The sequence below is a fragment of the Neolamprologus multifasciatus genome, chromosome 12 (genome assembly GCF_963576455.1).
Source record: "Neolamprologus multifasciatus chromosome 12, fNeoMul1.2, whole genome shotgun sequence".
Classification (NCBI taxonomy): Eukaryota; Metazoa; Chordata; class Actinopteri; order Cichliformes; family Cichlidae; genus Neolamprologus; species Neolamprologus multifasciatus.
In genome coordinates, this window is record NC_140450.1 from 8,139,675 (window position 1) to 8,357,420 (window position 217,746).

A 217,746-nucleotide genomic window follows, 5' to 3' on the forward strand; every position below is an offset into this window, starting at 1 on the left:
CAAACTGAGATTCAGAATGAGAAATCTAGTAAGATAACTTTCAGCTGTTCAAAAGAGAAACTAAAGGAGGAAATGGTGGAACAAAAAAAGTTTAAACACACCTTTAGGATCTTTAACAAAGACAAAAGGAGTTTGCCGATTTTAGTTTTTTGACAATCCCTGCCATTTCTTTCCATTCCATGTATCTGCAATGTATGGAAGCTCAAGAGAGGGATGAGGAGGCAGATGAGAAGCAAGAGACTGAGTGATGCATTGGTATATAGGGTCCTTTCATTTCTCAGGGAGATGACGCTGGAGACACACAGCAGTCAGGCCTGGGATGCTGAGCTTGGGAAAGGCTTGACAGCAGAGCCCTAGGCAACTAAGAGGAGTGTATCCTCTTCTATAGTGCCATGAGAGCAACAGAAGAGTGTAAGTACAGATAGAGGAGTGAAATGAGATGAAAAACAGAGAGAGGGAGAGATGGGAAAGAGTTAGTAGGGTGGCTTCAAAAGAACTGTGGTGTGAGGAAACGAAAGAAGGAGGGAGGAATGAAGGGAGAGAGGGGACTGTGTTCTGCAGCCATCTGGCCCGTTCAGTGATCCAGAACGTTGACACTGGCAGCTGAAGAAGGAGAGAGGAAGGGGAGAAGGGGAGCAGAGGAGTCCTCGGTCCTGTGTCTGAAGAGAGAAGTCTGTTTGTATTACTTTAATCTTATTCGCAGTGGTATATACGCACGCTCACATATACACAAAGGCATTAATAGTGCTCTTCAAAAAATAATAGGTGGCTTTTCTTAATCTCATCCAAAACTGTAGAAGTGCATCCAGGGATAGACTTTGCCAGACAGATAAGTGACACATTCCTCATCATATATACCACAAGCTGATCTGATCTCTCAGCTTGCAGGAACTTAACCATACAGGTGCAGACAATGCCTCAGGCTGAAACATGAAAGTATATTTTATAAAGAGCTTAAAAGAATTCAATGAATGGGCAGCAGTGTGATAAAGCTAAATTGCAATGGGCATATAGAAAAAAGATTTTGTACTGTATATTGCATAAGAGAGTAGATAACAGCAACAGCAACAGTGGGATTAAGAAAGCTTTCGTGCAACAGAAAAAGTTGCCAAACGATTTCGCAACTAATTTGTTTTGTCATTCAAAATGTATTATTCCACAGTGGTAAATAAGGATTTATCCTGGTTAAATTTTTGAAATGAGATAAGACTAGTAATTAGGATTTTGTTTGGTAAGATAGCCCCAGTTGTCCATGCGGCTTAGTGCTTAGCTGAGGCCAGATTCAGCACTGACACACAGGACCAGGAAAAAGGTGGCATATCTGGCCCAAACAGATGGCATGTGTATGCCTGCATGAATGAACACACATAAGCAGACACGTTCCAACTATTCACACACATACGCACGAGAGCAGACTATATGAGGAGATAATGTTGTTCAAAGACTATTTGCGGCCAAGTGTGAACGGAAAGATGGAAGAAAAAGAAAATCGGTGTTAAGCAAAACACCTGGAATAAGTGTAACCTCCTACAATGCTTACACTGAATTATGCGTGATAACACCTCATATAAGCCCAACGGGATGTATTATGATTACACTGTGATGAACGCACAGAAAGCAGCCATTAAAAAATACCGACAATCATGATAAGAATACTGTAAAGAAAATACGGTTGATCTCTAAATGGAAATTCTTGTCAGGGCTAATTGTTGAATTATTTGTTGATGTTGCAGAATAATGTCCAGTCATGTGGGTGGTTGCTAAATTGAATGGTGCCTGAATTTTAAATCCTATTTCACGGATGAGTACAAATTCAAAACGTGCCATCTCATGGTTTTTCGTCTATTTAAATGTATCCTGTACATTGAGGAGAGAGTTCCACCTAAATTACAATGATCTCACATTTAATAAATTACCTCAAAAAATGTCACAGGAGTAATTAACAGGCGCAAGAAAATGACTGCATTGTGACTGAAGGTACATGGAAAATTAAATAAGTTTTGCCAATCAAACTATTACCAAAGGTCCTGGTATAAAATCTCAAGGACTGAAAATCAATTAGCAGCTATTTCCATTCACCAAGTAGTTGCACTGCTGTTCAAATTCTAAAAGAAAAGCGAATGAATGAGCTGCTCATAACCTTTGACTTTGTGTTAATAACTCATGTTCTCTGAGTTGCATTTGGGATGCTCCAAAGGTCCCTGCATGACAGAGTCATCCTCAGTGTCTACTGTAACAGAGAGAGCCAGTGCAGTATTTTAGTAATGTCAGTATTTTTATTAAAAGCCTGTGGCTTAGAAACAATTTACGGAACCCTGAGGGAAATGTCTTTTCTTCTGAAAACTCTTGGGGTTCAGCCGAAAGAGAATCTACCAGAAATGTTAGAACTGCAGCTAATAAGCGCTACTAAGTTAATGTCAAAGCAACAACTGTGACTGAAGATTTCTAAAAATCTTGTCCCTGTGCTCAAACTGTGAAGTATTTTAGTTTGGGTGGGATGTTTTTCAGAGCTCTCCTAACAATGTTTACCCCTTTGTAGATAATGTAAGTAGTTCAGATGCGTAAAAAGCTAGGTTTACCATTAATGAGTGGAGTGCAATGACTTTTACAGAAGAGCAAGTGAACTACCCAACCTCCCCACTCACCAAGCATGTTGATGATCAATTCAGCTGTTTGCTACATTATGATAAATGGACCAGACTCAAGGAGACAAATTTATGATTTTTATTTTAAGTATGTGTTAAGTAAATTCACACAATATAATGCAAACAAATATATTTTTCAATGATTTTCAGAATATTTACCATAAAGTGACAATAGGTAGAATTACCTCACCATTAACAATGTGCATTAAGGTCTGAGGCACATGTTTGCAATGTTCACTATCACTGCAGCGCATCCAGGGGCCTGCATGGACTGTGGTTGGTCATGTGCCAGACATTTTACCCTGGATGCCATCCAAAATATCATGAAGATCAGGAAATGCTCCTGATTTAAATTCCATAGGTCCAGTAGCAACAAAAAGAAGCACACATCTTGCATTCACATTAAAAATGTGAAGGCAAGACACTGACAAGTCACAAATTACATAGATCAAGTTTAAGAAATACAAATGAAGTACACACAGGAAACTTTGCCCCTCATGTGTTGCACAGAGAGGCACAAATAAGCTTTTTCGTTAAATAGCATTACATGTTGTATAGTGTGGAATGGATACTGTATTATGATTACTGCTGCATTAGTGTGTTGCATTGTGTGTAGATTTTAAAGTTTATGTTCATTTTAACTATATAGGTGTATACTGGTGAGAAATAAAATCTATATATATAAATATTGGGACCCACACCCAGTTTCACACCTTGGCTCAGGCGATTAGAGGATCATCAGGGGGTCCTTTTGTCCCTCTGTGGGGGGAAACTCCCACTAGGTTTAAATCTGAGACTCCCCACCATTTGACCTTAAAACTGAAGAAGCTTCTCGGATGAGAGGTGAAACGTCTTCAAGCAACTTAAAGAAGTCCAGACGCTTTTCTTTGCAAGCTCCTTTGACTACGATGACCTGGATGACTGAGAACCTTCACAGACATATATATATATATAAATATATTCTTCCAATATTAGCTTGATGTGCGAACCACTTACTTCTTAGTGGTTTTGAAGAATTTTCTACCAAAATCTTTCAAGTTATCACAAATACGCAACATAATCAGTCTCAGCAATAAATGGTTTCACTGAATGGGTATGAAAGCATCGTTAGACAAATGTATAGTAAAGAGGAAGGATTGAACTGAACAAAACTTTTCTCCTGACTCAAGAACAAATACATCAAATTTGTATAGTACTTAAAAACAGAACTCAAATAAATGCACGTTACACCTCCAGTGGAAATTCCTCAGAGATTTAGCGCTGAGAAAAACTCTGCTAATATAATAATTGAATGTGACCTCATTGACTCCAAGTGGTGATAAATTGAAAGAATATGAAACATCATAGTGGTGGAATTAGCAAAGCAATTGGTTCCACTCAGCATACTATCAACAAAGCGGATTTCTCATATGTGCTAATATCCAAATGTCTGGTGGTGCTTGCATATGTTGAAATTGGCTGTTTAATGGTTCCGTCTCAGTGAGCTGAATCTTCTCTGTTGCTAAAACATGCTCACACTAACCCCTAGTTTGCATCTTTGCAATTAGCAGAAAATAACTTATTTATTGAGACAAATTGAACTGCAATTTGCTTTTTTGATTTGCTAGTTCCAGCACTAGGGAGATTTGAACAAAATCATTTTCCAAAATGCAAATACAATTCCCACATTTATCTATGCATGTTTAGAATTATGCATACAATATCAAAAATCAAATCAAAATCAGCTCAACAAGCACTTATTTGTTCCTAGTCCCTGCATCAAGGATCCCAAGATGAAGATCCCAAGATCCACCATGTCTGTGAAGGTTCTCAGTCTTCCAGGTCATTGTAGTCTAAGGAGCTTGGAAAGAAAGGCATCTGGACTTCTTTAAGTTGCTTGAAGACATTTCACCTCTCATCCGAGAAGCTTCGGTCAAATGGTGGAAAGTCCCAGATTTAAGGCCTATGGGAGTGTCCCCTCGAGAGGGACAATGGAACCCCTAATGATCCTCTACCTAATCACACGAGCCAAGGTGTGAAAGTGGGTGTAGGTCACAATCAGCCATGGTTTCGGGTGAGCTCATTGTAAAATCTAGCCCCACCCTATCATGTGATGTCCTGAGGTCAAAAGGCCCAGGAGTCTGGGAATTATTCTGGGGATTATCCACAATGTGCACCCATAAACATATTATGCATAAAGGCTCTTAATCAAGCTAACTTCCAGATAAAACAGCCACTGCAGTTACAAAAGGACAGCAAAATTAGAAACTCATCCAAACAGATAATATAAGATCCTTAACAGGACAGGATCCTGTACTGAACTGTGAGGACATATGTTACTTTCACTTTCTTGTTTTTTGGAGGGTTTTTTTCACAGCTTGTTTTGATGGCCATGAACAAATCAAAACTATTTAAGGCTTTAAGGCAGATTATTATTATCATTATTATTATTATTATTATTATTTATCCGTTTTTGGTGTACTATGTGGAGAAAGAATGATAACTGGCCTTTACCTCTGATAATTCGTTTTGAATTGCCTTATTTGAAGCTAGTTATTTTCTGTAAGGACAACACAAATAGATCCACAATGCTTGTATGACCTTTCATATCCGACATGGTGCTGTACTACGCTGTCACTAGCACTGCTAGGCTTTTCCTTTTATTTTGCCTCTTCTGCTCATGTGGGATCAGTCTGTCTTTGTGCATGCAGGCTGGCAGCTCTCAGCCATGTTCACCACCCCTGAAGGAGAAGAAAGCCTGTCCCAAAGTCGCTGAAGCGGATTAGTCGGTCCTCTCTCTCTCGCTGTCTCTCTCCCTCTACCCCCACCACCTCCATATTTAAACATTTTGGTTGGACTAGGACTGTGAAACAACAACAAGCTTATAGGGTTGTTAAAACTTTACGTATTCTTTGAGGTGACAGAGGCCCAGTTCTGAATTTTAAATATTCCTAAATTTTTCAGATATAATAATAATAATAATAATAATAATAATAATAATAATAATAATAATAATAATGATGATGATCATGATGATAATAATAATAATAATAATAATAATAATAATAGCAATAAATACTATCTGAATCTGAAAGCTGTACACCATGAAGTGGATCAGAGAGATACAAGTCTAACTTAATTAAAAACACAACTAAGCTTAAACTAAAAACACTGGCTAGTCAAATCTGCACTGTAATTAACAAATTTTTTTTACCAAAAATCTTAACCTAATTTTCCATAATTTATTGGGTTAAGCCTCTGGGGTCCAGGGTATAATTAGCTGTTGTTGACTACTTTTGTTTTTATCTTTATCTTTAACATTTAAGAACTATTTACATTGTTTAGGATCCTTTTTTTCAGGACAACCTCATGTCTGAATTTTCAGTTTTTGTGTTTTTCATTTTGATACACTGTTATAACACAATTGATCTAAAACAACACAAGAAACATAAACTCTGAGTAGGATAAAGTTATATTTTTTTTATCGTAAACCAAAAATATGTTTAGTGAATCATTTTCACACCTTGAAATGCAAATGTAAATTGTTAATTTAAACTACCACAGCTACCACAACTAAGGTAGTTGGAGTAGGCAACGTTAATTTTTTTAAAAGAACTTACTTCCAGATGTTTGTTTAGGTTGGAGGTGGAGTCTTTTGATGCTGAGAGCAGCTTTGTTGCTGTTTGCATTGCACAGTCAGATTTTGTGCATCCTTTTCTTGTGTAAATGTGAAGTGGTGTTGGAATTTCCAAGTAAGAAATGCATTCCTACCTGTGCACTGCTGGCTCTGTTGTGCTGGCTCCAGGTCCATTGTGTAACTGACATCAACATTAACAGGACACTTACATTAGAGCCTCTTATTTTGTTTGGGTTTCCAGCAGTTCGTGGAATTACCATCATTAGAGAGGGGGATAGAGAGGGGATAGCCTAACATATGAAATAGGAAATGACCGCTGTGTAATTATTTGTCTATTTATTTCAACAAATAACTGTATTCTAATTATTACTTATTTAAACGGTAACTGTGGCGAAATACAGTTACTCATATGTTGTATTTTAAATATGTAATGCCAGTACATGTATTCTGTTGCTCATCAACACTGTACAAGACAGAGGAGCACATCACACGTCTAATAACAGGAGGTGTTTCACTCCTTGTTTCCACCTGGAGACAGCATTTACATTGCAAACTGCCTTTGGTGGGGTTTTGGCTAGCAAATGTGACATTTACTACTGCCCTCATTGTTTTGACACACAAACCAAAACAAACACACAAACTACGCAAGACAACACAACACACTAACTGTTCACTCCAAACATGCTGAATGTCACAAATCTCTCACATCTCAATACTCACTATGGATATTGCTCTTGCTAGCTCACTCTCTCGCTCCCGCCATTCCCAAAAAACTTCTATGCAATACATTCAGTTTTAGAATTTGTATACAATGTTAATTGTAGCTAGGCTCAAAGTTTTCATGCTAGCTTATTTGAATAAAATCTCTGTCTTAATACATAGAGTTAATATGTTTGAACTCAAAGACAACAACATAAGGAAAAGTTAGAAACCAACCCAAATAGGCTCCAAATTGATCAGTGCTGTGATTCTGCTGTAGGAATACGTACAGGTAGAAATGGAAGCTATAAGCCTGACTGCTCATCACTGCCTTTGTTATCTGTTAATTATTAGGCCCATTGCGGCTAGGCTGGGGTTTGGAGCCACACTTTAACATCCCTCTGTAATTTTGTATTGGCATGCTGTCCCTTCAGATGCTTGCAAAGAGCCAGTGTTTTAGTAGTAGTTGCTTCTGTTCTGGATGCGGCTTGCTCTTGTCATCTCATCAATAAAATAAATGCATAGCTATCTCTTCTCTTGATATGTTTTCATGTAGTGCAAATGGAAAAACCTGAATATAGCATCTTGTACCTAGTATGGAACCTTAGACATGCATTGTTTCTACTGTAATGACTAGCACAGGGTGATTCCTCTTATTGGAAAAAAGGTTTGATTGTAGAGCATCTATAAGAAAATAGCCCCCAGTTCACTTGATTTATGACTTAAATAAACTCTTGAAAGTTTCACAAGCCATAGAAGATCATGGTTTCAGTTTCAATAATTATTTAGTAAATGCTTTTTAATATGTTTCATGTTATAGAGAAAACACTCCACATAATTTGGGTCCTATATGAAGAAAAAAATGGTTAAGGTATACTTTATTGGTTGAGCTATTATTAGCCAATGTATAGGAATTTCTTTTACTTATGTATTAATCACATTATTTTGTAATGCCTTGGTGCCACTGGATTTTAACATGTCTGACACTCATACTTAAGACAAATGGTAGGGGGTGTAGTAAGGATGTTGGGGGAAACGGGAACTCCACAGGACCAGTCTTTTTTCTCTTCGAGGACTCTGGGAGGTAGCAAGGGAGTGTGAACCTTAAGGTGTGAAATAACTGTGTACTGCCTTTTGTTCCTGAAGAAGGTATTTAACTGAGAGCCATGCTAGGCTCAGTGAGACTCTGCTGACCCTGCCCCGTGGTCATGTAGACTCTCCACAAGCTTGGTTGTATGTTCTTTGTGTGTTTGGATTAAAGAATGTTAGCTACCGCTCACCGCTCGTCTGCAGGCTTTATTTAAGTGGAAAACTTCCACAACACCAATCACTGGCATTTGAGCATGATGTCCGTTTTGAAAATAAAAAGAAAAGAAGAAGATGATGAATATGTAAGTTGAGGTTTCAAAACAGGAACTTCACAAATGAATGCTTGGCATTACATTCAGAGTGACGCCCCATTTTTTTCATACAAAATCTATTGTGAAGATTGTAGAATATTTTATTTTTTTAGTTCAACTCCAAGCTGTCATTACTTGATAATTTTATGGCAACACTAATGCTTTCAAAGCAAATAGGCTATATAAAAAAGGTCATTCAGAGTTTTTCGGCTGTGCAGTAACATCTACACTGTGTTGCATCTCTGTTGTTTGAATATATTGGTATTTTGGTATTTTGTATTTTGTTGTATTTCACTGTACCCACTAAGCCTTGAATAAACGGAAAAAAGGAACTGTAAAAATTACTGACTGCTTCTGAGTTTTCACCTCTCCATAGGTCTAAGATTTTAGAGTTACAACTTGCAAGGGTTCATCCTTTCACTTACCGGCCAGCAATATCTCACTACTGACGGGCACAGTTTGTACAGGCTTTATTCTGGAATCAGATGTTGGTGTTGAACAGCTGGCTAATCAAAAAGTAATCTTACGATCCGATTATTATCTGATCCGATTATTTACCCAGAGAAAGACCAAAAGAGAAATCTCCTGCTCCCTGCTGAAGTTGAGAAAATGTCAAGTGATAGAAGTTATACGTTGCTGTTTTTAATCAATCTGTCACTTGACCCTTCCCTTTGTGGTGCAAAGTACAAATAATGAGATTCAGCAGAGTCCAAATTATCAGTATTATCACGCCCTCTTAGAGCTGAGGATCAATAAAAAGCACACATTTTTTGAGCTGGGATGCTACAAAGAGGAAGCAAATTACTAAAGGTTTCCAACTTTAACACACTAGTCTTGAAAGTAAGAGGAGTTGTACACCCCTTTACTTCACCATTTTCATGCTAGTGCAGCTTGGACATCAAGCAGAATAGAAACCGTTTTCAAAAATACAGCTCTTTTTGAGTCCGCCGCAGTCATAGGACACACGGTCAGAGGGTAGGAGGACAATGACACTGGGCACTGGCATTTTTCGTAACAGACTCCCAATGTTGACATTCTCCCACATGAGAAGGACAAAATCCCAGCCTTTAGAGGAACTTAGTCACTGGTCCCAAAGAAGCGGTGGAACCATCACTCCCCTGCCATCTGTTAAGACATGAGCAGACAGCCAGCAGCAAACTGAACAGTTATTACTACCCTTGGGTCGTGGCTCACTGACAAAAACGGTGGAAGTGAGGAAGCTGAGTAGATGAAAAAGCCTTCTAATGACCGCCAACAGTCTTTCATGTCAACAAACTTATATGGCACCAAACAGTAGATTCAGTATGGACATAGTTAGGTCAAAGGTATTGCTGAATTCATATAAAAGAGGTTAGATTAATTGGAGCATTATGTATATACTATAAATGAACTGAAGACAAGTGCTCAAGGGCATGTGAAATAGAACTTTGTTCAAAGGACGGAGAAGATAAAAGCACTAAAACCATTTAATTGTCTTTGCAATAAAATTAATAATCTTAGCAGAGGCCTGTCTTGGTGTCAATTCTTAAAACCAGTTAAAAACAACTCTGTTTCCTTCAATGAACAAAATGCTTCACTGCCATTTGCATGCATATAAGGTCAGGCTAATTGGGCTTTTTCCATTAACTGGCACAGCGAGAAAAAGCCAGACTGAGTCATTCTTAACTTTGTATTTAAGATCACAGCTGCAACTTACCTCCACTGCTTCTTGGTCAATCCAAATTAAAAAGCATCCAATATGCAAGTAGGACTTGAAATGGATTATGTTTTTAATCTCAGTAATGCCTATCAATTACCTGTTGACTATCATTTGATCCATGGATTTATTCCTTTGCTTTTTTTTTTTTTGGGGGGGGGGGGGGGGGCTAACAGGTATGAATCTCAAGCATAACAGTTGTTTTGTTTGTCAGGCTTATAAAACCTTCAGTCAAAGGCCATATGAAAGGCAGCACTGGATTGCAAAGGTTTGCATGTCTTCTGAAATTGCAGGAAGATTAGGTTGGACTGAGGTCTTCTGCATGCTCTCATTCATACATTTTCACCTCATAAGATTCTTTTCAGTTAGATTTTGATGTCATTTTTATTACTACCAATTAACTCTTGCTTTTTGCCAATCCAAGAAATATGAGTTAAAAAGATGTCCATTAATTCTTATTAAAACAAAGACATGGAAAAAAGAAGTCTACAAGCACCGGTTGTGGAAGAAATATTTCACAGCTCTGTACATTTATTATCCTGACCTTATGCTTGCAAGCCTGGCCTAAAGTCAGTGACCAGAATACAAATGTGGGCAGGTAGAGTTTTATATTTTGACCTCACTTGTCATTATCTCAGCTCTGGCCGGTCGGACATAGTGTGGTCTCACCAGCAAGTGTATTCATAATTAATAACAGGGCCACTATGCAAGAGCACACAGAGCCAATCAGCTATGTTTTTCAGACAGCCCATCTAATGAAGACACTAAGTCGAGTTGTCTGTGTACATGGCTTCCCAAAGTGGTAGTCAGTTATTCCTATGCATGTCCTCAATTTGATTTAATTCACAAGTCTTGTTTGAAGAGATGAGTGGTGCCTTGAAACCCATCGCTCCTCTAACATGTCATTTGGCTTGCCACCAATCACAGAAATCGGTCAGCAGAAAGTTTCCTTTTGTCCTTGTGAAGTTAATCAACTCATTGGAGCACCCATAACCCAGGAAGCAGCCCATTTATTGTCTCTGAAAGGGAGATTTTTCTTTCCTTGGCCTCCATGGCAAATGGGCAGAATTGCACATTAGTTTTCTCCCTCAGTGGATGGCCTGTTTTGTTGTGGGCTGGAGCCTGGAGTGATTGAATAGCTCCCCGAGGAAGAGGCAATTTCACAATGCGAGCTTTTCACCACTGAGAAAACCACAGTGCAAGGTTGTGAGTGGAGGTGTCAATAGGCGACAAGCACTGTGTTTAGCACTGTTAGACAGTTTAACTGATAATGCAAATAATAATTCTAAATGTGTTAATATGTAAAAAGGTAATTATGTTACTTTACTAATCATTCATAGATAATCAATTATAGTACTTTGTTTTAACTACTCACTTCAGTTAGGTCCGGTAGTTTTAAGTAAAGAAAAATAGAAGAGCAGAAGACAGTATAATCCATTTTAACAAACGGGCAGCTCTACAAGGAAGAGAAGGATTTAATGACCATCCAGCAGCAGCTTTAATGACACAGGTTTCCACATATCCCAAGCTTAGACATTTCACACCCTTCAGCTCTAACTAAAACTGTAGCTGTATCTCGAATACATGCAAGTTGTGTAATGTTATAAAGCATACAAGGTCTTTTTTCCCTCATTTGTGAAAGCTAACATCCTCCCCTTCAACTTCCAGCATTTATCAAACAAATGAATAAAAGAGTAAAGCTGATATCAACCCAAAAAAGTACAAAGAAGTTGACAAAAACAAAGAAACGATATGTTCCTAGAGTTAGTAATGGTCATCTGATCAATTTGAAATTCTAAACCTTTACACAACTTGCTGAGAAAAGTAATCACACGGCCAGCCACCCTTGTACCCAGCCTGTCCACCTTTAGCTTTTGCCAGATGGTTTTCTTAATAAGTGTAGCAAACATATAACAACATATGTTAATATGAAACACCTTCATCTTCCAAGTTTTCCCTCTGCTCATAAAGCCATATACACCCTTAGTTTGAATTGCATGAATTGCAACAGAATTTGGGAAACTTCAGATAATCAGCAATGAGAGCAGAAAAATTAGACTGTGCTTTAATTTTAAATTCTTCTACTTCATGACTTGATCAACTTTTTCATTCATCTGTGGGACTGCAAACCTCCATCACAGGAGCTATCTGTCATCATACATATCCAAAGATTGATTCTGTTCATCTGGACGCAGCGTTTGCAGTGGGAGAAACATTTCGTCACTCATCCAAGTGACTTCTTCAGTCTCAGCTGACTGCAGGTTTCCCCAATCTTATAAACAGTACATTTCCATAGTGACTGAAACCAGCCCACTGAAGAAACAATGGGCTGGGAGGGCAGTTCCTTCATGATGATTATGAAACGTTTCTCCCACTGAATACACTACATCCAAATGAACAGAATGAACCTTTGGAAATTTACTTGCCTGGATGATTGAGAATGCATCAAGACGTCATCATAAATACAACAAGATTACGCTGCACTTATTTCAATACACAATATGCTACACATTTGTTAATTTAGTATGTGAATCTCAAAGTTTCTGAAATATTATTCATTATATATAATTTGACACATGGTAAAATTACTTTGTACCTTTGGACAATGGTTTTTATATAGCTGTGATTCTTTTGAAAAACATTAAACTGACTAAGAATATCCCTCAAGTTAAAGAGCTAATTCAATGCTGACACTCTGGTTAATCAAACGTGATATTGAATGAACCATTTAGTTTTCTTGTGAAATGTAAATATTTGAATGTTTTAATCACAAGAACGCGTAGTCAATTTCATGTTGTAGTTAATTTTTCCTTTCTATTTCTTCCGTAATGATGAAAAGAACAGAATTATACTCAATGTAGAAAAGAGCTCATTTCTTAAATAAAGAACATAAGATGTGGAGTCCAAAATTACATGAAAACCTTAAACCACACCTCGAGCAGTGAGCTGTGGTTTAGGCAGACCAATGTGATGAAAAGCACTGACCCCAACTATCCTGTCTTTGCTTTCTTAGTTCTTGTCCAGTCCCTTCCCTCTTATACAGTAAGTAAGTACGCAACAAATTTCCCTTTTGATAGTAAAATAAATAATGTATGCTTTATGGTATGAGCTGTTATTAGCTAATCACAGCCATTTGAGCAGGACTCTTGCTATGATATTTGGTTTAAAAAGAAGAAAAAAGGAGATAATGTGTAATTCAAAGTCTTGAAATGAGGACTTCACAAACCAGTGGCTGGCATGACAATCACAGTGGCTATTCATTTTTATAAATAAAGCCTATTGTGATGTAGCAACCCGTGTTTCAGATTCAATCAGCTAAAATTCGTAACATGGGCCCTTTCTCAATTCTCAAGTACGCGAGTACGTACTCGCGTTCTCGACGAGTACGTACTCGCCGAGAACGCACGGGAGCACGGACTCGCGATTTGTACAATTGGACACCAGCGCACTTGATGATGTCACAGGTTCGGAGTTTTTACTGCCGTCCCCTCTTAATTTAACTGTGAGTAATATGTGTGGAATGCTCTACACACAGGCACACACGGGCACAGGTCTTTGTTTTCAGACACCAACTTTATTTCTCGTTGTTCGTGATGACCGACCACAGTCTGACAGCTATCGGTCACAGCTGATCTCCAGCCCACCTCCGCTCCTCTCCCGTCTCACTATAAAGGGTAAGGAAAGCATCATCAGTCCAAAACGCCATCAGCTGTTTTCACCTGCGTTTCCAGCACCGCCCTGTTGAGCTCACCGCACCACCCCTCCCCTGCAGCCACGCCCGGGACCACACCTCCGCCACAATATGTTATGAAGCTTAACTTTAATCACAACCAAACCGGTTTACTCAGGAACAAATAAAACACTGAAATAAACCAAACATTAACATTTAGAAGTGATCTAAGCGACTTATATATCATGTTTAACCTCAGTAGTGAAATTTCTATTAATAAAATATGTACGTGTACATACCTTAATAAAACAAGTAGGTGAGATGTTAGAACGCTTTTATTTTTATTTTAGTGGACACTCAATACAATAGACAGCTACTGGGGTTTGGGGTTTGTTTAACCTGAGTAGCGAAAAGACCGCGGGGGGGTTGAAAACTATGTGCCGGGAGTCTGCTGTTCTCGCCGGCTGTAATAATCCTCGACCTCGCTGTCTGCTATGGAGCTGGCGGGTCACAGACGTCTCCGAAAACGTCGGAGCTCGTTTGGAAATATATGATATCTTGATAAATCGAGCAGATATTTGAAGTTTACACAACTACATTCTCGCTTGAAAAGAACTTAAAAGTTTATTTTGTGACCCAGAAAGAGTAATATTTAAACGATTTTAGCCCCGCTCGTCCGCCATTGCCGCGTTTGAGTTTTGGACGAAATGCATTCTGGGATATTTAGCTGTACCAAGTCCACACAAGTCACCACCGATGCATGCTCGATAAAACGGGCGGAGCGAGAACACATCCGGGACTTTTTCGCGTTCTCGGCTTGATGCGTACTTCGAATTGGAACAGTACTTGGTCTCCGACTGATGACGTATCACGAGTACACGAGAACGCAAGTACGCACAAGTACGCATATTGAGAAAGGCCCTGGGTTAATTTGAGTTTTTGTTGATTGTTGTTGTTGTTTTAGTTTTTCTTTAAATTAAATTAGAATACTTTCCTTTTAGTCCAAGTTGTTTTTGGTATCTGAAAACATTTTGCTTATTTTTATTTAGTTTATTATTTGTGAACATGTTAAATTTTCACATCTGATTTTAAAACCTAGCATAGTTAAACAAAGTAAGAATTGAGACTCTAAATAAACATCAGCATTTCAAGGACCAAGACCTGCTTCCTGCCAATCTCTGCTTGCCTGACAGTACATATCACCTGGATGTGCCCTGCCTGAACCTGCCATCCACTCTAGCAAAATTGCCACACAGACTTCTACAAATCAAGGCCTGCAGACTGCTGCATTACAGGAAAAGTGCCTGTCATTGCTGCTCATCTTTGGCCCTCAAAGAGGTGGTTCTTACTAAAGTAGCCTGTGACTCCAGTGGTAGACAAACTAAAAGTCTACTTGTTGATTTTGTTGGTACTGAGATGACATCCAAACCCATGCATTCCCTTTAATCACTGCCTTAAATTTCCTTGTTTAATGTCAGCGTAGTTTTAAAATTCCAGCCTGCATTGTAGATGGGTGATTATGCATGGAGACCTAAATAGAAAAATGACTATCGTCAGGCATAAAAGTGGGATTTAGTTGGTGGGGGAAGCCTAATATCAGGTGGAGCAGTGCAGTGTGGAGAGAATTAAAGATATGTCACATTAATTTCTCTTAATCCAGCAGCTTTTCTCTGTGTACAGGCTGTGGTCAGCTGAACTGTGCAGCTATTATTCTGAGATTCACTCCTGTTTGTGAATTAGCCCAGCTAAATTAAACAAGATTTCTAACATCTATACCGTATGAAGTTATTGAGTGAATCATCAGTAGGAATGGGAATTAAAAAGAATTTAATTTTAAATCTATTATTGATATTACCTATTGATTCAATTCCTCATCGAGTCGCTTATTTATTCTCACAGGCTTAGCTTGAACAGTCACCACCATCGCTAGGCATCTTATCAAAGAAATAACAGCTAGTAAGGCTAGTCCTAACATTACTTTCTCGTTTCTCTGTAAAAATGACTTGAAACACATTGTTTCATAATTACCAGTTAATTATATAAACCTGAGGTTACAGTCCCACATACCAACACAATGATGACACACGTATGATCTTTCTCTTGAACACAAAACAAAGGAAAAATGAAAAGCAGCACAAAGAGACTTTGAAGCGATTGTCACTGTGGTTCTACTTTAGAAACATGAACAGGTAGAAAAGGAAGATGCAGCCTGACTGCTCATTCAATTGTTACTTGTTGAATTTCAGGGTCTGTCTGCTGGGCTGTGGTCAGCATTCGCTCAACTTTAAATTCCCTCTGAGTTCTTGACTAGCTTACCATTAGCATGCTGCCTGTGCAGATGCTTGAAAAGAGCAGTTTTGTTGGTATCATAATGCAGTTGTGTTTATTGCTTTGTTGTTGTCTTGGATGCAGCTTGCATTTTACCATTGCACTCTCATCCTTTTGTGCAATAAAAATAAAAGTAATGTCATTATCCACACTGTAGACTGCACCACTATTTTTTATCCTCCAGCACCTGAACTGAAATCAGCTGATTGTAGTGGATGTGCAATTGGATCCTGTAAGTAGAATGGATAGGCAAGGAGACTAATAATTTCAACAAACTGAAGTATTAGAAACCGGATCTCGATTCCCATTCCTAATCATCGGTTTAAATTTAAATTTATGTCTATTACTGTCTAACACCAACCATCAGTCCAGGATTGAGCATTACTGGAAACCTTACCACAGCACTGCAACTAAAGTGCACTAAAATGTCTTGTATTTTATTATATCCCCTGTAACACAAATCTAGTATACAATTCTTTTGTAGCAGCATGTATAGATCTGATCAAGGGCGTAGATTTGGTTTTGGAATTGGTGGGGACGGATGATTCAACCACCGAACCCTGCCCTGTTTGCTTCTTGATTAAAAGAAAGGAGAAATAGACTTGCTTACATATGCTATTCTACATGCTTTTTTAAAATTACAATTCATAGTTTTATATGTGAATTATATGATGCTAAATTACTATTAAACAAATGACTGACTAAGTATTTTAGACTTTAGTTTACTTCAGCCATATTCCATATAAAAAGTGAGACATGTCAATTCAGATTCTTTGTCAAATATACACTAATGAATCAATTTACATCAGCAGCCTAACAATTGTCATGATAATAGATACTAGTTAATCTATAGCACCAAATCATCAGTCAGTCACCTGTGACCTCGCCTCTTCACCTCTGCCCGAGCTACAACTTGGCAGAGCTGCCTTTGTCACCTGATAAATAACAGTGAGACATTCCAAATACATGCAGTCACACATGTGCTTCAAATACAGTAATGAACCACCAGGTCATCATCCAATTTCACCTGTGATCTTGTGTCACCATTACTCTCTGAGCTTTGTGTTGGTTCTTCTGTCACCTGACAAATAGGACATACATGACAATAAGAATAAAATGTGGAGCTGCTTCAGTGTTTCTGTCAATTTGTGCAGATCTTGACTCATCAGTAATGTTTGCAGGGCGAGTGCATTTTTAAAACAATTTGTGCAAACTGCACTACAAGGTGGAATATTTGCAAAATCATGACTATTCATGACTATGACCTATGAATATGTCAGTGCCATTGGGATGAAATTTCTGTGTCACCAACATTTAACATTAGACATAATTCTAAAAGCCTCTGTAAACTAATATCCTGGCTTGCTCAAGGCTGCCGTTTTCTCTGACAGTTTCAATCAAAATTAGAAATGCTACTCTGAGAATGAGAGAACTAATACTGCTGCCTGTTGTGCAGTTAGTTTCCAAAACACGTTATTCATGGTTACATACAATTTTAGACTGATGTGGGCCAAAGCCTAGCATAGCCTGTAACGTTATTATGACGGACACATTTTATGAGTGAACTTGACTTTAAGTGACTTACAGGTTTCTTTGAAAAATACTTTCTTATATCCAGGTTCTTCCTTTTTGCTGCCATCCTCCTCTCCTCCTTGCAGGTCTTCGCAGCGCAGGCTTGCCGCTGCTAAAACCAAACAGAGCTCCCTGAAAGGCACAGCCAATCACATTAGCCATTTGTCACATGACGTTGGACTCCAGTAGAGAAGGTAATTTAACTCTTTCTGCACCACTGGGTGAATGAGACATTGACAGATCGTTTTTTTTTCTTACTATCGGGTTTGTTTTTCTTTACTCGAAGAGATTATAAGATTATATAGAGATTAAATTATTGGTGGGGACAATTCAATAATTGCTGGATATTGGTGGGGACATGTCCCCTCCGTCCATGCCAAATCTACACCCTTGGATCTGATATATATTAAAAACTGTAAATTGACTCAGGACATCACATGTAAGCCTTGTAAATGTCAATAAGTTCTTACCTTTCTATATAATCTTCTTGCTTACATTTTTCTCAGAGTTAAATTACCTGACATTATATCCTTCCACAGGGGAATAAACCAGTTTTATACTTAGCTAACAAAAAGTATATAATAATAACAGTCCAAACTCCACAGTTGCAGATGCCACTGGAATAATTTGTGTGTTTGCTGGTATTTGTCGAGCTATTATTAACGTTGCATTTAAAATTACCTATAACTTTAAAAAGCGTAAGCGTTAGTCCTTTAATGCTCTCGCCTCTTGTATAGCACTAGCTAGATACTGATGTACCATAACTTCAACTTATTGAGATCCAGACCAAAACCGGCATTCCACATCATTCTGGGCTAGTTTAACTTCTGAGTATAGTAGATTAAATAATGCATAAATTAGCACTGATGGATAGATGAATGAGATTATCTTTTAAGACTTATTGTTCACACGTTTTGTTTAAATCATTTTGATGTCTGGAAGGCGCAGAATGGCTTGAAATAATATGTTTCAAATTCAATACTAACAAGGCTGTTTTGGAAAAAAGAGAAATACTTGTGTAAAAAAAAAATTTAAAAAAAGAAAACACTAGCAGAAAAAAAAAAATCAAGTGAAGTTCAGATCCTAAACTAACTAAACTCCCCATAGCATACAATGCCAACACCATTTGGCTCTATTGTGAAAAAAATTCATTTTGACCTTTCTGTTTGGTAACCTCTGACGTTTGTTCTCTTTTCCACCTCTCCCTGTAGCTCAGTGACAGTTGTACAGATGCGGGCAGACAGCTCTTTTTGCATTGCAGTTTTCATTCCCTGAAGGTGCAGAAGAAAACTCATCTCCCAACAATGCTCATGAGTATGATTTGGTGTTACTTTAAATGGTCTTGGTGACACAGTAAAGTGCACTGTGCCGAGGTGTAGAGGAAGTCACATTGCTAAATGGAAACCATTGTAAGCTCTGGGACTGTATGTTATTCATAGACAAGGAAACCAAAATTACTTTCACAGCATAAAAACTTTGTGAGAAGAACACACATTTCTGGGCAGTTTTGCCTCTGTCAGGATTTTTACAGATAAGTTAAAAAAGGCATGATGTCGTTTACTAGCTTAATGAGCCTCTTTTGGTGAAACACAACGCAGCTTAAATAACTGATCACCCCCTGAGTTATAGTTTCCTATAATGACACAAACATTAAAGTCACATTTTCTCAACTGCTATGGCTAGGCAACTGCAACAAATACTGTAAGGTAATTAGAATGAATCCCAACAAAAATGCCTAATGAAGGGATAATATAATGTTCCTTAAAAATATCCCATAAAACAGTATTTTTTTTCTGGGTTTCAGATTTAAACCTCATGTGACACACTCTCATTAAGCTCTTAGAAAATGGTGCCAGTCCCTTTTGAAGAGACTGGAGTTAATGAAAGTATTTGGGATAGGAAACTGGCGACATTTACTCATGGTCACTAATCATTAAGCTTATCAAAACCCCTGCAGATATAATATTGCCATTGTGTCATTGTCATTGCCACAGGCAGCAACATCACAACAAAAAGTATATATATTTGAATGTCAAAAAAGGATTTTTAATTCCATTATAGTCTAGAAGAGATAAGCAAGAGGTCAACACAGGGCACTTTTTTGCCCTGCATGTATCTCAGTGGTGTGCAAATGTCACACTACACGCTTAGGGGATTGTTTACAAGGCTCATAGTTCAAATATGAAACTGAAAGCTGTTACTGTTCCCCTCACCTCTTTTTACCTCTGTCCCCCTGCTGAGAGCAGCAGTAGTTTCAGAGAATGGTTCAATGGCAAGTAAAAGCTCACAACTTCATGCTGCTGCCATGTTTTAACACTAAGCCAGCCTCTGTGGAACCTGACAGGCTGAGACAGAAAATTCAAAGCTTCACCTGAGCAGTTCTGAAAACAGACAATTATGCAGTTAATCCCAACTTTTTTTTTAGATCTGTGTAGAGATGTGCATTGGAAGAGAATCAAACTGGAAAAATATAATTTTGGCTGGGATGAATATTTATCAAGCCTGCACAATAACGGTTTGTTTTCCTCACAAAGAATACAAGATAGACAAAGACAAAAGAAATGTTTGAACTGTCAGTAATGACAAAGAAAGAGTTGATACGTGAGTAATGTGAAAATGAATTTTTCTCCTAGCAATGGAAGACGATATTTGCCATAGGTTTTCATTTTAATTTTACCTTATTAAACTAGAATTACAGAGATCAGAGTATTTTCCTGTTTAAATGAAAAGTCTGCTAAGCTCCTTCGATGATGCTGACAATTTTGGAGTAATGAAGAGATTGCTTTTCACAGCAAAGCACAGCGAATCAAGTAATCAGGGGTCAGTTTCTATACTCAATCAGCAGTCACTTCTGAGTGCCTGAAATGGACAGCAGCTTCCACCAGCTGAATTCAAATGATTTGCAGCCAAATTGGTCATTATTTCTTAGGACAATAAAAAGCTAAAGAAATGGTCACAAGCATATAAGTGAAAATTCAAACTATTCAACATAAAGTGGTTCATGAAATCATATTTAAGCAAACTGCAACCCTGACCCTGAAACTGCAAAAATGTTCATTTTCTGAGCATTTGACAGTCAGTAGAACAATTACATAAATACACATTTATGTAAACCCTAACTTGAAATCTACTTTAAATCTGTCATTTGGTCCTCAATAAACTGCCTGCAGTGGTTTGGCAGAGCATTTTCCTTTATAATAGCGTCTCTCTACTAATAAATTGGGAAAATGGAGATTGTCCAATCATACACCATTTGTTTGACTGCTTGTCTATTGGTTCGTCCCTGTGAGCACTCACTATTTATGACTTCAGCTTTACTTTACCTGGGTTAAAAGCAGACTGCATATAAAAGATAGAAATAACTACTGTGACGTCACCCACCAGCATTGAACTCAACTTTTTGCTGTTGCTATCTTAATGTTGCTATCTTCTTTGTCATGTCTGAGAAAATTAGGGACACTGCACATAGCAGCAATTTGTTATATCCGGCATTAAACCATACACTTCCTTAGCCTCCCTTTTCACTCTGTGATTATAATTAAATTTTATGTTTATCCTTTAATTAACCTTTAACAACCAGTCTATCATTGCAGGTGCAAAATGAAGGTAATAGGAGACTAGAGGGTGGTGTCAAGAATGTAGCTAGCCAGCATCAGATGGTAGCCCGCAGGATGACTTTTGAAATAAAGACAAGTAAACAACTATCTTCCACAGTATGTTTTTTGCCCCGTCTTCCTCCCCTCAGGAAGTACAGAGGATTGATCATGTGGAAGTTCAGTTCAGCTCAGTTGTATTTACTGTATATAAAATCAATTCACAACAATTGCCTCAAGGCTCTTAATATTGTAAGATGAAGACCCTTCAGTAATAAAAAGAAAACAGAGAAACCTGGGGAACTACGAAGAGCTGGAGGGTGGAAATATAGTTGGTCCTGATGGCATTCCTGTGGAGATATGGAGAAGTCTATTAGATAGGGCGGTGGATTTAAAGATGCCTGAGGAATGGAAAAGAAATGCACTGGCACCAGTTGTCAAGAACAGTTGTGCAAAACTGTAAGAACTACAAGGTGATAAAATGGAAGAGCCATGATATGAAAAAGAGTTACTGACGCTAGGTTAAGAAGAGAGGTTATAATAAGCAAGCAGGAATATAGCTTTGTGCCAAGAAAAAAACAATATGGAGTATATTGAGAGTGTGAATGAAGAAATATAAAGGTCAGAAAGAGTTGCTCTGTTTGTGTGGATCAAGAGAAAGCATATGACAGGGTGCTAAGAGAGGAATGGTGGTGCTGCATGTGGAAGTCAGGAGTGGCAGTGGTATTTGAGGGTGATGCAGGACATGTATTAGGGCAGCAAGACTAATGGATGGTTTTAAGGTGGGGGTTGGATTACGACAGGGATGGACAGGTTGACACATGACTTTAAGCAGGTGTTTCTGTGAACTTTGATGTTTGTAGATGGCACTGTGATGTGTAATGAGAGCAGGGAGCAGTTCAAAGAAAGCCTGGAAAAGTGGAGGTATGCTCTGGAGAGAAGAAAAATAAAAAGTCAGTAGAAGGTAGACACAATACATGCGTGTGAAATGTGAGATGCAGACGTAACAGCGAGGAGAGGAGGTGAAGGTGTACAAGTTGGGCTCAACCATCCAAAGAAGTGGACGGTGAACAAGAGAAGTGAGCAAGAGAATACAGACAGGGTGGAATGGGCGGAAATGAGGACCAGAGTTAGTGGTGACAGAAGAGAAGCAGCAAGAATGAAAAGGAATGTTCATACGATGGCAGTTTTACAGCCCAGGCCATATTTTGGATCACAGTGTCTGGATTTTGTTCTGTGTGTCCTGAGTGCTGGCAGCTGCTGTTGGTTCCATCACCAAGTGCCTGTTTTAAAATCTTTTTTAAAATCTACTATTTTTTGCCCTGCTGCGATGAATGGTTTAGAGTCGTTGGCACTGACAAAAAGACAGGAGTACGGCGTACATTTTACGACATCCTCAAGTCTCAAAAAAAAAAAAAAAACCCCACACAGTCAGATATGAGATCAAACAACCTCAGACGTCAGACCACAGACAAAAAAGCATCACATTTCATTGAAAAATCCATCAGACTTCTCATTAAATGGCCTCAGACTAAAAGGTCTCAGAAAAAAAACAGCATCAGACAATGTGGTCTCAGAAGAAACGGCATTGGGTCAAATGCAGCCTTAGTAGCATGCAGGTCCTGCATTTGTACATAGCCATGTTCTGCCACTGTTGCACATTAATGACGTATTTGGAAAACAATTCAGCTAGCAGGAAGCTTCTCTTAGAGTGTCATGGTTGGCTGTGTGGCAGGCAGGCAAGCAGGAGTGGTGGACCCAAAATGCAGAACTCAGACACGGAAGTGAAACGCAGCGCAGCTTTATTGCTGGGAAAAACCTTGTACCAACTAAACTCACCAAAAGACAAACAACAGTCTGAAAAGAGGAACCGAAGACTGGTCAAAGGAGCTTGCAAAGAAAAGCGTCTGGACTTCTTTAAGTTACTTGGAGACGTTTCACCTCTCATCCGAGAGGCTTCTTCAGTTCTAAGGTCAAATGGTGGAGAGTCCCAGATATAAACCTGGTGGGAGTGTCCCCCCACAGAGGGACAAAAGGACCCCCTGATGATCCTCTAATTGCCTGAGCCAAGGTGTGGAACTGGGTGTGGGTCCCAATCAGCCAGAGTTTCGGGTGAGTTCATTGTGAAACCTGGCCCCACCTTATCATGCGAATTCCTGAGGTCAGATGGCCCAGGGTGTGAGTGGGCGTTAAGGCGTCTGGGAAGGGATCTCAAAACTGGATTATAGATGGTAGAGAGTTGGTGTCGTAAACCACCGCCTCTGTTCAAAGATGGTCGCTCACAGTGGACATAGATGGCTTCTTTCACTCCTCTTTTAGCCACTTCACAAGCGCATGGCACAACACAGAAGAGCCACCTCCACAGGACAAGATTCAGCTGTCCATCTGCATCTTAAGGATAAAGGACACTCTTTCGAGGATGCCAATGTTCACATTTTGGACAGAGAGGACAGATGGTTTGAAAGAGGAGTGAAAGAAGCCATCTATGGCCACTGTGAGCGACCATCTTTGAACAGAGGCGGTGGTTTACGACACCAACTCTCTGCCATCTATAATCCAGTTTTGAGATCCCTTCCCAGACGCCTTAACGCCCACTCACACCCTGGGCCATCTGACCTCAGGAATTCGCATGATAAGGTGGGGCCAGGTTTCACAATGAAATCACCCGAAACTCTGGCTGATTGGGACCCACACCCAGTTCCACACCTTGGCTCAGGCGATTAGAGGATCATCAGGGGGTCCTTTTGTCCCTCTGTGGGGGGACACTCCCACCAGGTTTATATCTGGGACTCTCCACCATTTGACCTTAGAACTGAAGAAGCCTCTCGGATGAGAGGTGAAACGTCTTCAAGTAACTTAAAGAAGTCCAGACGCTTTTCTTTGCAAGCTCCTTTGACTACAATGACCTGGATGACTGAGAACCTTCACAGACGAACCGAAGACTGAAACACAGGAAAAGAAATACTAAACTGGAACAGGAGACTAAACACTAGAAACACAGAAGCAGAACACACAGCTAGTTGAGGGTACGACACGACAGGGAACACAGGAAAACACAGGGCTTATATACACAAGGGAGTAATCAGGGAATGGAAAACAGGAGGAAGACACAGCTGGGAGGGTTTGGGCTAACGAGACACGGGGAGCAAAGCTAGACACACAGAGATGAGGCACAACCTTTCACAATAAAACAGGAAACAAGAAACAGACTTGACACTGAACTGAACTTATACTAAACGGGAGACACAACCTAAGAACTAATCCCTCACAAAGAATAACTGAAACATAGAATAATACTAATAAACAAAGCATGACAAAAGGATCAGAATACAAATCATAATACAAAGGAATATAAGAACTGAAAATGCTGGGTCAAAATGACCCAGGACCGTGACACAGACTGTGTTGTCTGATGCCAATTTTCCTGAGACCGTGATGCATTTTTGTTTGTGGTTTGACATCTGAACAAATTTGACCTGATGTCTGACGGTTCCCTGAAACCCGAGGATGTCCTAAAATGTACTCCATACAGGAGGCTGTACTGGAAGTGGCAGAGTTGAAGATGTTAAGATTTTCACTGGGTCTGTTTGAAGACAGATATAGAGCGGCAAGGCTGAGATTGCACATTTGCAGAGCAGGGAAGTGAATATATCAAACGAAAGATGACTGGAGCGACATGTAAAGGGCTGGTGACAGAGGAGTATACAAGTGATAGGGTGAGATGTAAGATGAATGAGGAGAAGAAGAAAAAGAACAGAAACTTCACAAATCTGTCAAAGCACCATTTGGGTTAAGCAAACTATAAATTGGGCATTTAGTCCAGACTGACTAATAGCTCGTGACATTTTTCAACAAATCAGATGTAGTGAAATAAAGTCTATTCTAAATTTCTGAGCTGAGAACTTAACTCATATCAAGTGTGGATATGATGACAGCAGTCTCTGAGAGCCTCTTTTTGGCACAGAGCATTCAGTTTTATAGATGTATAATAGCGGATTATTCTCAGTGAGAGAGTAAGCAACAGCAAAAAACAAACAATAAAAGGGGCAACAAACAAAGGCGCAGGAGAATGCTTGCCATTTACTCGAGGTTAGCTAAGTGAACAACATTCTGGTTAGTCAGCAGACTAGAAAAAGCCAAGCACCCCCCATACAGCTGAGCCTCTTTATCACAAAACACCAGCAGCTTGTGAAAGAAATGTAGGACAGCATTAACATACTACAGGAAATAAGTTACTACAGAGTATAAGGAATAAAAGAGGGGAATTAAGAGGTGCAAACTCTGTCGTTTACATTATGACATGCAAAAAAAAAAATAATCGAAATAAATAAATAAAAGATGTCTCCTTTAAATCAGTGGAGTGTCACTTTAACTGAAATAACTTTTTTCTAGATTTTGTTATGCCAATAATATCAATGTTAAATAATAATAATTAAAGTTTTACTTTGTACAGGGCACAATACAGTGCAGTTAAACACACCATTTATTCAAACTTGATTCGTAGTTTCAATTAGCTCCTTTTCCCCAAGATTGTTTTTTGTTTGTTATTTTTGCTGATTTTGTCAAAACTAAGACAGACTATTCAAAATTAAATGTATTGTGGTCTATTATATAACTTCATTTACATGTAAATTAAAATGTATTGGTCCCAGATGAGGGTGGAGCACAGTGAATTTAAAAGTGAAAATGTTTACTGAAGACGAAGACAATCAGATTACCACATAACCATCACAGGTTTTCCCCAGTGGAAAGACAAAAAAAAGAATTACCTGTCAACACATAATTGCAATCCAGTTATATTTCTAAGAAACAAATGAAAATTTGTGACAAAGTTTTAGCCTGTGTTTTGTTGATGTCTTTTAGTTTTGCCAGCTGCAACCTTACTGTTTTGGTTTACTCTCATTGCTCACAGCAGTGTCACTTTAGGCCTCAGCAGGCAGCTGTTTTCAGCAAAAAGCCTATGATACGCCCACTGTTCACTACCTGCCCAACAACAAATGGCATGACAGACAAAGTCAACAATTAGCTGGTGAGCATACTGCGGCATTTAACAGCTTTAGAAAAACATATTATTCTCTTGAATAAGTAAGAACTAAAAGAGAGCTGAGGGAACGAGAGACAGTTTGACTTACACTCAGCAAGTGGACAAAAACACAGCTTCAAATCACTGATTATGTGTTTCCTGGACGTGTAAATAAGCAGCTTTTTGTTAACATGTTTACCCTATCAATTCAAGGTGACAAGATGCCATGAGGTGCTCACAGCTTGTTTGTGTCAAACTCCTAATAATTTCATTCCTCTCTTGAAAACATTTGCAAATATTTGTCACCTTGAAGGCTGACACGGAGGTGAGAGGATGCTACCTCGTCTTCTGTAGGAAATCAAATTAGTTGAGTTCTAAGGCGCTTTGTACTGTAAAGGCTTCAATGTCCTGAACTTCTCACTGAATGCTGAATATGTGGTGATACATGGTGGGAAAAGGAAAACTGAAACATTTTCATGAATAAATCCAATAAGTCCTTTTGCCAAAATGTTTTTTTTTTGTACTTCAGTGAGTTGTTATATATTGCCTGAGAGTCACTGAGAGAAACCCCTTTTAAATTCATTGCATTCTGTGAATTACTTGGCTCTGATTCAGCTTTGTAAATGGTGCTTGCTCATAGGGAATCGTTGGGTTCAAATTGATAGATCTTACAATAAAAGTGGCCAGAGATGACTGTTGCTTTGAGCTGGTTCTTTATAAATAATCTTGAATAGAAGTGAATTTGGGTCAAGCTTAACTGAACATTTTTTCTGAAGTATTTCCTCTTTCCCACTTCTTTTGAAATTGATTAAACTCACCTGCCAGGAAATAATTTTTCAATCGCTCCCTTTTTACTATGAATGTTTGTTATTAATGTCAGCAACTCAAATGCTTCTTTCTTTTGGTACTAAATCCTGCACATGCTCAAAGGACAACTGGGCGTCTGTGGATGCAGAGTTTACATGAAGGGATCAGTTTAAGAGAGAAAAATCTCAGATCCCCAATTTCGTCTTTATTTCCTATGCACAAAAGATTTCTTCACTGGTTAATAAATTATAAGGTTCAGCTTTTAAGTAGACAAACACTGCGTGTGGCTTGCTGCTCTGCATGGCCTCTTATTTAAACCAGTCGTCTTATATGTGTATATTAAAAAAGTCTACATGTTTCCCGGGTTTTAAACATTTACTTGCATTTATTACTCTCCAAAAAACTTAGTCGGTGATAAAAAATAAAATTCAGTCAGCAGTCAACTGTCATTAATAATGCAGTATCAAATGGTAACACAACTAATACTGTATTTTGTCCTGTGTCTCTCTCTTCTCTTTCCCTTCACACCCATTCAGTCGCAGCAGACGGTGGAGTTGGTTCTGCCAGAGGTTTCGTTCTGTTGAAAGGGAATTTTTCCTTGCCACTGTCGCCAAGTTGCTCACAGGGGGTAGTGTGATCGCTGGGGTTTCTTCTAATATCATTCTAATATTCTAGGGTCTTTATCTTAGAATATAAAGCACATTAAGGCAATTGTTGTTGTGAATTGATACAATATTATTAAAACATAACAGTGCTTGCCGGTCCTCGCCAGTCAGCCTGCCTTTTCATTTCTCTTTTCATCTCATGGTTCACTCCCTGTCCCTTTTTTCCCTCTATGTGCATTTGTGTGTTTGTGTGTGTGTGTGTCTCAGTGTTCCGGTTTATGTGCAACTTGGAGCATTTTCCCGCCCTGAAAGCAGCCACACCTGACAACAATCAAACTCACCTGCTGTTGATGAACCTCATTAGGAACTCACTATTTAACAGAGAGGCTGAGCTTCAGTCAACGTCAGATTGTTGAGTGACACAGTCAGTAAAACTCTGGCTCACTAAGGTAAACCTGTCTTTGGTTTTCCTCTGTGAGAAGTTAACTAATCATCACGTCTTTTTCTGCCAGGAAACCTGTGAGGAGAGTGTAGAGAAATACAGCATCAGGAATTGTTTATCACACCACGGATCAAGACAAGAATTCACTGCGCGGAGTGTCACGAAGGCAAATGCTTTATTGGGAACTGTTTTTGCACGTCATTGTTCACTGTCAATAAATTCAGTGTGGACTGTGATGGGGTCGGGTGGGCTGTCCCGGGCTCTGTGGGGCTGGGCGGCGCTGCTAAACTGGGCCCCGGTCCGAATGGGCCTGGGCCCCTTTGCCCTGGTGGGTTGCAGAGTATGAGGGTGATTATTGGGATCAGCGGGGGAGCTGGCCCCAGGGAGGGGCCACTTGCCCGTCCCTTCCTTTCCTCCCTGTCTCCAGCTGCCTCCCTCTCCCTGCTCCACCACAATCACCCACACATGCAGGGCCTTGGGGTAAAGGTGTGTCACCAGGGTGCAGGGGGGGCATCCCCCCCTCTGTCCCCATCTGGCTGCCTGTGCCTCAATTTTATCCCACAACTTAGACATTCACATTACTCACACTCTCATAACACATACATATAGGAACTTGGGGGTGGGCACGCTACACGGCACCCAGAAGACCATCAAGGTGTACATCAAGGCCGCTGCCCACCTCTCAATTTTAAATACACGTATACATTGAGGGCTATCAGGAGGGGCTATGCGCTTACCTGCTGCTCTCTGGCAGGTAGCTCCATGCCCTCCTGGGTTTTAAATGGACCTTAGAACACACATGCATCAACACTACATATGCGCAGGCGGAGGGAGGTTTGGAGTCTTCACACACCCCCGTTCTCTGTTGACTTTTGGGGCGGAGGGGGGGCTGGGAGAAGGAGTTGGCCGTCCGATTGGAGTCTGGAATGTGGGGCCTCCCTGCTGCTGCGGAGTTGGGGTGGTCTGCTTCTCTCCACCCCAGGGAAAAGGGTAACACTACCTGGGTCTGGGTGCAGTTTCCCCCTCCAGAGGCAAGGGTACCTAGACCTGGGGTATAGAGTACGCTTGGGGAGTGTGATTGTGTACAGTGTCTATTTATGTCTGTCTCCACGTTGGGTGAGTGCTGAGTAATTGCATATGAGAGCATGAGGGTGGGAATGGATGTTTGTATCTGTCTGTGCCTATATGTCAGACGCCACCTCTCTGGGGACATCTCAGGCCCTCCAAGGTATGGAGGCCTATCTCCCCCCCACCACTCCCCCTGCCAGTGGCAGACGCCATCAGAGAGGTGCATTGGTGGTTCTTTGTGTCCGGGGATGGGCGTCCAGGTACGCACCGGCTCACTCCCGGTGGCTGCTTGTCGGGGCCTCTCGGCCTGGGGCTCGGTCACCCTGGCACAGCTAGCTGCCAGCGGAGCTCACGGGCACGTCACTGCAAACCCCCCCGGGCTTCTGCTCCGTGGCTGCTGAGTGACCCCTCATCTGGGGCTCTCCTCAGCTCTTTCCGGGAGAGTGGCACGGTTGCCCCTCTGTTGGTCTTCCTTGGTCTCTTGTGCTCTGAGGGCCTCTGTATGTCTGGAGCCTGGATCTCCTCCATACCTGCTTCATGCCCTGGAGGACGGGAATCTGGCTCCCCACACCCTGTAGCGGATCATTACATGAAGGAACCATTTAAATACAAGCGCGCTCACGCTCACAGGTGTACACACGGGTGCTCATACACACAAACTACACCCTTTTTGGCTCCTACCTCAAAGCACACTGTGCGATGTCGATCCGAAGTGCTGCTTGTTTTCTCTTTTTTTCATTCTCAACAGGTGATCCAGGTAATTGATATGTATTTTTTGTCTGTTTGTTTTGTTGTTTTTTCCCCTTTATCACCGTTCCTCTTCCCCGCTGTTTTTCTTTCCCTCTTTCTTTCTCCCCTTTCTTTCCCCCAGTCATGTGTGTCCCGTGTGTAGCAAGTGAAAATAAAATAAAATAAACAATAAAAGCAAACGTGAATTAAATAGACCAATATGGCAAGGCCGGGATGGTCCATTTGGTAAAGTAAATCCACTGGGCATCTTTCTGTGCCTTTAGACAACAATTCTGATGGAAAAAGAACCAAACGGGACAGACTGAAATGGACTGAACCACCACTCACAACCACTAGCACTTTATATAGCTTCTGTAGAAATTATCCACATATCTCACTTATCTTAACTGCACTACTGTTCTGTGTAAATAATCATTCTGTACATACGATAATTTTTCTCCTGTTCATAGCCTGTACATAGCTTGTACTCACTACAGCCTTTACATACTTATAGTTATAGCATATTCATAACATACTTAATACCGTGTACATTATAACATACCATAATAGACCCATTTCTGTAATATACTTACATATCTATATTATTGCTAATATATATTGTAATATATCTATATCATGGCTAAAGCACTTCTGGATGGATGCAAACTGCATTTCGTTGCCCTGTACCTGTGCATGTGCAATGACAATAAAGTTGAATTCTATTCTAATTCTATTCTATTCTATTTGGGTCCTGGTTTGGTTGATTCCTGTCACGGTTAAAGTATTTCTGGACCCAAATTGCAGATTTAGACAGTGTGTACTACAGTTCAGTGCTTTATGTGCTACGACACAAGAAAGGCAAAATAGGGAGGCAGAGTCAGAGACAAGATCTGCTCACCAATCTGTCTGGAGAGAAAAAATAGAGAAAACAGCCCATCCTGTCCAGACTCTGATAATTTCCTTGATTTCATACTTAACATGAATGTTACATTAGTTTTAGAATATAATTTGTAGTAATTCCATTCTAAAAATCATAAAAGGAACAAACAACCTTATCCTTTTAAGCCCCAATGCCCCCAGGCAAAAGGCAGGAGATCGTTTAGGCATTGGGGCTTAAGAGGATATAGAAAAGACTGGGTGGTTAAAGTGAGCAAATAAGCACAGGGCTCTACAAAGGAGAGGTTTAAGGATTGCACATCAACATGATGTAACCTGTATCAAAAACCTGCAGCTGTAATTTTGTTTATCGATCCACACGTTTGTGTTGTCATTTTGTGGACCCTCATGAGTCAGTCCATTTGTCCTAGGCTTTCTCTGTTTTACAGGATAATTTTCAAAACAAGGCAGTAATATCACTGTTTTTAGGCCTCAGTAACAGAGGCCCAGAGACTGGTTGGTGTCCCCCTGCAGCCACAGCTCACTATATAAAAAAGTGCATTCCCTATGCACATTTTCCTATTAGTAGTGAAACCGTAAAAAGCACGACACAAACTAGAACCATGGACAATTGCATTCAAAGAAAAATTTGAGCCTTTTGAAACATGATGGTTGTTTTGGGTTATTTTAAACTTTTAAAAAAAAGCTCTCTGATCAAAAACAAAAACAGTAACAAGTGGCTTTTTATAAAGTATTGGCAGTAATTGTCTACAAAGTGATGTATAGAAAACGAAATTTGTTTCGTCTTGATTCATGGTAATTTTGATTGGTCCCAAAATGCTCCTGCATCATTATTTGTGTGTGGCCCATGGTCTTATATTTACTTGTCTCTACGAGAACGAACCCTCCAAAGAAACCATTTTTCTCATTTACTTTCAATGCCAATGAATTTGCTGCTGTTCTAAACTCAGCCATCTGTAAATGGAAACATTAAGTGACCCCCCACGACAACAGTTTCTTATAATGGAGAAAAGTGATCTGAAGACAGGAGATGAACTAGAAAGCAAAGAACACAGTTAATGAGCGGACAGAGAAAGGGAGTTAACAATGCCTGAAGACTTAGAAGACAATTACACTTGATCAATAGCATGGTATGAACCCAAATAGTCCTGCCACTTTAGATTGGACATAGCCATCAAATCTGCGCTTGCAATGAAAGGAGCTGCAGACTTGTTTGCACCTGATGATTGAATGACCCCTGTCTGTGTCTCCCTGTGTATCTGAAGGAAACCACTGAATACCAGTTAGTGAGCCAGTGGATTTTGATTTGATGTGACTCATCTTGCAGATGGAGCTCCAGACAGCAGGGTGGGAATGAAAAGTCAATGTGACACACTATTAAGCCCAGAAAAAGGATTCAGAGGGAGATTAGCTATGATTGTGTTGAAATAATATGAAATTATTATGAAATAATAATTTGTGTAACTGTACTCCAGAGTATAGACCCTTATTTAATATCAGATATAGCAATTGTACTTTCAGTCATTTTTTTTCTGAGACTTACATGGATGAGTAACTTATTTCTAAATCTATGTAAGTATGTAAGTCCATCAGTGAATATTAGAAAGAGAATAAAACAAGCAGAAGAACATAAAATCATGAAGAGACTGATGTGAGGGCTCAAATAAAAAAATGTTTGAACATTGGCTTGCTTATTTCTATTCTTCTAGAAATAAAACTTAACAAAGAAGCCATTGATGCATACTAATCTGCCAAAAATATGCCCAAAACCACCCAAAATGCTTGCATTGAATTACAGTTAATAACAAATAATAGTGGGTGTAATTATAGCCATAATTAGCTTGGCAACACATTTTGCAGCACATATTAATATTTACTTTATCGCTTTAGTATTTCATGTCCTGTCAGTAATTAGATTTTCTGTCTTACATGATAGTCAGTTACTTGCATGCATAACTCAGTGACATTTGATCTCATTAAAATATTTATACTATGCAATCTAAAGAGAAATGTTTACAACTTGAAAGTATTTGTGCATATTTTTTACTGTTGTTTGTTATGTATTTCATCTAAGTTTGAATAAAAATAAAATGTTCATCCTTCATTGTGCAGACTGATGTGTTTGTGTGTTCATCACAAAAATAATTTATCTGATAAAAGTCAAATGATGTTCTGTGTATACCAAAAATCTGAGTTTAATGTCTAAACTTTTGAATCTGAATTTTCACATCACACCTTTTTGTCAGCTCTTTTCCAATAAACAAGTGTAATGTCTAAACCTATCAGCATTGCACAAACACTGAAAATGAGATGGTTACACATTTTATACCCAGTAGTTAAAAATTTCAGTGGAAAAAGCATTCATTTCATTGCGAGAATTTTCAACCAGGTAATTATTGTTTTTAAAGAAAAAAAAAGTCTGATGCAAATGATACAGTTTAAGGCACATTATTGTTTAATAAATCTGCCTGAAAGGGTTCTTGAGCCATTTATGATATTCCCTTCCTTGCTCCTGTAAAATACATTTTACTTACTTACTTACATCATGACAAAAAAGATGTAATATCTGAAGTTGATTCACAGTATTTCATTTTTACTTTTATAGTGTGGGCCCAAAGAGATATCAGTGCAACTCGGAGGCCATCATCTTTTTTTGCGATAAACTAATGTAAGTCTGTTAGCCGCAACCAACCAGCCAACCAACCACATGATGTCACGTTTCGTACTGAGAGAAGATGGCGCTAAACAGGTTTTTAAAACTTTAACTAGAAGCACTTATTTCTTAAATCCAGCTTCATAGACAGTGTTGCATCTATGCCAGTTTTTGAGAGCAGGACTCAGTGGTTAGCCTTTATATGTGTAGAATTTCATGCCCCCTTTAAAAAAGAATGAATGCCATGGCCAGCTCTGTTACACCAAAAGATGTGTTTTGGCATTATAGAGTATGCGTTAACAACACACACTGTGAAAATACAAACAGACAGGTTCCAGCTGGCTGGTGGATCTGGCCCCCTAGACCACTATACCACCCACTTGTATTGTCATGAATGGAAAAATATAGTTTACAACATAATGCAAGCCATTGGTTGTTGGGAGTTTGTCAGAAAACACCTGCACAGTTACAAAAAAAACCCAAAATTGGACAGATAAAACCAAAATTACCTTGTACCAGAGTGATGGAAAGAAGAAATGCCATACCACTCTGAACACACTTTGTCTTGTTAGATCTCTGAAGCTAAGCACAGTTGGGCCTGGTTAGTACTTTGATGGGAAACCACCTGGGAATACCAGGTGCTGTATGCTTTGTGGTGGCTGTAGCTCAGGATGTAGAGCAGGTCATCTACTAATGGGAAGGCTAGTGGTTGGAGTCAGTCCAGTCTGCATGCCTAAGTATCTTTAGGCAAGATACTGAACCCCAAGTTGCTCTCAGATGCATGTGTCTGAATATTAATGTGTGTGAACGTTAGATAGAAAGCACTTCAGTGTAGGACAAAGTGCTTGTAGAAATGGGTTAGTGAGGCATGTATGAAAATGCTTTGAGTGCTCATATAGAGTAGAAAAGCACTAGAACCCGACCATTTACCAAATGTATGGAGAAGACGAGAAACAGGTCATGATTCACATGATCAAGGATGTGGTATTTGCAATCATGGCTGCCAGTGCAACCCGTCTGCTAATGGTAATTGATGATTGATAGCCAAATGCTGCAAAAGCGATCGCATGGTGCTTCACAGTGTAAATACATAGAGACCCAAAACATTCTGCAAAAGCAACCCAAGAGTTTCACAAGGGAAATAAATGGGTTTTTAAACAATAGCCATGTCACCACCTGATCTCAACCCAATAGATCATGCTTTTCAGTTATTAACTTTAAAACTAATCCAGAGGGCAACTGAACAACTGAAAGTGGCTGCAGTAAAGGCCTGGCAAGGGGGAAGCATTTGACAGAGAGCATTTGGTAAGGTCAATGAGTTCTAAACTTCAGGCAGTCATTGGCTGCAAATGATTTTCATTCAGAAATGTGACAGTCCTTGTTAAATAATTAATTAACTGGAGTCTTTGAAAATTGGGAACTATCTATATATGTCAGTGCTTGTAATTCCTAAACAATTCATACAAAGTCTTTGTAAAATTCCTTGAAATGAAATTGAAAGTCTCCAATTCAATAATATATTTGATTATTGTTTGCCTTCTATAAGTTAAGCTCTATAATACAGTTTTGTCAACTGCCCTAGAGCTTCCTCTAGTGGCTGCTCTGTATTATTGTTTTGATTACTTTGGAAAAAGAGAAAAAATAGAGGAAGCGGAAAATCCAAGATGGCTGAATGTAATTCCGAAGTATTATTGTTTCGTGCTGATATGGACCTTAAAATGTTGCTTTGGACGAGATTTGTCCGTAAGTATGAGTGATGACAAAATAATAATTGTCTCTTTGTTTTGCTTAAATATTGGTATGATAATTTGCATGTTTAAGTGAGTATGAACGTTTTATCTTGTTAGCTTGCAGTAACCGTGCAACAAGCTAATTTGCAACGTTAGTTAACTAATACAATATTTTGTATGTTTGAAGTTTTACAATGGTCAAAGACAAGGCAATGGTCAGAGGCCATTCTTCAATAAATCAGCAGAAAAAGGAAAATAAGTCTGGTTATTGAAGCATCCTTATCTCACTATATCTGGTGAAAACTCGGAAACTCAGGGTGAGGACAGCATAATTATTTAATTTGGTGTACTAAAACTAGAATAATGTGTGTTTATGTCCAAAAAATGATTGACCTAACTGTACGTCATGTTATTCTCTGACATTGTCGTTTTTCCCTCCAGTTTTCTCCACGCCTGTTCCCACTCAGTTAATAAGTCTTCCGCTATATTTATTCATGTTTCTCTATAATTTCCTAGATTTGTATTTCCACATGCAAGTTTTCCAGTTAGCCTTTTTCGGATCTTTTATAGACCTTGCTTTTCCCTGCCATTTGCTTGCCTTTACAGTATTGTTGAATATACTGGCAAGTCAGTATCCAACAACTAATAACAATATTTTTTCAGTATCCTTCATGACTACTTCTTGAATGCACTAATATTAATGCAGTTTCTCACCAATAATTTCACTCAAGTTTGAATTACTCCAGTTAAAGCTTCAATTATTGCCAGTGAATAGCTTTCTGAGGAGATTTCTAAGTACAGAGTATTCAGAATAAATTGAAATTAAGTATCTTTTGTGCCAATCTGTCTTCTCTAAACTCTGAATAAAACAGAACTTTGAATGATGATTACTTAAACTAAAGCAGGGTTTTCATTGGCAACAGATCTGTGCTTTATTGAAACTGTTCAGTGAAGATAAGGTGAAGCTGTCAACTGGTGGGAGGCACACAGTGTAAGAGACTGTGTTATATAAGATTTTGGCTTTATGCTAAATGATTGCATCTTCTGTTAGTAAAAATCCTAGACAAAATGGCACACAAACAATTTTGTATTCAGTGCATTCAAAAAGCCAATCTTAATCTTTTGAACTGGCACCCAACTTTGCTTCGCTCAGCGGGTTTGCCTCATTTGATTAAGGCAAGCTGGCGTTTTTGTGTCAGTTAGGGTCCATTACTGAGACAGTGCTCCCTGTGACGACCTGAAACTCTTTCAAGCAACAGATTTTCAACAGCTATTTGCAAAAACAATTTGTGTAGGATACACAGCATGTCCAACTAAGGTTCTCCGTCACAAAAGCTCTGTGGCAAATAATGCATTTGATGTTAATTAATAAGCTACAGCAAGGGAAAGATGACAGACTGTTACTTCTTACTAGTAGAGTGTTGGACATTTTGCCTTAAGAACGGCATAAATTGTTTGTGGCATTGATTCAAGATGCTGTTGGAAAAATTCCTCATATCCTTATTGATATGATAGCATCATTCAGTTGCTACAGATTTGTAGTCACGATGGATTGAGATCTAGTGACTACAAAGGCCATTTTAATTCAGTTCATTTGTATTTATACAGTGGCAAATCACAACAACAGTTGCCTCAAGGTGCTTTATATTGTAAGGTAGACCCTACAATGATACATACAGAGAAAAACCCAACAATCATATGACCCCCTATGAGCAAGCGCTTTGACATCAGTGGCAAGGATAAACTCCCTTTTAACAGGAAGAAACCTCCAGCAGAACCAGGCTTTGTGATGTGGTGTGTTGCCCTGCTGGAAGAGGCCATCAGAAGAAGGGTACACTTTAGTAATAAAAAGGGATCGACGTGGTCAGCCACATTGGTCAAGGTCAAGGTAGGCTGACCTTGACCTATGTGGCCTAAAATGATGACGCTCAGTTGGTACTAAGGGGATCAAAGTATGCCAAGAAAATATCTTAGTAGCCTAGCGTAGTAACAATTCATAATATGAAAATGGCATCCTGTCTTCAATATATTATGTTTCACTAGCTGGGCCCACGTCCTCATTTTAGGTTTGACAGCATTTTAGTAGGTAAAGGTGAATGCTTGGACATGAACTGAGCTGCGGTTTGGGGAAGGCCTTGAAGGGGACTGGCGACGGCTCCCGGGCCTGGCAGATCCGCATGTACTAAATAGGAGTGAAGAAGTTAAAGAATTGAGAACAAGGAGGGAGGGAGGGTGGGGCACGTAATGGAGAATGAACAGCTTGCAGAACTGGGGGAACCTATATAGATGACAACCAGAAGGAACGTGTTTGGAGGCGTGGCCCTTCTCCTGAAATTCCGATATATAATCTCCAATATAATGTGAGGCAATTGTAATGTAAAGACAATTATCACTCTACTATCATACAGTTTCTAGAGAGAAATATTGCAGGGAGGCCTAGAGAACCATTAAGAAGACTTTAAGATAGCATAGATCAATTGATTAATTTGAAAATTTTCCTCCAGAGGAATGCTATTTGTCTGCATACATATGCTCAAGTGTCATTACTGCTGTTATTAACATACTCCAGTAGAGTGACTGCCACACTTGCAATGTCCATAGAAAAGTAAGTCTCTCAGCAGATGTGTGACATTTGACTCTTGACCAACAGAGATGTGAACTCCCCCTAAAAAAATGAAGATGATTTTTCTAAAGATTTTTTTTTTTATTTCTGTTCAGTGTTCATTAGCAGTTTGAGTACAGCCATGTATGACTGACTGTTCAGCATTTCTCTGAAGAAATATAATGGCCAAATTGTGATAATTAGCTTATGTGAAGCAAGCTTATTCATTAGTTTTGTTAGATGCAGTTGTGCTTACAGTGGTGACACCCTTGTGCAAAGGCTGTGTGTATTCCTTGAGGATTTAATATTGGTATTTTTAAAGCTTCATTTTAAATATTTTAATGACTCTTTGCACTATGGTCTACCTAACTCTAGGGAGTACTGTTGTTAATGGGACATCATTACCACAGTGCTTTAAAATAAATGTGATGCAGGTCATCGACTCATCAGTGTTCCACTGCTCGATGAAACAAGAGCCTAATTAGTGCCTGCAATCCAATTCACCATAGATTGATTCATGACCTGCTGAACTAGGGACCAATTTAAGACAGGCTTGTGTGTTTTTGTTTACCATCCATAGCAGAAGATCTTGAAAGTAGATGTGTTCAATCGTAGAGAGACTGAGTTACATTTCATTTTTGGCACTTTCACATGAGCACGACCTTCTCTAAATAAAAGACTTGATAGTGTAGTTAGCCTCAATAACTGGCTCTGTATAAAGCTTTGATAAGGTTTCTCTATGGCTTTAAACCAAGGTAAACATAATAATTTGGGTTAACCAACCCTTAAATAGGTTTGTAGATGTACAAGAGGAGTAGTTTTGCAAGATGAGTGCACAGGTATTAAACTCAAGGCAATTTAAGATAAGGCCACTGACTTCTTTGTTCAGGTCGATAAGCAGAAGCTTGACAGGAAGAAGTAGTCTGCAAAGCCCAGGAGGGTTTTACGGTGTCAGGGTTGTGTGTTTGGGTTGCTGTACCTCGGGGCATGGAGGAGCTAACAACTGTGCTGTATAGTACATCTGTGGTGGCTGCCAGCTTCTCCGAGGTGATACGGAAAACAACGATCAATAGTCCAGCTTTCGTGTGTCACTGGCACAATTCATGCATATAGCTGTGTGAATGCACACATTTAACCACCATATATCATGCATGACCTGGTATCACATCCATTTCTCTCTCACTTTTCGTGTTCACATCTCCCTTTCCGCTTGCTACAAGTTCCCTTCCCTCACATGACCATCCTGCTCTGAGCCCATATTACTAGATTATTGATTGCCCCCCATTGCTTTTCTTCACTGTCCACTGCTACTAGCTGTGTTGCAGCAGTGTCTATATATAATAGCCCCACCCATTGGCTTTCATTTGGAAATGATATGTAGGTAGGTTCTGCTATCTTCCTAACAATCGGTAAGGCATAAAATTGACATAGAAAAAGAAAATTAAAGTAAGTAAAGTAAGTATAGGTAGAGAGAGGCAGGGAGAAATAATCGAGATAACAGTTGGCATCTCAGCAGATAAGCAGGTAAAATACAAATAAAAACAGTATTCATCCTTTTGAAAAAATAAGAAGAAATGTTATCAAATCTCACTGCACCTCGCTCTGTGCATTCGCTTGTTTGCTCACAACCAAACCTCAAATCTTTGTCACTCCAATGTCGTTTTCCCACATCACTAAAACTCAGGTGTGAATCCAGCTGACTTAACCTTGCCACAAGAATACACATTGTGGTACGGAAAAACACAACATCTATCAAAACCCCTCTTTTTCCCTCCTAGTTGATTCCAACCACCCCCAGCTAAAGTGGAAGGTGGTGTCATCACAAAATATGACAGGGATAGTGATCCACAAAGGACCTAAGCCTCTCATTGCATCCATGATAGAAAGCACTGGGATGGTGGGCGTCAGAGAAGGGGCTTTGTGAATACCTGATGAGTTCAACCACGGAGGTTCAATCAGGCCTGCAAGACAAGAAGGAGAGGAAGGAGTGGTGGGAGGAAAGACTGCCTCATCCTAAAAGGTTTTCTCCCTCCTACCTCTCCCATTTCTCTCTCTGAATATCTCTTTTTCTCATCTTCCCATCCCTATCACTCATTTATCTATCATTCTTCTTCTTTACAACCTCACAATTCTCTCGGTCGGCTACCCTCTCTGAATTTCTCTGTCGCTCCATCACTCTGTGTCGCTTCATCCCCTGCTTGCCGCAGTCCCGAGAGGGCCACTTTAGCTAAACAAGGGATTTGAAGATCAGAGGGCAATCTTCTGTGAGAGGTAAACACAAGAGACTTCTGCTGTCCTTAGAATAGCCAAGATGACTAAGAATGAAGGTATCGACTGGGCACATTCAGTCAACTGCATGTTAAAGGGATTACTGCTGATATGAGTCATTGACAGTTCTTAATTGAAAACCAGCATGAGGGAAAATGACAGGGCAAAGGCAGCATGTGAATTCACAGTTCTGTGATCCCAGTGATGCTGTTTTTCATTTCTTCCATTCAAATCATGGCTTTCAAATAATAAAAGTGAAATGAAAGGAGAGAATAAAACCACAAGATGCCAGACCTCTAGAATGAAACTATGCCTTTTTCTACAATAGAAAAATAGAAAATACAAAACACAGATTACGACTTCTTAAATATTGTATTTTTGTGTTATAATTTAGTACCTATGAATGCCAAACCAGTGAGTGGAGAAACCAAAACTTTGCTTTGTGGAAGAAAAAAAAATATGAATTGTGAGAATTGGGGTTTAAATTTGGTTTTGAAAATGATGAATAGGTGATCTCATTTATATTTATTCATGTTTTTCACAACCTGAAATTTGAATTAGCTAATTATTGATGAACAGATTACTTTAGTGATCAAAAAAATATGGGCACATTAAACATTAATGTAGCAGTAATTTCAGTCTAATGGGTCCATGGTGCCACTTTGACTTGGGGTCACATTAAATATTGAAAATTATAATAATCACGATATCATAACTTTGTCCTTCCCTGCAATTTTGAGATAAGAGTTGTACACCAAACAGATGTGCACACTTTCAGAGTCTATTGTTAAAACCGAAGACCAACAAAACTGCGCTTTTCACTGCTTCATTAAGAAGATGTGTCTTGACATTGTCAGTGATCCAAGATAACAACAAAAGCGGAACATAGCCCTTTGTTACAGTTACATAAGACTGCTGTGCTAAAAGGTTTGCTGTTATTAAAGGCACCGCGTCCACCAATGCGCCAATGCCACTGTGTCATAGCGGGGCACGAGGGGCAACGGGATGCAAATGATCCCCGATGTAGCTACAAAGCCTGCATCATTTACTTACTTGTCTGTTCACCGGAGACTCATTCAAAGAAAAAATTGCCTTCTTTTAGTTTGATGTGTGAATTTTTTTTTTAATCTAACAAGAACTGCAAAGGCAAACAGTCTACTGAGAATGTGATGCCGTTTTTATGAAGTGCACTAATGAGGTGAATGTTATTGATTTTTCTTATTAAAGGAGAAGGTTGATGTAAAGAGAAGCAGACAACAGTGAGAAACAAGTTTGATCTTTACGAATAAGTAGCTTGATTCAAAATGGACCACATCGAATACATGCAGGTACATTTCAGTGTAGTCGGAACAGGATATTACAAATAAAAAAACATTATATCACAAAGATTAAAGGTCTCTATTCACTTTCTGTATTTATTCTAAAGCCCACGTAGACCCATGATGCAACACAGCACTCTTTCCTCCCATGTCTAACCCAAATCTGCAGAGATCCAAGAACTCTTCAGCGGTGAGTCTGCAGAACTAGAAGAGGTGTTGGCAAGTTGCAGACGAGGCTTCGAGATGGAATATGCAAACCGAAATAAAGGCGGTGAACCACTGGAGCAGGTGTTAATTGGATACATCTGTGTACTGTTTCTTCTGCCTCTTGAGTGTTGGAGCAAGGAAACCACTGCCGCAGGAGGAGCAGTTGCAATGTGATGGCTGTGAACCACAGCAGGGCGTTGATTATGCATCATCTTATCCTGGGGGAGACAGCCGCAGCAATAGGAAAAGGCTGTATTTAACCAAATGCTCTAAATGCAGTCCCAACGAGTTTTATATGAGTGCATGTGAGTGTGTGTGGCATTGGGTTTTTTTGCATGGCAACATGTGTGCGTTCACATTTTTCTTCTAAGCCTGACAAGGATCAGCCTTTGGACGGGGAAGCAGTTTTGAGAAAATCACATTATAAATGTGAAGTGCACTCTCTGCATTTCCACTGATGTTTGCTGCCAGTCCTCTAGCTAATCATTTTTATCAGTTACCTGCCCAACTCGCAGTCCTCTCTGTTGAGCAGCAATCTGAAATGACAAACAGTCGCAGTCATAACGACTCTCCTGTAGCAACCATTATTTCAGTTTAATAGCAGCACTCTCTCGTTATTGTATCATCCGATGTGCTGTAAGCAAGAATAATCAAAGTCACAGTGACTGTAAGGATGAAATCGATAGTCACGGCTCACGAGCACGAAGGGGATTGGGATTCGCACATTCATTTTGTTCTGTTAATCACTGGGAATTTGTACAACAAAAAGGGCAACAACTAAATCCCATCAGAGGCCCCAGTTGCCACATGTCATCCTTCAGGCTGTAGGAAATGGATGTGCTTCATTTCGCCACTCATAATATCTGCAGGGGCAACCACTTGACTCCCCAAAGGGCATGTGCCGGTGTATTAAAACTGTCCATCGTCACCGTGTTCATATCTCCTGCTTTTCCCGGCAACCTACAAGGGGTCCAAGAGCCAAGGGACAAAAAAATGGTCATGCTGAGGAGCCCAATCTCACTTCACACAACTATTGCTCATATGAACAGTAAAAGTAGTTGTTTGAGTCAGTTGCCTGCGGAACAAAGTCAGAAACTTAGTGAAATTGCAATGACAAAGCAAGGGATTGAAGTCAAAGTGTGTCAGAAGAAGATGAAAGAATTAGTTGCCTTTCTTAACAGAAACGGTACTTTTTTTCCCCCTCTCCCACAAGGTTTTTGACTTCATTAAAGTTCATGTTTAAGCATGAATATTACACTGATACTCCTATGCCGAATCTCTGTATTGGTGGCTGATTTGCTGCAAACAGCTGAGAGTATGAAACTATTTGAGCCGCCTCAGTCTGAGGGATGGAAAATATTAATCTGTGTAACTCACACATATGCCATTTTTGTGATAAGTTTGCCTGAATTTCCAGTGATTAGCAGGTCAACACTTAGCACTTGTGCATGTAAAAATGTGGAAATAGGACTCCCAGTCCAGAAAAATATATAAATGATAGCACAGATGAGAGTACAGAATCAGTTCATGTTGCACAGAGGTGAAAGCAGCAAAGGAGGTAGTTTGGTGATTTTGAGGGTAAAAGAGCATGCATCACATAAACAAGACAGCCTTTCTGGCAGTGCATTCATTTTCAACTTTTAACAGCACGGTGCAACGAAAATGTTTGCTCATTCACCTCTATTGTTTATTCATGCAAGAAAGCATGCCTCGGGAGTATTGAGGGGGTCATAAAAGCAACGAGACAAGAAAAAGAAACATCTTACACTGCATTAGCATTAAGTGATAAATATGTACTTTTAAATACCGCCCGATTCTTATTAACAAATGTATTTTCAGTCATAAATGCGCATCATAAACATCATTGCAGGGCGGTCTGCATACCACATCCTGATACACAGTAAACAGCCTCGTAAAAGCAAGTTATTTGCAAGTATTTATATCCAGTATTTTATTATTCAAAAATCTTTGCTTTGTTTTTCTCCTTCTTATTTATACATAGCCCTTTGTTGTTGTTGTATGTTTTGGTTTTTTAATAATGTTTCCCAGGAAGTAATGGATAACATCTGATACTCATCTGCAACTCTTGCAGCTGCCCTAAAAATGTCATTGCGGCACTACCATATCTCCCTAAGGGCCGGTATCCTTCCCTGATTCTGCACCAGTGAAAGCCTTGTCTTCGCTATGCCTGCTCTCTCGTCTTTTCCATGCCTTCCTCACCCTTTTAACTTGTGCTGGGAGCTAAGGCCCTCCCACGCTTTAACCCCCCCGCCCCCAGTAAAAAAAAACAAAAAAAAACGCAGCACATATGATCAGACTGGTTTTTAAACAAAGGCTTCAAAATGATGCAACTTCTTTGACTCGATGTCGCCTTTGTTGTTGATGCGGACGCCTCAGCTCTGCTTCTTGCTAGTCATGTATCATACCCCGCGAAAAAGGAGGGCAGAAGTTGCAATTAAGAATTCAGCAGCAGTAAAGCAACGTTGGGACATGCCCACAACGATTCTACACTAAGATTATACAAACACTGTCACTTTGAGCTTAGCGGCGGCGGCGTCGTATTTAAGAAACTTCTGTCTGAGGTGCGCCATGCCTGTTTTTAAAAATGACCTGATCAACATTACTCAAGGTCAATAAGCTTTTTCTAACAGCGTCTTCCATCTTATTGTTTCCCTCCATTCCCTTTTTTTCCCTGCATCACCAGCTTCTGTTCTGATTACTGACAACTGCAGCATATCATCCTCTGCAGTCTGAGAGGACGCCTTAGAGTGAACCATTTAATTCCTCTTGTGGTGGCATCAGGATAGATTAACTAGTAGGAGTTCACCTTTAATCAAATTCACTTCTCAAGCACATTTTTACTGTTTTGTTGTTTTTTTTTTTAATTCTGTGAGGCACCCCATCCCCTATTCCCCGAGGTAATAATGTGTATTTTTAGTAGAAAGTGAGTCTAACTATTGCTCTCAGAATAGGCTCATGATGGACATAACTTAATGAGATACCAGCCTAGTTGTGAGGTTGAGTATTTTTTCCCAGACAGTGTGTGCGCTGGTCTCCAGCTTAGACCCAGTAGGATTCCAATTTATCCAGCACAGCTTGATGTCATTGTTCGATCAACTTCGTGACAAATGCGTCAAGGCTGAGTGACTCTGCCCTTCATCAAGATATACAGGAATAAAGTTGCCGCACACCCAGGGTTCTAGGTATGCCATGAATAGTGATTCTGTAGATAAACAAGCAGGTTCTGGTAATTCCAGTCACAACCAGCCTAGCTGGAATATAGCATTCTAAAGGAGAGATGGCAGAACAAGGTAAGGCAGAGAAAGAAGAAGTGCAGCTGCAAAATCACCTCTGTGGCCCTGATTTGTCTTCCAACCCATCTCTGTGGCTCCCTCAGGAGAATCTTGTGCCGCAGTCTCTACCCTGGTGTTTGTTCTTTCTTTGCTCTCCTTTTCTCCGTCTCTTCCTTTACCTCCCTTTATCCTCCCTTTCCTTTTATCCTTTCTCCCACTCTGCTTGTATTCACGTTGTCCCGATGCATGCAGTGTTGAAAATGTGTGATTTTAGTGCATATGTGTTCCAAAGTTGGAGGTGATGGAATATTTAAAAACTGCCCACTAAGACTGAGGGTTTTTTTTTTTCCTTTTTTGGGGGGAGAGTTGGGAGAGGGGGAGATATTTGTTCAGTTCTTAATATGAAAGGTTTGCTAATTAGATTTTGAGAAAAAGGTGCAAGAAAGTACTGATTTTCAATTACTTCCAATATGAATCATTAGTCATCCAATTTGCTAATATTGGATTAGGTAGCAGCGTAATGCTGGTGTGAAAAATGAATACCTCCAGAGGCTTCCCCTGAAAGGGCACTCACATCAGCCAGTGCAGTTGTGAGCTTTTTCCTCCATGTGGTGCATTACAGGAGTGAATGGAATCTTAAAACGGTAAGAAAACAAAAGCAAAGACTAGGTGTTCATGATTTGTCGTGTGCTCGCTTTACCACCAGTCGGCATAAGCTGTCGGATTCATTGTATATTTTCATTTGCTGTGTTCACAGCACATAACTAATTTCCAGTTTCTCCATTCTGAAATGAAGAGCAGATTGAGCTTATCAGTGTGACCCAGATAAATGGCACACAAGTGTTGCAGAGGTTGGTCTTGTTTAATTCCAGTGAGTCATGGCGACTAAGAAAAATGCAGACATTATAAAGAAATAGATCAGGCTCAAAAGATGTCTGGCTCCCCTGAGAGTTCACAGATAGCTGAGGAGAATCCTGTTAAGATCCTGGCAAATGACACTTTGAGCTAGCCTCGAGGAATGTGCTGCTCCAAAATAAGCAACGTCTTTCTTAGCACTGATCGAGGATACTTGAATTAGTGGCGATACAGCATAATGACCCTCACTCCAGGGGACTGAAAAGTACTTTGACTGTGATGCTAACCTGTCCTAATAGATCTCATTGCAAGGAATCCTTTCAAGCATGCAACTCAGATGAATGGAGTTCAGTGCAAACTTTGCTTAAGGGAAGCAACACTCCAGCAGTCGGGTATGTTGTTCTGTCATCTTAGTTTGCTGTTATGTGAAGTGAAGAGAGTGTTCTTAAGGAGTTTGCCTTTGTTTGACTCGGGGGCAAATAACCTCTAACACTAATGATGATATTACTGTAAGACTACAAAAGAAATGGTGCAAACAAGAATGCAATCTCCTCATCTGTGTACCCAAACTCCTACTGTTTGATCATAGTTCTGACTCGGCGACCGAATCTCTGACTGAATTCAAAACCTGTTTGTTACACCTGCCTGTCTCAGAAAAAAACTCAAAATGTAGACTTTTCAAATTATGTGGCGTCTGTATTTGTTATATATTCATTTACTGCATAAAAAACAAGCACACGTTTCTTCAGTGACTGAAGTCTTCTCAAAGCTTTCTTAATTTATTAAGAATATAATAAATGAATAAATCTAAAACGAGTTCATTTTTGAAACCCAAGAATGCTATTGTGCAATAAAGACAAAATTTTGTGTAACTGCTCAGTGTGTTTTTCTGCTTGTTTTCCACATTTTTGACATTAACTGTGCCATTTTCATTCCAACTTAATTTCACTTTCCACTGAGGATCTACGTTACAGAATCACTTCTGCTTTCTAGGATCCTCCTGCTGCGTGTGCTTTAGGCATGTGTCACAACAGTGGTTACTTTGTTAATTATTTAGTCCATTATTTCTTACACAGAGAGAGGAGATGGTTCAGGGACAAACCATTAATCACAATTTACCTCTTCCACTGAGATGGGTGAGTTAAATTATCTACATACAATAGAGATCCTCAGGTTTAGTAGCCCTGACCTCTGCAGAACTGTCAGACTTCTCTTATTTACTTTGCTTTTAGTAAGTCTAAATCATTTCCTGAACAAATGTTTAAGTTGACTATTTTTTCTGTTTAAATTCAGTAGTAGGAAACATTAGTCTTCTAGTATGAACCTTCCAGATCCCTCAGGTCAGCTGGATCCGTTTTTTTATCACTTCTCAGAGTCAGAACCAGACACGGAGAAGCTGCATTCAGCTTTTATGCTCCATATATCTGGAACAAACTCCCAGAAAGCCTCAGATCAGCTGTAACACTCAGTTTATTTAAATCCAGGTTGAAGACTCACCTATTCTCAGCTGCATTTGAATAAAACACCAAATCCACACTTTTAAGCTTAAATTTCAAAACTTATATTTTAACTACTGATTTTATCTACTGTTCTGATTTTATCTACTGTTTTTTTTAATCAATTTTAAATCATGCTTTTTATTGTTTTTGTTTTTTAATGTCTCTGTAAAGCACTTTGAATCAACTTGTTGTTGAATTGTGCTATATAAAAAAACTTGCCTTGCCTATTTGTGAGCATTTGCAATAGTGATTAATACAACAGTATGGATAGATGTTTAGATATTCTGACCTCTCAAATATTTAATTCTATTTTATCTTAACACTTTTTTCTGTAGCTGTTTAACATAATTCCAAATGTTGAGACCTATAATACACTCTCGCTCCTAAACCCTGTATTAGAAATCCAAACTATTCTCCACTAAGAACGACCCCCATTGGAGAGTTGACGAACGACACGGCACACTGCATTATACTCTGTGATTAGGTTAGACTGCAGACTACGGGAGGCTGTTAATTTTCAGCAGAGCTCCAGCATCACCTACCTCAGCTGCATATTTATTTGAATAAGCCAGGACCACTGAGCAGCACGCAATACACTAGCGACAGAGGTGTGATAATGAAAGTAAAACAGTGGTTGATAATTCTTGCGAATTGCTCCTGATCCCACCGGTGCCTACTCCACTAAAGCTCCCCACTAACTCGCTCATCAAGGCTAATGTAATGTACCAAGCAAAGAAGAACACAATCTGTCTCGGGACTGTTGGCACAGTTTTCTGCAGTATGAGTAAATATCACTTGAAACTGGCGAGGTTTGAGGCGCAGCTGCTCTGTTGACAGCACGGTTACAACAAGAGAGGTGCAATGTTCCACCTCTGTGTTACCAGATGTTGGAAAGCAAAGAAGTACAGTAGTTATTTAAAGCCCCATTAAGTCTCCACTCAGACTATGTGCGTGTTTTTAGATCATCTTTTTTTTTCTTTTAGAATTCACCGTGGGTGTCTAATGATTTCAGCGCAAAAACATCCTTTTTCAAATGTGTGAGGAAAGTGAGAAAAAAGGTAAAACGTCTTGCAAGGGCGTTAGAAAGGTATTGATTTGAGGCAATTAACACAATTTCTAGCAAAGCGTGGTTAAACATCAGCACAGCATTATATTTAGCAATCAAAATATCACATTTGAATATGCGCAGATGGGTCAGCTCGAGAGGGGAGAAAGTACTTTACATTTTTCATATGTTACATGTCAACAGCAGTGCCCGACGATAGTGGGGAAAGCTTAGATTGCATATCTTAAGCATGTTATCATTAATCTAAGTGAAAATAACATTTCTGTCTGCATAAACACCCCCATCAGTACATTATATGGTCATTTAATCTGATGGGTTTGTGCTAGTAGCACACTTTACTGCATTTCCCTTGTGATCTAAGACTTGTAACTGTGAATTGCAAACAAAACTCCAGTTATTCAGGTGTTTCTTTTAGCTTTTAATGTGTCTGTGTTTGTACAGTTTATATTAAAATGTGTTGTTGAGTTAAAACATCTAAACATACTGATTTCTTTGAAAAACAAATGGAATTTATGTGATTTTTTTTTGTGTGATATGCTGTAGACTGATTTTTGGTGAGTATAGTCAGATTTTCTGTATTGTTTGCACTTTTTTCTGTTCATGCATGGCATCATTGGTTTTGCCAGTAGACAGCACTGCAAACAAAGTCTGTTTGCTGATACCTCTTTTTTTTTTTTCTTCTGCACCCCAGCTATTTTAAACTAAGAGGCTGTCTTGGACTATTATGTGTAATACCGAGTACAAAGAACGTTTGTTGCAAATTGTTGAAACTAAGTGCCCAAATGTAAAAAAATACCCCACAAAGCTAAAGCAAAATGCTGAATTTAGGTTACCTGTCTCAGTTTCTAGGAGCAACACTATTAGTTTCCTGCTACCTTAGAAAAGTGATGTTGCCAGTCTGACAGCAATTATCAGACACGCTGGTGTTGCATCTGAAAGTTGCACCGGCTCAGCACCCAGGGGTGTCTAAGTTGGAGAGTCACATATTTTCAGGTTTCAGATTTTACACAAGTTGTGTCAAATAAAAGTAAGCACAGTAATCGAGAAGACTGAGAGTGATTACCATACGCCGGTAAGACACTTGTTCATTCTTAATGTTTTTATCAATAACCGGTCATCGTAATAGCCTTGGTAAAATGGTTTCACTTTACATCTGTGGATCACTGTGTGTGTGGTTGTGTGTGTGTGTGTGCCGTGAGTGAGAGGTGTGGACACTGGGAATGAAAAGGATCCGGTTTGATAATGGGTTGAGAATGACACCTGGACTCCCCAGAGACTCTGTCAAAATAGCCGTTTTATACTCGGACCTGCACACGCATTCATGCATGCACACACACTGAGAGACACGGCGTCCCTTGCTCAGTGCCAATATATTGAGCACTGGAAGGAAGTCATTAAAACGGCAATCAGTGTTTCTTAATTACTAGGCACTGCACAGCGATATTTGGTCTGAGGGGGCCAAGGGACAATTCTTAAACGTTCAGCTCAATTTCAGTCAATTATGAGGGCCGAGTGTTAAAGACCGGCTCCTCCATTTCCATTCTGTTCAAAAACAGACTTAATGAAATTGCCTGGCTATCTGAAAGCCTTGGCCTTGTTAAGTTAAAATACAATCAACATTGGAACCTAACTTTAATTTGTGCGACGGCTTGCTTTAATTTTCTCCCACAAAATTGGCATCAACTATAGTTTGCGTTCTAAACAGGTCTGAGGTACTCCGGGTCAGCTTTGAAATGAGCTAAGTGTGAATGTTTAAGTTTCATATGGTAAATATAGTCTTCTTTAATACATGAAACAAGAACTGCATTCTTGCAGAGGAAGAGGAATAAGTCTAGCGTTCACTTGCAATTCAATGAGCCTGTTTGATTGATTATAGCCTGAGGGATAGCTGGATAATTAGCAGACATGTTTTGAATATGGAGATTGTTCAGTGTTGCCCCTGTCTATGTTGCCTTATTTACATCTGTTAAAAACCTGAGGGTTTGGGGGTTTAGGGTTTTTTTTGTTTTGTTTTTTTTTTTTTTGCTTTTTTATAGTGGCCACAAAGAAAAATGTGATTTCACAGAGACAGCACGTGCTGACAGTCAAGGACATGTAGGCAGACTTTGTCCACGTCTCTATATCACATCCGGCCACTTGGTCTGCATCAACAGGCGCAGTAGGAAGTGTGCCCATCCACACAGTACTTACATTCTGATTAGTGGTGGCAGTTTCCGGGAGTGCCAGAGAAAACAGCTTGGAGGGTTTGTTTGGAATAAATGCTCCTCTCCAGGACCAGAGGTTAGAAACCAATCCAGAGAGCCACAAATATTCTCAGAGTGAGTTTGATCTTCATTGACAGAAGAGATTTAGATCATTGCCTCAAGTCTCAAGTGCATGGGAGACAAGGATGACCTCACTGGTATAAGAATCCGCATTTTAATTGTCAGTGAGGCAGGCAAATCATAGCAGTTATTTGTCTTTACCTTTATTTCAATCCAGACACATTACAGCTGTCACTTGGTTTCCATTATAATCAATATTTTTAATAAATAGTTGTCATCAAATACTACATTAAGTAGGGTTTTTTTTGTTTTGTTTTTTTTTGTTAATTTAAGACGTCTTTGTTCATTTGACACCTAGTGTTTTCACACACTCTTTAAACTCATTATTTTCTTTTCTTTTTTTTTTCTCAATCTTAACAGCTTGGTCCACAAGATATCATCATAATAAGGCAGATTCAAAGCAGTCCAAAACTCCAATGATGCTGAAATTTACGTGGATCAGTAAAAGCAACAGTCAAAAATTGGGAAGGTCATACACAGGAGATACAAGAAAACAGCTAGAATGCTAAACTAAAAGTACAAAGGCACAAATGGAAGCAGTGGAGTAAATGTACCCGTTGAGTAATTGGATAATTGAACACAGGCTTTGCTGAAAACTGACAAGAAACAAAGGATGAAGTAGAACTAATGGCAGTAAAAGACGGTGAGCAATTTCAAAACTCACATCCCCGCTCCCCACCGCCACATGAACATCCCTCGGGTTGGAGAGCATTGGGTTACAGCACCATAGCTAAAGTGTAAACATTTGATTTATTGAGGCAAAACATCACAGTTTTAGAGAAAAGCTTGACCTAAGGAGACCTCAACAAAGCTTTGAAGCTCTCAGTTCAGCTCTTAGTTTCAGCTTTGCCGCCTGTTGTATTTTGAGTGGTGTTGCTAGAAGTACCCCATGTCTCAGCTTGTTTACTCTTTTTAGTTGCCTTGGATTAGACTGAGCACCAGCCAGTCACTGTCTGTTCCCAGCATGAGGCCGTTTTCACAAAAAAGAAGAAGAAAAAAACAGTATCTCAGCATCTGGACTCCTCTGGAGATGAATACATGAATGTCCAAATACCCCGGTCAAAAACTGCTGAAAGTCAGCTCTGTTTTCTTGCATATTAGGCAAGGTCAAGGTGCATCCCCACGAGTCAGAATGAATCCTGAAATTCAACAATAGCACTAATAAGGCTGGAGATAACCCAAGGAGAATGGGGGCTGTTGAAAAAAACTGATAAATGCCTATCAAGAAGTTGCTGAATTATTTATCATCCCTGCTCTGCCGTCAATTTGTTTCTGCCATTTGGTTTTGCTGTAAATAAAATCTGTTTGAGTCAGAAATGGAATTCGGATGAATAGCCCACTATATAAGAAGAGAGGGATTAGGGCTTTCTTTTGTTTGACTAAGAGTTTTGTGCAACATTACCAAAGCCCCTTGGCAAACAGAATCATCTCCCAATGAGCAATTGGCAAACAGCATAGGCTTTGCGAGATTTAATTACGTCTAATTGTGTCTGTTTCAGTGAGGTCCCATCAATCAGTCTGAGCTATTTTCTGTTCTTTTGCATTTTTAAATAGACAGAATTCTGATTCTTTGATAATGATGAGAGGATGGGGGGGGGGGGGGGGGGGGGGGGGGGAAGAATTGTTGCTTATATAAGATGTTACAGCTTATACTTCGCACATCAAGGCAGTCCTAGCTTTGGGTGAGTGTGCCATTGATGTTGTTGTGTTTGATCACTAACTTCCATCTCTAGGATTTGGTATGATGCAACAACCAAGAAAGCACAACGCTGCAGCATATGGCTTTAAAGAGTGACATGATAGCAAAAGCAAACATAGCGGCATCTGCCCGCCACACTGTTATCTGCAAACCTGTCTCACGGCCTCTGCTGTCCTCACATCTCTGTGTCATCTGTGTCCACCCATGAATGATGTTCCCTTGCACTCAGCTCCCCCAGCCCACCCTCACCGTAAGATTAGTTCCACCTCCTCTCACCCCCTGAAGTGTTCTTCTTAAGGGCTTAGGCTGCTTTATCTCCTCTCTGTTTATATTTACCTGGATATATTTGTGAGAACGTGGGGTGTGCTGACCTGTCAGCATTTGTTATTAAATCCTGCAGCTGCTCATTTCAAGAATCTCCAGCATATTGTCATTCTTGATGACGGATCAACAACAAATGGTCGCTAAAGTGGCACTAATAAATTGAAAATCCGTTGCGAGTAGGACTTTTATTCTACATGATTTTCCAGTGTTGCAGAGGCTGAATGTAGTCATTTTAACAGAGACCTGAAGCTTGGTGAGAAAAAAAATATTGTGTATCGTGACGTGGCACAAAAGTAACACACCAGGTTCGAGTCATCTTACATGTTAATACTTTGCATTTTCTGTTTTGCTTTTCACATAATACTTTAAGGCATGTCTCTGCTTACTGTTTGTTAATATTTGTGCAAAGGTGAACACTCTAACCTTGGCATTAACTTAAACCTTTAACCTCAACCATAACTATTTTCCAGGATGACTCATCTAGATATTTTCAAGTAAACACAACATGTTATGCAGGGGTATCTGAGCAAGATAACAATCCATGACGACAAACACAGCAGCCAAATGTTCATACCACTAGCAATACAGCTTAACTTATGAATGAGAGAGGGCCGATGAGACAACAGATGATATATAAAAGATAGAATTAGCCACTATGTCTGAAAAGTGAAGTAAATGATAAGCAGGCTATGATTCCTTTGGTTTGCAAAGTAAGTCAGCCAACTTCTCACTCAAATTTATTACCTCAGTAAACACTTTCTTCATGGGTTCATGGTCTCCGATGCTAGTTTCAGTATTTAATGTAAACCAGTACCAGAGCCTATAGGTGGATGCTGCAGCAAATGTTATAATAATGTATGGAACTTTTGTACAACTAGAAAAAGTGAAGGTATTAGCCAAGCCAGTGAGATTCAATCTCTGAATTTATGGGATCGATTTGGCATCAATTATGAAATGTTTTGTAAAGAATCAGACTCATGTTAGTCTGTCAGTGGAAGTCTCAGCTAGCTGTAAGAGATTTTCTTGTTTTGTTTTACACCCTGCGAGCATTTCTCACTTTATTACGTCCTCGCTATGAACCAACAAGCAATTACAGACATGCAGGCAGCTCAGCCCCGTGCCAACCCCCGTGTAACTATACTCAAGAGTGCGTATGAAAATTCACTTGTCATTTCTTCTCTTTTTCACAGCCTCTAAATAAAATGTGCTTTTCCACAGACTAGTTTCAACTTTAATCTTCTGCATAACAAATGTTCTTCCATCACATGTCTGCATGTGTTGTCTGGAAGCGGCATCTCGGACGTACTACTGTTATCGCTGTAGCTACACTACTTGTCATTGGACCCCTGAGCAGCTCCCGCGGTCTAATGATACTAGCATACTTATCCTGTCATAATTCCAGTTCCTGACTTTAGAAAACAAAGCAGGCGAGAATAGTTCCTAAGACAACTCGTGCAGCCATTACTTTCATGTTTCGTGTGTAGTGGGGGAAATGATCTGCTACGGAAACTGATGGCCAGCGTGATATTTCAAAAGGTTACGCTGCATCTTGCTCAGCGATTGTTTTCCACAGATTTATATTTGTTTAAAGGGGGGTTGTGGTTGTCAGCGATAACAAATGCACTGACAAATAACTGGGCAGCGTGCCATTTGGAATTCATTTACCCAGACAAGGTAGAGATAAAGGCACCACCCTGACTGTCTGCAAGCGACACTTCGTAAATCAGAGAACAGCGTAGATGAATTACACTAGTGAGAAAGTCTCTCTACTGAAGGACAACAGCAGTGTGTCTATTTACAAGCAGCTGGCCTACAGCATAGGTCAGCTCTCACTCCTTCTCTCTTTGCCCTTTTGAAAATGGTACACCAGGCCACAATGCAAAGAGTAATGAAAGACAGAACACAAGTTCAGAGTGTCATTTGAGCTGTTTCAAAGCCGTGAACCTGAGACAGTATTTCAGTGGCTGCATCCAAGCGCTCCCTACCTTGTGATCAATCAGTCAGGACTATTAAATAAAAAGGTAATAAAGTATCAAAGAGTCGTTTTACCTTATATGTCTTAGTGATTAATAAATTATTAAGATTAAACTAATTATTGTGATTTGTTTTACATCAGTGACATGAATATCTATGTATGACTAAGCAGTAGTTGGCTTTTTTTGCCTTACATTTTGCCACTTTGCGTGTAGTTTAAACAAATCTGATTTTAATGAGCATATATTAAGTGGAATAAGTGTCTTTTTTGTACAGAGTAGATGATGTGTACACCTTAAATAGATTGTTTTAGCATTTCCACATATGTTTGTGTATTTTTAGTCTTTGATTTAGTCTGATCAGTGTAGATTTCATACATTTTCCATAATAGAAGTTACTATTAAACACTAATCACTGTCTTGACATTGATTAGTTCAAGCTTTTAATAAATATAAGCTAAAATATACCCTAAAATGACACTATAACTGATAATATACATGAATTGTCATTGTCTTTCTTCAGCTCCAGTGGTACATCATATATCAGTTAAAAAAAAATAAAGAATGAAAAATAAAACACTGAAGGAGGGACAGAAAGACACGATGGATTCATATCTTTCCCCACTTCGTGTCTGTATTATGCATTCAGTCCAATATTTAACCATGCCACAAAAAGCTCAAATGTGCTGAGATATGCAAAAACTCCTACACGGCTTTTAATATTTCTGACATGATTTATTTCAAAAGAAATGTTCAGAGGAGACATAAGAAATAAAATGCTATTTTTATGCAAAATGGTTACATTGCTGCTGTTGTGGAGATCTTCTTATCTTTTTTTCATTTTGGCCCCACTTTGTAGTCACTGCACATTATTAGTAAACAGAACATGTAGTAATGTATTATTCAAAGTAACCATACCATCGCCGTTTACAGAAGCTGATTCGGTTTGACACAGAAGAGCAAATGGTTACGCAGCTTGTCAATACATGATTTTAAAGTCAGTGGCAAATTACTTAGTCTTGCAATGTTTCCTGGCCCTTTTTCTGTATTTCATAATTGCTGACAAGTTCCACATCATGTTTTGTGTTAAAACTAGCAAAGGAGTGAAATCAGATTTTCTCCAATAAATGGATCGATTGAGGGTCAGCAGGAACTTGGCAGAGACTGTCGACTGGAAAGCCATGCATACTTCACTGGACAGCGGGGTTAGTGCTGTTTTCACCCTGTGAAATATATGTTTGTTTATGTGTCATCATGTGTTCCTGGAGACATCAGGAACTACCAAGGGAAGTGATCTTGACAGGCATTTATTACCTTTGCCACGGAGGTCTTGCTTTCAGTAGCGTTTCCGTGTGTGCGTGTCATTGGGTCTGTAAACACAATAGCTCAAAAAGTTTTGAAAGAATTCTGATAAAACTTTGTAAGATTATAGAGTCTACAGCTACTCTTAGTTCCATTGATGTTAAGTTAGACTCTTTTTTTCCAATCGATCTTTCTGAGTTAACTTCAATAATTACTTCCTCCAAACCATCAACGTGTCTTTTAGACCCCATTCCTACAAAACTGCTCAAAGAAGTCCTGCCATTGATTAATTCTTCGATCTTATATATGATCAACCTATCTCTAATAATCGGCTATGTACCACAGGCCTTCAAGGTGGCTGCAGTTAAACCTTTACTCAAAAAGCCATCTCTAGACCCAGCAGTCTTAGCTAATTATAGGCCAATCTCCAACCTTCCTTTCATATCAAAAATCCTTGAAAGAGTAGTTGTCAAACAGCTAACAGATCATCTGCAGAGGAATGGTTTATTTGAAGAGTTTCAGTCAGGTTACAGAGTTCATCACAGCACAGAAACAGCTTTAGTGAAGGTTACAAATGATCTTCTTATGGCCTCTGACAGTGGACTCATCTCTGTGCTTGTCCTTCTTGACCTTAGTGCAGCATTCGATACTGTTGACCATAATATTCTATTAGAGCGATTAGAACATGCTGTAGGTATTACAGGTATTGCACTGCAGTGGTTTGTATCATATCTATCTAATAGACTCCAATCTGTGCATGTAAATGGAGAGTCCTCTTCACACACTGAGGTTAATTATGGAGTTCCACAGGGTTCAGTGCTAGGACCAATTCTGTTTACATTATACATGCTTCCCCTAGGCAGCATCATTAGAAGACATAGCATACATTTTCACTGCTATGCAGATGACACCCAGCTCTATCTGTCCATGAAGCCAGATAACACACACCAATTAGTTAAACTGCAGGAATGTCTTAAAGACATAAAGACTTGGATGGCCACTAACTTTCTGCTTCTTAACTCAGATAAAACTGAGGTCATTGTACTCGGCGCTGAAAAGCTTAGAAATATGGTATCTAACCAGATTCTTACTCTGGATGGCATTACCTTGGCCTCCAGTAACACTGTGAGGAACCTTGGAGTCATTTTTGACCAGGATATGTCCTTCAACGCACATATTAAACAAATATGTAAGACTGCGTTCTTCCATTTGCGCAACATCTCTAAAATTAGAAATATCCTGTCTCAGAGTGACGCTGAAAAACTAGTTCATGCATTTATTACTTCCAGGCTGGACTACTGCAATTCATTATTATCAGGATGTCCAAAAAACTCACTGAAAAGCCTTCAGTTAATCCAAAATGCTGCAGCAAGAGTACTGACAGGGACTAGAAAGAGAGAGCATATTTCTCCTGTTTTGGCTTCCCTTCATTGGCTTCCTGTTAAATCCAGAATTGAATTCAAAATCCTGCTCCTCACATACAAGGTCTTAAATAATCAGGCCCCATCTTATCTTAATGACCTTGTAGTACCATATCACCCTATTAGAGCACTTCGCTCTCGCTCTGCAGGCCTACTTGTTGTTCCTAGAGTATTTAAAAGTAGAATGGGAGGGAGAGCCTTCAGTTTTCAGGCCCCTCTTCTGTGGAACCAGCTTCCAGTTTGGATTCAGGAGACAGACACTATCTCTACTTTTAAGATTAGGCTTAAAACCTTCCTTTTTGCTAAAGCATATAGTTAGGGCTGGACCAGGTGACCCTGAATCCTCCCTTAGTTATGCTGCAATAGATGTAGGCTGCCGGGGGATTCCCATGATGCATTGAGTTTTTCCTTTCCAGTCACCTTTCTCACTCACTATGTATTAACAGACCTCTCTGTATTGAATCGTATCTGTTATTAATCTCTGTCTCTCTTCCACAGCATGTCTTTATCCTGTCTTCCTTCTCTCACCCCAACCGGTCGCAGCAGATGGCCGCCCCTCCCTGAGCCTGGTTCTGCCGGAGGTTTCTTCCTGTTAAAAGGGAGTTTTTCCTTCCCACTGTCGCCAAAGTGCTTGCTCATAGGGGGTCATATGATTGTTGGGCTTTTCTCTGTATCTATGAAGCGCCTTGAGGCGACATTTGTTGTGATTTGGCGCTATATAAATAAAATTGAATTGAATTGAATTGAATTGAATTGAATTGAATTGAATAGAGTGCGGTGATATAAACAATCCATTTAATTTTGGCATATGTCCAACGAGGTTCTCAAGGTCAACTTAATAATTAATTGGTTTTAAAATTGACAAAAAATGTAAATTTAAAAACTATGATTCTTACAAGTGTGGTGTATATGTTGAAAATATACAGAGTACAGTATAAAGATTAAACATTTCATTTGACCTCTGACCTCTCCTTTAAGGTCAATAGATTAATCTGAAGATCAAAGTGATAATAATGCCAGACAGAGCTATTTAAAACAATGTTTCTTATTGCTATTGCTTCACTTTATTATGACTTTGTTACGTACATTGCAGTAGAAGGTTATGAAGATATAAATAAATAATAATCTGAATGCAAAATAAACTTCTGAACATTTTTCACTTTACTATTAAGCATTTAAACAAATTTACTAAATAGTGAAATTATTGCTAAATGTCTACTATAGTCACATAAATACATAATTGTTATACTCAAAATGATTTTTTTTCATTTATTTTAATTATGCAATGAATTAAGAAAGAAAACAAAATGAATATATACAAAATACAATACTATTCCCTCAAAAGTAAATGCTCCCCAGACTGTGAGCTTCCTTGGTGGAGTTTGCTTGTTATATTTACGTCTGTGGGCAGCAAGATACAGTTGTTAAACTACTGAGGCTTTGCAGACACATGTCTAATAATCATGTGACATAAACTTGTCCACCATTTTTCGACATATGAAAATCACAGTGACAGTTAGAAATCTGGTAAATAAGGTCCCAGTCACATAGACCAATAGATTAATCTGCAGCCATCCAGGAACCACCTGGGGAAAAATGTGTATTCCCCAACCTGTTGTCAAAAAGCAGTTCTCATAGTTAGAAAGGAAGTGACAGACTTGTCTACAATTACTGGCCAGCTACTCTGTACTGAATAAACTGAATATCCAAACAGTGACTTCAGAGTAAAAAGTGCACATATTTTGAAGCATTTTAACTGCAATACTGACGCACATTATTTCTTTGAAGGTAGCCCTTTTCCATTTCCAATTTTCTTTGCACTTTGTAAACTTTTACTACCGCTCAGCCATGTAGTTAGCAAGTGTGCAATTTGCTAGAAGCCAGAGTAATCATCAGGCTTTTGGTGCATCACTGTCTTTACATCAGAGTTTACAGCATGAGAAACAACAACCTCCAGGAACTAACTAGTCAGGGAATACACATCTTAAAACAGCAATCAGTGGTTGTATCAGGTCTGGTGGACAGCTCTTGAGCAATGTGCTCAAAATGTGCTGTGAAAAACCTCAGTACCAATATGAGCATGGGATCAAAATTAATGCTGACTTAAAATGAAAGTGGTTTTCTTTTTCTTGGCCTACATTTGCACACCCTGCCCTCAGCCCCAGATGGTTTGGGCTTAGTCCTAGACTTCGTCAAGCCTTAGAAACCCACTTGAGGTGTGTACTACAAAGCAAGCTCAGCATATCCAAGCTTTCTTTGAATTAGCTTTGTCTTTGTTAACCCAGGCTTTCACTCTTTCTCTCTCTCTCTGACACACACACACACACACACACACACATATATATATACAGTTGTGGTCAAAAGTGTACATACACTTGTAAAGAATATAATATAATGGCTCTACCGAGCGTCCCGTTATTTCTAAAACTCTGATTTTTCCCTGATAGAGTGATTGGAACAAATACTACTTTGTCACAAAAAACATTCATGAAGTTTGGTTCTGTAATGACTTTATTATGGGTCAACAGAAAAAAGTGATCACATCTGCTGGGTCAGAAATATACATATAGCAACATGAATTAGCAATTTTGGTGACTTAGAAAGTTGTCAGTGAACTGAGCTTCATAGCATGGCCTCTTAACTGCTTGTGAGTGATTATGAGTGACGACAGCTGGTGACTTCTCTCAGGCCAGTTAAATAGGGCTCATTGGATACAAACGCCCACAAACGCCACAATGGGAAAGTCAAAGGAGCTCAGCATGGATCTGAAAAAGCGAATTATTGACTTGAACAAGTCAGGAAAGTCACTTGGGGCCATTTCAAAGCAGCTGCATGTCCCAAGAGCAACAGTGCAAACAATTGTTTGTAAGTATAAAGTGCATGGCACTGTTTCGTCACTGCCAAGATCAGGAAGAAAACGCAAGCTATCACCTGCTGCTGAGAGAAAATTGGTCAGGAGGGTGAAGAGTCAACCAAGAATCACCAAAAAGCAGATCTGCCAAGAATTTGAAGCTGCTGGAACACAGGTGTCATTGTCCACAGTCAAACGTGTTTTGCATCTCCATGGACTGAGAGGCTGCCGTGCAAGAAGGAAGCCCTTGCTCCAAAAGCGGCACCTTAAGGCTCGACTGAAGTTTGCTGCTGATCACATGGACAAAGATAAGACCTTCTGGAGGAAAGTTCTGTGGTCAGACGAAACAAAAATCGAGCTTTTTGGCCACAATGCCCAGCAATATGTTTGGAGGAGAAAAGGTGAGGCCTTTGACCCCAAGAACACCATGCCTACAATCAAGCATGGTGGTGGGAGTATTATGCTGTGGGGCTGTTTTGCTGCCAATGGAACTGGTGCTTTACAGAGAGTAAATGGGATAATGAAGAAGGAGGATTACCTTCACATTCTTCAACATAACCTAAAATCATCAGCACACAGGTTGGGTCTTGGGCGCAGTTGGGTGTTCCAACAGGACAATGACCCCAAACACACATCAAAAGTGGTAAAGAAATGGCTAAATCAGGCTAGAATAAAGGTTTTAGAATGGCCTTCCCAAAGTCCTGACTTAAACCCCATTGAAAACATGTGGACAATGCTGAAGAAACAAGTCCATGTCAGAAAGCCATCAAATTTAACTGAACTGCACCAATTCTGTCAAGAGGAGTGGTCAAAGATCCAACCAGAAGCTTGCCAGAAGCTTGTGGATGGCTACCAAAAGCGCCTAATTGCAGTGGAAATGGCTAAGGGACATGTAACCAAATATTAGCACTGCTGTATGTATATTTCTGACCCAGCAGATGTGATCACTTTTTTCTGTTGACCCATAATAAAGTCATTAAAGAACCAAACTTCATGAATGTTTTTTGTGACAAAGTAGTATTTGTTCCAATCACTCTATCAGGGAAAAATCAGAGTTTTAGAAATAACGGGACGCTCGGTAGAGCCATTATATTATATTCTTTACAAGTGTATGTACACTTTTGACCACAACTGTATATATAGTGCACAAAACTGCCCCAGCAATTACACTTAAAAAAATCATAAAACCTTGTGAATAACCTTATATTTAATTGTATATGTGAGATGCAGGAAATTAGGCCAACTGTAAGAAAAATGCCAGCTTTCCTTTCATGAGAAAAATGAACTCCACATGAAAATAACAACACCTTTAAGAATCAGGTCAGTCATGAAGTCAGTTTACAACAACAGTCTTTGAAGGTTACCCTGAGTATTTCATGTAGGCCAGGGAAAGTGGCCGGCTTTATTTCTTAAGCTGAGTGGCAGATACAGTACAACGCTTCATTGCACCCTTAGCACTTGACTGTGGGTCCAAGCATGTGGCCTTGATTTAGGTGAATGAGCACATCCAATTTATATTCAGGCAATCACCAATCGCTCAGAGAGACACATGCACGCACACAATTGCATTGACTGTCTCTCTCGCCAGCAGTGCTCATTACCCAGCTCAGACAAAAGAAAGAAAGAAAAGCAGAGACAGAGAAAACCCCCAGACACAGAGGAAATCTACTCCCACAACAGGCTGTTCACTCTACGCCAACAGTCATAGAGTCAGTGATCCTGGAAGCAGCTGCATGGCACTCATTCACTTTGCTCCCTCTCCACACTGCCAGAAAGGTCTGTGACAGGCCTCCAGACTGCAGGCCTCCTTGCCCCCTAGCCCCCTGCTCATGCAGCTCAAACCAGGTGCTGAGTGTTCATGCAAGAGACTTCAAAGAATCAGAATGAAGGTAATAAGAAGACAGCTGGGGTGCACAAAGAGGTAATGTAAGGACAAGCCAAAAAGCTAAAAGACATGCACTAACAGAGTAGAGTTACAGAATTGGAGGATAATCGTCATTTGAATCAGGACTGTGTAGCTCCTTTTACAGTTCACATACAGCTTACAAATGAATAATAAGATGAGGATTGGAGCATACGCTTGATAAACGTGTTCTTTAATTTCTTGTTGTGTTAATGCAAAATTACAAATGCATGTTTTAATGTGAAGAAATCGACTTCAGCCCAACTTTGAGTTGAATCAAGCTAATAGCTCTCTAACAGTCTCAGCAAAAACACTGGGAGAGCTGAATTTCATGATGTTGTACAGGTGTTCATTCCCATGTTGCTAGGCAAGTCCAGATGGTTAGCAGAGTCACATGGGATATATTGCAGATGTTGCAAAAAAAAAATGTGGCTGTGGTTCAATTTGGACAAGTGTAAATGCAGTGCAGGTGGCAGTTTAACAGAAGTAGGGAAGGTGTCAGAACAGCTCTGATAGAAAGTCACAGAAAATAGAAGCCTTTGTTCTCCTGCAAGTCATCCCCGTAATTATTTTGGGGGTAAAATTTGATAGCAGCAGGATCAGAACCCATTTGTGTCCTTTCTATTTCACAAAACTCGAATTCCTGCCGCTCTCTCACAAGCTACACACTTCACTCACATGCACAGGATTATTACAGGGAGCTGTCAGTGTGGAGGATTATGTTAACAGCTTAATTATACTATTGCTTTTCCAGGGTTATAATAGTCATTATTGTGTGTATGTAATTGTAGTCAGTGATCAATTAAATCATCTATTATAATGTTATACTGAATAACATTCAGTATTTGCTGGATATTAGGGCTGGGTGTGTTACAGTGATATCACATTACTTATAATAATGCAACACAATGCAGTATTTTACCGTTTTTTTCCAGCAATTATGCAAATTAAGAAGAAATGAGGATGACGCGGGATGGATAGACAGGTGGGGAAGGAAAGATGGGCAGACATGACACGATGTTCAATGGAAGCTTCAGTTTGCCTGGGGGTCTTACCTAAGCATCAATCTGTGCTTGTCCACACTGACATACAAAAAAAACCCACACGACAGCACAATGCCTGACAAGTGTGTAGTAAATGATAAATCACAGGCAAAGTTAACAACGTTTCAATCCGTGATATTATTTGCTCTGTGAGCAACAAATATGGAGTTATGGAGTCGAAAATGACACTTTTTCCCCCCTAAAAAGGCAAAAACAAGATTATGCTCCATTCACCCCATCTGAAAGGAAAGAGGACGATAACATCGTGTTACTACAGCCACAGAAAGGTTTAGCCACTTAATTTAAGCACTCAAGATGGAGACGGTCAGGGCATTTGTTGTTGACAGTCGAGATTAGAATCAGCCGCAACAGACAGTAGTCAATTTCAATAAGTGGACCTGATTGCCTTAGCTGATTACTTTGATTTTTATTAGCTTTGACTGCTCTTATCAATAAGATAGTTTCTCCAAAATGAGATTATATGAGGATACAAATAAAGGATAAAGGCAAATAACTGTAGACTGATTAAACTGAATAGGATAGAGATGATTTTTAAAAGGCAGTCCAGACAGAGTGTTTTGTTCACCTGTGAAAACACTCTGTGGCGGGGCGTGGTCTGCGGTGCCGTGCAGGGAGGGCGGACGCACCTGCATGGCATCTGCAATCACGCCCACCTAGTTAAAAACACGGGGACTCAGGGTTTGTGTGTGTGTGTGTGTGTGTTGTGGTGAGATGTTAGTAAAGATGGCTCTGAATGACACTCCGTGGTCCCGCCGTGCCTTATTCTCGCCACACACTCCTATTAAAGTCATCATTTTGACATTAATCATTATTGTGGTTCTGGGTTTTCAGCCCAACATTTTGAGTTTGGCCTTTATCTTTTCTGTTTTTTAATTGTTTTTGGATTTTTGAGTTTGCATTCTTTTACACCTAGCGGACACTTCCTGTTTGTGACGATGTTACTCTCAGGTTTTCTTCATCTTGGTTTTGCCACCGTTTACAATCTAGTTTCTGTTTGTGGATACAGTTTTATTTATATTTGATTCCTCGAGTTTCAGTTTATTGTGTCTCCTCTGTGTTTCCTATGTCTTACTGTCTCCGTGTCTGTGTTACATGTTCTCTTGTTCTGGGTTTCCTGTTTTATTTTCGTAGTTATCTTGTCGCTTATGTTTCGTGTTCACCTTTACTTCCTTCCATGTCTCATTATCTGGACTATGTTCACTTGTGTTACCAATGTGTTTCCATCCATGCCTGATTGCCCTCTGTGTCTGAGTGTAGTTAAAGCCATAGTTTGCTTCTGTTCCTTGTTCCGGTATCTGTTGTCCTTTTCCACTGTTTTCCTCGTAATGTGTTGAAGACTGCTTTGGATTCTGTTTTAATTTTCCTATAGACTTCTGCATTCTGTGGATTTTGTACAAGCTATAATAAAGGGTTGGCTTTTATTTAATCTCAGAGTCTACATTCAGGCTCCAATCCTGCAACCCCAGACAATCACGATGTGAGTAAAAAAAAAAAAAATAGCAAACATGTGCAGAAAACGTATATCTTCTATGCCAATTGGCCGCTGTAATTTTCCTCTTGTGACAGACATACTATAGATGCCCTGACCCAAAGAGAGGCTCGGCAGGAGCAAATGACATTTCCTGTCAGCACTGCAACTCATGTGACAGTGTCAGTATAGGATGTCAACAGCATTACTATAGTCTCAGGGTACACTGATGACTGTCAGAGGAACTGCAAAATACTGTCAAGGGATTTCTCAATCTTCTTCAGCAGCGTTGTTACTTCGCACACCCAGATAACATTATAAAGAGATTTTTTCACCCCATGCTGGAGCCTTCTGAAATGGAAGAGAGACTCATTTTGAAAATTCATGTGTGTTACTCTATTGGCCATGGAAAGTTCATGCAGAGTTTTAGAAAAACTTTCCTCTAAAGCTTCAGAACCACAGTGCTGAAACTCTAATCTGCATTGTCACATCGATGTACAGCCTGGAGCTGCTCCATTAACTATGATAACAGGGAGGAACAAACTCTTTTCTCTTGTTTCAGTCTCTGGCAGACAGCACTCAGTTACCAATACAGGCTGAACTCTCTTAGGACAACAAGATGACATATTTCAAATCTCAATACAATGGTTCTCTTTTTTGTATTCCAACCACCTCTAAGGCTTTAATCCTTTTTCTCTAGAATTTTGTTATTTCGAGAACAAAACTGAGATTTCCAGGGGGGAAAAATCTGGTTAGTGCTTGAATTTTTTTCTCTTTGCATGATTTTCTAATGAGCATCATTCAAAGTAAACCTTCCTTCCCAGAGAGCCTCACTGGGAGCTTCCACAGTAAGACATTGCATCTAATCGACACTGCAATTATCTGTCCCACTGGCTTCATAGAGTTTGCCAGGAGTGGAACCTTTTCCTCAGCTCTCTCTTAATTTTCTTTATTGTCATTCCATAAACAAGATGCATTAGTAAAGAAAATGCACATTAATTTCCATTGGTCTATTTAAAATGAATGCTAAAGGAGGATGGTTTGATTGATAAACTGGTATGCATCCAGAATTTTCCAAATTCTACTAAAACTGGAATTATTTTGATAAATATTTATCATTACCTGATAGAGTAAGGTGCAAATGTATGAACTTAAGTGAAAATAGCAGAAGATCTTAAAGTGCAGGGGGATCACATCTCTCGTCAAAATCCTTCTGTTTTTGAACAAAGCAGTCAGCTTAAACATTCTGCGTTTGGATTTTTTTCTTTCCTCTCACTCGGCCTCTTTCTACATCCCAACAGTCCCTTCCCTCCGTTTTATCTGCTCTTCCCTCTAAATCTATCTCTCCCGTCTTGTTTTGTTGCATAAGCATGGGCTCTCTTCCCCTTCTTCTGTTTCTTCTTCTCTTATCTTCCTCTGTCTCCTCCCCTTTTCCTTTACAATCCCTCCCTCTTTTAGTCTTAAGCAAAAATCCTGGCTCCCATCTTATCTCAAGCCTCCACGTAGCAATGCCAACCATGACCAAAAAAACAGGAACTTACATTTCCTTGGCTGGTTGCCATCTTCTCTGCCTCTCTCCTTCCCCACGGCTTTGGCCGGGTCATGTATCTGCCTGCCAGCAAGCAGAGAGTTGCATGAGCGATAGAAGAAAAAAAAACAGCAAAGGGTTTGCTTTACTTTGCCTTGAGTTGGCAGATTAGAACCTTTGACACCTTATCTCTTCAGACGATTCAGCAGTCGACTTAGTTATCATGCTTGTGTATGTGTCTATACACAGCCTGTTAAAGAACTTTATAAAAAGGGATAACTCAAGTTTTTCAGGCACCTGAGGACAGATTCCAAAAGAAGTATTTTATGTTGCCCTTAAGAGTTTCCAAAATAGCACAAAAGCTTTACAAGAAATATAAACTTTTAAATGTGAACAAATCAAAATCCAGAGCTTGGACTAAGGAAAGTGTTTCCCTTTTTGCTATAAATGACATCCATATATCCAGAATAAGTTCATAATAAGTATATGTACAAGCTGATTAATAAAGGGAGTAGCCAGTATTGGGGTGCTTTGAATCATCCTAACCCTATCTACCACAGTATGGTTTGCATAAAATGAGCTTTTTTGTACAGCATGTCAACCAATAAATAGCTCTTGGAAGAAATCATTGCAAATCCCCCCAAATCCATTTATTTTGAAGGCATGTGGGTTTTAGATGGAACGTATCCCAGCTGACATTGGCGAAGAGATGCGGCGCACCTTGGACAGGTCGGCTTTCATTCACAAAGCTAAGGCAGGAAGGCAGACAATCATTCACTCACACATTCACACCACCCAGTTCCAACAATTCACCAAGCAATCAAGTGAAGTGGCCCCATTTTTCAACTGCTGCAACAGTAACACTGTGCTTGACCCTGAAAGTTTGCTAGCAGATTTATTTTATGAGCATTTGAAGATATTTCCCCACTTAAAAACCAAAAAGCATAACATCAACGGTAGTTGAGAGAAAAAATGTGGAGATCACTGTTAGTATCGGGTGTGATGTGTAGGGATTAAATATCTAAATATCATTGCTTAGATTAGAACCATGGACCAAAATAAAACTGAATCAACTGATTTTCATAGAATTTCCCAAGTAGAAGTCATGTCCATGACTGTAACTGTAACTTCAATTTTGACCAAGCAGAAAACTCGATGTTGCACACTTGAATTAATATCAGAGTAAAACCATAGAGTGTAGCACAGTGGTGCAGTGGTTAGCGCTGTTGCCTCAGAGCTACCCACCGGTTGACTGGGGCCTTTCTGTGGGATCTCTCCGGATACTCCTCCCACAGTTAGGTTAACTTGCAATAGCAAGCTGGTCATAGGTGTGAATATTAGTGTGAATTTCTGTTTGTCTATGTTAGACTGGGAACCTATCCTCCAACCTCCAAAATTCTTAAGCAACAACATTCAAGGTGAATCCAGGGTTACTTTGTGACTATAATTGGCTTAATTATTAATGCTGTTTCAGCCTTGGTTTCATAAGCTAACAGATTAGTATTAATGGACACCCTGCTGTTGGTTCGTGGGTGTCAATTGTGAAGCATGTTTTCATCATTGCTGGACTGCTTTTATTTAATAACCCTGTTTATATAACCTTTTTTTCACCATAGGAAACAGCCATGTTCACAACATTCCAAATATTTAATCATTCTAAATATTTAATGAAGATGGATTTTCATTTGTGAGAGAATCACAAAATAATTTAATATGGACTAAATTATGTTACAGTGGATTCATGTGGAAATTCCAGCATTGCTGAACGGTGCTTGCTGAGACCTCTTGATCATCTAGCAACAGAGACTGAAAATGAGCAAACTACCTCCACTTGAATAAAGTGTTTTGCATCTTTCTTCTCTGTGAACGTTTTTTTTAATTACTCCAACCCTACATCCTGCAACAATTTTGAAGAAATTTGGAAAGCTCACTGCAAATATTCGTATAATGTTTATGAATATCAGCTCAAAAACCTGAGTCATAATCATAACAGTGGCACAACCACAACATTTTTCATGTTGTGGCTGGAAGGCACCATAAATCGCTCAGTGTGCCCTCAAGATCCAATGCAAGGCATGACGATCAATAAATGTATTTACCATGGGTGCTGAGTGACTCATGAATTTTACATAGATAGGAAGCCTCTTTCCAAAGTCAATATGTCATTATGAATAATTCTTTACATGCGAAATCCCCTTCACGGAAAGAAAAAAACATGAATGGAGAGAGCAAAATGAGTCGTTACCATGGTTTAGTGTGGGAACATGCTGCGTGATATATTGGCAGATTTCAACACAGACACAGATGCGGTATTTGAGAATCATGTCTGCCGATTATTGGTGGAGTAATGCAGTCTGCAGATGCTGGCTATCTGTGCGACGCAAGGCAAACAAATGTGTCTGACTAGCCAGCACCGGGTACTCTGCAATACTCGGCCTGTACCTTTTCCTATATTTGCATCTGAACATAATTATAACACCCACACAGTGACATTATTGCTATCCGGCTTTCTATTCTACCCAAACATTGTGAGTCTCGGCATAATAAATAATAAACAAAACTGGAAGAAGAAAAAAAGAAGAGACGTGGAAAAGCCAAACCATATTTGCACTGGAAATGATGAATAATTGAATCTGGGAGGCATACTCACAGATGCAGACACAGACGTGCTTTCATGCACACACATTTACACGCACACATGCTATACACACACACACACACACACACACGTAAACACAGGGGGAAACGCACCACTGGGTCTCCAGTGCCATCTAGAGTTTGACTGCCCGAATATGAGTGAAAAATGCTAATATTACATTTATGGTTTTTAGGAGTTTCGTTGTCATGGTGGCTCAAAAAACGAGGGTATGGGAGATTGTACGCTCATGTTCACACTATTTCCTCCCACTGTTCAAAGACATACGATTGCCATTAAGCAACGATCACTCACACGAATAAATGAATATGAATGACTGTCAGTTGTTTTTGTGTCTGCCACTCAGTAAAGCAGCAGCCCTTCGTGAGTACAAAAAAGGAGGCTAGTAGAAAAATTTAATGATTAATTTATTTTTTTTTAATTATTATTTTTTGGCTGCATGTCATTAAAGCTTTTTATGGAGAAATTAAGACTTCTGTGTTTCACCCTGCAGTGTCACAGTGAGTGCTCAAGCTTCTTGCTCAGTCTCAGCTGTACCAGCAAACAGCGGAGCGTTTGCCGAGGGCGACCACGCACCAGACCTCGCGTCTAGCAGCTGTGTGCTTTCACATATGTTCTTCACATTAATGAGAAGATGTGTCACTCTTCCGGCTGGCCGCTCCTGACAAAGCAACAAGCCATGCATGAAGTGTTATCAGCTTGTCGAAACACCAGCAGAGTGATTATCCCTCAGGGTATTGGTGTTGTTACAAGGATTAACTTTTTTTTCCTCATTTTTCGAGTATGTTAACTTCCACCAGCATCAACTGGCCTCGGTTATTAGGGTTCCTGTTACTTTCTAGCTCTCTAAACTTGTCTGCCGAAAAACGTGTCTAAATTTTCTATCATCTATCTTCTTGTTCTTAAAATGTTATCTAATTAAGTTTTCAGATTAAATATTATTGTATTGTATTGAAATATCTAGTATTAGAATAGTGTGTATTCCTATCACTAAACCATATAGTTTATTCTATACTTTGACAAGGTACAGTACAAAAAGTTTAATTGTATTTTAAATGTTAGTAACAGTCCACTAATATAACACATGGAGTAATATGACCATGTAATAGTTTTAAAGAGTATTCTGTTTGTCAGTAATACTCCAATACATTTAATTTCAAGATTTAAAAAAAAATGCATAAATGCATGTCTTTTGCTTGTCCTTATTCCAAAATTGTAAATAAATTCTCTACCACTGCCTTATGGATTGTTATTTTCTGTGACTGTTAATACTGTGTTTCCTACATGCACCTCTTGCATGTAAAGAAGCAGACACAAACACAAAAATTCCAGAAGTTTTCACAAGCACCTTCATATCTGACATCCTTTTTTTTCCCCCTATGGGCGCTGGCAAAGGAATACACAACATAAGCAGCTGTTGTTCTTTCCACCGCTATAGACGTTAATGTTGTGTTTCCCATTGGCAGCACTTCAGATGCCATTGGCAGAACCTGTGCTCTGAACATGGCACCACTCCAGAGGCTTTCCATCCCTTGCCATTTAGTGCCTCTGCAAGTACACATAGGTCAGGGTGATTTTGTTTTTCCCCCCCTCACGGGAGGCTGAATAGACTGGGGTAAGAATTGAAAAAGGTACAGAAAAGCAATTTTGGTTACTTAAAAAAAATCACTGATGCTGTGCTTTGGATGTCCTCTTCTATCTTTTGATCCCTTTTCTTGCACCATAGAGTTGAAACTGAAAAAGAATAGCCAATACTGAGAGGGAAAGAGGTGGAAGGGAAACTTTTAATTGGCTACACAGAGCACAGCTGTGTTTTGTTGTTGCCCCCAAAATTCCATTTGTCAAAAGTGCAGAGCACTGCAATAGGGAGGCAGGCACCTGAAACTAATACATACTGTAAATACTGGTACCGGGGTTTATAGAAGTCTGGTCACCTTCAGCAGTCATGCTTCCAATTTCCCAGATAAGATAACTAGCTAATTCAGTCAGGAAGTAGATAATTCAAATTGTAAACTATCATATTTGTCTAATTGACAAGGGGTATGCAGCTACTGAATGATTAAAGGCGGCTGCGTCTGACCCAAAATATCTGCACAAGCAGTGCCTCAGTGCAACATTTACTTTGATATGTTTTATTCAGTTTTCCTGACTCCAGAGAAGGGAGGAGGGGAGGCAATGTTGGGAATCAGACCGTGTTTCCAATCACCGACAGCATTGCCTCATTTCACTAATCATCATTCAAATTGATTTGCTTCCCCCACCTAGTCCCTCGTGTGAGTGTAAACGCTTTACAGTGACTGCACCCCCACCCCCTACTGAATTGCAGCTGAATGGTCCCCAAGTTCCCAACAATAGGCTCATGAATACTGAAGTAGTATTTTAGTATTATATTTTTCTCTGGCTGCACAATTCTATTTGCTGTCATAAAAGAAATGAAATCCACTTGAAAACGAGGCCTTTTGGATCATTTGCATGCAAGCTTGCCTAGTAATGAAATGAAATATGACACACCAATTTAATTACTGCTTCAGAATTGTCTCGCCTCACAGTATAAATATTGATTTAGGCTCCTCTCTCTTCAAATCCCATTCCACTATCCCTTTCACTCTTTCTTTTGATTCTTCCATCTCTCATATAATATTCCAATCTTCTCTGTTTCTAAACACTCTCTTTTTCTCTGCGACACAGATGCTCAGAACTGCCGTCTCCTACTCAAATTTCCCTCTCAGTCAATCCACCTCTCATCTCCCTTCCCCAGCTGCCCACTCCCCAGCTTATCCATTCCTTATTCTGCTCGCATCAAGCGATGCATGTCATGTTGGCGGGGCAAAGACTAGCAAAGGAGCAACAAATATGAGATTCTGCCCTGGGTGATCTTCGGCTCCAGTGTGATGATAGTAGTGCTCTATATGCACGCCCGCACTCACACTGTTAACAGCCCCTGAAATTACACACAATTTCCATAGCAATAGGCTTTATAGAAGGCAAATGGGTCCCTGTGGGGGCCCCAGCCACGCCTGTACAGTGTAGGAGAGTGCAGGGAAAGAGAAGATAGGCAGCATGTACAAAAGCACAGAGGAGGAGTAGGACTGGTAATTTCTCCTCAGGCATCTCCCATGTGGACTTCTATAAACTCTTTGGCACTGCCGCTTCTTCTTGAGTGTGTGATGGGTCAGGCTCATGGCAAACCTCAGGCTCTCAGTGGGAGGGATACCAGCCTAGTGATGTGGTCCTGACTGTGAATTCGTTGGCTGTGTTGTGGCTGCCTGCCCAGCCAACTAGAGTCATAGGAGGAGAAAAGAGTTGAATATGTTCATAAAGTCAAACATAAAAAAGAGGCGTAATAAACACATTGAGCAAAGGTGCCCTTTTAAGGATTTAAATGGAGAAGATCAGAGTGTTGCTCTTGGCTCCTTGGACCTTTTTCCCCCAAAGCTTTTCTAAGTCAAAGGAAGAAAAACACGCAGCATCCTTAAAAGCACAGGCATTTTGTAAACAGCAGATCCTTGCTCACAAGGACTAAGTGTTTTTCATGTTTTCACAGTGCTCTTAACAGCCTGAATGCCTAACAGGGCTGTCCAAACAAGAGATGGAGAACTGGATCATTGTTGGAGGTTTGAAAACATGAAAACAGCCTAACAGCTCTTGTTGTTTTATTTATATTAAATAGATTCTATTTTTACAAGTCATACTATAGACATGGCTAGCTGCAAAGCGGAGCAGAAACATGACCTGCTGGCAGATTAATCCACCAAACAATGGAAGTTAAGGTCAGCACTGCATCCAGGGACACCGGCACGATACCATGGTAATCGCCTGATCCGTGAAGCGGGCTAAAATAATTGTGAATATATGAAATAAAACAGTGTTAGAGCAAGAGGTGTTAGAGCCGAGAGAAGAATGTGAAGGGAAAGCAGATGTTTTGTTTGTATGATTAAACATTTCAGCCTGCAGGGATCTCACAAGCAATAATTATGCAACAACTGCAGTCTCAGATTTTTTTTGCCTTTATCTCATCATACAAGGTCTCATGTTGAAATGCAGCATTTGATTTTTAATTAGCTTTTGCAGTTCTGTTTGTTTAATTTGTGCATCAAAGGAATTGATGGGTAATTTTAGGCGGATAACAAAAATTAACAGCACTATTCTGATCAATCGCAAAAGTCCTTGGATTCCAGCTCAATAGCACTTAAGTTTCTGAATATTAAAGTGCTTCAAGTACTTGTTAGAAAGGCAAGTGAAACTAGAAATGAAAAACTGTGAAAATAGCCCTAATACGTTAATTTTATTTATTAACAGTGATACTGAGCTGAGTTTTAGAGCAAGAGAAAAGACTTCCAGTCCACAGCAAAACAAACAAACTTATTAGAGACCCGAACTATCCCTTGAAGGTAGCAATAAGTATGTCTTTACTGCTACTATAGCAGAAAACAACCATAATATATCTGCAGAGGACTATGCTTTAAAAACTCTCTTTTACTGCCTGAAACTTTGTTTTAAAATAAAAATAGAAATTCCTATAGTAGCATCGGTATTTGAAGGCATCCCATTCATGGGGTTTACTATACAGAAGGCTAAACTCAGAATATTTTCATTAGTTACTGAAGCATTTTTAATTAAATTTATGTGATCATCTTTGTATGATCATATGGTTTTTTTATGAGATTTTTGTTTTAATTACTTGATTATATATATTGCTAATGCGAAAAACCGTTTTTTCTATTATTTGACTTTTTGAGTCGGCAATCCCTGTAGAGTTTGAGACGGGTTTAGGGTGCGGTGTAGTGAAGAGATTTGTCAGTGATGTTGTAATTCCTTCTTCAGAGGTGGATTTAAGTTATCTACTGCTAGATGCAACATTAAGCAGCTTTGGAGGTCTGATGAATTTGAATCATGTATGGAACAGGGAAATAAGCCAATCAATGCTTAATCAAGATGCAATCAGTATCAGTAACAGTAGGACAGCGAGCACAGATGGAAATAGTTTGTTATACACGCAGTCCTTTTTGCAGAGAGCTCATTAACTGTTCTGTGACAAAATGTTGAATTCATCACCACCTGCAGATCTTTATACCAACTGTTTTTGTAATTTCACTTTTAAAAACAACCACTTGAACAAGTGACGTACAGATCTGCTGGTCAGTCATTAGTCAGGCTATTGCAGCTGTTGCAGTCTATAATGTTAATTGTTATAGAACACAACATCAAACATTCAGATTTCTTCTCCTTGAAACAAATACAATGCAAAATGTTATTCGCTGGATTCACATCCGCAAAGAAGACTATTACGAAGCAATGGTTCAGTCCTGACATTTGTATGGAATCATTCTGGAGACGATGTCTTATCCGTGTTATTGGTTTTGAACATCTCTCTGTATCTATGAAGCGCCTTGAGGCGACATTTGTTGTGATTTGGCGCTATATAAATAAAATTGAAAAAAGGATGAAAAAAAGAACATACCACAGCAAAATTAAATAAAGCTCGACCCACGACTGTTGAAGCGTGGAAAATCTTCTCGTCCAGTGTTATCTCCTGGAAGAGGTAATAATTGGTTTTAACTTTATGTTTTTGTGTTTTTTCTTTGCTGTCCCTATGCCTTGTGACTAATGTTTGCTTTGCTACTGCAGTTTACAGTTGTGCTGTATATGTCTGTACCCCCAACCCCCCCCCCCCCAACCCCTTTTGAATCAATAAAATGTTGATCACAAAAAAAACATCCAGATTTCTGAGAACTCTGAAAGAAATGGAAAATCTGATAAACACTCTAAATAGCTCAAACGTATAGTTTAAAAAGACCTTTAAAGTGTCAATAATAAAGCATTTTTAATTAAAATATTGCAAATATGTGTTTAAAATTATATAAGACCATTTAAGATTTATGTCGTGGTCCTGGGTCGGTGACCCAGCGCTTTTAGTTTATTATCATTTTCTAGTTTATTATGATGATGATTATTATTGTTTGAGTTCTATGTGTTATATTCGGTCTGCCTTTGAGTCTGCGTCTGTGTCTCTGTCTGTCTATCGTGTCACCCTGCCTGTTTGGAAAGCTGTCTGTTTAGTTCTGTGTCTTGTTTGGTTCCTCGTGTCTGAGTTTCCTGTTTTATTGTGAAGGTCTCTGTCTGATGTGAGTATGTTCAGTTTACATTTCCCCTGTCCCGTCAGCCCTGATTCCTCCCAGCTGTGTTGCCCTCCTGTGTGCCATTTCCTGATTACCTGGTGTGTGTATTTATAGTTGGTGTCTGCCTGTGCTTCTCGTCGCGTCGTCTGTGTTCATTCCCTAGGTTTCTCTACGTCTCTCTGTTCTGCCGTCCTCATCTGCTATCTCCGAGTTTCTCCCGCTGACCTTATGTTCCAGGTTTGTTTGTTAGTTTCACCCAGTTTAGGTTTATGTTCTGTCCTGCCCTCACTTCTGTTATTTGCACTGTAAATAAAACCCACTTGCACCTCCACCATTGTCTGCCATTGGATCCTCCTTTCTCACCCTCCACACGACTGCCGCCCCAGCCGTGACAATTTATGTTTTCATCATGTCTTTCTAGCCCGTGTTTCAGTAACACCTATGTTAAAGTTTTGGAAATCCTCAATGACGAGGACGAGCTTCACTGACTCACTGAATGGATCATAATACCAGTGAGTATGTTGACCTAGCATTCTGAGGTCATTCAGTGATCTGAAAGCCTACAGGCGACTCACGTAAAAACATAAAATATTGCAATATATTTAATTATTACATATGTGTTTTTTATTTGTGATGTGTTGATATTATTCAAATATGTTACATAGTATTTTTTATTATTATTTTTGCCTGTCAGCTGTGGTCATTGTGGTGAAACAGAAGATGCCAGTTTTGTGTGATGAAGTGATTTCCGTTATATGCCAAAAAATAATTGTAGGTATTTGAACTGTTTAATATGACTTGTTGAATATCTCAAACATATCTGTCATGAATGTTATCAAGTCTCTCTAAGCCAGTGAGATCATTTTTATCCCAAGGCAGAAGCTGCAATCAGTTTTTGGCAAAGTGACTTTAATTTATATGTTATTTATCAAGGTAAAGAGATCTGACCAACATGAAAGCAGGAATTCCAACAAATGTAACATTACAGTTCTATAACAAAGTTGTAAGTGGCAAAAATAAACTGGATTGAAAATAATGTAGATACAGTAACGAAGAGTCAATAAACTGTTGATTATAGTGTATTTAGCATCATAAGTAAAGATAATACAAATAGAAGACACGTGGAAACATCACTGTTTTGGGATACAGGGGGTTAAGTGAATATGTGTAATCATGTGATAAAAATGATGCTCCCAGCCAGCCTTGAAACATTCCTAATTCGTATGCTTTCCATACATATGAAAGTCCACAGGGATGAAATTATTAAAGATGTGCTTGATCACTGAAATTTTTATGGAGAGCAGGTGAGAGCTTGCATCATTTTGTTCACTATCCCAGAAGAGATGAAAGAGCAGAGAGCAAACACTTTGAGTTCATAAACTAGAACAAATTTAATTCTCTTGCATTCTCACATTCAGACATTGGGCCCCTTAACCTTGATTAATATTTAATGTTCCTGTTCACATATACTGGTGCAGTACAAGTTGTTCTCAAACAGCCACAAATTAAGGAAAATAAACAAATCTGTCATGGGTAAAAAAACAAAACAAAAAACAGACTGCTAAGAGAGATGACTTCATTTATCATTTCCTATTATGACTTTGTTGCAAAACTTTGAAACTTTTGGGCACAATAAATTACTTACTATGGCATTTGTAGTAACTTTGTAGGATGTGGTACATGTATCGAACAATTGTCCATCAAAGAACAAGACAGATCAAAGGACAGGACAGAATTTGGATACCGCATATAGCTTTTTCATTAAGTCTAGTTATTAAAAATGAAACAAATTTAGATATGCACTCAGTGTATAAGTAAACAGAAAATAAAGCAAGCAACCAATCACACTGAGAGAGGGAGAAAGAGAGACTATATGTAGGTGAGCTGTCACACCAATCCAGGGTTCAGCATCATTCCCAAAGCCAAGCAACCTAACAGGAAATGGGTCTTGAGGCCTAGGGGCACATCACATATCTTACAGAGACCGAATAGTCATTCCATTTGCGCAGCATCCTGATAGGCAGCACGTGTGAGTAGAACGTAAAACCTGGTTCTGAAACCTGCCAACAGTTGATTAAATTCTTCAGTTTAAATTTGTTGCTTATTTCTGGGATGAGTAACATGAAAGAGAAGTTTTTTTTTTCCAGAGCTTCACCTAATTTGCATCCCACTTACATGCTGCTAAGCTGGCAGCTAGTTTCCCTGAGGTCATCTCAGGTGGTCAAATTTTGCAGGTCTAGCGGGTTTTCGCACCTGCACACACCAGTCCTCTATCTCCATGCCTTAAAATCCACGTGGGCAGCGGGCAGAAAATACACTTTGGCTTGCAAGTCAGAAAGCTTGTCTGGGACATAATGAAGCGAGCGACATCCTTAAGCCTCCCGGTTACTAGTGCAGAGCATTTCTCTCTATCTGAGCAGTATGTTGTCCCATGCAGGCTAACGTCAACTCAGCTGTTACATCTGCCCAGGCTCTCCAAATCTCCTTAATTCCTTCAGCAGGCAGCTGGAATCAGCCAAGGGGGCATGCCAAAGATGGAGTAGTAGTTAGCAGCTGTGCAGCCATTCAGAGCTCTTTATGTATTTTGAAAAAGTCACCAGTCGTGAAATAGAACCTCTTTTTTTGTCATTTCTTTTTTATAAAGTGTTCTCTTTCCAGAACAGTATATAAGGTCACTATCTGTGATTTTAATGGTTACTGCACATCTACACTTGAATGTGAGGATGATATGCTTGCTAGACCTCTTGCAATCGCTCTGCCAGGGGACTAACCAGTGTAAGAACGCACATCAGTAAGAAGAACATTTAAGAGATTTCAGGGAGAGCTGTGAAGATAAGCATAATGGCTGTAAATTATACTAATCCAATTACAGCTATTCCATTACATTAAATTACAGAATTAACTTTAATAAGATATTACCAAGGGAGGGGTCACAGTGCGGTTGTCGTTCCATGGCTACAGCCGGAAACCTACACTTGAATGAAATATAGAGTGAAATATATCACCCACACACACTACATAGTTTCAAGACTTCAAAATATTTCCCCCCATCAACTGGCAAGTATTTGTCAGGCCTAGAAAACACACGGAGTCACACTAGTCAACCCCGCAGCAGGAGTTCGTGTAAATGATGGATAGGTAGAAGATTATATTTGTCTAAACAGTCAAGCAGAAAATGAACAGGTGAGAGAAAAGAAATAAGCACACATTTTATTGAGATGTTACGGAGAAAAGATGACTGCAAGAAGCGAGAGATGAAGAAAGATCCACGGAGAGGGGAGAAATTGATAAGCCAGATGAGACCACCAGCTGGCAAAGAAACAATTTCCCACGACCTACACTGTCAAAAATGCAGCTACGAACTCACTTTGGAAACAGTAGCTGTCTTTATCTGACAAACAAGTCAGATATAGCCGGCTACTGTACTTGTTAAATCGAGACTGGCTTTATTTCCTGCAGTCTTTGCCACATGACTTCCATTCATCTATATGTATCTGTCCAGTTACCAAACAACTTTGGCTCATTGTTCTTTGAGAGCTGTTAGATTGTTCTAAAACACTGGCTTTATCGCATTAGTCATTTTGACAAGTGGTCCATGGAGGGTTTACTTTTTATGTATTTTATGTTTTATTTTCTTATGAATAATTCCAATTTGACACTAAAAACATCTTTTTAAATTCAGAATACCAATTAAATTCAGTAAAGATGGCAATTTTTCATCTTGACATGTAGATGAATTAAAATAATAACACACGTGATGCTCAGTGTTTCCCACTAATAGATTCAACAGTGTGGAAGATAACAGTCATTAATTTCCATTTAGCCTGTTAAAGAAAGGTTGTGTGGAAATCTGAAAATAAATAAATAAATAATGCCTGGGAAACCTGGGATTGCATTCTGAGCTGTCAAATGAAAAAGAATAAGATATCCTTAGAGCGTTGTTTACCTCTCAGGCAAACCCCTTGAGAGCCATTGAAGTGAACATCAAGTTTGTCCAAATGACAAATCAAGAGATGGTGGCAATATGTGCAACGACACCTGCTGAATGAGCGCTTTCTCTTTCAGGTTCGACAAAGTATTGTGTCTTCCCTTCCTAGAGGAATCTTTTCGGTGCATGCTCAAATGAACTTTGTTAGCTTGAGATGTGTCAACACTTTTGCTTAAGCAGCATGACTAAAGCTGATCTGGGGACACAGTCAGCCAGTGCTGGAAAGCAATCCGCAGCACTGCTCTATAACTAGCCTGAAATCAGCTGAAACTGTCTAACAACACAGCGGTTGCAACAAACATCCACACTGACAACCCACCTTAGATGTGTCTGCACTCAGGCAGTGTTTCATATACAGTAAATCATGATAAGTGTAGTTTAGTATATGACATTTATCTGTATTGTCTCTTTTTTTTTTACACAAGCCTAATCACTGTAAAGTTTGAGGGCCACAGAATTATAGGATACAAGCATCATCAATCTGTCACTGTCTGTGGACTCCTGCTCTCCTGGCAGAGATTCAGGCAGTGAATTAATCAAAGGAACCGTTATTGCCAAATTACTGACATGGGTTCAAAGATAAATGTCTCCTGGCTGACGCCAACTGACAGCCCTGAGAGTGATTAATTTCACTCCACTCGGGTGATTGGCAAGAGACTCAAACTGAGGAGCGTGCATCATCGTTGTGCCACACATCATCACGTGTTGCACTTTTTTCTCCCCAGAGTCTGGATTACAACAGCAGTCCGTATTACTTTACAGCTTACGGCACCAGTAAAGTGGACAACATATTCTTCAGTTTTTAACTGAAGGGGCACTGAAGCCCAAGGGTCAATGACACAATACTTTCTCAAAGGTCTTTGAACTGGCAACAGGATTGATTTATGTGGACACTGTCCTGTCAAATGCAATGAAGAAAGCAAGTCAGTGAAAAGCCCAAGGTTTTCTTCCAGTGACCAGAGCTTCATATAGCACACAATTCAATAACTGCTGCTGGCACTAATGCAGTTATGTTTTCCTACTGTGGACAGGCAGGTCTGCATCTCTGCCCGAGAAATAAATCTACTTGGATATTAGCATATTATTGTAAACATTCTGCTAAACGTCGTGATGTATTCACACTCAAAACAAAATGACAGTTTAAAGAAATCCTGCGATAACCCTAACAGGCTGTTCATAAATAATCAACTGCGGCAAATTGGTAAGTAGAGCAAAACATCACCTTTTGATCTTGCCTGTTAGCAGAAATACCCCTATCAGTCTTGATATCACTCCCATGGAGAGTAACGAGATCGATCAAATCCATTATCTGGCTTTTGTGTTTATCACGCTTTAAAGTTGCAGCAGGGGCTTGCGTTGTCATAGAAACAGCTGCAGTAGAAAAAGGTTAGCTCGTTGTTGAACTTGGTAGGATGCATGGAGCGAAAAGAGTCATCATTATGGGAGATATCAGCAGCAAAAGCGAAGAGGCGACTGTTGCTTCTTTTGTTTGCTTAGAAAGCAAAGCCTTACAAATTATTATTTGCCGGTGACTGCAAATGTTCTTCCGCTATATGAAAAAGCAGGAGAATGTGTTGAGACGGAGGGGCAATATTGAGTCAAGGCAATAATACTGCCACAGGTGCAGGGATCTGGCTGAATTCCTGCATAGTAATAAAAGTCAGTGACAGAATTTTGTTTTCAAAGCACAGAATTGGGTTGTACCTGCACTACAATGCAATCATCTTGTCTTCCTTCCCCTCGAAAATGAATCTTGGCTGGCCCACACGCAGTAAAGCTGAGCCTCAGTGTGATGTCTTTTAACTTGAAGATTGCACATTAGCATTCACACTGTCTGGGGAAGCTTACCGAGCCTCACCAATGCAGCTTACAATCTATAAAAGGTTGGGCTATTTACAATAAATGCTTTCACTTCAGTTCAATTTTACAAAGAAGTGACAACGAGGACTCTATGATGTGTAGAGCCATTTTCTTAAACAGAAACCATAACACTGCTCAGTTTTCTTATCCATGTAAAAACAGCGTATATTGTTATAGTATATAGTTGTAACAGTGGCCTAATGTGGTGTGAAGAATGTGATGAAAGTCGGCGGCATGATCATTTTAAAATGGAGCTTTCTAACTCCAACTGTTTGATGTTGTGAATAGAGTGTGTTTGAAAAGAAATCATTTTAAAGTGGAAACTTCAACATGTTGCTTTAGAAGGAAGTAACAAACAACCATTATGATCATTTAACTGTGGTCTTAGTTCACCATTTCAACTTAACATGGTTATATAGTTAAGTAATAAATACTAAATACTATAGGCGGCAGGTAGTCCTCATGCAGCAGTCGCCCCCAGCTGATGTCAGAGTAGTGAAGCCGCTGGCTGGCTGCTATGTCCATTTTGATTGATAATGGTTAAAAATGTTCTTCTTTTACTGTTACTTTTTGTGGATGACAAGGTTTAAAACGACTTAAAAAGACACACACACAAAAAAAGTTACTCCGCCAGAGTGCCTATTTTGGGTCACTTTTGCCGGTCCCAAGTCCGGATAAAGGAGGAGGGTTGGAATTACTGAAAACAATAATAAGAAAAGAGAAAGAAATTTTTAATTTGTAGTTCTAAATATATTCTATATATTCTAAATGCTTTTAGGGTGTGTTTTTTAATCACTTTGTCTCTTCCACGATGTTATGTCTCTCTCCTACAGCTACCAATTATGCAAATTAGGTGATGACATCATTTAGCGACTTCTAGCGACTTCTAGGACAGCCAATAGTGATTTTCCTTACTGAGGAGTTGGCAACACTGAAAAAAGTTAGCATTCATTCTCCAGCTTCACTGTTTATGTTACGCTAACATAGCTATGTCGCTAGCGATCACATAGCACATCATTATATACCAAGGTAGCCCAACTTCAGTAACCCTACAGACGTCACTGCTGTTTAGTTTCCTGTCTTCATTTATGTTGGAAGTGATAGCAGAGCTGTACATTTAAATTTTTTCACAAATCTCTCTTTCAGAACATGGTATATCATGTTTAGGTAGAAACTAGCGAGCTAACTTTCTGCTAACTTCTAACTCCGTTAAATTTAATACATTCTGTTTTCATGGATGCCTGGATGTTAAACTTCATTGTTACACCTGTTAAAGCAGCAACATTGATCATTTTATTAAAGATAAAAGAATTAGACAGTTTTTAACTCTCAGTGATGCTGCAGTGTTCGTTTGACTTTGGGACCTGAAGCGGGTGGAATTTTGGACCCGGATTCCTCTGCGAGGCTCCTGACTATGGTAGCCATAATGCTCCAACAATCCATCAAGCGGTGCGGCTTCGTAGCTTACCAAAGTTGCACTAAAACATTTTTTGACAGATTTTTGAGTGCCGTGTACCACATAAAATCAGTTCAAAGAATGCATTTCTTAGTTTTCACAGCTTGGTAAAGATTTTAAGCCACTTGAGTTGTCAGGAGGGAATCCAGAGCTCGGTTGGGCAACAAAACACAATGCTGCCTATGGTATTCAGATGAGATGAGAAACTAACAGGCTAGATCTGAACCGAGGACAATGTGATTGCTGTAAGATAGGCAGCAGGAAGTGTTTGCAGTGTACGACAGGAGATAAGGTGAGGAGCGCGATCTCACCAGAGGCAAGTGTTTTGCTCTGCACTCAGCTGAAAGTGAATGGCTGATCTGTGCATCCACATGCATACACCTTGTTTAAAACCCCTGTTTCTTTTCCTTCAAAGGCTTTCCCAACTCAAGAGACACAAAGGAGCCTTCTGAAGGAATATCTCCTGGTGTTTCAATGGGACAGCCGTGCGCCTAAAAATTTCTCTTAACTTGCAGATCCACATGCAGCCTCCTGCTTCACAGATGTTTAATTAAAAGCGGATCCCACTTTTTCCACTGAGATTTCTCATCTGAATGGGAGAAATGTTGTAAACATAGCAGATATTTGATATTTGTTTTTATTGGCTTATTTGACTTTGTAGATGCATTGTGTCTTCTTCTTCTGTTTTTGCATACCCACACGTTTAGGGGTAAGAAAATGCAGCTGTAACATATGGGATATGACGAATGTGCAGTTTGAAACAAGCTTCCTGTATAAGCACTTTACTGGAAAGATCACACCTTTCCATTTCAGCTAGGTTATGGTGACCCAATTACTAGCAAAGTTTTCTACAGACCATGTTGACTGGTTCACAAATTGTGTAGCTAATTAACAAGACAAACCTCATATGCACCAGCGGGAGACTAGGCTAATCTAAGTTGTGTGAATCGTTTAAAAAAGAAATTGCAATGAGACGAAGCACGTGTATTTGACAGGTGCAATGCACCCCATCAAACCAAAAATCATTTGAAGGAATACGTGTGACAAGAGGTCCTTCACAGGGCAGTTGATAAGGGGATTACTTGACTGCTGCTTTTTGGCAAGCTGATACCCCATTCTTAGAAGTCAGAGGGATTTGAAGATACACATACAACCATGTGTGCACAAACACACAAAAACACTGTGTCTAAATGCTCGAGCTTTTCCCTCATATTGCTGAGGAGAGCACAGATCCCACCAGAAATCTCCCGGCAGGGCCTATATCAAAAGCTTAGTCTGCTGCAGCAAGGATCACACCTCTGGGAATTCTCCCCACAAACACGTAGCTGAGAACAAAGGCAGTTATTGTCAAAGTGTGTTCTGATTTAACTTATAATTACATTCAATGAGGAAAAGCAAGGGAATCTAGGCTGTGTGAGATATCACATCCAAAGTTTCAATGAACCGATTTGCCATAAAAGCTGAAGATAAAATGGAACAATGAGCAGAAAACTGAGACAATCAATGAGGAAAGTGATGCAAGCTTCCCACATATTTAAAAAGCAGAGGGAAAAAATATTATTACAGTATTTGTATCGTGCTACGAACTTCTGTTGCTCATGTTTAATATAAAATGCTGGTGCAAGTTCAGATAAAACAGAACATTACTGCTGTGCTTCATAGTTCGTGGGTACTTTGTGTAAAATACTGACTTCAGGAATTTCATTTCTTGAGCTGTTGTGTTTCAACTTTTTACATTGCCTCAGAAAAATTCCACAGCGCTTTGTCCATTCATGCATCCTTGTAACTACTTATTCAGTTCAGGGTCGCAGACGGGCTCTGATGTGCAAAATGCACCAATAGCAACAAAAAAAGATAGTTTTAGACAGAAAATAACAAAACCAAAAACACAACAATTATACAGAAAACTTCAATGCAATCAGTGAAACCTAAGTCGGTGGTGACAGGCACAAATCTTTTCTCAGTCTTTGCATGAATTTTAAACAGAGTTTGAAAGGACGGAAGATGAGATTGGAATCATAAAGTACCTTTTTAACAAAGGACATTTGAAATTAGAATTTCATACACCACAGAGTGTGAAAAATTATTATCAGTGTTTAACCCACCAACAGGGTCTCTGCAATTGGTATTACAAGTCCCTCACTGGACCCAAGCTTGAATACAGAAACTAGCCATTTTATACTATATACAATTTAAAAAAAACTCTCTCATGTAATTAACAGTGTGTTTAAAAAATAGACCATCTTAGCCTCACAATTAGCATTATACCTGACTGATGTATACACATCAGTACAATAAGTGCAACATATAAATGTCCACCTTCCTTTGTTAGTTTAAAGCCAGGAGAGTTAACAGTTTTGCTGATATACTCTATGACAAAGAGTATTAGTATTGTTTTTATTTTAGCTATGTGTGGTCTCTTGATGGAGACAAACATTGGCAAACATACAGAGCATTGGATAACACTGGCAGGCAGAACTCTGGTATCATCAGTGCTGATTCACTGCAGTGTGCTTTTGGCGTTTGAACGGACATTTTCATGATATATGTTGAAAGGTGATTTACACTGTATGAATGCCCTTATGATTCTGATCTCATTGATCTCCTCCTTCATCCCATTTAGCAGTACATAGGGAAAGGACTTACTGTGTACTACAGAAAAAAGAAATTATATCTACTTGTCACTAATGACGGCTTCCATCCACTCAAAATAAATAACATTCTTTGTACATTTAAATGAGTATTCTGAAAGGTTAATGTGTGTGTGCAAGTAAGCAATATGAAAGTTATAACATAATGATTATATAATTAATTTACACTTGACACCTACTTTATTGCATACACCTTGCTTGTTTGGGTTAGACCCATTTTTGGCACAGGCTCAATACGTTTCTGGAAATATTTCCGCATAGATTTGGATCCATATTGACATGATAGCATCGATGATGTGAATCTCCCTTTTCACCACATCCCAAAGGTGCTCTGTTAGATTGAGATCTGCTGCTTGTGGGGGCCATTTGAGTACAGACAACTTAATGTCCTATTCACCAGCTTGAAACCAGTTTGAGATGATTTTGAGCTTTGTGACGTGGCGTGTTACCCTGCTGAAAGCAGCCATTACAAGACGGATACCCCGTGGTCACAAATGGATAGACATGGGCAGCAACAATACAGTTGACTATGGCTTTTAAATGATGCTCAATTGCTACTAAGTGGCCCAAAATGTTCAAAGTAGCCATTCTCTCACACTATTACACCACTAGTAGTAGCCTGAACTACTGATACTAGGCAGGATGGATCCATGTTTTTATGTTGTTTATGCCAAATTCTGACCCTTCCACCAAATGTCGCAGTGGACTAATCAGATTAGGCAACATTTTTCCAATCTGCACTTGTCCAGCTTTGGTGAGCTCATGCAAACTGTATCCTCAGTTTCCTGTTCTTAACTGACATAACCCATCTGCTTGAAGGTTCAATAGGCGAAGCATTCAGAGACATCTGTATATCTTCTTACATCGCTGATTAGATATTTGCATGAACAAGCAGTTGTGCAGATGCACCTAATGAAGTGGCCAGTAAGTGTAGACAGTCCCGATCCAAATATTCAAAGAGAACATTTTATAGAGCAGCATGTTTTAAGCAAGCTATAGCTTAGAGACTCTCTTTTATGACACAAAGACTCCAGTTATTAAAAGAATGAGGCAAACAACAGAAAACACACTAAATTGAGAGTGGGAAGAAAGCCTAATGGTGGTAGATTATAATGGTATTACTACTTTGTGAGACACAAGTAGGATACACGCAGCAGGCTTGAGGTGTCTGTGGGATGATGGGACTGACACTCAGCAGATGAGTCACACAGAAGCTAAGCAGAGGGGTGAGGATCATAAAGACTTCTGCTCAGCTGTGAGCAGAAAAGAGCATTGCTCCAGTGAGTCATCCTCTACTGGTTTTGACCTTTGTCACTCAGACCTTTATCTGCTGACTGTTTACATCCATAGCTGAAGGTCTATATGGAATCATTGGGTGTTTATACTCCCTTGTTGCAAGCCAAAGATGATGTAATGAGGGATTTTTCCAGTAGGTTTCAGTCAAAAGTGCTGCAGTGGCTCACTACCTTTGCAGTTTAATGGGATTATGACAACATTGTGATATATTAATCGCGTTATGATATTTATGCTAAGCTAATATGGAGATGAATTACGCTCTGACTACAACCAGTATTAGTCACAATTTTAGAGGCTTTTGATATTCTAAAATCAAGTGAAACACTTGCCTGGAATACAAAATAAGCATCGCCTATCATACAACTTTAGATCAGCAAAAGTATTACTTTTTATTACGTATCTCATTATTACTGCAACAGAATTTAAAGAATATTTTGAAATTTTGGGATGTACACATCTGCTTTCTTGCTAAGAGTTTGACAAGAAGATTTATATCACTCGTATGCAGAGATGGGCAGTAACGCGTTACTGTAATCCGATTACTTTTTTCAAGTAACGAGTAAAGTAAGGGATTACTATTGCAAAAACGGTAATTGGATTACTGTTACTTTCCCGTAGGAACGCCTCGTTACTGCGTTACTAAAACCGTGATTTTTTTTGCGAGAATGTCATACATAAGCAAGTGCCACGTTTGTGAAAACAGCTGTGTGCAGATCAACAATGGATAATATATCGAGTGCGGGAGAGAGTATGAGCATGCAGCGTTTAAAGCGTGGCAGTACTGACCTTACTTTAAGTTTGATTCCATAAAAAGTGACAAAAAAATTAGTGTCCGTTGTGTACGGAAGCGTAGAGCTGCCACCCAGGCAAAAGAAAAATACAAGTGTATCACGTTATAACGTGAAAAGTTTATTGTTCTAACAAGATACTTTTCCTGTTTGTACAATATACTTTTCCCGTTTGAACAACATAATATCACGTTATTACAATATACATAATTATCACGTTTGTACAATATAATATTTATATTGTACGAACGTGATAATTATGTATATTGTAATAACGTGATATTATGTTGTTCAAATGTGAAAGGTATATTGTACAAACAGGAAAAGTATCTTGTTAGAACAATAAACTTTTCACGTTATAACGTGATACACTTGTATTTTTCTTTTGCCTGGGTGGCAGCTCTACGCTTCCGTAGTTGTGCATGGGAAGAAAACTTCTTTTTACAGCGAAAAAAAACCCCCTAAACTTCCGAGCAAATGCCGAGTGCGCTATGACATAATGGGAAATTCACAGAGAAACTCGCAGATTCTTCCACTGACCGCTGTGGCACACCTACACCAGGGTAAACCTCCGCCCACCCTATTCCTGCTTTACAGATGAAAATAGAGCAAAAGGACCGCTGAGTCTTTGACTTTATTTATGTTCTGCTGTGTTTTACTTGCATCTATTTGAAAGAGTGAGTGTTAACACACAAAAAAATATTTTATGTGCTGGAATGTGCAGAAAATAGGTTTAAATATTAAACAAATTTCTTCCAGTCAGAGAATGTTGCATATAATTAAAATTTTGCTTGATGCATAAAGTTAAAAGATTAAAACTAATAAAACAAGTTTTAAAAAGAGACTTTTCCATTTGATTACATTTTGTATGATGGATTATGTAGAAAAAGTAGAATTGGGCTGAAAGATCTATCACTTTATCACCTATTCAGGTCGTAAATCATGTTTTTAAAAAGTAACTAAGTAACTAAGTAATTAATTACTTTTGAAAATAAGTAATCAGTAAAGTAACGGGATTACTTTTTGGGGGAAGTAATCAGTAATTAGTTACTGATTACTTTTTTCAAGTAACTTGACCAACACTGCTCGTATGTGCATCCTTTAAGTATTAAACTATAGCCAGGAGCCAATTAACTTTACTTGCATAAATTTGGGGGAGAACAGAGACACATTGCCTTCTGTTGCTTTGGAATCGAATCAAAGTAACAGTCTATGTGCTGCCACTGTGCAAGTACATATCCAGAACATATCATCTAGTTAAACTGTACACTGGTATTTCTGAGGATTAAAACACTGAGGGCCGAAGTAAAAGGCGATGGCGAGCTAATTGTATTTCTTTAGGACAAAACCAGGATAGCTATTCTTCTTTTACCCCAATATGCTAATTCAGAGATATGAAAAAAGAGACATGGGTCTTAAAATTTTAAATGTGAGAGAATTTCACAAAAACAAAAAAGGTAGAATTCACAATTCTGAATTTAAATATATATATATATATAAAACTGTGTCAGATGTGACTGGTGATTCTAGATTAGATAACTGAACAATGCTTAAAAATTTTCTTTAAAAAATTGAGCAGACAAATACCTGGGAGATGCCAAGTTTGCACTATCTTTTTTGAAAACCTTTAGTTAAGCTGACCAGCTACAGGCTGGAACTTCATATTTAGTGACCACACATAACAGCAATATCTTCCCATGTCATCGAAATCTTGAAGTCCAAAAAGCTTATTTTGCCAACCATTACAGTAACTAAGGGGAATTCTATGTCCTGGGTCATGTAGACCTCAATATAACAGTTGGATTAAACCAGTGCAACATAACTAGTAAACACTCCATCAGCAGCAGCACATTATGTAGTGCGCCTGAAGCTGACCTAACTCATTCCAGAAGCTGCACAGTGGTCACATGTACCTAGGTCCTTTGCCAAGCCATCCCATCCAAGTCAATTTCACAGCTCGCCTGTAGTGAGTTTTTTCCCCTTCTTTCTTCTCTTTCAAACTCAATTTCAGCAACTTCTGGGAGACAGCAGTGGCCTCCCTGTTAGTCGATCACATTTTCTCATTAATTTAAAGGCACCGTAGTTGCTGTTTAATTCATTGTCTATCCATGTGCATTAAGGAAACTGCTTCGCCATACTTTAAAAAACCCAAACAGCCTCAGACGTATGACACTGTTGTTCCAGACTTGATAAACCACCAGTCAGGATGTGTTACAGTAGGATGTTCCGGAGGACTGTCACACACAGAAAAAAAAGAGTAAAACTATTCATACACATACAGTTTAATGTGTGATCCTAGTATATCTCAAATGATATTTTTCACAGGATATGTGATCTAATGGCTCTCTCAGATGAAGTGCCTCACCACATATGCCAGAGTAGTTACATCTCTATCAGTATCATTCTACATGTGATTTGAACTCCCATTTGTAATTACAAAATTATGAGGATTTTTCTCTATTATATTAAAAAAAATGAAAAATGAAAGCATGTGTATGTGAAGGTGCATGAATTTGCATTCTGATGCATGTACCAGTACGCTGCTGGCACAGGTGTGCAGGGGCTATTTACATTAATTTTATGAGCTATAAATGACAGAGCAGGAATCTTAGGTTCATCAAATAATCGTCATTCAGTGGGGGTCATCCCGATTATCATAGCATTAAAGCGACATGTGAAACAACCATTAATAATTCATAAGGTTGTCCGCCTCAATTAAGGGCTTCCTTCTGGTCCTATATCTGGCTTGTACACCAAGTATTGGTTTTCTTCATGATTGTTAAGGTGTTATGTCTCCACCTAAAGGTACTCCGAGGAACTGTGTGGGGATCGTTCGTCTATGTGTGAGCCCCACATGACAAAAAGCTGAACTGATAGGCAGGATAATCATATAAACACTCAGAGCAGCATTTTAATCAGAGCCAATTATAGATCTCTGTCATATTTAATGACATATTAGGTACAAGTTGATACGATTAGGCTTGTGAAGGGAGATATTGTACTCATCCAATTACAGATACATATCTATAGTTTTTCATTTGAAAAAAAGCAATTATTACCATTAATGCAACTGTAGATAATGCATTACAAGTAAAGTTTTATTATTTAGCTTTAAAAATAGCATTACATGCTCCCAAGATAAATGTACAATAGATTGTGCAATTCTATACAGAACATTTTAAAGTGTCAAAAATGTTTCATAAAGTGGTTTAAATAGTGAGAAAACTACAGGAATTCTGAAAGTTTTTCCTTTACTTTCTCTTCAATGTTTGCATAGTATTTCATGTGGACAAGTATTGCTTTGGCGGCCTGTAGCTCTCCTGAAAAAGAAAGAAAGAGGGTGAAAAAGGAGGTTTAATCAATGACTCACTCAGTGACTTAAAGGGAAGCTTCAACTCGATTACAAAACACACAAAGAGGAATGAGTGGGAGGAGTAGACACTGTTTCAAAGCAGCATCTGAATATTATTACCTTTACGAAGAGCAGCATCTATATGCACTGTCAAGTCTGCCAGTTTTCCTGCAGGTAAGGAAAAGGCAAGTTCTATATCTGCACGTGTTTACAACATACCCCACACGTGGTGCTGTTTATTCACAGTGAAGAGATCTACTTAGAAACTGTACAGATTCTATACACATAGGTAAGTCTGTCACGTACTGACTTTACTGGGAGGCAATTATGACTGTTTCTGTAATGTAATGGGTCATTTGTTATGTAAAATTGGGGGCAAATTGAAAATTACTGTAGCCAGCGAAACTGTTCCCATTGGACAAGCACATTTCCTAATATCCTATGGTTTGTCCTCTTCAGAGACAAGGTTAAATTTTAATCTTACTTAAGCTCAATAAAAACTCATCAAAATCTGCGATTTCTGCCACATGCGGCATGATGCGGTCTACACTGAATTGAATCTGAAGGCACACAATTGTATCTGCTCCATCAACCAGCAACTGGCTCTGTTTGAAAAATCCAAAACAATTGTATAGGGACATTGTCTTTAAGGACTAATAGAAAGCGGCATGTGGAGACTGCTGTCTGCCATGTATAAAGCCACTTGCAGTAGCAAACAGACATACATTATGCTGAGCGTTTTGCACTACAATTGACATTTAAAAATGTTTTTCTTGTGACACCTTCAGCGTGAGCAGTTTTGAATCACAATGAGAAATTCAAAGCTGCTCACACTCCTGGGACACGAGTACATTCTTCCATAATCCAGTTTTTTTTTTATCCTGTTCATTTTTTGTATTTATTCTGCATTAATGATTCAGAGTAATTACTGTGTATTCAGTGTTTAATGACCTTTTTATTTACTATATTTCATTGTTCATGTCATTCTCACCTTGGATTCAATCTGCCTACATATGTACTCTACCAGTGCTGGTCTGTTTGGTTGCTGTGAAAATGGGTAAATCCCTTGCTTCTCTGTTGTATATCTGACAAGAGTAGCTCCTTGAGGAGTGTTAGATGTAGTGCTACACTGCACTTGAGGTTACTATGGAAACCACAGGTGTTTCCAGATAGACCAGAGCTGAAATCTAAGGGATTGCAACCTTAACCCTTAAAATCAAGCATGTGTGCAGTTCAGCCATTAAGTGATTCTCATCTCACACTTTAATAACTGACGATTTAGACTGAAGTAGATACATCTGACATGCAGAAAAATGTATTTTACACATCCACTTTTGCTACATTAGGCAAACGACTTGCTAGAAATCTACTTAAGTAATGTTAAAATAACAACTTGTTTACCTTTTATATCTCGGCCAATCATAATGGCCTCTTCTGGAGTCTGTGCTTCATCGAGGGCCTCATTAATCTCCATCAGCTTGATTAGAAAATTTGAATCAGCTCCAGAGTCTGTGCCCTCTTCTATATTCATTCCCTCTAGTTCCAGCTGAAACATATGATGGGAATCTGTCAAAGGTTGCTCCTTTAGATGTAAGACACCAGTCTTTTCTGCCAAATGGTGACGAACATGTGATCACACAGAAAGACCTTGTAATTACGAATTTTGCTACAAGTTAAATCAGAGATTTGAAACTCACCATATAAAGACCACGACTCAAAGGCTTAAGCAGAGTGCGGTATGCTTTGTTAACGAGAGCAGACTGCCTTTCTGAATACTCCTGTTCTTTCTGCAAAAGAAGGATGTGTTGTGTTAGGATTATTTCTAAGCATAGCAAGTTCAATCCAAAATCATTTATTAAAAAGGAAAAGAAAGACTGTATTATAATGTTTTGTTTTTATTTGTATTTCTATGGATTTGAAAGAATGAACCTTTACAATATTCACAGAAAATGTGAGTGATTTTACACTTTGCAATCGCAATCTATAGCATTGTCAAAAACCTTTATGATACTGATAATTATCTGTATGACATGCATCAACTCTTGCAGTCAAGCACTTTGGGACCCTTCCAGAGATGCAGGTGTGAGTTTGACATGAAAAATGTGCGGAAACAAGATGTGAGGTTTGGGTGGGAGCGGGGGTGAGAGCTCCGAAATGGTTGGCAGATCTGAGAACATTTTGCAGCTATCAGGTCTGTCGGCTCTGGTGAAAATCAATAGTCGGAAGCTCTGACCCATGGGCCCATCGTGTGAGGCTGTTTCTCTAATAACAACCAATGCAGTAGGTGGCTGCCTCATATAAGTAATGACTTTTCTATATATGATGCAAACCCCTGAGGGTGGAAGATGTCTAATTAAGAAACAAATGACCAGAGGTGGTGATAAATAAAACAGATTCAGTACAATATTTGACAGGTTGTGTATAAAGAAACAATTTAGGCTACCTCTCCTCTCTCACATTCTGCTGAATATGAGTTTAGCTTTCATATCATATCATGACAACATTCTGCCTTTCGCGTTTCCACCTGAGTGTACAGAATAAATTACACCCAAAGCAATACATCTCCTCTCCATCTTGCATTCATAATGCTTATTCTCGTAAACTGCCAGGCATTTCTCTTAATGATCTACAAGGGGGGAAATGGAAAATGGGGAGCTTTAACACTATTTACCACATTGTAAAATAACATCTAACACATTAAAACGGATGCACTGGGACAAGCCTTATTTCTTTATGTGAAATTGTTAGGCAAGTGATCACCCTTACAGTCACCGTAAATGAGCTGTGGGCTCAATAAGATTTGGCAGGACCTCAACCCTGACACAAAATTCTTTTTTTAACTAAAGGAAGTGACAATTTACAAAAGCAAAGATTAAGAAAACATCAGACTTCTTTCCTAAATTAAACTGCTTTCCTTTTATTGTCTATTTCATGGAAAAAAGATCTCTAGTGGTTTAGTATTTACCTCACAAAGTTATGGAACTCTTAAATGTCCATTGTACGGGATTTATTGTAAGAAAAGAACATTCAGTATTAAATTAGTGTTTGCACACTGGTGTATGCTCCGCAAAAAAACAAACAAACAGTAAGGTGAGGGGTAGTCATATTGTTGCAAACTACACCCTCTGTGCTCGATGACACTAATATAGGTGTTCTGCCTTCTGCAGTTACATAACCTACCATTTATTTTGCCTGTGGAACTTCTCTGCCCAGCCACTATGCGATTTTACCTGTACATTTGTCATTGTCAGACTCAATTTGGCTGAGTTTGTCAAAACATCAAGCATGAGAAGGCACTGGTTCGTATATTTGCTGAGTCTGGGATATTTACACAACTTAATTACATCAGAAATTTACTACCTGTTAAATATCCTTTAAATATAACTGACAAAAAATTAATTACAACTAAATATTCTGAAATTTAGAAAACAACAATCTAGAAACTAAATGAAAGCTAATTGGATTTTAAAGCAAAAAAATTAAACAAATGAACAACCAAAGCTATATAATTATATAACCTTAAAGTTATCTGTATTCTGTGTGCTCGTCTAAAGGGAACAGAATCCCAGCCTTAGTCCTACATACTGCTCCTTATTAATTTTTGATGAACAAAAAAAAAAAGTATGTCACAGAGTGACATTTCCTGGCTTTTTTATGGCTAAATCTCCAAAAATAATGCAAGTGATAGGTTTTTTCCAAGATATCCTCTCCCCTTGGTACATATCTTTATCTTTCAAACTCTAAATTTGCCATCTCTCAGCACAAGCTGAAATACCCCTGATGACATCACAGCAAAATTGTATCATTTTTCTTCAACTTGTCAAAACTCTTCCAGAGCAATAGACAATATCATCCTGCTTGTAGCTGGGGGGGAAAAACAAACAAAACAAAAATACTGCCGTGCTACTGTACACCACTGCAGTGGATTTTAGATTAAACAAAGGCACAAAGAAATTTGGAAAACTGATGATATAACTTTAAATATGAGAATGATTTTTAATACGTGGACAAAAATTCTCTTCTGATGACTGCCTGAAGTCCAGAAAACATGGACATCACCAAATGCAGTTTCTCCCATTGAGACCCTCTGCTAGTCTTAACTACTCACTTCCTGCTTGTTTGTACGTCTCTCCTTTCCGTTTTATCTTCATTTACTGAAAAGCATGCTCTTCTATGTTGAGATCAGGTGACTCACTTGGCCATTGAAGACTATCCCATTCTTTTGCCTTGAGAAGTTCTTGGGTTGCGTTTGCAGTATGCTTATCTGTTATGTGCTGTCTGATTTGCTGTATTTGAGTGAACGTGAGCAGAAACTACACTTGAGAATACATCCTGCTGCTTCTGGTAGCGGTCGCTTGATCAATAAACACTTGTGGGGCATATTATGTCCCTCCCATAACACTGCATCTACCATGTTTGGCAGATGATGAGCCATTTCTCTTCCTATTATGACTTCCTTGTTCTTGAGTGTAACCAGTGTTTTGTTGGTGTTGTCTTGTTGTAAACCATCTACTATAGTTGCCTTATATTGGTCCATCAAGGCTTTTGGTGTTATTCAGCTGGCCAGTGCTTTCCTAATTTTCCTTTTCTTTTTTCAGTATTATGGTGACCCTATTTACTCGCAGCAATCTGACATCATATTAAGAACTCCAGTGAAAATCCACTAGATATTAGTTCAAAACTTTAAATGAATGTCAGATATTATATCTACATAAAGTTTCATAAAATGCACAAGGAATCAACCTCAGCCTCACCATGACTGTGATTGTCAATCAACTGTCCAATTAGGAGCATCTGAAAATGCCAAAGCGGGTAATGCAATACTTTGTATTAAACCCATTGAATCAAAGTTAAAAGTTTGTATTTCAGTGTAATTTTGACAGTTTTAAACATCTTAAATCTACCTTGGTGGTGTACAGAGGCCAAATTAAAAAGACGGTGACATGGACCTTCCTTAGTGTAATTAGAGTTTATATAATGGGTCAATATACACAAACACAATCAGGACTGTTTTGACAATGAAGTAATTGTTTCAGTGATCTTATTAAGCCAAACCGTCCAAATTTATTTGACTAATAAAGAAAATACTCTGCATATAAAACATCTTAATAGTCACAAGATCTTACCCCCTATTTTCACTCTATTATTTTCAGGGGAACAATCTCAGCTACTTACTTTCCCTAATCTATCCAAATAGACTCCTAAGTCACAATTTAGCAGCTTGTGATGAAACCTTTTATCCTGGTAGGAGTTACAAAGTGTCCATTCATAAGGCAAGATGAGTAATTGATTGAAAACTTTCTAAACCAAAGTTAACTTTTGCTTTCTTAACCTGTATAAATATTTAATATATTTAATATACCTCTGTTGGATTTTGCAGTTATAATATAAAATGTTTTGGAACGCAGGTCCTAGTAGGCACTTTTGCATTTCACAGCAGGAAAAGCACTAGTTTAATTATCAGCATAAATAACATAAAGTCATGTTGGCTTACTGGAGTTGTCTCCTGGTTTTCATAGCTGAAATAAGCAGCCATGAATCCCTTCAGCTACACTGATGCAATTCAACATGTAAAGCTGTTTATATTACTAGATTTGTCCATTTATACGCCATTTCCATTTTTCCCAATTTTATACCCCTTTTTTCTTTTCCCTGAGAAACAAATGCTTGTTCATCTACACATCTAAAACTCCTTAAATTTGCTTCCTATGAATTGAGCTTGCTTGGTAGCTTAAAACAGACCAAGTTCCCTAACCAGGCCCTACATTTGTCAGTGTCTTTTAACAAGCCCATCTTTCTTACTTTGCCCAGAGTTACTCCCATGGCCAAGTCACAATGAATTATCATGACAAAACAAAAATGCACACACAAGTGGACAAATGGGGAGAAGGGGTCAGACCCAATTTCCTGTGTCACAGGGCGACTAATAGAAAGGAAAGTGTTCTCTGACTCACAGACCATCTCAGTCAGCAGATCTCTATTCCCCTTACATTCCCCCTGCCTACCACAGATTTCTGGCTGAAGTTGTCTGGATGAAGAGACCGCTGGAGCTGCAAGTATGTTTTCTGCAGCTTTTGTGTGTCCAGTGTGAATGTGTAGTCACTGAAAAATGTAACACATGATAAAATGAATGGACTGGATTCATTTGGAAAACTTTTTAAGATGGTGGCATATGTTAAGGTAAACAAGAAACTCACCAATCCATGATCTTGAAGTAGGATGTCCCTTCTACTGGGGGCTGCACTGCTTTGCATGACACGCAGAAAAATGCAGGTCTTTTGTCAAGAAGATGCTTACAGTTCCAACAGTTCAATTTAATTTGACTTGTGCAGAAATTCCTGGGTGAAGCGGATTGATTAGTGAAGTAAAACAGCTCTCTCCCCTTTCTGAGTGCTCTGAAGTTCATCTTGCTGTGCCATGTGCCCTTCCTGTGGAGGCTGGTAGACATACAGTAAGCTGTATATGTAACAGCTTTAGAAACAAGCACTCGGTTGGTGGTTAGCCAGCTTGAGTGCAGTACAGCCCGGGATGAGCCAACAATCCTCAAAAAGTTGACAGACAACATTTCTGGAATTAAAATGCACTACTTGCTGTCGGGCACTCAATAAATACACAAAATGTTCGCATCTCTTTCCGGAAAAACAAACGAAGAAGAGCGTTCTTCTTCTACGTTTTGTAATACTGTCACACTGCCGCCGTTCGGTCGGTTTCGAGTTCTCGATGGAAAACCAACAGCTAGCTGGCAACAGCAAACGCAATTTGTAAGAAACTATTGATAAAGTATCCTTAGTTTTTGGACACAGCACACCAATTGAAGTAAGCTGAACACCTCGCAAATTTTTCAGTGTTTGTAAGTAGTGTACTAGTGTCGTTTTAGGTGCGGCTTTTGCCGAGGATGTAACGATAACAAGAACCCCTGGTCTGCATGTAGCTAGCTTAGCTCACTAGCTGAACAGTATAGCTTAGTTTGCGAACATGTCTTAACAACAAAATGCCTTTATTCGTGGTCGGTATTGACAAATAAGCTGGTTGTTTTCAGATTCTAGTTCACGCCCTTAAAAACAGCGTTTCATGTTATTTAAGGGCACATGTAAAGAAAAAAAGCACCTGGGTTTAACTTTATGTTGAGTAGCTTGCTCAGCTAGCTAGATGACAAAGGCATCCCATGTTATGGTTATGAGCGGTGACGAAAACAAATTCAAACTAGCTTATTTTTATTATTATTATAATAAATAATCACTCATTTAAGAAGCATCGGCTTAAAACATCACTTAATGCATGCTTGCGTAACTTTAATTGCCTTTTTCAGAAAGTCTAGAAGACTGCATTTTCATACCAAGTGGGTTGTTGTTTTTTCTCTCTTTCAGATTCAACTGCGTTCTGATAAAAGAGGCAATGCTCCATGAAGAGTTCTGGATATTCAGTGAGTGGCTAGTCCGCCAGGGACATCATCAGGCACTGGAGCACAGATAACACCTCCAAACTTGTGAGTTTATTGACTAAGAGTACTTGTTGCTGCTTCATCGTCCATCCATACAGGCGGTCGCAATACAACAGCTGCTAGCTGTGTGAAGAAAAAAAGATTCTCTGATCACTGGCCAGTCTAAATATGCTTATTTGGCCAACAATCAGACTAGGCGTCTCGACTGTTTGTCATTACAGTTTCCTACCAAAGTACAAGCGCTGTGATGAATGCCAGGTCTTGATTCTTGTTGTGTGTGTGTGTATGTTTTTGGGAGGTTGCAAAAGCTGACGGTAGAGTATTCCAGAGAGACACTTGTTGGAGACAGCAGCTTCTATAAGGTAAACAGGATCTCTTCCTGAAGGTCGAGGGAGGTACTTCTCAAGGCCCCCACAGACAATACTCTGGGTATTATTAACGGAAACCACTAAGAATAGAGAGCAGGGGAGCAAGGTGGCTCCTCTGGCGGTCACGTTGTTTGGGTTAAACAAGCCAAAACGGAACATCTTCTTAAGAAGAGTGACTTCTCGAGCTTTCATGCTGGGTGTGGCAATTTAGAGGGCTTTATCTGGCTCTGATGTACAGCAGAGGAAAGGGAGATTAGTTGTGGATTGCTCTTGGCTGTTTATGTATGGAGGACTTGTGCTTTACAATTAGAATTTGTAAGTAAAACAAATTTTCATACCTAATAGGACATTGTTAACCTATCATTTTACATAAGCTATGTATTATGTGGCTTTTTTATTTTGGATTTTTTAAGGCAGTGCATGACTTTGGCTGGTCCAGCAATATCCCTCAGACAATGCATTACCTACCTACTAAAGGAAAGAGTCTCTGTATGTTTGTGTGTCTGTTTTTCACTTTTCTCAAACATTCATCATAAGGAAGGTGATATATCATAGTATTGGAACAAAATTTTCCTGCAATGCATTTTTGTTCTAATTGCAAATACATACATACATATATACATTCATACATACATACACGTATTTACTCAGACATACATGTCTGTGTAATCATGTCTGGTATGTCATTATTTGTGTTTCATAAGTTTGTCAGTTATATTTGGATGATAAATTGATTGTGTGTTAATCAGCTGACTTCACTTTGTGTGATCTAAAATTTTTGAGGAGATATTACTTTATATTGGAGTTTGACTAATCTATTCATGTTTCTTCTTTCTGAAGGACAAATTGTATCAGACAAGATCAGATTTTTTTGAATCACCAAATATTGGTATTAGTATTAGTACAACCAATACAAAACTAATAGCAAAGAAATCAGAACGATGTTAAACGATGATTCAAAGGGTTTAATAAAAAAAGTGTTGGATTACCTGTTTTGGCATTTTCATATGCTCACAAGTTACTAGTAATTAGCAGTCGGGCTTATAACGCTATAGCCTCCAAAGTAGTATTGCTTTGGCTACAGCATTTTTCTCTTTGGATCCTCCTTGTGCTGGCTTAATTATCTTTACTGTCACCTTTGTGTTAATACCTACATACTAAAAGAAACATCTTGAGTGTGCCCTTGATAGAGTATGAGTTTGTGTCATTTTGTGGGACTGTAGCATAAGGTTTATGTTGTTAACTCATGGTAATGTGACAGCGTACATTATGTCGTACCACCTTGTTAATAATGCAAAAGTTATATAATGAGCAGTGTAAGGAATTCCTTTCTTCAGCGAGTAAATATGTAACAAAACGAGTTCATTTTTAATTTTGATGATTGTGTCCTCAGCAGCTTAATAAGGCTGTCTGCATGTATCTTCCATCCAGTGTGAAATTGTCTTACATGCTGGATTATGAGCAACTCCACTATCTGTTATATCACCACAGATGTGATGTAAATGAATGAGTAATAAAAGTCGAGTTTCTGTTTAATTACTTAGCAATGGTTATTACATTAACATGTATATGTGCTTTGTTAAGTGAATGTATTCATGGCCACCCCACCATAAGAACAATTTAAATCTGTGGGTAACTGTTCAAAATTCACCTTTTGAGGTTGGCTACACATTTTAATGATAAATGAACTGGTACTTATATAGTGCTTTTCTACTCAATTTGAACCCTCAGAATGCTTTCTTACAAGTCTCATTCACTCAAGCACACGCACCTCCATACAGCACTTTTTATCTAATGTAAAAAGCATGAGTGAGTGGGCAACTTGTATTCAGTGTGTTTTCCAAGGATACTTAAGTGATACTGTTTTCCCTTAAAAGAAGTCATTTTGTGACTTACTCATGCTCTCGTAAATTACATTGCACATACAATTAAATTCAAATGTTTCTGAACTTGAGTGCCAAAATCTTTTAATATGCATTGAAAACCCTCACTCATCAATTGGCTCCATTACTTGTATAGGCCGAAAACCCCATGTTAAACAGATGGCTGAATCTCATGTTGTCTCATCACTGTATTATTGTAGGGTCTTTATCTTACAATGTAAAGTGCCTTGAGGTGGCTGTTGTTCTGCCTGTTTTAGTTTTGGTATTCAGATTTTGTGTTATAATCAGCATCAGAATAGAGAAGTGGAATTTATTACTTCTGATGAACAGTAATAATACAACCTCTAACGATTAACAAGTGTGAAATTACTGCCTACCTAACTTAGTCATTTATCACGTTTACACCCTGCATACATATTTAAGGCAGCTGTTTCTTTGCACTGACTCTGTTTTTTTTTTTTCTTAACATAGGCAGCCCATTAACACTTCACCTTAATCTTGATAAATTTACTCTATATTTTATTGATTGACATTTAACCCTAACATTTGAAATGACTTGTCTGGTATGAAAGTCCTTTGAAAGCAAGATTAATTGAGCCTGCTTAACAATAGGTAAATCAATAACATAAAGTTAAGTTAAGTAAAGTTAAACACCAAAGTCTTTGTCACAATCGCTATTCATTACTCCTGACAGCCTTCAAATTAACCATGGTTAGTGTTCTGATGTGTGCCCTTGTTAGTTAGAATTATAGCATTGATTTCTCTGCTAGGTTTTGTGTCGTCGTTTAGGCAAAGGTTGCTTAAGCATTACAGGGAAGGAGCGTTTAATTTGTAAACAGACATTTCTGTATTGTTCTGATGTTTGACAGGGGTCGTTAATTCAATACATCACTGTCTACATTCTCTATGTTTCCACAGATAAACCATGATCCCCATCACCGAGCTGCGGTACTTTGTGGACACACAGCCAGCATACCGCATCCTGAAACCTTGGTGGGATGTCTTCACCGACTATATCTCCATTGTCATGCTCATGATTTCTGTTTTTGGGGGAACACTGCAGGTCACCCAGGACAAGATGATCTGCTTGCCCTGCAAATGGGTGGTCAATGAAACCTGCAAGAGGAACTTCAATTCAAGCATCACATCATCAGTGCCCAAAGGGATCCAGTATGATTTGGACCGCCACCAGTACAATTATGTTGATGCTGTCTGCTATGAAAATACATTGCACTGGTTTGCCAAGTATTTCCCCTACCTAGTATTACTCCACACCCTTATTTTTCTAGCTTGCAGCAACTTTTGGTTCAAGTTTCCACGGACTAGCTCCAAGCTAGAACACTTTGTATCTATCTTGCTAAAATGCTTCGATTCTCCATGGACAACAAGGGCACTATCAGAGACAGTGGTTGAAGAAAGTGACCCAAAACCAATGAAAATGAATGGCTCGATGGACCACAAGGAATCTGTAATAAGTGAGGATGTTGAAGCAAGTGTTCCTATGCTTCAAAGGACAAAAACACGCTTTGAGCAGGGCATTGTAGATAGAACGGAAACAGGAGTTTTGGACAAGAAGGAGGGTGAACAGGCAAAAGCTCTGTTTGAAAAAGTGAAGAAGTTCCGCATACACGTGGAAGAAGGAGACATTGTGTACAGACTGTACATACGCCAGACTATTATCAAAGTCATCAAGTTTATTTTGATAATCTGCTACACAGGGTATTATGTGCATGATATTCAATTTAGTGTTGACTGTTCTGTAAATATTGAGAGCCTGACTGGTTACAGCGTGTACCGTTGTGCTCACCCACTCGCTACACTTTTTAAAATCTTAGCATGTTTCTACATTAGTTTAGTGGTGGTGTATGGTTTGATCTGCATGTACACGCTTTGCTGGATGCTTCGGCGCTCCCTAAAGAAGTACTCCTTTGAGTCAATCCGGGAAGAGAGCAGCTACAGTGACATACCTGATGTGAAGAATGACTTTGCATTCATGTTGCACATGATAGATCAGTATGATCCTCTGTACTCAAAACGCTTTGCCGTGTTCCTCTCAGAAGTAAGCGAAAATAAGCTGAGGCAACTCAACCTCAACAACGAGTGGACACTGGACAAACTCAGGCAGAGGATAACTAAGAATTCTCAGGAGAAGTTGGAGTTGCACCTTTTCATGCTTAGTGGCATTCCAGATACAGTGTTTGATCTGATGGAGTTGGAGGTTCTTAAACTGGAGCTAATCCCAGATGTTACCATTCCCCCAATCATTGCTCAGCTGGTTAACCTGCGAGAGATGTGGCTTTATCACACCCCAGCCAAAATAGAAGCTCCAGCTTTGGCTTTTTTGCGTGAAAATTTAAAGTCTCTGCATATCAAGTTCACCGACATCAAAGAAATCCCCTTATGGATCTACAGTTTGAAGAATCTCAGTGAGCTTCATCTGACAGGGAATCTCAGTGCTGAGAACAACCCTTACATCGTCATTGATGGGCTCCGGGAGCTCAAGAGACTCAAAGTGCTTCGTCTGAAGAGCAATCTCACCAAGCTACCTCAAGTGGTCACTGATGTGGGCATGCACCTCCAGAAATTGTCCATCAATAATGAAGGAACCAAGCTCATGGTGCTCAATAGTCTAAAAAAGATGGTAAATCTGACAGAACTAGAGCTTATTCGCTGTGATCTTGAACGCATACCACACTCAATCTTCAGTTTACACAACTTGCAAGAGATTGACCTGAAGGATAACAACCTGAAAACCATTGAGGAGATCATCAGCTTCCAGCATCTTCATCGGTTGGTCTGCCTTAAGCTCTGGTACAACCAGATTGCCTACATTCCTATTCAGATTGGCACCCTGAATAACCTGGAGAAGCTGTACCTGAACAGAAACAAGATTGAGAAGATCCCCAGTCAGCTGTTCTATTGCCGCAAGCTGCGCATCTTGGATTTGAGCCATAACAACCTAACCTATATCCCAACAGATATTGGCTTCCTCCAAAATCTTCAATACCTGGCAGTGACAGCCAATAGGGTAAGTGATGTAATAAGCATAGTTTCCAACCATTTTAATATTATCCTAATTATAGATTGGAGTTTATCCATAATGCTTTATTTGTATTGTTTATTTGCTGATAAAACAAATGAACTTACAAGTCATAATTTCTTTCCTTTTCTTTCCCAATGGAAAATTCCTTGTTCTTTAAAATACAGATTGAGAACCTGCCTAATGAACTGTTCCAGTGCAAGAAGCTTCGCACTTTGAACTTGGGAAACAATTGCCTGCAGTCTCTACCATCACGATTTGGAGAGTTGACTGCATTGACACAACTAGAGCTTAGAGGAAATCGCCTAGAGTGTCTGCCGGTGGAACTTGGAGAGTGCCGACAGCTGAAGAGAACCGGTCTTGTGGTGGAAGAGGACTTGTTCAACACACTGCCCACAGAGGTCAAGGAACAGTTGTGGAAAGCGGACAAAGAACAAGCTTAAAAAACAGGTTTGCATCTGCAAGTACAGATACTGATCTACTGGCTCTGGACCTACAAGTTGGTCCCAGAAGCTTGCCATAACAGGCAGTATTCATGCTGCATTGTGCCGTTTCTAAGTTTGGGCATCAAGAACCAGTGCCAGGTAGAACCAAAATCCTGGCAGTTTCTGGCTGTCTTCTTAGTCTATTTGATTTATTAATTCCTTCACAAAAAACTTCTCAGGCCTTTACATTATAATTCAGTAATGATGCTTTTTTTTTTTTTTTTTTTAGCAATAATGTAGTTTGAATCTTGTGTTTACATTTTTATGCCTCTCTATTATGGTATAGAAGACGGCGTATGCCACTAAGGCTTAATACATTAAAATATTTTGTCAGGTGTTCCGGTTTGGTTTGAAGGCACAATGAGATGGCAAAATTACTTCCAAGACATCTTTATTTCTGTATATAGACAATAATCACCTTTTTTGAGTTACAAAGACACTATTAAGAGTGATATGATAGTATGACTTAACAAAACAGTAATAACTATAGATGAGTGGAGTATGATTATACTGAGAGCCTTGTACCTAAAGGTGGTTTACAAAGTGGGAAGAAGAAGGCCATTGAGGACACTGTTAGTGTTGTAGCGCTAAAGGGCTTTTTGTTGGTTGGTTGGCTGATCACCTTTTGATACTAGAATGGACAATTTGGCAGAATGGAGGGTTCGGTTCCCTCATTCTATGGAAAGATGTGTGTTTGACCTAGTGCTTAAGGAAAAGTAATTATTCTGCTGCATATCACTTATTGCACTAGCATTAAAATGGCATTAGTGAAGCTTATCATAATACCCAAACCTTACTGCTAGTATATCTTTAATGGAAAATAACATTTTCACAAAATAAGTACATGATATGTTTGCAATAACTTGCACATAACAAAATAAAATGCGGGGGAATGCTTAAAGATATTGAATGAGATGAGTCGTGTCTGCCTCACAGGAATTCAGATTAAGTTTATACAGAATGACAGTGGTGAAATTCAAATGGAGCCTGAAAGTATTTGTAATATGTCTGTCAAACGTAGAGGCTTAAATGAGATTGGGGCTTCTGTTTTTTGTAACAGATGTAAAAAGAATCACTGGTGATAAGTAGGGCTGGGCGATATGACCCAAAATTCATATCTCGATATTTTTTACCTGGACGGCGATATAAGATATATATCTCGATATTTTTTAAGCCATAAAGTAAGAACAAAAAGAGAGTTCTTAGTCAAAGCTGTGTCCCAGATGTCACACAGGCACTTTTATTAACATAGAGCATAGATGTACATAAAATTTACTCAAAAATAAATTATGAGCATTTATTAAATAATAATGTTGCATAAATAAAAGAAAACTATGTTGTTTTTGTGCATAACAAAAAGCTCACAATTGTGCAGTCAAAATGTAAACTAAAAGACGCAGAGCATAGTAACAAAGACAGATTTCACAGCTGCTCTGTTCCCAACTTCTACTGTGTGACTGACAGCATTGAGTTTGAAATCCTCTTCGTAACCACGTCTCTTAACAGGTGCCATTTATGGTCCTTATACACAGTAGGGTAATATTACGTTGAAGCACAGTACGTATCACTCCGCGAGGCTCCTCGGTCGCCGTAATGCTCTGACAATCCATCAACCGGTGCAGCACCGTAGCTTAGCAAAGTCGTACTAAAACATTTTTGACAGATTGCTGAGCGCTGTGTACCACATAAAATCGGTTCGCGGCCATCAAGCACAACCACAATTCATACATAAGGCGCGCTGTCAACTTTTGAGAAAATGAAAGGATTTTAGGCTGTGCAGCGCCTCTGGGCTGCATGGCGTTAGCGTGGTTAGCTCGTTAGCATGGTTAGCTAGCTAACGCGTTGACGGCGTCCAGCCCCACGCACGGGGCGATGCGCAGTAACTCGTTAACGGAGATTTGCCGTGTACATCTTGTGGCTTCCTGCAGGTGAAGCGATGGGGGAGGAGGGGGATTTGTGTTCAGTGAAGGAGGGGCGAGGCCGAGTAATGTTGCATAAAGACAAAAGTGGACGAAAGAGAGGCAAACTTGCGGCTCCATAAGTATAGTTATAAAGTAACATAGACTATATCGATATAAAGGATATTGTCACATCTTATATCTCGTATAAAAATATATCGATATTTTTTAAAAACTCGATATATCGCCCAGCTCTAGTGATAAGCAATGATAGCTCAATAGCTACAAATAAGAAAGACCAGACACGTCATCATGTCTTTAAATGTATTTTTAAGCACCTAGCCCTATGTTCATTTTACTTTGTTACTATAACATTGTAATATTTTATTTTCTACCTTGATAGGACTCAAATTCTGTTACTTTATTATTACTGGACTGCATTAGTGTGCAATGTTCAGTGAAGAAGCTGCTCACCTATGTGTGAGAAAACTCACATCCTAAATGTTAAGTGTTGGAAATGTTACATATTACTCACTGAGGTGAGGATAAAAGTCTCTTTTACTGTTTTCTGCTGATATTAAAAATCTAGTAGTAAAGAAATTTGAAATTTTACTGCTACAGAATCAATCTACATTCCAATTAAATGAAAAGAAAATGAAGTAAATCTTACAAGTTGATCAGATTAGTTGCCTTATTTTCTCCTCTCATTGTCATGCATTGATTTTTATATTTCTGTTATCTGGTCAGATGAAAATTGTTAGTTTTTCAAAGTGGACCATAATAGTAAGCCCCAGATAGTGATGGAGCTTTTGTTGTCATAGTTTCCTTACTTTAACATGTCCGGTAAAACTTCTACAAGGCTGTACCTAGCTGTTGAGTTTAGATTTTGGTTACTGAAGATGCACAAAGTGTAGTTTATTATTAATGTTTTATTATTATTTATTTATTTTATTTGGGTTTTTTTTAAAAAGCTCATCTGTCCAAAAGACCACTGAGCTTATGCCAGGCATCCATGGTGCATTGTTCATTCACAAGACAGTATTAGTCACAATATAATCAAGCTTGCACACACAATCACCCAATGAATCTTCACCTAAATTATGCTCAAGATCAAGGTCATTTGTTGTTTTATGGGCAATAACCTCTGAGTTGTGATGGATCGAGTGTCAGATAAGCAACTTTGTCATTGACGTTTTGGGGAAGGGTTTTATTTGTTTGTTGTTTTTATACCTGTCTTTGTTTTAGTACCAGATGTATTTCTTGCAGAAACGAGTTCCTGTTAAGGAAAAGAAAAGATATGTTTTTTTGTTTTGTTTTTTAAATCAATAATCAGACTTAATTGGAAGTAACCAATGCATTACTTTTCTCAAAATATAAACTTTATTTCTCACAGTTAAAGGCATATTTAACCTTCACTAGTTTTTAATTAAGAAAGAGAGATTTTTAGGTAAAGGTTTACTTATTTTTGCTCAATTGAGAGTGACTGTTCTGTATTTTTGTTTTCACACAGTGACCAAGACAAAGCTAAAAATGTGGAATCTGTTATTGATCCACAGTTCTGATGCAGCACAACACACAACAGGAATTCTTGTATTTAACACAAGAAAAATACAATTCCTGTTCTAATAAAAATTGACTGAAGCAATATACATAATAGAAAACATTTCAGCTATGCACATCTATAACCGTGATATGTTTGACTATGCTATGTTGTGCAGTATTACATTTATTTAAGCTGTATTGGTAGTAACGATATAGATTTCTAATGTGCATTTGTATTCCTTTTGTCACATTGGTTTTACTAAAGACATGGTGACATTTTCACATTAAGTAGATTAGAGATTGTTGTGCTTACAGAACTTACTTTTAGGTGTTGCAAACAATAGTGTACAAGTTATTGTATGCACATAGAAAAACCTGTTTTAGGCATTTTGCAGTGTGGGACGGTTTACCTGAATGACTGCCAGCCACGAGGTTAAATTTAAGTTTACGCTTAAGCTTTTACATAGAAATATTAAAAAGGAAAAAAAGAGATGAATTTTGGTCTTTAGTGGAGCATTTTGAATGACACCCACAAACACATTAGCAATACACCTATTTAGTAAGACAATCGACTATTCCATTTAAAAGAGACATCATGTCATCACCTCTGAGTGATTTGTTGCAATCAGTACTGTAAATAAGTGGTCAGTGCATAGTGTAGTAACATTAAATAAACATGTTTTTGTCTTAGTCACTGTTAATCTTTCTTTTTTTCATTTTTATTATTAGACTAATTTTATTATTTTAATTTTGATATCTGTTAGGATTATTGTAGAACTAAATTTCTCAGGAAAGCAGCCAGTACTCACTTTTTTTTTTAGTTGATTGCCTATTATTATTATTACGGTATTATTTTTTTATTATTATTTCTGGTAATAATTTCAACAGTTGTGATAACATTTTTATATCAAATTTCTATACATTATTTTTTAGTTTTGTGTATTTAATATTAACTGCTAAATTGAAACTAAGTGTATCTGTATTTTCAAGGAGACACCACTTTATTTGACCTTGCTTGTGTTTTTGTCAAACATCTCATGTCTGAATTGTGTCTTTATTGTGAGCAATAGATAAAGCCCAAGTAGTTTGTCTGAATAATGGGACTTCCTTACCCCTTGGTTTCTGTTTTCTATTTTTAATTTGTCTTTTTTCCTCTTAAAATGTTTAATTTGGGTACAAAATAATTTTCCATCTTTCTCTGTTTCTCTCAGACGTGTTATCTTGACACACTTGGTTTTGTGCAGTTTTGTTTTGTTTTGTTTTGTTTTTTGCCAAAGGAACATCATCAATGCATCAGTACTGACGTTGAGTGTGTTTGAACATGTTTCTCTTCATATGTTGTACACCACTGACTCCAGTAAAATAAACAAATGAAGTAAGCCACATTTGTCTTGGTGTCTGTTGGGCTTTTGACACAAACTTTTTCCAGAAATTGCTCACTGTAGTGCTAATGAAATTTACTCTGAAGATTTTATGAACTAATCTGTTCTCAGGTGTTTTACACCAGCACGGAGAACATGTCGTAAACCCAAACCTTGAATACTCAATTTTCATTAGAGGCGATGCTGTAGTTTAGCTCGTTTTTATCTGACATTATAAAGAGCCCCTTTAAATCTTGACGCGCCATATATCTTAAAAACCTTCAACTCTGCTTTGTGCTCTGCCTATGTCTTAATAGTGTCCTCACAGAAGGGTTAAACAATTACATAAAGGTTTAGCTTGATGTGCAAGTGTGCAGATACAGATACTGTAGGTGTTCAACTGACCTTATAGTGGCTGCAAAGACCCATATCATGCTACAGTCACACACGTTCAGAGGTTGGAGACAGTGGCATGACCAAACCTTCTACAAATTGAAATTTCCTTGTCACAATGACTAGGCTATCCTATTTGTACTCTAGTGTGACTGAGCCATTAGTGACTGACCCATTATGCCCTCATGGGCAAAGCTATTGTCATGCAGGAAGATACCACTCCCACCTTTACAAAAATCCTTCATCATAGGATAAAGGGGATCACTCATTAACAATTTTTTACGAGGACCATTTCCAGAAACTGGACAACCACGCCCAAACCATGTCAGCAAAATGTCCCTCCCCTCACTGTTAGTGCCAGTGACTCTTTTTTTTTTTTTTTTTTTTTTTTTAAATTTTTCAATTGTCTGCGCCTCTCGTTTTGTTTGTGAAAATTCCTTGCGGAACCATTCACCGCTGGATACCCATCCCTACACGGACATGTTTCTTCGACACACTTGTTCACAGACGCAACATTTGAAATGGTGAGTTTCATTGTCGCATTTACAGTCGCTATTTGTCAAATTGAGGTTGTTTCCTAATATTACGTTATAACGGTTCTAAACAGGCTACGAGTCACTTAAAGCATTGTGTAATAATGTAGTTCTTTGCGATAGCAGGCTAAGCTAGTCAAGTTTTTGAAGTTGAAGTTCAGGAGAATTTCCTTGTCTTCGTGAAGTTTTTTGATGTTCTTGTCTATTTTGCAGGCTGTTACACTTCACACAGATCTAGGAGACATTAAAATTGAATTGTTCTGTGAGCGCACACCGAGGGCATGTGAGGTAAATGTATTTCTCTCCCTAGGAATCAAGCCTTTTATTTTAACACTCCTTACATTTAATGGATCTTTACGTGAAAAAGTAAGACGATCCAGCACTCGATTTATTTTCTTCCACTAATTCGGGGTCGTAGGTGGGATGGCGTTTATCCCAACCCACTTGGATCTTGTGTTGTTGTAGTACGAGAGTACGCTAAAATGCAATTTGGGGGCTTTCTGTATGAAGTTAGCATGTTGTTCCTGTGTGTGTGTGCATGGGTCTATCGGATTCCTCCCACAGTCCAAAGGCGTGCCAGTTCTGAATTGAATGCAGGTGTAAATGATGATGATTATTGATAAATCAAATCAAATGAATGATTGAACTGATGTAGGACATTTCTAAGAGGTTACTGGCCCGATTTCAGACTTTATTCAGATTTGTGTGCACCTGATGTGTCGGAATTACTTTCCAGCATGGCCCAAGACTACAAAGAGCCTTAAAACTCAATTTAAAAACTCAGTTCTAAGATATACTGTCTGCAATGAAGATGGAAGAGGTGTGATGTGGTCACCTTTGGCAGATAAAGTTCTTTACAATCTAGACTCAGAAATGATCGTATTCTGTCAGGTAAATAAAGATAGTCAATTCTTAAGGGCGATGAAGGTGTTTAAGATTGCAGATTTTTTTAAAAATGTAATAATAAAATTTGTAAGAGTGTAATTTAAAAACATGACAAATACAATAATTTGCATTTAATTTTGCTGGTGTTTTTTTGCAGAACTTTCTTGCTTTGTGTGCCAGCGGCTTCTACAATGGTTGCGTCTTCCACCGAAATATAAAGGGCTTCATGGTTCAGACTGGAGATCCTACAGGTACAGATGTTATTGTTGTTTTTGAAGTGGCAAAAAAATATATAAAATGAACTTCCTGTTCATTGCATCTTTGTTTTCTTATTAAAACCTCCAGGCACAGGTAAAGGAGGAACAAGCATGTGGGGGCGTAAATTTGAGGATGAGTTCAGTGAACACTTAAAAGTGAGTAAATCCTATAGCTAGTTGGTTTAAGCTGGTTTTACCCAAGTATCATTCTGTGGGAATGTTTTTTCGTTCTTTTGATTTCAGCATAATGTAAGAGGAGTGGTCTCCATGGCAAACAATGGTCCCAACACGAATGGCTCCCAGTTTTTCTTCACCTATGCCAAACAGCCTCACCTGGACATGAAGTACACAGTGTTTGGAAAGTAAGCATGTTATGCAAGCCAACAAAAGAGGTTTATGATTGTGTGACCACCTACTGGCTTTGTTACCTCAGGTAAAACTGAAACATTTGCTGACTGCTTACCCTCTAAAATTTAGGATCATAGACGGCTTGGAAACACTGGATGAGCTGGAGAAGCTGCCTGTGAATGAAAAGACGTTCCGGCCACTGACTGAAACTCGGATAAAGGATGTCACCATTCATGCTAATCCTTTTGCTGGATAGCAGATTTTCACTTTCATATGATACAATGCTTGTTGCCTTGCTAAAGTCGAAATACTTTTCAAATTGTAGAACTGGAGAGTCCACTCACATGCCCAGACAGTGGGCAGGGTGCTGACTTCAAAGCTACAAAGTGTTAAATTGTCTTAACTTTTATACGGTGTAGTTCCTCACTTTGCAACTTCATGTAAAAAATATATATAAATCAGGGGGATGTCTTGTTTCCCTTAGACAATAAACTTTGTAAACAAAAAATAAAATATGGACGTAACCCCCATGATGTCACCCATTGGTTAGTGAAGTCTCATTCTGAAGTGTTTCAAAGTTGTTTTTTGAAGCTGACTGTCACAGTGGATCTAAACAGGAGACCAGAGGAGGCCACACACTTCTTACTGACACGTGAATGATATGTTGTTAACCAGTGAAAATATCATGGGAATTTCTTCGTTTCTGCTTCTAAAAATGACCATATTTTACAAACTGATTATGATTTTACTTAGTTAACCTGAAACTAGCAGTTGAACCCAACGTTATCAGGAAAGTGTTTGCTGAGGTTACATAACAAAGGAGCTGAGGATTGTTTCCACATAGACCTCTTTGTAAACGCAAGTCTTTTTGGAACTTTAAGAGTCGCCTCCTGCTGGTCGTTAAAAAGACTACAGGTTGAAGTTCGTTTCACCTTTGATTGGAGATGTATCCGTATTTTACACTGTGCTTTAAATCAGTTTTGAAATGATTTTTGGTCTCAACAGGTTCCTCTCCATTTATTCAAGTACTCTAAAGGGGAATGTAATAAATTGCCAATGTTGCGTATTTAAAAAAATAATAAAAATAAAAGACTTTTGTAATAAAAATACTTTTGATTTTAGCATGTTTTCAGAATATGTTTTACATGCAGCATCTTTTCCGCGAGAGTCCGCTTCACATCTTGTAGTCCTAAGAACTAATTTAAACTACAAATGACATATTGCGTCACATTGCGTCATCAATAGTCGACAACTGTCACGCGGACCCTGATAGAAATCATGGCTACAGGTGATGCGTTTAAAGTAAGTTTATTGCCTTGCGTGGGCTCATTTATGAGTTTGGTCATGTATTTATTATTATTCATTTATTTTATCCAGGCGAAAACTCTCATTGAGTTAACTTCTAAGAGGGACCTGGCTAATAAGGGCAACAAAAATGAACTAAACCCGGGCTTATTTCTGCAAGTTAAGATACCTCAGAGAAAGACTTGGAAGTGTTTTTGCTGTGCATTGTAGGTGTCATCTCTGAAGGGGAAAGTGGCCCTGATAACTGGCGCCAGCTCGGGAATCGGAGCCGGTACGAGCGTCCTGTTCGCTAAACTCGGAGCTGTGCTGGCTCTGAACGGCCGCGACGTGGAAAACCTCAACAAAGTAGCCAAAGAATGCACAGACTGTGCAGCCGACGAGGTACATAACGTAGTATGCTTCATATATATCTGCACACACTTCCACAATGTAGTTGAATAAACACAAGTTGGATGCTGTAATAAAAATATTATACTTGTATACATTTTCTAGTGGTTGGTACAACCTCCTGTGACCTCCTGGTGGTCAATTTAATGACCAACAGCAGGTCAATTTAATGAGCAGAACTAAGTTATTAAACAATTTTAGTGTTTGGAACTACATCAGAATTACAAAAACAAGCATGTACTAGAGATGCATATACCTATTTACTGTATACTTTGTAAGTTACACCTTACTAGTAGCTGGGTGGACCCCTTTTTTGCCTTCACAACTGACTTAAATCTTCAAGGCATAGATGCAAGAACATACAAGAAACATTTTGGAGATTTTGGTCCATATTGACTTGATAGCGTCAGACAGCTGCTGCAGGTTTGTCTCCTGCATGTCCATTTTACAAATCTCTCATTTCACCACAATGCCAGAGCTCATCTGTTGGATTCTGGTCATTTTGGGGGCAATTTGAAAAAAGTGCAAACTCATTTTCATGTTCAAAGTGTGTCAAGAAAACACTATTACACCTTCAGCAGCAGCCTGAACCTTTGATGCTATGCAGGATGGATCTGTGCTTTCATGTTGTTTACGCCAAATTCTGAGCCTACCATCCAAAGCAGCCTCGAACCCTGTGTGGTCTTCTGCTGTGGTAGTCCATCTATTTCAAGGTTTGATGTGTTGCATTTAGTAATACTCTTCTGCATACCTTAGTAGCAATTACTGGTAATTTGAGTTACAATCATCTCCAAGCAGTCTGGCCATTCTCCTTTGACCTCTGGCGTTGGCAAGTTATTTTTGCCCAGAGAACTGCCGCTCACTGAATATCTTCTCTTTTTGAACCCTTCTCTGTGAACCCGTGAGATGGTTGTGCAACAGTTTCTAAAATACTAGGACAATTCTGATGCTCACTTTAAACTTTAGCAGGTTCTACCGACCACGTCTACATGCCTAAATGTTCAGAGACTGGCTGATTAGATATTTGCATTGTAACTAACAAAGTAACTGGTGAGTGTAAAGAAGCAGTTTTTAAGGCTGGTGCCACTATTGTTGTTACTTGACCATTATTTGTGCCATTAACAAAACAGTTTGTTCTGTATTTACTGTTACTTTAGTGTTAAAGGCATACATTTTTGTCAACTTTATAAATAATTTAAAAACCAGTTCTTAATGAAAGGTTGTGTGTGCATGCAGCCTCTGCTCGTTCCTGGAGACCTGACTGATGAGGAGATTGTAAAAAGCACGGTGGAGAAAACTATCGCTCATTTCGGCCGGCTGGATGTGCTGGTCAACAGTGCTGGCATACTGGCAATGGGCAGCATCGAGACAACAGACCTGGCTCAGTATGACAAGGTCATGAACGTTAATGTGAGGTAGGAGACCTGGCTTTATGTAGGAGATGTACTGGTGTCAGTTTCACAAAGCCATATAGTTGTTGATTAAAGAAGAGGTTAGATATAAAACTGGGAAAGAGAAATCATTTATTACATGGCACTCTTCATATATTAAGAATATCTTTATATAATAACGATACTTGTCAACCTGTGAGGGTATTTTTTTAAGATGCTGCATTTGAATACAACTGAATATGAGATTTATTTTATTTAAATATTCTAAACTGTATGTGACGTTTAACAGTTAATATTTTATTATTTTGTGAGCAGTTTAGCAGTACTGTTTAACGTGTGCATGCGTGCTTGAAAAGTAGAATTAAGCATGTTTAACCATTTTTACACACCATGGACACAATGAAGCTGCATGTATGAAAATATGAGGCCGTTAAAATATAAAATGTTAAACAATTGATAAGAACACGGCATCCTTTTGAAGTCTATTTTTTACATACTTAGGATGGTGAATCCTTCTAATGTAGGATCCGTTTAGTCCTACAATAATTCTATTGTGCTGTAAAAACAGGTTGGAATTCACAAGCAAAAGTGAATTCAGTGCAAATACAGATTTAACGCTGCCATTATCGACAGAAACATTATCTCAGTAGAACCATTCATCAGCTGTCTAGACTGGATGTAGCCTGATTAATGTAGGCCTTGGTGAGATACTGCTTTTACTACAATGGTGAAGCCAATCACAGATGTCAGGATGTTAACTGACCAAGCACTGGTTATTATAATGAGTCATAACTGCATATTTAATGTTCAAAGACTTTTAAAAGTAATTTTAGTTCATATATTACAGATCTATATACCACCTGACCCAACTTTGTGTACCGCACCTGATCAAGACCAAAGGCTCCATCGTCAATGTATCCAGTGTGAACGGACAGAGATCAGTGGGTACTCTGCATGTAGACGCAATATTTAAACATAAACATCCATATGAAATATCTTTATGAACTTATGTGTTATAAAGCATCTTCAAAGAAGTGTAATTTTTCTCTCTGTAGTTCCCTGGTGTGTTGGCCTATTGCATGTCCAAGGCTGCTATTGATCAGTTTACACGTTGCATAGCACTCGGTGAGCTCTTTATTACCTTCATGTGGACAGCAATATAAAAGTTTGCATTGGCAGATAAGAATGGGCCATCATATAACTACTTTTTTAAATTTCAGAGCTGGCATCAAAGCAGGTTAGAGTGAACTCTGTCTGGTAAGTGCAATAAACATGTTATCGTTGCACAGGTTCAGATTTAGGATCACATTCATTTCTCATTCTTCTTTTAATAAGAAGTTTTTCAAACGTGCAGTGCGTCCCTTCACATTTTCAGATTGCAGATAGTGCTGATAAAAGTGAAAATAGTGAAAATAGCACGGGCAAAGTGGGTATCATATGCCTCCTGCCTGCTCTAATGACGCAGCACCCTGGTTTAAACCAAACAAAGAATTTGACATCTCAAGCAACTCCCGTGGGCGGCTGTGGCTCAGGTGGCACAGCAAGTCATTTCCCAGTTGGAACGGTCAGTAGATCAATCTCTGACTCATCCAGCCTCGTGCCGAAGTGTTCTTAGGCACCCCTGATGCTATGAGATACGAGTGTGCGCGCCACTGTTACAAAGTGCTTAGAAAGCACTGTGTGATTTTGTGTGTGATTGGGTGGATGGAACTTGCAGTAGAAAGCGCTTTGAGTGCTCAACTGAATAGAAAGGTGCTGTATACGTATCAGTCCATTTACCTACTGCTGTGTGCTACAAAGAAGAGGCAACTTCAAACTCATGAACTGGGTCTCCAAACTTTTTCGAGAGTCCATGTGTGAAAACTGCTTTCAATTCTGTGCTGTTTGACTGTCCAAAACTCTGATGGGGAGAAAAAAAATTCATTTCTGATTTTATTTGTTCAGTCCTGGCGTGATCATCACCGATGTCCACAAGAGAGCGGGACTAAATGACGAACAGTATACCCAGGTAATATTTACTGTATTCAGCTGAATAAATATGTATAGAATCTCAGTCATGCAACTCAAGTCATCTCAAATGTGAGGATCTATTTCTTTAACTTTTTTTTAGCAACATAACCAAAAGTGTAACTTTATACATTATTTTCTTATTGTTTTATGTTTTTACCACCAGTTTCTTGATAAGTGTAAGCAGACCCATGCCCTCGGTCGACCAGGCGAGGTGGAAGAAGTGGCCCACAGCATTGCTTTCCTGGCATCTGATGCTGCCAGCTTCATTACTGGAGTCAACCTGCCAATTGATGGCGGCCGTCATGCCATGTGCCCGAGATAAGACCGTGTATATACAGCATCCTGTACAAACATGGTCTTATCTGGTCTTATCAACACCCATACAGCACTCTGCTAATATAACACTTTTAAACCTGGAGTCTGTCTGTGTTTTTGAATTGCGTAAGGTAACATTACCCCTAATGGCATTAAAATTTAAATGATGATGAAAGCTGCTAGAGAAAAAAGACATCACAGACACCATTTACCTTCATCTGTACAATGGTAGTAGTGGCTGGCACGGCATCAAATTTCCAGGTGTGAAATGAACAAAAGGAAACTAAAGTGTCACAAACAGGCAGTTTAAATGCATTTATTTTGTTGCGTTTGAAAATTTTCCTTTGAAGAAAAACTCGGAAAGCTACTTATCAACAAAGTTTTCAGACTTTTTATCAAATTACTTATCGAGGCGTTAGACTTAAATGTCTGTACAGACCAAAACACTGTTAGCTTGTGTACCATGGTAGTTAAGAGTTGTATAGTGTAAAAAAACAAAAAACAAAATCCTCTGAGTTGTTATCATTATTGCATATTTCAGTAAGAACCTTTAAACCTCAGAATGACAAAAAAATAAAATACAACCCTAAAACGGTGCCTAGTTTGAAGATTTTAAATAATCTTTAAATAGAATCCACTGATAATAAATGTTGCATAGCTATACATTTACATTTTGACAAACTTAAATTATTTTGTCAGAATCATACAAAGAATATTGAAAATAGTAATACCTTGAAAATATAATTTAAGAAATTTGGCCTGTATGTATACGTAACAGTCTTCCCTTTAAAAGCACAGACGTAGCTTTGCTGACAAGAGTTCATCACACGCGTGTCGACTGCGGCAGCACCAGGTGTCACCTCTGTGTCATCCCAGATCATATCAGGCAACGACTTGTTTTGCTGCGGGATGGGAGGAACAGAACGAGGTAGCATCTTGACACTTTTTTTTTTTTCAGTTCACACGAGAAATCTTTGCTCCACCTTGACATTTAAGGCACCCCACAGCAGTTATTTGTGTGAAGATATCCGCATAAATGTGGTGTCTCATAGCACTGGACAGTTAATAGAGGCTCAAAAAGACTTACCTGGAGACTGTGTGTGTGTGCTTGAAGCACACTATACCTGAATGAGTGATATGACATTGATACCGTGTAATCTTAAAGGCTGTGTAACAATAACTATTGCACTTTATCTTACAATATACAGTACATATACATGTTTAAATAATACTTAAACATTGAAAGAAGGAGTAACTGAATTTGAACTGTTCTGTATTTCCATATAAGTCAGACCGTGAAGAAACTATGATACACCGTGGTCTGAGAGATGACAGAAATGAGATGTTCATAATACTTCCTTCCAAAAGGGGCATCCAGGTCTTGTGTCACACAAACAAGTCTCTAACAAAAGGAGCTTATTGTGTTGCATATGCTGATTAGTGCCAGAAGTCTTATCTCTGCGATTCCAACGGGCCTTCTTTATCTGGCGCCCCTCCTGTTTCTGCAGTCCAAGCATATTTTGGGGAGAAAAAAAATGGGAGGTTGTTTTTTTTTGTGTTTTTTTCTTTTTTGCAAATCACTGAAGGGCTGTTCTCCCTAATCCAAAATCTTCCATGAAGTCACTGCTTTTAGGAGCATGCCACAGCTATTTATAAGAAGCACACAGGTCCAACCTCTAGGTGATAGTGTGCCCCGGGCTCTGCAGTTGGGAGGTTGTGCACATCCACTATGGGGAGTAAGTTTGGATCCTGGCTCTGGAAGATAAAATGCGTCTGATGCCAGCGCCCATCCTTGATCTGAAAGCCAGATTTGCATAGCGTTATGGGACATAATCACAAAATTGCATGAAAGATTCAGTTCTCCGTTGCCTGGCGTCATTTCGATATTGACACAATTTTATCAGCTCGTTTTCAGATATCCATCACTGTCTTCAAAACCAGTGCAAAAAGAGGTAAATGGAATTTAACTGGGCCCCTCACTGAAAAAGCAGTCTATTCTCGATAACCCTCAGACGTCACTGGGAATAATTTTAATTGGAATGACTTTCTACCAAAGAAATGCTCCTTCCAGAAACTACTGACAAAGAGTTTTGTGGATTATCCAAAGTAACCAGGACAGGATTTATGGAAAGAAGGCTAATGCTGCATTCCTTTTTTTGAGAACATCAAACCAAACTGCATTAACCCACAAAATATTAGGTTGAATATTGAAGAATGGAGCTGGGGTGAAAAGGTGATTAGCTTTGTGAAGCATGAAGGCTTGAAGAAAAAAACTAAACAAAAAACTTGGTTAACCAGTATCTCTGTATAACTGATGAAACAGCCAATTGGCTGTTATGTTTTTAGAGGAACTTGTCATAAAGTCTTTAAAGCACGTGATGCTCTATAACAGTGGACCCCAACCTCCGGGCCACAGACCGGTACCGGTCTGTGAGTCGTTTGGTACCAGACCGCAAGAGTTGAGGCTCTGGTGTGAATTTTATGGTTTTCAGGGTTATTTTTTTTAGTGTTTTTATCATTAACTCGGTTTCCCTGGGTCTTTTCCCGTCTTATGAATGAATCTTCTTTTTTTGGTACCGGTGCTGGTTTTATTTTGTTGTATTTATCCGCGACACCTTAAAGCCCGGTCCGTGAAAATATTGTCAGAAAGGAAAATAAAACATTTCTTGCTTTGTACAAAAAAAAACCAAACATACATTAATAACACAATTAAGACCAAAGTACTGAGTATTGCATTGACGGTAACGACGCATACCCAGCAGTCATCTCTGGGTACGAGCGGCTGCAGGAGGTCTCCTGCTCCAATCCTCTCCCCTGTCCAGGCCTTGAAGCTTACAGCTGTGGATGAACGTTGCAGGGAAGGCCCTGCTGCCCACACAGACATGTTGAGGCAGTGAATGATGATGTGCTGCACAGCCTCAGTGCTCAAAAGGTGGATGAAGTTCATCTGGATGCGACCGACCCCGGTGTCCAACTATAAAGTAAGTAGATTTTTCTCAGTGCTTTTAAAGGTGAAAAGGTCAAGTTCAGAATCTGGACGACTTGGTGTTATGACAAACTAATTGGCTGTATACTGAGTGTCTTACATCATTTACTCTTTTTGACCGTGATTTTTGCAGTAAATGTACTATAGTACGTTCAGAAAAGCAGTTAAACTAAGATAAATGATAGCAACTCCTAACAATTGTTAATTTACAATTAAAAATAACCAATTGTTAGTCTTTCTAATGAACAGACTTGAGCACAATCTGTTTGGATGTTGATAACAGATTGCAGCTCTGCTATGAATCTGAATGAGGTACATCTGGATCACAGATTGTACCTTAATTGTGGCTATCTAACCCTGTTATTATATTCGCAGTTTACCAAGGAAATAGATCAGTCCATATTTGTGTTATTGTGTGCCATTCGGTGTTTTGTTGCAATATCTTCAAGCTGAAATGACAAAAGAATCAGTGGATAAAGGGTATTTTCAGAGTCTGAGGATTTACTTGCCAACTCAGTGTGTGTTTGATGATGACTTGGCCAAGTCTGAAGACCAAATGTGATGCCTTAAGATTCACTACGACTGTGATCTTTCAAAATAGTCCTAGAGTTTATTGTGCAGAGCCAGAAATTGAACAGCTGTGCTCCTTTATTTATTGCACGAGTGTCATTATGCACACACATGGCCCATCTTAAACCCCAAGCCTCTCTACTTTTTCAGAAATCGTTTTTGAAGCCAACACGAGGAAAACATTTTCCACAAGGACACAAGTGGATTTGATACTTACCCACCGTCTGCATAGTATTCAAAGCAATCTTGTCTGTATCTAAGTGACATGTATTTACATTTTACAGGATATTGTATCTAGCTGAGGCAAATGGATACAAATAGATAACCTAACCTTGGAAACTGTGAGAGGCTTCAGGCAAGTTTGTCCTCCACCAGTGAAGTTGCACGTCACCTCAATCGTGTCAGCTACGCATCCGAGGTTTGGATCAATCCAGTAAGTGCCTTTCAACATGAAGGAAGGATGGGAGAACAACCCTTAACTAGATAAACAGAGACCATATGTGCGCAGAAATGATGGTTCTGTTTAAATATTTCCTCACCGTCATACATCTTCTGCTCACAGTTGTAGAGATCTCTGCAGATTCGGGCAGGATTGTCGCGGGTTCCCAGCGGGTTCTTAAGACTCTGGATCAGAGTGCTGAGATGCTGCAGCGTCTTAAATATCTCATTGCCCTGGTCTAACATGGGCAGGTCCATGCTCGGATTATTCTGATTTGCACATAAATAAATCACTTGAGGTTTTGAAATTTGTCTTTAAGTACATGAAACTTCATTTCATTGTTAACTGTTGGTTTATTTGTAGCTATTCTTGAAAACTGTGATAGTCATGACTATATTCTGTACTGCTGCAGTGACCCAATTAACTTTAGCTGCATAGTTTCCATCAATACAAACCTCTTGTCTCAGTGCAGCATGGGAATCAATAATGACTTGAAAAGCAGCACCGAGGGCTTCATTTCTCTGCCAGAAAAAAAAGTAGCAAGGCATGAAGGTAACTTGCATTATGTGATTAATCCCAGAAAAATCCAGTTTAACAAAACAGGTGAAACACACTTACAAGTGAAAGGGCAGAACTGGGACGCCCCTAGAAAACAACAGACAAAAACCTGTTATATTACAACTTATTTTGTCTTATCTGCATTTATGTAACAACAGCCGTTTAGTGCATTTGTGTTCATGAAACAGTTCTGTAAATCCTGATCGACCCTGTCGGTGGTGGTGTTTAATTTTCTCCCAACGTGCAGATAAGACACAGTCATGAATGCAGAGGAAATGAGGCATGAAAAAGCAGGAAATAAAGCGTATCAAATGCAGAAAAGAAAAGCCGCTAGCCAAAAGCTATTTGTATTAGATCACAGTGGGGGGAAAAGCAGGTGTAACTAGTTAGATTATCCCGTAAATAGCACCGTATGTTTATAGTTGAAAGTGTAGATGTACAAATGACTTATTATTCTTCAAATTATTTTCCAGCAGACTTAAAGGGAATCCCACGTTTTCCTACATTTTACTCTCAGTGTGTCTCAGTCTGTTCTGCCACTAAATCATGCTGTCTTTGCCAGAGATCAATTAATTAATTTATATTTTCTGGAAAATACAAGTCATCCATTTCAACTAAACATAATTTTCCCTGGCATTTCCCCCCACACGCATTAAACATCAAAATCAACTCCAGATTGTCTGAAACACAAATCTGCCTTTTTAAAATGTAGAAAAAGAAGAACTCACGGTTGGTCCAGGTGGTCCACGAGGACCAGGAGATCCCTAAAAAGTTCCATTCACACATTAGGCTTTTACAATATTTATAACTTGGCTTTTATAAAAAGTGATTAAGGTAATTTATTTCTTTTCATGCTTTAAAAAAGTAATGTAAAAGCTACAGATGTGATTAATTACTCACTCTAGGTCCCTGCGTCCCCTGTTAGAGAGACGAAAGCAATACAATCAATATAAGTGCAGAGACGACATTCTATTATCTTGTACAGTGTAATGGCATCTTAGTGCTACCAATTCAACAGACAGTCTTTATCTACTGTATTTTGAATTGCCCTCTTGCTTCTTTGCAAGCCTACACTCAGAAATCTTATTTCCACACAGCAAATCCTATTTCCACACGGCAAACCCATACATGAATGGTGTTGGCGTTTTAAGAGTGAGGTTGCGAATTATCCCTGTGTATGAGCGCTCAACAAACCTCTTAAAAATCTTGAGAGGAGCAAGCAGCCAACATTTATCACCCTGACAGGATTTCCACAGCAGCTAAGTGTCACTGTGAGTGTAACAACAAACAGTGGAACACAATAGGAAATGAAAAGTCCTGAGGGCAAAGGAGGCTGAGCGGTGTGCTGTCTCCATACTAAGTATCCTATTCTGTGCTCACAGTAAAGACAGAAAAGGATTCATCAAAACAGCGCCACGCACCGTCTCCCCTCGACTTCCTTTGTCACCCTGGGGTCCCTGATGGAGAGAAACAAGACAAAGGATCACTCCATCATTGCCAAAAAAACAGGGAGAAGTCACATAAAGCTTGGCACATGGGATGACATACGAGGTACATACAGGATGACCGCTGGGGCCAATGATGCCAACGGGGCCCAAAGCACCCTCCATACCCTGGAAAGCAGAAGCATGTAAGTGACTGAGGACGGATGATGTAGCATCTGATGAAGCGGTACTTAATTTTCATGCCAAGTGTGCAGTTTGTGAGAGTTCAGTGCACAGACAGTGGCTGAAATACTGCACTGAGTTGCCAAACTACCGTTAATCTTCATCTTACCATCAAACCACGTGGTCCTTTTGGTCCCTGTATCCCTGCTGGGCCAGTGTCTCCTGGAGGTCCCTAGAAACAAGCACAAGAAAAAAAGACAATAGTATTTGTATTTCTTTGTCTAAACCAGTGGTTCTTAACCTGGGTTCGATCGAACCCTAGGGGTTCAGTGAGTCGATCTCAGGGGTTCGGCAGAGCCTCCGCCATGACATGCACGGCTCATTTTGTGCACCAGTAAAAAACATATCTACGTCTTGAATTTGAAAAAATTCAAAAACATTTTATTTTTCACTAAAGAGGGGTTCAGTGACTGCACATATGAAGCTGGTGGGGTTCGGTACCTCCAACAAGGTTAAGAACCACTGGTCTAAACCAAACATGTTATTTAAAGTAGCAAGAACACATCCAAAGCTGTGTGAGAAACTGGATGATGGGAAACCCTGATTCTCATGATATTGTCTGATGTTAATATGTTTAAACAGCTATATGCCAGTTTTAAACTGTCCTCCTCCATCACCATTAAAGCTGCTGAAGAAATGTCTCTAGCTGCAATTCATTAAGAAGCAGGTCTAAGATTGTGTCTGTGTCAAAGCCCCATGTGCATTAAATTTATACATCTACTATTATAATAGTCATTTTATAATATTAATACAGTAAAATAATGTTTTACTGCACTATACAGATCAGCAGATTATTTTATCAAACAAACAAAACTATGTTTTTAATATCCCCGTTTAAAAAATTGCTTTAGAAATTTTGTGTGGATTTACCTGATTGTGCAAAAAGTAACTTAGCTTCAAGGTGTTAGCATCTCTCTTTTTGCAGAGGTAAGAGTACAAACAAACACTACATCAATTAGGCAGCTTTTTAAATTAAGAAACAGTTATTCTTCAAGTATGTAAGTTGTTAAAAATTACTTTTTTAAACGAGCAGTCTGGAATCTAAAGCTAAGCGGTTTACAAGCACAGAACACAGCAGCGCAGAATATTCTTATAAATCTAAAGTTTGGTTTCACAAACATGGAGGTGCTGTTACAGATGTGCTATTTCAAACATTTATCCAACAGGTGAACAGCATATGCGCTGACAGTTTTACTTTTAAATATGTATATAAAAAAGGAGTAAATGGTTTGAAGCACAGTGTTTTACAGAAGCCCTGACCATAAAAAGTGCCATTACAAAAACACTACATTTTACACTTATTATAGTTATCAATATTGTTGACATTACAAACGTGACATCACTCCAGAACTTGTCATGCTTTAACTATTCTTGCCCATTTCTTCTGAGTAAGAACGACCATTATAAACTCTAGCGAGCACCGGCACAAAGCTCATGCGCTCGACACTCCTGTTCAACTCCCCACTGCAGGAAAATATCCAACATCACTCTCAGGGTTTTAAATTAAAGACTCAGACTCCAATAAAGCCTATTCTGTTTCTTCAGCTTGTAATGATATATACTTCAGCAGTGCTGTAAGTAAAACTTATGGTGTAGCAGATGTCATCCTGAGGCATGTTACAGTAATACCAAACAGCTTTCATGTCTAATATTTCCAAAAATCATATAATATTATGCAGCTCTCGACAACTTAAGACTTTTAAACTTTAAAAAAGTTTTTCAGCCTTAAGGTGACTTAAACCCACAAATTACTTTAATAAGCCTATTCTAAAGGTTAAAAACGTTATTCAAAAATGTTGGCCTGAGGTCATCACTTCTAAATGGAGAATGTGTAGAAGCTTACCTTTGGTCCAAAGAGCCCAAACACCCCCGGAAATCCTTGTTCACCAGTATCCCCCTAATAAAAAAGAAGGAAGGGAAAGTATGGATATTATTCCCTAGCAAAAGAATACTGTCCTATAAAGGAATTTGAGTTGTAAGAAAAAAGAATCAGCCCTCACCAGTTGCCCTTTAACTCCCTGATCTCCTTGTTTTCCTGGTAATCCCATCCCGCCAATGGATCCTCTCTTCCCTGCTGGACCAATTTGTCCTGGGAGCCCCTTCTCGCCCTATAGAAGAAATGCAATCACACGAGAATCGTTTTTACATCCATGCCATAACCTCTATATAGATACTTTAACAAAAATACAGAAGTCACTATAGTTCAGCGAGCACCTACTTCATGTTTTCTGTGATAAGGCACTGCTAATTGCATTTAGTGTGGTCCCTAATCATGTAGCAAGTATCAGTAGCAAAACTTAGCCTAAAATACAGTTGTGCTGGCCTGTTGCTTTCTCGTTTGGGTGTCCCTTAAATCGGTTCAGATTGAGATGCAGAAGAACCAAGCTACAGTTCATCAAAACTTGCCATGTTTATGTTTAGATCGTCACATATAACAAAATTAGAATGCAACTTGATGCCCTGAGTGGAGCAGCGAGGCAAAAACTATCCAATGCTGCAGATCTCATAAATACAGCCTCTCTGTTTGTCTTGCATATTTGCATCTTATATAATATTTGCAAGGACATGCAAACAAAAACTGTGGCAATTCATTGATACTTTCCAACACAAACTTCCCGACATTATTGCAATGGATGGTAGGTCTTCTGAGAAACAGTATAAAGACTTTGTGCAGCATTCAGCCTTTGAAATTACATAAGGCTCCACATATAAAGGCAGCATTATGTTGCTGAGGGAGGCATTCATAGCAGATTAAAAGCTTTCTGGCAATTACGAGTAATATCAGCAACAATTTTGCCTGCACTGCAGTCTATAAAGATTCTTATGCTGTTAACATGTTCCTTATGAATATGATCAAAGCCAGGCAAGCTGTCAACCATCATTTCATCATCATCACCTTTGGACCAAAGGATCCTTGATTTCCAGGAAGCCCTGTTACACCCTTTTCACCCTGCTGCCCAGGTTTTCCAGGAAAGCCCAAGTTTCCATCTTCTCCTTGCTCCCCCTAAATACAGGAGGCAATTAATGAGCGATGTTTTCTTTTCATTCAATGAAACAGGCACCACTGACAGTGTCTTCACCTTAACGCCTTTACTTCCATCTATGCCAGGCTGGCCATCCATACCAGGTGGACCTTCAAGTCCCTCCCTCCCAACAACCCCACGTGGACCAGTAGAACCCTCGGGACCCTTGGACGATCAGAAAACTTTATGTTAATGTTTAAGTTAAGGTTTCATTATATAAGCAGACAAGGAGTTTGTCCAACTCACTGGTGGCCCTTTGGTACCAGATGCACCTCTTGCCCCTGATTTTCCTTTCTGACCCTGAAACACAAAGAATTCATGTCAAGGTTCAGACACGGGTACATAAAAGAAAATACAGTAATAATAATATCCCAGTAATATTGGAAGAGGTGATTAAGTTACTCATAAATGTAAAATCTTGCAACTATTTATGTCCTTACTTGGTCACCTTTGGATCCTTTCAGTCCTGGTTGTCCCTTTGGTCCAGGTTTCCCCTGAAATGATTATTAGTGTTTGATTTAAAGATCACAGTTTTTTTTTATGGACAATTTTACACAATATTCATACAACTGAGTTTTACAGTTTACAAGTAAAAGTATACTTACAGGAAGGCCAGGGGCACCAGGTTCCCCTCTTGCTCCATCAAAACCTATTTGACCCTGAAAATGTTTCTTTTCTTCATTTCAATACTGATTTTAACCCCGTTTGCACCAAAAATAATGTAAAAAGAGGAGCATATCACTTTTTTTTAAACTTTACTTACAGTCTGTCCAGGGTCACCTGGTTCTCCTCTCTCCCCTCTGTCTCCAGGACGACCCTGGATTAAGATTGGAAAACATAATAAACAATCAGGAAGAGCACACAGAGAAGCAGCACTTGAAAAACTGCGAAATCTCGGAAACTCACTCTGTCACCTTCAGGACCTGGGAGACCTTCTAATTTGCTGTCATCTCCCTGTTCACCCTAATTGAGCAACATAGAAAAAAAAACAACCATAATCAGTAGATTTTCCCTTAAATCCAGCGGTCTTTGCAAAATCAATGCATGCTTTGTTTGAAACACATGGCTTGCTCTCTTTATATGGATGGCAAATCATTACATGCACTATTACCCACAATGATTCCATTTTACATAAATGGAGCCAATATTTGTTCCAGGGTCTTTATGAGATTCATTAAACAATAGCCACAGATATGTGTATAATTTTAATAGGTATGTGCTGTGCATGTATCAAATGAAATGAATAATTGAAGAGCCCAGAAAGGAAAATAGAAAGCTGAAGTATAATTAGGGCTGAGCAGGGGTCAAGTAAATAAACGAAAATGTACTGTAGCAAAAATAATAAAAACAAAACTGTGACAGATCTGTATTTATCTCCAGTATTTTCTATTGACGGTCATAAATTTTGCAATCATCCATGTGATTGGATGATATTGATTTAATTAGAGCACAAGCATAGCCATCATATCTAGGATATTGGCAAAGGGAAAATGACAAATATCCACATCCAGATGGCTTCTGCCAAGGGACTAAAAAAATTGCAAATTAGCATCTCACTAAAACTGTGGTGCAGTGAGTTACATTCTATGCTGCTCCTGTCAAATAAACACAAATTATGTGGTCAATCTCGCCAAAATCATGTGCAGAAGAGTCCAGGTGCTTGGCTAATTATATACACTTGATACACTGAGTTAATTGGGCGTGTCCTAGTTCATATCACTGATCAAATTAGAGATGACTTTGGGGATATTGCAAGGACAACAAGATAGACACAGGAAGCACTAATTAGAGACACAACTGAAGTTCAAGTGTATCCCAAAAAAACATTCCTGACCATGCACTCAAAGACAATGTGCTACATACATTGTTAGGAAGAGCTCATTAGACACAAAGGGCAACTGCCTATTAGAGGCAGTAAATTAGACTGGGAATGTACCTTTTCACCTTTTGGCCCAGGTGGTCCCAGTGGGCCTGCTGGTCCAGCGTGACCCTATGACAAGAAAATACGATTATGACTCAACCTCGTTTCAGAACAGCAAGCTCTGAGCTTAAGCTTCACAGTGAGACATGTTTGTAAGACAGAAGAAGAGCAGAAAAAACATCCGACTGCATCCAACGGTGTCACTGGCCTTCAATAGCGTGCATACAGTCATAAAATAATTAACTTGAATGAAAATGTTTATTTTACTACTTGATAAGATGAATCCCCAGGTTAATGATATTATTCCGTCTTATATGCAGTAATAGTGTGGCACTTAACTGTTATATTTTTTATAGATCATCATCTCATATATTCTCTGACTGGAGTAGGTGGCACTCATAGGGATCGTTTTGTACGCAAGAATCATCGCAATGGCCCGTGAAAAAACATCCCTTTTTATGTGAGTCTGTACAGAGCCTGAAGATGAAAACCTGGCTGTTTGAATATTCCCCTCGGGTCTCTCATTTTTCATAACACCCCACAATTAGATGCTTGAATTAAACAAAGGCTTACCTGGTAACCTGATATGCCCGGGTCTCCTTGTTGGCCCATTCTCCCTGGAGCACCCTTTGGAAATATATATATATTTAGCCCATATATACAAACACACTAATTAAGTCTTTTAGTCCTACTGTAAAGAATTTACCACTGGTCCGATGGTTCCTCTTGCTCCCTTCTGCCCAACAAATCCTAGCTCTCCCGGCACACCGGCTGGCCCAGTCTCACCCAGATGACCCTGTTGACCTTTGCTCCCCTGGAGAAAGGCCATCAATGAGCAGCTATTCACTGAGCATACAAATAGCCCTAAGTAGTTGTGCAGTTAGTTTGTCAAAATCAAACATCGAATGCTAAAACTCTACTTGACAAGCACCTTCAGTGTTGTGCTTATTCAGGTTACAGACCTTTCTGTTTGTTTACTACTACAGCAGAGAACGTTTTAACTCCCAGTGCAAGAGAGTAAATTGACAGACATCCAAGATTGAAAGATGTATTTAGCTTCAAGCAAGTGAACTGACAAACCTTTTCTCCTGGCCTTCCTCTTTCCCCAATTTTGCCAGGTTTACCCTCCTGACCCTGATAACAGAAAATCAAACAGGGTTCTAGTGGACCAAAAGAGCTGTCTTTTTACTGGAACTGAATGAAATCTGGAGCTGGCTGCCAAAACACTCACCCTCACGCCCACAAGCCCAGGAGGCCCAGGGGGTCCTTCCTTTCCTTTCAGGCCAAATTCACCCCTGTCTCCTGTGGTGCCCTCAAGACCAGCATCCCCCTTTTCACCCTGGGAAGAGTGGAACGAGTCAAATAAAAAGAAGAAAATCATGATCTAACAGTTGAGTGAGAATAAACTGGATTACTGTAACAGTAATTACAAACATTCATAGCTTCATATATTTGAACAAAGTATCATTATTTGTATCCAATAAAGTATTTTACAAGCCCAAAATAAATATGTTACAGTGTTTTATAAGCCATTAATGACACTGCCCACTGAGAGGCCTGCACAACAGCGGATGGAGATGCCTGCTGGTAGTGTAAGGAGTTAATATCTACCAGCCGGAGGAGTTTGATTCCGAGGAGAGCTTCAGGTTATTAAATAAAATCTTGAATGGTATTTAGCATTTCTGTACAGTAACAGACGTCTAAGCGCAGAAAAGGCAAGCGGTACAGCTAACTGTATCTAAAAGTCTTACTCCAGCACTCTGAGCTAGCTGCAGTTTCCAAGCTTTTAAATACAGCTACAGCCGTTAAGCCAGGATGGCACAAAAGCATGACTAATTTATTAGACTGAACAGGCACCATACTGGAAATATTTCAGAGATAAAATAAATAAATAAATAAAAGTGTCATTTTGACATGACATATTCTTTAAGGTGTTTGTGCTCCCAGAGTATCAAGTATCATAAGAAAGTAGGACAAAGTTTGGCTGTAAATATGATGTTACATCATCAGAAATTATCATGAGGACAGATTTGTTTCACTGACAGTTTCTTGGCCGTCTAACTTTTTACAGCCGAAATGTCGTCTTCTAAGAAAGTCTACCCGTCTTGCTGTCTGACAGTACTTTTTAGGAAAAGGCATAGTGGAGCTTCTTCATGTAAAGTAACGAGAAATAAAACAGACTATCCCAATTGAGTATCTCATTAGAATGTGAGACTGAACTGAAGAGTCCCAAGAAACGCACTTAGACTTTAGAGAACACGGCATATTATTATTATGCCATTATTAACAGAGGAAAATGAGAACAACTTCAGTTTTTTTTCCAGCACTGTAGTCAGGCTGACAGTTCTGTCAGGTTTCATGGTCCTTTGTGGTTCAGTCACAGAGCAAAAATAAAATGCAACCTCCTTGTGACTAGGAAAAAGAGACTGAGAGAAATTGGTAAAGGTTTGCATTAATTGTTGTCTATAAATGTAGACACAGTTTCAATTTTGCAATCAATCTGAGGCAGCCTGCAACAATGACTGCAACTCAGTGCATGCATGTCATGTTGTTTGCATGACTTAACTGGTTGTATTCTGGTTCTATTTCTATATAAAATCAAGGATGCAGAGCATCTATGTCATTGTTTTGCAGCAACTGTGTTGCACTCGCTGTATTCTTGGAGACATTTTTTCAATTACTGTTTCAAATCTACGAGGTTCTCGCTGTGCCTTGAATGTAAGTAATTAAGTTAACTGTGAGTAGTCACAGATCTGGTCCCTGCCTTCAAAGCAACCATTTCAAAGGCAACACGATCATAATCACTATAATCTTAGCCGTGCCACGATCTTCAACCACTGTTGATCCAGAGTGGCTGCATTAGTGCTAACTAGCACTGACATCATGAAGTTCTTTAAAATTAAAATTAGAACAACTCAAAAAATGTTCTTCATCTAAAACATCAACACATGTTTAAAACTCCAACCCCACTACCCCTTACCCTTAATTAACATTTATTAGCAGGGAATGAAGAGTGACCTTCATTACTCCTGATTTAGCCCTTTTACATTAGGTTCCAGGACATTTTAGAATCAATTTTAAGATTATTTAAATTACTTACAGAGTATGGTCTGACTCCCCAATATATTGCTCCCCGTTTATCACAGGACAACCATGTTCATATTCTAAGATGTAATTGTGAACTAATGCTGACTAATGGCGAAACAACAATCAGAGGCTGTGATCCTTATTTTTAATCTAAATGCCGGCTGTTTAGTATTTCCGTTATCTGTTACAGGATTTTTATGTGTAAGTCATCGGCCCATGATCCATCACAATTCACAGGTTACTGCCCGTACAGCGTGACCAGAACCTTGAGAACGATTTTGGGTGATCAGTAATCATCGTCCGTAAGTTTGATTCGTTTCTGACTGGTAGTTTGTTACTTTAGCCCAATGAGCTAATAACACTATAATACAGGAGAAGCATTTATTTGGTAAAGTCAGGGACATTTTGCCACCTTCTCCAACAGAATACTGGCTGGTAGCTCTGACGAGACAAGACTGCAAGAGATTTCAGTGAAAACAAATATAATGGGGTGAATACCATGTCAAAGTATCGTAATTACATAGTTTGGTAAACATTGTTTCTAAAAGTTGAATCTTGTGATTTTCTGCTGATGGTTTACATAATATTTCTGCAATAAACCACTACAATGCACCGATTTTCACTCCCCTTTCATTCCTCAAACAACAGCAAAAGCTGCTAATCTCTTCTGGTAGCTGCACTGTGGCCAGAAACCTCTCAAAGTCGTTTACTCCGCTGAACAGAAGAAAAAGTCCTGTACAGCATGAAGCTGAAAAGAATCTCAGGTTGATTCTTCTAATCCTCGGTGTTCTCGGCTCACATTTTAGCACGTTGACAGAGCAAAAAGCGCTTTGTGGGTCCATCAGCCGTACTTCCAACATTTTGGCTTTGCTGAATAGGCACACTTTTTATGCTTTTCCTCTTTTTTCTGTCACACTATCTGCCAGACAGCAGAGCTCCTAAAATAGCTTGCTATCTGTTTTCCCTGCGCATCAACACAATGTACTCCAATTGTACAAAGGCCAATATCTCACAAACAATACTTGACTTGTTCTAATTACAGTAAGCTGCTACCGTAAACAGGAAAGTTCGCAAAGTTCACCGACAGCTTCACTATAAAATTAATCAGCGTCGAAGTTAATAACAGTTATTTAACTACTAGCTGAAGACTTGATAAATGTTTTTATAATCACTCCGGGACTCATGACTGTACAATTAAAAACAGTTAATACACATCTCTTTTTTTATATTTTAAAACTTGCCTTGGCACCATCAGGTCCACTTGGCCCAGCCTCCGCATCAATGCCTGGCTCACCCTGACAGACAAAATCACAAAAACATTATTGTTGTATTTCTCCCTGATGACAAAGATGGTAATGAAATGGAAGCAAAAACAGATGTAATCGCACACTCAAACATTTAGCACTTTGTGTCGATTTTGGTGCAGACTAAATAAATCAAGTACATCATAATCATTAAGACGTCACAGAAAGAAAACTTGGGAAACTCACTCTCTCGCCAATCAAGCCTTGTTCGCCGATGCTACCAGGTAAACCAATGTCACCCTGTTAAACAGTGAAGCGTGACCGTTACGCTACCATCAATGTATTCGATGTCTAACATGCAATCTTTGATATCAACAGGACAAATTTAATCAGTGCCACCTGTTATGAAGGGTACTACGATGTAAATCATGGGAGTAAAAACTTAATCTGCCAGCACAAAACTACTACTCACTACTTTTTGTGCTGAAAAGTAGTGAAATTATTAACAATGGCAAGACAGCAACCTGAGTGGATAAAAAGCATACAGGAACACAACAGTCACATATATACAAAAAGCAGTTCATACAGCTTTGGAATTAATGTTACTTTTTTAAAACTTGAACTTTGAGCAACTACACTGTATTCACAGGTCGATACCTATCTCGGTAGATAAGTCCAAATCCAGTAGGTTATTCCTGTGCATCAACATTAAACCCACTGACGGGTCAAGGGAGTAACACTTATCCCATTACAGTGCAATATTGTAATGAAAAACCTTGAGTCTTGGATTTCATGTGGAGTTTAGTCTGACAGATACCTCTCAAATAAAAATTGTTGTAGACCTTCTGAACTCATATGTTGTGTGGAAAAACATTTGTCATAGAAGCACTGCAGGGTCAAATAATCTCAGCTATATATATCCATAGCATCACAGAATGACCTGTAGCAGAAGTCTAAACAGACAGACACAGCCGTACCCATCATAGTTGGGTATGCCCTCAACTATGATGATGCCCTCTTAACTTGAGCATTGCACCTCGACTATATAACATATAATGTCACATGATATTTCCTTTCCAAAGTATCTACAGTGTTTTCTGGCTGTATACAAAACTATTTTCAGAAAAATGAGACCCTGTGGAAACTGGAGAACTATTTTTTGTTATACAAGTTTTATCTTTACTACAAGTTTGAGATCTGTTTTACGTGTTTAAGAAATTGGCGTGTATAGAACAAACACACTAAACTCGATTTAGTGTGTTTGTTGATTTCACTAAACCATCTGATTGTGGAGATTTTCTCTCCAATATTGTTAGAACTTTACAATATAAAGCAACTGTTGCTGTGAATTGGCACCGTATAACTAAAACTGAATTGATCTATTATATATAGTATCATTAAAATATTCAAAGAATGAATGGAAATCTATGCATGCAAGGGACAAAATTGAATTGAAAGGCCTCTGAAATGAAAGGCCTCAGACTCTCAGGCGGCACAGCAATAAAAGCAGGCATGATTTTGTAGCGCAGAACCCCGCATGGGCTCAGGAACACTTTTGAAACCCGCTGCCATTGAGCCTTGTTCATCTCTACATGTACAAATGCAAATTAAAACTATTAGGGAAAAGAATAACCATATAAACGAGATCCAGAAACACTGCTGCTGCCTCCTGGGCTTGAGCTCACTGTGCATGGAAACAAGACGGGAAAATCCCGTGGCCTGATTTGAGATTCTTTTTGGAAATCCTGGAAACCGCATCCTCTGGTTTAAAGAGGAGCGGAATCGTCTGACATCCCTGATTGTATTGGGGTGCTTTAGCGCAAGTAATATGGACACATAGGTGCCATTAATGCTGATCGATACATATAGGCTTTAAAATAATAAAAATAAATAAAGTCTTGTACCATTGCTGTACCAACTTGCATACTTTGTAACTTGCTAATCACTGTATTTTGATTTTCTTTACATTTTATTCTATCAATAATTTGGGGTAAATGAGTCTGAATGTATTCAGTACTGCATATTTCTGTAAAGCATAAAGCAAATAAATTACAATTTCTCAATGATCCCAGAGTAGACCTAAAACAATGTGACCTTTCTGGAGACACAACTGACATGATTAAATCATCAAAGGCAGTTTTGATATTATAATTCAATAAAAAAAAAGTGTAATTCTGACAACATATCATCCTCGTCACCTTCTCTCCAAGATCACCAGGCGGTCCTCTCTCTCCGGTCTTCCCTGGAAGCCCCTGTCAGGAACAGTCACGGCTTCATTATTCTATCCAAATGTAAAAGTCAGTTGGAGGTTTTACACAGACTGTGTGATCAACTTACACTCGGCCCAATCTCCCCAAGTGGCCCAGTCGTTCCTGGTGGCCCTGCTGGTCCCTGCGGCAAGAAAAACAGGAGCGTCAATACAAAGGTTAAGAGCATTTTCTAATCTTGGCCAAACCTCTGAAAGTGACCTTAAAAGAGTAAAAAGAAAAGGTGAAAAGAAACAAGTAATAGGCAGAAAGTTTGGATTTGTGAAGATAAGTTAATCTGCAGCCATCACAACACAGAGCCAAAACTCCTAAAAGATGTAAAAACTGGGCTGCTGTCATAGAGACACAATGAGGCCACAATAAGGCTGCCAGGGAAGGAGGAAGGAGATGGTGTAAATCAACTTTTCTCCAACTCACTACTTTTCTGCTTGTGTTTGTGAGATTTGGGAAGCATGAGAGAAAGAGGATTAGGCTGTCTAAGGCTTTTTCAAACAGGATAGAAGTTCCTAAGTAGGGTCAAAATGAAGAAAATCAGTCTAAATATGCAGGGGCACGTAGGGTGCATAGTAGCTGCTACAGAGCTCTAGTAGACAATGAGACACTGATTTATGACGTATCTTCTAAGAAATTCTGCAACAGCTAAATTTTGCATATCTGAACCACATGGAGTGAACACCAGAGAAAAAATGTGTTACCAACAAAAGCAGCTATTGTTAAAGCTTCAAAAAAAAGTACTAAAACTCACTGGCTCTCCTGCAAGTCCTTTGGCTCCTGGAGGTCCAGAGTGGCCTTGGATACCCTGAAAATAATAGCCATTTGTTACACCCACACTCCAGGTACTCATAAATATTTTGAAATGCTATAACCCCCCCCACACACACACACCTATGTCTTATCCACTACTATTGCTTGCAACAAATTCATCACTGACCTAAAAGAAAGCTTTGTTAGCCCCAATAACTTACTTGAAATCCTTTAGGCCCAGATTCACCTGGCTCACCAAGTCTTCCCTGCAGACAATGACACACACAGAAAAATAGGTTTTGAAATGTGAGTAGCCAGTTAGATATAATTGTGTTGTTTCCATGTGTTAAAATTAGGACAGGGCTTGGTTCACTTTCTCTCGATCCTCGATTAGGTTTAACGTTACAGCTACGTTTTGCATTGGAATCTCTGATAGCCACTAGAACCACAACTGTTTCCTGACAAACAGGAAATTATCTTGGTAAAGTTTCTATCCATCAAAGTCAAGTTTGGTAAATGGAATCTGGACCCAAATTTATGTGAGTGCATTTTGCTTTCATTATTTTCTTATGCCTAATAACTGTTGATGTATTTGCCAAATAACCAGGAGGTACCAAGAGTAAGAACTGCCAAGCTCTCATGTCAAATAATTGAAGTGACAGTCATATTGAAATTTATCAATAAGTTTAAAAAAATTAACCTAATTCAGACCTGATTGTGTTCAAACCCAGACTCACAAAAATGATCTAATGGAGCTTTAAGACTGTTACAGCCAACTGATATTAAACAGAACCTGAGATCATATGTCACCAACTGTTGTATATATTCACACCAAACTTGGCCCCTTTCTCATTTTCCAAACCGCACATCCTCAATTCCTTTTCCTCTTATCTTAGTCTCTACGACCAGAGTGGGGGTGCCTCAGTAAGAAAAAATGCATTTCTCCCACCACAGTGCCAATGCTTTTAACACGATAAGATCAAATTGTGATTTTGCACCGCTGAACTGCTGGGCCTACCTGTTGCTGCATGTACTAAAATAAATTGCTGCAAGTGTAAACGATCTTTGCTGTCAGTTACTTTAGATTTATATTTGAAGAAATGTGTTTACCTTTACTTGACCAGTTTTACATTACTGTATTTTTACTTTTATCCCTCTAGTTTTGTGCACCCCACCCCCTTACTTTAGTGTTCCCGGTCAAAATTGACTAGTCAGTTTTAGCAGCTCCTAAATTAGCATAACAAACATTTTTCACCACCAAATTCAATTCAATGAGTCGTTCAGTGGGCCATTCAGTGGGTCAGGGGCCAGGGTCATCACTTTTATATGTTCAAGTGCATAGTGTGGAGGATGTGATAAAGCCTGGAGGCAAACAGATGTAAAACACGCATCAAAATATTTAGGAGTGTTTTAAGTTGTAAATTGAGGCGATTTGACCCGATAATGACAGGAAGGTTATTCATGTAACTTTTGCAACGCTCACTGCTCAACTAATAATGGTTAATACATTACAAAAGTGTAATAAAATGAATTATTTGTTAATTTTAAAATCTGCAGAACACTGTGAACCAGCTGAGGACATTACAGCTGGAGCAGCACCATGCTTCCATCACAGTGGAACCAAAACTGATGATCATGATATACATGCAACATTAAATACTGAACTTCTACAGTATCAACAGCGCCCGTTTATCTGAAATGCTATTTCTGAGAAAGCTGGAAGGCTCAAATGATCAAATGCAACCAGGATTCGTGCTAATGCAAAATATTACTGTTAGAAGAAATTTCGTCACCATGTCTCCAGGGAGGCCCAATTTTCCTCGTGGACCATCGGGGCCCTGCAAAGAAAGAAAACCCATCCGTTAACTGAGCTTTTTCGAATCCCCCAGAGTTTAAGTGTTTGTCACTGACAAGCTCTACCAGCACCATCAATATTTTAATGCTCTTTGATTTAAGACTCAGTTGTTAAATTTGTTTTTTAACAAGAGTGCCCTCTAAAGATTCTTCAGATGCTAAAAACAGTTAATAACCACAGTCTTCAGAACAAAGTCTCTTGCAAAAATTCTCATGATTTGTCGTTTTCTCTGCAGAAATTTGAGCCATTTGTTTTTCATGGAGCATGTTTGATGTGCATAATCAGGAAACCTAATGACAAACATTCCTCAAAGGCAGCTGCAGAATAATATTAGCAGCAATGAATCCCTACACGTTAACTGAACATCACACTCTGTGTATCTTGTAACTAGCATCACCTTTGATTTTTTTGACCATGTGCTCACCTTTATTCCTGTAGATCCTTTCTCCCCCACTGGGCCATCTGGACCTCTTGGACCCTATGCAAAGAAATAAAAGCCGAGGAATAGTTTGAGAAACACTGGCCTTTAACAGACCTAAAGGCGATGTTGTTTAACAAATAAAGTTAATGATTTTGGGCAATTAATCTCCATTTTTGTCATTCCCATTTAGCAGAGCCTGGGAGGCAGTGCTTCTGGTTTGATTGCATACTATGGTTTAGCCCACACTGGAGAGACATCATCAAAGATTGTGGCTATTTAGCAAATAGTTGGCATCTGGATATTAGCTCTGCACAGTGCCCACACTGTGAACACTTTGTCCTCATTTTTGCAAGACTGCGCACAGCACTGCTGCCTTCACACTAAAGTAATTTTGAAGAAGCCTTGGGAAAGGCTAAAAATCCTTTAGCTGATTCATACCTGCTTTTAAAATGAACAAAACTGTTTAGTCAACACTTAAGAACTGATTCTGTGTGATTCTAGTTCTTTTTCCTTTTCTAAGTATCTTAAATAATGCAAACAGACAGAGTAGAATATATACAGAGCGCTAATTAAATCCTATTTCCATTAAGGTGTCAGAATGAAATTATGCTTTCTGTTGTTCAGAAACTCAGCAGTGTTAGGAGTGAGAAACCTTTTGAGGTAGTAACTGTGTGCAGCTTGTGTTCAAAACTTGTGTTAAACAGGTTGTAAAATATACATTTAATTTAATAAGAAACTGAAATTGAGATGAATAGATTCACTCAAAAAATCTGTTTCCTTAAATATAATGTTTTGTCTGATAATGAGAAATATTTACATGATCAGTAGGATCATTTTAACTGTTTCCTGTTTAAATAATTTTTTTAATCACGTCTCACTTTCTTGATGCATGGTGATCATAATGTAAGTAAGTGATCATAATTCAAGATACTCTGACTTGTTTCCAACAAATCTTTAAACAGATTCATACAATTCGTCGGTGGCGCTGTCACTTGGTGTTCGCTCGCTCGCTCTGTGGTATAGTATCGCTTCCTGTTCCTGCTCAAACACAGTGGTGTTTCTGAGTAGCTTATTTGCTTAGCAGTTTAATTAACAACTTTTAAATACATTCTTTTTTCACAGTATAATCTTCACGTGCTTCATCCGAAGCACACTTTCTGTGTACTCACTACCTAATTTATAGTATTCACTCACTGTCTCTGTACTGTTTCGCTAGCTTAGCTCGTAGCCGACCCGTTAGCACCATGGCTACTTCATCTGTCCCTTCTGCACTTTCTTGCTCATTGTGTCAGATTAGGGCTGGGCGATATGACCCAAAATTCATATCTCGATATATTTTACCTGGACGGCGATATAAGATATATATCTCGATATTTTTTTAAGCCATAAAGTAAGAACAAAAAGAGAGTTCTTAGTCAAAGCTGTGTCCCAGATGTCACACGGCACTTTTATTAACATAGAGCATAGATGTACATAAAATTTACTCAAAAATAAATTATGAGCATTTAATAATGCAAATAATAATGCTCCATAAATAAAAGAAAACAATGTTGTTTTTGTGCACAACAAAAAGCTCACAATTGTGCAGTCAAAATGTAAACTAAAAGATGCAGAGCATAGTAACAAAGACAGATTTCACAGCTGCTCTGTTCCCAACTTCTACTGTGTGACTGACAGCATTGAGTTTGAAATCCTCTTCGTAACCACGTCTCTTAACAGGTGCCATTTATGGTCCTTATACACAGTAGGGTAATATTACGTTGAAGCACAGTACGTATCACTCCGCGAGGCTCCTCGGTAGCCGTAATGCTCTGACAATCCATCAACCGGTGCAGCACCGTAGCTTACCAAAGTCGTACTAAAACATTTTTTGACAGATTGCTGAGCGCTGTGTACCACATAAAATCGCTTCGCGGCCATCAAGCACAACCAGAATTCATACATAAGGCGCGCTGTCAACTTTTGAGAAAATGAAAGGATTTTAGGCTGTGCAGCGCCTCTGGGCTGCATGGCGTTAGCGTGGTTAGCTAGCTAACACGTTGACGGCGTCCAGCCCCACGCACGGGGCGATGCGCAGTAACTCGTTAACGGAGATTTGCCGTGTCCATCTTGTCGCTTCCTGCAGGTGAAGCGATGGGGGAGGAGGGGGAGTTGTGTTCAGTGAAGGAGGGGTGAGGCCGAGTAATGTTGCGTAAAGACAAAAGTGGACGAAAGAGAGGCAAACTTGCGGCTCCACAAGTATAGTTATAACGTAACATAGACTATATCGATATAAAGGATATTGTCACATCTTATATCTCGTATAAAAATATATCGATATTTTTTAAAAACTCGATATATCGCCCAGCTCTATGTCAGATGTTTAGTTACTCCTCGGCCTCCTTTAGCAGTAATGATATCTGTAACAAATGTAGCATATTTGCAGCTCTGGAGGCCAGGATTACTGAATTGGAGACTCGGCTTTGCACCCTGCTCTCACCCTTAGCTAGCCAGGCCCCTGTAGCTGGTGCAGCCGAAGATAGCGTAGGCCCCGCTAGCTGTTCCCCGGCAGACCCCAAGCAGCTGGGGAAAGGCTGGGTAACGGTGAGAAGGAAGCGTAGTCCTAAACAGAAGCCCCAGGTACACCACCAACCCGTTCATGTGTCTAACCGTTTTTCCCCACTCGGTGACACACCCGCCGGGGGTCAAACTCTGGTAATTGGTGACTCTGTTCTCAGACATGTGAAGCTAGAGACACCGGCAACCATAGTCAATTGTCTTCCAGGGGCCAGAGCAGGCGACATTGAAGGAAATTTAAAACTGCTGGCTAAGGGTAAACGTAAATTCAATAAAATCATAATTCACGTCGGCAGTAATGACACCCGGTTACGCCAATCGGAGGTCACTAAAATCAATATTGAATCGGTGTGTAACTTTGCCAAAACAATGTCGGACTCTGTAGTTTTCTCTGGTCCCCTCCCCAATCAGACCAGGAGTGACATGTTTAGCCGCATGTTCTCCTTAAATTGCTGGCTGTCTGAGTGGTGTCCCAGAAACGATGTGGGCTTCATAGATAATTGGCAAACCTTCTGGAGGAAACCTGGTCTTGTTAGGAGAGATGGCATCCATCCCACTTTGGATGGAGCAGCTCTCATTTCTAGAAATATCGACAAATTTATTAAACCCCTCAAAACATGACTATCCAGAGTTGGGACCAGGAAGCAGAGTTGCAGTCTTACACGCCTCTCTGCAGCTTCTCTCCTCCTGCTACCCACCCAAAAACCCATCTCCATAGAGACTGTGTCTGCTTCCAAAAAGACAAAAAACAAACTAAAAACCAGCAACAAACAACTTAAACAATCACAAAGAAAGAACAATACAGTATCCACATCTGAACCAAAGAGTAAAACAGTGAAATGTGGATTATTAAATATTAGGTCTCTCTCCTCCAAGTCTCTGTTAGTACATGACTTAATAATTGATCAACAAATTGATTTACTCTGCCTTACAGAAACCTGGTTGCAGCAGGATGATTATGTTAGTTTAAATGAATCAACACCCCCGAGTCATTCTAACTACCAGAAATCTCGAAGCACAGGTCGAGGGGGTGGTGTGGCAGCAATTTTTCACACCAGTCTATTAATTAATGAAAGACCAAGACAGACTTTTAATTCATTTGAAAGCCTGATGCTTAGCATTGTCCACCCCAGCTGTGAAACTCAGAAACCAGTCTTACTTGTTATCATCTATCGTCCACCTGGGCCTTACACAGAGCTTCTGTCTGATTTCTCAGACTTTATATCTAATTTAGTTCTGAGCTCAGATAAAATAATTATTGTGGGTGATTTTAACATCCATGTAGATGCTAAAAATGACAGCCTCAACATGGCATTTAATCTGTTGTTAGACTCAATTGGTTTCTCTCAAAATGTAAAAGAACCCACCCACCACTTTAATCACACTCTAGATCTTGTTTTAACATATGGCATAGAAACTGAACATTTAACAGTGTTTCCTGAAAACCCTGTCCTGTCTGATCATTTCTTGATAACATTTACATTTACAATAATTGATTACGCAGCAGTGGAGAGTGGACTTTATCAAAGTAGATGTCTTTCTGAAAGCGCTGTAACTAAGTTTAAGAATATAATCCAGCCACTGTTATCATCGTCAATGCCCTGTACCAACACAGAGCAGAGCAGCTATCTGAACGCTACCCCAACAGAGGTCGATTATCTTGTTAATAATTTCACCTCCTCACTACGTACGACTCTGGATACTGTAGCTCCAGTGAAAACTAAGGTCTCTAATCAGAAGTACCTGACCCCGTGGTATAATTCTCAAACACGTACCCTAAAGCAGATGACTCGTAATCTGGAGAGGAAATGGCGTGTCACAAATTTAGAGGATCATCATTTAGCCTGGAGAAATAGTTTGTTGCTTTATAAGAAAGCCCTCCGCAAAGCCAGAACAGCTTACTACTCATCACTGATTGAAGAAAATAAGAACAACCCCAGGTTTCTCTTCAGCACTGTAGCCAGGCTGACAAAAAGTCAGAGCTCTTTTGAGCCAACCATCCCTTTAACGTTAACTAGTGATGACTTCATGAACTTCTTCACAAATAAAATTTTTATCATTAGAGAAAAAATTACCAATAATCATCCCACAGATGTAATATTATCTACAGCTACTCTTAGTTTCATTGATGTTAAGTTAGACTCTTTTTTTCCAATCGATCTTTCTGAGTTAACTTCAATAATTACTTCCTCCAAACCATCAACGTGTCTTTTAGACCCCATTCCTACAAAACTGCTCAAAGAAGTCCTGCCATTGATTAATTCTTCGATCTTATATATGATCAACCTATCTCTAATAATCGGCTATGTACCACAGGCCTTCAAGGTGGCTGCAGTTAAACCTTTACTCAAAAAGCCATCTCTAGACCCAGCAGTCTTAGCTAATTATAGGCCAATCTCCAACCTTCCTTTCATATCAAAAATCCTTGAAAGAGTAGTTGTCAAACAGCTAACAGATCATCTGCAGAGGAATGGTTTATTTGAAGAGTTTCAGTCAGGTTTCAGAGTTCATCACAGCACAGAAACAGCTTTATTGAAGGTTACAAATGATCTTCTTATGGCCTCTGACAGTGGACTCATCTCTGTGCTTGTCCTTCTTGACCTTAGTGCAGCATTCGATACTGTTGACCATAATATTCTATTAGAGCGATTAGAACATGCTGTAGGTATTACAGGTATTGCACTGCAGTGGTTTGTATCATATCTATCTAATAGACTCCAATTTGTGCATGTAAATGGAGAGTCCTCTTCACACACTGAGGTTAATTATGGAGTTCCACAGGGTTCGGTGCTAGGACCAATTCTGTTTACATTATACATGCTTCCCCTAGGCAGCATCATTAGAAGACATAGCATACATTTTCACTGCTATGCAGATGACACCCAGCTCTATCTGTCCATGAAGCCAGATAACACACACCAATTAGTTAAACTGCAGGAATGTCTTAAAGACATAAAGACTTGGATGGCCACTAACTTTCTGCTTCTTAACTCAGATAAAACTGAGGTCATTGTACTCGGCGCTGAAAAGCTTAGAAATATGGTATCTAACCAGATTCTTACTCTGGATGGCATTACCTTGGCCTCCAGTAACACTGTGAGGAACCTTGGAGTCATTTTTGACCAGGATATGTCCTTCAACGCACATATTAAACAAATATGTAAGACTGCGTTCTTCCATTTGCGCAACATCTCTAAAATTAGAAATATCCTGTCTCAGAGTGACGCTGAAAAACTAGTTCATGCATTTATTACTTCCAGGCTAGACTACTGCAATTCATTATTATCAGGATGTCCAAAAAACTCACTGAAAAGCCTTCAGTTAATCCAAAATGCTGCAGCAAGAGTACTGACAGGGACTAGAAGGAGAGAGCATATTTCTCCTGTTTTGGCTTCCCTTCATTGGCTTCCTGTTAAATCCAGAATTGAATTCAAAATCCTGCTCCTCACATACAAGGTCTTAAATAATCAGGCCCCATCTTATCTTAATGACCTTGTAGTACCATATCACCCTATTAGAGCACTTCGCTCCCGCTCTGCAGGCCTACTTGTTGTTCCTAGAGTATTTAAAAGTAGAATGGGAGGGAGAGCCTTCAGTTTTCAGGCCCCTCTTCTGTGGAACCAGCTTCCAGTTTGGATTCAGGAGACAGACACTATCTCTACTTTTAAGATTAGGCTTAAAACCTTCCTTTTTGCTAAAGCATATAGTTAGGGCTGGACCAGGTGACCCTGAATCCTCCCTTAGTTATGCTGCAATAGATGTAGGCTGCCGGGGGATTCCCATGATGCATTGAGTTTTTCCTTTCCAGTCACCTTTCTCACTCACTATGTATTAACAGACCTCTCTGTATTGAATCGTATCTGTTATTAATCTCTGTCTCTCTTCCACAGCATGTCTTTATCCTGTCTTCCTTCTCTCACCCCAACCGGTCGCAGCAGATGGCCGCCCCTCCCTGAGCCTGGTTCTGCCGGAGGTTTCTTCCTGTTAAAAGGGAGTTTTTCCTTCCCACTGTCGCCAAAGTGCTTGCTCATAGGGGGTCATATGATTGTTGGGCTTTTCTCTGTATCTATGAAGCGCCTTGAGGCGACATTTGTTGTGATTTGGCGCTATATAAATAAAATTGAATTGAATTGAATTGAACAATTTCATTAGATTTCTAATCTAACTTCACTTGCAATCATTTTTTTCACTTATTTATAATGGATTGGATTTATATAGCGCTTTTCAAGGCACCCAAAGCGCTTTACAATGCCACTATTCATTCATTCACTCTCACATTCACACACTGGTGGAGGCAAGCTACAGTTGTAGCCACAGCTGCCCTGGGGCAGACTGACAGAAGCAAGGCTGCCATATCGCGCCATCGGCCCTCTGGCCAACAGAGTAGGGTAAAGTGTCTTGCCCAAAGACACAACGACCAGGACAGAGAGCCCAGGGATCGAACCAGCGACCTTCCGGTTACAGATGCACTTCCCAACCCCCTGAGCCACAGTCGCCCCTATTTAGCCCAAAAGACAAGCTTGATTATGTTATTTATTCAGACTGAACATCTAAAGTGCAAACATTTAGCATCCATCCACTGATAATCAGTTTTCACATCCTTTTAACTGGGACAGGAACATTAGTTTGAAGTTCACTCGCACTCAGTCTTTCTTTATTTCCTAAAAAAAGAAAAAAGAAAATAAATAACCTGCAAATACCTAAAATGCCTAATGCGACGACTGAAAATTTAGTTATATTTATAGTAATTAGGCAGGATAAAAGCATTGAGCTCTGTGACCCTGTAGAAGTACAACATAACAAGGGCAGACAAAAACGTATAAAAGTCCTATTTATTACAGTCATGTAAAAAAGGAAGTTTTCACTGCACTCTTTCAGAGCCCTATGAAACACTAAGTACACCTTTACTGCTTCCATAGGAATTAAGAAGGAAAGTATCAGTCAGGTGCTGCAAATCACCCTTCACTAACTGATCAGCAAGTGACCACATGTTGACATAATGTCACAATATTCCCAGGAGTGGACATTTCAGCAAACTCAAATACAATTCAGACTGTCCAATTCTTATAGAAATTGCAAAAACCCTACATGTCAAACTGAACAGGCCTCAGTCAGCACAACAAAAGTTAAAGTTCACGACAGTACCTATACATAAAGACAGAATTTTGGCTTATTTGGAAGAGCTGCCAAGAGAAAGCCTCTTCTCTGTAAAAAGAACATGGCAGCACAGCTTAGGTCTACAAAGTTGCATCTGAACAATCCACAAGACCTTTGGAACAATATACTTTGGTGAGACAAGACCTTGTGGGAGATGTTTGGTCATAATGCCAGCATCACTTATGGTGAAAGTCAAATACAACGTGTCAACATCTCATACGAATTATCGAGAATGATGGTGGAAGGATGATGGCTTGGACTTATTTTATAGTGACAGGACCAGGAAACTTTTCAGACCATAAACGCTTCCGTACCAAAAGTCCCTCAAAAACTGACAGTCTGATAAAATAATATAGAAAAAGACTACTTCAATTTACTGCTGCTAAAAGCTTTTCTACAAGCTACTGAATCATGATATAAACTTAGTCATATGCAAGTTTTCACAGGATGCTGCAGGCTTGTGAAAACTTTAATGTTTGTATGTGTGTAGGTACTTGAAACACTGGATAAAAATGATTTCTATAACAGACACAAATGTATAGCAGTCACATATGGATATATTTTGCATGTGAGATGAATCATTAGGGACAAATTAAGTCTTTCCACCAAGTGGGTGAGTACATGAGATACCTGGAAAAAACAAAACAAAACAAAAATACTGGCAGCGACCCGTGGTAGCCCTCAGCCTCCTATGTATGCACCTGAGGTATCGGCTTCAAAGTTATTTCAAGGTTAGCCAAGTTATTCGCATATACAGGATTTTCAGAAAATTTGACCCCTTGACCTCAACCAAGAGGTCAAGGTCACAGATTCAAACTATGATACGCCTATGGCATCCATTTAAAACTCCTACACCGCTTCATTCACGACTTATCATAGTCAAAGGTTTTTCAGCAAGCTTGACCTCTGACCCTTGATCTTGATGTTGAGGTCACTGAGATTCAAACTCAACTGAGATTTTTAGTAGCTACGCCTTTGGTATCAAATTCAAAATCTTACATTGCCTTATTCTCAAGTTACTGCATTCACAAACTTGGGTGTCCACATCACCTGCCCACCATGCCCACCTGGGGGACAACTATACCCCATTAGCCTTTAACGGCTGAGGGGTAAAAATGGGGCTAAAATGACATATTAGATCAATTATTTATTTTGTCCAAAATCTTGCACTCTTCAATTAAAGTCTATAACTCCTTAATTCTATTATGCAAAGCTGGAAAAAAATGAAGCACCAGTGAGCTAAGCTGCTATAAGCTGCTACATCTTCTATATAGAAAGATATACAGTACTTTGGTTTATGGAGGCTCACTGAGGTTATCTTCTAAAATGATCTGTGGTTTTGCATTATAGAAAAGTACTTTAAGAGATGTCATTATGTCTGGATCTTTTAGAGACAATTAGAGCTGATATAATGTTACACAGTTCATCTTCTCATTATTTTGGAAAAAAAAAGAAAAAAAACTATTGTTACTGCAACTGGGGATGTAAAATTACAATTGCAATAAATCAGGGCTTTAAGCAGTCACAGTAATGGCAGAGGCTGAGTAAGACTGTAGAAGTGTAAGCTAGCATTTCAACATATATAGTGACACTAGTGTTTAGCAGCCATGGTGCCTTTTAGCAGGTTACTGGACATGGATCATGATGCTAATTTCATTTGCTGGGTGCAAACATAATTATGGTGTATTATTTATTAACAGACAATTAAGAGTCACATAATGGAGATATCATCGTTTACTATAGCTTCCATTTGCTTACCCTCCTGCCTTTGGGTCCTCTGATACCAACAGATCCCCGGGAACCTGGAGGCCCCTGCATGTGTATGAAAAAATATTCTTTGAGTTTGAAAATGGAGACTTAGATGCAACTACCTCACTTTTTTTGATATGTTGTCAACCATCAAAGGCTGCTAAAAAACACAACACCATATAATCAAATTAAACTATTACTGGGTGACTTTTTTTCTATCACATTGATGTCAAACTAAACCAAAAAGCACATTCTCACACCACACACAACGCCACGTACATCTCTTCTAATCTCTGTATCAACACTGTGTCTTCTTGTTTTGTAGTTTGTCCCAAAGTGTCCATCAGCATTTTGTCTTTTTGAAAATCAATCTATAAAAAAATAACGCGAAAAAAAAGAATAAGAGGCAGAAACTTTAGCTGCCCTTTGGGGTTGCGTCGGGAAGGGCATCCGGTGAAAAACTGCCAAATCAAACATGTGGAAATACCTTCTGTGGCAACCCTTTGTGACACGGCAGCAGCCGAAAGTAGCCACTGCAGGAGGCAGTCTTCAGCTTTTGGGCCTCTTTCCTGTGGAACCAGCTCCGAGTTTGGAATCTACATTTAAAATTCTGCTTAAGAACTTTATTTTCAATAAAGCTTATAATTAGTGCTAGATCAGGTCACTCTAAACCATCTTGTGAAGATGCTATCAGATCAGGCTGTTGGGGGACTTTCCATAATGCACTGAGCATTTTTTTCTCCACTCCCCTCTTTTTACTCTTGATGCATTTGCATGCCACTGCTGCATAAAACTAGCTTTTGTCTGCTCTTTCCTGTAATTTGTGTTTAGGCCTAAACTCTCTATTTTGATCTTCACTTTCTCCTTACCCCCCAAACGGTTGCAGTACAGTACTGCCCTGAGCCTGGTTCTACCAGAGATGTCTTCCTGTTGTACGGGAGTTTTTCCTTCCCACTGTTGCCAGGCACTTATTCATATAAGATCGCCTGATCGTTGGAGTTCTCTCTCTCTAATATTGTAAGGTTCGTTTTTTTCATCTTCTAGGAAATCTCAGTTTATAAATAAAACTAAATTGAAAGTATCTCTACAGAAGCAAGAGAAATGCAACATAGCACCAGTGTAGTTGGGTGCGGTGAGAAGTGCAATCTGAGACTGCATACAGGCACCGTTTTTAAAGATTAGATAAGGTCTGTTAGTGTAGATGGCACAATAGGTTAGTATAGCCACACCATACACACCAATACACACCAAGACAGTTTGCCTTCTGTACAGCTATGATACAGATAGTAATAATGATAAACTTACTGGAATCCCTTGCAGTCCAGGTGGCCCCATCTCACCAGGTATTCCAGGGTGACCCTGATGAAACAACGTTACTTGAATGATATCTATACAATCTTTCAAAGAAAGATAAATAAGTCCTCAGATGTGACAAAACCTTGGTGGCCATATATTATCTATTTATTAGATAATTATTGCATGATAAATCTAATCTGTTATCACACCCCAACCCTTTACAACAGAATGCCCCCTGGTATGAGAGATGGGGTCCAGACTTACTCCTTACCATCGGCCCCTGTTCACCTGGTGGCCCGGGGACGCCCGTGTTCCCTCGATCACCCTGAAGTACCAAAAGCCACGATTAGGGAAACACAAGTAGGACTGCAACCAATCCAACAGTCAAATATATGTCAAAACATTTAATTACACCCAGTAACAACATGATAAAGTAATGCTCTCAAATTGTTGCTTTTGTTTTAACAGAAATGTACAATTACATTATATGGAGAAAGTTAGCAAATTTGCACATTTAAGTAGCTTTCAGCAAATTTTAATGTCTCCATGTGGGCAACGGTCATTGCAGGTGGGATCACTTTTTTAGGTTGTACATCCAGTTCTTATGAGTGCAATATTTCTGGAACATCTTTAAAACTATCATTCAGTTGAGCAGATTAAACTTCATTACTATTTATTTATTTATATGAACTTTATTTATTCCAAGTTCAGTTGGACTCACTGAGAGCTGATTAGATGTGGCTAGTCAAAGGTCAATGCATGATTGGATCATTTCCATCAAAAAATAAATTGATAATAATTTAATTTTATATGTTTATCTCAGTTGAATTCATCTACTTTTGGGACTTGTGTTAATATCTGATGATGAATTAAGTCATATTTATACAGAAACATGAAAAATATTACAAATTGTACTCAAACTATAACTGGTGATCGGCTGGTGCACGCGTACAACCACAAGACAGCAATTTTACTTGCATGAGAACTTATTTGAAAAATTGTGTTCAATATATTTTTGTGCATTTACTGGCACACTTCATACAGCACTACAGAAAAGATTTCAAAAAGGTCAAAACGAGACTACAAATTGTGACAGTAGCAAAGAATGACACATTTAGACCGCGCTAACCTTTTCTCCCGCGATACCCATCTCTCCGACAGGCCCAATAAAACCAGGCAGTCCCTGAGGGAGAGAAAACATGCTGTCTTAACTGTGTCTTATTTCTCTTAGTCTCATGAACTTGTAATTCTCATAATAGGCTGCACAGCTCTGGGGCACTGACAAAACAGACACACACTGTGAGCATCAAACAGAAACGAGCAAAAAAGAGGGAGAAAAGCCTTTACCCTCTCGCCAAGCTTTCCGACCTCACCAGTTATCCCGGTCTCACCCTACAGCAAAGCAGCCAATTAGCATATCACAAACTTATTCATGCCTTTCGTTTTTAGCGCAATTCAGTTGAAATGTGCTTAGAGGCCAGTTCCCCTGTGGTAGCAGGGAATTAACATCTAATTTATACATATTCAGATGATACATTATCATAAAAGAAAACCAGGGAGAGAGTGTTCAGTTATGGGTGACAGCGGTTCGTCTGTGAACGTATGACAATTAAGTCTGACCTTGAGTCCATCTGTGCCCGTCAGTCCAGGGAATCCCTGCCTCCCCGGCCTGCCCTGAACAGAAAGCAGAAATGACAGAGAGAAGTGTACTGAAGCTCCACACAACAAACAATAAACTCTGTATCTCCAGTATAAAGGTGTTGCTTCCCTCAAGAGGCTGCGACACAAAACAAACCAACATTTGATGCCAAAACAAAGACACCCCTTTAAGACAGCTAATGATTCAAAAAATAAAGAGGTATTTCTAGCATCAAAGGCTTATTATTACTCACAAAACTCTTTGGGTCATTTGTGTTTGTATTTTCATATTCACTTGTGGGTTATACTTTTGGGAGATGGCAGACTGAAGTCTACCACTGCAAAAATAGATTTTTTGGAAAAAGGCTTCTCTATTGTTTAGCCTGGGATGACTCCAAACAAACACATTTTTGGACAGAGACGGTCACTGTGGACTTTTTCATACTGTGGAGCAGTTCAAAGTCATCCTATTCGTCTTTTATAAAGTCACATTTGGCTTGAATAGCATCTTTATCAACAATGGTCACAATTCAGATATAAAAAATCTACATCTGTTGAAGTCAATTGATAAACAAACAATAACGGGAACTTGTTTGACTCCACTCTTAAATAGATTTAATAAATTATCTAATTATCTTTATAATTATCTTTCTTGTGCATTCATCTTAAAAAATGACTCAATCATTAGATACTTTTTAAAGAATTTCTTTTGTTTACGACACTCTGTTTGCTTTCGCGTTTTTTTTATGATAGACGGGAGGGCAGCAATTTGCTGACCAATCTGGTAATATGAGTACAGAGTGTCCAATAGGAAGTCTTTGAAAACATCTGGAAAACAATAGGAGATCGGTCAGCCAAAGGACTTACTATCCATAATTGGTCAAAGTTACTCCTCCAATGCTAATTTAGGCAGAGACACATGAGCGTAGTAAGTGTTGAGGTTTTAAATGACAACTTTGTTATTGTTGTGTCTGGTCTTAGGTTGTACTCACCTCGGGTCCAGCGGGTCCAGCTGGCCCAACTGGTCCCTCATCACCCTGACCAAAAAAAAACAAATAAAAAAAAGTCAACATTACGTAAAGAAACATTTATTTCAGCTTAAATGAACTTTTACATTTAACCACACCTGAAGTCCTGAAGTTCCTGTTGGACCTGGCAAACCTCTTGTTCCTTGTTTTCCCTATTAATGAGACACTGAGGTTCAGGGTTCACTTAATTTCTGTGGTTCTAATTGAGCTGATGTGGTTCTACTAACCTTGGGACCTTCAGGGCCATTTTGTCCTGGTGGGCCAATGTCACCTGGAAAGCCCTGCAGAAATAACAAGAAATGAACCCCAGTTATATCACCATATGGTAGAATGGTTTATGCTACTCTAAACTGTTAAAATGATAAACAGCACTGAGCAAAGGTCTTGAGCAACTCCTCATTTCTTCAGATTTTGTTTCCAGGAAGCATTGTGCAATTCCTGAGTTGTCATGAGAAAGCTAAAGCTCGGGAGGTAGAGCAGGTCATCTACTAATTGGAAGGTTAGTGATTTGACCTCTGGTTGCTCTTGTCTGCAGGCTAAAATATCCTCGGGCAAGATCCTGAACCCCAAGTTTCTCTCCAAGTGTGAATGTTAGATTGAAAGCACTTATACATAGAAAGAAAACTTATATCAATGTGTGTGAATGAAGCATATTGTGTAAGGCACTTTGAGTGCTTGTGTGGAAAAATACTCCACAAGAACCAGTCCATTTATCAATAGTTAGCCAGGCTTACTGAAGACTTTTTAGAGTTTTCTGTGGACATTGGCTGCTTTTTTGCTCATTTTCAGTCCAATTCTTATACCTGACCATTTTCAGAGGACTGTTTTTATTTGTTAAGTGACTTAACACTGACCTATGAAACACCTAACTCAAGAGATGAACCATTGTTGTGTTTAGCAACTTAGCAAGAACAAATTCTAAATTTTATCTTCAGCCACTTTGTTGCCATCAGTCTGTTGCAAAAATACATAATTCACACCCGTTTCTAAAAGGTCAAAAAGTTGATTCCCAAAGAGCTACTAGCTGAAAACTTGAGAATGGAACAAAAGGCAGCCAGCATTCAAAGAAGAGCTTTGAATGTCCTTCAAGAAGCCTGGAGAACTATCCCCGAAGGCTACTTAAAGGATTTAGAAGAAAGCTTGGCCAAGAGAGTTCAGGCTGTGTTAAAGAGTAGGTGGTCATACAAAACATTGACTTTCAACACCATTTTTGAGTGTATTTTTATGTTTGCAGGTTTCGGTAAATCACTGCACCCCTTTTCCTAGCAAATATAAAGAAATGAGGTTTGGCTCAGGACCTTTTCAAACTCCTGTATTTAGATAAAATGTTTGAATGCGACTATAATCTATATGTATCATAATCCCTACCTCTAGGCCAGGAGGACCAGGTAAACCAACAGGGCCCTTCTCACCAGGTTTGCCCTTAAAAATGTCACACAATTATCACCAAGATTAGAATTAAAAATGTAAAAACAACAACAACAAAGCTAAAATTTGCAGATTTACTAGATTGTGGAACCAACATAATGTGGCATTTTAATGAAACAATCTTAATTTTTTTTCAGTTATAATAAACGTGCCCTTTAGCACCTGTAAACATGTTATGCAATTCAAGGTTACGTCAATGCAGAATAAAGGAAATTTAATTTTCATTGCACCAGACAACAAATCCCTCAAACAAGGGGAAATCAGATAAGATCCTGATATGAAGAATGAGTTTAGCTGCTTGGAATGGCTGTTATCATTGCTGAAAGATGCATAAATCACATAGTAGATCAAGCAAGCATGAGGCTTAGTTTTCTATGCAAGAACCTCAAATCAGATCAGAGAGCACTGAAAACATTAAGGAAACTTTTAGATTGCATAAGTGCCAAAGCTCGGAGAGCGTTCACACTGGGAATTTGCCTGTGCGCTACTCTTTGAAGAGTTGAGCTATATGTGCCTGATTAGACCAAAATTCTCACACACACATAAGGGCATAAAGTTTGCTTTTGTATACGTTTGAAGATTTCTGCTCATCTTTCTTCAGGAAGACCAGCCTTTTTTTCTTGAGAGCATCTTAAGACTCACTGGATCCTTTGAGTGCACCACTATGCTTTCAGAACAAAATTCTCATCCGGAGTTTAAAAAGGAGAAACTGCCTTCACATCATAATTTAATTGCAAAGCAGGCAAAGCAAACGTTTTTCTTGCTTGAGAAAAGAAATATCTGTTATTTCTAAATAAAGTTATAATGTTCAATCTAGAGATCACTGCAACATCACTAATTAAGTCATTTTAATCAAAGAAATTCCAATTCACTGCACTGGCTCTGGGGGCGGCATTACTGCAATCCAGGTAGATGTTAACTAAATGAGGTTTCAACTATACTGAATGGAGTTTCCCTGCATGAAACTATCTACAATGGATAGCTGTAAATCAGTAAGCATGTGGAAGGTAAAATACCTGTGGTCCAGGTTTTCCACAAGGACCGGGCAAGCCACGTGAGCCACGGCTGCCCTGTAACATAAATGCCAGTTAACAAGACAAAAAGGGGCATCAAATGCATCAAAACAAAAAGTACTGTGCAAAGCCTATTTGGTACATTGGAGGCATTTGTGAAAGACTGTTTACCTTTTAGTGCCTAAACCTGGTACACGGCTATAGTAAATGGTTTGTACTTCCCTTTAAGAGAGCAGTACAAGAGACTTTACAACAAGTCCCGTTAATCCATGCACAGATGGTTGCAAAGATGACACACTCTGTGCTGGTCTAATTGGTAGCAATCTGGAGTGAATCATCTTGCTGAGGGGAATCTGACACGGACCCAAACAGATGCATTTACGAGAAGCCAGCCATTAAATCCATAATCTTATTAATGGATGATCTGCGCCATCACCTGAGCACAAACAAAAATACACCTACCTTGTCCCCTTGGAATCCACATTCTCCCGGCTCTCCTGGCAGACCAACATCCCCCTGGAAACAGAAATAAACATAAAAAATAATGTGAATACTAATAAAAGAAAAAATCTATCAACAAGGAGCTATGATTAGCACATGCTTTATAGCTTTGCCTTAAATGTTAGCTTTCTCAGGAGAGAGATACAATTTTGTGATTTGTCACATTAACCATGCTTTTGTAGAGAAAGGTAGTAGTTTGAGAAAGACATATGCAGATCACCTTATCACCTTTCAGTCCTTGTTCCCCTGTATTTCCAGGTACTCCCTTAGAAGCAAAGAAAAAAAAGCGCTGTCATGTTTCCCTGTTCAAAAGGGTGTATTAAAGATGGACACAGCCAGACCTGAAAGATAAGTGTGTCTCTGTGCTCTGAAGCCTCAACAACAGTCACCAAGTTATTTTTTGGTGCTAAATGTTACCACATTAGCTAAGAGTGGAAAATGCTAAGTAAGTAAAAGCAAGCAAACGTAGTTAGCAAGCTGTATTCATAAATGGCACAAGTGCAACAAACAGACACGTACACAGCTACACAGGGAAAACTGTTTTGGATTGAGGCTGTATGCTTTCCAATGCAGTTTAGTTTGCCTTTCTGATATGGTAGTGTATCGGGATTGACCACCAGTTCCTTTAATGGTCACTCGAGGCTTCCCCCGACACTAAGGCTGCTATTTTATTAGTCTGTATTAATGGGTGTCTGTGTCTTGAACTGGTAGAGCTTATGTATGCAACTTGCTAACCTAGATTGCTAGTGTCAGCTAACTTAAAACAACCCGATACCCTTGACTAAACAGGGTTGTTTCTGGCTCCACAAAGCTAAAGCAGTAATGACCAAAACACTAACACTGAGGATTCAAAATACAATCCAAAACCAACTGGTGTTATGGTGGCTAAGTCCATCATTTACATACATCTCTGTGGACTGACTCCCTTTTGGCTGTTAGTAGAAATGGAGATTTTTGGCACTTCCATTTGGCTTCATTTTCAGCCCAGAGATTGCCGCTTGAGGAACATCTATTCTGTAGCATAATTAATCCCAAGACTAACCATGTCTGACCAATGTAAGCTTAGCCTCTACTGGAGGACGTTTTGAAGGCCAATCACTAAAATACCAAAATGCATACAACTTATAGTTAAAAATCTCAAAAACAGACCGAGGCAAAACAGTGAAACTGGAACATTTACCTTGAGTCCTGGTGGTCCAGGTAATCCCATAATGCCAACAGGGCCCATGTCTCCCTGCAAACAATCACACCAACAGCCTTAAAACAATGTCCTTTGGAGGCATTTTGGTTAATAGCAAAACAAGTGTTGTTTTAAATTCATAGCAGATGCTCATAAAGAAAGAAAATGAATAATACTCCACAAAAAATGTTGTTTCGAACTAATTTTAGGAGGAAGAAAAATGAAAAAGCAGAGAGCAACAGACAAGGAATCAAAGTGCATAAACCACAAAATTTAACTTTATGAAATCAGTTACAAGGATTGCACAACACTCACAATAAGACCAGGGACTCCACATGGGCCAGGAGCTCCCAGCTCACCCTAGGAGGAATGGAGAGGAGAAAGAACAAGAGAGAGAAGAGATACAACATATGCACACTCAGGAGCATAGAGCTGTCAGTACGAGATGCGATTGAATGCGGCATGTTTCTATATTTGTTTTGTTGATTAGTATTTTCCTTATCCGGAGAAAATGTTTTCCTCCACTCTATCTCAGTTTAGCACTGAGTAAGCGACTTGGCACTTGACACACAGAGCAGATTGTTGCCCAAATGATCTAGCCCACAGCCACATGCTATGCCTACATCCTCTCCAAGCCACGCATCCAATACAGAGATGGATGACACACAGCCCAGTGTGGCCTTCCTGTCGCTTCCTTTCTTTCTTTATGAATGAAAGGAGATGGATTTAGCCAAATGGAACATCCCCTCTTCTCTCTGGAGAGAGAGGAAATGAAGCCAGGGGGACACTCTCAGAGGTCAGCCAATCACAATCTAACACTGACCCAGTCAATCACAAGTGGTGAGGGTCAAGCTAAAGAAAGATGAGTGGCGAGTGAAACTGCTGATGGTGCCCTCATATCAGTATGGATAATGATGAGTGAGGGAGAACGCCAAGATCTGACTCATGGTCAGTCCTGAGTAAGTATAAAATGTTCCCGCTTTAAGTTTTGACTGTGTTAAAAACTTTTTCAGAAATATCCCTCTAGGTTACTTGATGTAGACTATTTTTTTAATTTAAGTGCTACATTAAACTTTGTATGAATTGCACCTGTTTGTTGCACTACAGCATTTTGTATGTAATCTTCTAAATGACACTGCAGTGTGATCGTTATGTGAAATCCGATTAAATCTCTGTCAGGTGTAACATTGTGGACTTCAGGGACAAATGGGAGGAAATGGATTGCACCAATCATGAGTAAATCGTGCAGGAATCCACATCTTTTCACTTACTGGGTTCCCATCAGGGCCAGGTGGTCCCCTCTCTCCAACGTCACCAAGAAAGCCCTGAGCACACAAAGATACAGCATCGTCATGTAACCGTAGAGAGAGAGAGAGTCTTTATTATATTCATTCTCTCAAAATGCCCATTTTGATGTTGAATGCATTTAGATATCACACGGGATCTCAGTTAAGTTATTACAGCAAACACAGGGGATAAACAAAGTGTTTTTCCAAAACGGAAGTTTGCAGAGTAAGGCCAAGTTATCAGATGTGCTCCCAGCAGTTTCATTCCCCAGAGAACGGCAGGAAATTCCATGGCTGACTGTTTCCAAGCGACGAGTGTCTGTGTGTGCACGCGCTGGCAGGGATTGCTCAGCAGCCCGCGAACCAAACCCCCAGGACGCGCCTAAATGGCTGAATAAAGCTGCTTGGCCCAGGAATTGCTGACTGTGCTCTTTTTTTCGCTTGGCGCTTGTAATTCCATTATAGAGGCAGAACAAGAGGAGTGATGCAGCCAAGAGGCCACACGCTCATCGTGTGCTTGTCAGTATGCCAAGGTCAACATGCAACCCGCTGCACATTACACCTCAGTACTTGCCTATAGAAGGTGAGTGTTAGGGTTAGGGGAATGATAAATGGCAGAACTGCGGCGAGGTCTCTTTTATTGTGTCTACAGAGGGAAAGATCAAAAAGGGCTTGAGTCTTAAACAGATGACAAAGATAGGGCTGCTTGTGTGGCAAACAATCATTCCTTTTTTAGAAAATTGGATCAAGAAATAAACAGTAATTGGTGCAAAAACAAGAAACATGGAAAAGTTTGCTGCTCCCAAACTGTCAATAACTCTCTCAGTTTTGATCAGAAACACATGCAACTCTTTTTTTCTCGTGCCGACAGTAAATCTCAGTGAGGATTTAATTATAGGATCTGTCCAATGAACGTCTCTTCTCAAAGCTATGTGCAAATTCTAGCCAGTCATTCTATCTGTATGGGTGACACAAGAAAATGTGAGCAGTGCGATGTCATTCAAAATCTGAATTCAAAAAGACAATTTCCATCACACATATTCCCATTTGATAGAATGTGCCAGCTCTTTTGCTTGTCTGGTTCTGTTGCACTGCTGCTGAGTCAGGATGGAAAACAAAAAAAAAAAACTTCTTACACAAACTGACCTCACTTTTCACCACAGAGGAAGAGAAATGGCTTGCTCATGACTTGGCAATGAAGGGCTTACTCTTAGGCCTTGGCATGTGTCGCTGACCATTGCAGCATAACAAGACTGAAAAATCATGTTCAACCGGACTAAGCTTGCGAAAAATATGTGATTCATACAAGTGGTTATGTGCAGTATTAGTATTTTCCATGTAAGCTTGGAAGGACGGGAAATTCGCTTCCAGGCGCCAATGACGATAGACCTCTCTCGTCTGTGGGTAGAGCTTCCAGAGGGCCAAACCCACAACTGACACATTATATTAGCCTATCAGTCTAACGCAATACAAGGACAGTAATAAGCACACTGTTTAACACAGAAAGTTTCCTAATCAACTTCAGTCAGAGAAAATTAATTGCACTGATCATGAGATTTATAGACAGATAGCATTTTTTTTAACATTAAACTAGCAATAAGCTTAGTGGGAATTAGAGATGGCACGATACCACTTTTTTATGTCCGATACCGATACCGATATCATAAATTTGGATATCTGCCGATACCGATACGAATCCGATATAGTGTGTTTTTTAATCAATAAAATTTTTTAATATCTTGCTGCATTTTGTATAAGTTTATACTCAAGTTTAAATAAATAACAACACTAATGCTATTCTGTTAAACCTGTATGTAAAAAATACACTGCGCCCAAAATATTTCATAGTTCAGCAATACTGATCAATCTAATAAACTTAAACCTGCTCCATCCTCCCTATTCTGGTATGAGTACTATACTAATAGGGTTGCAAACTCCCAGCAAAAAAAAAAAAGGGAACCACCCTCCACCTCATGATGCTTAATCGATGTAATCAAAATTAATTTGATGCAGGGTGAAAATGCACAAAAATAAATTATTTTTCAAGAATAATTAAATAGATTCAACATCTTTCTTCAACAGAATTGCAGACTGCACGGATGGTATCTTCCCGAAGGAAAAAGTAGTATAGCTTACTATATTAGACTTAACAGTTACTATATACAGTAATGGACTTCTATATATTTTACATCAGATTAAAACTTTGGGTGTAAGAGTCAGATAATTATTTATTAAAAGCTAGACATTTTAAATGAGAATAAGAAAGAAAAGTATGTCTTTGTGCCCCCTTTTGCCTGTTCATGCCCTATCGGCCCCCCCTGGCTACACTTTGCTAGATCCGCCCCTGCACAGTTACCAGCGGTCAGCTGCTAGAAAAGGATCCTGGTGTAGAAAGTAATATTAAATAAATTCTAACAACAGCATATCAAGCTTAAACGTGCTGCTGTTGTTCAGCCGCTGGTTTCCTCTTTCTGGTGAGAAGTGGGCCAAAAACAAACAAGAGAGACGGACTCGCGACAGAAAAGCCGATCAGCTGATCATTAAGCAGTTTCACGATTGAAGCAGCAGCAGGAGAGGGAGAGAGAGAGAGGCAGTCGCTCCATATCTCGGTTGTTAAGCTTAACGTGGGAACGCTTTACAAACATTCAGAGATGAACTTACACACTTGCTTTACTTCTCTCTGGGATAACTTCCTCGGAGATGAAATGCTGGTTTGCTAGCAAGGCTACAAATACACACAGCTGCTCTATCACGTGATGCATACTGCTGCTACGTGCTACGGTTATGAGCCGAGTTACGCCGTGTCGCAAGTTTTGTGAGGTGCTTTTTTGATATTTAATGGATCGGATTACATTTTTTATTTCTCACCGATATCCGATCCAGTAATTTGGGTCAGTATCGGACCGATACCGATACGTAATATCGGATCGGTCCATCTCTAGTGGGAATATGATTATAATCTTCTGATATGTACTAAAGGAATCTATGCTTCCTCTTAGACTGTAGTAGGCTGAGCTTTTTTGCCTCATATATGTATTTACGAGTAAGGCCAGGAGGGGTTTCACACTGAACTGAAGTCTCTGTCAGAGTAATGGTCATTTAATGGGCTTTATAGTAGCTCTGCACTGCAGTAAGGTCCCATAGATCACAAACACTGTCATTGCCATAAGGCTACATTAATAACTGAGAAGTATGTTGAGAGAAAACTTTACCGGCCTACCCATCTTGCCCTTCTTCCCATGAACACCAGGAATTCCCTAGGAACAGGAAAGAAATGGATAAGAAGAAGAGTACATCATTTCAAAACCTGGCCAACATTCAGCGATAAGACTCAATCTATCGGGCGGTGTGTAGTTTTGATGCTCCTCACAAGAACAAAATTATTGACTGAAAGCAGAAAACACCATTTCTGCTCTTGAAATTTTACCAACTGTGGGGGGGAAGGGATAAAATATTCAAATTCCATCCTTCAGCTTGGTATCAGCAGATGACAAAACAATCTCAAAGGGTCCATTTAACAGCTGTTCTGTAGTTTGCTATATTATTACATCATGATCCTCAGAAGTGTTCAGGAGAAAGTTGAAATCTGAACTTCTGATAAACAGAAGAGCTATAAAATGGATCTTGAGATGAGGTTATTTCATCAGATAAGACATTTGAAGCTCAACTTATTGGATACAAAATTGTGCATTCATTGTTTTTACTCAAGAGTAATGGATAGGTCTTAGTGTTTTGATCTAATGCCCTTGTTTTATTCAAGTAAATCTAATCTGGGTCTCATTTCCATTTCATCATTTTTGGGACATAATGCAGCCCAGTGGGTATTCTCTCTCAAAGCCTCTAATACTCACTCTCTCGCCATCAGGACCAGGAAAGCCAAAAAGCCCAGGGATGCCAATGTGACCCTGGAGAGATAAATAAAAGATGGAGTAAAGGAACAGATAAGGCGAAGATAGATGGAAAAGCAAAAGGTGGATAAGGGGACATAATGAGACTGAGCAAAGATGCTGGGCATTGTGTAGGACTGTCAATAACACTGACACGTGTCTAAAAATCTTTATAAAGCCTTCAGCTGTGATGGGTCCATCTGCAACAATGCTCTGCAAGGTTTTTGTTACAGTTGAGTGGTCTCGAAGAGCCAAACCTTGAAGCAAGTGTATATGCCCATGGACTGCATGGTGCTGGCTTCCACGATGTAGTCCAAGGGCACATACCCTCACATCAGGGATCTCTGGAGATCTTCGTGCCAAACCTGCTCAGTGGAAAAGTAGAAATAACAATGACATGAAATGAGAAGCTTACATCTGGATGCATTATGCAGCACAGCTATAAAGTTTTATGATCTCTGGCTAGCATTACTAAAAACTGTATTGAGTCTAACATACTTTAAATATATGAAGAAAACCATCTGTTATCATTATCGTCACATTATCGGGGAAAGATGAGCGGTGTTTATGACACTGGCTGTTTTATATAACCACACTGGTTAGGTAATTAAATTAGCATGATTTTCACAGCTCATTTAAGGAAAGCGAAGGTCCAACAGAGAAGAAACACGCAGCTCTCCCCTGTGGCCATCAGTAGCTGCTACATGAGGGAGCATGACAAAAGCAGGAAACATGAAGAAATGACAAAAGACTTGCAAAGTACCATAGAGAGTCTTACAAAAACACACATCCCAACACCACCACCAAGAAGAACTGCAACATCTACTTACCCTCACCCCTTTTATCCCCATTTTTCCTGCAGGCCCAGGAAAGCCCTAATTGTAATAGATTAAAAAACATATTTCAGTAGTTACAAACAGCTGCATTCATCTGAGGTGCCATACAAGTAAATTTATATATTTAAATCGGCTGACTAGTCTATTTAACAATTAGCATCCACCTTTTGGATATTTAATTTTGTATCCTCTTTAAAATTCTGTTTAGCATAAACCCTGACATTTGCAGTGTTAATGCTTCAGCAGCATTCACATCTGTTTCCCAGAAACACTGTCGTCTAATGCACCGGCACAGAACATGACTCTGCAACTATAAAGATCAACTTTCTGCTCAGGAGAGCTCCCAACAGCAAATTGTAAAGTCTTGACATAAACATATAGCCCTCCTGATTCCCAGCCTACAGATGGTAGGGGGTGCTAAAACCTAATCCACCACACATCTCTAAGTTCATATAGGGGATCAGAGTTTTGGCATAGTCAGTGCAGTAAAGCACAGAGGCAAACACAGAGACCTGTGCCTGAACACTAAGTTATCTTAAACATTCAAGGGTTGTAAATGAGGGAATAGCCAACCAGTTGTTTTTGGAGTTTAAAGCTGAGATAAAATAGATTTCTAACGTGGAGAAACTCTAATACTTCCCAGCTTTGACTTCTTTAGTTAGACTACTCCTAGAAGTGAAGCAAGGGATAATGCTCAGAGTTTTAAAGGACAGAAGAAGCTTTTATTGTGTGCGTGTGCGTGTGTGTGTGTACCTGGGGACATGTGGCATTAGTCACACTTTTATTACCTTTTCTTTCTTCAGGGTATCGCTTACGATAGAAACCCTTTTGACATTTTATTTTCTCACAAGACCAGGGGCGTCCATCGCTGAAATTCCACCACAGGTAATTTTTCTTTTCAATCAGCAGCTACACACTTTTCATTCTGATTTACCAAATTAGGTTTTTTTGTTGAGGCGCCGGTGGCGGAGATTTTTTTATAGTTTTGCCACCATCCAGTATTATTACATATTATTATTATTATTATTTCCTTGCTTAAGAAAACATAAGAATTCAATGCTCCCCTTTAGTTCTCAGTATATTCATCATTCTGACAGCAAGTAAAAATTACAAGATGAAATTTGATTTGTTCAAAAGTCCCAAATCAGCCCTAATTTTTCAAAAAGTTGAATTCACAATAGAAAAGATGTGCCGGCCTCCATTTATTGTTTTATTTCCACGTGTGTCTGTGTGTCTATGTGTGTATGTATGTGTGTGTGTGTGTGTGTGTGTATCCCTGCTCAACCAGTGCCACAACTCTAGATTTACTGCACCTGCCTGCCAGGATAGCCTTTTGCCCCAGGGCTTCCATCATCTCCCCGCTCGCCCTGTGGAGACAGAGACAGTAGAGAAATACGTGCTAGAAGAATGCGAGAGACTAAAAAGCAGGAAAAGGAAGGAAAAGAGGATGAGGAAAGGAAATATTCCTAGAATAAGGGCCTCTTTTGTGCACAAATGATTTCTGCTGCAGCCTCGCTGATTGCAGTCCTAGAAACTTAGGAAACAGAGTAATTAAAACTGTAAGCAGACATATTTATGCCGTAATAAACAACAGTCAGTTGGTCCTATAGAGGAATTCAAAACCTCCGAGCTTTTCAATAGAGTCCTATTGTTTAGTCGAGTTGCCTAAGGAAAGAGGCGCCACTACAGACATTGCCACTCTAACCACTCAATTAATCCAACAGTAAGTGCTTTTATAATGTGGTCAGGCTTGCATGCTGTTAAGACTTCTGTGAGCACAGCTCTGCATTGGTATGTTTATCCTTATCGACACACTGTATAATGCATGCGTCATCCCTTCATTGTGGTGAAACCAAATGAAATACATCAATCAGAGATTAACATTTAATTCTGTAAATATGGGAAAAGAAAATTACTACATTACTTAATGAAGGAATGCAAATTACAGGCCCTTCATACACTATTCCTAAAGCTAACCATATTCATTTAAAACTGAGGTTTCTGCATTTTCAGATTCCCGGGAAAACTGGATTAATATGTTAAGACAGGCTAGAAGGATAATGTCTTAAAAACCATAATCAGAGAAACAGCAGTCACTGTAGAAGCCCCCTCTTAATATTACACACACTCTAGAATATACTGCAGTCCAGTAAAATGCCATCACTAACCAGAACATCAGAGCTAAAGCTATAATTAACTCCTCGATGGCAGAAACTGCAAAAAGTGCATTACAGAGATTCAAAAGGTGCCCTTTAAAGCATAACCGTTAATTGGTTTGCATTAGACTGTACAGGTGCGAAATAAAGCAGACACCATTGGTAAGTAAGAAATATTGCACAACAGAGGGTTAAGATAAAATAATAAGTGTTGAGCTAAGGAAGAGCAAGACATTTTCCCACAATTACTAAGCTTTATCAAATGGCATATTTAATTACAATTTATTTACAAATATTGCACCCACACACACACAGCACATGTACACAGCCATAGAAGTGATGCTACACACATTCTTAACTCCAGAGGGCAATACATAAAAAAATATTTAGTTCTTACAATCCTCACTCTTCCCATTGTCCACACTTAGTTAACCTCCAGGTGGAAGTAATAAGTCAATAAGCAGTTGGTGAAAATTTCTAGCTAATAAAAATATGCATGTAAACACATTCGCGTGTTGCATTTATGAAAACATATCATTTACAAGTGTTTTAAGACAAATATATAGTTAACTATTTCACTATCAGCTTAACGTTTGACACAGTTTACATTATCTGAAAATAGTGCTTGAAAAAAAATGAACTTTAAACCCTTTTCCCCTTTATTGTGACAGGATGCAGTCTTCTAAGAGATATTTCCCAGGTTTTAGACTCATGAAGATGGGAAAGGACTAGGGAGGGGAATGATCTAGAGTCTTCAAACTATTTAGCCTACTTGCACCTCTGCCAAAAAACTCCCACTATTTCCCTGCAAAGATTCCCAAATGACTAATATCTAACATCTCCAGTTACCATGTGTAAAGTAATCACTGCTATTTTTTTTTTAATGAACCCGTGTGTGTCTCTTTTACTAGTATTTTTCCTTTGTCACTCTCCCTTTCTCCTGTTTTGTTACTATAAATGGAAAGAAATGCTTAAGCGTTATGGGAACTGTCTCTGTAGACTCTTGGCTCTTTTACTTGGTAAGTAAACATGCTGTGGCAAACAGCTAACACACGCTGCAGCCATCAGACAGAAACATTTTTTATATTATACATGACAAAAAATATATTATAGAAATGCTATGATAAATGTCACAAGTATAAAAGTAAATGAACTAGACTCTGAAAAATTTTTATATATCAGTTTAACTAAAATCAATATTTGAAAAAATTGACTTTGAATTTAAACCAGTACTAAGTTAATAGGTTAAGCCTCCGTGTCTCCCTTTAACAGGCTCTATGGACCTCTTTAAAAAAAAAATAAGTACAGTACATCCCTACTAGAAAATTATATATTTTAATAAAAGCATATTTTTTATAAAAGCAGAAATGATCACAAAAATGCACTGTCAAATCTAAATCAAGACATCTAGAACAAAGACTTTTAGGCAGATGAAACCAAAGTGGAGATGTGTCAATGCAGAGCGTTATATATGGTGAAAATCAAACACAGTAAATCAACACAAATGCCTCACCCCTGCTGTCAAACATAGTGGAGGAGGAGTAATGGTTTGGTTCTGTTTTAGAGCCACAGGACCTGGGCGCTTTGCAGTGTTTGAGTCAACTATGAACTCCTCTGTATACCAAAACATTCATGAGTCAAAACTGAGACAGCTATCTGACAGCCAAGCTTGGCCAAAATCCCTCCACAAGAAAATAAGTGACTGATTAAGTGATATAGAAGATCATTACTTCAAAATATTGCAGCTATAGGTGCTTCTACAAGCTACTGGGTCATGGTTTGTATTTAGTTTTTCACAGGATGCTGTCCTGTGAAAATCTTTCTTTTTTCACATCACAATAACAGACACCATCTTCTTTATTTGGATATTGACACTATGATCAAAAACCAGGCTCCTGTTTCATTCTGAAAGATCAAACGGGCTCCTCCATGTAAACCATGTGTGACGGCTAAGAAAACCGAACCTTTTCTCAGTACATGACATTAAACTGTTACCATGCTCCTGTAAAAAAATACTCACAGGTTCACCCGGGAGACCAGCAGGACCAGGATATCCTTTTTGTCCCTGTTGACAAAAAAACACAAAAAAAAGCAACAAGTTAAAAGTTAATACTAATAATTAATACTAAGTAAAATGATTGTGCCATATAATATTCCAGTCACAATTCCACAAGGAAGTTCAGTGTTAAGTCCCTTGGAGCAAAAAGACTGTTTATCTTGGAAGGGAAAAAGTTAAATGGTCACTTGTCAAATTCAATAAATTTTTTCTTTTCTTTTTATCACCTTGCGTTCAAGAGTTCTTCAGTTAACTTTGCAGGGGTTTAAATTATGCTAGGAGTTTCCAGCTGCCTTCGAGAAAATTTGACTTTGTTTTCCTATAAAAAAGTTCAATAAAATGACTTCATAAAAACCTGGAAGGCTTAGCTTAAAAGGCTCCACAGCACAGGCAAACGTAATAAATGTGAAACTAATAAACCACTTATCAGCGGTACTGCCCGGTGAACCCTGAATAAGGCATTTCTTTACCATTTCTACACAAGAACAATGACATTTTATTTATTGTTGTGGCACAGCTACTTGGCTTTGGGTTAGTCTAATCATTGCCACTGCCGCACTCTGACAAAACAATTCAGTATCATCTTGCATTAATTAAACCAATAAACCAATTAGGCAGTAATGCGTAAAACCCAAAAGGGTAATTAATGGTCACCTTCATGCCCTGTGATCTTAAATGAGCTTGCCAGCTGGCTACAAAATATATTAATCTTTTCACAATCAAGATCTGCGGCAATAAATAAAGACATGAAGTCATCTCTGGGGCGAGAAAAAGTTTATTATCTGAAGTGTAAAGTCATTAGCCACAAGCTGTTTTGGCCTGACAGCAGCAGCACAAATAAACCACAGTCAGACAGAGGCTAAAAAATTAGTAGCTGTGTGTACAGTAAATAAAGTCGACATCAAGAGATCAATGCAAAGCGCTCCCGAACCAAACACCAGAGTGTAAAAAGGGATATCAAAATTCTCCCTACACAAACATCCTCTGAGGTATGTGGTAGTATCGATGTAAAGGGTCAACTTTAAAGGTTTCTTTACTTAGTTCATGCTGGCCTTGGTGAAGGAACGTGCCACTCGATAAAAAAATAATGCAGCTGGGCACATATTAAAGTTGTAATTTGACTTTTTTGTGCTGACATTCTGTTTTGTTTTTGTGCAAAAAAAGACAGATCTGCTGTCTTCTGTGTTTTTGGAAAAAGAGTCTTCGTTAGAATTTAAAGTAAAGTGTTTTTTTTTAAATTATTTGTTTGGTTTGTCTGGTTTTTTTTTCCGTAATGATTGGCTGTCCAAAGATATTAAGTATTAATGGACAGCATGAGTCTGGGTTAAAAGGCTGAGAAAGATTGAGACTGACAGCCACGGAGCCGATAAGTAAAATCTGGCTGGCAGGTTGACATCTTGAACTGATAAAAAATGAAAAAAATAAATAAATAAGAAAAGCCTTGTGCAACATCTTAGAAATGTGAGCTATCCCACAGCTACAAACCAATTAAACAAAACTAAAGTTTATTATGTCATCGTGATGTAAGAACTCATCCTTTAAACAAGCAGACAAAGTAATGCATTGAAGTTTCGTTCATGAACATTCATGAGCTGACTTTTACCAGCACTCTGTGATTGTGTCTTAGTTCAAAAGGTCCTCACAAAGAAATAAGCACGCTTTCAAGGACAACTGTCTTTCTGAGATTCATATTTTCTGCACAGATCAAAGCCAGACGTCAGCCAATCGGCCACAATAATTCTCTCAGACACTGTTATATTCACGTTTTGTGAAACTCCTGATTATTTGTCTATATATCTGCAGACAAGCCACACAGTGCTGAGAGATGGAAATAATTGATAGGATTTTCGAGGGTAGATGAGTCTCCTGCTGGAGCCAAAGCAATGCAGCCACAAAAGAACAAAAGAATGTGTCTGGGCTTTCCAGCACAGCCAATACAGCCGAGTACAGTAAAAATAGGGAAAAGAAATCTGTGCATGCGTGTCGTATGTGGGCTAAACAAAAATTGGACCGCTCTCTCTGTAAATCCATTGTGTGACACGAAATGGCAGAATCCATTGTGCGAGAAAAAAAGATGGCAAGGTATCATTATTTTCATTAGTTCTTCTTGTTCACGAAGAGCAAACAGTTTTAATTAGTGTAATTCACACCAGATCAACCCTACAGCCAACAGGCGAAGCGAAGCAGCAGCACCGTCTCCGCTGCGTGAAGACTAAGTAACAGATTGTACTTGGCAGACAAAAAATACATTGTTCTTTCCATAGATTTTTAATTTTATTATAACAAAAAGCCTAATCCCACCTGGCAAGCCTTGGGCTTCTTTCTTGGACAAATCAGCAAATAAAGGTAAGAGAATATTTTTATACGGAGCTGCAGAGCAGGAAGGAAAAAATGTGGAGGAGTGCACACCTAATAAAAAGTTTGAGTGTTGTTGCAGTGTGCCATCATCAGAGCTAGCTGTGTAAATGGAACACAGGTTCAGAATCGGTAGTACTCTTTGCAGAGTTTTGATTTGACACACACATGCACGAGTCTCTTCTTATTTTACAGACCACTGGTTGACTCCGAGGCAACCTTCCCATTACATCTTTACACATTTCCCACAGCGAGAAAGGCTGTTTCTGGCAGAAAGCCAAGGGACTGAGCAGAAAACTCAGCGAAAACGGCCATGAAGCGGTGACAGGTCATAGCTTTACAGGCTGGTTAGACAGACAAAGGAACAACCCTCGAGGTTCATCAGAGGCAGGTGATGGAATTTTAGCGTAATTGTAATACAAAAGTGCACTATGGGGAGTTTTGCCTTACTTTGTATAATAAAAAAAAAAGTCAAGAACAGCTGCAAGCAATGAGGTGTCTCGTGGCCTTCAGGGGAGCCAAGCTGATTGCTTTGTTTTTATTAGCTGGATACAAACTGCATTTTAATACTTTTTAGGGCTGTCAGCAGTTTCTTGCACAGACACGGGCCTTTTAAGTTTAACGTGAACTTGTGTTACCGGAATCTCACCTGAACTTATAACCAGAACAAGAACAGAGGATCTGTTACAGCTATTTAACCTCCGCAAGGATGCTGCTTTTAGCCTACCAAAGATCCACAATTACCATAACTCAGCTGAAAGAATATCAGCTTTTCCCATGACTCCATGTTCCATGACTCAGAAGACGAGGAGAGGCCTTCCTTTTTTTTTTTCCAGTTGGAGCCTTCCCTACTACTAAACTGAATTGAGGGAAACTGAGCACACCAGATGGTTTTTCACAGTCAGCCCTGTCTGATTGCATAACAAACTGCTGGCGCTCCCGCCAAAGCATTATTGCACTCATATTATTGGGTCCCAAGTGAGAACACGGCTGTGTGTATGTGCATGCGTCTCAATGAGAACAAAAGTTGCTTACAAGGGGTTTCTCAGATTGTGTAACAGCCTTTTTTAATTAGCATTCTTCAGGCATCCGATTCCTGACCTTTCTCTGACCTTTTACTGTACCGATATAGCTTTTACTTCTTTCTATCTTCACCAGAGTATAAATTTGAGAGCTGCCCACAAGAGGAGCAGTGTGATCATATACTGTCAAGTGCAATTTAAAAGAAGCTTTGTCTGTGGATTTTCTTCCATAAGCTTTTATGACTTTGTTTACTGCTGCAGCAGCCCATCAGGTAACTCATCTCCAACGCTCTCTGCCAAGTTTCCTTTCTTCTGTCTCATTTTATCCAGACTGAAATCAGTGTGTAACCTGTAAACACTTCAAACTATTTCAACACCATATTAATTCAATTCTTTATTTAGATTCACTGCTGCTAAGTAGGCAGTGCAGGTCGCCTCCTTGAAAAACTCCATATGAATATCATACATCTGGATTTCAGTCTATGGGTCCTACAGTGTTTCTGGGCAGCTTCTGAGATTTATTCTTACTGAATCTGGAGGAAGCTATGGAAATTAGGGGGAAGAAGTGTCTGTGAGGTCTGCTGTTTACTGGAATGAGCCATAGCTGCAGAAGGCAAGTAAACATTTTTTCTAACATTAGCTGCAGTTGTTAGGAATTAAGAATTAGGTGAAACCCTGGCAAAGACAACCTCCAAACCTAATCAACATTTCTCATTGACACATTTCCAAAGATTTCAGGCTCTTTAACCATTAAAGGGTGAGGCTAGTGACATACGACGTTTTTCTTAATATTAAGAAACTCAATGAAAAGACTTAGCTAGAAGTCACGTAGACAGGCTTCATTCCTACAGTGCTGCAGTTATGTAAAACTATTATTGTAAAACAAATTCTATGCAAAAGTACGATCAGATTTACCATTTTATTTTTACACCATGCATAGTAAGAAATCCCGACAAGTGCCAGACCACTTGAGATGTGCAATTACTGTGAGGGGCTCGGGAAAAGGCCAAAGATAAAATGAACAAGGCCACTGAGAAAACACTCTGCTAACCGTCACTCTCTGTCAGGATAACTCAGCGCAGTGGTATCCAAAGAACGTTAAATAATGCTGATTGCGAACAAGACCAGATCACAGCGCTAACCCACATTCATAAGTTGTCCTACTTTTTTAGAAGTACTGCTCTCCAGAGTGAATGACATAACAACCGAGGAAACCGTGTAAAACTTTTCACCCGGCAATCTTTATTTTCCCCTCACATGCCTTCATTATATTTTAGGCCTGCGACACAGATGATGTAACAGGCCTAGTATTCAAATATTTCATTTTCCAAGCCAGTGGGGAGCTAGAACACAGGTGTGCTCCTTGACTTCTGCATTATGTTAGGCTGTTTTCCAAACAAGAACTCAAACATTCATGTTTGGCTGAAAGCCCCACACAGACCGACAGATTCCACCTTCAAAGGCAAGAGAGCTAAAGAGCGTTCATTTGATTTACGGATCCTCGTTATACAGGACTGAGTCAGTCATTCTTGATGTGTGTGATTTATGTGTGAAAACACTGTCAGAAAGGAGAAAGAATGGACAGAAACCAAGAATATGAACTTTCATACATAAGAGAATCAGCAAACTGTGATGGCAATTAATTACTTCCTGGCAGATTTACAAACAAATACATACAGTTTCAGTTTGTGAGCCAAAGCAGCCGTTTTACCTTTCGTCCGTCTTGGCCAGGCAGCCCAGGGGGGCCCGTGACACCAGGTTCTCCCTAAAATGGCAAATGAGGACACATTCAGTTTATCGACATATTCACATGCCTATGTCTGCGGATAATCCAACAGATTTAAGGAAGGAAATGTGATAATGTGTGTACTTTTTGTCCTTTTGGAGGTTGACCAGGGGACAGTCCAGGATCTCCTTTTTGTCCCTAGAACATAAAAAAGAGAAAGCATTCATTTTTCATGACGAGTACAACATGTTCTAGTCTGCCAGAGCTTTTTATTGCACACATTTCAACACTGATCCTCACAAGGTGCAGAGAACTTTGAATTTTATTTTCAGACTTATATAATCAAAGAGTAACAAGTTCATTAAACTTATTGGTGGTTGTATTTACGCAACCGTGCAGTCCATTTATGCCCTCCTGTGACTCAGTTTACACCAAGCTAGGGAGAAGTAATGGGGAGTGACTGTGTGTACATTCTTCTCCCTTTTCGGGCAGTGGGAATCCTGTCAGTGCGGTCTGGGTCAGCATTCAGTGTTCAATTTTAATAGTGAAAGAACTGCCATGTAATTTGTGCAAACATGTCCAAGTGGAAGCACAGTATAGCATTTCCTGTGTTAGTGGTTATGATAGTGGTAATCGTGTGATGTGATAAAGCACCCAAACGGTACGGCTATAATCAAAGAGGTGATTGCAAATGCTGTAACACATTACATTTGACTCCAAGTGTGGAAAGTGTGGAAATAAATCATCCTGTTTTATGATGCCCATTGCAGCTTGCAACCAAAGCCTGTTTTCAAAGGAGGTAAACTTCTTATAGCAAATAGCAACAGCACATTAGCATTTGAGCATAGATGGAAAGTCATGCATAGTTTTAAAAGAACAGATTTTTTGTACTGGATAATTCCCCCCTTCACAGTATATCGGCCCATTTAAACTTGCATATTTGTGTCAGTTACCACTTGGCACTGAATAACCTCTTGCAGTTTCTCCAGACTGATTTCTTTATAGTGCAGGGAGCAACACGCATATACAAACTGTCTTTTCACTCTCCTTGAACTAGATTATCTGAAGGGTTTAAGTGTTGGAAAAAGATGTGGAATTAGTTAATAACTTCTGCAAGCTCAAGACCTCATAAGCACCTTCTGCTGATTTATCCATTTTCTATTCCTTCCTTTTCATTTTTTAAGCCTAATGGTCAGGTACTTAGAGTAGCGAGTAAGTGAAAATATTTTTGCTTCAATTTATCATAATTACATCTAAATATACAAACAAACAAAAAAAAACAGCATAGCGTGCTTTCATTTGACTGGCTCGGTTTTTCTAAGTGCAGCAAACGGGGCCAAATCAGACAGTCTGCTGTTTGACGGTTGTGTGCAAATGAGTCAAAATGAGCCAGCTCAGGTAACACATATTTACAAAATAAGACCAAACAAAAATATAATAGGACTTTTTTTTTCTCACAGTTATAGCAGGCCAAACCAAGATATGAGTTATGCTTTGGAAAACGCTGTAATTGAATGCATTCAAATGGATTAGGTACAGACGTGAAGAATGGGCAATTTCCGTTTTATTCCGACAAAGTCAAACAAGGAGATCCTTTTATGATAGCAGCCTGACATATTGTGGAGCTAAGCAACCCTCTGTGCTGACAATTGAAATCAGCTGAAGAGCAGGCTGCTGTCAAGTACATGCAAATGATTGAGACAGAGAAACTTAAAACTGCTGTTCTCTTTTGAAGGGAAACAAATGGCTTTTCAAAGTAGCAGAAGGAGCCAACAGGATCTGACCTCAGACATGCAAACTAAGTAAAATCCCAAACAAGCATTGGATGACTAAGAAAAAAGAAAGAAATATCCTCAGTTAGAATATGGAGAATGAAGGAAATGTTTTATGCATCATAAAAAGTTTTGCCATTCATTTCATTTCAGTTTAATTATACTATCCTGCCTGACTGCAAGTACTTGTATCCCTGAGGGGTTCACGTTACAGTTTTGCCGAAGGATAATTATACTTTATTCAGCGCTAGCAAGGCCAACTGATGGTCACACCAAATACTCAAAAACACTCAAGTTTCTCATCCGACTAATACAGCACGGTACACTTCAATAGTTGTAAATATCATTTTTTGTAAAACCTTCTGTCTCAGTCCAATATTGTTTATTAGCTATTAACAATGTAATTGTTGGTGCCAAAAGTGTAGCTTGTATAAAAATGAAACAACAGTGCCAACGTTCAATGTGGTGGATGGAAACATGACACCCAGAGCAGAGGAATTAAATCAAAAAGTCTTACTCTTTTAATGTTTTTTATTAGATAGACTAACATGAATAATCTTCTAGCATAAGTCATGGTCACTATTTAAAATGTAGATGTACCTTCCTTCCAGGCAGTCCAGGACGACCAGGATTTCCATGGGGGCCAGGAGGACCCTAAAAAACAGAGATTCGTGTGATGAAAGATGACACAGAGGAAATGTAGTCATTAAAGAAGCAGCAAAAGAGTCCTACATGTGTGCTATTCACAGATGTGCAGTTCACAATTTCAATGTGTTGTGAGACACGAGGTCCTCTCTGCTTGAGTATGGGTGCCCTGTGCCTGCTTGTCCAGATATGGATGTGATTTTTCTCACCTTTACACTTTTCCACTGTTTTCGGCAGTCCCACATCATATTGCGTGGTAACTTTGTGCCACAAACTGTAGAGTATTAAGACCTATCTCTGCCAAATATTTTATCAAATGCGCCATCTCCTACAAAGCAGGGGAGTTTTATTTTTCAAGTTGAACTTATTAAAAATTCAAGCAGTCTGCAAAAAGAGAATGTTTGGAAAATTAAAGCCACGACTTCCTGAGGCTTTCAAGCGAAGAGTCTTCGGTTCATCTGCACCACACCTTGTGCGGAGTGGGGATGAAATGCTGAGCATTGGAAAATCTTCTCCGGCAAAGTTGAAAGCAATGAAACATGTTGAAAAGGCCCTGAACAGGAAGCTACTGTAACTTCAACCAGTTCTTTGAGTTGTAAAGAGTTTCCATGAGTTGTGAAGAGACACATTTTCCCCCCCAAGCTGGAGGTGAAAGTGAGGGATTGAATTACTCTGAGTAAAATAGACAGGGGCCAAAAGGTGTAAGTGTACGGTTGAGTGATCCAGCCAGTTTCTGTCTCTGTTATTTATCGTGCTGTATTATCACACTGTGGAGAGTCCACAGCCCGGACAGTTCCCCTCAAACAGGCCAGACCTCTCCCCAAGCAGACGCTTGCTGCTGGACATATGGAGACACTTAACAGAAGCTCATCTACAGATTTCCTCCTTCTCTTCTAGTCAGACCATTCTGCCTTTCAGCTCAATATTAAAACGTATGGAAGTCATTAGCTTCAGATAGGAAGAAGGGAAGAGAAACTGAGAAAAAGACAGGTCATGATAGTGTATTACAAATTACATTCTCACAGTACATAAGGTAAGGAGGCCTAATAATGATGACAAGCTGTTTGGGTGATATCCCAGCAGGGAAAAGAATAATAAGTAGAATGTATACATTTGTCAAAGTGCCTTCACATTATTAATTATTAAAATGAGCCCTGACAAGTGGTCATTTAGAGACCACCAGCACATAACCGCAAGATAATGAATATTAATAAGATATAGAAGCACACAAACACACCTGAGGTCTGCAGATGAAGGGTACCTATGTGCCAGCGCTGTGACCAGGTTTATGATGTGGGGCAAGGTTTTTACAGGAGTGGCGCGTGGAGTGCTGCAGTTTTATAGGCCATTAACCCAGAATAGACCTGCTAACGCCTTCTCTGGAGCACAGGGACGGAATTACTGGCTTTTATATGATGCTTATGCAATATAATGTACATTAAAAGATCTTAGCTTATTAATTTTATTGAGTTATGAGCTCGGGTCCTAACTGAGCACTAATTGTTTCCCCAAGATCAGTGGCACGGTCATCAGTGCAGCTGGTGTTGTGCAATGACTAATCTGGCCCCGACAACTTAATTTGCAATCATCAAACAGGGTTCTTGTTTCACATAGAAAACAATGGTGACCGACTGAGCCTGTCTGTGTGGAGTTGGCATTTTCTTGACATGTCTGTGGTTAGGACTGAATTCTCTTGATGTGACACCGGCATATGGTCAGTGTTTCTGTTAATGTTCAGGATCATTTCATCGGTGATCAACAAACTGTTCAGAATGTCAGTGTCTCTTAACTTGAATGTGTGAAAAATAGCAAATGTAATCTAGCTCTTAGTCATGGCTACATACGGTGCACGTACCCTGCATAATCAGTTCCGTTGCTGACCTTGCGATTTGTGTCAGAATGTATCAACCATTCTTCAGGCAATTGTGCAAATATTTTCCGTTTCACAATAACCCAGCATTGCATACTGATTATACGCCGGCAGGTCAGTTTGTTTGCACAAAGCCCTCTTTGATCTTCTCTCAAGCCTCACATTCAGCGCCAGGTGATCTTCGGCACCCTGCCAGGCTTTACGGCTGTGTCAAGGAACATGGATGTTTTCACGTGTCAAGAGGTGCTTTAAGGTGGTAGCAGCGGTGAGACTGTCTGCTCGGTCAGACATGGCACCTCGATGTCAGAGAGGTAAAGCCTTAATAGTGCAGCGATATTTCAAACGTTGTAAAGTTTATGATGGGAAAAAGAACTACACTTTCCCGGAAATGCTACACTGTTCACATATTTTCTGCAATAGCAGAGCAGCTTCTTTAATATTGTGTCTCCCTGGAACATTTGGTTTATATCTGAGCAGAAAGAAGGTGATATTTAATCTGCAAAAGATTGGATTGTTCTTTGAACTTGAGAAAATGCTCTTACACACTCTCTTTTTCCCCATGCCTTTTAATTTCCCATAGGTGACCAGCATCTTATACAGCCAACTGCATCTGCAGTTGCTTACATTCTGCCTTTTCCAAATATCTCTTGCATGAAAGGTATAACTCTTGAATTAGTGTTGAAAATGTTTCAGACAGAAAATTCTTGAAAAAATGGACTAATTGTGGCAACTGTATGATAATTCTGTAAATTTAGCCGTACACAGTGTAGAGACTCATTAGTTTAAATTGGATTCTGCTCTGGTGAGTTTGAATTCAACCAAAACAAAGTCACTAGGCTTCCCAGTCACACTTGGCCTTGTTTCCACACTGAGTCATTCGTTTTCCTACTAAACATTGTTATTTTAAGTTTAAACTTTTTTGACAAATGGGCACAAAATGGGGCCAAAAAAAGCAACCATGTTTTGAATTACATGGAAATGAACACCAAATATAAAATACAGCAAACGTCAGTTTTAATCCAAATGTTTATAACAGATTTACTAGACCAGAGTCCACTTGTTAGCTTTCTGCAGATCATGCGTGTAGCCGTTTGGTATTCCCTCTCTAATCGTGTAAACCAGGACGGTTCATGGAAATGTTGAAAAACCTGAACTGCACCCTCGCAATCTGAGTCAGCGTGGCCTATAGTTGGGTCTCGAGAGCTTGATGATGAATGAGCTCTATAGAGGGTATGGAGTACAACTGGAGAGAGCTACTGAGCTCCAGACAGGGTCTTAAATGCCTTTAATAAGATGGGGACAAAGCCCTCTTTATTCCTTGTTTAAAGAGATTGGGTTCCACAACCCACCCCTGAGGCCCAACTGCAGGGCGCAGTCTCATAGGCTCCAGTAGGTAGCTGATATGCAAAGTCTTTAGATGCACAAGTGCTCTGCAGGTACACTGTAGTGGCAGGTCAACAAAAAGAGCAACTAAGACCAGTATCACACCACTGAAAATGTTTCCTCTTTCATTCTATCCATGGGTGGTGAAGAAGTAGTTCACAGGTCAGAAACTAAACAAACACCCATCAATGACAATGTCTTTGAGAGAAATTATAACAATAAACCTTCCCTTAGGACAAATCATGCCCCGGTGTTCTTTCACTTCTTAAATTTCTTCTGAAAACATGAGCTTAAAATAACATCTGCACCTTCTCTATTTGATTCCATCAGTTCTCGAGCTACACGAAGTCTAGAAATTAAAGACATGGCACCAGAGGACTTATACTCATTGGAATACAATAGAACTATTCACTGACATTAACTTAGGACCCATGCCTAATTTAAGTACTGTTAATGTGCTGCAACCTTCATTTTTCTCAGCGTCTATTAAATATCTACATAATGTGATCCATTATGCTTCAACCCACATATGTGTGGGTTGTGTTTGCTTGCTCTAAAGCTTTGCAAATGGACCTTGAAAACATAAGGTCAGCTAGGTCAAACCCAGAGCCAAAGCGAACTAACAAGTGACTGAAAAATCTTCTGTGATCCACTGAGCGCTTGATCAAAACACTCAAAAGGTCATCCACATCGGTGAACATCTAGTGGTGTTAAGACCCTATCATTAGAGCATTATGGAGATTTGAGCGTGAAAAGAACTGTAGAAGAGCCCAGAAGGGGAAGAAAGAAGAATTGTGGGTATTTGTGGCTAAACTTGTCACTGGTTGGATTGACTGGGAAATGCTCACCCGTGGGCCCCTCTTGCCCGGCTTTCCTGGCAACCCTGGAAGTCCTGGAAGACCCTAAAAGCAAAATATAGAAGTTGTCAGTGTCAGAGTGAAATACAGAGGAGGAAATAGAAGCTGCTGTCTTTTTTGTGTTATTTTAAGAGAGTCTTGAATACTCTTGAATAATAAAAGACAGCAAGTTTGGAGTTTTCAAAGTAAAGAAAAACCTTTAAAAGCCACTCAAGCTCAAGAGTCAATTAGTAAAAACACGTTGAGTTTTTTTGTCCCTTGGTGAAGTTAGCTATAAGTTGCAAAGCACTCGGGCACTGAGACGCTGGCAGGCATGAGGATATCTTGTTAGAAACTAATGTCGCACTCTCCCTCTGCAGCCAATGTTATTTCAGCCCAAAACCACTAAAGTGCATACACTGTAACTCTGAGTCATTGTACTGGTTGGGAGGTCGGCGCTGGTTCCAGTCACAGCCGATCACATTAATTATAAGCATCAGCTAGCTTTGAAACAATTTCATACATGGATTAGCAAAGCCCTGAAAGGTCAAACTTAATGAGGGGTCAATCTGAGGAACCTGAGTTTGCTCGAAATGTTAGGATTGTTACTTATTTTCCCATTGTTCAAGCAGTTTAAAGTGGAAAAGAAAAAATAGACCTAAAACAGCCCGAGGCAGCCCTGCTGAAATTGGGCTACTGTAATAATGTCAGATGTATGGAGCACTTTGGTCTGTCTCAGCCAAGACCACAAGCTATAATTATACTATTTCAGCCTCCGTACACTCTGGAAATCCAAATGTCTTTCAACAACTTTTAGATTCTTTAGATTGCAACCATCAGGCTGTCCACACATGATAAGTAGACTCAGCTGTAGTCGCTGCTAGGGTCAGTGCCATAGCAGTACTGGAGCTCATGTTTTCAGAGAAGTCATTAGATTGAAACATGCCTAAAATTTTAGTTGTATGCCTCCACCAATCAGTCAAACTGCAGTTTGCAGAAAGGGAGGAATTTGATAAAGTGTCACATTAATTCAATCTGTCAAAAAGCTGATTGGTGTAGAAAGGTAAGCAACAAATATGACAGTAAGCAGTGGTTCAAGTATAATATCACCGCAAAGAAGCAAAAAAATCCTAAAACACGGATGCTTCACGCTCAGGCAGCACAGAAGGGCCAAACAGTCACCAATTTGACCTTCTGAGACCAAAATGACATCATGTAACATTTGTCACCATTACTGTATGTATCTTAAAAGTGCTGTCAGCATTCTCCAAAAACCACATGATACTTTGTTTAAAAAACCCCAAAACAAAACAAACAATACCAAACAATAATAAACTATCCAAATGTCTCCAACCTCCTCCTAAACATCCAGCTTAGCTCATGGCTAGCTACTGAATTATTATTTACAACATAAGACAAATATTATGACCCATTCACTCACGTTCCCTAATCGCTATCATATGTTCCTCAATTAAGCGAAATCATTTATCTCTTACACTTGGAGCAGCGCATGTCATTAACTCCCCCGGCCACCCTCGCATTCTGTGCCACTCGAGAGAGAGAGAGACTGCTGCTGGCGCTGTAGATTTTTTTTTCCCCTCACAATCAATTAATCATTTGACAATTGAATATCCAATCTAATTTATATTCCGTTATATAATTAGAATATTAATTGATAGCCATTCTTAATGCGCTCCCAGGGTGACAGATACTGCCATTCCATCAGATAGCGCTGTCATACCAGAGTGAAACCCTTGCCATCAGTGCGCTGATGAGGCAAGACATCAAGAGTTATACTACTGTTATATTTTAGAGAGACAAAGTCTACATATTTAGGTTGGAGGAGTGTAGATGACAAGTTTTCCAGCCAGGAGATCCGACTCTGTTATCAATCCAGAGCTTTGTTTTCATTAGCTGATTAATTTCGTTTGCACTTAATTTTTTTATTTTGCTTACAATCACTGGTTTGGTTAGGCATCAAGAACTTTTCGTTAGATCGATGGATGGATGTCTTTACCTGAGAATATTACATGATGAAATAAATTATGATATTATTGTATACATCGGTGTTGAAATAATTTCATACAGGGTAACATGAAAAAAAGATCACTTATCTAACTGAAACACTGAACTTTACAATGACATCGGTATTCTCTGTATTGTCTATTTTTTCTGCAATATGTGGATATTTATCTGATTCATGTGAACAAACAATATGTATCTCAATGCTCCAAAAGCTTCAAGATCCAAATAGACTCTGGTTCTTCAAAATGAAAACCTTCTTTTATCATCTAATCATCACTTCAGATTAGATTTATACTTTATATTTGAGCCTATCATAACCACATTTTCAAAACAAAGTTTGTGAAACTCTTGTAAGCAGCCCACTTATGTCAGCTGTATCCCAGCAGAGTGGCATCAGAATTTAAAAATAATAATGAATGGCACATAAGATAAGTTACATTGGACTATAAGCCAAACTCAGCAACTTGTTCAGACAACATAACTAGTAAGAAACACAACAATACAATTGTATTTATTATTGCCCTGTATGCAAGTGTAACATTTATATTATATTATAAGGCCTTCATATATTTAGTCCCAATAGGTAACTGGGCACAAGTGCTTTATCCCTTTTTACCTTTGACCCTGCTTTAAAAGTATTCGTTCTCTGAACAGTCCCACTCCCTCCCAAAGGAATCTAACACCTCACTGCCGACCCTTCCACCAAGACAAACACTGACTGGCAAATGCTGACTGTGAACCTGACTGTTTTCACCATAGCTTTGAAAATAAAAATGAGGTTTGAAAATTATTAGCACTGCTTGCAAGTACTTTATCAAAGTCATGAAATAAAACGATTTAGTGGATTTTTAAAAACTCCCCATCATTAACACAACCAGCACTTCTACAATCAAACAGTACACACTGGGTGACTGCCTGATTCATAAAACCACACAATAAAGAGCAGCATCGGTTTTTACATCAGAGCAGGTCTGGAGATCACAGAGTGAACCAGCAAATAAGCCATTGTTGAAGCAACAACCTGTTGAACTTATGTGTCACTGTGGTTCAACAAAGGGTTAATAGACTAAGCTAAAATATAACAATACAAAGATAAAAAAATAATGCTTGAATTCAAACACAGCAACACCAGAAATGTACTCATCTAATTGTTTTACAGTTATTTCAACATTTACGGATTTCAGCAAAATGTTTGTGTTGTGTTTGTTTAGAGCTGACACACTTACCGGCGGTCCTGGTTCGCCCTTTAGTCCAGGTGATCCAGCGAGTGCAGAGAACTGGGTCGGTTCCAGGTCAAATGTTTGAAAGCCATCTGTTGCAGCTGGAGTGACTGGAGTGAGCGAGGTGGGCTTGACATCCAGCACGCTGGTCACCTTTGGCTCGGGTTTCTTTGGAGCTACTGTGGTTAGCTGCTTTTTATTAGAAAAGTAGGTGTTTGAAGGAGACCCCTGCGTGGAAGCAGCTGTACTTTGGAGAGCCGGCTTCATCTCTGATGAGTGTATACTTTTTCCAGAAGGTTGTGGTGAGTTGGTATCTGCCTGCTTTGTGTTTTTTATGGCGTGTGAGGTTGGTTTGGGGTTCGGTGGAGTCATGTTGATCCCAGGAGATGTTGTAACAGACTGAGTTGGAAATCTAGATGGACTTTCAAGCCCTGGGTGAACTGTTGGAGAAACGGACACAGCACCAGGTTTTGGAGTACTCATTGCCATATACACAGATGTTTTGTTTAACATCACGGAGTCGGTTGAAGGAAGAACTGTAGTCCTCATGTTTTCCTCGGTGAAGGCCAAATTAGGTGTCCGAGCCTTTTTGGATATCTCCGTCAAAGACAGAGGAGTTATGTGAGTGACAGTAACGTTCGGGTCTGTGGAAAATAGAGGTAGCAGTGGTGGAAATACAGGCCGATAAGTGTCAGCTTCTCTGCATTGTTTCTTAATGTAATCACAATAGTTATGAGCTGCCTCGGCTGAGGGATAAATGTCAAACTGACAGATGGCACCTTCAAATGGCACCGAGCTGTGGTCCATTTTGCCCAGCAGGAAGGAGCCCTGTGGATCCAGAGTCTCCTGTTTTTTAGAATGCAAATCTGCATGTATGCTTTTCTTACCACAAGATGTGTGTAAGAACACTTGTTGGCCTCGAATATCCAAAGCCAGATTGTGCCACTGGCCATTGTAGACATCGTAGTCAAAACTTACAGAGCTCTGCTGTCCTACGTGTACAAGGATCTTCCCTGGTACAAACTGCACTCCGAGCTGAACTTTTCTTTTCTTCGACAGAGCTGAGAAAAGAAAAGCGTTGTTGATGCGATGAACAGATAGGCTAATGATAAGGGAGAGATTGGAGGGGTTGTAAGAAGAGGGTATAACAGTGCGCAGAGGTGCCTGGATGCGTGCCCTCTCAGTGAGGATAACGCCTGACTTGAAGGGGATGATGCCATGATGGATGGATCGTGAGCTTGAAGATGGGGAGCTGCCAGTCCTTCGCCCAGTAAGTCCAAGCTGCTGCAAGACATCTACATCTTTAAGGAAACAAGAAAGAAAAATGAAGAAAGAAAGAAAGAAAGAAAGAAAGAAAGAAAGAAAGAAAGAAAGAAAGAAAGAAAGAAAGAAAGAAAGAAAGAAAGAAAGAAAGAAAGAAAGAAAGAAAGAAAGAAAGAAAGAAAGAAAGAAAAATGAGCGGACAGCTAATTCTGTGTGCAATTAATAAGCTAATTAAATTTACACAAGAATCTGATTATTAGCATCCTACTCAAATGCAATCTGTATTCAAGTAAAAACAAAAGTGAAGTAATATAAATGATCATCTATTAAGATGTGAATTCCCATCATGGCATCATAAGTTTAAAGTCCAACTAATGGAAAAACCTGAGGCAAAGACAATTTTAAAAGACTGCATAAAATTTCCAATATATGGTCACACTTCCATATTTGCTTTTGGGGATTGCTGGAAATTGTGTGATCGTTACATCAGGCTTAATTGGAACAATTTCAGGGTAAGGAGGCTGAATGAGTCCCTGGAAAGGAAAGTCGTGGGTTTTTAAGAGGTGCATTAGAAACGGAAATGCTATCTCGCTTTATCTGGAAATGTCTGCTGATTAAAGATGATCGCTCTGACAGGGGCCCAAGCTCATGAAAACACACTGCTGTATTTTCTGCGGGTTTTAATTGCTACTTGCTTCTCAAGGGAGGAAAATGTGGGTAACAGTGATCCATTACAGCACTGTGTATTCTGTATATTGCACCTAATTGGATCCACACCTTTGTGCTAAAGTTTAATTAAATCCACATTTCATTGTAGCAAGAAACGGGTGCTTTTTTTCTAAAGAACTCTTTGCGATAAACGTACACTCTTGGGAAAGTGTCCCATTTGTCTCGGAAGGTTGGTGGTTCAATCGATGGCTGCTCCTGTCTGCATCCCAAATATCCCTGGGCAAGAAACTAACGCCAATGCATTGGAGTGTTAGAAGACTGTGTTAGATGTGTGAATGATGCAACCAGTACAAAGCACTTTGAGTGCTCAAGTAGAAAAGCGCTACATAAAAACCAGTCCATTTACCACCTATTAGAATAGAATATAGAGTCAGAAACATTCTTTCAATGAACCAATACCATTGTAACCTATATTTAACCAAAATTTAAATAGAGAAAAAGCTGAAATATTATACATTTAGTAACACTGCTTGTCCCAAACCACGAACCGAGGCCCATTAAAGCAACAGCATCAAGGTTGTGTCAGTTATTCATTCTTTTAACTTCGATGTTGCATTTACAAAAAATATCATTTAGTCATCTTTAGAAGTCAAACATCAAGCACAGCGTTACTTCGGGCAGTCAGGTCAAGATGTTAAAGTCAGCTCACAATCTCAGCACATCAACGGGTCTCTTATCATTAGTTCTTCCTCCCCACTATCATCAAGTGCTTGTTTATATGATCAGACCATAATACTGCAGGATCTTTATGATATAAACCAGCGTGTGATGAACAAAACTGAGTAGATTTGGATCTCAATACCCACATTATAGCTCAGCTCACACCATTCTAGAGATGGACCGATCCGATATTACGTATCGGTATCGGTCCGATACTGACCCAAATTACTGGATCGGATATCGGCGAGAAATAAAAAATGTAATCCGATCCATTAAATATCAAAAAAGCACCTCACAAAACTTGCTACCCGGCGTAACTCGGCTCATAACCGTAGCACGTAGCAGCAGTGTGCATCACGTGATAGAGCGGCTGTGTGTATTTGTAGCCTTGCTAGCAAACCAGCATTTCATTCGATTAAGCATCATGAGGTGGAGGGTGGTTCCATATTTTTTTTTTTTTTTTGCTGGGAGTTTGCAACCCTATTAGTTAGGTTGCTTAAAATTTCTTCTAAGTACTCTTTAAAATACCAGAATAGGGAGGATGGAGCAGGTTTAACTTTATTAGATTGATCAGTGTTGCTGAACTATGACATATTTTGGACGCAGCGTATTTTTTACATACAGGTATAACAGAATAGCTTTAGTGTTGTTATTTATTTAAACTTGAGTATAAACTTATACAAAATGCAGCAAGATATTAAAAAAACTTTTGTTGATTAAAAAACACACTATATCGGATTCATATCGGCAGATATCCAAATTTATGATATCGGTATCGATATCGGACATAAAAAAGTGGTATCGTGCCATCTCTACACCATTCTACATATTAAACTGGCAAATCTCAGCTACACTATTTAAACTATGTCAATCCCAACTTATCTGTTTCATGCCAGGCCGGACTTCATGGATTAGCCTTTTCTTTGACTATAAATATAAATATACTGAACTCTTCAAATCAAAACAGACTGACTTCACATTATTATATTATTTTCTATTATTAGCCATAAATTTAGGTAATCAGTGATTCTAAATATAGTTTTTTTTTCTGTTTAAATTAGTAGGGTTGAAAAATCTCAAACCAATCAGCACAAGCAAAATATATATTATGTATTAATCTTCTCTGTACGTTTCCCCATCTTCTTAGCCTAAAAGCTCACATAGAAATTGTAAATACCCATTCTTTTTCACTTAGCAAATATAAATCGCTAAGTGATAAATTCTGGCTCAGCAGAAGAAAAACAAGTATAGACACGAGTCCCGCCAGGAGGTGGGAAATCCAGCTCAGTATGTGCCGGCAGCGGGAGGTCAGCTCGACTGAAAAATTCACACATGGAAAAGACACATCAAACAGTAAGTGAAACAAGAACAAAAGCCTTCTTCAGTCAAATTTCTTATATAGAACTGATTTGAATTGTTAATATGGTATGAGGAAAGCAAAATTGTTCTTTCATTGTGTGATGTACTTTCAGGGCTTACACTGCATATTTAAATCTAAGCGGGTAGGCGGGCTGCCTCTGGCTTTTTGTGGCCTCCTGATGAGCTGAAAAAAATAATAACTGAGAACTGAGTCTGACACATCCTGGAGACACGCATAGTTAAAGTACAAGTGTATCAGACAACAAAAAACTTTTCACAGAAAGCAGGGGAAGATTAATACGTTTCCACTATTAGTATGCTGCTAATGTAGACTCTGTATTTTCTGCAACAGCTTGACAGCAAAAATATTCTAGCAGAGACAAAAAATGTCTATTTTATAGATACCATCAAGAAAAGCAACAACACTGAATAACAAATCATGTCTCTTTACATGTATGTGATGTGATCAAAAAGTTCTGGGAACAGGTACGTAAAAATCCTTACATTATTTCAATTTAGACAATCTCCAGCTCAAGGTCATCTTCTCTGCCATCACCAGATGGTTTTCATCACGACTGCTATTTTTAGATCATTCTCAGGAAGTGGTGCTCTGACAACTTATACTGCGTGCTGTACATTTTCACCAAAGACCTAAAACCTGCATTGAGAGGCAACATCAACTTCTGTTTAAACCTTACCTAAATTTCACGTGACTATCGTTTGTGATGAGATCTGGGTCTCCAGCTACGAGCAGTTTTCCATTGAAGAGTCCACAGTTTCCAAGCCCAGAGGTAGCGTGTCATATGAGAAATGTTCTGCATTTTTCTCAACATTTTTCAGTTTACGCACAGAAAATTAATTCCTCGGGGTGAGACTGTCAACGGGGAGTGCTACAGTAACATCCTGAGGCATCCGAGGGAGCGTTTATAGGAAACCGTCTTAATTGTGACACATGCCAGTGTAGCATCTGGCGCCTGCTCAGAGCACTTTGAAAACGGAGGAGTTTTTTCATGACATAAACAATCTTTGTTCAGCTCCTCAACCACTCACCAGATTTCCCTTCATGGATCTTTGTCCATTTTCTAAAAATAACAGTAAGGCTAGTGGTTTCCCATTCCGACACACTGGAGGAGATCCATTGGGGGTTGGAGCCTATCCCAGCTGTCATCGCATGACAGACAGGGTACACTGCACAGGCTGCACGGAAACAGACAACCATTCACATTCATACTTATAGCCAGTTTAGAATTTCTAATTACCTAACCCACACATGTCTTTGGACAGTGGGAAGAGGCTGGAATACGTGGAGAACCCATGCAAGCTTTGAAAACTCCTCACAGAAAGGCTCTTTCTGGCTGGTGGCTAAACACAGCAGTCACTAAAAACTGTCCATGTGTGCAAGAGAAGATGTCTTTTGATGTGAGATTTGCCAAATACAAATATGGTAGGACAGTTCTCAGAACCTTTTGGTCAAAACTTGTAGGATGACTACAAAAAAAACAAAAACCATAGCCTGTTTTTGAAGAACCGGAACGTCAGTGACATAGTAGCTCAACATGCTTACAATCCATCACAGTTCACAGGTCATTGTTCAGAAATTGACGCATGTGACCACAACCACAACCTTGGGTACAGTTTTGGTGAATACGTGCAAGACGATTTGTGGAAGTCTCACTAAAATCTAATGCTTAGTAAGAGAAAAAGTGATCCTTGCAAAAAAAGTATCCTTAAAGACAAATATGTCTATTGCCACTACTGTAAGAGGACTAATTTGTGCGTGAATGGTCAGATGGGCATGGATGGCTCGTTAACGCATGAGGTCAACAATCCTTTTGGTCATATGAGCTAAAAATTAATGTCTTTTAAGAACTTCAAGTACAAGAAGGGTTTTGTTTTCACTAAATTTCTCATCTGAGAGAAGCTTGTTGGCCTTTGATGAGGCACAAAAATCCATCTACTGGGCAGTGTATATTACCAGTGGTTTAGCTGGCCATGGCTAAACTTTTACTATTCCATATTAAAAGCTGTAAGAGGTTCTGCACCCAGAATGTATGCTTTTTTATTTACTATCATGATTATTATTGAAAACAGTCTTAGGCTTCTTTCCTAACTGACTTCATAACAGAAGTACATGTAGTTGATCAGTCAGTTTCACTAAGGTTTGCTGGTTCAGTGTCTGGCATTGACAGATTGGCTGTCATCTAGAAGATGGTTGGTATTACATCAACACATACATAATGAACTCCCATATCTACTCTGGGATTACTGCACTCTGGCTGACCTCAATCGGGAACACCTCTGAAAAAAAACACACAGGCTGCTGATATATGTGTAACTGTAGGAACTAAACTTCAAGGCCTGTGCACACTGACAGTGAAGATTTCTTCTGGTGTTTGGTGTCAAAATGTAGAAAACAATGCAGACTAAAAGCTGTAGAATAAGAAAATCTGGACTGTGAAGTACAGGCAACAACATCCAAACATGCATAGACATTTCATATCTGCAGGACTGCTCCATGTGATCTATTTGCAAATGATCCAAACAATCTGCCGGGTTGTGTACCAGTAAAACAATTTTTCTATTTTAGCCTTTTGCAAGCACAAAATTGTGCCTTGTTAGGATCTGACAGTGTGCAAATTAACACATCTGCACATATAAAATACTAGGTCTCTAGACACTCGGTCATCACAGGAGGAACATATCATCTGATGCATGCAGAGTTTCAGATAAAACTGCCAGAAACTGCTATCAGGGAACACAGTGGCTTACGTTATCAAATGACATCGAGAAACTGGGAAGAGTGCCGATTGAATAAAAGTCTGGCGGATTTTTTGATTGACAGCAGACTCAGACAACAAGCTGATAATGGCCTCTCAGATGTGTAACAGCAAGCTAACTGCAGCAGACATCAATGCACAGCTGAGTGTGAGTCACAATATGAAAGTGCGAAAGTACTTCAAGCAGACAAGACTTTGCAAAGTGTGGCTGATAGGTCAGGTAACACTTTAATTAAGTTATCAAAGAGGGGGTATGAGGTTTGCTGAGCTTTAGAGGCTTAGAAACAAAAAAATGAACTCCTGCAGAATGAGAGAGGTCCACAGGTTCATCTTTTTTCCAACTAAATAAATGTCTGAACCACATCTGAATGCACATTATTAGAATACCTGTTTTTGTGTGCAACATTTGAGCTACCAGTTCAGTTTTCGCTGTAACAGAGACATTAGCAATGAAACCAAACCGCTTTAAAATTGGTTTGGTAAATTCAGCAAGTTATAAGTATTTAAACCTCCTGCTTCTATATTAGAAGATGTGGCTGTCCCACATTCAACCACAACTTAATATGGTTTCCAGCGAAGGGTAAACACAATGAATCAGTCTGTGTAGTTGGCAGACTGCACTGCTCATAAAGGTAAAGCTGAGCAGGATTTATGCGATTCACAAATAAACAGTGGTAAACTGACAAACGTTTGCACGATAACAAGTCCACGTTAGGGCCACATACTTACCCAGCCTTCTACAGCTCATTAGTTTATTTCAATTTTCTTTTTCTCAGTGGTTTTAAGGCATATTTGTGACACCACATGCTCAGAAAAACACTGGATGAAAATGTATAGCAGACATTTACCCACCTTTGCTTTAAAGTTTCTTACCTTGTGCTTGTGTTAGCCTTAGAGAGCAGGTACAACAGAGTAAAGTCCAAAGAATCAGAACTCTCCTAAATACAAAGACAAAAGGAAAGATGTCAGATGTTAGAGGTTTGTGTAATTTTTGTCTTTTACAATTAACTCAGCTTTCAGGTGCACTTCCATCACATTTAATAAAAAAAACTTGTAAATTCCTTAAAAACGTTATCTGAGCCCTTAATGTATCTCTTTCACATTCTTGCTTAGTCCAATTTAATGCGAAATGTTATGTGAAATAATTTGCAGGATACATTACCAGTTTAAGTAAGCAAAGTGACATACTAAGTTAGCTGGAGAGCCATCTGGCACAGTCATGTTAGGTGCTGCTGCAGCATCAGCAGCAGCAGCCCTTGCTTTTTCAAACAGTCTAACATCTGCTTCAAGAGAGCAAGCTCTGGCTTATCTCACTGCCTGACCAGATAAGCTACTGCCCAGCAGAGGCAGGTAAGTGCTCCCATAAGGCCACCTCTGACAATCTTTAAAAAAGATGCACCACATCACCTTAAAACCCACAATGCCAAGCGAAAGATAGACAAATGCTTTGGGGGGGAAAAAAGTGTTTCACATGTCAGTGTTTTATCGCTATCATCTGACTTTTATCTGAGGCAAACTGCAGCCTAGCCGAGCACTTTTAGACTGTGGGTTTTAAAAGGGGTTTCATCTAAACACAGCAGTGAGAAAAAGCTGTTTTTCTCAGCCTACACAGGGACGTGTAATCATTCAACTAGATTTAGATCAATTCTGTTTTCACAAGCCAACAGTGCCACTTATTATCCAACATCAAGCAGCACACGGCAAATTTTACACCATTGATTTTTCTGTGACATTTATATGTCAAGACTAGTGATAAAAGAGATGCTGATTACTCATATGGAGCTGCTCTAAAGGTGCTGAATTATCTCAAATGGGTGTGAATTTCAGCTGTCGCTATGATAATATCAGGTTTTCACGCTTCACATCATTTGGGCTTTAAATGCAGCAGATGAATCTGGGTGAATGTCCTCCAAGTGCTGCTTGAAGTGGCACACACTTAGTGACAAGTGCTATAATTAAAGCATTTTCAGGAATTCTTACATTTGTGGTTCTTCTCCAAAGAGCCACAAAACCACTGGACAGCCACTGGCACAATGAATGCTGGTTTGAGCTTCAGAAAGTTTTAATCCTTCCACCTTCACTGTAATCTCGCTAAACTGACAGCAGCAGCAGCAGAAACTGTATGTGCCACTTGTGACCAAGCCTCCTGTATGTCCTGCAGATTTTATGTGATGCAACATCTGGACTTTTATAGGACATCTCCTCCCATTGTGTCAGCCAGGCCAACCAGCTGAGTAAGATGCACAGCAGAGAGGAGAGAAAAGGAGGAGGAGGAAGAGGAGTGTCTCCTCCTCTCATACATTTCCCTTAAATCAGTCCCAGATCGTTTGGCAGCTCATTCAGATATAAGCTGCAAAGGCAGAACTTGTAGAACAGCACAACACACTACACTGGCTTTCACTGAGCTGATGTTAAGAGCAGAGAAAATAGTTTCCACATGCTTATCTCTGCAAGCCATTAAGTACACCACCTGTTCTGCACGATTTCTCAAACAAATACCTCTAAAAGCTCAAGTCATTTGTCTTAGTAACCCAAGAAATGCCTTTTTCAAACAACTACTGTAAAACATACTGCTTTTATCAGTGCTGCTAGACATCAACATCTTTCTCGAAAGGACATGGATTCGGGGGAACCCGAAAAAAAAGAAATCCCTCTTTAATTCAGAAAAGTGAGAAAGAAAAGTGCTCATTTATGCACTTCTGAATATGTCGACTCACCCCCCGACTCCAGTGGTTTTGAGTTTGGAGTACGGGGCATTATCCGGCTCCATAGCGGTTACTTCATTCTTTCTTGGGAGTTTTTTCTACAGTCCAGAGGAGGCAGATAAAGTTTTTCCATCCCAGGTGTTCCTTGAAGAGTCGCGCGTACAGTAAAAAAGTGCAAGACAGCAAAAATAAAACAGTGAAACGATGCGGGATTAACCAGCAGTGAAAAAGCTTCTTTTTGCCATTGTCTTGCCTCTAATTCTTTGAGTCTCCTTCCAGAAGATAACAGCAATGTGATTTTTTAAGGAAAAGAAAAGACGCTCCACAGAGCTTCACCTGTGCGCTTCCGATATTTCTTTTCCGTCTTTCCGTTAAAGTCTCGTCCAGCTTTCCCGGGGAATCAATGCGGGACAAGATGTAGAAGCCCAGCGGTGTGTGTATGTGTGTGTCGACTTCCCAAAATGAAAGTTTATTGTGGACTGAGGGAAATCTTGAGAAGCGGGAGAGGGGGGACAACACCTCCCTCTGTCGCCCTCAGCTGACATCCAAGGGAAGCAAATCTGGAGCTACACGCGGTTTTCAGGCGCTCCTTCAGCAAAAGGTGTGTCATTTCAGAAAGCAGGAGCCTGTCAGTGTGCACGTGTGCCTGTGTACTGCCGATCAAATCATTGAAAATCGTGTAGTTTTCGTGATGTGCTAGAAACAATCACATCTGCAGCATCTGCTGGGCCACAGCAACCATTTTAGAAACAGATGGTCAGCCCTCTGTAGAAATATGGTGACCAGACATAAAAACAAAGCTCTAAAACAGATCCTGCTTGTTAGTTTTGTCTTTGCTCAGTTAAGGATAATTGATGATTGAGATGTTTCCAGTTATGACGTGGATAATGGTGCTCATGTTAATAATAAAGGTTAATTCATTCTGATCTAAGCACTGTTTTACTTAGCGAAAAGATTCTGTGGGTTTAATGTCAGAAAGATTTGATTAGTAAAGGGTTTTTTTTAGCACCTGGAAGCTCCAGTTATACTCACCATGCTCCTACAACATCAGTTTGCCACAAATCTGCTAAATCAAGAGCACAGGACTATAAAGCAACTAACAACCTGGAGTATTTTTATTTAGAAATCTAACTAATCACATAGCATCCACAACAAGTCAGCTGCATGCTAAAGGTGGTGGAATGTGCATTCACCCCTTCAGAACTTGATCTACTTCTAAACTGTTTTTGCAGTTTTGGCACAGCGACCTCACCGCTTTACTGCTTCATGGCAACTGTGGGGCTGAGAAATGAAGTCCAAGCAGAAGTTCAACTACTGCACTTCCTCTTGTGGTTAAGGCTGGCTCAGCAATCTCCACAGATTCTCATGTTAAAATGTCCAACTTTATAGCATAATGGTCTCTATAGGTAGTTTCTACCAGATGTGCAGGGTGTAGCCATGTTATAAGTGTGCCAACACAAGCACACAGGTTTTGATCTCACAAATGACAATGCTTGCTATGAGTGAATTTCAGTTTTTTATTAGTCTGTTACTGTTAGCCTACTAAATAGCAAACATCTGTGCAACTTACTAGTCGTGCTTTCAAGCATTTAGTGATAACCCAGAACTCTACCATGTTGGCTAAATGTGGTGAGTTTTTGCTTCAAAAATGCCAACATGACAACAAGTCCTCCAGCTACTTTCTAGTTATTAATTTGCCAAATTCCAGCAAAAGCAACACTGATGAACTGCAAAAACGACTAAAACTGCTCTGCACCTTTCTGTGTGTGCGTTCTCAGTTGTTCTGCACTTCTGCTGATATTGAAAGTATACCTCTGATCATTTATGTCAGAAACCCCCAGGAATTTGAATTTGGGTTTTTTTCCATCTACATAATCAGTTGAGGTGAAGCAAAACCACATGAAAGTACTTTTGTGGACTCACCCCCCCCCAATCCACTTGCGCTCTACGAAAATATTTAACTTCTTGTGAAACGTGTGACTGAACTTTTTCAGAGTACTCTATCTGACATTTGAAAATTTGCAGTGTAAACACTCCTGCTGTTTGTGCTTCGCAACTACCCAGTCTGTGTCAAGTTCCATCAAACTCCAACCAAACCCCAGCAAAAGCGAGGAACACATTTCCGCTTTGACAAATGAACAATTAATTTAATCAAGTGAAATTTAAACCATTAAACCAGCTTTTTGTGACAGCCCCCTTTCACCCCCTGCCTCTTCACTGTTTACTTCCGTTCTCACCATTATAACAGGGTTGCAGGGCTGCACTGATTCCAACTTGTGCATATATGTGTGTATGTGCATGCGTACTGTCGTGTGCTGCGAAATTCCTCTGCCAAATAAAGTCCTCATTGACCCGCCTTCAACAAACACGCTATGACAGTGTCCAGGGGAGACCCAACAGAGCACCAATTCAGCCGTCTGCAACTGGATCTCTTCTCCTCGCACAGAGTCCCCACACAGTTCGTCCTCTCATGACCAGGAAGGAAGGGAGCTCACCACCTTGAAAGAGCACTTCCCATGTACCTGTCTCAGCATCGCCGGATGTGAGCTTTTGTTACCACACGTTTTAGTTTACAGACAAGGAGAGCTATGTCCTGTGGAAGAGCCTAGGGGAAGATCTTCAATCTGGAGTGTAAAGTTTCATGGGGTTTGTAATGATTATTGCAGCAGCCTATGCAAGTGATTCTCAAATTGTTGCCCAGGAACTGCCAAGGGGTTCTTAGATGCATGCCTGTTCATCATCTTGCCAAGAGTTAAATGAGAAGAAGAAGAAGCAGATGGTTACTTTTTAGCTCAGCTTAGCATTAAAATGTAAACCAGGTAACATGTCTTAAGTGCAACAGATCTGCCAGTTTGCTGTTTTTGCAATTCAGCTTTTGTGTAAGAGAATAAAGCGTTTTACAGAACGAGCTTCAGAGCTTTATTTTATCTTTAGACAAACTGTATATGAAAGATGGACGTAATTTATAGGTCTTTTTTTCTCACTTCGACTGTCTCAGTGTTTTTTATACAGGCATCATTTAGAGCTCGCTTCACAGCCCTGCTGCCCGGATTTTAACTGGCACCAAGAAGTATGAGCGCATTACTGCAGTACTGGCAAACTGACACTGGCTGCCTGTTAAGTTCCATATTGATTTTAAAATTTTGCTAATCACTGTTAAAACATTAAATGACTTTGCTCCAGAGTACATGAAGGACTTATTAACACCCCTGCGTGCCTGGGTGTTAACTGTCATCAGTGACTTTTTATTCCGAGTTCTCGGCTAATAACAAACAAAGGTTAGCAGGCTTTTGCGATGTTGTGGTCCTATGATATGTGGTATTTTTTATCCATCTTTATTTTTATTTTATTTTTGATTTTGTTCAGTTTTTACATTTTCACCTACCCTTTGTAAATTTTCCTTTTCTTTTTTTTCAGAGATCCTGCCTATTGATAGGCCTAAAATTGGTTTTCAGTATCTAAGTTAAGATAATTGCCAGCAATAGTTTCATATTGCCGTCTGGGCACGAGCCTCTCCACACATTTAAAAGAAAGCTAATTATTTTCATTAGTAATTCCCTAAATTAATTGTCCTAAATTGTAAAAGCAAAACCTTTTATTTTACTTTCATATTATCAACAATCAAAACTAATGGCGTATGTATTTTCCATCCTCACTCCACTCAGACCCAAACTTATTTATGCTTCCTGAAAAAAATAATTATATATTTAAATCATTTACACTCTAAAGGATTTTCTAGATCAGCTGGGCCCTTTAAGTTTTAGCCAGGGCCAATTTGACCAATAAAATACACATTTTTTGTGTAAGGGAGTGTTCTTCAGTAATAGCTTTCCTATGTAACACGGCCAGTAAAATGTTATGTGTCGTAGATATTTGAAGTGTTTCCAGATATGGTTCCTTTGGGCACATAAAGGTTTGTGGTCTGATGCATGTTGGTGGTCTTTGACATGAAGAAGTTTGAGAGCTCTTTCCAGTTTGGCCTCTGGGATTTAAATTTCTTCTTTTCTACCTGACAGCAGTTTCAGAAAAGTCGTCTTCCAATCCAAGCAAATACTTTTCTGCATCCTCGCAGTTCAGGCCAAAAGCTTGTTTTAGTGGGAAGCATGAATTAGCTTTGATGGAAAAGCTGCAAGATTTTCTATGAGTATTTTAATAGTATATTCTCTTCTTCACAGGACCCAAGTGAGAAGTTCTGTGTGTGTGTGTGGGAAATTGGTGGATTTTCCTGCAGACAGTGTCGTTGTAACTAGCGTTGCAATTAGCATAGAAGGCAAATTTGTTCAACCGAGTGCTAATTAGTTATAAGCAACAGTTCAGTTTGCACAGTTTAAGATTTATGGTGATATATTCAATTAAATTTGGATTCAATTTGAGTAAAAACGTAAACGGGATATTTTTGGATATTCTGTTCTATTTTTATAACAAACCTTAAAATATGAGCTTAACACATGGCACATCTTTTCATGTCATGCTCTAGAGATGGAAACTCTTGTCTGATAAACACAGACTCTTTTGTTTTACTCTCATGTCTTGGGGAAATGGGGCCAGCCGAATGCAGCAGACTCTGCTCAGGCACAGCTGGATCCAATAAGAGCATGCCCTGGTGTTCTGTTTACCCATTCCATATATTACAACAGGAAATTTGGGGAGGAAAAGAGTGATATAATAGTATCAAATACTACTATATTCATTTCATTTCCCTACTAACAATGCTGCTTCAACTACAAAAAGAATGATAACATCTAAAAGCACACTGTTTTGATGTTCAGCCCAGAAATACTTTGTACTTTGTTCTACTATAACAATAGTATATTATGTTAGTTCTAGGCTGTACTCTGTTGTCTGTGCGCAACTGATCTACTGCACACCAAATCTACCTAGCTGTACCTGAACCTAAACTTTACAGTTTAGTCTCACGGCTCTTGCCTTAAATATTCCTACAGAAGGCAGCTGTGGGAATATTAACTTTACAGACGGGTAAAGTTAAGAACTAGCTTTCAACAGCGTGGATCATTTTGTAGTGACTTTTTTTTCTCAGGCATTTGTGGAAACAAAGTGTGACGGAATATTGGACTGAAATTTGTCAATGGTGACAGAAAAGGGAAAATAAAGTTAATAATATTGCTCCACTGAGTTGTTTCAGTTTGTTAATATTTAACATTTTCAAGCATATTGGCAGTTTTCTCAGTTTTCCTTTTAATGTTATTGTGCTACGTCACGCAAACAGTTATTGAATACAGGTTTAAAAAAAATACACATTATTTGCGGCATGCATACATACATATAAACTTTTTTCCCCTCCACACTCTGGCATAATACAATGCACCAGTCATCTGGTTCATCCTGATATGCTGCACCAGTTCATGTATCGGCCATCTTTGCTACTTTTTTAGAATATATTATAAGCGAGTGCACTGAACGCAATAATGCAGTGATAGGGTAACTCAAGATTTTAACCCTCTTTAACAGCGTAATAATAATAATTTGAAGTTGTGCTAGAAAACAAAGACTGAATCTGTCTGAAGGCCACATTAGATGTGGTAATTATTGCCAATTCCTTACCCCGTGGAGCTGCAGAAAGACAGACGCTGCTGCCAAGTCAGAGGCATTGTCGTGGTGACATTTGAGTGGGGGATCAAACCGCTGATGAATAATCCATATTGAAAAGCTGCTCTTTCTGCCAAATGTCAAACAGCAGCAGGAGCAATTGTTCAAGGAGCGGACTCTAAAACGCTTCATTCTGCATCCTCATAATACTGTGTCACACAGTGTACTAGTAAAGGTGGCGATGCAGCGTGTGCAGAACAAACGGCGGTTTAATAACTGAGGTTTCAAAGGATTTCCTCACTCACTAGGTTGCTCATTTTCTAAACCAGTCCTGTCATAATATGCCACACACTACGTTTGAATGTCAGTAGAAGTACTAACAGTTTAATTTCCTGCAGCTTTGTATTCATCGTCATTACAGCTTGTCTGTGAATTGCTCTTCCGTCATGGATTGCACCCTGTGATGATCTCTGATCTCTGCAGCTCTACGGTACATGTCACAAATCCAGAAACCCTCATTTTTATCTTGTGCTTTGAATGTGCAGCAAGAATGAGCCAACATCAGCTTCCTGCTCCCCTTCTGTTTACTGCAACAGATGAAAAGAGAGCAGAGTATTCTGTAAAGACAAGGGCTTAGCTGATTTGTTTTGCATTGTCATAAATTGGCAAACTGACTCTTTATAATTAGCCTGCCGCAAAGCCAAGCAATGTTTCCGGGCTTGCAGCCTGTCTCCAGTCCCCATAAAGAAATATTTGAAATTAACAAAAAGCAGCTTCCATCTGGTTGAGAGTCACAACTTGGACTGTGTAGCTGAAACAAATTGTTGTATCCCTGTGGTCAGCATGGATCTGGCATATAGAACAGATGCTCAACCACCCCCAGGCTTCCATAAAAACACACAACACCAACATACACCTCTGCGCATCCATTCCCTCATGTCATACACTGACTCACACTGTTATGGTGGAAAAGATGCAGGTGGATTCAGTCTCCCCCAGCATGCTTTAGCGCTGGAAATAATACAATATGGTATTTTAGCTTTTTAAAAGATTGAAAAATACATGAAGAATCACATCAAAATGGGGCAGGTGCAGGACCTTACACAAACAGGCAACAAACGAAGAACATCAGTGTCTTGCACAGTGCTGGGTTCTGGTTTTCCATATATACTGCATGACAAAGAATGTAAAGATCTGAGTTATTCACACTGCAGATATGGAATAGTTTGGAATGTGATTTTTGCCTTCTCCTTGCACAAGTTGCTTTCTCTGCCAACTGCCAACAAGTACACAAGCTCATCCTGTTGATTAAAGATTAGGAGGTTTCACTCTTCTTTTCATATCCTGGATTTTCATTCATTCAAATCTTAACACTTGACATTTCTGTGACTATGTCACAAGCGAGTGCAAGAATGAACTTGAAGTTTGAATCCACCTGTGCGTATCCGTGGGACAAAATTACAAAGACATCAAAACTTAATGGCTCTGGAAACAGACACTGACCATTTATACACTGTAAGTGGAAATAAATTGCATCACCCTGCCCTAAAGAATGTCTGAATCACTGAACTTCCCATGAGGATGGGTAACTATTGTTCACTTCATTTGTTTTGTTTTTGCCCTAAGTCAGAGACAAGAAACTCGATTCTGAAGACTTTCCATTATCCAATTCCCCACAGCACAGTCTCGCTTATTTGAAACCGTACTCCTGTGTAACAGTGTATCAGCAGCACCTACGTATGCTACTTTCAGCTGTGTAAGAGCGATTCTTTGTTTTTCAAGGATTTAGGTAGTTCATCCATTAGCAGTATCGGCAAATGTGGCGAATGATGTGTTTGATTTGATTATACCTTGACTTTAAAACAACAGCGGACATCACAGGACTTCCAAGACCTTATGTGACTGTACAGCAGCAAGTGATACTGCTCAGTAATCTACAAAGGCCTGAAAGGGGAAACTGTTTCTTTAGCCAACCTGTAAATTCCTAACAGATTGAGCTTCTGGTTGAAGGCCGTGTTTTTGGAAAAGCAGCTGAAAGAAGCTTGTAACACTGCAGGATTTCTTTCAGGCTAAATACATTAGCAGATGGACAATGGGGTCAGTGATCCGAGGTTTACTTGTAACAGAGAAGCACAAAGTCCTTATCGAAGGAGTCTGTGAATTACAGTGTGACTCGTGTTTGCCAGCTTATGCTTAGCCAAGTGTTATGGTGTACCACTTTGTTCTGTATTGAATCTACTGCAAACGTGGCTGTTAATATCTTAGAATATCAGCAGTCAAAACTAAAAAGAAACACGGGCTTATTTTAGTTGTGATAACATCCCTCTGCAGAACTAAGAATTGACCTGACAAATCATGACACCCCAATTTAGACATCTTTATTCTAAATGTGCAAACACCACAAACAGCAGCTTATTCAGTGTGGTACGGCAACGCCGGATAACGTCTGCAGATGTAATCTTCAGGAACACCAGTCTCATTTATCTGTCATCCGCTTGGGGATTCGAGGAGCGCCTTTATCGGGGTTCTGCAGAAAGGAATTCGCAGAGACTGCAGATGAAATATGGACGGGTTGTTTTCAACAGAATCACTACTGGCAGCCTTGAGAGGAGGAGATAATTACCACTTTGACAAGCTTTGATCATAGGTACAGTTATTCTCAGAATGTCTATGTTGATAGAACAATGAGATGACGGCCCTGAAATCCAGATGAGTGTGGCCTAGTTTTGCTTCTTAGATTATGAATAGAAGTACTGTCTAGCGCATGAAGATGCAAGAACGACAAAATAGGGGTAGTTGATGTGGTATAGTTCACTGTCCATAACTCTTTTGATTTGTAGAAGTGGAGAAGAGCTACTGCAATGCTCTGGGGGAAAATGTTGTGGGTAAGTCATCCACTTGTAAATACTGTGGGTGGAATGAATCACTGTGGTTTCTTTTTTGTCAGAAGGCAGCAAATTATTCAATAGAATGACAGATGGATCAACGAGCCTGGAGTCTTGCTGGAGTCGATTTTAGCGAAGTAGGTGTGGAGTCACGAGGGGTAACACTGGTGGGAAGTAGGAAAAAAAAAATCAAGATGAAGATGTAACCTTGGCATACAGAAATAAGGTTCAGTTCATTGATATCTCTTTGAAAATGCATCCAGACCAAAGTAAACATGCCTCCCACACTACCTGCCAGAACTAAACTGAGATGCAGTGTTTCTTAGCAGGGCCACCCAGGTATAGGAAGGAAGAGCTCTTTATGTTTGTGTGTGTTTGATGGTCAAACAAGTCATATGAGTCAGGTTTTGCCTCTCTGACCTCCGGAATGTAAACAACAAACCTTATGGGTTTTCAAGTCAGTGTTTTGTTTATGTTACATCGTTTTTCAGGGTTTGCGAATGTATTCTTCCACCCCTGCAGGACTCATTTATATTTTACCTCCTCCTGTATCCTGCTCATTAGTCCTGCACTGATGTTGTTCTCCTGGAGGCTCAGATGCCTCAGTGGAAACTGTGTCCTGCAAAGCAAAGCCCCCATGATGTCATTTCCTCCCACATCGCTGATGCAGTTCTTGTCTAAATCCACCTGCTGCAAACTCATGTTCTCTTTCAGCATGTCAGCCAACAGCCTGACCCCGGGGTCACCCAAGTTATTTTCGTCTAGGATGATCTGAGTCAGTGAGCTGTTTCCTTTTAAGCTGTCAAAAAGTTCCTTCCAAGCTGCCAGATCGGCACCGCTGGTCTGTGCTAGCCCTAAATACTGAAGATAGGAATGGGATCTCATATATGATGCTAACACTTTCACCCCATCGCTGCTCAAACCATTTCCTCCGATATCCAGCTCTAAAAGTGTAAAAAGCCTGTAAGAGCTCCATCCAGAGGGCAGCTGAGGTAGCATATTGTGTTCTGATGGGAAAAGCATAGCCTGTTGGATAGCAGCAGCTGCTCTTGCTGTTTGTTCCTGCAGCTCAGCTATTCCATTCAACAGGGTCAGCACTCCATGGTCACGCAGTTTGTTCCCAAACAAGCTGTAGAGAGAGAAAATAGAGGTTACTGTGGAGATTTATTTTTGAGCCTCCATGAACCACTCACTTGAAAATGTAGCTGTGTGCACCCTGATATTAAGTTTTCTCTTATGTGACATCTAAGTTCAGGCAGAAAGACTTTTTTTTTTTTTTTTTTTACACCGGATGACACTGGATGACACAAATGGTGGATTGTGTGTGTGTGTGTGTGTGTGTGTTTGTTTTGCAGTTTTGCAGTAAAATGGAATCTGCAGAAAACTGCAGAATGTCCTGATAATTTGTTACACCTTTTTCTGTTGAGGGGTTGATGTATTTGGTATGTTAAATTTAGATTTAAGGATTTTGAATAACTGAAGAACTGAACTGGTGCATTTGGGAATAATGCTGAAATACATTCATGTGTTTTCACAGGTAAATTATTTTTAAGCCCTTGCAGGAATATCTTTGCCTCTATTCCCCTTTAAGAGATGAAGATACACTTTTCATTGGCTGTATTAAAAATAGTCTACTAGCTGAAAATCTCATCTCATTTGTTTAATCTGTAAAAAGTGAAGTCTCAGAATAATTACGCAGAGTCACAAGCTTGACTGTCGCCATCAAAGGCCTTCTAGAAATAGAGGGGCCGGTCTTTCTCACCACTCCGCCGCTGTCTTGATAATTTGCCTTCACTTACCGCTTGTTTGTGCATCTCTATGCTTTAAGTTTTGGCTTCAGTAAATAAAAACAATCAAAAATCAGGTGACTGACTTGATGATTAAAAAATATGCAATATTTCCTTGCCTTTAAAAACTCTTGTGTCACCTTTGCAGTATGTTTTATTGTTTGCACTGTGAAGCATCAGACCTTCAGCTGTGCAGCAACTGTGTTCTTTACTTGGTTTTATGTAGTGAAGTTGTTTTTCTAACCAAGGGAAGAATGGTTCCATCATTCCCTTTGGTTGTCTTCTGTGGTTTAAAACATATTTTGGTCTTGCTGTTATCGACAGTGTTTTCCTGTAAGAATGGGCGAGATTTCTAAATTGTTTTTGCTATCATAGCCTAAAGATGGGCTCTCTCACTTGCAAGGACATCTCTTTAGACCACGTGTGGAGAATTCCATTGGAAAGTACCAAATACAACTTCATCATCTCCAGACTTTTATCCGCCTGATGCGTCACAATAATAATAAGGAAACCAATTAAATATAAGCTGCTGAAAATAAACTGTGTAAATTCCCACACAGTTAATGTGATACTTATATATCCATTACTTTGGTTACTGTGGTTCTTGGATTTGCTGCATTTTTATACTATCTCTTCAGTTCCGTTCATATTCCTGTCTCTCTCTTTTTTAAAAAAGTGATATTCAAATGCTTTTAGATGGAGGCATGTTTTCTGAATTCTAATGTTACTCTTTGTCAGATTTTGATAAGACACAACTCAGTGGAGCGTAGGACTTACTGCAGGCCTTTGACCTGGGGCTTCACTCTCAGAACGTCCAGCAGAATGTGAGCACCGTAGGGGCCAATGAGGTTGAGGTTGAGATTGAGTAGTGTGACTTCAGACAGGCTGCTTTTTAGTGACCCCGCCAGGCTCAGCAGAAGGTCATCTGTGAGGTCCGTGTTCCTCAGAACCAGCTGCTCCACCTCATCAGACATGCTCAGCACTGTCATCATGGCGTGAAGCTACATTTACAAACCAGGAGAAAGTCACAGAAAACTGAAAGTCCCTCTAAAATTACAGTGCGGGAAATGAAACTGTTATAATACAGTGTCGCTATACTGTTATCCATAAGAACAGTTTCTTACTGTAAAACTAGAGCACTGTGCTGTGCGGAATATATATTTTATATCTGTGAATTCTTCTTTTCTGTCATCTTGTTGTAGAGTGGTGCAGAATGCGAGAGCACAGAATTGCAAAGATATGATGCAGACAAAAACATATTACATTTAACTTCTAAGTTATGTCAATTACAAGAGAAGCAGCTGTTATAAAAATACAGAAATCACATTTGCACAAGTGCAGATTATTATTTTGTCCTTCATACAGAAATGCATTTTGCATCTGAGCCCTGAGAGGAATATTAACATTAAGCATCTACTGTTTGTAAATGTGCGCAACAGCACACAATGTGAGATGTGTCGTCGGGTGGGAAAGAGATGTGGGGGAGACAGGTGCTGGAGGTTTTCTAAACACAGACAAGATGAGAGTCCGGAGACATATGGTCTGGCTGTCGGCTACGTCTACTTTGCCATTTTGCTAGACCTTGAGGAATTTTTCAGGAGCTGTTGGAAGCTTTTTCATCATGATCGGTATGACCGAGTGAAATGCCTGCATGCCCCAGATAAAACTCAGCGACCATTTGAACAACTCGTCTTTGTATTCAAAGCCCAAATAATAGAATAAATCCTCTGAATTCATCCAAATGAAATGAATCAACATTTTATCTGCCAAATCAGTGTTACATGCCTAAGACATATTGCCACCTTTCTGTTATCAGGGTAGATTTTACTGGACTGGTTCTTTTATAGCGCTTTTCTACTCATCTGAGCACTCAAAGCGCTTTACACAACTTGTGCATTCACACATGTTCGCACAAGCACATCATTCTAAGTGTTTTATAGCTAACATTCACACACATTCATACTCCGATGGATGCATCGGAGAGCAATTTTGGGTTAGTATCTTGCCCAAGGATATTTGGCATATAGACTAGGGGAAGCCAGGAATCGAACCACCAACCTTCCGATCAGTGGATGACCTGCTCTACCACCTGAGCTACAACTGGAAGGAGAATTTCCAGTTGTAGCTGAATTTTACATTTTGGAGTTCCTCAAGGGGGACGTTTGTGCTCAAAAGCTAAAAATATGAAGCAGTAATTAAAAGAGAAAATGGTGGCACTCAATAAAAGCCTGTGTTTCTCTCTGTGTAAACACTACATTATTTAGTGAATAGCTGGAACACGGTAATATAGTCAGAGTGTGGAAAAACATGAACAACCATAAAGCTAGTTGAGAAGTGGGACAATGGAACGTGCATTACTTTAATGGGCAAATTGTTTTTTAATGTTAACATTTCATTATATTATTTGGCAGATACAATTCCTGCTCTGACAAAAACACAGAATGGAAGAATCTGCTTGAATCGAGGCTTTTGGCAGTGATTTAATGCCAGGAAAGCTTCTGGCAAAAACACAGTTTCACCACAGTAATTTGTGTTATACACACACCTGTGCCTGCAGGTCTTGCTCTCTAACGGACTCTTCCGTGCCAGCGCTCTGATTAACCATGTGCTCTTCTTCCTCTGGCTTTCCATCATGCTGCAGAATGGTGTCACTTTCTGCACTGAGCTCCACATCTGAGTGTTGAGCTCCGGGGCCCGATGACAGCCTCTTCTGGAGCCGGCACCTCTCCAGGACTTGGCGTACAGAAAGAAAATTAAACAACTCAGGTGCAATAAAACCAACTATCCTGAAGCCAAGTGCATGCAGTGATACTGATATCCGAGGTTAATTTGAAAATGTAAATAATAAAATCTAATATTCAGTTTGTGCCTCTGTTTGAGCAATAGAGAAAGCAGATCAGCTAAAATTTATGCACGCGGGCATGTGTGTATCTGCATAACCTCTCCCACACGTCATCCGTCTTCCTTTAAGCAGACATTTCTCAATGCATCACTTTCTTGCAAATTCAACCTTTTTCTGCTTAAGTGTATTATGTAAATCAGCTACAGCTCTCCAGGGGGATTCCACTTTGGTCCTACTGTGCTGCGGTTTCTTTACTCACTGTTTGCCTTGAACCAGTGATGTTTGCTTGGGCCTTGCTTCAACGCAGCACTCATTTCCACACATTCTTCATAGAAGTCCTTCAGCTTTTCCCCATCTCTGTTTTTCCCATTTGATCCAAGGCCCTTCTGTTTCTCTCTGTTCTGCTTCGTCAGTGCTTCCTCATCCCGCAATGAATCTTTAAAAAGAAACACTCTTTTTCTTTTCTGTTTTCTTTCTCGGCAAAGAATATTAAATGGAGATACCACAGGCAGAAGGCTTGAAGGTCATCTGTATCTCCCCTTGAAAGGCCAGAAGATTCTATTTTCCCCTATTTTTCCATCTTGTCTTACAGGGATCAAACCAGATAAAAATTAAAATTTGCATACCGGGAAATTTGCTTATCGTGTTCGATGACGGCTGCCCCGTATGCAGGATTGTGACAGGGCTGGTTGCTCTGTCCTGCTCTCGTCTGACAGACGATGCCTTGTCTTCAAATTTTTCCATCACTGTTGACCTTGTTGAGCTCTTGCCGTCTTGTCTCTCTTCTCCTCTGTCATTTCCAGCTGTCTTGCCTTTGCTCTCCTTCTGATTAGTTTGACCCTTGCGTCGCTTCTTTTTGGAGGTCTCTTTAATTCCAGCTACAGGGAGGTCTTCGCTGTCTGTTGATCCTCTGCTGCCCTCCTTGGTGTGTTTTCTTGTCCTCCTCACGGATTTCTTCACAGGTTTGGCTGGGATAAATAGAGGGGATGATGGACATGACTCGATGACGCCTGCTTCGGAAACATTAGAGACAAAATGAGAAGGAAAAAAAAGCTTTGTGAGACATCTTGTCTTTAAAGTAGTTGATCAAAAGCAAGGACTGGGCCTGATATCAAAAAATGTTGATGAAAAGCTTTAGGAAGTAATGGAAAATTGAGACCCTCATTTCCAGGCTTAGTACCATTGCCAGTGCTCTGCTCGAGAGAAAGATTTAAGTTCTCCTTTGCGCCGTTGTTCAGCTGCTGGCTGGAGCTGTATTTGGTTCGGAGATTTGTGCATCTGAAAGGAATGGAAATATGCTTTCATTATATTCTACCTGCTGTACCAACATCACCTGATCTTGTAAAATATACTTCCTTTTTCCTCAGTGTCCACCCACAACACATTATATCTGCAAAACAATGGATTTACCCAACATGTTTTGACATTTGGTATTAAATTCTCATTTTTATGCCAGTGCCATGCTGTCTGTCTCTCAGAGGATGTAATCTTACCTGTAGCAGGGTATCCCACCAGCCAGCCAAGTCAATCTGAAGCAGCTCTTCCTGCCCTGCTGGAAGCCAGGAGTGTAGCGGTACTCACAGCAGGAACTGATCCTGGTCACCATGATGCCATTGACATAAAAGGAAGCACTGAATGGGTAACCTCTATGTCTCTGAGACAAAAACTGGAACTGCTCTGAAAGATACAAGCGGCACAAATATTAAGATTGTAGATATCGTTTGACCTTTTTAGAAGGTAGTCTTGTTTGGCTTTTCTTGCTGCAGGTCATCACATTTGGTAATGGTTTCTTATGCATTTGTCTTGTGTTACAACTGGCTTGTGGTCCACAAAAACAGTGGCCAGGTGTTCTGCACTTCCTGCAATTTCATGTGTCACACAAAACCCTCCTGCAACACACAGCTCACATATTCTCTCTCTCTCTCTTGCACACACACACACACACACACACACACACACACACACACACACACACACACGCAGCAAAACCCACAAAAAGACTTGGGGCCAAAACACTTGTCCTAATAAACACTTGGCATCACTGGTTGCATTTGGAGATTGAAATCACTTTTATGATTTTAATCAAATTTTACTTTATCTTTGCTTATTGTCATCATGTGGTGATGTTTGGCAGTACTTCTATCTTTAGTTAAACATTGTGTTCAATCTTTTGCTGCCTCAACTGGTTTAGTTTAAAAGTAGGCCTAAAAAACACAGAGTTACAGCGCTAGTCTACCCCAAAATCAATCTGCAGATTCTTCTTCCTCTGGCCTGTAGCGTTATTTATTCTTCTAAATTGCTTTGGATTGAGTTGCCCAGTTTTTGGTGATATTGGCTGTAGAGATACAGTATCAAACTTCTGTTAAAACTCTTGGATCCAGACAGAACTCACCTTGTGGTGCTCAAAGTGCCAAAAAAATACATTTGAGAGGTTCACCAGCAATGTGTTGTTTCAGAAATTATGATTCAATAAAAACGAACAAACACAAAAAACATTAACTTTGATGTGAGCAGTTTCATTCAGGAACTCTTTTCTCTTTTCTTTTCAACTATGTCCTCCAACCAAACCAAAGGAAGTAATGTGGCTAGCTAATGTTACAACTCAGACAAGAAGACACCAGAGTCAACACGAGTTCTTAGAAGAAACCATCAATGTTAATGCTGTTTGCTTTGTTGTGCACAAGCTTTTTGTCGGGGCTAGACCATAGGCTTCCCTCAGCTCAGTGGGATTGGCAGGTGTAGTTCAGTGGAAGGAAAATAGTTCTCTGCATGCTATATCTCCAAAACTGAGTGACTCACACTGAAACTATCTAGATGGATAAATGGAACCAAAGGTCAGAAAGACAACATGTTTATTTGATTTTAGAACGAACCTCCACTTTGACAGCACTGGAAACATACCACATCCTGGTTGGTTTTTGCAACTCCCATTTGGGAATAGTAACATTAACTTAGTAAGAGACCCTTTTTAGGTGCAATCAAGAGATGCAATACTCAAAACAGGACGCAGATCCAAGTGCAATTTATGTTGCAGTTCCAGCCATTGATTGGTGTCTCAAAATATCTTTAAAAAGACAGATATGTCAGACAGTACAAAAAAGGGTATTTTTTTCATTTTATACTATCTATTTAATTTTATTCTGCTTAGTCAATTCAAAGACAGTGGGAGGTGGAGTCTATCCCACCAACAATAGAGCAAGAGGCAGGTAAACCTTGAACAAGTTGCCATAATCACTATTTAAACTAACTTAAACCTTCTTGCTATAAGGCAACAGTGCTACCCCGCTCCCCAAAAACATACTTTATTAAAATGAAAAACATTATGTCAAAATGTTAGATGTAACTAAATCTGTATGTAATGGTCACTGCATTCTTGCCATCCAAATCACATATCACTGTAGAGATAGTGTAAAACCAATGCAATAATAGTCACGACATATCTCATTGACTTTGTGGGATCCTATATAGACTGTTTGGATTGTGCTTCTGTGTATTGTCTGCTCCTTTGTTTTATTCCTACCAAGGATTTTGTAAACACATCACACATGCAGTCTGAAGCAGAAATCCATAACCTCTTTCTTGCCTGACATTGAGATTCCTTCCCTGGAGTGATGCTTGTACAGTGTATATCAACATGTACCGACTGCAAAGATGAAATAACTTGTCTTGTCTATTGACTTTTTTTTATGCGATGACAGTGCATCAGGTCACACATCAGCTTTTTATTGGTGTTCGGCTGAAATTCTGCCTCAGGGCAGTGTTCTCATCATTCTCATTAAAATGTTGCTTTGATGAGGAATTAAGCTTGTGGCAGTGGACACTTTAATGCCACTGATTTCTTTCTCTTACTTTGACCCCCTTAATGGCAGAAAACACCTTAAAATCTGCAAAAGGGAGTCAAATATAAAGAAATATAAAAAACGAATTTCTGAATCATTGTTGACCATTCAAATGATACGGTTTCAGCTTTAGCAGTTCCTACCGCCTGGAGTTACGAGGCCTTTGAAGACACAAATATTCTCTCCTCCATTGACTTGCTGGAGTACTTTCAGTTCATCCTGAGTTGACCCGAGCCCCAAATTCTGATGTCTTTGTCCAAGGTAGGTCATTGTCACAGTGACATTGGATTTCTTTGCCTCTTTCTGCGCTTTAAGGCTGCTCTGATAAGAAGAGGGCAGAATGTGCAAAGTGTAAGAAGAAGGGTTTAAAACATGTTTGAATTTGTTTTTGTAAAAATATCAGCCTACCTGTTTTGCAGTGCGACCTCCTGTTTTCTGAGAAGCCACTGAGGAGAAGGATCCTCTTCGTTTGTCATATAGGTAAGGGCACGACTGACTCAGACTGCCTCTGATTGAGTTCAGGCTTGAAGCCTTAGCTGTGATGGCCGGGAGATAAACATCACCTTTTCCAGGTCTGCTAGAAAGGGCTCCAGGCTCATTCAGCTACATGAGACGATCAGAATCAGAATACTCTATTAATCTCTAATGACATGATTTGGTTACAGTTGCTCCAAGACAATAAGAACAGTAACAGACTGAACTAAATTAAATAATGCAATATATTACAAAGTTACAAATGATAAGAATACAAGATACATGCAACATTTCAAAGAACAGTTTAAAAAGAATACTTTATTTTTTCATAGCTCATCAATGTTATCGAAAGAAATTATTTACAGTTATGCTACATTCTGCTTCTCTACATATATTGGTAGCCACCAATATTTATGGCTGCAAAATAAATAAATAAATAAATAAATAAAATACAAGGTGTTGTAAATCTTCTGTGTCTCCTTCTCCCAGTCTGTTTGTATTACTGTCATTCCCACCTATGATAGTGTAGCTGGCATTGTTTTCACTCTGTGGCTCTGTGTCTGTATCAGTTAAAATATGGTCCTGGAGACACCTACTGGAACTACCTCAAAGTCCGTTTTGAACACTTACATGTCTGTCTGCCTGTCGTTGCCATGCAACTGCATCACAACTGTGTTTGATAAGACATCAAACTTTAACTGAGGTTAAAAATAAATAAATAAATAAGTTTGGCAACAGGTAGGGGTGACAGGTATTGCCTGACCAATGAGTATTACTTACTCATGTAATAATATAATAATGACATGTTAATAGGCATTGCACACAGGCATAGTAGTCAGTGCTGCTGTCAAGGAACAAGATTTCCATTTCTACAATCTGGTTTCTCGAAAAACATGTTAAGGTGCTTCTTCTGCATCATGGTTCTCGTTAAACAGCTGGAGTTGCTTCGTGGGAGCCCAGGGCTGCTGTCTGCTGCTGCAGCTGATAGTTACATTTGGCAGAGAACACATTTCACTGCTGGGATCAAACAAAGTAACGCTTTACTTATTCTTTTTTTTTTTTCTTTTTAAATTCTGAATGACTTTTGGTCAGACAAAAGGAACAAACTATTTAGTTGTTATAGTGTAGGAAATGACCTATTTGGTAAAATTTCAGTCCTGATGATTGCCTCTTTGATCATTTTTCACCTTTAAATCTTAAAATTTGAATCAACTCAAGACTGAAATACTGCTACATCCACTGTAATAAGCAGGTCTGTTATATGATGGGTATCATACCAACACTCTTCTTATATATTTTTTGTGGGATTTCGTATGCAATCCATGTATATATTTACTCACCAGACACTTTATCGGGTATACTTTTTCAGTTGCTTGTTAATGTGAATATCTAATACCAACAACATGACAGCAGCTCACTGCATTTTGGCTTATAGATATAGGTCAAGATCAGCGGTTCCCAACCTTTTTTGCGCCACGGACCGGTTTATGCCCGACAATATTTAAGGTGTCGCGGACAAATACAACAAAATAAAACTAGTACCGGTACCGAAAAAAAGAAGATTTATTCATAACACAGAAAAGACCCAGGAAAACTGAGTTAACGATAAAAACGATAACAAAATAATGCTGAAAACCGATAAAAACCCTGAAAACCATACATTTCACACCCGAGCCTCAACTCTCGCGGCCCAGTACCAAACGACTCACGGACCAGTACCGGTCCGAGGCCCGGGGGTTGGGAACCTCAGGTCAAGATGACCTGCTGGAATTCAAACTGAGCATCAGAATGAGCGAAAAAAAGTTATTTAAGTGACTTTAAACATTGTGTGATTGTTGGAGAATAGCTCTATTAAGGTAAATATATGAAGGGAGCAGCAGTTTGCTAGGTAAAGGTGCCTTCTTGACAGAGGTGAGAGCAGAATAACCAGGCTGCTTTGAGCTGATAGGAAGCAAATAATAGCTCAAATAACCTCTTGTTAAAATCATGGTTTGTAGAAGAACATCTCTGAATGTACAACACGTCAAACCTTGAAGCAGCAGCAGAAAACCACCCTGGGTGACACGCCTGTCAACTAAGAACCAGAAATTAAGGCTATAATTGGAACAGGTTGACTCAAATTGAGCAATAGAAGATTGGAAAACTTTTGCCTGGTCTGATGAATCTGCAGCAACTGTTTGATGTGTCATGTCAGCACGGACCAAAAGCTGTGAGGAAAGTTTCCAGCACCATTTTAGTCCGACAAAAATTAAGGCAGTTCTGAAGACAAAAGTGAGTCCATCCTAATACTACAGTCATCCACCTATAATATATAGGTATATACTCACCTATGGTGAGTATATTCTTTTTTTGTTGTCTTATTTTTGAGTTTTCTAATTTTTTAAATTCTCATTTATATTCACACTCAGTAAATAAACTTTGCAAATAGAGATCTCAGAGTTTACCTGGTCATAATTCTTAAGCAAGATAATAAAATTATATGTTAGGTTCCTGAAGTTTGCATGCGTCATGTGTTGGGGGAAAAAGGGACTTGTTACTAATTTTATCAAATTAGCATGCTGTTCAAGATTTTTCTGACCTTGTAGATCTCCACAGTGTCTGGATTCTCAAGGAGGAGAAGCTTGCTTTTTGCTCTAATCAGACTGGCAATGGAATGGATCATTTTAGCATCTCTAGGCTGAGCTGGGATCTGTTTAAAAAATATTCAGAAAAGGAGAACGTTCAGATGCAATGTCAGCCATGGATCAGAAAAATGCCCATAGAATGACTCACAGGAGTGTCTCTGTCTCCTCCGTGAACTCCTCTGTAAAAGAGATCCTGAAGAAGAGTCTTGCTGTTCCGTCTGATTCTTCTCATCGACTCCATTCTTCCAGCAACACGTGTTTTTGAATATATACCGTCAAAGGTTTTCTTCCACCTTTTACAGTTCGTAAGAGGAAAAAGTGTGACTATCACAAGTTAAAGTAGACACCTTTGTGGTAAAATAATAATGAGGTAAAGGTACTGCTAATCATTCTTCAGCCAGGCTGTTGACAATGGTACTTTTATTTCTATAATCACTAATTTAACAATATTACCTTTAGGGTATAAATCAAAGATGTGGGTAGAGATTCAAAGGTCTGTGATCATGGTAATGTATTCCTATTATTACCTTCCTGAGCTGTACTGTTATGGCTCCCTAAAGGTGGTATTATAAAGTTTTTTGTGTGAGATAATTAAATGAAAACCTGGGTGGAAGCAACAGAAAAGCTCTATAATTTTCACAGTGAGTAGGATGTATAATATAGTTTAGTCAGGAAAATATTATATAAGGTCCTCGGGTGAGAGTCTGCAGAAACAACTGTACGGGGCCTTCTCTTTTCATTTAAGTTGTAAGGTCACTGTGATCCTGCAGCTCAGTGAATAAATCGAGGCAGTCTTTGCTGGAAGTCCATTCCCCATCTCAGCACCTAATGTGTTTTAAAAAATAATACAAATATGATCAATCTAAAACTAAGAAGGCACATCTTAATTCACTAACAAGCTTTCTTTTTTCCTTTACAGCCTCCCGATGAATTTCAGTATCTGTAATCTAATCGCGTCATCCGCAGCCATGTCATCTGCTGTGCTGAGTGCTTCTGGGAGAGGAGGTAGCAGGCACGCAGCCATCCCCTTGAGATTAGTAGCCTGCGTATGCATGAATGCGCCCCAGCCTCCGAGACTAAAAAAATTGGTCTAAAGAAGTGTTTCTTTTTGGCAGTCTGGTTTATTGTCTAAATGGCTATTCTTGATGGCCCATATGTTTTGTTTTAAGCCTTTAAAAACTGAGAAAAACATATGAAAACAAGAAGCTGTTTACTTCTTGTTTGCATATGTAAATAGATAGATGACAGTGTGATGTAGCATCTGCAGATGTTTAACCTATGTGCTGTCTAATCTGATCAGATATTGTAGTTTTGAGGGCCATTTAAAAAAAATATAAAACTAAAAGAAACAACATCTTACTGAAAAATACTCCACTATAAATAAAACATCTTTATTTAGGGTTTTACTAGTATTATATGTATGCAGTACTAACAATATATTAAATCATGTTTAGCATTTTTACTTGTATTGTAGTAATAATAAATTCATTATACATTACTAACTATATTGGTTTAGAAGTATTCATAGCTAATTCCTAACACTATATTTACATTTATCTTTAATTCTTTTTTTAGGTTTACCTCTTAATAATTATTTTAAATGTCATTATTAAACTAACTACATTAGTACAAATTAAATAAATAAATAAATGCCCTCCATACAAAATAAAAATAAAATAAAATGGATTACTTCCTATTCTCCATTATTGCTTATTGTGTTTTAAGGCTGCAAATCACAGGAAGCACAGCAAGTACTCAAAACATTATTACATTATGAGATGTTTAAAATCTTTCTTCTTTCCTCACTCGCCAATTTTTCTCATAAACCCAGAGAGGATAGAAAATCTTACCTGTTGTCTTGTCCACGTATGAAGCTGAATATGTGTTTGGACCTGGTGATGTGATATGTCCACAGCTGATGATCTCCTGTTCTCTGCTCTCTTCACAAAGCCAGTGACACCTGAGCAGCCGACGCCTTTGGCACAGAGTCCCCGTCACCTGACATTGGTACCTCATATATCATTAATCGCCTCTGACCTTTGCTTTTCGCATTGACTGCATGTACTATTGTTTAAGTCTTTTTTTTTACCAACCAATCAGAAAATGTAAATTGAGGAGATTGAACACAGATTCATAACCATGAGTCACTGATTTAAAAAAAAAAAAAACATTTCCACAATTTGTCATGAGCAATTTTTTTAACAAATTTGCTGCAACAAAAATGAAGTATATTACAACAAATGCTCCATCCCGCATCAACTAGTGAAAGTAGGTGATCTCTTCATTACACGTTCTACACTTGCCATTCTTTGAAAAAGGGCTGCACTTGTGTTTTTTTTTGCAAATGCAGTCTGGTTCTTGCACAGAGACCTCCAGGGTGGAAGGGGATAGAATGATTGTTACAGCAACTTTTACTGGAAAAGGATTTCAATCAAACTTCTCGGCAACTTTTTTTAAAACTGATGCCACAATTTTCTGTACTTAGCAAAGAAAATTAAACAGTTAGCAAAGAAAAAGGGAGTGATGATAAACCGCAAACATGATAGCGCTCAAAACATAACCAACACACATATCAGCTTATTCTGGAGCTTGTAACCAAATTACATGCTTCATTAGCAGCGGCACCAGCTGTCATAAAGAGCAATGTGAACTCAGTAAGCATCACTCATTCGCAACAATTTTAACAAAAAATGGACAAAATTTCAAAAGAAAATAATAAATTGCTTCAGAACGAAATTGTGATTATTCAAATGTCACATCACCTATTATTAAATCTGTCTTAAACGATTGTGAAGGTGCCCAATTGAGCAGTGAATAGTCATCCTTGCCATGAAGTCTTTTCAGTAGAAGTGTTCATTACATACTTTTTATTACACATTAATTCCCAAAGTATTCATTACAATTCACTTTAAGCTTATATAAGGCTGTGTGAGGCAGTCTGATAATCAGTGAAAGTGATCTTTCAGACTTCCAGCGTTTCACTGGAATACGATATCAGTCCTTTTTGCCCTTTTGTACTATAGATAAGGTTTTTGGAGCAACAAGGAATATGGTGATAAAAGACCCAGCTTTGCAAAATGCTCACTTAATTTTTTAACTCAGTCTGCATTAACCTCAAATTACCTTCAGATAAACTTTTTTGTGTGTATTTTTTCACTGAACCAAAGGCTACAGACTTTATCCACTTACAGTTAAGACACATCAGACTCATTAGAAACAGATCTTTAAGACACTGGTGTTGCCAAGAGGAATAATTTCAGCGAGTAAAAATAATATTTCAATGGTTGTTTCAAAGCAGATTTAAAAAAAAAAAAAAAGTAAAATCATTATTTAAATCAACACATTCTGGTTTTTTAGTGCCATTTAAGTTATAAATGTTAGCAGTGGCTTAAGAAACATACTAAGGAAATATGAAGGGTTGTGTGAGACACTCACACATGTGAACATCATCTATCCAGACGTAAAGCACAATTAAAAATTAACTGAAATTTAAAAGTTTTGTCAGAGAACTTCTACATGTATGTCTCCTTTCATCAGTTCACCAGAGACTGTGGGCAATCCCATCACGCACTGTTATTGTTATATAACAGTCATTTTCCTGATGTTTGCCCATAAAGACCTGCTCATTCTCCCGTCATCTCTGCTCTGTGAGATGTCTGAACGGTTGCACTGTGCGCACGCTTCAGCTCTCTCAAAAAGCCCGATCTGCCAAGCGAACGCTGGCTCCACGCAGTTTCTTATGTGCCCTGGCACATTCAAAGGGCCCCCGGAGGCCACCAGGCTCCGTCTGCCTGCTGGATCCATTACATTCATAAACTGATAGGAGGTCTGAGCGTATTTGGCTTGGCAGTCCAGCATTTGCTTCCTGCCATGTTCACTGAAGCAATGTGTCAGTTTATTGTGAGTTCGCCGCACACCTCCGCCCTCCAGCACCCACGATGTGATGCATTATGTGAGTGGTGCTCTGCAGAGGGAGTAATTTGTCACTTTTTTTTCCGCTCAGCACCTTTTGGGAGTCAAGATTTGTAAAAGTCATCAGTGGTCAGTGTGGAAATATAAGTTGCCGCTGTGAATACGTTGAAGTGAGGCCAAATTGATTGCTGATGTTGGCGTTCATAAGCTGTGTTAGAGCCATACATCACTGCATTTTGTATACAGCTTATGTAATATCCTGCTGTCAGGGGACAGGTTGCATTACTCAATATTTATTCTGCTTCTCTTCGTGAGAACCAAAGAGCTAGAATATATTTAATTTCTCTCTTGTATACTTCGTCTTGTATATTTTGTGACTATTGAAAGATGCAGAGGCATAAAACAGAGGATGTTGTTGACCTAAGTGCCCCTAAGTTTTGCACTTTGCATGCATGGAATGACCTCCATAAGTATCAACAAAAAACAAACAAACATATAATGCACTGTCTTTTTGCACTTTTTCTGAATTTAGAGTTTAGAGCTCCACTGATGATTTCCCCTCATTTCTCATTTGCAGATTAGTGATTTTGACAGTCAGCATTTTAAAGAAATCAGTTTCAAAGCAAGCATTTTTCTTATAATTCCTGACAAATATTCTTTATCAAATAATAATTGTTACTTTTTGTAGTTCGTTGGCCTTTCACACAATATTTCCAGGTACATGTGGAAGTTATAGAAGTACCCCTGATGGGAAATGACTGTCCTACAGATTAAGAAAGAAAGACTATGACCAGAAAGTTGTGGTTCATTCTCTAGAACAGCAGGACATATTGGGTTGGTAAGTGAAGGACCAGTGTTTCCCTGCCTCATTACCACCACTGAGGTGCCTTTCAGCTTTAGGTCCCAGCAGAGTGACTGGGTCTGCTCATTGGCCAATAGTTTCACTGGACAGCTTCCAAGTCGCAATGGTGTGTATCTGTGCATGAACTGATCTTTCCCCAAAATGGAAAGAATGGCACTCAGTTATACTGTAAAAGATTTTTGTTTAAAGTAGGTATCTTCATTTGGTTCCAGAAGTTAAACTAACCCAGTGCCCCCCTTTCAAAACAACAGGGTGTTTGTATCATGTGAAATTGGCAAATATGGGTTAGAGAGTTGCAAAAGCCTTATCTAGAATAAATTGACTAGTGTGGCTGTATGTATTACCAAAAAAAGGTAAGGTAAATCAAGAAATGCTGCATTAAGCATTTCTGTGCTTTCTGAGTGTTTTTACAGACAGAAAGTGCATTGTCCCCGGTTTATTTCTATAAATAAACTGCCAAATTACTTTCAATTGAATTGAATAAAAGCATAAACATAAAACAAAGATATATCTAAGGAACGATATCTAACAAAATCTAATGATAAACTTCATCTAGCCATCAAACATCTTGGTCATTGAGGTATCCAGATGGAAAGTTGGTCTGGCGAGAAATTGAGCTAAGTTGGGAAGTCAAGGCTTAGTATTTGTTTTTTGTTTTAATGAGTTTTGAAATTCAGAAGTTGGCTATATTTTCTTTTTTTATTGAACATAAATCATTTTTAATTAATTCGATCAACAAAAGCTGAAATATTCTGGTGTGTAGCTGCAGGCTAGTTAATTTGGAAATTTTTAAGTTTGACAGTTTAATCTCAAAAGCCTGGGGCATGTAGTGTTTATGCGCAGAGTTTATTTTGTGATTTACTCATTTATCTTGTGATACTCTTTAAAATGCTTGCACAGCTCTTTAAATCAGACTTATATAAGGCTGTGGTGTCTTGTAACTCAGTGCTGAATGGGTCAAACGTTATGCATGAAAAAATAACAAACCTTCCTTTGTTCATTTGTCTTGATTTTCTCTTGATACACATTCTTTTGTTTTTTTTAATGAAGAACACATTGCGGCAGGAGACTTCCAACAATCTTTGTTATTAATCATAATTAACACGATTCTCAATAATTGTTTATGAAGAAACGTTGGTTCGTTCATCTTAATGTTTCAAAATTTGCAGTCGTGGCTCTCAAAGTGTCTTCCTTTGACATATGTGTTAGTTGTGCGATTTGTTTTGTGACAGTAGACTTTGATTTTATATGTTAGAAAACACATTTACGTATTGAGCCGAGTAAGAAACAAACATCAGCTTCCATAATGTCATGTCGGTGTTTTACCACTTGAGGGCGCAAGAAGACCACATCACCCCCGACGCTGCCATTATTGTATATGGGAAAAAGAGGGCTGGCAGCTCTGTTTGAGGCTGCCTCAGTGGTCTGTTGTTCCTTTGTGGCTAATTACCTCCTTCTTTCTGAACTGCTGCGTCATCTGTTCCTGCTGTCAGAAAAAAAACGAAGTTATGGCTGATTACTGTGTCCTCTATTCTTACAGTTTCCACAAAACACTGGAGCTGAAGCTCGCTCTGCTGTTGTCGCCAGGCAGTCTGAAATGAAACAGTTTGCTGTCTGTTTGTAATCCTGCATCAAATTTCACGTGATGGTTAAACGAATTTACTACCATTAAACAGCAGTAGATCACACAGAGGGATGATCGGAAAGAAAATTACCAGAGTGGAGAAGCAGCACTTATTGCACACTGTGCTTATCGTACAATCACTGATCGCACACTCACTGATTTCAGGCTGCAGGAATTAACCCCGCCATGCCAGAGCAGAGACATACAAATATATTCACATGGCTTTTTCCAGTGTTGCACGGGTCGTTTGCTGACAGGTGACCTCTATCCCGTTAACTCTTATGTATGGTATGGCATGAGTCTAATACTGTGTTATAACACACATGTAAAGACAATTATTAAGGACTCAGCAAAGTGATGATTTTATAATGGATTAATTGTGTTGCAACTATCAGTATAATTGATTTCTGACAAGTGAAACCTGCTTCATTTGACATGGGGCACATTTTCAAGCACTGCACTGGATTTAGCAACACATCTATAACCATTAACCATCAGAGTTTCAACAGCATTCTGAGGTAGGCTTGGACACTGAGTCCACATGGACTAGTTCCACACCTCCACTGCTGAGGCGGTTGCACAGAGCAGCAGCTGCTAAGTGTTTGGTGGCAATCCCCAAACCAAATGGTGGCAATAAAAATACTTCAACTAGTTTTTATCATTGATACACTGATTTTTCTCTTTTTACATGGTCACCTTCATCAATCATAGGATGAGCGTCTCAGGAATTTCTGTCTACAACAATAACGATTGAGCCTCTATTACAGAGTTTCCAAATGGGACCTTATGTGATACCACCCATCTGGGATCCTAACTTAACACAACATCTATGTACTGTGTCAGTGAATGGCACGAGTGGCCTGTCCCATCTGTGCAGAGCAGCAGGGGTGCCGGAGCTGGTCCCAGCTGGAAACTAGCATAGCCATGTGGCAAGCTGGCATCTTCTTGACAGGGACATGGAGCAGACCACACGTAAGAGCCCTGCTAGAAAAAAAATGAAATAATGTAACCTTAATGTTGCCTAATGAAATCAATGTTATGCTCCATTATTCAATCAACATTATAAACACCTTGAAAGGAAGGAACGATTTCAATTTTCTGTCTGCTCTGTGGGAAGTTGTTGTATGAAAGCTCTAATGGCATTGTGATCACTAGAGTTCTCTTACATTTTGATTCAAATTTTGACAGTTTCGAACAGTTGAAAACTCACTGATAACAATAAAATAAAATAATAATTGATTGATGAGGTTTGAGTATGTTTTATAATAGATTTGTATTTTTAAAGTCTACAGTTAGACTTTCTGGCTCTACAACAATGTCATTTCCTTTTTCTCACCAGTTACTTAACATAAATATGCTGCATGCTGCTGCCTCATGTAAATTCGAAGCTTCTCAGAAAAATGCAGCCTGCAGATTTTAATCAGCTACTTCCACACCTTTGGGGACATTTTTTATGGATAGATAATCACCTTTTAAAGGATGAGGATTCTGGGTGTGAACCTGGGTGCATCGTTGGTGCAATAATAACCATGCTGTGTGTTCTCCCTTAGTTGGGTTTATTCTGACATACTCTGCATCTGTGTCTTTTTCTTTGTGAATGTGTTTGTGCCTGTCAGTAAACTAAATGTGTTAGTTTTAGGAAACTGGTCATGTCCGTGGTATTGCTGAGATAGAATCTCCCCAAACAACAATGTGTGGATATGGAGAAAAGGCTTTATATTATTTGTCCTTTGTAATAGTTTGTCTTGTATGTATGCTGTCCTTATCTCTTCAGAAACCTTATCATTGAGTTTTACTATTTGTGGCATTCGCAAAATCTTTACTGATCAATCCACATGTGGATTTGAGGTTATTATATGCTTAATTGTCTCTGTTATTCAATTTTACTACTGTTTTTGCCTCCTTACATCAGCAATATGCACGTGTCTGGGATAATGTGCTGTAGATAAAACTGAATTACCATTTAAAAACAACAACAACAACAACAACAATAACACCAGCACCAAGGAAGTAAGCAAAAAATTTATTTTATTGTACTTAAATGCAAATCTGAGTTGGAATTCTAGTAGTGCTGCAACACTACATTACTTCCAACCAGTACAGAAGGGCTCAGTGATTATGTTACTGCTGTGCATTTGACCTTAGTTTCCAAGATACCCGAGAAGCCACTATGCTATAACTTACTATCCAATGGCACAAGAGGACAAGTACAAAGAGGTACCACGAGTACAGTGATTATATCAGGTTAGTCAGGATCAGACAACTGGTGCTTTGCTTTCAGTAAATGTCTGAAAGCACTACACAGTA

General features: G+C 39.2%; 6 protein-coding genes and 1 long non-coding RNA gene across 12 annotated transcripts; 3 read left to right on the top strand and 4 right to left on the bottom strand.

Moving 5' to 3' along the window:
• Positions 1-30,580: 30,580 nt before the first annotated feature.
• Positions 30,581-72,515, bottom strand: LOC146506359 (uncharacterized). Its single transcript, XR_014877363.1, has 2 exons — positions 66,153-72,515; positions 30,581-42,105 (listed from the first exon to the last, which is right to left on the bottom strand). It is a non-coding gene; the product is annotated as an uncharacterized LOC146506359 (long non-coding RNA).
• A 17,347-nt stretch (positions 72,516-89,862) lies between these two features.
• hscb (HscB mitochondrial iron-sulfur cluster cochaperone) lies at positions 89,863-96,969 on the bottom strand. Of its 2 annotated transcripts, XM_085181303.1 has the most exons (6): positions 96,503-96,969; positions 96,311-96,407; positions 92,003-92,092; positions 91,707-91,851; positions 90,426-90,473; positions 89,863-90,273 (listed from the first exon to the last, which is right to left on the bottom strand). In XM_085181303.1, the coding sequence occupies exons 1-6, from the start codon at positions 96,868-96,870 to the stop codon at positions 90,179-90,181; spliced, it is 843 nt and encodes a 280-aa protein (XP_085037429.1). In that variant the 5' UTR covers positions 96,871-96,969; the 3' UTR covers positions 89,863-90,178. The 2 variants fall into 2 exon arrangements, with proteins under 2 accessions (XP_085037429.1, XP_085037430.1); XM_085181304.1 differs by lacking the exon at positions 90,426-90,473.
• Positions 96,970-96,989: 20 nt separating this feature from the next.
• On the top strand, positions 96,990-104,602 carry lrrc8ab (leucine rich repeat containing 8 VRAC subunit Ab). 3 transcript variants are annotated; one of them, XM_085181300.1, is made up of 4 exons: positions 96,990-97,066; positions 97,673-97,791; positions 100,916-103,025; positions 103,205-104,602. In XM_085181300.1, the coding sequence occupies exons 3-4, from the start codon at positions 100,923-100,925 to the stop codon at positions 103,478-103,480; spliced, it is 2,379 nt and encodes a 792-aa protein (XP_085037426.1). In that variant the 5' UTR covers positions 96,990-97,066; positions 97,673-97,791; positions 100,916-100,922; the 3' UTR covers positions 103,481-104,602. The 3 variants fall into 3 exon arrangements, with proteins under 3 accessions (XP_085037426.1, XP_085037424.1, XP_085037425.1); XM_085181298.1 differs by having other exon boundaries at positions 96,998-97,121; XM_085181299.1 differs by having other exon boundaries at positions 97,018-97,155.
• Positions 104,603-108,744: 4,142 nt separating this feature from the next.
• ppil3 (peptidylprolyl isomerase (cyclophilin)-like 3) lies at positions 108,745-111,742 on the top strand. Of its 2 annotated transcripts, XM_085181308.1 has the most exons (6): positions 108,745-109,240; positions 109,463-109,537; positions 110,292-110,385; positions 110,480-110,547; positions 110,635-110,753; positions 110,869-111,742. In XM_085181308.1, exons 1-6 carry the CDS (start codon positions 109,238-109,240, stop codon positions 110,993-110,995), a joined length of 486 nt encoding a protein of 161 aa, XP_085037434.1. In that variant the 5' UTR covers positions 108,745-109,237; the 3' UTR covers positions 110,996-111,742. The 2 variants fall into 2 exon arrangements, with proteins under 2 accessions (XP_085037434.1, XP_085037433.1); XM_085181307.1 differs by lacking the exons at positions 108,745-109,240; positions 109,463-109,537 and adding an exon at positions 109,566-110,140.
• Positions 111,743-111,898: 156 nt separating this feature from the next.
• LOC146506363 (uncharacterized) lies at positions 111,899-116,340 on the top strand. Its single transcript, XM_085181305.1, has 8 exons — positions 111,899-112,041; positions 112,255-112,425; positions 113,668-113,846; positions 114,670-114,763; positions 114,878-114,947; positions 115,043-115,079; positions 115,767-115,830; positions 115,996-116,340. The coding sequence occupies exons 1-8, from the start codon at positions 112,018-112,020 to the stop codon at positions 116,152-116,154; spliced, it is 798 nt and encodes a 265-aa protein (XP_085037431.1). The 5' UTR covers positions 111,899-112,017; the 3' UTR covers positions 116,155-116,340.
• A 299-nt stretch (positions 116,341-116,639) lies between these two features.
• Positions 116,640-189,733, bottom strand: col27a1b (collagen, type XXVII, alpha 1b). Of its 2 annotated transcripts, none has more exons than XM_085181296.1 (61): positions 189,380-189,733; positions 189,056-189,187; positions 187,212-187,276; positions 179,557-180,851; positions 176,318-176,371; positions 172,172-172,225; positions 169,944-169,997; positions 169,785-169,838; positions 164,661-164,705; positions 161,798-161,851; positions 160,479-160,523; positions 159,613-159,666; positions 158,974-159,018; positions 155,747-155,800; positions 154,791-154,835; positions 154,476-154,529; positions 153,516-153,560; positions 153,257-153,310; positions 152,798-152,851; positions 151,722-151,775; positions 150,581-150,634; positions 150,452-150,505; positions 150,318-150,362; positions 149,308-149,361; positions 149,035-149,079; positions 148,817-148,870; positions 147,959-148,012; positions 147,697-147,750; positions 146,401-146,454; positions 136,933-136,986; positions 136,447-136,491; positions 134,875-134,919; positions 134,655-134,708; positions 133,980-134,033; positions 133,841-133,894; positions 131,889-131,942; positions 131,640-131,693; positions 128,543-128,650; positions 128,392-128,445; positions 128,018-128,125; positions 127,885-127,938; positions 127,327-127,380; positions 126,297-126,353; positions 126,154-126,207; positions 125,996-126,049; positions 125,831-125,884; positions 125,637-125,690; positions 125,448-125,555; positions 125,264-125,371; positions 124,368-124,475; positions 124,211-124,264; positions 122,477-122,539; positions 122,122-122,313; positions 121,601-121,618; positions 121,429-121,464; positions 120,761-120,787; positions 120,598-120,663; positions 120,243-120,411; positions 120,035-120,144; positions 118,903-119,121; positions 116,640-117,944 (listed from the first exon to the last, which is right to left on the bottom strand). In XM_085181296.1, exons 2-61 carry the CDS (start codon positions 189,106-189,108, stop codon positions 117,798-117,800), a joined length of 5,190 nt encoding a protein of 1,729 aa, XP_085037422.1. In that variant the 5' UTR covers positions 189,109-189,187; positions 189,380-189,733; the 3' UTR covers positions 116,640-117,797. The 2 variants fall into 2 exon arrangements, with proteins under 2 accessions (XP_085037422.1, XP_085037423.1); XM_085181297.1 differs by having other exon boundaries at positions 122,122-122,157; positions 122,260-122,313; positions 189,056-189,730.
• A 2,482-nt stretch (positions 189,734-192,215) lies between these two features.
• LOC146506365 (uncharacterized) lies at positions 192,216-210,532 on the bottom strand. The gene is made up of 11 exons (XM_085181309.1): positions 209,190-210,532; positions 208,996-209,106; positions 206,352-206,546; positions 206,087-206,264; positions 203,598-203,781; positions 203,285-203,382; positions 202,731-203,114; positions 202,364-202,540; positions 201,808-201,995; positions 200,040-200,263; positions 192,216-198,604 (listed from the first exon to the last, which is right to left on the bottom strand). The coding sequence occupies exons 1-11, from the start codon at positions 209,280-209,282 to the stop codon at positions 198,001-198,003; spliced, it is 2,436 nt and encodes an 811-aa protein (XP_085037435.1). The 5' UTR covers positions 209,283-210,532; the 3' UTR covers positions 192,216-198,000.
• Positions 210,533-217,746: the final 7,214 nt, after the last annotated feature.

What these genes read in the sequence shown, in the direction of transcription:
- LOC146506365 (XM_085181309.1), bottom strand. Translation starts at nt 209,282, where the DNA reads ATGGAGTCGATGAGAAGAATCAGACGGAACAGCAAGACTCTTCTTCAG. An exon ending in ACACTGTGGAGATCTACAAG is followed by an intron (nt 206,547 to 208,995) that starts GTCAGAAAAATC and finishes CGTCTCATGTAG; the next exon opens with CTGAATGAGCCTGGAGCCCT. An exon ending in GGTGGGATACCCTGCTACAG is followed by an intron (nt 203,383 to 203,597) that starts GTAAGATTACAT and finishes CATTCCTTTCAG; the next exon opens with ATGCACAAATCTCCGAACCA.
- col27a1b (XM_085181296.1), bottom strand. Translation starts at nt 189,108, where the DNA reads ATGGAGCCGGATAATGCCCCGTACTCCAAACTCAAAACCACTGGAGTC. An exon ending in AAGGCTAACACAAGCACAAG is followed by an intron (nt 180,852 to 187,211) that starts GTAAGAAACTTT and finishes GTTTCCTTAAAG; the next exon opens with ATGTAGATGTCTTGCAGCAG. An exon ending in AGGGAGTTAAAGGGCAACTG is followed by an intron (nt 124,265 to 124,367) that starts GTGAGGGCTGAT and finishes CTTTTTTATTAG; the next exon opens with GGGGATACTGGTGAACAAGG.
- hscb (XM_085181303.1), bottom strand. Translation starts at nt 96,870, where the DNA reads ATGTTGTCTGTCAACTTTTTGAGGATTGTTGGCTCATCCCGGGCTGTA. An exon ending in TACTTCAAGATCATGGATTG is followed by an intron (nt 96,408 to 96,502) that starts GTGAGTTTCTTG and finishes TACATTTTTCAG; the next exon opens with TGACTACACATTCACACTGG. An exon ending in GATTGGCCGAGATATAAAAG is followed by an intron (nt 90,474 to 91,706) that starts GTAAACAAGTTG and finishes CCTTACCTGCAG; the next exon opens with GAAAACTGGCAGACTTGACA.
- lrrc8ab (XM_085181300.1), top strand. Translation starts at nt 100,923, where the DNA reads ATGATCCCCATCACCGAGCTGCGGTACTTTGTGGACACACAGCCAGCA. An exon ending in TGGCAGTGACAGCCAATAGG is followed by an intron (nt 103,026 to 103,204) that starts GTAAGTGATGTA and finishes TTTAAAATACAG; the next exon opens with ATTGAGAACCTGCCTAATGA.
- LOC146506363 (XM_085181305.1), top strand. Translation starts at nt 112,018, where the DNA reads ATGGCTACAGGTGATGCGTTTAAA. An exon ending in CAGACTGTGCAGCCGACGAG is followed by an intron (nt 112,426 to 113,667) that starts GTACATAACGTA and finishes GTGTGCATGCAG; the next exon opens with CCTCTGCTCGTTCCTGGAGA. An exon ending in GTGTGAACGGACAGAGATCA is followed by an intron (nt 114,764 to 114,877) that starts GTGGGTACTCTG and finishes TTCTCTCTGTAG; the next exon opens with TTCCCTGGTGTGTTGGCCTA.
- ppil3 (XM_085181307.1), top strand. Translation starts at nt 109,964, where the DNA reads ATGTGTCGGAATTACTTTCCAGCATGGCCCAAGACTACAAAGAGCCTT. An exon ending in TCAGACTGGAGATCCTACAG is followed by an intron (nt 110,386 to 110,479) that starts GTACAGATGTTA and finishes TAAAACCTCCAG; the next exon opens with GCACAGGTAAAGGAGGAACA. An exon ending in AGTTCAGTGAACACTTAAAA is followed by an intron (nt 110,548 to 110,634) that starts GTGAGTAAATCC and finishes TTTTGATTTCAG; the next exon opens with CATAATGTAAGAGGAGTGGT.